This window comes from Cetorhinus maximus, chromosome 6 (assembly GCF_964194155.1).
Source record: "Cetorhinus maximus chromosome 6, sCetMax3.hap1.1, whole genome shotgun sequence".
Taxonomy (NCBI): domain Eukaryota; kingdom Metazoa; phylum Chordata; class Chondrichthyes; order Lamniformes; family Cetorhinidae; genus Cetorhinus; species Cetorhinus maximus.
Genome location: NC_135884.1, coordinates 122,988,098 through 123,226,195, shown reverse-complemented (window position 1 = coordinate 123,226,195; position 238,098 = coordinate 122,988,098). Strand labels below are relative to the sequence as shown.

The window sequence follows — 238,098 nt, the reverse complement described above, 5'->3', positions numbered from 1 at the left end:
CTTGCCCACTCTCATAACCGATCTAAATCTATTTGCAACGTCAGTGTCCTCCTCACAGCTTACATTCCTCACCTAAGTCACTGATATAGATTGTAAATAGCTGAGGCTCAAGCACTGTTCTTTGTGGTACCCAACTAGTTGCAACTTGCCAGCCTGAAAATGACCTGTTTATTCCTACTACCTGTTTTCTGTTCATCCTTAATCTATGCTAATATATTACCCTCAAACTCATGATCCCTAATTTTAATTGTTATGTGTATGAACTGTTCTGATGATATATCATCTCAAACTGAAATGTTAATTCTTTCTCTCCACAGATGCTGCCTGACCTGAACATTACCAGCATATTTTGTTTTTGTTTCAGATTTCCAGCATCCATACTCTTTTGCTTTTGCATAGTTAGACTGGTGTTCCACAAGGATCGGAACTGGAACTACTGTTGACTGTAATTCACCATTTATGTTATAAAGATTTGGACTCAGCATTCAGAAGTAAAATTTGAAAATCTGTGGATGATACCAGATTGGGGATTACAGAGGAGGACTGCGACAAAACAAGAAAGCCATTAATTAACTTGCAGAATGGCTGTGTAATTGCCAAATGAATTTCAGAGTAGATAAGTGTAAGGTGGTACACTTTGATAGGAAAAATATAGAGACCACTTAGTCCTTGGAAAATCTATTCCATGTGGTGTGTAAAAATGGCTTCTGCCCAAAGCCTTTTTTTTAACCCAAGCTGACCTCAGGTCACATGACTGTGACAAAGCTACAGTACACAAAAGGCAGCAGTGCACAAAGGCGTTTCTCCAAACACCCCCCTTATCATAAAAAGAAAAAAAATGCATGCACTATTTTTTGCAGTTGCAAGTTACCCACATACATGGTTTACAACGAAAATCATGCATGAAGTGAAAACTGTTCTTTTTAATCTGTTCCACTTTCATTTGTCTGGAATGTCACAAGTCATAAGCGGCTCTCTCGCTTGCTTAGCTAGATGTTCGTTAAGGACCACATCAGCCAATGCAGTGCTTGTAATCTCATTGTCCATATTTGACCAGTAGAATACTTGTCTTGCTTTTTTCAGACTAGACTCAATTCTTTGCTTGCATGGATGTGCTTCAGCATCTCTTCTCATCACTTAGGGATAATGACTCTAGTTCCTTTGTACAAGGTGCCATCTTGGGAAATCACTTCATCTCTGCATACCCAGTACTCTCCTTGATGGTTTCAAGCTATCCACTCAGTTTCAGCTGCACACTCCAGACACCATGTTCTATGTGGTATGTAAAAATAGCTTCTGCCCAAAGCCTTTGTTTCACCCAAGATGACCTCAGAGGTCACAGGGCTATCGCAAGCCACAATACACAAACTGCAGCAGTGCATAAAATCACAGTCTAAATGGGGTAGAGGAGCAAAAAGATTTGGTGGTACAGGCACACAAGGCACTAAAGGTAACAATATAGGTTAATAAAGCCATGAAAATTAAAACAAAGCATGGTCTCATTTCTAGAGGGATAGAATTGAAAAGCAGAGAAGTTATGTTAAACTTGTACAGAACCTTAGCTGGACCATACTTGGAGTACTGGTTTCCATATTATCAAATGGATATAGAGATACTGGAGAAGAAGCAAAAAAGATTTACAAGGATGATACCGGCACTGAAAGGTTAAAATTATCTGGAACAATTGAACAGGCTGAGCTCTTTTCTCTAGAAAAGTGAAGGATGAGATATGAGCTGATGTCTTTTAAGAATATGAAGGGGTTTGATAGGGTAGATCAGAGAATATGTGGGGAGACCAAAACTAGTGCCCAAAAATGTAAGACAGGCACTAATAAACCCAGCAGGGAATTCAGGAGAAACTTATATCCCAGACAGTGGCTAGAATGTGGAACTTGTCATCACAAGGAGCAGTTGAGGCAAATAGCATAGAAGCATTTAAGGAGAAGTTGGATAAACACGTGAGAAAGAAATTAATAGGTTATGCTGATTGGGTTAAATGAAGAATTGTGAGTGGAGGCTCATGTGGAACATCAACCAGTTATGTCATATGGCCTGTTGCTGTGCTATAGGCTCAATATAATTCACATCCCATGACTCTTCACCATTGTCTAATGCAATGACACTGCCCTCAGTTGGTTTCCCTCATACCTATCCAGTCATAACCAGACCATCTCCAGGAAAGCTTTTCATCTCCCCTACACTTGTACCCGGAGTCCCTCAAAGGTCTATTCCCACCATCCCGCCCCCACTTTTCCGCATCTACATGCTGCTCATCGGTGACATCGTTCAAAGACTTGAGGTCAGATTCACATTTACACTGACAACAGCCAGCTCTTTCTCTCCTCCACTTCTCTCTGTCTATCCATTGCTTGCCTGACGTCCAGTCGTGATGAGCTACAATTTTCCCCAGTTAAACATTAGGAAAAGCAAAACCATTGTAGGTACTCTGTACCCAAGTTAATTCTCCTCCCTGACTAGCCTCCCAAGTTTAATCAGACTATTCACAATCTTAGCATCCTATCTTACCTGAGCTCAGTCTCATATATTTTCAACCACAAAGACTTACTTCCTCTTCCATATCATTACCTGCCTCTACTTCTTCCTTTGCTTATCTGCTAATGAATCTCTCACCCATGCCTTTTTCACCGCCAAACTCAAATGTTCACTGCTGTCTTAGTTGGCCTTCCCCCCCTTCATGCTCTGTAAAGTACATTTCATCTAAAACTGCTGCTCATATCCAGATTGCATCACTCTGTGCCTTATTGACCTACATTGGAATTCACATACTTTTGTTTAAATAGATTCATGGTATACATACTCCCTATCTCTTCTTCCAGCCCTACAACTCTATTAGAACTTTCCAGATCTCCAACTCTGGATTCTTGTGCCTCCCTTCCCCTTTGCTCCACTATTTGAATCTGTGTGTTAAATCTTCCAAACTTCATATTCTGCAATTTCCCCAAATCTCTCCACCTCCCTCCTTCTGGAAGACCACCCTGAAAACTCACCTCTTTGATCAACATTTGATCACCCCAGTTTATAATTCCTCCTTTGTCATGGTGTCAATTTTTGTCTAATTAAATCTCTAAGAAGTTCCTTTGGATGCTTTTTTACATTAATGGTACCATATAAACAGAGGTTATATGTGTGAAACAACATTTGAAATTTTGTCAAACATTGCCTTTAAATTGGTATGTGCAGTTCCTCCCTATAGTATATGGAACATAATGAGCATGTTACTATAGAAGCAACATGAACTCACCTGGTTAAACCCAGGAAATATTACCCTTCTTTATGGAAATACTGTTTTTAACCATATTTGTTTGATACTTGCTTAATTTCAAGAAATTCTGATGGTACCTTTGTTTATGCCCTTAGATTAACAAAGATTGATTTTAACAGTCATATGAGAGACTTCTTTCAAGAATTCAGCTTACTATGTTTTTGATTTTAGAGAATCCCTTGCAATTACTTCTCTTCTGCTCCCACACTGTTACCTCTGGTGTCTTCCAAGGATCTATCCTCAGCCCCCCTCCTATTTCTCATTTACATGCTGCTCTTTGGCAACATCGTACAAAAGCATTGTGTTGGTTTTTATGTGTATGCTGACGACACCCAGCTCTATCTCACCACCACCTCTCTCCTCCACTATTGCTAAATTATTGGATTGCTTATCTGACATTCAGTACTGGATGAGCAAAAAGTTCCTCCAATTAAATATTGGGAAGACTGAAGTCATTGTTTTCGGTCCCCACTCCAAACTCCATTCCCTAACTACCAACTTCATCGCACTCCCTGGTAACAGTCTGAGATTAAGATGGTCTGTTTGCAGCCTTGGTGTCACATTCAACACCAAGATGAGCTTCCAACCTCATATTTCTGCCATCACTAAGACTGCCTATTTCCACCTCTATAATATTGCCTGACTTCGTCCATGTCACAGCTAATCTGCTGCTGAAACCCTCATTTGTGCCTTCATAATCTATAGACTCGACTATTCCGACACACTCCTGGCTCCCACATTCTACCTCCATAAACTTGAAGTCATCCAAACCTCTGCTGCCCTTGCCTTAACTCACACAAAATCCAATTCCCCTATCACTCCTGTGTTCACCACCTACGTTGGTTCCTAGTCAAGCAATGTTTGGATTTTAAAATTCTAATCTTTATTTCAAAATCCCTCCATGGACTCGCCCTTCCCTATCTCTGTAATTTCCTCCAGTCACACAACCCCCTGAGATATCTGCGTTCCTCTAATTCTGGCCCTTTGTGCATCCCTGATTTTAATCACTCATCATTGGTGGTCATGCCTTCAGTTGCCCAGGCCCCAAGCTCTGGAATACATTCCCTATATTTTGCCACCTCTCTACTTAGCTTTTCTCATTAAAGACATTTTCTAAGACATACCTCTTAGGTATCACTTATCAAAATTAATATTTTATTAGTGGTATCTTTTAAGGAGTAACTCATTTTATTGTCTCACACTTCAGTTGTTTGCTTCTGATCTTCTGTCTGGTGTTCCAAACCTGAATTGCTGTGATGAAGGATTTCACCACTGGGGAATGTAACTGACTCTTTTTCATTTGCTGAATAGTGAGTAATAGTGTGACTTTAATGTAATATGCACTACTATTTTACAACTTTTAATATAACTTAATGACATAAAAAGAAATATGTCTTCTTGCAAATAATATTGAGGGGAGGTTTTGTTACTTGACTGAGAAATGGAAGTTTGCTACCCATATTTGGTGATGGGGCTTTAAGTAATGAAAGTCAATTGACAAACTATGGAAGAAAATCAATTTGTCTGCTTGCTTTCATGCTGATGTAGCCTAGCTCATTTAAAAACAAATGTATTGTTCAGTATTTACTAAAAGGTTGTTGCTTAGGTTAGGTTTATGTTTGCTTGGTGCAGAAGGGCATAGAATATCTATACAGCTGACCTTCATTAGCTTGAGTAAGGCAATGAGCGTTCAAGTGCTATCCAGCACTTGTTTGTTCATTATTTTTTGTTCCTATGATTTTGGAAAAAAGCACACAAATTGATCCCCATTTATTTGCAACTTACATTTGTGTTGTTATCTTGTTAATTTGTGTTGTTTCCTCCCCATAAAAACCGAGAGTAAGTAATAAAATGAGGACAATGTGGGCATAGATGGCACACCCAGGATTTATCTCCACTGCGCTGATTCCGTCACCACATTGTGTTGATTGACATGTGCATGGCTGAGATCTTTAACCCTTTGACTATGGCTGCAGCCTTGATGAATGGAAAGATAGTGTTCTTCCTAAGTTCCAATTGCAGCTCAGTTTGTGGCAGCTGAATAGGTGGCATCTACAGGAAAAGATTCCACCAAGGGAAGAAAATGGACCTGGCTTCTCAGAGATGTTCCAATCTGAAGTTAAGTCAATTAGTGATATTGAGACCCAGTTAGACTTCAGAATTGTTTGCTTGATTGAACACATTTAAACATGCAGATTATTCAATTAGTTACTAAAAAGAAGTAAACATTTCAACACTCCTCACAAGCTGCATAAGATTCATGTCAGCTGAATGTGACTACAAGCCTTTAAATGAACAGTTGTGGGGGACATTACCACAAATTTCTAATGTTAAATTTCTAATACAAATTTTCTTTATTTCTTTCCAGTAAGAAATTGAATTTCAGGAGAGGAATTAGACTGATTTACTTGAAGGTGCAATCAATGCATCAATTTATCTTTTAGGATGGCTATGACATTATAAATTGGAAATAATTTAAATTGAGGGCAACCGCTCCATATTGTAAGCAGTGATGTTGTGCACCTGACCAATGTGCGTGCCTTATGAAATGGTGGTACATGTGTTTGTTTTAAATGAGAGATCCATCTCTTAAGCTATCATTGATATTTCCAAGTGCAGAATTTTTGAGGACAAATAGAACTGTATTCCTAATTGCTTTGATCAGGAGCCATGTACAACTGTGTCATAGAGCCTTCTGCTTTATGCGGGGTTTTCTTTCATTCTGGAAATAGAGAAAACTAAATTGGTCAGTTTCAAATTGAATGGATTTAACCTCTTGAACCAACTTGCTTTAGAGTTTTTTTTCCCATGAACTATTACCTAGTGTCTGGTGCTAAAACAGGGTTGTTGGAGTATTGGGACTTCAGTTGTTTTTCCAAAAGGGAGTAAATTTCTCCATAGAAAGTCATGTCACCAACATAACATCATTTTTAATTACATTCAGTACATCATTGATAAAGAAGAGAGAATAGGGCTGAGCATGCTTCCTTGAGTGATATACATTACTGTGATCTAATCTTTGCATATTTTGCGGAAGTCATGTGCCGAGTTCAGCATGCCACTGGGTTGGCATTCCTTATTGAAATTTTTAGAAATCTTTGAGAACTAAATTTGTATGGCTCTTTGTAATTCTGTCCAATATGATGGAAAACATCTTACTGATTAATTAGCCATTCAGCCAAATTGATGACCACGCAGGTTGTTGCAATAGAGGTGCTGCAACAGCTTCTCATTCATTATGGCTTGTTTAGGTTAGACATGATTGTTCTGTAATTATCAGTGTTCGATTTGACTCCTTGTCAATAAGCACAACCACACTATTTGCTGCACACCATTCTAATGAGACAACATCAGTTGACATGCACAGTTGAAATAGATAAGTCAAAGAGCAGCTATTTCATTAAATAGGACAGTGAAAACCCAACAACCTGTGACTTTAGTGCTAGTAGTTTTTCCACCATTAAAGATCCTGAAGATGTTTAACACTCTTGCTCCAAATCTAATAGGCTTGCTGTGCTTCAGTAGAATATTTAATAAATTACCTTGGATTTAGAAGACTGTTGAATAAATATGCCTTATCCAGGCGCTGCTAGATGTTATATTGGTACCTCATCCTATTCCTCGGGTACTTTCTCCTTTGAGAATCTCACCTTGCTCCACCTTTCTCACCTCTGCTTTAAGAACCTTGTTCTTTACTCACCAAAGCCCAACCCCTACTTTCTCACCAAAACATCCTTACTCCTTTCCTCCCTCAGTCTCTGCAATCCGCATCCTTGTTGATTGCAAGCTCCATCTAACTGCACTTGCTCTCTCTCTCTCCCCTCTGCATTCACTGCCCTCCAGCTCTCACTTAACCTTTCCCTCCATATAAACTCTTCTACCCTTATTCACAGTCACCCCCTTCGATCTTGCCATCTCGCATGGTTTCCCTGTTCCCATTATCTAAATTACAAACAAAGCCATCTCTGATCACCAATACTAAAGCAAAATACTGTATACTGGACCTGGTCCTGTATACTGGAGATCTGAAATAAAAACAGAAAATGCTGGGAATACTCACCAGGTCAGGCAGAATCTGTGATGAGAGAAACAGAATTAATGTTTCAGTTTGACGACCTTTCACACGAACTGGGAAAGATTTAGAGGTGTAACAGGTTTTAAGCAAGTGAAAGGGGGGAGGGTGGTAAAAGAACAAAGGAAATGTCTGTGATAGGGTGGAAGACAGAGATTAAATCACAAAAGAGTTGGTGGGTCAAAGCCAAAGGAGTGGGAATGGGACAAGTGAAGAAATAAAAGATGGGTCTAGAGGAGGTGTGAATGGCAAAATGATGGACAGCTGCCATCCGCAAATAGAAACTGGGAAAAACAAGACTAAAACCAAAACTTAACAAAGGAAAAGGAAACAAATGGAGCAGAGATTGGTCTGGAATTGTTGAACTCAATCTTGAGTGCAGAAGGCTGTAAAGTGCCTAATTGAAGGGTGAGGTGCTATTCCTCAATTTTAGGTTGAGCTTCATTGGAACATTGCTGCAGGCCAAGGAAAGACAGATCAGCATGAGAGCTACATGGCGAAGTAAAATGACAAGCAACTGGAAGCTTGGGGTCATGCTTGCAGACGGAAGAGAGGTGTTCTGAAAAGTGGTTACACAATCTGTATTTGATCTCCTCAATATAGAACTGACCACATTGTGAGCAGCAAACACCATACAGTAAATTGAAAGGAGTATGCATAAATTGCTGCTTCACCTGGAAGGAATATTTAGGGCCTTCAACAGTGAGAACAGAGGAGGTAAAAGGACAGGTGTGGCATCTCTTGCACTTGCATGAAAGGTGCCAGGGAATGAAGTTGGAGGGGGTGTTAGGGTGATTGAGGAGTGGACCATTGTCATGGAGGGAATGGCCCCTTCGAAATGCTGAAAGGAGAGGGGAGTGCAAGATGTGTTTAGTAATGGCATCATGCTGTAGGTGGCGGAAATGGTGGAGCATGATCCGTTGAATACGGAGGCTAGAGAGGTAGAAGGTGAGGACAGTGGAACCCCATCATGGTTCAGAGAGGGAGGCAGAAGTGAGTGGAGTTGAAGGAGAAGTTATTCAATATGAGGACAAGTTCAACCTGGCGGAAGAGATTGGGGATGGATGGAAAATGTTTGAGAGGGGAGGCGATGGCGTAGTGACGTTGTTACTGGATTAGTAATCCAGAGATCCAGAATAATGCTCTCGGGACTCAGGTTCGAATCCTGCCACGGCAGATGGTGGAATTTGAATTCAATAAAAAGTCTGGAATTAAAAGTCTAATGATGACCATGAAACCATTGTCAATTGTTGTAAAAAAAAACCCATCCGGTCCTTTAAGGAAGGAAACCTGCTATCCTTACCTAGTCTGGCCTGCATGTGACTCCAGACCACAGCAATGTGGTTGACTCTTATATACCCTCTGAAATGGCCCAGCAAGCCACACAGTTGTATCAAACCACTACAGAGTCTCAAAAAAGGATTGAAACCTGGCGACTATCCGGCATCGACCTAAACACTGGAAATGACAACGGCAAACTCAGCCTTGTCGACCCTGCAAAGTCCTCCTTACTAACATCTGGGGGCTAGTGCCAAGTGGGAGTGCTGTCTCACAGACTGGTCAAGCAATAGCCTGACATAGTCATCCTCACAGAATCATATCTTACAGATAATGTTCCAGACATCACCATCACCATCCCTGGGTATGTCCTGTCCCACCAGCAGGACAGACCCAGCAAAGGTGGCGGCAAGGTATACAGTCAGGAGGGAGTTGTCCTGGGAGTCCTCAACATCGACCTCGGACTCCTTGAAGTCTCATGGCATCAGATCAAACATGGACAAGGAAACCACCTGCTGATTACCATGTAGTTCCCTCCTTCAGCTGATGAATCAGTGCTATTGAACACCACATCACCACAGTAATGTTGAACACCACTTGGAGGAAGCACTGAGGGTGGCAAGGGCACAGAATGTACTCTGGGTGGGGACTTCAATGTCCATCACCAAGAGTGGCTCGGTAGCACCACTACTGACCTAACTGGTCGAGTCCTAAAGGACACAGCTAGACTGGGTCTGCGGCAGGAGGTGAGGGAACCAACAAGAGGGAAAAAATACTTGACCTCATCCTCACCAACCTGCCTGCCGCAGATGCATCTGTCCATGACAGTATCGGTAGGTGTGACCGCTGCGCAGTTGTTGTGGAGGCGAAGTCCCGTCTCCACATTGAAGATACCTTCCATTGTGTTGTGTGGCAGTACCACCATGCTAAACGGGATGGATTTCAAATGAATCTTAACAACTCAAGACTGGGCATCCATGAGGCGCTATGGGTCATCAGCAGCAGCAGAATTGTACTCGAACACAATCTGTAACCTCGTGGCCCAGCATATCCCCCACTCTACCATTACCATCAAGCCAAAGGATCAACTCTGGTTCAATGAAGAGTGCAGGAGGGCATGCCAAGAGCTGCACCAGGCATATCTAAAAATGAGATGTCAACCTGGTGAAGCTATAACACAAGACTACTTGCATGCCAAACAGCATAAACAGCAAGTGATAAACAGAGCTAAGCGATCCCACAACCAACGGATCAGATCTAAGCTCTGCAGCCCTGCCACATCCAGTCATGAATGGTGGTGGATAATTAAACAACTCACTGTAGGAGGAGGCTCCACAAATATCCCCGTCCCCAATGACGGGGGAGCCCAGCACATCAGTGCAAAAGATAAGGCTGAAGCATTTGCTACAATCTTCAGCCGGAAGTGCCAAGTGGATGATCCACCTCGGCCTCTTCCAGAGGTCCCCAGCATCATAGATGCCAATTTTCAGCCAATTCAGTTCACTCCACGTGATATCAAGAAATGGCTTAATGCACTGGATAGTGCAAAGGCTATGGGCTCTGACAATATACAGGCATTAGTACTAAAGACTTGGGTTCCTGAACTTGCTATGCCCCTAGCCAAGCTGTTCCAGTACAGCTACAACACTGGCATCTACCCGGCTATGTGGAAAATGACCCAGGTATGTCCTGTACACAGAAAGCAGAACAAATCCAACCCAGCCAGTTACTGCCCCATCAGTCTACTCTCGATCATCAGTAAAGTAATGGAAAGGGTCATCAACAGTGCTATCAAGCAGCACTTGCTGGCAATAACCTGCTCTCTGACACCCAGTTAGGGTTCCGCCAGGGCCACTCAGCTCCCGACCTCATTGCAGCCTTGGTTCAAACATGGACAAAAGAGCTGAACTCCCGAGGAGAGGTGAGAGTGACTGCCCTTGACATCAAGGCCGCATTTGACCGAGTGTGGCATCAAGGAACGCTAGCAAAACTGGAGTCAAATGGAATCAGGGGTAAAACTCTCCACTGGTTGGAGTCTTACCTAGCACAAAGGAAGATGGTTGTGGTCATTGGAGGTCAATTATCTCAGGTTCAGGACATCACTGCAGGAGTTCCTCAGGGTAGTGTCATCAGCCCAACCATCTTCAGCTGCTTCATCAATGATCTTTCTTTCACCGTAAGGTCAGAAGTGGGGATGTTCGCTGATGATTGCACAATGTTCAGCACCATTCGTGAATCCTCAGATACTGAGCCAGTCTGTGTCCAAATATAGCAAGACAATATTCAGGCTTGGGCTGACAATTGGCAAGTAACATTCGCGCCACACAAGTGCCAGGTAATGACCATCTCCAACAAGAGAATCTAACCGTCGTCCCTTGGTATTCAATGTCATTGCCATCACTGAATCCCCCACTATCAGCATCCTGGGGGTTACCATTAACCAGAAACTGAACTGGACTAGCCATATAAATATTGTGGCTACAAAGCAGGTCAGAGGCTAGGAATCGTGCGATGAGTTAACTCCTGACTCTCCACAGCCTGTCCACCGTCTACAAGGCACAAGTCAGGAGTGTAATGGAGTACTCCCCACTTGCTTGAATGAGTGCAGCTCCCATAACACTCTAGAAGCTTGACACCATCCAGGACAAAGCAGCCCGCTTGATTGGCACCACATCCACAAACATTCACCCTCTCCACCACCAATGCACAGTAGCAGCAGTGTGTACCATTTACAAGATGCACTGCAGGAATTCACCAAGGCTACTTTGACAGCATCTTTCAAACCCACAACCACTACCATCCAGAAGGACAAAGGCAGCAGATAGGTGGGAACACCACCACCTGCAAGTTCCCCTCCAAGTCACTCACCATCCTGACTTGGAAAAATATCGCTGTTCCTTCACTGTCGCTGGGTCAAAACCCTGGAATTCCCTTCCAGCAGCACTGTGGGTGTACCTACACCACATGGGCTGCAGCGTTTCAAGAAGGCAGCTCACCACCACCTTCTCAAGGGCAACTGGGGATGGGCAATAAATGCAGGCCTAACCAGTGAAGCCCACATTCCCTGAATGAATTTTAAAAAGCAGAGAACCCTAAGACTTGCCCGGTGGAGGTTGGAAGTATAGACAGATTGGACGTCCATAGTGAAGAGGACATGGATAGGACCATGAAATTGGAAATTGCAAAGTTCCTTCCAGAATCACGGATGGCGGCTGCGTCCTGAAAAAAGCTCTCGCTCGAATCACTTACAATGGCACTTTCAGAATCCCAACTATCTAACCTTTTTGCCACAATACTTTCTGCAGTTGGCAATCTGCTCAATCACTTCCTCAACTCTGCTTTAGATGCTCTTGTCCCCAGTAAAACACTTACTCTTTACCAGCCTAATCACCGCCCCTTCACCCCCCCCCCCCAAAAAATTATAGCCCTATTTTAATTTCCGTAAATCCAAGGGGCAAAAATTTTAAAGTATATGACACAACAGGTTGAGCAATTCATCAGAAAATTTGGCTGGACCACATGAAGCATTATTGGGCTCTGTTCTCCTCTGGCAAAACTGCCCACTAGTCATAGCATCAATGCCGCACAGAAGGAGCTATTTGGCCCATTCTGGCTCTTTGTGGAGCAATCCAGTCAGTCCATTCCCCCACTCTATTCCTCTGCAAGATTATTTCCCTCAAATGCCCATCCAATTTTCTTTTGAAACCATTGTCTCCGATTCCACCGCTTGCATAGGTAGCGAGTTGTAGGTCATTTTTGCTTGCTTTGTAAAAAGGTTCTTCCTGCATTCTCCTTGCACCTCTTGCCCACAAGCTTAAATCCCTGTTTCCTGGCCCTTGCAAGATCAGTTAATGGTGACAGCTTTTCTTTCTTACCTTGTCAAAAACCAGTCATAATCTTGTTGACCTCTATCAAATCGCCCCACAATCTCCTTTTTTCCAAGGAGAACAACAGCTTCTCCAACCTAACCTTGTAGGTAAAATCTCTCATCTGTGAAATCATTCTGATAAATCTCCTCTGCACCATCTCAAGGATCTTAATATCCTTCCTATGGTGTGGTGACCAGAACTGAATGCAATATTCTACTTGTGCCCTCACCAGAGCTTTCTAAAGGTTCAGCATAACTTTCCTGTTTTTGTACTCAGTACCTCTATATATGAAGCCCTGGAACCAATGGGCTTTGCTAATTACTCTGTCAATATGTTCTGCCACCTTCAAAGATCCCCCAGATCCCTATGTTCCTGCACTTTAGACTTGTGCCATTAAATCTGGAGTGCCACTCCCTAGCCCTTTTGCTAAAATCACATCAGAATCACAGAATGGTGACAACACAGAATGAGGCCACTCAGTCCATTGTGTCTGCGCTGGCTCTTCGAAGGAACAATTTATCTCGTGCTACTCCCCAACCTGATCCCCAAAGCCCTGCATATTCTTTCTTTTCAGATAATAATCCAATTCCCTCTTAAATGCCTTGATCAAACCTGCCTTCACCTCTTTCAGGCAATGCATTCCAGACTCCAACCTCTCGCTGCATGAAAAACCTTTTCCTTGTGTCATCATTGCTTCTTTTGCCAATTATCTTAACCCCGTGCCCTCTTGTTCTCGATCCTTTCGTGAATGGGAACAGTTTCTCCCTATTTTCTTTGTCCAGTCCCCTCATGATTTGATATACTTCTAACAAATTTCCTCTCAACCTTCTCTTCTCCAAGGAAAACAGTCCCAACCTCTCCAATCTATCTATGTAATGGAAGTTCCTCATCCTTGGAACTATTTATGAACCTTTTCTGCACCTTCTCAGTGCCACATCTTTCCTAAAGTTTGGCACCCAGAACTGGATGCAATACCCCAGGTGAGGTCAAACCAGTGTTTTATACAAATTTAACATAGCTTCTTTGCTTTTGTACTCTATGCCCCTCTTAATAAAACCTAGGATGCTGTATACTTTATTAACTGCTCTCTCGACCTGTTCTAACACTTCAATCTTGTCTGTATTAAATTCCATCTACTTGTCTCTCCATTCTGCGAGCCAGCTATGTTCTGTGTCGTCGATTGGTATCATCCTCACTATTTGCTACAGTCCTGGTTTGGTATTATCAGCAAATTTTGAAATTTTACCCTATATTTCACTATCCAAGTCATTTTTATATATAAAAAAGCAGTGGTCCTAGCACTGACCTTTGGGAACACCACTGTCTACCATCCTCCAGTCTGAAAAATTAACCATTTATCATGAATCACTGTTTTCTGCTTTTTCTGTCCCACTCCAGAATCCTTGTGGAATGATCAGATTTTTTTTCCACTACCAAATGTATTCGTATAACCCTCCCCACTTTCTCCACCACCCTCGTAACCAACTTCTTTGTCACTAAGATTGAGACTATCATTCTGCTGCCTCTGCTTCCTCTGGCTCAACATGCCAAGCTTCCCCCTACCCTAGACCTAACACACATTTTCTCTGGGCTTCCTCCTATCTCCCATCATAGTCTGAGCTCATTTTTTTCTGAGACTCACTTCTTCCTCTTTTGACCCTGTTCCTACTTAACTGCTGATCATACATTTTTTCTTCCAGGCCTCCATGTTGGCTGTCATTGTAGATGGTTTCCTCTCCTCAGTTACTGTACCTTTCCCATTCAGATTAGCTGTTGTCAGCACCCCACCCCTCCTAAAACCCATCCCTTACCGCTCTGTCCTTGTAAACTGCTGCCACATCTCCAACACCCTTTCCTCTCCCAAGTCTTTGAATACATTTTGCTCCCATATCTGTGTTCTTCTTTCCTGCAACTCCACATTTGGACCTTTCCAATCAGGTTTCCACCCCTGCCACAGCACTGAATCATTCCTCATCTAAGTTACAAATGACACCCACTGTGACTATCCCTCCTTATCCTTCTTGACCTGCCTGGTGCCTTCTTTAGAAGTAACTTGCCTTTGCAAAATTTTTATTGTTGTGATCTTGCATTACATCTTTGAATCTTGAATCTTTTAATATTTTTGGAGCTTATCCTGCACATTAGTAAATTAAAGCTCTCAACTATTGCAATTAGCCAGTCGCGCTGGAGCACTGCTCCTTTTAAGATCTGGGACGAAGATCTAATTCCATTTCTGGCTCCTCTAGTCTCTGGTGTGACAACTTTGAGCCATTCAGTCTATTGGGTGGTGGAAAACAGCAAAGAACTGGACAAAACCACAAAATAATTTATTGTTACTCAACTTAATTTTTGAAGTGATTAAAAGGAAGAAAAATATAAACACTAGAAATCTGAAATAAAAACAGAAAAAACTACAGATTCAGTGTAGGACAATCAGTGTCAGAAAAGAGAAAAGACAAGATATAACATTCTGGTGTAAATCTTATCCTTGACCTGCTGTGTATTTTTGACATATTTTGGTTTTTATCATTTCTGAATTTTTACTGTATGAGCCCACAATAGGATAAAAGATGTGTCCCCTAATACAAGTTTTCCCCTAATATATATTGTTCCAATTTTCTCTCTACCTTGTTCCAACTTTTATTGGACTCCCATTGAAATGACTAATTGGCATTTTGTTTAGTAACCAATTCCTTGTTATGATATGAGCCTAATTCCAGTTGATTTTCTATCCACCCATTTGTGAGAGTTCCTAATGATGCAAGCAAGATTTGCTACTTGCTATCTGGGAAAGGCAAATTGCAAATACCACTTAGAACAGGGATTCAAATTAAGATGTCCCCAGTTGCATCACCAAAAACCCCAAAGATGCATTTCTAATGATAGAGTTAAATTTTGATGTTGAATGAATGCAAACAGATTTTCATCACCTCCAAGACATAGGTTGACTTGAAAACTTGGAATTTTAATTTGGTTGGAGAGTAGAAAAAGATTTCATTCTTCAGCATTGTTATTCATTGTTCTGCATATCCAAAGGTATAAAGATCGAAATAGTTTTGAGTATCAAGGGGATTCTTTTGGTGCCGTCTTCTGATTCAAATGGCTTAGCTTGCTAACTAGCTAGAACATTCTTCTAACAATAAGCAGACTAATCAACATGCTATGTAGAATCAGTCATGTCATATTGGATTAACAGAATAATCTTATGGGATGAACTAGCTAATAAAGTACTGATTATGGGCAGAGGCTGGGACTCTGTAGGAACTCTCGAGTTTTTCACCCAGGTCAAGGTCGAAGTGCAGGAGACCACAAACAGGCATTATGGAAAATATTAGCACTGAGAACAGAGAAATTTCTGTAAATGCAAATACAATAAGAGTTTTAAAATATGAAGCCAAAAATTCTATTTGAATGCAGCAAAATATAAATATTATATAAATTGAGTTGAGTTCTTTAGTACTTTAATTATTCTTTTGAAACAGTGAGATGTCTCCTCTTTCCCTGCCCCCTGATCACTGCCTTGCTCACGATCGATGCCTCCCTCCTAATTACTTATCCCCTCTTCCCATTGCTACCTCAGGGTCACTACTGAGGCTCAAAATCCAAGAAGTCTTCAACAGCGAGCTGCCTGGGAATGTAGATCAGGCTTCTGCAGTTCACCAATGTGATATGAATGAGGCTTGAGGCCCAATATTGAGACCCATTTCAGGAAGGGGATTATTCCCTGTAGCATATTTGTGCAGACAGTTAGGCCATGCATTATCTTCTATACTGTCTCATGATGCTGTCAATATTACTCCAGATCCAACTTCTGAGAGATGTGCAGAAATATCTTAATTTTCTTTTCATACGAGATATATATAATTTCCTAGTGAACTGACAGCTATTAAGAAGTACACTGGACTCTAATTTGGAAGATTGAGTTTACGTCCCAATTTTAATTCATTCAAATTTAGCACTCACAAGGGCCAGTTCTGTTTGTTAGTACCACTAGAGATAGCACTTTGGTTTGGTGAAACATTCCGACTGGGAAAGAAATTATTGGCTTGTGGACTTTGCCAATTCACAAAATAGCCATCTGGTTGGTTAAAACAACCTAATTAGTAACAGCTTTAGAGAAACCTACAGCCCTGCCTAGTCAATGTGCTTGTCTGAATAGTTGGTATCTGAAGTAGGGAGAAATATTAAATCTTTTTATTATTAGGTTTATGAGATCCTCCTTTACTCATGAGAATTCAGAGAAAGTAAAATTAAAGTCAAATTTGTACCTTAAGTGTAATGAAATATCAACACCAAAATGTTGCACATTGTGCGCCTTAGTGGCTGAATCATTTAATCCTTTGATTCTTAGTAGGAAGATGATGAGTTTACCTACAGGACAGGCACTCTATTGAATTCTGCTGCCTCATATACTTACTTTTCTTCGGTTCTTATCCAGATCACACAAAATCAGAAGGTAATTAAGAGGATGGCCATGAGATCCATTTGAATTCAGCCATCCAGAGTAATGTTACAATTCCTATCCCCACCCTCAGCCCTTGCTCCATCTACAGTCTGTCAAATTATTCTGAGTTTTTGCTTCCGCTATTCTGCTTGAACTCATCCCAAGTATTGATCACTCTCTGTTCAGAAGAACTTATTGATATGAGTCCTACAATTATCATTTGCTACTTTGAACCTGTGCGTCCTTGACCTACTTCCACATTTTAACTTAAAATAGTGGCCCAGGTTCACTTTTTTGATTCCAGATGGGGTGTAACATAATGACGTAACAGGTACCACCTTGTGTAAGAGGAGAAAGAATTTGCAGTTGAAAAATAATTTAATCAATTTTCCCTCCTGTCAGTCATTCACAGCAGCTGTAGAAAGGTCAGCTGCTTGGATTGGGTTGTCCTCCCTGTTGTTGCTTGGACTGGGCTGTCCTCACTGTTGAAGAGTACACAATAGCAGGCAATGTGTATGCATTTGGAGGGCAAAAAGTAAACCAATCAACATTTTGCACCTTGAAAGCTCCTACATTAAAGCACATTTGTATCAATTTGAGATTCTTGAAGATTAAAACTCTTAAAGGACTTTCGAGTTACCAATCAGTCTTTTAACAGCAGTTGCATGAAGTTGACTATTTATTGCTTATAGTATATAGGAATAAGATATATTGTTTAAAGATGCATAACCATAACTTGCATTCACAACTGTAAATTTTTGCTTAATTGCAGTAAGAATCCAAAGAAAAATTACACTGAAGCATTGTGCAAGAAAAAAAATATTTAAAGCTTTAAGCAATTTTCTTCAGGGCATTAATCATTTCATTATTACAGGTTTTTTGTTTGGGTTGAACCAAGCATCAGTCACTAATTTACTTTGGTGAGTAGCAGAATTTTGTTTCTATGTCAGTTTTTAAAATGTGATGCATATGTAATTCAGCAAAAACCCAAGAAACTATTATTATATTGAACAGGAGTGAGTTGGAAGTATTTCATCGTATCAAATGTTAATAATTTAGGAGCAACGTTTGCATCATCACAGTCACTGAATGGATTTAAGTGGGGCCACCATGGTCTTAAAACTACCTTACAGAAATATTTATAAAACAAGGCATTTTTGAGGGAGAGCAAAGTGAGAAACAAATATGAAAACAAAGACAAAGACCTGGTGTAACTTTGAACTATTTCTTTAAAATTAAATTAGAATGAATATAATTCATAAGTCAACATTCCCTTTTAAAGCATAAAATCTTCACACATTATCAGAGAGTAAAGAATGAATCTTCAAACATCTGCTTACATGCAAAAAAACATTTTTAGGTTGAAAAAACTGACAGATTCAAACCATTGAACTCTACTTTGAGTCACAAAAGGCAACAACTTGTTTATCATAATAGGCATTTTTGTGCTGTCTGAGGCAAAGTGTTTACTTGAACAAAGTTTTTGTTTGCATGTTATCAACTGCAAGTAACTCTGTCATGCAATGTTCAACAAAGTTTAAAATAACACAGAAACCATAGTTGTACATTGGAACTTATTTCCCATCTGGAAAGCATACAGAAACAGAATTGTATATTTGAGATTCATGGCGTCTTGATATTGTGATTTAAAACTGCAGTGTCCTATACCCAACGTATAAATTTCAGACCAATTTCAAAAATCATTGTCTATGAACCATAGATCTTAATTGGGCCGATTTAGAAGCCAACTATAAAATAATTACTGCAATCAAATTCAAAATTCATAAAGGTAATTTGGAAATAAATCCATTGTCACTTTTTTAAAAACCAACCAACAAAGGACTCCAAAACAGAAATAGTGAATGTTTAATGCAACCTTTGTTAATTAGAAACTTATAAACCCTATGCCGATTTGCACAGATATTGAATTTGTATCGATTGGATTTATTAAACCAAATTAATTTGCTCTTACAGAATTTTATAATGTTACACTGTTCTCTGAAGATTGCTCATGTAATTAAGTAGACAAATAACATTTCTGTACTGTTCAATGATGTATTAGGTTTGCAGTTGAATTCTAACCAAACCTGATGAAAGCAATACCTTCTCATAGGCTGACGTGTACAATGCCGTAGCTTTCCATGCTCTGTGCAGAGCTGCAGCATGCAGACTGTACATTAATTGGCTAGATTACAGTCTATGTACTTCATCAAAGCCCCAGCATAATAATTATAAAGTAGATCAATGGTGGTTTTTAGCAGTCTAAAAGCTTGTTGCATTTTATCCCTGTAGATGAACTGTTATATTATGACACATGCAAATAAATGCACAGGGCCATTGTAATAGTCAATACTTTTAAGATTGCACTAAAAATGAAACGTGTATGTATTTATATATTTCCCAAGTTTTTCTTTTTTCTGCCAAAGTCTTCCTTATTGTCATATTCTTCATTCAAAAGATCAGGGCCTGCAGTGGTTCTGGGCTTCTTAATGACTGCAGATTGGCCAGTAGAAGGCACACTTGTAGTTGGACAACATGTAAAATATTAGTAAATTGTTAACATTGCATCAATGGCTGCCAATCCTGGGTCTGAAATGATAAAAGTGAAAAAAGGAGTGCTGATACTCAGGTAGTACTATCCTACTAAACCACAGAGGGTTTCAGTCAATTCTTCTCTGGCTGTAAATTTTACCAGGATATTACCTGCCAAATAAAAGCGCCCACAAAATGCATAGAAGGGTGGGAGGTTGGTAGTGTAGTCTCCAGGTGGCCCCTGACTTTAAAGAAAGAGTTGTAGATAGTATTTACACATTGATAAAAGTCCAGTTATCAATGTTTAGTTGATTACACCTCTGTGAAGCATCTTGGGACTTTTTCTATGTTAAAGATGCTATTTAAGTGCAAGTTGTTATTGTTGTGCTACTTCTGGTCTCAACAATACAACTGCTGGATATCCTTGAACAAAAGAGCTTACTTTGTCAGTTATGGCAGAAGTGTTAAATCATATAATGATGTTTTACTTCCATTCTTCATTGAACCCTTTTCTCCATAGCATTCAGAACAGTTTTCAGTCTAGATGAAGTACACTCGAATATATAGTGTCCCCATGGATGATCATTTAACAAAATAAAGAGTAGAATCTTCAGTATTCATGGACTCCTCTATAACTTTAGATGTAGTTCACAGGAAAAGCAAGATCTCCATTTTTGGAATTCTGAATCTTCATGTCCAGGTATAATTTCAATAATTTTACTGGAGTAAGATGATGATGTTACACATTGCTGTACCAACTCACTGCACCTTATAGTGGTAGGACGTGAGTTCATGCCTGTGATTCTCATTCAGCCCGCTCCTAAACTTAGATGAGCCATTGAAGGGAGGCAGTAATTGGAAGCTGAGGAACAAAGAAGAGGGAAAATTTCAGGGTCCATCACCCTGGCCCACTTGTCCTAAAGCTGGTTACAGAGTCTGTATCTTTTGTGCTCATTACTTTGACCAGGGACAAAAGAGTGTGGAAATAATTAAAAAGCAGGGCTTTGAAAATAAACAGTAAAAAATTGCTGTTTACAACATGTTATGATGCTTTCACAAATTTAACTTGAAAAAAATGCAACATCTTTTCAAGTGAGGGAAAATGCACTGTACATCATCTCTGTCCTTAATATCAGCCAGACAATGGAAAATACTCTCTTCATATTTCAGGCACTTATAAAATCAACCTGGAAAGAGACTCGGTGGCCTTTCCCTTTCTGTTGACCTTGTTCTCTGGTCTGATACCAGGAACTGTTCAACCAAGCAGAACAGCTAACAGTAATGTCTAATCCCTAGAGTAAACTCAGGCAGTTTAAGAAAATCCAAATGTATTTCCTATTCTGTACATTACTCAGCTGTGCTCACCATTAAAGAGGATATTATGACCCAACTGAAAGGCTAACATCCAGTTAAATCCAAGATTAAAGATCTGACAACCTCAGTACAACTATTGACATTGGTTCGGACTGTGGAAGTGAGATTTAAATGTTACTAAAGAGTATTAGACAGTTTCACTTCTGTTCTTAAGAAAACATAAAATATCTCAGGAGACCCAAGAATGAAAGGTGACGGAACTACATCGCATGTCCGTATGAACATTATGGGGAAATAGCTTTTACTGTGCCAGCTGATATTACCAGTGTGAAAATCAATCATGGAAATATTATCTCTTAGGAACGTTAATAGTTAATTCCAAGGAACAAAGTTAACAGGGGAATTCCTCCCACCACCCCCCAACATGGCTCACTTTCCTTCTCCCACCAGATAATCAGTACTGTTGGACCTAAATCATGCCTTAATCAGAAGTTGTAAGAAATTTTCTTTGGTGACCCAAGAGCCTGGGATGAAGCACTGATAAAAAAGAGATTTTGCAGGTGACCCCATCTTGCCTTATTTTACAGGACCAAGGAGACTCAGTTCAAAATACCAAATTTCAGAAAGTTTGGGTCAAATGTACCTCTCTTTGAACTGTTAATGGCAGGATAGCAAGAAAGGACCTTTTTTGAATATATTTTAAAAATAGTACATATGCTAATACTTCTTTAAGGACATGGTAAAATGACTTATCTAGAGCCCTCAGAATGCAGTGATTGAGTAACATGTATTTTCTGGTAGGGGTGGACAAATTAACTAGCTCAATTTTGTTTTTCCTGATGCCCTGGCACATTAGACTAGAAAATTAACATAACTCTTAGCTTGAAGAATTTTGCCACTCAGTTAGGTAGAAAGCCCATGAAAGATCTGATGCTTAAAGATAGACTTTCAGATTAACTAGGGTCCCTTTTCACAAATTTTTCTAAAAAATTAGAACATTATGACACAAAATCTCCAAAACATGAGGTCTGAAGTTGAAAGAGCTGTTGGCTACTGACCTGAAGGAAAGATATTTTGCCATGTAAAAGACAAAGTAGAGGATGTCAGGAAATGTATTCTCCAGAGTACGTGTATATGCAAAACTCTACCTCCAGGATAGATCAATGGGGTGAAGAGCTTGAAAGAGCTGTGGATGAAGCCTTAGCCACCGAATGCGGGTGTACACATCACAATTTATCATTAATACAATTCAATGAATTTCCAAAACTGAAAAATTGTCGATTCAGGTAAGTGTTGCAATAATATAGAGGCAACACTCAATAGTGTCCAGACGTTGGCAATGTTCCCTCTAATTTGTTTTTGTTGTGCATGGCCTATTCATTTAAGTGTGTGGGTCCTTTAAAGTTCTTTTGTGCTTCTGTGCACAAATGGTATTTTAAAGGGGCTGATTTGTGCTAGGTCTATGCGGGGACTTTTGGGTTGCTGCATAGTCAGGCGGCTGTGCAGCTTGGAGGGAACATTGGTCTCTTCTGAAATCATTATTGCTGGAAGATGCTTTTCAAAAAATTCTTTGACACTAAAACTGCTGTTTCTTTGAATCAGCTGAATTAAATATATAAAGAGGGAAAATGGCAAAGTAGAACAATTTAGATTAGGAAATACAGATAAATAGATAAGGACACATGAGGGAGAAAGGAATAGAAGGATATGCTGATAGGGATAGATGATGAAAGGTCGGAGGAGGCTCATGCGAAGCATAAACATTGGTATAGACCAGTTAGATTGAATACTGTATGTTCTATTCAATATAAGAAATCTGCAGCTGAAATAATTTGTTCACAGATTCTTAAAGATTACTTATAAGCAAATAAACAAATGACTTAAGCAAGTTAGCTGCTAGTTTACATTCTGAAGGAAGGAGATAATCCTTGTTTTTTTTTCCTGTGTTATGTAATTTAAATGTGCCATACAAAATATATCACCTGAAATTCATAAAGCAAGGAGATACAATATTCTAATTTTTGTATTTTCTTATTTAGTCTGAAGAATAGAACACTATTTGTCGACCACTATCCAGATCATATTAATAATTTTGAAATGATGGCAAAACGTTTTGGATTTTATTTATTGGGGTTCAGACTGAAAAATGAAAGAGGGAACTCATAAGCTACATTAAGTATATTGTAAAAACTTACATATGGAGATATTAGTATACTCCAAATATCACACTAATATCAGACATAGGAGACATAGCCATAATTTATCAAGGGCATGGTCATGCATAGCATTTTAAGACAAATATATATTCTGTTTCTGTTGTTCTTTAAATTATAATTTACCACTTTTTATTTGGATTTAAGTAAAGCAATCACATCAGAATTATTTAGGATAAATGGAACTCCTTGATCATCCAACCTCATACACAATACTTGCAACAGTCCTATAAAATATAAAAGAAAGCTAATCTTAGTCAAATTAAACTGATAGTATCAAAAGACCCTAACCCCATACTCCACACCTCTTGCTGAAAGCAGCTGATATACCTTCAGAAATTATACTCTCAAATCACATTCATATGATTACTAGCTTTCTGATCAACACATGGACAATCATTAAACGTCTACAATTTCCCTGATAATCAAACACGATGCAGCCAGGAGTTCTAGAAGATTACAGCATTATAACAAAAATCCATCCCTGACTAAACACTTTCCCTTTACTGTTGTTATTGACAGCGAACTTCAAAGACAATCTATAATCCAAATTAATAATTAATTTCTAGTTATACAACTGCAACTCAATAGCCAATAACCAAGCCTGTGTCAAAAAATATAACCTGAAAGCAGACAAGTGCAACAATGGCTCAGTAGTACACTTGCTTCTGAATCACAAGGCTCTTGGTTTAAATCCCACGCCAAGTCTTGAGCACAAAAATCAAGGCTGACCAGTGCAGTACTGAGGGAACATTGCACTGTTAGAGGGTACTGTCTTTTGGATGAGATGTTAAACCAAGGCCCCATATGCCTGCACAGAAGATGTAAAAGATTCCGTGACACCAGAGCAGGTGAATTATCCCTGGTGTCCGGGCCAATATTTATTCCTCAATCAACATCACAAAAAACAGTTTATCTAGTCATTATCACATTGATGTTTCTAGAAATTTGCTGAGTGCAAATTAGCTGCCATGCTTCCTACGTTCCAACAGCAACTGCTCTTTAAAAAGTACTTAATTCACTGTAATGCATTTTGAGACGTCCGGTGATCATGAAAAGCGCTCTACAAGTGCAAGTCTTTTTTCTTTTTTTTAAATACTCTTTCAGATCTTCCAGCATGGGAATAGTTTTAGCCTTAAGTTAACTAACCAGGTCACACAGCTTTTTTCATTTGTTCATGCAATGTGAGCTTCACTGGCAAGGCCAGCATTGTTGCCCATCGCTAACTTCCCTTAAGAAGATAGTGGAGAGCAGCTTTCACACAAGTTGAATTTGCCCTGTACAATACCAGCATGCTCAAATGAATTCTAGGTAGGCAAGCCAACATAAAGCAACATTTATGAACCAAGAGAAAGTACGTGGTTGGACAGTTCCTTATGGCTAAAAGAACTGAATTGATCAAAAGAATTTTTCATTGTCAAGAGTAGGCGCATTAGTTACTGAGAAAGACCATGGAAACAAATGGTATAGATTAGTTAAGGAAACAATGAAACATTACCGAAGAGATTGAGGAAGTTGGTGAAAAGGCGGGAGTGAGATGAGCTAAAGAGCAATGATTTTCTAGCGGTAACTGACCTTTTCACATTCCTAAAATTTAATATTTTCCAAAATGGCAAGAATCTCTTTGGAGTTTCTTTTTGTCTCCAGTAAAAATGGTTCACAGAAGTGTAAAGCATGACAGACATGTGTGGAAGATAACTTTTGACATTTAATATTGGAACCCTACTGTGGTAACCTACATCATGATGAGTGTTGAAAAAGGTTGAAAAGAAAGTACTCAAGGCCTAGATTTCTGAACCATAGTTGATGTTGGAAAAATTACCTATCTTATGTTTTTAGGGGAATGGGCCCTCCCGATTGTAAATAATAACCGCCATTAAATGCAGCTTCATAACATAAGTGAGAAGGATAATCCATCCAAAGGGATTACCAGCAGAAACAATGTTAATGTGCACTCAAGACTATGTGGATTCAACCAGGGTGCTTCATTGGTAGGATAACCTAAATAATTCACAGCATTTTAAATTTTGAAAATCATGTGTGGTTCAGGTAGATTTTTTTTAACCCTTATATTCGGATTTGTTTATGTTTATAAACGAATCAAAGTAATATAATGCAATATAGACAACAAATATTTTCATCTTATCAAGTGGCAAAGTTGAAATATTTATACAGTACTTCGTGTCAATTCATTGAAGTACTAGGATGGGTCTTGGTGGTTTGTTCCGTGTACAATGTTGTTTTCCATTTAAAGTTTTAGCTTTTAAAATGAAATGTTATGTTGTGCGCATGACTGGTGCCAAGGCATAAAATGGATTGGATAACAGATCACACAAACTGTGATGAATCCAGATGCTGCAGAAAATTAAAACCAAAAATATCACTGAACACAAAGATGGACTTTAAAAAGGTGCTTTTCAGAGTAAAAATCCATAACATGCAAAAGTAGGTTGTTTAACATACAGGTGTCACAGCTGCTTTTATGAGAAGTTTTAGTCTTTGTTGCACTATTTCACCTCTAATCGTTGGTTCATTCATATAACCATTTATAACTAAAAGTAGATATAGATATATAAAATAAATGGACAATCCCACTCTAGGCGTGAGAAATACAATGAACATTTAAGTCTTTGAATGGCCACGTATGCACTTTTTTTTGTTTACACTTATTTCTAATGCTGGGCAAATACCCATGCAGTCCAACTCAATCAAAGTGGTATTTTTAACCCAGCTTCAATTTAGCTACATGATTTAGCTAATTACCATCATTAGTGATGACTGTCCAGTTTTCCCTATTTCCCTTGTTCAAAAAAACACAAGATTTTACATGTAGCTCGCCTCCATTTTCTGTTGAGAAATAATACTTTCCAGTCAAAGTGCTATCAGTGTTATACCCAACTAGGTAGTGAATCTGCAGTCAGGTTCCTTGAACAAGGACAACTTGAAGTTTCTCTGCCTTTACTGTGAGTTATGTTCTGTTTATCTGACATTTCTTGGTGGCGAAGTGGACTTAAGAAAGTGATGAGATGTAAAGCATCTGGGTAGATTATGCACCAAAAATATACCTGTTTAGAAGAAATTATCTCTAAAGAAATAGAATTCCATTTTGAAAATGAGTTTTTTTCTAATTTCATTGATTTCTTACAATTATGTGGCAATATTTGGTTGCAACCTATCAATTGAATGGCACACAATGGCTGCAGTAACATTTATTTCTGACAAACCGAATATCAAGTGGCTGAGAAAAATAAATTATAAATAAAACATGTTGCTGTGATCCTTGTAAATGTCAGCAGTAACACTTACCTCTGAGTCAGAGGGTTGTGGGCACAAGCCCTAGTCCAGGACTTTGGCATATAACCCGAGGAAATACTGCACTGTTGAAGGTGCTACTTTTTGGGCGTGATGTTAAGCAGCCATTTGTCTGCTTAGGTGACACCATTTCAGAAAGCACATGGGAATTCTCTTGGTGTCATAGACAACATTTACCCCTCAAGCAAAACATATTAATTGGTCGTTTATCTTTTCTGTACAATTATGTTGTGTGCAAATTTACTGTCTTGTTTATATACATTACAATTTTGAACACCCTTCAAAAGTATTGAATTGAATGAAGGATTTTGGGATATCCAGAGGATGTGAAAAGTGCTGTGTAAATTCAAGTTCTTTCTTCTGTCACTTTATGACTGTTTTCTTTATTGGTCATGTTCCCAGCTGATGCATTCATTGTACTAAATAATAAATGTTGTTGATTATATGTGTAGTTCGTAAAAATGGTGTCAGATGTTAGAATTGTGGGGTAGTGGGGTGGGGCTGGTAAGGGGGGGGAGGTGGAATAGTTGTATTTTTTTTAAAAAGATGGTTCCATTGGGCCAGATTTTCATGGAATCTGGTGAGGCCTTTAAAAATGGCTGGCAGAACCCAGATGCAAATGTCATGACCCATTTCCAATGGATCCCATTTTTGCCAGCAGGGTCAAAGGAGTGTGAATCTCACAGGTAAGAAATCCAAACTCAGCAAGACCATTTGAAATTAATGCTGAGTTCAAACAGAGTCTATCTGGCTGTTCCAATGGCCTTAACCCACATTGTGGGAGCCACAAATTGATGGAATAGACATAAACACTCTTGAAGGGTGGATAAGGTCTGTTTAAGTGTCGTGATCTGAAGCTTTTTAATTGCCCAGCCTTCTAAACATGAAAAAAACAAGCTGAAGCTGTCAGAGTAATGATGTAGGTTGAGAAATATTACCATCTGTTCCTGCAGTTTCAACAGAGTTATTTGTTGACATTCCCCAAAGGCTGTTATTTAGCTGAGGTGGTTATGAATGCTTGGCTGAGTTTCAAAAGCAACAAAAGCACTTAGTGGGGAGATGAGTTCACATTTTGATTATCAATTTAAAGAGGCTATTAAAAGATTAGCTGTCTTTGAGGTGGTTTCTGAATAGAAGTTTGTTTTTAATAACAGATTGAACACTAGAGGGGGTTTCATGAATGGGAGTTTTTTCAGTATCAAGTATATATGAGTGACAGCTGTATTAGACTGTTAAAACTTCAATTTTTTTCATCTCCACGCGGCTCCTGAGGTCTGCCCATAGTGGATAATGGGTGAGTGGCTGTGGACGCGGAATGGGACAATGAGGTGGAATGGAAGAGGCGTGGGGGTATGAGGTGGCATGGCGGTGACATGGAGGTCAATGGGGGGTATGATTTAGCAGAGAGGGACCATGGAAAGTGGGTGGGGAGGGAGGGAAGAGGGGGTGTGAGGAGTGAGGGCTTGAGGGACCAACAGCTTCTAAAGCCAGAAAAACTGGCTTTCTAATCTGTCTGTCTCAGAACTCACCCACCCATGTGGCCGCCTATGACCTGCTTCTGGGGTTGGCAGGCCCAACTCTTATTAACCCACGCCTCCACGAAAATTGGGTGCAATGGAGCCCTTTAAACTAGGTCTGCCAAATCGGGAAATTTCCCAACTCAAATTACCCTCCTCAGTAGCAAATATCTGGCCCACCATCTCTGATGCCTGGTTATAAACTCATTACTGACAACCTCAAGTGGCCATTGTGAACATTTAATTGCAATGATCGCTCTTTCCCTTCAATTATTAATGGAAATCCAGATAACACCTATATAATTATAATGCTTTATAAATTCCTGCTGTAGTCTGACCAGCTGTTAATGGTTGACACCTAACTGCAGGGGGCAGGAGGGCCGGGGGGATTATTTATTAAAATTAGGGAAAGCTCATTTTCAACATGATTGATATCTGATCAAAGAAACATATATCAATAACAATTCGATTTTTTGTTGGACTACCAAGACTAAATTTTCTAACTATCAAATCCCCACCCCAGTGCAAAGTCAAATCTTATTTATTTTGTAGACTGTTTTATATTTACAACTATTAAAAAGTAAATTCACAACCATTTCACCATTTCATGCCAGCTATAGCTTTGTAAGCAGCCTTGCATTGTAATAATTGAAGAACTACGAAAAACCATTGACAAAATATATTTTATAAAAATTAGATGCAAAAGCCACAAAGTCTTGGCGTGGGGTTTTCCCCGTGGGCTTCAGGACCCCACTGTTACCCTCAAATGGGGGTCAGAAACACACACTGTGTGGGGAAACAGTCATTCATCAGTGATTTTCCCCGAATGGGCCAGTTAGTAGCCAGATTGCAGGTTCACCATCCAATTAAGGACAGCTGGCAGGCTTTTGAAGCTGGAGGGTGAATAGAAGGCCTACTAGGTTGGAAGCAGCAGCTAAGTGAGGGAGAGGGCACCTCAGGATGGAAGCATCTTCTTTCTAACTTCTAAAATAAAAAGTGGCCTCAGCAGCCGGCCCACCTTCGTGGGGGGAATTTCCTCCATAGGGTGGCCTGCACCTGCAGCTAAAGCCAGACAGGCAGGGCAGACCTCTAAGCCTGCCTCCAGAGAGCCACACTGTTTCCCAATGCCTCTGGGAATCTGGAGCCCAATTGGAAAATTCCAGTCAGCTTCTGACAATAGGCCTTAACAGGCTACCTGTCTCCCTGCTGCCACTGCCCACCCCCCTCAACTCCCCTCCAGGAAATGGCCCAAGTGCTAGATAGAGCCAGGGAACTGGCACGCTGGCCAGAGGTGCAAATTTCCACCTTGCCCACCTCCGTGCCCATCCCCATCACGGCTAAAAACCCTCCCCTTGGACTCAGAATTCACTCCTTAAACCCTGAAATCTTTATGTGGCTTTCAAGATGTACACATTTTCATACCTGGAAAATTATTGTCATTAAAATTTCAAATATTAAATGTTATGAAATGGTCTATATGGAGCCAGGAACATCTCTTAATTCACAATCTCTGAAAGTACTAAACAGTCATTTGCAGATACTGATTGTGTTTTGGTGCATAAGTGCTACTGTTAAGTAAAAAGTTAAATAGCCTCTATCACCTTTTAAACTGCTGCAATCTTCAAAAGAATATGTCTAAAAAAATGATTAAAAGTTATGAAATAGTTGTATAGGCTTGTAAGTGAACCTAATGAGTTGATTTCTGTGGCATATTTGTTTTCTTATTCAGCTCATTTTAATCAAAATACTATGAATGTTTCCACAACAATAAATAAGAGAATATTATGATAGTTTTGAAAATTGACTTGAGTAGACCAACAAAAAATTATACTGTAAACTATAGTGTCTCAAGTACATTCAGAGTAAATCCTCATTGATAACCAAATGGACATTTCACTGTCTTAAGTTTCTTGATGTCAGAACTAAGGTAATTTTACCTTCCTCCTGGTTTGTCTATATTTCTTCTCTTGAAACATTGCATGTTAAATCATTGAAGTAATGGGGAAGCATATTTCACCATTCTGTCATGCCACAGAGCTATTTTATTTATGCCATTAATTTTGACTAAAATCCAGTATTGTTATCTAGGAAAGGCAAAATGTGAAGAAGTTGACCATGTTCTCAGTAAAAGCTGACTTTTTCAGATTGAAGTACATCAGTTTTCTTTTATGCAATTTCATGTTTTCTCTTATTTAAATTGACAAATAGGCATTCAAATAAAAAAGTGAATAAACAAAATGGCGACACTGATGTTTAGCAAAATCACCATAGCAACCAGAATAGGATTGGAGCCCTAAAAGAGAAAAGAAACAAACATGAGACATAGAAATTAGGTGACCCCCAACAATATAACAAATAAGTATGTTTGACATCATTTTTTTTAAAGAAGATAATTTACCCAAACTTTTCACTACTCAAAAATGGTCATCATTTTTAATAGCAGAAACATCTTAGTGATTAGTATGCACCACTGTTAGCCCTTTGTGAAGTAAACACTTCCAAATAATTAGAATTAACCTGCATCTGTACATTTGATCTCAACTTTCTGTTAGTAACAGTCACTGTTTAAACAACAGTATTCAAATGAAAACAAATTAGAAAACAGGCGACATTACACCTAATGTAAAATAAATAGATGCTGCTTTTCTCTATAATCGACCAACTGTCCATGAAATGACATGTTTCAAAGTCTGGTCTTTTGGTCTGATGATCCTGTTTATGGGACATTAATTATAAAGACCTATATCCTCCTTACCCAGCATATAAAATATCTTGGAAACCTTATTCTGGAGAATGAAAAACCAGAAGTTTGTCCCAATGATTTCAGAGGCACATGTGCAATAACTAATTCTGATCTGCTGCTAATACTGTCAGGTTTCATAAAAATGAATAATATGTCTCTCAAAATCTTACTAAAAGATGGTGGCCCATTTGTCATATTGAAATTCCAGAATCTAATGTTACAACACCGATTATTATTCAAAATTCTGCATTTGCAATTTGTTGCTCCAGTTTGCAGTTGTTAACAATTTTTAAAGTTATTGAGATTTGGATGGGGCACCATCACTCCTTATGTGATTTCAGACTCATTAGTTCCCGAGGAGTTATTCAGCAGCTCCAACTGGCAACTATGTCGGATCATTTGCACAATTCAAACATAAATTATACTCTATACAGATGATGTATCTCAAACACATCTTTTGGAAGTAAATCATTATTAAACATTTTAAAACTATTTGGGCTACCCAGGTGCACCATTGCACTATGACACAGAGTAAGATATGGGTTTTTCTTAGTGATTCCTAAAGCAGAAGGCTGAGAACAGGGAAAAAGTAACCATGCCACCTTTGTTTGCCATTTAGTGGCTTGTTCAAGAATGGTACATGTATAAACCTGGGAATAAATCACCTGCCAAACCTTGCAGCTTGGAAATGGTTCATGGAATAAGTAGCATTTAAAAGCAAAAAATGTTTTTTAAAAAATCAGAGGGAAAGAATTTTTAAATTATTCCTCAACCTGATTATTTACATGACACCACAAGAGGTAATCAATATCTGAGTAAACCATCAACAATTGTAGCAAATATTTAATCTATTTCAAATTTTAGACTGAAGAATGTATTATGTTGCAGTGCTTTAGTGCAATTTTTGTTGAGTGAGGCAAACATCGTATTACAATCTGTGTGTGACTGCAAGTACTTTTGTTAATACTCTTTGGACTGTGTGGGATTTAAGGTATAACTGACAAACTGTGAATTTCCTTCCTGTTCATCCCTTGCATTCTATACTGAAAATTAATTCCTAGTGAGGATAAGACAATGATATTATTTAATAATGTACCACAGTTATAAAGAGGTTAAAAGCTATTTGCCTTATACAGGCAAGCTGCCACAATCCAAAAATAATTTATTATGTCCTACAGGAACTTAGATTAAGCGGCTAATGCAAAGTATTGAACCTCAGCCTGGATTAATCAGGCCATTTCAGTTAGCCTTTGACTGTACAATGGAACTGTATCTGTTTAGATAACTTATACGTTTAAAAGCCATAACTTCCAATTTGATGACAAAAAAATGTATTAACTGTTGTCTATACAAAGTAATCTTATTGAGCTGCAGGTAATTCATTTCAGATATGTCTACTTAAATACAGGGAACCTTTAATGAAGTTATAAGCTGTTGCTAGGTAACTACTGAGAAAGCTAATGAGATGGCAGTATTTAATGGCTCAGCAGATCTTAGGCACTGAAGTAGTTGTGCTTCTTAAAATGAGCTAATGAAAGGTTGAAGAAATAGCTAGGGTAATGATGTTTAATGGCTCCTCGTGCTGATTTTCATTGTGATATTAATGTGAGTAAAGTGATGCTGACAAACCAGACAATTTCTAGAAATTGATTAACATCCAGTAAATAGAAAATTTAAGGCAGAAGGAGGCCATTTGGCCCATTCCTAAAGTGGCAGGCTAAGAATATTTCAAATATTTCTTTGAACTATTTTCCCTGTAAAAGTCACATCATATTTCCTATCAGCTTCACTTAGTTTATCTCATTTCTACGCTATAATAGTAGTTGTATAATGGAAGAGCTGTATTTAAAACCTCCTTATCACACAGATAATAAATATCACACATGTAATATATTGGTTAGATACAAAGAGAATATTTTGACGGCGATAGTGTAAAGTGGGTGACAGCAAATTGAAGCCCAGTTTACATCTCTCCCAATTTTTTTTCTGTTGAATCTATAACTGGCCTCACAATCCCTTCAGCCCTAATGAATGTTCTGACTGTCTGCTTATCTGAATCAAAATCCTGTGGTCATACAATATACCCCAACTCTCTAGAAGAAAGAAGATGCACTTCTTTACTGTAACAACACAGTCTTGCTGCTGGAAACATAACAAAATATGTGGGATATATGCCAACCCGAAATAATCTTGTTATAGGTGTAAATGACTTAGGTATAGGGTGTAGAATTTCAAGGCTTTCACATGAAATCCAAAATTATTGATTTAGTAAATAATGAGCAGGATAGTAACAGAACTCAGGAGGATATAGACAGACTGGTGATATGGGTGGACACATGGCAGATGCAGTTTAATCGGGATAAGTGTGAAATGATGCACCTTGAGAGAAACAACATGGAGAGGCAGTATAATATAAATGGTGCTGCTTTGAGGGGGCTACAAGAGCAGAAGGACCTGGGGGTATAAATTCACAGGTCTTTGAAGGTGACAGGGCAAGTTCATAAGGCAGTGCGGAAAGCATGTGGGATACTTGACTTTGTAAATAGGGGCATTAAATACAAAAGCAAAAAAGTCATGGGCCTGAATGTTCAGCTCGGCGGGCCCATGATCGGCCAGGAAACGGACCGCTGACCGTGATCGGCCCCTGACCGCGATTTCATGCTAGCTGGCCAATTAACGACCAGCCAGCGTGAAGCACGCACTGGAAAGCTCAGCGCTGAGAGAAAGCTCCCTGAAGGTAGAGAGCTGCCTCAGGGAGCTGCAGACTCAAAAACCACGAAATAAAGTTTTGAAAATCAGAAAAAAAACGTCCAAGCATCACAATCAGGCACCTGAACATATAGATGATAAAAATGCTATCCACGGATTTTTATTTTTATTTTATTTAATAACGGAAACCTCATCCCACCCTTGGATGAGGTTTGATGAAAAATGCAAAGTCCACCTAGCCGATTTGCCCATCCGCCAACCATAAGGTTGGACAGGCCACGAAAAATCAGAGACAATTGTGCCACTAATGGGCTTAGTTGCCCTCTTAATTGTCGGCAGCTGACTACCAAATGGAATATCACGTTAGCATGGGATGACGTCAGGATGCTCGCCCGATGTCTTCTTGCGCTATTTTATGCCCAATTGGGTTGGGCACGCGCCCACCTGTGAGGTGTAATATTCTGCCCATGCTAAACTTTGTAACTAGTTAAGTCTCAACTGGAGCATTGTGTGCAATTCTGAACACCACACTTTAAGAAAGGACATCAATGCCTTGGAGAAGGTGAAGAGGAGGCATAAAATGGATAAGGGAGTTAAATTTTTGGGCGGATTGGAGAAACTGGGATTGTTCTCCTTAGATTGGAAAAGGTTAAGGGGAGACCTAATAAAGGTATTCAAGATTATGAGGGGTTTTCATAGACTAATTGGAGAGAAACTATTTCCTCAGGCAAGTGGGTTTGTAACCAGAGACCATAGATTTAAAATAATTGGCAAAAGAGCTAGAGAAGAAATGATGAGAAATTTCTTCACAAAGAAGTTGTTAAGATCTGGAATGTACGACCTGAAATGGTGGTTCGAATCAGATTCCATAGTCGCTCCCAAAAGGCAATTGGACATGTAATTGAAGAAGACTAATTCACAGGGTTAAGTGGAAAAAGATGGGGTCTGAGACTAAATTGAACAACTCTTTCTGAGAGCCAGCCTGACAGACGAAGATGCCTCCTTCTGTGTTATAAGATTCTCTGATGATATGAAATATGTAGTTCTCAGGGTTATAGCAACTCAAAATTAAACCTCCATTGATGGAATTTTGAAGAAAGCAGAATCAGATTTTCTGTAGCAGGTGAAAGTAACTTTCATATTAAAGATATGGGAGGTTTTAATACACCACCTGCTTGTACAATAAAATTGATATAGTAATGAAATATAACTTTCTTGTGTTGACTTTTACGCAACATGTATGATCCAACTTTGATACGACTGGTCTACTCTCTGCTAAACCATTAAATGTGGAAAGTGGCCAACTGAGCTGCAGCACCTACAGGACCTGTTGGTTATTTGATTACACCTGCTGAATTATTGGATAAATCAATCGATATTTGCTCAGTTAGCGTCTCAAGGTATATGTAGCATAGGCAGGTAAATGCAGTTAAGGTACAGATTGACCATAATCTAACTGAATTGTTAAACAGTTTTGAGGGGGCTAAATAGCCTAATCCATTTTCCCATTAGATAAATTATATATTTAATAGCTACTATTCAGTCTCTTTGTCCTTGACAGTTTTCATTTCTGAATTAAAATTTCCACCACACTATAACTGTATATTTGTCAGTATGTGTGACTTTTACAAGCAAATAGTATTGTCTTTTCCTTTCTGATTTCACAGATTGCTAGTAAATTAATTAAAAGAAACAAATTTTTTAACCATGTTGTGCTAAGTAATTGGATCTCTTTCCATACATTTATTCAGTGGACCATTTTCCAGCAATTATATTGTGTATTTTGTGTCAGAGATAATTCAGAGGCATAACTTTTTTTAAAAAGATCGTGACTGGAATTTTTTTTGCAGGTGGTCGGTTTCTTAAACTTAATTTTAGAATGATTTCATCTGAATTATACAAAGTAAAATCAATTTCTAACTGACAGCCGCATTGGCAATAAAAGATTACCGCCAGGTGGAAAGGGCAATAAAAGAGCTCAAGCTCTGTCAAATTATGCAAATTTCTGGGACTTGTTTTAGGCTTCTTGGGGTCTGGATCAGAATCGGGCAGAATTTAAAAATTGCCCTGTTAGCTGGCATGCCAGTTACCTGGCTCCGTCCTGCCCCCAGGCCTTTTTTAGTGGAGGAAGGATGGAGAGGTAGCAGGGTCACCCACCCACACACGGCATGTAACTGACGTGGCTCAATAAGGGTCAGTTAAGCCCAATGAAAGGAGGCCGACTTGGATTTTCCTGTCGGCTTCCAGATTCCCACAGGCAACGGGACCAGTTTAAATACCTGGAGGCGGGCTCCTGGCGGCAGACTGGGGGCTGGGGTGGCAGTGGTCCAGGCAGGCTGAGAGGCCCTCCCTGCCTGCTTGGGTGCTGCAGGCTCCCCCTACCCCACTAGAAAAGGTAGCTTGATTGCAAAAGTAATATTTTTAATTTAAACTTTAAAGAGGCTGGAGAGCAAGTGCCTCCATTTTGAAGCACCCTCTCTCTTATTTACCTTCCATTACGGCCTGCTGCTTCTTTCAGGCTGGAAGCCCCCTGATTGACCCTTCAGCTATGAAAGTCCACCCACCATCCTTAATTGGATTGTGAGCCAGCCCTCTGGCCATTAATTGGCCGCCCTGGGGAAAGTCCCATTTCCCACAGTATGGCTTCTGACCCACATTTCAGTCTGTCAGCAGGGTTCGGAAGCCGGCAGGAAAAATTCTGCCTCTGGAATGAGCTTAACACTTAAACAGGAAACCTCTCTCTTGCATATAAAGTGAGGTATTCCTTTGCAGCTGAAATTCACACTACACTGTCTGCTAACTTGAAAATCGAGCCCAAAAATCTCAGTGGACATAGCAATTTAAATCTGAAGGTTGGTTAGAGTCATTCCTTCTATTACATTAAACTAACTTGTAGAATATATTTTTCTTATAAAATCAGTCAACTGGGATCACAAATGATTGTGCCCGACTGTTTTGAAGTTTTTGTTTGATAGCTATGAGCTACAAAGAAAATTTACAGCTTGAACTGTAAGTCACCTGTAATTTTATAATTTTGTGCTTATCAAAATGTGGGATGGCAGTGCTGGAAATAGAATAGACAATGAGAGTGACACATAATAGGAAGTTGATCTTGAGAGTCCATGCTGCAGTAACATACTATAAGATCCTGTTGCTTGTTATTGACATACAGGAGTTTCGCTTGTACCCAGGTAGCTTTAGTATGAGTACAGGTTTGTCTTTAACCTCAAACAAACATTAAATATTACTTCTTTTCCAAAACTTGCATTTGATTTGATCAAAGTTGAAATTAGATGCCCCTATTTAACAAAGGTAAGTTTTGCAAACTACTTACTGAATTGGATTTATATTGAACCATCACTTCCTCTTCACACTGTGGTATAGTTACTGTCTTTGAATTTAGTGACATACTAATATCATGCCTTGATGGTCGAGGCTCCAGCTTTACATTCATTCTCAGGGTCTCCAGCCTTTGTACATTGGGCTCAGAGGGGGGCATAGGTCTGAAGTTCTCTTTATTTTGTGTTGTGGGTTTTAGCCTCTGAACTCCATAGCTAAGAAAGTCTGGGTGGTAATCTTCCATCATGTTTTTGGAGCTGAGATTACTGTAGTGTTTTTCTGAAAATGTATCTTGCACATAGGACTCCATGCGTTGTAGGGGCTTCATTTCCATTTCGTAGTTACTAAGTTTTTCTTCGTCCTGCTCATGCAGTTGGCTACCTGAATCATGATTATGCAACCGATAGGATGTCCATGAAAAAGTTGGTGACTCTGTTCCTTTTCTGTCAGTGGGTCTGTGTTTGTATTTGCATTCGTTACCTCTTTCCCTGATCTCCTCAGCTATCGATGGTGTATTTGAGTGGCTGCTTCCTTTGCTTCCTCCTCTTCGATTGCCCAATCGCTGCTTATCATTCCAGTTAGTAGGTCTTGGGTATTCATCCCTTCCACCTTCCAGCAGCACCTGAATGTCTTGCCCTTTGTCATGTTCTAAGTTGACCTGTCTCACAAGCCTTGAATTCTTTTTTCTGTACTTTGGTGGTGAGGTTGATGGTGAGCTGGATGATCGGCTTGGTACAGGGCTGTGTTCTGGAGTAAGATCTGGGGGTGTTGTTCCCTTCCGGTAGAGCTCTGGACTCTCTTCGGGAGGTGGACTTTCTGATGAAATTCTGTCTATCTCGTTCTCAGTTGAGTTCTGGTGCTTCGGCCTTTGATACTCAATTCCTGATGGGAAAACAATTCCAGCATTAAACTTTCAATAAATCTTCAATATGCACACTCCTACCCCTCTTGCTAACATCTACATCATTGAATATTTATTTAAATGCAAATGATGCAAAGTACTTTACTCAACCGATTATGAATGGAAAAACTTTTATCTATTCTTTTCACAGGATTGGGCATGCTGGCTAGCCAGCATTTATTGCCCATCCCTAATTGCCCTTAAGAAGGTGATGGTGAGCCACCTTCTTGAACTGCTGCAGTCCCTGTGATGTAGGTGCACTCACAGTGCTGTTCAGGAGGGAGTTCCAGGATTTTGACACAGTAACAGTGAAGGAATGGTGATATAGTTCAAAGTCAAGATGGTGTGTGGCTTGGAGAGGAAATTGTGGTGGTGGTATTCCCCTGAATCTGCTGCCCTTGTTCTTCTTGGTGCCGGAGGTCGTGGGCTTGGAAGGTGCTGTTGAAGGAGCCTTGGTGAATTGCTGCAGTGCATCTTGTGGATGGTACACACTGCTGCCACTGTCTATTGGTGGTGGAGGCAGTGGATGTTTAAAGTGGTAGATGCGGTGCCAATCAAGCTGGCTGCCTTGTCCTGGATGATGTTGAGCTTCTGATGTTAGAGCTGCACTCATCCAGGCAAGTGGAGAGTATTCCACACACTTCTGACTTGTGCCTTGTAGACAGTGGACAAGCGTTGGGGTGTCAGGGGGTGAGTTACTCTCTGCGGAATTCCTAGCCTCTGACCTGCTCTTGTAGCCACAGCGTTTACGTGGCTGGTCCAGTTCAGTTTCTGGCCAATGGTAACTCCCAGGGTGTGATAGTGGGGGATTCAGTGTGGCAATGCCACAGAATGTCAAGGGGGGACAGTTGGATTCTCTCTTTTTGGAAATGGTCATTGCCTGGCACTTGTGTAGTGTGATTGTTACTTGCCACTTATCAGCCCAATCCTGGATGTTGTCCAGGTCTTGTTGCATATGTTCAGCTTTTCATGTGTAGGCTACCTCCTTTTTGGATGCAAGTTTGGCTCATGGGATTAGCCAGTCCATCTACTAACATACTACCTGTTATCAGAATCCAGTGCTCCCCTCCTGTCCTACTCTTGTCTCCTGTTTTCTCAGCACGTTTAACTTCAGATACCAGTTCCCATATATGGAGGATGGGAGAAGAGCTAAATATAAAACCTGAGGGGGGAAATGTAGCTATGGATTGAAGGTCAAAGAAGAAATGGCTTTAGGACTGTACTATAGCATTAATTCCAGGGTCCAGATAGTGGATTCTCCTTGATTTGATAGAATGATCCCATAGCTTTCTTATCAGGATAACAGTACTCCACCTCCCTCCAGCCTTTGAATTAGAATGAATCATCATGATGTCAGCCATATATTTACAGCAGCACATTCTTTTTAATACTTCCTTTCAAGAAAATTGTGTAAGATACTAAATGGCGATTTCAAATAATTTTTAGATATTGATAACACCTTGTTTGTGCTGCATTCCTTCACTTATGTGGGCATGATCTGCATTTTTACTGTAAATATATATAAGAAAATGCACACAACACTGGCCAGAATTTTGCACTCCCTTCCCCAGGCAGTTGTTAGGAGGGTGAAGTGGGGTTGGGGTAAGAGTGTAAAATTACAGGGACAGGATTCCCTCTGGGTTCCCACCTGCCCGACCTCGCAGCAATTTTTACACTGGGCTGGGCAAGGCTTCAGATGGGAAGCCCCCCCCCCTCTTGCCCCATTGGGGCCTTTAAGTGGCTCATTAATGGTCACTTAAGGGCTGTTTCCCACTCAGCCTCAATTTTTAGGCTGGTGGGCAGAAATTCCATGGGGGAAATTTGAAATTAAAGAAAGTTAGATCTTAGACGGGAAGAGGGGGTGGGTGTGCCTCCATCAGAAGCTTCCTTCTGACTGGGGGCGCCTTCCCCTTAAAGCCCGGTACCTTCAGACCTCCCACCCAACCACACACCCTGCCCCCCACCCCCGGCCTATCCCTCGCGATCCCCCCAGGCCTTTGCCTACCCTTCCCACCCTGGAACCCCTGACACTTACTTGTTCATTAGATAAGTTTCTTACAGTACAACTGCTACTTTATTCAATTGAATTAAGTCTTGTTTAACCTTAGATTCCTACAGATCATTATAGTCCTAAACTTGGAAGAAATAATACCCTCCTCTCAGAAAATAACCTTGAGACCTGAGTATGGTGGCCAAACCTTATTCTGAGGCCAATTTACCTATGGAAACAGGGATTTTTCTGGAAGGGGCTCCAATTGCATGTCCTGAGCCATAATATTTTTCTTCTTGAGTTCTCTGCCTGAAGGCAAGTCCAACCCACAGCGCCACAACCTCCGCCATGGCTAGGGCAAGGAGGCAGATCCTGAATCCACCCCAGCTAGAATAGGGATCGAACCCTGTGCTGCTGGCACCAATCTAATCCAGACCAGCTGACCAGTCAACTGAGTCAACCAGCCCCCAAGGAATCCAAGTTGCTGTGGCAATGTACACTTTTACATGCATGTTATGGCCTGGAGCTACGGATAGTGATGGTAGAGGCTCCAATTTCTTTCCATCACATGGCTGAACGAGACACTCTCCCGCTCTTACTTGCCTGCCATTGGCTTATGTTTGAAGGATTTACAAGTTGATACTCAACCTATTTGGCCACATTATGAACACACCTTCCTTGGCCATCAAGTCCTGGAGACTTCAACCCGGAGCTTCTGGCTCACAGGCAGGGATGATACCACTGTGCCACAAGACCCCCCCCCCCTACCCAAGTAATAATATTGCCCATAAAATAATATACCAAAGTAAGATACCACTTATTGCTGATATTGCAATGAGGTTCCTCACTCGAAAGGCTATTGTAACATGACAATGCCTACAACCTTCTTGAGTTATTGATTTTCACACTCATTGTCACCTCAAGCCGAAATTCCACAAACACTTGAACCAGTAATGATCAGTCAATACTGCGATATCATCACAGGTAACTATTTCCCACAACACTGATCTTTAAATACTGTATCATCATATCAGCTCCATGTCCTTGCTCATAATGATATAGCTATTGTGCAATTCTTGTTCCGATTTTGAATCTGAGGCCTGAATTTTTGTAATGATGGAGAGGGTCTCCAGCTTAGCCAAAATGGCACTGGAGTCCCACCCTTGAATCCAACACCCAACATTTTTGCTAGGGGGATACAGGGGCAGTTGTAGTTTGCACATCTGTGGTTCATAGTGGCAGCTGCCCTTGTAAAGGTGCAGCTGCCTTCAAACAGATCCAATTTTCATAACTGGGATGTCCATAACATGACTTGTGGGGCATTTAGACCTTTCAGGAAATGGTCTGAACTTATTGGAGTTCTTCAGAGAGGTAGGTTACCCTTTTGGCGAGGTCCAGGGACATCTTTAGGAGAGGCCAGGTGCTGTTTGGGAGAGGTCAGGTGGCCTTTGGGATTGTTAAAATTAAACATGAATGTGTGTCAAAATTGAATAAACTCATTGGAACTGTCAGGTTGATTGGAACTGTCAAGCTATCAAGGCATTTAAATCTCCTGATATTTATTTTTTTTAAATGGTGCAATTTAAAAAAAACAATGCTTGCTATTTCTCTCTGTCTGTTAACATAAGCCTGAGGGATATCAACATGTGCTACATGACTGATTTCAAAGGCTCTTTAAAACAGTGGGGTACCTGTCAGTTCACAGTTTGATTGACTGCTCCAAGTGGTTATAAAGTCTTTGATGTGGGGCTGTGAATACAAATGCTTGTTTTTATAATTGATTAAGCACTTGAATGAAATGTTTGTTTTTAATAAGGGATTATGTGGTTGAAGGAACGTAAATGCAGTAAATGGGTTTTATGTATGAGTATTTTTTTATAAAAATAAAGTCTGCAATAGATACTTAGAACTTTATTTCATTTCAGCATGGTTCCTGAGGTTTGCTCATGATGAATACTGGGTGAATTGGCATGGAGGTTGTAAGGGCAAAGGGTGGTGGGTGGGAGGGCATGGGTTAACATGAGTTGGTACCAAGTTGACATAGGGACTATAAAGGGCCATGGGGGAATGGGTAGAGGGGCATAGGAGCTCTAAAGGTCCATGGGGGTGGGTACAGTGTCATAAGGTCGCATGGGTTGGCATGGATGGGACATTGGGAGTGTGTTGGGGTGTGAGGGGTGAGGGCTGGCGGGCTGTTTTTTGTTTTATTGCCCCAGCTGTAAAAAAAAAGTCCCAGATCACTGAGGTGAGCCTTTCACGCAGCCCACCTCTGCAACCAGCAGCCCCTGTGGCTGCCTCCAAACTGTTTCCAGGGGTGGAGGGCCCTCGGAATGAAAATTAGATCTTCTGGGGCATTTCCTCCTGAGTCAGGTTTGTGGAGCCCAGGAATCCTCCTGACTGTGCTCCCAACTCGGGAGTGAAAATTCAGGCCTGAATGTTCATTTTCTATCAGTCATTGTCCCCAATCTCATCCCAGTTTTTCTTTTGCAATATCATATTCAACATTGATTGCCCACTTTTCTATCACGATATGGTTTTATCCCTTTGTGACCAGAGCTGAATGTAACCCAAATGTCATCCACCCAGACTAACCTCTGGAAAAGTAATGCAGTTAGTCCATGATTCTTTGCTATTTTGTTAACCATGGCAGTTCTCTATTGTGCTAAATATATACCTCATATATATGACACATTTGTCATTTTAACTGTCTTGCAATATTGTGCAGCTATTGAAAGTGTTGAGTCAAATTTTACTCCAAGCCCCATTCTAAATCTCTCCCTCCATCAATTACCTACATTCATATTTGGTCGTCTTGGCCGATGTGCAATAGTTTCCATTTATCCATGTTGAACTTCACCAACCATTTGACTACCCAGTTCAGTAGCTTAACGATATTATTGTCCTTCTGATTTTGTGTAATCAATAAGCACTTGATGCCTTCAGCCCCTATCTCTGGAGGATGTGACACAGAATAAAATTCCTGGGAAACGTATGAACTTTTAAAAGCAGAACACTGCAGATGCTGGAAATCTGAAACAAAAACAGGAAATGCTGGAAAAACTCAGCAGATCTAACAGCATTTGTGGAGAGAAAAACAGAGTTAACGTTTTGAGTCCATATGACTCTCATCAGAAGAGTCATATGGACTCGAAATGTTAACTCTGTTTTTCTCTCCACAAATGCTGTTAGATCTGCTGAGTTTTTCCAGCAATTTCTGTTTTTGTTTCATAAACTTTTAAAAGTCTTTGTAAGATGTTTTTTATTTGCAATGTTATTTCATCCAGCCATTTTATTAACAGAAACCTTTTTATTCCAAGCAACCATTTTCTCAGGGTATCATATTTCACTTTCTTCCCTTGTACCCTTTAGTATGCAGTAATTATAGGGGTTGCCTCTCCCCAGAGTGCTCACAACAAGTTTTTTCTTCAGCAGTATTGTTACCAATACTTGGGCAGGCTCCTGCTCCATATATTGCATTTACTGTAGCTATAGCAAATGCACACACTTGTGCCAACAAGCTGTAAAGGTATTAATTATAGTTGCCTTGAAAACTTGTGTAGACTGTGCCTTCCAATATTGTGTTTTTGCCATAATGAAAGAAACTCTGTTCAGGTTTGTGACCCAAACATCCTTGACTCATCTGTGAATAATGGCTTAAAGATGTTAACTCTGGTATCTAGAGTCTATTAAACCTGATAGTTGATGAAGGTGCCTCTATCTGTTCTCATTAAAAAAACAAAGCCTTCTACCTTAGAGGAGTTATTTAACTTGAAAGATTATTTCCTAATTGGAAAATATACATAAATATGAGCCAAGATATTGTTCTAGCGTTGAGCTTTACACTGACGGGAAAGTTGTGACAATGTTAATTTACAGCCTGTTTTACTGTAGAATAATTTTTTTCTTTGCGTGCCAATACAGTCAATCCATGCAGAATATCAATGAAACCATCAGGTTGGGTACCTAAAGGAGAAGTGTCCCATATTGCTCAATCTCCCTCTGATAAAAGGGATGTTGCTGGAGAGACTAATTTCAACTGAGAGCTGAAACTTTTTCCTGTTGATGACAGACAGGCTTAATGAGGCCAAGGTTTAGCAGTGAAGCACAAACAAGGCTGTGCCATTTTTATCCCCCACATAATCTATAACATCTACATGGCATTGCATATCAATGTGCTCCTCACTTTTTACTCATCAGGCTCATTCCTAGCTTGTATTGGGGACATGTGCAGTGGCAGCCAGTTTGCTGTCCATATATGTATCAGGCAGGTCACAGGTGCACTATTCAGCATGGCCAATGATTTCATTGTGTCCCACTAACGGAGATGAGCAACATAAGTGCAAATTTACAGAACTATTGATTTTTCCAGAGTCGTGGGGAGTATTAATTGCTCCCATATTACCACTCAAACTGCTGTGCATATTGCAGTGCCCAACATGGTCTAACAGAAATTACTTTAATCTCAATGCAGACTTCATCCACAACCACTAGCACAGAATCATGCAAGGCATAAGCCCTCACAGTGCCTTCATTTTAAGGCAAGAAGAATAAAGGTGGAAGTGATGCTCTTGGTATTCATGCGCAAGACAGAAGAAAGGTATAACTGAAACAAAACTGATACTACAACCAGATTACCATTAGTTTCTTGGTTAACAAGGCTGGAGTGAACCCACCCACCATTCCACAAGAGTTTCCAGTTTAATCTTATCTATTGCTTACTTCATAGTCTCCCAATGACCACAATGGCAAAGCCATGGCAGAGTAATAGGGCAACAATGACACAAAGAAATTAGTGGTTTAGCAAAAAGCAAAATTATTAAAAAAAAGATTGTCACAGCAGCACCATTTCTTAAAGGAGCAATCTACACATGTCAACTTACTATTCCCAAACTACCTTGCCCTTCACTTTCATGCTCCATCTTAACCATTATCTATTGTCATTTTATGTCAGGCTCTGGCTATTTTGCAACCAATGTTCAAATCAAGTGCAATGTATGTGTTTTTTCAAGTAAATAGTATTTGAATGTTGGGAGTTTGAGTTGGTGCTTCTATTTTGTAACGCAGGACTTGTTCTCAGTGATTTCTTTGTGGAAGGAGTAAGTGTTTTGCTGGTTGCAGGATTTAACTGCTAGGTTGCTGGTTGCTCTGGACATTCTTGGACTGTGCATTTGGAATGCCTTGCATGCGAGTCAGCCATGTCCAGGAGTATTGTGGCTGTCTACCATTGACTACTTTCAATCAGCTTTTGCCATGTCTGCCAGGGGAAAGCATCATCCCCATAAATTGTCCCACGCAACTATTCAACGTAAACACGGCATCCTCATGATGAGCCTGCAGTATATTTTCCACAAGAGCTAAAAAGACAAAATGATGAGAAAAAGTCATTCAACGCTTGCAAGTCGTCCCACACAAGACCTCCAGAAACTAGTTTTACCACCAATTCCACATCTTTTTACTCCCTGCAATTTGTCAATTTTCTGCCAGGATTTTGAGCTTTTAAATGGATAAACTGTTTAACCAAACCATAAAATCTAATTATGCATCACTTCAGTCTATAACCACTGATGGCTAATTATTAACGATGCATAAACAGAAGCTCGTTAAACCATTTTATTTATGATGTTTGCATCCTTACCTGTGTTAGTCACTGCACAGATGACATGCAATAAAATGTGGGTTTGGACAGCACGCTCTATGGCCAGAATCTTCTGGCCCCATTGGCACTGGGCATCATGACAGGGCGGGGGCGGGGGGGGGGGGGGAGACACGATATGACGAGAAGGCCAAAAATCGGTTTCACACTGGCTTGAATGCACAGCTGGATCATCCAATGGTGTCCACCATGTCAGAACGCCAATCCCACTGGAGGCCGGTGTGAACCCGCTTTGCATCCCGCTATTGGGATCAGAATTTCTAAACCTTTCTAGGCCTACCACTTCTAGGTGCTGCCCTGATATCTGCAGCAGGGGTGGAGACAGCCTGTGTAATGATTGGACCTGTTATCTCAGATGGCTTCGACATGCGACCTCTGGAGAGCTATGGCCTTGAGGGCCCTGGCTTGTTTTGGTTCTCCTGTGAGCCGGAGGGAGCAGACAGCCTCTGAGTTTCCTGAGTGGATGACCCAGGGGTGTCCAGCTGCCGCTCCTCCTCCCTTCGATAGCCTGAGGGCCCCGGCCTGACTCTGAGGGGAAGAAGCATCTGGTGGGATGTCGAGGTGCCCCGTTTCCATCTCGCGTTGCCACTGCAGAAACTGACCCATAGCTACCACGATGGAGCGCATGTATCTCCGCATTCTGCTGCACCAGGGTCTCCATGGTGTCTGCTATCTTCCTCATGTAGACTCCCACACGCACATATACTTCATCAGACAGCAGGCGAGCGCACTTCTCTGACTTGCACACAATTCTGTTGAGGGCTTCCAACAGCTCTGCGTGATGTTCCCCTGACTTCTGCTGACTCTCCACAATGAGTTGGAAGGCCAAATCCTGAGGCTCGTCATCTAACTCGGACCTCACAGATGCCTCTTCCCCAACAGTCCTCCTCCAAGTGCCAGGGATCTTGGCTGAACCTGCCTCCTCCTGCTGCATACACGTGTCTGTGTGGTGACCACAAAATTGTGAACCCGAGCCTGCTCTACATCGAGGTCCCACTGAGGTGTGTGTCTCTGTGCTGGTGGAGGGTGTGGGTAAGCGCTGTGACAGGTCTTCCAGACTGCTTATTTCCAGCTCTTCAAAGGAAAGGGCGTCCTCTTAGCTGGAGGTGAGGATGTGGATGGAGCTGAGGGACTGGCTGGCTGAGGGCACTTGGGAGAGCTCCCTGTGAACCAAAGTAGAGATAATTAGTACAAAAACAAAAATACCTGGAAAAACTCAGCAGGTCTGAGCATCTGCGGAGAGGAATACAGTTGACATTTCGAGTCCTTATGATCCTTCATTAGAACTAAGGAAATAGAGAAATTAGGTGAAATAGAAGCTGGTAGAGGGGGGTGGGACAGGTTGAGCTGGATAGAGGGCCAGTGATAGGTGAAGGCAAAGAAGAGATTGCCAAAGATGTCATAGACAAAAGGACAAAGGGGTGTTGACAGTGGTGATATTATCTAAGGAATGTGCTAATGGGGACATTAAGGGTAGCAAGCAGGACAAGCTAGTGGCAGATGGCCCTAGTGGGGGTGGATTGGGGGGGAAGGGATCGAAATGGGCTAAAAGGTGGAAATAAAACAATAGATCGAAATCAATTTAAAAATAGGTGGGAAAAGAAAAATATATTTGTAAAAAAATTATAAATCATTGGAAAAAGGGGGTGGGGATGGAGGAGAGAGTTCATGACCTGAAATTGTTGAACTCAATATTAAGTCTGGAAGGCTGTAAAGTGCCTATTCGGAAGATGAGGTGCTGTTCCTCCAGTTTGCGTTTAACTTCACTGGAACATTGCAGCAGGCCAAGGATGGACATGTGGGCATGAGAGCAGGGTGGAGTGTTGAAATGACAAGCGACAGGGAGGTCTGGGTCATGCTTGCAGACAGACCAAAGGTGTTCCGCAAAGCGGTCACCCTGTCTGCGTTTGGTCTCTCCAATGTAGAGGAGACCGCATTGGGAGCAGCGAATGCAGTAGACTAAATTGAGGGAAGTGCAAGTGAAGTGCTGCTTCATTTGAAAGGAGTGTTTGGGCCCTTGGACAGTGAGGAGGGGTAAAGTAAAGGGGCAATTGTTGCACCTTCTGCGGTTGCATGGGAAGGTACCGTGGGAGGGGGTTGAGTTGTAGGGGGTGATGTAGGAGTGGACCAGGATGTCCCGGAGGGAACAATCCCTGCGGAAAGCCGCCAGGGGGTGTGAAGGGAAGATGTGTTTGGTGGTGGCATCATGCTGGAGTTGGTGGAAATGGCGGAAGATGATCCTTTGAACGCAGAGGCTGGTGGGGTGATAAGTGAGGACAAGGGGGACCCTTGTTCAGGGAGGGAGAGGAAGGTGTGAGGATGGATGTGCGGGAGATGGGCCGGACACAGTTGAGGGCCCTGTCAACCACCGTAGGTGGAAAACCTTGGTTAAGGAAGAAGGAAGACATGTCAGAGGAACTGTTTTGGAAAGTGGCATCATCAAAACAGATGCGACGGAGGCGAAGGAACTGAGAGATTGGAATGGAGTCCTTACAGGAAGCGGGGTGTGCGGAGCTGTAGTCGAGGTAGCTGTGGGAGTCGGTAGGCTTGTAATGAATATTGGTGGACAGTCTATCACCAGAAATTGAGACTGAGAGGTCAAGGAAGGGAAGGGAAGTGTCAGTGATGGACCACGCGAAAATGATGGAGGGATGGAAATTGGAAGCAAAATTAATAAATTTTTACAGATCCAGACGAGAGCATGAAGCAGCACTGAAGCAGTCATCGATGTACCGGAGAAAGAGTTGTGGGAGGGGGCCTGAGTAGGACTGGAACAAGGAATGTTCCACATACCCCATAAAGAGACATGCATTATTAGTGCATGGCAGCAGAGTCAAGGAGAGAGAGCACTCACAGTTGTGTTGAGAGAGGGATGACGTGGTGCAGGATCCTCACCTGGGTGTTGCCGCAGGCACGGTTCACGTCCTCACCAATCAGCGCAATGACACACTCCTCAAAGTGAGTGAGGGGCCTAATGTGGGCCACTCTGCCCCTGGTCTGAGAGCTCTCCCTGCTGTTGTGAGCCAGCTTCTCCTGCATGAAAACAGATGGAGAAAGTGTGAGCAGGACACATGGCACTATGTGGAATGTTTGTGTAGTGAGCGGAGCCATGGATGGGATGAGGACGCGAGCTCCAGAGGATATGAGCCTAATGGAGATGTGAGGGTGTGTGAGAGATTTAGTGGTGCTGTCCCTTGAGGTGTGAGATCCCTGTGGATGTGTGATGGGTTTGTGAGTGTGTGAGTTGAGTGATGAAGTGGTTGACTTACCCTGGTGGAACAGAGGAGAGCATTCATCCTCTTCCTGAACTGGATGGCTGACTCCCTTTATGCTCTGGTGGCGCTGACTGCCGCTGCCAACGCCTCCACAGTGGGATTGGTGACTCTGATGGAACCTCCTGCAGCCAGAGTGGGTGTAGAGGACATCACAGTGGCCTTCCACTGCATCCAGCAAGCGCCCCAGAGAGGCATCACTAAACTAGGGGCTGCTGTCTTCTTTGCTTTCAAGGCCATCTGTCGCCTGGAGCAGTCCTGGTCTGCAGACACGAAATAGGCTGTGCTCTGGTTTCTTGTCTAACTCATTCACGGGATGTTTCTCTTCGCTGGCTGGGCCAGCATTTACTACCCATCCTTAGTTGCTCTTGGGTGGTGAGCTGCCTTCTTCAATTGCTGCAGTCCATGTGCTGTAGATGCACCCACAGTGCTGTTAGGAAGGGAGTTCCAGGATTTTGACCCAGCAACAGTGAAGGGAGAGCGATATATTTCCAAGTCAGGATGAGTGATTTGGAGGGGAACTTCCAGGTGGTGGTGTTCCCATCTATCTGCTGCCCTTGTCCTTCTAGATGGTAGTGGGTTTGGAAGGTGCTGTCTCAAGAGCCTTGGTGAATTCCTGCAGTGCATCTTGTAGATGGTGCACACTGCAGCTACTGTGCTTCGATGGTGGAGGGAGTGAATGTTTGTGGATGTGGTGCTAATCAAGTGGGCTTTAAATATGGCGCCCAGAGCAAGGAAGTGCTGAGGTCACAGTGACCCGGCATGATTCCCACGAATGCATTACTAATGAGGCAGGAGGCGCCGGGAATGAGTCAATACAGCTGGAAAACCCGCCATTGTGGCCAGCGGGTAAAGCATCCTTTTTCCCACCCCTACCGCACTTTGTGCAAATCTGGGATGATTCCTCCCTACGTTTTTGAAAGCAGTCAGAACTAAGTGTTTGTATATATTTTTTTAACTTCGCCCCTTTCTCAGACCTGCCACAAGAAATGAAATTTGGAAGTGAGCAGTGATTACTCCTCTCCCCTAGAATTCAATTTGCACTACGAAAATTGTAAGTATGAATTATTGTCTCACTGCCAGTGAATTACACAAAAGATATTGTAATTGCACTCAAATGCTCAAAATGGGAAATTTACTTGAAAATAAATTCTGTTGAGCTTTGGCAATCAATCCCTAAACTGACATTTTATAACCAGCACACAAATCAGAATGGCTACCAGCTAAAACTTGCTGACTGGGATTTCTTGATTGGCAGTTTGTAAGCAACTATCAATGGTTTCAATATACTCAGCAATTTAATCCACATGCTGACACCAAACAGGAGAGGGCCAGAACCTGCACATGACAATAAATAAAAAATTAAACCCTCTGGGACTGTAGAACAGAAAAAAATCAGAACCAATCTGATGAAGTATTTTCTTTTTAAAAAAAAAAGGTTTATTCAGGTGAAAATTCTGTGCTACTTTTATCTTTAGCTGAAATTAGAAGAATACAACTAATGACTTCAGTCTGTCGCATGGAACAAAACGCAGCAGACACCAATGTACCAGCCTTATTTTGTTTAGAAATCCCAGGAAGTTTTGGAAAATTAGCACATAAAAGATGTTATGCAAAATTTGCTTTTATTCTTATTGAAGCTCAGCAAATCGTTTCTGTTGTGATGTTGGCTCTGAATTACATTTTGGGACGGCCCTGTATGAATATGTCTGGGATTTCTCTCGCCACACAGGTTTACCAGGAACATTGCCAATTTATTCTAAAACCTCAACTAAAACAGTGCTGAGGAAAATGGACACACACATTACTAGGCCACAGCATCATTTCAAAATCTTATTGTTCTTCGTTCAAATGTTCAGAATGTAATTACAGTAATTTTTCAGATCACATGGAGCTACAGTGTGCTTCAGGAAGATGAAGAATAGTAATCCTGTTTCATGAAGCATTTAAAGATCAATTTTCTCGAGAGTTTTACAGTACATGAAAAATTATCTCAATTATAGGTGGGTGGAGGATAAATTGGTGAGGTGGGTAGATAAGTAAGTGGGTAGGGGTTGGGTGGGTGAGTAGGTAGTTAGGTCGAGGGGTAGTTGGGTCAGGTCCAGAGGTTAGTCAGGTTGGATCGTGAGGGTAGTCAGCTGATCAGGGGTGAGTCAGGAGGTCAGGGGGTTGTCGGAGGGGCGGGCCAGGAGGTAGTCAGTGGGTCGGGAGGATAGTCAGGTGGTCAGCGGGGAGTAGTCGAGAGGATAGTCAGCTGGTCAGGGGGCAGTTGGGTGGCCAGAAGGGGTAGTCAGGGGGTTCAGTGGCAAGTCGGGTGGTCTGAAGGTAGTCAAAGGGTGAGGAAGATAGCCGGGGATCGGGGGCAGCTGGGGAGTCAGGAGGGGAGTCTGAGGGGTGTCAGGGGGCCAAAAGGGTAGTTGGATGGTTGGGGGTAGGTGATGGGGGGGCAGTTGTGTCATTACCCAGGAGTTAGGTTAGGTTTTAATCTGTCTAACATTTCCTTGGGTAACTATTCATGTAGTTATTGTATTGCTGTCTGAAGTCTCAGACTTTAACTCAGAGTTAGAGACATTTGCGGAGGGTCCCGGGGAGCAGGGGAATTGCCCATCAGGAGTTCAAACTTCCCGGGCAGTTCCCATGGAGGTTCCCGTGTCAGGACTTCTGCAAGGTCCTGATACACATCTGAGGCATATGTCCTGTCTTCTACAATTCAGAGACCGGAAGATTTGGTCCATAGTTTTAGGTGACTTTGTTGTTGTTGTTAGGGAAATACACCTATTCACTATTATCCTTTTCTGTTCCTGTAAAAATTGCCATGTCTTTTTTCATTTCCCATTGTATCGTTTGTTTTTTACATTCTTTGCATTGTGTGAAGAGGAACAAGAATGTATTTAATGATATGAATGTAGATGCAAGGGTTAATTTAATTAGATGAACTTATTAATGAAATTTTATAGAGTCATAACAATATTGTATTGTCAACAATTGAAAAATAGGTGCTACTGATAATTTGAATGCTTAGTTTGAGCACATTATTGTAATGAAAGTTGTTGAATTCTATCTCCCCTTTTCTAAAATAGAACCTTCTGGTCTCTGAGTGCTGAAGTATTATTTTAAAAATTTCATGCATTTTAATATTGTTTCCGGCATCTAGTATAAGAAAAATTTATGCTCAGAAGCAGAGGATAAAGCAAAACTCTGCAGGTTAATTTTGTATCAGTTCCATGTTGCAGCGTGAAGTGTAAGGCATTTAAGGACTTTGGTGGTTTGTGTTAAGTGAGCTGTTTTGAAAATGTTTCCTGCAGGAGACAGTTGTTAATTTTTTACCAAGTAAGACATCACACAAACTTACGGATTTTTTTATGTTAAATATATTATTTTGTAGTCAGACGTTAGTTTAACATTTTGCTGTTAAAAGAGCATTAGTTACTTGAAAACGTATTTTTGACAAACTTTTATTTGTTTGGGGAGAAAGAGAGACCAGATATGTCATGAGCTCCCCAAGTAGTGACGAAACAATGCAATTTATGTTATAGTATTGTGCATTTGTACACTAAGAAATGTAAACCAAGAAAAAAATTGCCAGGCCTTTTTCTTGAAGATTATGCTGTTTTCAGTGTACATGTGTTATAATTTGAGCAAAGAACAAATGGCAGGGAAAGAAATAGTATTCTGACTTTACTTGTTCTGTTTAATTGTGTTTCACTAGCATTCCAAGAATTACCATTAGTGCGCAGATATATTAGTCCTCATGCTCATTTTCGTAAAATCAAATTACTGTTAATCTACATGAAGCAAAAAGCTGTAATAAACCCAGCATAACATGGTTTATGTTCTTTCACAATTCCGAGGTGACACTGCAACTAACAGAGGTTCTAAGTACCATTTAAGCATTGTCAAATCTCTTAACCTTTGAAGGACAATAATGAGCAAACGTTCGATCAAATTAAGTTCTGTCAGTATTAGCAGGAGTACCCAAATTTTGGAGAAATAATCATAACATCTAAGTTCAATTTAATGCAAACATGGAAGATCTTGCAAAGATCAGATTATGTTCCCAGGTACCTATGTTACACTTAAGATGGGAATTCCAACTTTGGCAAAAAGTATTGTTGGAGGTTTTCCTTCTCATGATGAACTAAGGTATAAGTAGGATACTTCAGGCAATGGGGGAAATTTGAAGGAGGAAACAACTTCGAAATATTAGCTTATAAAAGAAGAATATGGGACCAGTTAGTTCAGTTGCCTAGATGGCTAACACATGGTTTTGAATAACCCCAACGGCGTGCGTTGATTTCCATTCTGGCTGAGATAGACTTGGGACCTGTCTCCTTGCCCTATCCCTGAGAATGGAAGGCAATGGCAAACCACCACTGACCAAAACTGCCAAGAAAATGGATCAGGATGAAGTATCGGCAGACAATGAGCCAAGGACCTGCCTTTGGGCACTGCACACATACCATACTAAATAGAAGAATGTTTCTAGAGCATTAGTATGTTCATATATATTTCAAAAGACAGTCCAATAGTTTAGGAAGTTTACAGCAATATGTGGAACAATGTAATTCATTAAAGTAAGTTCAGAGAAACACAAGAAGAATATGATAATTGTATAAGCTTGTGGCAGATGTTAGCTAGAAGTTAAGAAAATGAGGCTACCAAATAATTGGAAAAAAAGACTACAGACAATCTGCAGAAGGCATACCCTAGAGGCTAGAATTAGTGCACTGCACAGGAAGATGGAGCTCTTTTAACATAGTAATCAAACTGCTCCGGGATTAAAGAGGTTGTAGATTTTTCTGCCCATGTTGTCCAAGATATATACTAGTACAGGAGAAGCTTAAGTGCTACCTGTTATTTCACTACATAAACTGAAAGAGTACAACTTTACCAAGATTGTAACCCTGGAAACTGAGTTCTATTATATTTGATTGAACTACTGCTGCATTACTATTATTCTGAAACCTATTTATTGTATTTTTGATGATTATATTGACAATTATATTAATATTGACAATGCAGAAGTGGTGAAATAAAAATTGTTAGTAATATGCCAAACTATAATCTGTTTAGACTTTGGTATATTTGCAATGAACTGAAAGTCAAATGTGGCATGATCAATGCTATACTTAATTGCTGCTTCATGCTTGAGCTATGGCTGAATCTTTCTGGTTTGATCCATTTACATAAGACAACCCAAGAACAGAATTGGACATTGCAAATAAACAGCAAAGCCAAACCATGCTCTATTATTTCCACATACAAAATTATTCCTGCTCCAAGATAATTTTCAGGCTTTAATATCTAAACATAAAAAAGTCAGGGCTGAAATAAAGCCACATGAACTCTCTCATCATATCAACCATTAAAATCAAATTGTATTAAAAGGTTAATAGTTTGTTCACTTCCAACACAATGTATTGTTGGGAGACAAGATGGAGTTTTGTGCTCCAGAGGTTCTCAATTTAGGAAATTTCTACGATCAGCTAAGCTAGGGGGAAATGCTAACTTGTGGTAAATACTTTGCCTTTTGGGATGGGGATGGGTAGGTGGCCAGATGGTGTGGGAGGGAGGTGGGAAGGGAATTGAGGGATTGAGTTACTCAGCCAAATTTGTGCTTCTCTTAGTTGTTGCACTGAGAGCAGCATTGGCAGAGGATCAGCGCTATATTATCTAACCTACCTTTTGGTTGGGGAATGTTTTATGGCACAAGGGTATATGAAGAGGGGGCAGGAAGTAAATAAAACATTGAGGTGTGAAATAAATACTAATATTTAGAATACTTTTAGCCTAGGATCATTTAAATTTGAAAACAATTCTGACTTTCTAATGCACACCATGACAGTTTATGGTTGTCTTCATATTAATTAGCATTCAGCTCAACCAGCATGACTTTGATGGCTCTTCTTGTGTTGCTAATTAAATTCATGGAGATGATAAAACTCTGGCTCCAAATTCAATACCATTTGTGGCCTGAAATCAGAACAGCTCACCAGGTGCGAAGATGTCATTGTCCACCCTCGAAACAAAGAGCGGAATCTTGTTGTGGCATGAGGGATCTTGTCTGCCGGCTGGAGAGCCGGCGAGAAACCCACAGTGCCTCTTTTTGGTAAGGCCTGCTGAACCACACAGCAATCAGGCAGGGGCGAGGCCATCGATGGGCCTTCGCCTGGAATCATGACCCCAGAAACGCAAGTCCTGCCAATGAGAGCTGCCAGCCAATCAGAGGCCAGCAGCTCTGGTGCTCAGCAGCACCAATGAGGAAGCCGTGGCTGCTGCTGCCAGAAGGACACCTCCCAGAGTCCCAGGTTCGTGAAGGACCTAGGCTACAGGTAAGTAATGTGAGGGGGAGGCTTGTGGGGTGGGGGTGGCGGGGAGAGAGGGTCAGAAGCAAGGCAGGGGGGTGTCTCTCAACGCCACCGCCCCCCTCCCCACTCTTCCCACTGTCCAGTCCCTTAATCAGGCACTGATTGCTTTTGATCGAGGGACCAAGTGGCTGCACAGTTTTACCCATTGTGTGTGTTGCATGGAGACAGGCCTGCTTGCAGCTGGGTTAATTCCAGTGGCGGTGTGATGAGCCCTTAAGTGATCATTCATTGGTCACTTAAGGGCCTTAATCGGAGGAAGGAAGGTGGCAGGATTCGGGTGCACCACTACCCCACCTCCAAGCTCACCACCAGCAAGAGCAGAAGATTGCACCCAAAGTCCCCAAATTTCCAAATATGATTTGGCTCTTGCAGTGATACCTCAATGAGTCTCCATAGATATATTGAAATGGGGGCACTGCAGTTCCAAATTTCCTGCTTTTAACCTTGCAATGGATTAAGTTAGAATGAGAAATATAAGTGCAGCAGTGCCAGCTGAAACTGGTAGGAGTCAAAAGTCTTTTGAACCTTGAAGGCACTTAAAAGTTCAAATGTGCAACTGGGCTCAACCTCAGGAGTGTTTTTTGCTTTGTTTTTGAGCAATGACAGCTTTGGATCTCTTTCTGGCCATCTTAGACTGTGTGAAACCACTGGGAAAATTTGGCCATTCCGCCACTACAGTGTGAGCTTCTCAGGGGCAGTTCTTAGGCATTTCTTTAGGCAGTTCAATGATATTTCTTAACATATCTTTTTAAGCCATTATCTTAGAGGAGGAGGAACGGACAGAAAAAAGCAAACTGAAGCAGCATTTAAGGAGGATGCATTCCAACATATTACTCCCACCATCCTCTCAAAGAATATAGAGAAAACACAGGTCCTTTGAAGACATTTTTAGGGAGATGTGTGCTGGGAGATTGCACTTCACCGAAGAGACAAAAGGCCAGCTCTGTCACCTGCTTCATGAGGACCTGCAGCACCATTGTCCGTGCCTATAAAGGTCACAACAACATTCAACTTATGGCACAGGATCACCTCAGGCAGTGGCGCCAATCTATGTGCACCAGCCAGGGGTGCTACCCAGGCAGGCTTATATCCAGTTGCTGGTACTCTTTTCTGCAGAGTTGGGGAATTTATCCAGTTTGGCATCACAGAAAGGCAGCAAAGCGATAGAGCTATTGTTTTGCTGCTCCTATGGTTAACTTCCTCAACAGAAAGGAACTTCCTCTTTCTGATTGGCTAGATTGCATGTAGCAACAAGCAAAAAAACCTGGACATTAATACAAGATTTTCTGGAAGTAGTCTTGATACACTCATTCTTCAAAATTGAACCATCCCTTTTCAAAGGAGAAAATCATATTAACAGATGGCTTATATTACTGTTCCCATAGATAATGACCTTTCTCAGAGCTACAAAGGAGTGCTATGACAAGACACATGCCTCAAACACTGAGGACTGTTGGAAATATTAAAGTGATGCTTTTGCTGACCTACAGGTCAGGAGAGGCTGTGAAATATTCTTCAGCTTGTGTGTCCGTACATCTGTGGCTTCCTATGTCTCATACAATGTTGCAACCCAAAGGCTTGGATTGGAACATCTTGTCTTAGTGGCCCTAGCTGCTTTGGAGGCAGAAGGACATAAGGAGAGCATCAGAGTGACCATCACTCAGTGGATTCCTCAATCGCTGCTGCAAGAAGCATCCAAACACAACTAATCACCGAAGTATTCTCATCTGTTTAACAATCACCACTGCCTTAACTCCTTCACCCCACCTTCAAATAAAGGACAAAAACTTCAATCCAGCGGTTTCATCAGGCCTCATGCAACTCCTCATTGGAAAAATGACTTTGGAACTGATCCTTCCCACTCCCAGAGACATATATAAGTGAGGTGAAGGCTATTAATTAAGTTGCTCACCACTAATGAAACTGCTGATCGGCCAGTGGGGTAATAAAATAGAATCAGACAATGCTGCAGACTCTCACAGACGGCTGACATATGCCTTCTGTTTCCAGCAAGCAACACTTGCTTTCCAGTCATTATTATAGTTTGACTTCATGCCTGATTTGAATGATGGCAGTGACAAAACAGAAAAAAAGGGATAAAAATGCATAAGCAAGAATAAGAAAAAGGAAGATAAAAATAGAATGAAAAAAATGTTAAACAAAAAATAAGGAAAGCAGCAGGAGAAAAATCAAGGAGCTGAGAAAGAGAGCCTGGTGAAAAACATAGGGAGGTATATTGTTCAAGGGCTCCAAGAAATGTAAAATAGATAGGGAGTTGGACATATTGCATAATTATGGTTTAGCTTTACCAGTTCTGTAATTGCAGAACAGTAATTGGATTACTGCTCCAAAAGGTGGCTTTGCTTCACTGTAAACAAGTTATAGCAATGCAAAATCTGCAATGAGTATAATATGAATGCTTTGAAAACTGTTTTCTCAATTCTATCGAAAACCTGAAATTTCCAGCTCAAGATCAATATTGTCTCTGGTGTTTTGGAATTCATTTTGTGTGGGCCTCACTTCAGAATATAAACATCTTGAATGCATACTGAATATCAACACCTCCGTGGAGTGTTATGGTATTACACAATCAAGCTGCTCTTCTTTTGATTAAATATTAAACCAGGCTTCCCTTATGCTACTGATAGAATACAATATAAATCTCTTGTCAATATTCACAGATCCCTAGCTAATATTTCCCAGAATATACCTTCGTTACACAGTATGGAATCCAGGACCATAGTTTGAACTCTATTAGAACATAGATTGCATTGAGTGTTTATCTTTGTGCACCGTGATCAGTCTTCTGTGCTATGTTTTATACATTAATTGCCTTAGTCAATAGTTAACAGACTGGAAAAACATTTTTTAATATACTGACCATTGCCTGGGTGTTGGGTAGATGGTGAGAACTCTTTGGCAGTGATCCTGGCAAGCTGCGCTTCATCCTGAGCTTTTTGAGAAGCTGTTTCAGCCACCTCCGATTTTGACTTAGCATGAGATGTTCTGTATAAGGAACATGAAGCAATAAAACTCTTTAGAGAAGTGACAAATACATCTGACAATTTATAAAAAGTACAACACCACTGTGTCCAACCTATAACATTCATTCATCATGTTGAACTTAAGAGCATACTGCAGGCAAATTCCACATTTGGTGGTCATTATTGTTCCCATCTTAAATAAACAGGAAGCTGGGCCATTCAGCCCTTGTTATGATAAACCCAAAAAACTATGCTCTTAACCTCTTAATAGTTTTCCTTGCTTTCTATATCAAAAGTTAGATTACAAAATATCTCCATTTTTTTGTTACTAAATTCCCAATTCTGGTTCTAACACCTGATAAATCCTGAAACACTCTGGGACAAATTGCATTGGCATATGAACAGTTCTACTGCCTCTGACTAAAACTGCAAGACTACCCTTAAAATTGAATTTTTTGCTTTTCCCATAAGATGATTTTGAAGAAACAATGATGGAGTTATTTCCCTGAAAAGTCAAATCCATCTTTTAATATGAAGATAATAATTCAAGAATGTACTTTTTAAAAGGTTTTCCATTTCTTAAATTTTCCTTGAGGAAAGTTGTACTGACACCATTATATAGTGTGGGTAACAAAAATATATGCACAAAGTTAGTTCATTCTCCAAATTATATGTGCAGTCCAGGAAAACTGGCACCTTCATGTCTTATTTGAAAGAGGGGGAGAAAAATCATCTGAAATTTGATATTTAGTTCTGGAACTTGGTTAAAACGAAGAAAGATGTTTTATTTTGCTCATCTGCTTAAGTGAAGATTAATGTCCTATCATGCGCTGTATATCATAGCCACATTATACTCGCGCATGAGACTGTTCTCTTGCCAGTGCCAGTGATATGATTCAGTGAAGGGCTGTGGAAGCTCAAGTAGACAATATATAGATATTCATTGGTTTGCAGCAGCATTTTTGCATCTGAATTTTCACAGCATCAAAAGGAGCAGAAATCTCTCCAATACTGAGAACAAAATCCAAAAAATCTGCATTGAAGCAAAGTCAAAGTATTCAATTAATGATTGACCAACAGGGTCTCAAATTTAACATAACTACCATCCTGTGTGTTAAACCCACCTCTTCTTCCAATGTCCAATTTTGCATTGATTTTTAAAATAAAGGGTGATATGTTAATTACGATTTTCAAGGTTGTTTTAATTATCATAACATATTTTCTATACTATAATTACACAGGTGATTGTTGATGGAAGGTTTGATTTTGCTTTTTCTCTCCATTTCCTTTTTACCCTCACTCAAAATCTTTAATTTCACAACAACTTGCCAATCAGTAAAATAAAAAGGACAAACTGTAAATGATGGAAATCTGAAATAACAATGGACAACTGGTTAATGCATCCAGGTACATATCCTTCATAAGAACAGGTGAAGGGCCCATGCCAGAAACTTCATAAGCTGTCTTATCTTCACAGATCCTAACTGATCTGCCGTGTATCTCCAGCACTTTATTTTAATTTCGACCTTCCAACCAGGACAGCTTGAGAGTGAAATTATAAGCTCGACCCCACAGCTATGACCCCTGGGCCTTTTTGACCAGTCAAGCAGGAGGAGAAGCAGACACCTGTTTGTCTGATATCAGGAGCAGGATTTTGTTTCATGGGTGGGTGCCTCGATATCGTGGTCAAATGGGGGTCCCAACCGCGCACTGTGCCAATCCAACATGGATTGGCCAATTAGTGGCCGGAGGCTGTGTTTACTGTCCAATTAAGGGTAGTGGGTGGATTCTCAAAGCTGGGGGGCTAATAGAAAGTTCTCCAGCATAGAAGGAGCAGCCGCCTGCTATTGCAGGGAAGGAAGAGAGAGGGTTAAGAGGCACCCTCTTAACAATTTTTAAAAATTTTAAATGGAAAATGGCCACAGTTGCCGTGTCACCAATGTGGATGGATTCATTCTGCATTGCGGCCTAGGTGGGCAAGGTGGGGGAGGTCAAAAGCATACTGCAGAGTCAGCCCACCCCCACACACCCCTGTCTGCTGCTTCTAGGCAGCTGCCGTACTCCTGGTGCCGGGCCCACTGGCCAACTGGAAAATTCCTTGCTTGACCTTTAAATGATCTTAAATTACCCACCGCTTGCAGGTGGGTAGCCATCCCACCACCTGATCCGACCTCCAGGGTAATTGCTTGGGGCCAGTATGGTGCTGGCAGACCATCATAAATACTGGCGTGAAATCACATGCCCACCAGCCTCTGTCCCCACCCCCATATCAGGGCAAAAGTTCTGTCTCAGATAGCTGCAAGGCTGAAGTAAAGTAGGCTAGAGTACCAGCCCCTGTCGAGTGTGTGCCTGAGATGTCCAAATAATGGGAGTTTTTATGTGTCTCCACATAGACTTGACAAAGTGAAGCATGATAGTGCTAGAAATTGCCTATCTTTATGCTTTAAAGTTAATGCAAAATTCAAATAGCTGTGCATGTCGGCTCCGTTGGTAGCACTCTCACCACTGAGTCAGAAGGCCGAGGGTTCAAGTTACATTCCAGAGATCTGGGCACAAAAAGACTGATACTCCAGTTCAGTATGAGGCAATGCTGCACTGTTGGAGATGTTGGATGAAATGTTAAACCAGGGTCCTGTCAGCTCTCTCAGGTTAACATGAAAGATTGCATGGCACTATACCGAAGAAGAGCAGAGGAGTTATACCTGATGACTTGGCCATTATTCATCTCTCATTATTTGGTCATTATCAAATTGCTCACAATCCAATGGGCCTTGTATACAAATTAGTTGCTGCATAGCCCACATTACACCAGTGATTAAACTTCTGAAGTACTTCATTGGTTGTAAAGTACTTTGGGATAATCCTGAGGTTATGAAAGGTGCTATATAAATGCAAGTTTTTCCTTTTCCTTTATCAATCGCTCATATGATGTATCGATAGGGTGAAATGCCAATCACCAGTCTTGTTGCCCAAGCAATTAACCAGGACCCAAACTTTAGAAAAAACTTTTTTTCCATGAGAAAGGTATCTGCTTTGACCAAACTCCACCTTTGTGCCCACTCAGGGCAACGTTGTTGACATTTGTTAACTCACTGCTGTCAGACTGCCCACCTGACCCAGTCACAGAAAGTTAGAACTTCCTTCAGCTAAACACTGGATAGTCTGAAGCCATTGCTAACAGGCCCTGGCAGAAACTGCACATCTTGCTCTTCTCTCATTTTCAGGAGAAGAATGCTCATAAAGTAGAAGAATGTGTGAGGACTGGCGGGGGCCAGGCGCAGTTAGCCATTCTCAGCCGGTTTGAGCAGGAGGCCTGGATTTGGAGAGGCTCCATGCGCCCAGGTCCACTGGTGTCGGTGAGGCTGGGGTGCCACGGCCAGGTATGTTTGCCCAGCAGTGAGGTCACCATCCTTCTCCCAACAGCCATAGCAGTGCTGAATGTTAAGTGATTTAATTTTGCAACATGGCTTGACCATTGCTTATGGAAGGATGAGCGCATAATGATCCGGGGGACAGGGATGCACTTTGTCATTGTCTCCACGTTAACTGATCCGATGTCCTTGCTCTTCCTTTCAGCACCAACGGAGCAGGGCCGGGAGGAGGGGCAGCAGAGGCCCCCTCTCACACCCGAGGGCCCTGAAGTCTCACCAGCGTCACACCATCTCTGCCAGGCAGGCACCAGCACAGATGCTAGCACCTCAGTGGGAGTTAGAACATCAGCTAGTGTCCCGGGGCACAGCGGTGAGGGCACTTCACAGTCACTGGAGGAGCTGGCAGAGGCAGAGAGTGCCCATGGCACCAGCACTCGGAGAACTGCAGGGGACCAGGCACATGCTCAGTCGGTGCCTGATGATGTGCCTCTGGAGTCATCCACAACGCATCAGGGGCATGAAATGCAGCCGGGTGTGTGGGAGCATCTGGGGGAGATACATGAGGCAATGCTTGACTTGGTCTCCGTGGTGGAGGAGTCTACGCGGACACTTGCCGAAGCAATGAGCTTCATGTCCAAGCGCCATTCATCCCCCATGGACAGAGTGGCGACTCTCATGGAGAGGCTCCTCCAGGAGACCCATCAGGGCTTCCTGGGGTTGCGCTCTGACCAGCAAGCCCTCACATCGGCATTGACCTCAGCTGATCAGTGCCAGTGTGGGAGATGGTCTGGGCACCAATTCTCCCAGCTCGGTGCCCGTCCATCCATAGTGAGCAGGGAGGTCCGAAGTGACCTCACGTTGGCGCAGCTGCTGCCTGTCATCTCTGTGGGCACCTCAGAGTGCTCTGGATGAAGTTGGCAGCTCCTCTGCCCCTCTCCCAGTGACCGCTTCATGTGCGACGACTGGGGAGATGCCAGCTGGGGAACTGGCAGCTCCCTCCCAGGCGGGGCCAGCACAGGCTCCACGGGCCAGATGACAACTACCAAGGTCATCGAGGCCAACAGGACAGCACAGTCAGCAGGCTGTCTCAGATGCCACTCCCAGCGATGGGGCAGCACCAAGACGTAGCACCTGGAAATGTAAACATAAGGCACATTGAGCACACCATGGGTTTATCACTGGTGCTTTTGTGTTGGCCCGAGATGAGTTCTTTATGATATGCTTTGAATTGGAACACCAGTGTCATTTTTTTGGCTTAAGTTTCTTTGCCTGTGATTTTAAATTCAGACATGTGACCATGGCTGTGGGTGCCTCTTTTCTTCTGCATGTGCTTGCTTTCCAAAAATGTTTATGAGTGCTTTGTGGGAAATTCAGTTTTACTAACAAGGCCCTTAGTCACTGTTCCTAACCTGGCAGATTTGGCACTTAAGTATCGAGTATGTAGCCTACTGCCCAGGCTTGTCCTGGAGGTCCATCTGTGGTGTGCTAGCTGAAGGTTCATTGGATTAAAGCCTCCCGAGAGTCCCTGCCTCCCTGAAGTATGCCCGGGTCAGCGTCTACCCCCTCAGCATTTCCCTGTGTGTGCTCATCCTCGGACTCACTGCTGAACTCATCGTGTGCAGCTACAGCCACTGTGTCAATGTCTTCATTGTCCACTGTGTCTCCCCTTTCCAGCGCAAGATTGTGGAGAGCGCAGCATGCAACCACTATCACTGATACACGATCTGGGGGATACTGGAGTGCACACCCTGAGCGATCCAGGCATTGGAAGCGCATCTTGGGAAGACTGATGGTTCTCTCCACCACAGCCCTTGTGGAGGCGTGGCTCCTATTGTACCGCTGCTCAGCTTCTGTTCTTGGATGGTGGAGAGGCATCATGAGCTATTTTCTGAGGGGATAGACCTTGTCATCCAGCAGCCAACCATCAAGCCGGGCTGGAGCACTGAAGAGCCCGGGCACCTGGGAGTATCTGAGGATGTAGGCATCGTGGGAGCTGCCTGGGTACCTTGCACAGACTTGTAGAATCAGCATCCTGTGGTCACACACTATCTGCACGTTCATGGAGTGGAAGCCCTTCTTGTTGACCAAGGCACCGAGCTCACCTGCTGACACCTTGATGGCCACATGTGTGCAGTCTATTGCACCCTGGATGCGGGGGAAGCCAGCAATGGCCGCAAAGCCTCTGGTCACTGTGTCTGGCTTGCCTGGTCCCAACAGAAGTGGATGAAGGTCAATGCCTGTCTGAACAGAACATCTGTAACCTGCTTAACACAAGTGTGGACAGTTGATGGGGAGACACCGCAAAAATCACCCACAGACCCCTGGAAGGAGCCAAAGGCATAGAAGTGGAGGGCAGCTGTGACCTTTAGAGCCGCTGGCATGGGGTGTCCACCCATACAGTTAATGGAGATCTCAGGCCCAATCATCTGACAGATATAGTTGACTGTTTCCCTTGAGAGACGGAGCCTCCTTCAGCACTACACCTCAGGCATATTGAAGCAGCTGCTTCGCCGCCTGTAAACCCTGGCAGCAGGATAGTGGTGTTTTCTGCGGCCCCTTCTACCTTGGTCTATCTCTTGGCCCTGCGCCCCTTGTGCCTATGCCTTTCCTCCCAAAGGTGGCTGCCCTGGAGGCTGAATGTGCACTCCTGGCCTCCTCCCACTTCTAGCCCTCCCTCCCCACTCAAAGGAGGTGACTCCAGTAGACAGTTCAGCTCCCATTCCCAGGCTAAGGGAAGGCTTCCTGAAACCTGCAGGCCCAAAAAAGATTCCTCACTGCAGAGTGCTGACCTGAAGGTTCAGAGTCCAGACAAAGCAGCTGGTATGTGTTTTGAAGTATTGCAGATCACACAGGCAAGTTTCAATAACTTTGAAAAATCAATATTTGATAGAGCACACTCACGACCCCACTGAGCCCTCTTATCCCGCCCGTGGATGAGGTTTATACAAATCTGTCCTTCCTGCCTGCCCGTTGTGCCTGTGCACCGACCTGAAGATCACACAGGCATTGAAAAATCAGCATCGATTGGTGAGTCAAAGGCCTTAAGTGGCCCGTTAATTAATGGCGGGTGTGCAGTAGATATCATTGCACACCCGCCCAACGAAATAACGCAATGGCGCGCGGTGATGTCAGAACGTTTGCTCAACGTCCCCGCGTGTCATTTTATGCACGGACCTGCGGGGCCCACCCCTGCACACCAACGGGAAAATCTTGCCCCAAGTGAATTGACTTTTGGCCACTCTCCAAATTTTCCTGTCCCACCTGCAACAATTCCCGCCACTGACAGGGCCGGAAAATCCCAGCCCAAAAACAGCTGGTTTATAATCTCTGCAACACAGCCACCCTCCATCACTGAGACTCCAGCTTGATTATTCCAATTCCCTCTTTGGCAGCCTCTGCGTCATAAACTCCACTTTGTCTATCTTCAAATGCCCACAGCTTCTCCTCCATTAAGCTCCACTCACCCATTAAGCCTGGTCTGCATTAACCCTCCTTCATTCACTGTCAGCTACCACATTAAATTTAGTTTTTTTAGGTATAAAATGCACAGTTTTGTTTATAAAGCCTACCAGGGCCTTGTCCCAACCTATCTCTGCAACCTTCTCCAGCCTTATATCGCCTCTCATACACTTTGCTTCCCTGACTCCAGCCTTACATGTATCACTCAGTCCCCTTTGTCTGATCATTGGGAGCAGAGTTTACATCTAATTTGATCTCTCTTGATCTCTCTTGGTAAGCCTCTCCACCTCTTAAAAATCTACATAAGTCAACCTTTCACTTTCTAAATCTTCCCCTCCATGGCTTGAGCTCTGTTCCCTCATTTATCTCCATTGTGAGGTACCTTGTGATGTTTTGTATTTTTAATAGCTATAGAAATGTATGTTGTTGTTAAACACCTCAAGTGAAATGAGTTGGAATAGAATCTTCCCATTTATTTGTGTTAGATCTTTAATGTTATTAAATTATTATAGATATGTTTTACGTTTGCACTTTATTTTAAAGGCTATATGGACAAAAGATTTAGCTATAGAAAGAAGTAATGACAGGGATTCAAATAAATTGCTTTTTTTGGAGGGAGCATGTTGTTTGAATTTTCAAATGGATTTTGAACATCTCACAACATAATTTATTGATCAGAGGTTACTGAAAGAATGCTGCTCCTTTATCTTGAAGTCATTACAGAGATGATGACGTCATTGCAAGGTAGCTTTTTATTTAATGACTAACTAATGAAATTGCTAATAAATGCCAGCCTATTCCCCAGTGCTCATTATTTTACCATAAATCATTAATGTTTGCTTAGTAATGGAGAAGGAGCTGAGTAAGACAAAACCAGAGAGCCATCAGATTAAATTTGTGGCAACTCTCTCGAATACTTGGTCTGCTTTACTCTGCTGGAGCCAGTGAAACTTGCAGTAATATGGCTTATAATCTTGTAAAAAAAAATTACTTTATGTGAGAAGAATCGTCTTAATTGCTATTAATTTCAAAAAATTCCATCTAATATATTATACTAAATGATTTGTCAAGTTTTCTGATGCTTACTGATTAATACATGCAGAATTCAAATATTTTTGAAACAGGCTGAGGAATCATTGGAAGAATGATTAGTCATAAGCCATGATTTGATTGAATAACAAGCAGATATTAATCCATATTATTACCATGCTTTCTGAAAGAAATCTTCAAATTTTAAGAGCTAAACCAAACATGATTTATCTCCAAATTGCTATGTTGACTGGGGGGTAAATTCAATACTAATTTTCAAAAACAATGAACTGCACTTTCTAAAGAGGTGAGCCTCACTGCCAGGACCAAAAATGGGACCCAACCCTGTGAGGGCCAGGGGCAGGTAATTAACTGGCCGCTGCTGGGCCCATCATCCAATTGAGGACAGTGGTCCACCAGCCCAATCAGAGGCCTTTGCAGCACCACTAATGGAGGTAGCTGCTGTTGGAGACTACAGGAAGAAAGAGCTTCCATGCTGAGGCATCCTCAAAGACAAGGTCAGCTTATTTAAGTACGGTACCAGGGCCAGACAGGCAAGCCATGGCGATCAGATCAGGAGGTGCACCACCCAGCAACGACGCTGAAGCCTCAAGAGGCAGCCAATGCCAGCGAGGAGCCCCACCATGGGCCATGGAATGGCCGTAAAAGAGGACTCCTCCCTGGGAACCTGCTGGGAAGCCGGCAAGGTTTACCTGGTGTTCTCCCCATGTGACTATGGCCCCTCCCTACCCAGGTAAAATGCCAGCGGGGCTGGGGGACTGACCCTTATTTAGGCACTTAATTAGCACAATTTTCCACTCTGTGGGCAGCTGTGCCACTGAGGTCCTCACAGCTGGTAATATGCAGTGGCAGTGAGAAGATATGGGCTCCCCACCCAACACCTTCTACAAGTCCTCCTGCCTTCCAGCCCATCTCCATACGGCTGGTCAATCTTGGCTCTATATCTCAGTGAGCTCATGGTCAATCCACAGGACGTGGCGGACGCAGTTAGCATTGATTCACTCCAATGCAAATTAGATGGATTTATTTCAGAAAACAAAAGTTTATGTTCCAGTATTTGAGTGATTTGAGATACGACGTGTGGCAATTGTTGGAAAAAAGTTGACTTCGAATCTATTGCTACCAAAGCTCTCCAGCACTGGGGCGGTTTCCTTGTTGTGCACTAAAATGGCAAAGATTGATTGCTATGATTGGTCAATAACTCCATTATTACTATATTATGTGACAACAAGGATGGTGAAATGTAGTAACAAAAAGCTAAAAGCTACTGCGGATGCTGGAAATCCAAAACAAAAACAGAATTACCTGGAAAAACTCAGCAGGTCTGGCAGCATCGGTGGAGAAGAAATCAGTTAATGTTTCGAGTCTTCATGACCCTTCGGCAGAACTGAAGCATAGTTAGGAGAAAGGTGAAATATAAGCTGGTTTAAAGTGGGGGCGCGGGGGGAGAGAGAAGTTGAGGGTGTGGTGATTGTGGAGATAAGCAAGCGCAGTGATAGGAGCAGATAATCAAAAGATGTCACAGACAAAAGGATCAAAGAGGTGTTGAAGGTGGTGATATTGTCTAAGAAAAGTGCTAATTAAGAATGGAAGACAGGATACTCAAGGTACAGCTCTAGTGGGGATGGGGTGGAAAGACTAACGAAGTTTTAGTTTTAGATTTAAAAATAATGGAAATAGGTGGGAAAAGAAGAATCTATATAAATTATTGAAAAAAAAGGGAGGGGGGAGAAACGGGGTGGGGATGGGGGTGAGGGGGAGTTTAAGATCTGAAGTTGTTGAATTCAATATTCAGCCCAGAAGGCTGTAAAGTGCCTAGTCGGAAGATGAGGTGCTGTTCCTCCAGTTTGCGTTGGGCTTCACTGGAACAATGCAGCAAGCCAAGGACAGACATGTGGACAAGAGAGCAGGGTGGAGTGTTAAAATGGCAAGCGACAGGGAGGTTTGGGTCTTTCTTGTGGACAGACCGCAGGTGTTCCGCAAAGCGGTCGCCCAGTTTGCGTTTGGTCTCTCCAATGTAGAGGAGACCGCATTGGGAGCAACAAATGCAGTAGACTAAGTTAGGGGAAATGCAAGTGAAATGCTGCTTCACTTGAAAGGAGTGTTTGGGCCCTTGGACGGTGAGGAGAGAGGAAGTGAAGGGGCAGGTGTTGCATCTTTTGCATGGGCATGGGGAGGTGCCATAGGTGGGGGTTGAGGAGTAGGGGGTGATGGAGGAGTGGACCAGGGTGTCCCGGAGGGAACGATCCCTACGGAATGCCGTCAGGGGGGGTGAAGGGAAGATGTGTTTGGTGGTGGCATCACGCTGGAGTTGGCGGAGGATGATCCTTTGAATGCGGAGGCTGGTGGGGTGATAAGTGAGGACAAGGGGGACCCTATCATGTTTCTGGGAAGGAGGAGAAGGCGTGAGGGAGGATGCGTGGGATATGGGCCGGACACAGTTGAGGGCCCTGGCAACGACCGTGGGTGGAAAACCTCGGTTAAGGAAGAAGGAGGACATGTCAGAGGAGCTGTTTTTGAAGGTAGCGTCATCAGAACAGATGCGACGGAGGCGAAGGAACTGAGAGAATGGGATGGAGTCCTTACAGGAAGCGGGGTGTGAGGAGCTGTAGTCGAGGTAGCTGTGGGAGTCGGTAGGCTTGTAATGGATATTGGTGGACAGCCTATCATCAGAAATTGAGACAGAGAGGTCAAGGAAGGGAAGAGAAGTGTCAGAGATGGACCATGTGAAAATGATGGAGGGGTGGAGATTGGAAGCAAAATTAATAAATTTTTCCAGGTCCCGACGAGAGCATGAAGCAGCACCGAAGTAATCATCGATGTACCAGAGAAAGAGTTGTGGGAGGGGGCCGGAGTAGGACTGGAACAAGGAATGTTCCACATACCCCATAAAGAGACAGGCATAGCTGGGGCCCATGCTGGTACCCATAGCCACACCTTTTATTTGGAGGAAGTGAGAGGAGTTAAAGGAGAAATTGTTCAGTGTGAGAACAAGTTCAGCCAGACGGAGGAGAGTAGTGGTGGATGGGGATTGTTCGGGCCTCTGTTCAAGGAAGAAGCTAAGGGCCCTCAGACCATCATGGTGGGGGATGGAGGTGTAGAGGGATTGGACATCCATGGTGAAGAGGAAGCGGTTGGGGCCAGGGAACTGGAAATTGTTGATGTGACGTAAGGTGTCAGAGGAATCATGGATGTAGGTGGGAAGGGACTGGACAAGGGGAGAGAGAAGGGAGTCAAGATAACGAGAAATAAGTTCCATGGGGCAGGAACAGGCTGACACAATCGGTCTGCCAGGACAGTTCTGTTTGTGGATTTTGGGTAGGAGGTAGAAGTGGGCCGTCCAAGGTTGGGTGACTATCAAGTTGGAAGCTGTGGGAGGAAGATCTCCAGAGGAGATGAAGTCAGTGACAGTCCTGGAAACAATGGCTTGATGTTCTGTAGTGGGGTCATGGTCCAGGGAGAGGTAGGAGGAAGTGTCTGCGAGTTGACGCTCAGCCTCCGCGAGGTAGAGGTCAATGCGCCAGACAACAACAGTACCACCCTTGTCAGCGGGTTTGATGACAATGTTGGGGTTGGACCTGAGAGAACGGAGTGCAGTGAGTTCAGAGAGAGACAGATTAGAATGGGTGAGAGGAGCAGAGAAATTGAGACGGCTAATGTCACGCCGACAGTTCTCAATGAAAAGATCAAGAGAAGGTAAGAATCCAGAGGGAGGGGTCCAGGTGGAGGGAGAATATTGGAGGTGGGTAAAAGGATCCGTTGAACGGGGAGAGGACTCCTGCCCAAAGAAATGAGCACGGAGACGAAGATGGCGGAAGAAGAGTTCAGCATCATGCCGAGCCCGAAATTCATTGAGATGAGGGCGTAAGGGTATGAAACTAAGTCCTTTGCTGAGGCACTTTACAGCCTTCCGGGCTGAATATTGAATTCAACAACTTTAGATCTTAAACTCCCCCTCCCCCCATCCCCACCCCGTTTCTCCCCCCTCCCTTTTTTTTCAATAATTTATATAGATTCTTCTTTTCCCACCTATTTCCATTATTTTTAAATCTAAAACTAAAACTTTGTTAGTCTTTCCACCCCACCCCCACTAGAGCTGTACCTTGAGTATCCTGTCTTCCATTCTTAATTAGCACTTTTCTTAGACAATATCACCACCTTCAACACCTCTTTGATCCTTTTGTCTGTGACATCTTTTGATTATCTGCTCCTATCACTGCTTGCTTATCTCCACAATCACCACACCCTCAACTTCTCTCTCCCCGCGCCCCCCCACCTTAAACCAGCTTATATTTCACCTTTCTCCTAACTATGCTTCAGTTCTGCCGAAGGGTCATGAAGACTCGAAACGTTAACTGATTTCTTCTCCACCGATGCTGCCAGACCTGCTGAGTTTTTCCAGGTAATTCTGTTTTTGTTGTGGTGAAATGTAAACTTGGTGCACCTTGGTTTTTTATTGTCCAGCGATTTCTACACCGAAACCAGGGCAGTGGATCTTAGCTGGAGTTATGGAAGCACCAAGCTAACAGGAGCTGCAGCAATTTCTTTGCTTCCCTATTTTTTTGGGCACAACCATTCACTATAGTTTTTATAAGTTGCAAAATGCATCGAGAGAGGATTTTCACCCACCACCTACCACAGATTCTTCCAGGAAAATGGGGCTGAAGGTAAAAAATATATTTTTTAAAATCTACCATTCACTGGCCAGCTGATGTCGACATAGCTTGATTTGCCCAAAACAGGCATGAGCCATATTATAACACTGTATTTAAGTTGGTGTCCTACATCCTAGGACCCCAGTGCAATTCCGGGGTCTTGATGTTTCCAACAGAACTACTCATTAGGCAGCCAAACCAGCAGGCTTTAAAGGGAGCCTGCAGGCTTCTCCAAATGACCCAAAATAAACCTGTGTCACTGCTTCTTGTTGGGGCACGGGGGACATGCCAGTCATTCAGTTCCCCTGGCACACTCTGTGCCTCCCCCACTCCCAATCACCCCCAGGCACACTTAAGCATTTAAACCAGAATTTTAGGGTAGAATTATTTTTTTCAAATCATAAATAATCATTTGATTCTGAAACAATTAATGGCCCTGTATGTTTATTGGAAAGCTTGAATAGTAGACGATCTTAATCGCCTGGTTTCACTGACTGAAGTACCTTTTTTATGGCCATTTTAAGGACGGAAATGCTGAAGGAACATGTTGAGTACTGGAGGACTACAGTGAGCACAGTCTCTTTTTGATTTCCAACAGAATCAGTTCTCGATCTTAGTTGAGAGTCTGCAGGCAATGACACATTTCTTTCATGCCTAGGCAGCAGCTTCATGCACAGTATTGCTGGAGGCCTGGCAATGGGCTGCTTATTCTCAGCCCTGATGCTGCGCAGTATAAAAAAGCAAGTCAAAGTAACTTCAAAAATGGAGAACAGCCAGATTTTTAAAGATGTGGAAGAGAATCAATCGCATTTTTAATCAACATTGCATTTCAAATTGGAGTTGTGACTGAAACTACTGGGTCAAATGGTGGTTTTTGGGTAGCATCACAATTCAAGCATGACCAGCAGCCAATGATTTTGTCCCCACTCCGTTGAAGCTAATCTTGTTAATAGCACTGCCCAATGAACTGAGGAAAATACCCTCTTTCCTTGTCCAAACAAATTTCAAAAAATGCCTTGCTCCCTTTCTGTTGTTTTCCATAGAACTGCCCACAGCACAACAGGTAACTAGCTTAGCCCAAGGGGTTTGAGGGAAAAGCAGAAGAGCTTTCACACAGTGAGATCTAGAGGATTATGTTGCAGTGAAATGACTGCCCTGTTGAATATTTATACATCAGAACAAAGTTCAAAATTCAGGGAAACTCAAATTCCAGATTAGTGGGTTCTCCTTCATCGTGATAAATTAGGAATACAGGCCAATACTTTGATAATTTGTCTAAATTTTGTATGTGATTGTGAGAAGAAAGAAGCTTTTTTTTATTCTGAGGGTGTAATAATATCACCACATTTAGATCTGCTAATTCACTGTGGAAATAAAATTTAAAGCTCAAATTTAATGCTTTTAGCGTCCACTTGTAGAACAGACCAAAGAGCTCATTCATGGTTTCAGTTATCTTTTTATCATATAACAGACCATCATAACTCTTCCACATCTACAGCACTCATGAGTTATAAGTCTCTCATACCAGTGGAAGACCAGCCATAACTCATGGTCACTGATGAGATCCATTGTACATGTCCACACGATAAGCAATGTAAAAATACCGAAAGTAACTGGGGACTGACCCGAGGTTGACAATACTACAGTTAAGTAATGTGGTTTTTAGAGCACTAAGGAGGCACCAAGAAGGATAGTTATGGGGGGTGCTTTACAGCCCACAAGACAATGTATTTTCAGGCACTTAAATAGATGGCTAGCCCACCAACCTCACACCCACACCTGAGCCGTCCCCCATAAGACGGTGGGTGGGTAAGGCATCAGCCAGCCCGTCTGCCCTGAGGGCTATTGATCCCTTTAACTGGCCCAATTAATGGCCAGTTAAGGATCTGTTTCCACCCCTGCCACAATAACACGTGTGGCTGGAGAAGGCAGAACAAAGGAAGCCAGCCTGCTACTTCACCATCTCAGATGAGAAGGCAGAAAGGAAAGGGTGGTATCTCCTTTGGGGGTGCCCTGTGACTATCATGGGTACCCCACCAAGATGTTACCCCCTACTTTGTGACTCACCCCCTGGCCTCCAAAATCTGACCCTGCACCCCCCCATCCCCCTTGCCCCGCCTCCCTCCTCTACCAAAAACTCCCGATTCACCTGAGTGCATTATCCCCATGTTGCCTTCCTTCTTGGGACTGCTTGTACTCCCAGCAGCAGCCACTACTGAGCTCTGGCACTGCTGGGCTTACTCAGCTCCTGGTCACTCAGATTGGCTGGCAGCTCTGGAGGGCCAGACTTCCTTTTCCTGAGGGACAGAAGTCCCACAATTACCTCATTAAAGCCACCCGCAGACTACTATCGCTGCGGGGCAGGCTTTTTTTTAAAGTTAGTTGGCTCATGACTGACTTTTCTACTGGGGGCAGGGAGGGCTACAATACACTAAAATTCAGCCCTATACTCTAACATATGCAAACACACACACACACACACACTTATATATGGTTATGCTTTATGACGGGTGCAGCCCCTAAAGAATTGTAGCTCCAGTAAATGATTTTAAGAAAAGCTATTAGAATTAACTAGTTTTTGGGAAAAAATATTTGAATGAATTCTCAGGATCCGTGAAAGAATCAAGCAATTTAACGTCACTTTGTTTTCATGTCATGGTGCTAGGTTACCAGACAAAGTTTAAGGTAATATTCAAATCTTTGATGTTAAAAATGGCTAATACTCTTTAAATGCAGAATTGACTACTTTTGTCTTGATGGCACAACACCACCTACCTGGGCCTAACCACTCACAGCCCCAGTCACACCAGCTTCCATCTGGCATAATCTAACATTATTTTTTTTAAGAATAGGGCTGATATTTAAGTCCCATTGGGGAACTGACTGGAGTGGACAGAAATTCCACATGGGAGCCTTTGTGGGAGGCCTGGCAGAATTTATCCGCTTGGCTTTATTTGAACTGGTCAAATGGCCATTTCTAACAGAAAGCAGAAGCCGGGGGCAGTTACGGTAGTTGTAAGGTGGGAGTCGAAGGCCTGGACTTTCCGGCAACATCACAAAGCAAGTCAGAAATGCCCAAATCATCCCTCATTTACCAGGGGGTTCTGCCAGTTATGATTAGAGACAGGTGCAGCCCTGAAGAATTGCAGTTCCTGTAAATGATTTACAACAAATTAAAGAACTTTGAGAAGAAAAATTAGAATTAAAGAGTTATTGGAAAAAAAATTTGAATGAATTTCACTATCGATCAGTAAAAGAATCAGGCAATAGATTGATGCCACTCTGTTTTTCAAGTCATGGTGCTATGTAACCAGAAAAAGGTTTAAGGTGATTGAGATTGACCTGTCTTATAGCCTATTAATTAGGCAATCAATTCTTATCTAAAAAGTGTATATTTATATTCTTCTCCCTATGGTAACCATCATTTACAGACTTCTGTGATTCTGTAATTTGCACAATATCTTTTTAGTGGGAGGGCACAGTAGTCTTGACAACAGAAATTTCCAGAACTGCTGCCAATGGCACTGTGCATTAAACCAGCAAGATATTTCCTTAAGACAAATGTTCTAATTATGATCCATTATTTTCTGAATTGGAGAAACCCATGATCTGAAATGATCATCCTTTGTCAAATCCAGTGTCATGGGGCTAGATTTTAGGGTCCCCCAGGGGTGGTTTGACAAGTGGGGGGACCATAAGATTGGGTGCCATGCAATGGGCACTGTTCCCGATGCCTACCTGCCCACCCCTGACTCTGCAGCCATCTTACCAGCAGCTGAGGCATCGGGAGGCCTGTCTTCTATTGAGGCCCTTAAGTGGCCAATTCATGGCCACTTAAGGGGCTCCTCCTGCCACCGCAGGGATTTATCCCATGACAGCAGAGGCCCACGTCAAGTGTGCAGCCTAGCAGCCCTCACTGCTCAGGCTGGTGGACAGGCAAAGGAGTGGCTTCTCCTTTTCAGGTCCCCTATGCCCATGGGAGGCCCCCCCAGCACTTCCCACTTCCATGTCTCCCTTTACCCTGTTCCCTGTCCATCATGACCCCCACCCAACCCCCCAACCTCACCAGGGCCTGCCAGCCACTTACCTTCGCACCAGTCTCCATCGATGATCGCCAATGAGGACTGGATGCAGTCCTAGCAGTAGCCACTGGTCCTGGAGGCTCTGCAGGGACCAGAGGCTGCTGGCCATTTAATTGGTTGGCAGCACTCAAAGGCAGGACTTCCCCATCAGATGGGGCTGAAGTCTTGCCTCAAGCCAATTAATGGCCCGATGATTGTTATATGATTATGGGGCAAGCCAGCCAACCCAGGATCGGGCTCACCCCTGACTTTTATGCTGGAGGTGGCAGAGACCCCCATCCCCCCTAAAATCCAGCCCCTGGTTTTTAAACTAAACCTAATTAATGCTATCTCAAACAGGGGACTGACATGTATCCATCAATTGTTTCTCCAAGGTCTTTGTACCTTTTGCTTCACACAATTTGAAACAATTATCCTCCTGTTATCTTTGAAATAGGAGCTGCTGAGGGCCAAACAACAACATTATAGCCATATTTTATTGCCACTCATTTGTTGGGAGGCAAAGTTCAATAATGAATAACCTGAAAAGGAGAAGCTCAAAGCTGGGTAGCAAATATCATATATTGCTTACAACATCCAAGATCTTGAGGGATATGGACAGGGTAAATAGTGAGAAACTGTTGCCACTCAAGAGAACATCAAGAACTAGAGGGCACAGATTCAAAATAATTGGCAAAAGGAGTAAATGTGATGTGATGTGAGGAAAACCTTTTTCACCCACAGGGTAGTTGGAGTCTGGAACAAACTTCCTGAAAGGGTGGTGGAGGCAGGTTCAATCTGAGGTATTCAAAAGGGAATTGGATTGCCACCTGAAAAGAGAGAATGTGCAAGGTTACGAGGATAAGGCAAGGGAGTGGGACTACGTGGAATGCTCTTTCAGAGAGCCAGCGCAGAATCGATGGGCCCAATTTCCTCCTCCTGCACTGTAAAGATACTGTGATGCTGCATGGGTCTCAATAATAACAGGGAGCCAGGCAGGGCACAGGGGAGCATGTAATTGACTGAGGAACCTGGCGAGGCTGAGTATGTGCAGGCTCTGCCAATCTTTGCGGCATGGCCTCACTAGAATATTGTTGGGCCCCCCGTTGCTTTACAGCCAGCCAAGTTGACTGTGAGGCCATTGAGCAGAGGGAAAACTAGCAGCAGGAGGCCACAGCCAGCCACAGTGAGGATGATCCCAGCGCACGGAAAGCAGCATCTACTCCAGTCTCTCGCCTGAGGGGGGCAGGATGGGAGGTTGGAGTAGTGGTCTTTGTGAGAGGGTGTCTGACTACGATCATGTCTGGGGTGGAAGTCTTGTCACGGTGGGAGAAACGTTCAAGGCTCTTTGTAAGGCCTGGAGGAATGATCCTGCCCCTTCCGGGCAAAAGAAAACCTGAAAAATCAATTTGAAACCCACCTTCTGGGCCTCTTCTGGTGCAGGATCCGGCTTCCACTATTAAAGTTAGAATCATATTTTCACTCTAATTCCCATTAATTTGTTTATGTAGAAACCCAAACTTGCCTCTTTTTAGAGAAAGTTAAGGTTTTATCTGGGTTTAGTTGTATATATCATGAAACCTAGGCCACACGCTTTTTACATGGAATTGCATAAAATCGACAGAAACAGATCTTTTGGTCCAACCAATCTATGCCAATGTTTACACATCTCACTCTAACTACCACCACCACCTTGCCACTGTTCCCCACTATTCCCTTCACCCTCATGTATTTGTAAGCCCTCCCCTTAAATGTATCAATACTATCTATCTGCTTCAACTACCCCACCTGACGGCGAGCTTCACATTCTCACTGTACTTTGTTTAAAGAAATTCATCCTAAATTCTTCATCTGATCTGTTGGTGGCTCTGTTATGTTTATGCCACCTTGTTCTGGGCTCACCCTCAAGTGGAAACAATCTCTCCACATCCACCCTACCAAACCTCTTCATAATTTTAAAGATCTCCATCTAGAACACTGGAACACTACATTGTCATTATTCAACCTTTTTGCATGTTTGAAGGGTCGTTGAATAAAGTGCATGCTTAATGCAGCATCAGATGTTTTCTGCGCCAGTTGGTAAATTTCTTCAGAACTCAGGCAGTAGCACAGTTTGTTTATTCATTGGAGCTTGTAGCAAAGGTCTTGTAGCAGCTCCTTAACTAAAATTATTGTTTCACCTGAGTGCACACTGATGAGCAATAGTAGAGGTGAAGCAAATCCCAGTCAAAGGATGAGAAGGTGCAACAGTATTAGGACTCAGACAGATGGGGAAATGCAGCAGGATTCGGATTCATGCAAGTAGCTGTACTTCCCATGTTTCACTCAATGAATGCATGGCAGTAGTTGGGAGAGGCTGCGAGAGGAAAAATTTGAAAGCCTTCAAATTCAATGAGAGCAGGATACAGGTTAACTACTCAGGGTGCAGGGCACTGTATGGATGTCCTTATATTCCATTTCAAACATTTTGTCAGGCTAGGAATAACTGCACAAAGATTGAGAAAAAATATGATAAGGAGAACCACATTTTAGTGAATTCTCCACTTCCCTTGAGTACCTGATCAGCACGCTCTATGTTGCAGTGCAACCTTGATTATTGGCCATTCCACAGCAGGGACTTCTTCTCAATTACAGTAAATGATTGAGGTTCCACTCTATTAAGCTCTTAGTGATTTCTGAATAATAACTACTTGGAACTGGAATATGAAAAATGGCTGATTTATTTGAGAGAACTAGTGTATTCTATGGTGGATTCAAACAACAGGTTCAACATTGGTGTGGCATCAACTTGTAGATCAGGTGTGGAGGCCCAAACTGACTCAAAAGTAAATCTAGTGACATGCTTTCCATATTGTTGCATAAGAATATAAGAAATAGGAGCAGATGTAGGCCATTCAGCCCTTAATCCCTTAGTATCCAAAAATCTATTGATCTCTGTGTTGAATCTACTGAACAGCTGAGCATCCACAGTTCTCTGGGGTAGACAATTCTAAAGATTCACACCGTTTTAAGTGAAAAAATGTCTCCTCATCTCAGTCCTTAATGGCTGACCTCTTATTACAAAACTGTGACCCCTAGTTCTAGACTGCCAGCCAGAGAGACACCCTGTCAGCACTCACCCTATCAAGTCCCTTAAGAATTTTATGTTTCAATGATATCACCTCTCATTCTTCTAAACTGTAGGGAATATAGACATAATCTGCTCAATCTCTCCTGATTGAACAAGGCCCTCATCCCAGGAATCAGTCTAATGAACCTTTGTTACATTTCTGCTAAGGCAAGTATGTCTTTCCTGGGAGACTAATACAGTACCCAGTGCTCCAGATGTGGTCTCAGAAAAGCCCTATGCAATTGCAACAAGACATTTTTACTCTTGTACTCCAATTCCTTCGAAATAAAGGCTATCATGCCTTTTGCCTTCCCAGTTGCTTGCTGTACCAGCTTGTTAGCTTTCCGTAATTTATATTCAATAACATGCAGGTCCCCCTGCATACCAACATTTCCCAGTCTTACCATTTAAAAATATCTTCTTCCCTTCCAAAAGTGGATAACTTCACACTGCACCACATTATATTCCATATTTTTGCCCTTACTTAACCTGTCTAAATCCCTTTGCAGCCTTTTATGCCCTTCTCACTGCTTACTTTCCCAACTAGCTTTGTATTGTCAGTAAGCTTGAATACATTACATTCAGTTCCCTTATTTAAGCCATTGATATAAATAGTAAATAGCTGAGGACCAAGCAATGATTACTACGGTACCCCGCTATTTATACGCTGTCAAACCAAAAATTACGCATTTACTCCTACTCACCAATCCTCAGTCCATGTTAAGATATTAACCCTAATCTCGTGAGCCTTAATTTTGTGTAAATATGTCTTGTGTGGCACCTCATTGAATACTTTCTGAAAATTCAAATACATTACATTCAATGCTTCCCATTTAACAACCCTGGTAATTACAACATCAAAAAAAGTGAGAAACCAAAGTTCTAGTGAAACCAATTTGTCAAACATGATTTCCCTTTCATAAATTCTCGTTGACTCTGCCTAGTCAAACTATGATTCTCTAAGTGCTCTGTTACCACACTGATAACAATAAATTCTTGCATTTTTGCTACTACAGATGTCAGCCTGTAGTTCCCTGTTTTCTCTCTCCATCCTTTCTTGAAAGGTAGGGTTATGTTTATAACCTTCCAATCCATAAGGAGTGTCCTAGTATTTAAAGAATTCTGGAAGATTAAAATTAATGCATTCACAATCTTTTTAGCTATAAAAACCTAGGATGCAGGCCATCTGGTCCAGTGCATTTGTCCTTTAATTTCTCTAACCTTTACCTTTACGAACAATAATATCCCTATGTTCTTCAATTTCACTAGGCCCTTGACTTCCCACTATTTTCAGAATGTTTTTGTGTCTTCTGCGGTACTGTAAAACCTTCTTTCTTCTATCCCTCCCTTTACTGTCTGAGTGTGGAAGTGTTATTGCGAACCCTCCTTCCAGCCTTTTGATTGTGTGTAAATAAACTAACCCTTTGAGTTCATCCTATCCTGAGTTTGCTGTGGGGTTAATAATAGAAACTTAGATTGCACAAAACAAGAGAGATTGGGAAAAGGTGCCACTGTTTATAAAAGGGAAACAAATCAAAACATCTTTCTGTTTACGGGTGGGTGGTGAGAGGAGAAATTAGTGCTGTTTAAATTAACGGTCCCCCAACCCTGTCCATAACACAACTTTATATCCGTTTCCTTTAGTCTAATAATATTTTAACTTCTCTTGTGAGTCTTAGTGGGCCACTTTTCTTTAAGGGGATGTGTATTTGTTGCAAATAATAGTTTAATTCCTTAAATGTATGCATTGCTTATCTACCATGATACCTTTTAATCCCAGTCTACCATAGCCAACTCATCTCTCATACCTACATAGCTTGCTTTGTTCAGATTTAAGATCATGGTTGTTGCAGTGTCAAGTCAGGTAACACTGGTTTCAAACTGGTTGTAGTTTAAATATACCCTAAGATATTAACAAACCAAGCAGCAACTCCAAAGATAATTACTTAGCACATCGCAACAGGAAACCAGTTTTATCCAGTTTTCTAAATTTCTGGAACTGTTGCTGACGAGGACACTGCAGTAACATTCCCACAGCAAGCTCATTACATGCAAGCTCTGCAGTTTCATAACCACCGCATTAATCAATTGCAAAAATGTCTTCTAGGATTTTTTTAAAAGCGCGAACAGACAGAGAGGAAACCTCTTCCTGGAATATTGTTATATGTTATTCCTGCTATCAATTTGTTTTTCTACCTCAGCTACCATTACTTGCTGATAACTGGCAGCTCTGTGCTGGCTCATAGCACAGGCCAGGAGGGAGTGTTTTTTTTTTACAGACATCAACAGCGCAGTTAACATCTGGATATTGATCAAATTTCCTTTCATCTGTGACATTAAAATGGCCTAATGCAGGGGATTTAACTGGAACAAACACATGATCAGTGAGTTGCAATCAGCTAAAACATTGTTTCATGGCTGCTGATGCAATACAGAGACATCAAACAAATCCTGATACAATTTGCTTTCAGTTGACAATTGTGTTGCCTGTTAAACTGGAAAAATATACTGCAGTTTAGATTAGATCCTTTTAGCTTCCTGAACCGACTCTTGAAAAGTTGAATAATGTCCCCAGGCTCTCCTGTCTCCAATGACACATTAGCTGTCATTAAGAATTTGATTATTTCATTTGTTATCACGCGAGAAGATAAATTTGTCTGATATGCCCTATGAAATTCTCATTCCTAACTTATTTCAATGTGTGGAATTAGTACTTTTTTAGTTTAAATGCTACCAGGCAAACATAAATAATTTTGTCTTTCATGTTTTACTGTATAATTATCATACAATTGTTAATGATTTGTCAGTAGTTGTTTGGCAGTACTCTGTATGCAAAAGCCCCTATAGTCATTTCCAAGGTTTATATAGGGCATACATTACAGCCAGTTGATACAATTATGAAAATTCCTCATCTGGAAGTAATGCTAATGAGATCACCCTATCTGCTGCATTTTCCCTTTCTTGAATGTGCTGTGCTTCACTTCCTCAATGTATATTTGTGCTTTGTGGCTTTGATTGTGCCACATCATTTATCAAAACAACTGAAGAGAATTTTGTTTCAGCCTATGTTATATTTGTTATCCTCCCTTTTAGTAAAATGCACACCATGCTGTCCATATTGTTACATATTTCAAAAAATAGGTTCAAACGCTAACTCAACTTTAATTGCACTAAATTCATTGTTTTTATAGTTGCTTAAAATAATATCTTCATATGGTGTGAAAGATAGGTGCAAGTGAGGAGAAACTGAATGGTCATAAAAAACACATGTTTAGCACTGAAAGGAATATCATAATTTTGTTACTGAGCTTTATTCAGTCCACTTCTCCCCTGAAGATTTGATTTAATTACTAATTTTCTACTTGTGACAACGCTTAACACCTGTGATATATCAACAATACAGAATGCCAAAAAAGTAACTTTCCAATAAGCATTAATGGCGATTGATAAACACAATTAAGTAAAAAAACAAATTTATAAAAAAAGAAAATCCCCTGCCTCTCTCCTCATAGAGATTTCGGTAATTTGATTTCCGACTGGTACCCTTTGTCCTTCTATCCTCTACAAGTGAAACTAGGCAATCTTGGTCTGTAATTATCTGCCTTTATTGTCCCAACAACTTAACTTGCAAAATCAATTCTTTTATCATTAACCTAGTATTTCCTTCTTAAAATCAAGACATTTTTTTTCTGTTATTGAAATTTTGAGGTACAAATGAGAGGAAACGTGCTTCGCCAATACTTGTCTCGTGCACTGGTGTTCAGTGACCTAAACAACACAATGGGACTGGTAAAATGGCCCTGAAGGCTGTTTAAAAATGTCAACAAGATATTTTTGTAGGATTTTCAGAGGTAATTCGAAAACAATGTCAGATGTCACATGTATGCTGGCGAAACCCAGCTGTACTTCACTAATACCCCTCTCAAACCTCCACTGCCTCTGATTTGTCACATTGTTTGACTGATGTCCAGTGCTGAAAGCATAGAAATTCCTTCCAACTAGGAAGAAATATTAGGAAGGCCAATGCCATTGGGCAACATTTTCCCCCCATCATGGGGGGAAGGGTGGGGGGGCTTCTGATCGGCGCCCCCAATCGGGGGCGTGCCATCGTTTTATGTGGGCAAGCCAATTAAGGCCCACCCAGCGTGATGTCCGCCAGAAAGCGCTATGCACTCCCTGTGCAGGTGGGGGGGGATTCCTTCAGCCAGGAGTGCACTCTTTCGTGCATGCACGTGGAAGAGCGCACAGATCTGCAAAGTGCTGCCTCAGGGAGATCGGCTCACATTTTAAACTTTAAATAAAGCTGAGAAAAAAATTTCCCTGCCATGTTCCCTCATGTGACACTGTCACTTGAGTTGGGACATGTCCATAACTTTTATTTTAAAATATTGTGAGATTTTTAAACCCTCATGAAACTTCATCCCGCCCATGGATAAGGCATCCAGCTTTTTCTGAAGCATGCCAGGGCTCCCGGCCTGCCCACCAACCTTAAGGCTGGACAAGCAGGTCCATTAATGACTTCAACTACTTTGTTAATGGCCTTAATAGGCCGTTGACAGGTCAGCGGGTGCGCAGCTGACTTGGGTGTGTGCCCGCCGAACTGAAAGTCTGAATGACGCGCCATGACGTCGGAACACACGCCCAATATCACCCTGCGTCATCTTACGCGGGGGCCCTGTCCCCGCTCGCCGACCGGAAGATACAGCTCATTATCTTTGGTCCTGCGCCACACTGCATTTCCTCACCACTGATTCCATCCCCATCCATGGTCACTGTGTGGGGTTGAACTAGATTGTTTGCAACTTTAGTGTCTTATTTGACTCTCAGCTGAACTTCTGAACCTTCATCCTTTCCAACACCATTACCATCTTTTTCCACCTTTGTAGTATCACTCACCCCATCCCTTCTTCAGCCCTTTGCTGCTGAAACCTTACTCATGTTGTTGTTACCTCCAGATGAGACTATTCCAATGTTCTTCTGGCTGGCCTCTCATCTTCCAAACTCAATTAACTTGACCTCAGCCAAAACTTTGCTGCCAGTATTCTATCTCACATCAAGTTCAGCTTATCCATCACCACTATACTCACCAACTACATTGGTTCCTAGTCCAGCAACACTGCTGATTTAAAAATTCATCCTTCTATTCATATCCTTCCATGGCCTCACTGGCAGCCCTGCCACCCCCACACACACCCCCTCCATCTCTACAACCTTCTTCAGCTCTACAACTCTCCAAGGACTCTACATTTTTCCAATTCTGGCCTCTTGTGCAACCCCAATTCCTTTTGCCCCACCATCAACAGCAGTGCCTTCATCTAGGTTGTAAGATCTGAGATTCCCCCTCTTAATCTCTATCTATCTCTCCTCCTTTGGATGCCCCTTAAAATCTAATTCTTCGATCAAGCCTGTTCTAATATCTCCTTATGTCTGTCAGTGTCAAATGTTCTCTGATAACATTTCTCCTTGGTACATTTTACTATATTAAACACAATATTTAGATGCAAGTTATTATTGTGAACTGATTTGCTCATTAAATCCTTTGGTAAGTAACAGTAATATTTAAGTTATTTAATAGAATGTGGTGTTAGAACATTATGGAATGTTTTACTATGTTAAAGACTCCAGTGCTGTAAATAGTACTCCAAGTGTGGTCTCACCAAAGTTCTATATAATTGCAGCAAGACTTCCTTGCTTTTACACTCAAGCTTTTGTATTAGAGGCTAATGTGCCATTTGCTCTTCTATTGCTTTCCGTAGCTACATATTAATTGTCTATGATATGTGTGCAAGAACACCCAAAATCCTTTAAATACCAATATTTACTAACCTCTTACCTTACTAAAAATGTTCTGTTTTTTAATTCTTCCTACAAGGTGGATAATTTCACATTTCTCCACGGTATGTTCCATCTGACACCTTCTGACCAATTAGTTAACCGGTCTATATCCCTTTGCATCATCCTCACAGCTTATTTTCCCACCTAGTTTTGTATCATCAGCAAACTTGAATGTATTACATGTGGTCCTCTCACCTAAGCCATTGATATAGATTGTAAATAGCTAAGGCCTAAACACTAATCCTCGTGGCAGTTCAGTAGTTACAGGCTGCCATTTCAAAAATGACTTGTTTATTCCTATGCTCTGTTTTTCAGTCCAGTAATCAATCCTCAATCCATGCTAATACCTTATTCCCAAATCCTATGAGCCCTAATATAATGCAATAATCACTTGTGTGACACCTTATCAAATGCCTTCTGAAGATCCCATCTTTTTCCATTTATTCATGGGATGTGAGGGTCACTAGTAAGGCCAGCATTTGTTGCCCATCGCTAATTGCCCCCTAGAAAGTGCTAGTGAACTGCCTTCTTGAACTGCTGCAGTCCATGTGGTATAAGTACACCCACAGCGCTTTTAAGGACTTCCAGGATTTTGACCCAGTGACAATGAAGGAACACTGATATATTCCAAGTTAGGATGGTATGTGACTTGCAAGGGAACCTTATGATGGAGGTGTTTCCAGGTGTCTGCTGCTCTTGCTTTTCTAGGTGGTAGAGGTTGTGGGTTTAGAAGTGCTGTTGAAGCAGGCTTGTCCAATTGCTGCAATGCATCTAATAGATGGCATAATTTCCCTTTCATAAAACTGTGTAGATTTGACCTAACACTGTTATTTTCCAAGTTTCCTGTTACAATGTCTTTAGTAATAGTTCTAGCGGTTTCCCTGCTACTATTATCAGGCTAACTGGCCTATAATTCCCTGTTTTCTCTCACCTTCCTTTCTTGGACAGCAGGGTTGCATTTGCTAACTTTCAATCATTGAGTCTGTTATGACACAGTGTTTGGTAAAAGCTGAGTTATTTAAATCCCAGAGGGAAACTTGAACAACTGTCATAACCTATATTTTCAATTGGTATGTTTGAGATGCAGCTCTGAATAAAGGAATAAGACCACCGAGCCTCAAGAAGTTTTTTATATAAAACTAAATGAAACATTTATTAATTTAACAAATTTAAACACATACACCTGTCTACAAATTGCTACCATAATAACTTTTAAACAAGTCCCCAAACTAATCACACCCAGGCAAATCTCCACCAAGGCAGCACTAACCCATAGATTTTAAACAGACACCAGGTAAAGCACATTTGACTTTATGAATTCAAAATGAGGTTCCTTGCACTTTGGTTCCTTTACAGACACTGTTGTAGGCTTACAGGCTGGTTAGATCTTAAATGCCTCTGACTTACACACACAAACTCCTTTCTGTTTATACCTAGCTTTTCCTTTGAATGTAAATTTCCCATTGTATCATTAGGCTTTTAATGTCGCATCTTCTAACAATAACATTTTCATCCCATTAATTTTATTAGTAAGATAAACACATTGCTTGGCGTCTCCCAGCTAGGTGCAGAATGTTACTCCCACTCTTGAATGCTTTATTCAACAAATGCAAGTTTACACTTTACCTTCTATCCTCCTTACTGTTTGTCCAATTAACATCTCAAACTGCTAAACATCAAAGCCCCCAGACTAGCTGGCTTTAATCCAATTAAGACACACACAGACACACACATAGACACAGACCTCACTACAATTCCAGTTCAAAAATAATTTCCAATAATATTATAGACACAAATATCCCTTCATGACATAGTCATAGAAATGTACAGCACAGAAAGATGTCATTTGGCCCATTATGCCTGTGCTCTGTGGAAGAGCAGTTGTACTTAGTTCCACATCTCTGCTCTTTATTTGAAACCGTGCTGTTCTAGAATCTAGCATATACTTGAAGATCTAAATCAATGCACCCACAACCTCTGCAGTCCTAGGATGTAGGCCATCAGGTCAGTGGGATTTGGTAGCTTTTAGTCTCATTAATTTAGTCACTGAAAGCTAACATGCAGGTACAACAAGCAAGTCAGAAGGCAAATGGTATGTTGGCCTTTATTACAAGAGTACAGGAGTAAAGAGTAAAGTAGAAGGAGTAAAGTTGGCGCGGTAGTTAGGAAGGCAAATGCAATGTTGGCATTTATTTCGAGAGGACTAGAATATAAAAGTAGGGATGTGCTGCTGAGGCTTTATAAGGCTCTGGTCAGACCACATTTAGAATATTGTGAGCAATTTTGGGCCCCGTATCTCAGGAAGGATGTGCTGGCCCTGGAGAGGGTCCAGAGGAGGTTCACGAGAATGATCCCAGGAAGATGAAAGGCTTAACATATGAGGAACGTTTGAGGACTCTGGGTCTATACTCGATGGAGTTTAGAAGGATGAGGGAGGATCTGATTGAAACTTACAGAATACTGAAAGGCCTGGATACAGTGGACGTGGGGAAGATGTTTCCATTAGTAGGAGAGACTAGGACCGGAGGGCACAGCCTCAGTGTAAAGGGAAGACCTTTTAGAACAGAAATGAGGAGAAACTTCTTTAGCCAGAGAGTGGTGATTCTATGGAATTCATTGCCACAGAAGGCTGTGGAGGCCAGGTTATTGAGTGTATTTAAGACCGAGATAGATATGTTCTTGATTGTTAAGGGGATCAAAGGTTACGTGGAGAAGGCGGGAGAATGGGGTTGAGAAACTTATCAGCCATGATTGAATGGCAGAGCAGACTCGATGTGCCGAATGGCCTAATTTCTGCTCCTATGTCTTATGGTCTTAAAATGCCTTACTGCAATAGAGCTTTGGTGATACCACACCTGGAGCATTTTGTACAGATGTGGCCTATATTTCCCCATTTTCTCTCACCTTCCTTTCTTCAACAGTGGGGTTGCATTTGCTGCATAGAAATGTATAACACAGAAAGATGTCATTTGGCCCACAATACCAGGGCTCTCTGGAAGAGCAGTCGTACCTAGTTCTACATCTCTGCAGTTATTTCCTTACCTAAGGAAAGATATACGTGCCATGGAGGGAATGCAATGAAGGTTCATCAAACTAATTCCTGGAATGAAGGAATTGCCCTATGAGAAACAATTAAATAGACTGGGCCTATAATCTCTGGAGTTTAGAAGAGGTGATATGATTCAAACATACAAAATTCTTATAGGGCTCTACAGGGTAGATGCAGGAAGGATGTTTCTCCTGGCTAGAGGGTCTAGAACCAGGGGACACAGTCTAAGGATAAGGGGCAGGCCATTTAAGGCTGAGATGAAGAGGAATTTCCTCACTCAGAAGGTGGTGAATCTTTGGAATTCTCTGCCCCAGAGGGCTGTGGAGGCTCAGTCTTTGAGTATGTTCCACACAGAGATTGACAGATTTCTACATATTAAAGAAGTCAAGGGATATGGGGATAGCGGAAAATGGTTTTGTAGTAGAAGTTCAGTCATGATCTCAATGAATAACGGAGCAAACTTCAAGGGCTGAATGGCCTACTCCTGCTCCTATTTCTTATGTTCTTTTGTCCTAATTTCTCCAGTACTTTTTCTTTTTAATTAATTACTTTAAGTTTCTCACTCTCAGTAGGCCCTTGGTTCCCAAAGAACTAGTAAGTTCTTTGTGTCTCCCACTGTGAAGATAGATAGAAACTATTTGTTTAATTTTATTTTTGAAACTTTCTTCTTGTTAAATCTACACTTGTAATTTAAGTTCATAATAAATTTAGTTGTCTTTACCAATAACCTACCTTTAAGGAAGTAGATACTGGAGGAAAATGGCTGTTTGGTTTTCCTCTGTAATTTAAATTTTCCTAAGCGCCACAATGATTGTCTTCCTTCTTTTATCTGGTGTTACTTTTTAAAACATTAGAGCAGTGGCAATGATGAGATTATGGAAATACATAGTTCTAGCACGAGGTTGATATGTATAAAGGCTGGGCCTTATGATCCAAGAAAGACACACTGTTATGTTCTACTGTGGGGTTGCTTTGCTTGTGAACCGGTTGCACGCTTATCTGTCGGCAGATGAGTCGATTACAATATACTGCAGACGCAGAGATCAATGTGAAATGAAGCACATGCTATTTATTTACACAGGCAACAGAGCATTAACATGATGTGTGCTTCTCCAACCAGACCCTACTCTAGACTAACATTTACATGGTAGCCCATGCTACACAGCTATTGGGTCTTACAGTCACGTGGTCAATCTGCTCACACTCTCTTAAAGGTGTATTACACCTCAGATTACCACACACATGCTATTGTAACTAGATTGATCAGGCTATGTGAGTAGGAATTGTTGTTCACTTTTTAAATATTGAATACAAAGGGTAAAGTTTTTAGTTCAGCGGGCAGGTGCGCACCCGACCCGAGCATAAAATGACACGCAATGACGCTGGGTGTGCGTCCTGACGTCATCGCGCACACATGTGATATTTTTCTCGGCAGGCCTGTGCCGGAGTCAGCAGCGCGCTTGCCGACAATTAAAATGCCTATTAAGGCCATTAAAAAGTTCATTAAAAGACATTTTTTGCTGTCTAATGGTTGGCGGGCAGGCGAAAAGGCCAGGCGGCCTTTGCACTTTTTTGGAAACCTCATCCACAGGCGGAATGAGGTTTCCTAAAGCAAATAAAAATCAAATAAAAACTTTATTTTTTCATTAATAACACGTGAGTCACATAAGGGGACAGGTTTCGTAACATTTATAAAATCTTTAATTTAAAAATTTTTAAATCAGTTCATCTCCCTGAAGCAGCTCTCTGCCTCAGGGAGATTATGAAGCGCGTGAATGCGCAAAGGTCACGCTTGCCCGGCTCGCACTACTCCCCGTGCCCACACAGGCAGCGCTCAGCGCTGCTGCTCACGTTTCACGCTGGGCGAGCCTTAATTGCCCAGCCAGCGTGAAATTACCTTCCAGGCCTGATCGCGGGCAGTGGTTGGCTTCCTGACCGCCCCCTCTGAGCTCACCCGCCAAGGGCGAAATTCTGCCCAAATATTATTTGTACCTGAGCTGTAGTAGTGTCCTTTGCAGGCCTGCAATATTTTATAGAATATGCTATGTTATTTATTTGGGGCTAGATTAGTTACCATTCATAGTAAACGGGTAGAAAATCTACCTCACAGGGCCCAGAGCAGAAAACATTGAATCTATAATTGTCACTGAGTAGCATTACTGCTGAACAAATTGCAACTTGTTATATTCTGAAAAATAAATATATGAGCCAACAGTACCTGAGAATTTTTTTTTACTGAAGGACTTTAAAATGCACTGTTAGGGTGTGAGCAAAATCCTGCTACAATTTGCTCATGAACTTAAATCATCTCAGAAGTTCCAACCTGCATCATTTCAACTTATCCATGACAGAGTCAGTAATGGTTTCCATGTATAAAGTTTACCATTGTAACAGCTGATCTGCAGTATTTCTAAATGAAAGGAATAACCATTGTCATGACAGTGGATCACAGACCCGAATTACTAATGAGCATATTGAACTTTTTGAGGAAGGCATGTGCTTTTTTAAAAATGACATTTAAGCAAAAGCTAGCTGAGACTGTAAAGTAACCACTTTCCGATGTGGATTATGCTTGACCGACTAGTCCAGAGAGGCCCTGGAATGTCGCACCTGAAAAGGTGTCAAGACCCACTTCACCTGAAAAGGTGTCAAGAGGCACTTGAAAGGAAGAGATGCGATACAAAAGACTGAATCTTAATCTCCAGTAGTTGCAGGGGCAATGGAGACTGATTACCATCTCAGCAGGAACCATCTCCTGTTGAGTTATGGCTCAGAATGTGGAAATGGTCTGAGTTGAAAAAAAGCAGATTCTGGGCGAAAGACATGTTTGTTTTATCCCTTCCAGGAATACACAATGGAATGGGTTAAAAAGCCAGCTGCAAATCTGGTCTGTGTGTTCTAGTTCTGGTATGCAAGTTTGTGGTGCAGAGGCCACAGTAGAAGAACATCAATGAGACATCCCTGTAGCTTGCAGGTAACAAGTCGATCTCGCTCTCTCTCTCTCTCTCTCTGGCTGGAGGCAAGTCAGCAAAGCCACAGTCAAAAAGGAAACAGGACAACTCCTTCAGCTAACCTGCAGAACCAGTGTCTCCAAACCAACTGCTCAACTGCCGAAGTTAGCTCTTTCAAAATCACCCATTTAATGGCTGCAACGTTTCGCCATCTACGTCTAGTCACAGTTGTACCAGGTGTTGAGCAGTCAAACAAGCAGCCCTTAAAAGGACCTTTGGAGGCTGTTTTTGTAAATGCCTTTTTCTGTAAATTTTTGTGGGGCTAAGATGAGCATGAAAATCCTTCAGACCGCTGCTGGCCCATTCTCATTCTCCCCAGGATTTGCATCACATAAACAGGCCAAAACTGCTGGCTACTTCCTTGCAGAAGTTGGACTACTTCCACTGCTTGGTAGTAGCAATCTACTGTCCAGTTGGTGCCTGCCGCTCCACAGTAAACATCAAATGAGACCTGCATCTGAAAATGATTTGGGCCTCCCAATAGTTGAGTAGCTCGGGTACACCACTGGTTGGAGTTATAGCTATCCTGCAGGATAATGGCTCCCCCTGATCAGATCATTGCTCGCTGTGTATTGCACATATTCATGAGTGGACCCAAGGCTGCCACTTTCAGTCCTGAAAAGTGCACAGTCTATTTGAAATTACCCTGGAAGGGTGAAGTATCTCAAAAATTTGAGCAACAGGTGAAGCTAGCCGTTTCACGCTGCTACTATGCAGTGCCTACGCGAGTGGTGTTTTCCACTAACATGATACTGCCGTCAAGCCAAAAAGACATTCTGCCTACTGCACAAATGAGTAATGTGATATATGAATTTCAGTGCCAATGCGATACCAGGTAAGTAGGCCCTACGTCCCCGCAACTGATGAATTGTATCAAACTGCATGCCGCTTCAGCAGTTCACAATAGGCAGAGTACTGACCGTACTCAACCAACTTATGCTTGCAAAACCTGGGACATAATATACAATGTTAGATGTGATTCTGCGATTGGGCACCATCTGCTAAACAATCCCAAGTGTGCTAAGACTTAAATTAACAACGAATTTAAGATTATCAGTTGGCTCACATTGTAGCTCACTCAGGCTTGCTAGAAGCTATATATATTCATATGTAGGGATCTGTCTTCTGCAGGCAAAATGAATATGTCCAGACATTGCACATTTTTTGAATAAACAAAAGCATGGGGAACAATTGCTGCCTAATGCATTCACCATGGCAACTTCTTGACCAATCAGAGCCGACTTGCCAACCAATCAGCACCCCTTTTCTCATGCAGTATAAATTGTTGTTCCCTTTGAAATTTGGCATTCTTGTGTCTGTCCTGATGAGTGCAAGATGAAAAGATTTGATAGGATGTCTTTTTTTTTTCAGCAATACTCAGGAACATTGTGATATGCTTATGCCACAAACAGCCCTGAAAAACTTAGCAATTATTTCATGGTGTGATTATATAAACTAATAGGTGTCAGAGAGGACTGGATGTAGCAGTATTAAGTCTGACAGGGATTGTGTGTTTATTTGTGACGAGGGTTGTGTGGTACTGATGCCACTCAAATGTGCTACCAAAAGTAAAAGACTATAACCAACTGATGCACTATCAAAGCCTTGTCAGTCTGATTCTATGTCAAAGAAACCTTGATTCACTGCTGATCAATAAAATAAGACGTTGTTATACATGGGTATTGATAAATAGCAATTATATTATGATGCAGGAGTGTGGTGTCTATTAAGAGCTAATTCATCAGAAATTAAATCTTTTCCAGAACTATTTCTAGATTCCTAATTCATGTTATAAATAAGTCTAGAAGAGCAGAGAACAATTATTAAGATGAGTGCATTATATAATGAAAGATGATCACAATAGAGAGTTCACCAGCTTCCTTTTGAAATGATGTTTCTCTGTCATCTTAAAGTGGTGAGCTATTGCAAGCTTGGCCAGAAGTGTCAGTCTGGCTCATGTACTGCAAGAACTAGTGCAGAGTCTGCCTGTCAGAACTGCTGCATTCCAGAACATACCCTCTCTTCCAACGCATCCTTCCAAACACCAAGTTTTTTTTGGTAAAAGTTACAATATTATTGCTGGAGAAATCCACTGTTATGTCCTGTTTCCTGAAAATCCCTGTGGGCTGCAAGGTTGAATTATAAATTCTTCTGGTAATACCACTGATAGTGAGTTCCCCAGTGAGTACAAGAGCTGAACACATGAGGAAGTTAATTCCCCCTGGTCTGTGCACAGTTGGTTGATCCTGGTTGAGGCAGTGGTAGGAATGCAACAATTGACCTCCATGCCCATGAGTTACAAAGGGAAAAATCAATCAGAATTGCTGCCCTTGATCACTGGTTTGTGACCTGTGCTAGAATGCCACTTTGAGGACAGGATTGGGTTCATCAGAATTGCTTCTACGTGTGCCTGTGGGCAAATAGATTAAATGCTTACTGTCAAGGAGAACTGGTGAATAGTGATCATTAAAGTCAAGTATTGGAGGGTTTCTGATGCCCTTGGCACAATAAACCAGGAAGGAGCCAATGACTTCAGGAGGGGATGGGAGAATATGGCAGGAAAAAATTATTATTTTAAATAATTTAGATGAGTGAACAATGTGGAAGGAAATGATGTTACAAGAAGCCATGCTCGTTTATATAAGAGCTCCACCTAATCTTGCAGTCTTCCTATTCACATCTCACATAGAATCACAAATAAGTTACAACAGAAAAGGCCATTCAGCCCAACCACCCTGTGTTGACATCTGTTCTAATCCACTTACCATCCTATTTCCATATCCTTTTGACCCTGTTTCATTCATTCGCCTATCCAATCAAACTTTGAACACTGATATCATTCCTGCCTGAACCATTAATTGAATTTTGCAGCCTCGCAACTCAAGTGTGAACAAGTTTCTCCTGCCCACTGATATACATCTCTTAGATTTATTCTTGTTTCTGTGGCCCTTCATACTTGACACCTCAACCAGTGAAACTGTCTGCCTTTATCTACCCTGTCCCACCCTTTCATAATTTTAAACACTTCTATTATATCTCCTCACAACCTAGGTTATTCTAATTAAAAAAGCCCCAGGGAAAAATTGGATAAGGCCCAAAAACAGGTACCAGGATCATAATGAATGAATAATCCTCACCTGTTTGCTCTAATGCTGGCTGCAATCAAACTTGGTGCTGTCTGCTCGTTTACAGAATTACAGTGTGCAGCCAGTACTAAGTGCACTGTTGAGCAGCTGACTAGGAGACACAAAATCATAAGAGGCTAGTATGAGTTCAAGCTAGTCTGCGCTCCTTAAAACAAGCCTCCAAGTTCTTAAAGGAGAAGTGCATTTTGGCTGCAAGAGGTGCCGGAGTTCATTTCACAAGTGACTTTGACCTGAGAATGTCCCGGGAATAGCGCAACTTGATATAGAACAGTCTCAAATGTTCTCCAACGTAGCACTGGAGGGCCTCGTGCATTAGGTCAACAGGAGGAGACAGGTCCACAAGGGGGAAAGAAGTCAGACATACTTTGAGAAGGCAATGGGAGCAGATAGCCATGCAAATCACTGTCAACCATATAACCCTGAGGATGCAGTGCTGAAAGAAATTCAATCTCATACAAGTGGTCAAGATTGGTAACTTCCACCAGCTCCACTGCTAGCTTCACACACTGCTCAATGCACCACACCCTAATCATTCACCTACCAACAACCTCCATCAATCACAGCTCAAACCTAACATTCATAACTTCACCTTACCCTCACAAACATAGCACTGCTTCAATCCTCCTGCACATCTCACAGCTTGCACACACTGCCAGCTATTCAACTATAACAACCACATCACCCAAACATAATGCACCACACTCACTGACACATTTCCCCCTCTCTTGCAGGTTAAGGCACAGAATGGCAGGCAACAGGGAGAGGAACGACAGTGTTCACCATCACCGGAGAAACCATGACTGATGTCATGTCATGGCCAGTAGCACAGCTGAAAGGATCAAGGGTGACGGTGAGTTCTTACCTAATCCTCCATCTCATGTTCCACTTCCCTCTCATTGCTCAATCTCTTCTGATTTCCAAGCTGCACATGTGTAAGCACATACCTCTTGTTTTTCCCTGCCTCCATTTTGCCTTTCTCCTTTCAGATATCCAAGAAGTGCCACCTAACTAGGCAGTAATCCAGAAGTGTGAATTTTTTAAAAATTATTCATTCATGGGATGTGGGTATCACTGGCTAGGCCAGCATTTATTGCCCATCTCTAATTGCCCTTGTTCAGAGGGCATTTAAGAGCCAACCACATTGCTGTGGGTCTGGAGTCACATGTAGGCCATACCAGGTAAGGATAGCAGATTTCCTTCCCTAAAGCGCATTAGTGAACCAGATGGGTTTTTAAAACAATCAGCTATGGTCATGATCAGACTTTAATTCCAAATTTTTATTGAATTCAAATTTCACCATCTACCATGGTGGGATTAAAACCCAGGTCCCCAGAGCATTACCCTGGGTCTCTGGAATAGTATCCAATGACAATACCACCATGCCACTGACCATAGGAGAGTCTGATGATGATGAAACAATATCACTTGATCTCACAGCCGACAGTTCAAATAGTGGCACTGCGCATACTTTAGAGGGTAGAATAGAGGCAGGATCTGCACATGGTAAGTCACCGGACATGATGGTCTACAGCCAGGGCAGGAGGAAAGGGCCATGTGGGTGTCAGCTCACCAGAGCGTGAGGTCGCACACGAGTTCTGCTGCTGGGACTTCAGATGAGGACTTCAATGAGGTTGCATACAGGAAAGGGCCGATGGATGTGCACGTAGGAAGCTGGGTGCATTGGCAGGCCTATAAATAAACCAATGGTCACTGCCAAAAGAGCATGGGGGGATGGGTCCAGCCTGGCACTGGGCTTTGCACAGAATTTGGAGCTTAACCTTTTTAGCATGAAAGTGGTGGCCAACTCCATTAGCACACTTGTGGACCTACCCTTGATACAGCACCTGATGGCCAATAACTGAGCTTCCAAAGATGCACAAACAGAAGCCACCCAATATCTAAATGCTGTAGTGGAAGCTCAGACTGAGATCATGAGCTCTCCACTTGCTGCACCAAGCCCATGCAGGCTCAGACTGCTGCCATCAGAGCTCTGCAAGGGGCTTGCAGAATCTCACTGCAGTCCAGCAATCTGTAATCCAACAGATTACTGCCGCCCCAGGGAAATTGCTGGGGCTCTGTGGAGCATGAACCTGCTACCCATGCTCAGGGTAACAATATTTGTCCTCCCACCACTGTCCCTCCCACCAGTGCCCTTGCTATTGCCTGTCAGCCAGTCCAAACTGCTGCCACCCATGCTGAAATGGTGCAGACCGAAGCTGGGCATCCTAGGGCCAGAGCTGCTTGATGTCATCCTGCAAGGTCATCTACATTCTCCCACAGTGAAAATCAGCAGCCTTCCACCAGCCAGGCTGAAGCCAGGGTAGCACTGTGTAGGTGCAGTAGGTCAGGCAAAAGCTCATGGAGAATAGGCACTAAGGGAAAGCATAAGAATGATTAGTTATTTTTTGGTGTGATATTGGTTGATTTGTTTGGAATGTTTATTTTAGCAGTGGCTTTTTTTTCAGTGTGCGGCCAAGAGGACGCTGTACTGGTCAGTAACAGAGGGAAGATAACGTGAAGGTCTGTTGTTGAATGGGGAATTGGGGTTACATTCATTGGACTAACAGTTGGATGAGCCAATCACAAACAGTGTGACCAGAAAGGAGATCTGTTGGTTGCCTCCTCCCTTTCTCCTCCTCACCACCTGATCATCTTTTCCCTCCTCCCCCTCAGCTACTCACAATATACCTGTTGGCAATGGTTATGCCCTCATGATGGTGAGGTTTTGCAGTTTACAGTAGGCCACAATCAATCGTGACACATGTTCTAGAGAGTGCTGCAGGGTTCCTCCCAGGTGGCCTAGGCAGTGGACACATTCCTTAGGCACCTCAATGATCTGCTCGATGTCATTTTGTGTATGAGTTGTGCATTGGAGCCATGAACCAGATGGTTGGGAGGTAGCCCTTGTTGCCTCTAATTATATGATGTGGCACAAATACTAATGGTACAGTGGACTGGCACAGAATAAAGGCATCATGACTGCTACCAGGACACTGGGCATCCACCTGCATGATGTACTGAGCATGGTCATACACGAACTGCACATTCAGGGAGTTGAATCCTTTGCAGTTGCAGTTCACCTCTGCATTTGGATGCTCTGCTCGCAAAGCAACATGTGTGCAGTCAGTGGCACCCTACACCAAGGAGAAGCCTGCTATTCTGGCAAAACCACATTCACACAGTGCCTGTTTCTCCCTGCCAAAGAGTGAATGCAATATATTCTCCTCTCCAGGCATAGAGGGTGTTAGTAACTTCCTGTGTGCAACACCTATGACTGGGAGAAAGTGGTGAGCTGAACCCTTGAAGTGAGAACCAAGACCTTCATTATGTGCTGCACCACCCTCTGTAGATTTCACCAATTTTAAATAGCAACAGAAAACTCAGCATTTCTACAAACTCAAAATCAGACAGGAGAAATCCATCAGTAACTAAGCTGAAATAGTGCTGATCGGGGGTCAGTCCTGCTGCTGAAATCATGTTTGGCTGTGTGAGATTGAGGCGGGTTGGGGGGGGGGGGGGGTGGTCATTAGCTGCAGCATTGAGGTTGAAAATGGCACTGCTACAGTCAAATCAGCATTGCACATTAACTGGAGCCACAGTCCGCTCAACTTGCGTACTTACTGCACATGTTGCAGACACATGTGCTAATGTACTCAGCAAGGTGGTGTCTGGCATGGTCCACACCAGATGTTTGCACATGTGCCACAGATGCCATTTTGCACCCAAAACTGCATCCAAAGCATCCAGAGAACTGGTGCTATGGAGCCGAATTTTGCAGCTCCAATTTTTCAAGTCTTTCTTCTTATTTCCTTATACAAAATAGCATCCTTGTGAATCTGTGCACCCTCTCAATATCCTTTGTATGGTGTGGAGCCCAACATCACGCACAGTACACGAACTGAAGTCCTGTTAAGGTTTTATCTCAGCTCATCGTTACCTCCGTCAAGGTAAAACCTGAAAAACCATTAGCTTACCTTAAAATCTTGTTTAAGTATTTTTTTAATCTTGTCTGTTTAAAATTTTGTTAAATCTTGCTGCTGCTTTTAATGTTCTGTGAACTTGTACTTTTGTTCTTCTACATCGTTGAGCTTCTCCCATTCAGAATATAATTACTGCCGTTACTATCTTTTTAACTAAATTACTTGACGCACAATGAATTTTTTGTTAAAGCCTCAGAAACTTAACATTGTTGTGTCTACATAGGCATCTCCCCGAAAAAACCCTCAAAATGATATTTTGAAACTTAAACATTGATAGGCAATTGTATTTTTTAAGTGGAAGGTTTTTGAAACAAATTAAAGGTAATATAGTTTTTAATATTGTTATTATAGTGCAGACTTCACACAGGTGCTTCTGTCAGGAGCCCACTTTGTTTAATCTGTAACTAGACTGCAAGCCAGTCACAAAATGAATGGGACTAGCAGGAGTAGAGTGATACCTGACAGGGATTCACGGGAAATACAAGTGATCTCAATGACTGTACTGGAAACGTAATTAAATTATTCTGCACAACAGCCTGTTGTTCAGTAGAACATTACATACCAAGTTATTGATACATTTTTGAGTCCACTTGTGAGGATTGTCTGAATAATACTTGAGTGAATTCATTTCTTGAGAGTTGTAGCCAGTCTGACTTGCAGAATAAAACCCATATCAAACCTTAGCATTTAGTTTCCATTAAGCGACACTTAAACTACAGAGAAAAGAAGCTTCAATTTTACCAGCACGAACACCAAACAATGGAAAACCTTTATAAATTGGCTTAAAAGGTTTGTTTACATGAAGTAAAAGGCCAGTTTTGGAATGCATTAAGGACATGAAAGATTTGATTGATTAAAGCTAAAATTCACACATGATTTCTTTTTTTAAAAAAAAATAAAATCTACCCAGAATGTTTGAGAAAAAGGCTAAAGGACTGTAATGGATACATTGTGTAGATTTGATTTTTGAGTTGAATTTCAGCCTGGGTGAGTTAGTCAAATGGGATACTGCCTTTTAAAATGGTAAAGGCAGCCTGTAAAACCTATAGCCAGTCAGTCTGCAGTTGAATTATCATCCATTAGATTCTAGCTAAAACCTCACAGGGACAGCTCTCAGTCCATCCATTCCATATCCATCTCCTCCTTGGTCGTAAAAAAAACACTGACCTTCACTTGAATAACTAACACCTGTTAAATGTAACTATCTACATAAATCCCACTCTGGTCACTCTGGGCAGAATTTTCCATTTTTGAAACTAAGTGCACGCGGGTTCCACGACACGTTTCCCGCTGGTCAGAGTGACAGGAATTTGTGCCCGATTTTGCGCTCAGAAGCTAATTAATTATGCAGAGGTGAGTATCTCTTTGAATCATATAGCAGGTCAGGAACTCACTTGCCTGCCCCGCCGTTACCTAACAGTGTCAAAGTTCAGAGCACCATATTTAAACGCCACCAGAACACACACACATTCCCTCTCTCCAGCCCAGCTGTCTCAGGAGATGTCTCGAGATGGCTGCACACAGGGAGAAGGCTGCCCCGAAGTTCAACCACAACTTCCTTGAGGCTTTGATAGGAGGAGTACGCCAACAACAGGATGTCCTCTAGCCCAGGAATTGCTCCAGGAAGCCCACCAACCTCACCTCGCCGGCCAGGGATCATGCGCTCAAAGGGTTTCACTGCTCGCTGGCCTGGGAGGTGGTTGCACAGGAAGTCAGCTTGTCAGGCACCCAGAAACATCATATGGTGCAGGAAGAGGACGAATGATCTCATCCGCTCTGCCTGGGTAAATTGACATTCAGCTCACTCCAATCTCTCACACTCATCATGGCATCATGCGCTCAAAGGGTAACACTGCACAGGGATCTCACACAATGTTAGCAGGGGAGTCATCAGCATTGATTGCCTCACGATCACTTCCACATCACCAGCTTCTCATCTATCATGAAGCACTAACTCACCCTTAGCCCTTACTGAGGAGAGCTCACCACACACAGCAGGCATACAAGCTTCCCAACCTCTGCTCAATTCCTTCTCCTCACATTCCACCCATTTGTCTTCATGCAGGCCAAGCTTACGCAGAACAGGAGGGAAAAGTCCCAAACCGCAGGGGGGATGGCCGACATCCAGGAGCCCACTTCCTTCGAGAAGGTTGTGGCTGAGCTGGCTAGGGAGGACAGGGATCGTCCCAGTAGGGAAGGCAAGATCGGCCTCCCCCAGCAACCCAGTATGGATGAGCCCTCCATGAGTTGATCACATCCTGAAATTCACAGTGAGTGACATGAAATCTTGTATTCAGCCTATTCATCAACTAAATCTATCTTCTCTGTCTTACAGGCACCAGCAGGTCCAGGCACACCAGCAGGGCCAACATAAGCCCCCAGCCGCCCCCAGTCACCTCAGAGGAGGATGCTAAGAAGCCATCAAAGAAGATCCTTTACTGTGTCACCTGCTCCATCCACCAGTGCAGAGACACACACCCTAGTGGGTTCTAGATTAGGCTTGGGGTCACTTTCTGGAGAACACCTCACTGACACGTCTCCACAGCAGTCAGAGGCAATGACAGCCCAGGTCTCTGGCACTCGGAGGACTCCTAGAGATCAGGCACCCACTGAGTCCCAGTCAGATGATGATGACTCTGCAAGTGGCTGCCGAAAAAATGCTGGAGATGCAACGATGGGCAGGGGAACATCAGGCAGAGTTGCGTGAGGCAGTCAAAAGACTAGAGTGAAGGAAAGAGGAGTCCGTCCAAATTCTGACTGATGCCGTAGCTCTGCGAGTGCCTCGGGGTCACCACGGGAAGGGTGGCATCCACCTTGGAGACCTTGGTCCAGCATGTTTTGCCAGATTTGCACTTGGACCTGCACTCCATAGCTATAGGCATCGGTAGGGTCAGTGGCTAGACAGGAGGAGGGCAGGGTACCTTGACCTCCCTCCAGGTGCCCCTTCTCCTCAAGGAGCCAGGGAGGGACCCACGGGCATCCACAGAAAGGATAAGCATCTGCTGGACAACCCAAGGGCCTCCACACAGGACACTCGAAGTATGTCCAGTCACCCTGAATCCCTCCTGCCTGTGAGCCCATCAACTCCAGCTGTTCAGGCCAAGACCCAAGCAACTGCCCCTGATCAGGAGACCTGCCAAGGTCATCTCAGACAGCAGGGTGTAGCAGTCAGCAGGTTGTGGATGTGGGGCTGCACCCAGGCATACCAACAGAGTTAGAAAAACTTCACAATTTTAACATCACTTCTGGGTCATGGGTGTTCAATTGCTGTATAAATCATGCACATCTAAATACATTTGCTGTTCATGAGAATGGTCTCATCATTCAAAAGCATCGTCTATATGCATCTATGTGACCTCTTATCGTAAGGGTGAGCCATGCTCCCATTGTGTGATCACCTCCCTTCATGAACCTCACATTCACATGTTGTCACATTCACCTGACTCATGATAGTCACTCTATCCTTGCGTTATCTCAGGGAGATGTCTTATACTCTTTATTGGAAATGTGTGCAAAATGCGCAAGTGAACTTTATTCCTTACAAGACAACATGGAGGAAGGCCTGCTCAATAGCCTTGGAGGGTTAGCTGCAATTGTATCTCTCCATTGGTAGTGCCAAAGCATAAGACCTGCAACCATGATGGCCTCTCCAACCACACGTGCATCTCATTGCCCGCAGAAGTTTCTTATTAAGATGGCAACAGGTTCATCAAGTCCTTTGGCACAGTGTTTGCACTGTTGTGCCGACACTCTCTTTCCTGAATACATGGATACAGGGTTCGCTGCTGACCCTTCCAAAGATTAGGCCATGTTGAGGGCTGAAGGTGCAAGTCCAAATGCTGAACATGCTCTCGGTGTCACAAAATGCCTTTCAGTGCACTGGCATGGCATTAAGGAACAGGAGGAATGTGGCCATGTCCTGTTTCCTGCACCTTACTCCTCCTGGAATCTTGTGGCTATTGGTGTGGCACGGTCACGTCTTCCACATCATGATTCTTCGATAGCTTCCTCATGTGGAAGCTGATCCTCATCTCCCTCTTCAGTTTCTTGTCCTCCCTGCTGTTCATCATCCAAGGAACTCTCAGCCTCCTCCATGTCTCCCTCTGGCAAGGGATCCCCTCTTAGAAGTGCCAGATTGTGAAGTGCACAACGGACCACAACTACGCGGGACACCTTCTGCGGAGAGTACTGCAGAGCCCCACCTGAGCGGTCCAGACATCGGAAACACATCTTCAGGGTGCCAATGGTCTGCTCGATGATGGATTGTGTGGATATATGCACCGCGTTGTATTTCTCCTCGAAGGCACTCTGAGGATGATGCAGAGGTATCATGAACCATTGTTTGAGCGGGTGCTCTTTTTCCCCAAGCAGCCAGCCCTGTAATTGCTGAGGCCCTTTGAATGTGTGAGGCACCTGGGAGTGACTCAGGATGTATTAATCATGGGAACTCCCAGGGTATCCGGCACAAACGTGTATAATGTGCTTCTGATTATCCTACACCAGTTGAACGTCAGGGAGTGGAACCCTTTCCTGTTTTTGAACATCAGGGGCTGCTGCCGTGGAGCCCTCAAGGTGACATGTGTGTAATCGATTGCACCCTATACTCTAGGGAAGGCTGAGATACCGGAAAACCCCAGAAATCTAGCAGCCTGGCTAGTTTCATCGAGTGTGAACTTCACATAATGATTAGCCTTACTGTAGAGGGCAGTTGTCACCTCCTTGATACATTTATGTGCTGAGGACTGAGAGATGCCACATTGGTCCCCTGTGGATTCCTGGAACCAACCACAGGCAAAAAAAATTAAGCATGGTGGTGACCTTCAGGATCACTGGGAGGGGATGTTCTCCCAGTCTATGGGGCAATAGATATTTCCGCAGAACGTGGCAGATATGATCCACCACATTTCTGGTCAAGCGCAAATGTGCGGTATTGTCTTTCGCTCATCTCCTGATAGGAAAGTCTTCTTCAGTCGACACATGGTCGCATGAGTCACCTTCATGGGATGGATCTAACCTACTTATACTCTGGTTATTATTGGGGCACCCCTGGGCCATGGACCTCAGGCTGGGCCTCCTCTTGAAGATGCAGCAGGTGGTGCCAGGCCCTTCTCCTCCTCAGTCGGATCACCGCCATCAAGAAGGCAGCATTGAGCGCAGGCTCCATTATTTAATCCTTCTTCTCCCTTTAGACTAATAGATCCAGTAGATTAATGAATACTGGCAAATATAGTAATGCTCCCACTCGCTAACAGAATGCCACTGTCATGCCCTAGAGCTGTGTTTGCATTACTAGCTTTTCGTCGCTGATACAGCCTTGTAGCTGAGGTGCAAACTCACAGATCTAAGTGGCCAAGATGCCAACCCTGATACATGACATCTCAATCCCACAGTTGGAAGAGGTTTGGATACATTCATGAAATGTACCACCCTACCAAACTCACTCCTGCAATCTCTGCTCTGACATACTAGTTAAGGATAACTTGTACATGAGAAATGACTGGATGCCCTTTGGCCTGTTATCCATGCCAATTAGCGAAAGTACATTAGAGGCTTTCATTGGTGATCTGGCAGCTATGCAGCAGCTGTGCCTCCTTAACAGGTGCCTGATTCTCCATTCTCACATTGCTCTCTGTTAATGCTCAAATGGAGCAATTGTATTGTGAAGCCAATGACTCCTGCAGTCTCTCATTAACACGCAGCAGAAAGCATTGGCTCCAATGGCATCTTCTCAAGGAAGTCTTCCTCTTTTCTCTCCGCTTTGCCTCCATTTCAATGCTGTGACTCTATAAAGTTTGAGATTGCCTCCTGAAAGGGCCCTTAGTCCGGCTGTGTGCTCCTTCGACACTGTCTCAGACCCCTCCCAGATTCTTTGCCAGTTTCGATTTTAAACTGTGCCATTACATTGTGGATTCAAGATGGTGGTACTCCATTTTTATTTTGAGACCGACTTTGACCCTCCCCCTGTCAGTGTTCAAGTCCTTCCAATTTTCCTGGAACCTCACAATGTGCAAGTAGACCACCCTCCAGTTATTCTCCAGCCTCCCCCAGTAACCCTGGACTCCATTGTCATTGCGGTGGACATTCCAGCCCACCCTCTGAGCCCATCACTGTTGACATCCCCAAGCCCCATGTAGACCTCACCCTACCTATCTCGATGTTGTGTGCATGGTCACCTACAGATGAGAGCCCACCCAAGAGAGCTTCAAATACCAACCCCCCCTCCCTTATTACATTTTCCCCATTTACAGGCTGCTGATGCCTCCCCTGACCGTGACCATCCTATCTGCAGCCCACTACCGAGCCAGACAAGCCCATCACCAATGACTATAAACATGCCCTGCACACCAAGCTGTGTCTTATGTCATGAAAACTTTAATCACAGAAAATGGTTCATCCTCAAGGACTTAGGACATTCTGGAAGAATTTGTGTTTTAAAAGACACTATCCCTTCAAGGGTTAATGCAGGACACTGATTGCTATTCCTGGAAATAGCATCTTTTTACAACAAAGGGTAATTAAGCAGTCAAAAAAAAAACTGTTAACTTCTTGACCTGGGTGAATTGTGTACATAGGGGGTCACATGGTTTTTGTGGCTCTGGGGAAAAAAAACATGCCTGGAATGGTGTTTCAAAGTGGGTTTGGGTTTTGCTTTGGGAAGAGAGGACCAACTGCTTGAGAAGAAAGACAGCAGCTTTTTGTAGTCCAGAGCCAGTTCTTAGCCAGAAGTGAACACAAGCTGCTCCTGAGATGCTCTACATGCTGGAATAGAGTACCCTTGAGTATTCCTTGAGTCCACCTGAAAAACAATGCCAGAGTCATTGATTGCTTCACGGATCAGTGCTGAGAGACAAATCGTATAACCCAGACGGCATTTCAAGAACTCCACCGTCCATCCTTTGCCTTTGAACCAGTGAATTTTAACCTTTGGCCAAATTCCTCCATTTCCATTTTTATTTCATTGTTGTGTGTGTGTGTGAGACTTAGGGTATCTCGAAAGAGTAATTAGTATAATTTCATATTCCATACTGTACGTTGATAAGCTTTGCCTTTCCATTTCACAAGACTAGTTTTATAATAAACTAATAAGTCTATTCTTTATTGAAAGAATGCTGGTTAAAGTCGCTTTTATTCTGGGTACCAGTTGTGAAGATAAACAATTGGCCATGTTGGTGAGTAAATTAAACTTTTAAACTAATGGTACGACCTGTGGAGTAGTCGGGCTAGACCAACTGCGCACTCCTCCCATCCCAGTCGTAACATAGATTGGGGGCCCTTGAGAGATCGGAAACGTGGACAACAGGTGATTGGACAAGGAATAATAATAAGTGGAAGGATAAGAGGATGGAGACCAGGTTTCTTATATAGTAGTAAACCAAAATGGCTTTGGATGTTACTTAGACATTCCTAGAGATAGGAGATTTAACCCTGACTGGTTTACAAAAACTAACCAAGGCTGTTATCAGAATTGGTGGATAAGTTGGAGTTAGAATTAACCATCTGGGTGAGGAAAGTGGACATAGTTGAAGTAATAGCGCAGCAATTGAAATTGGAAAGGATACAGGAAAGACCACGTTCTCCAGGGTGTGAGTCAATTGAGTTAGCTAGGATTCAGTTGCAAATGAAACAGCTTGGACATGAAAAGGAACTGAAAAAAATTGACTTGGAGGCAAAAGAAAAGGAAAAAGAAAGAGAGATGAAAAAAATTAGAATTGGAAAAGGAAAGAGAATTGGAAATGCAAAAACTTGACCTCCAGAAAGAGAAGTTAGCAAGGGAGGGAAGAGAGCTTAAAAGGCTAGAATTAAAAAGAGGTCTCAGATATTGAGGAAGGCTCTGATGATGAAAAATACTACCTCCAAGCTAAAGCCCAGTGGGGAGATGTTTAAATTTGTACAAGCCCGCCCAAAGTTTGAGGAAAGGGATGTAGAGGCATTTTTATTTCATTTGAAAAGATAGCTAAGCAAATGAAGTGGCCAAAAGAAATCTGGACATTGCTCTTACAGAGTAGGTTGGTGGGTAGAGCTCCTGAGGTTTATGCATCACTTTCAGAAGAGCTTTCTGTGGATTATGATGTAGTAAAAAAATATATTCTTAGTGCATATGAGTTGGTCCCTGAGCCATACAGGCAGAAATTTCAAAACATAAGGAAACAGCCTGGGCAGACCTATATTGAATTTGAGAGGGTAAAGTAAAGTAATTTTGACTGTTGGATACAGGCTTTAAAGGTAGAGACAATGTATAAAGCTCTTAGGGAAATAATTCTCCTGGAAGAATTTAAAAATTCACTTCCTCCATTAGTTAGAACTCATGTTGAAGACCAGAGGGTTGTAACAGCTAGACAGGCAGCAGAGATGGCTGACGATTATGAACTGGTCCGTAAATCTAAACTCTTTTTCAGTCACCCCCACAAACCCAAGAAGGACAGAAGTGGGATGGTGAAAGGAAAGCAAGTAGCAAGGGAAGAGAAAGAACAGCTGGGAATAGCCCAGAAACTTCTATTCACACCAGAAAGGAAGATGCTGAGGGTGTAAATGATATTCGAAGGCATAAGTGTTTCCATTATAACAAGATGGGGCATGTTTGTGCAGATTGCTGGAAGCTGCACGAGAAATCCATGGGACCTATTGGGGTGCATAAGGGTGATTCAGGAAAAGGACCCCTGACTGAAACTACAACAGATTAAGTTGTAGCGTTAATTGCAGAGGTGAAACCGAGTGTGAATGCTGCTGTGAGTTCAGGAGAGGTGAATGAGGTGCATGAGATTACAAAGAATTATTATCGAGAGGAAAAGTAACCCCTTATCCCTCAAATGAGGCAACTAAACCTATAATCATAATAAGAGATTCGGGAGCCACTCAAACACTTTTGCTGGGAAAAGGCATAAATTTTCCACCAGAAAGCACATTAAAAAACCAAAGTTTTCATTAATGGTATTGACAGGGAGTATATACCTGTACCTTTGTACCAGGTACACTTGGAGTGTGACCTAATGTCTGGGACAGTGATGGTAGGGGGTGTTCAGAAGTTACCTGTAGAAGGAGTTGACTTACTCCTGGGAAATTATTTAGCCGGAGCAAAGGTAGTAGCTTATCCTCTAATTATGGAAAGCCCAAGTGAGGTTAAAGAGACAGTGCAGTTACAGGAAAAGGTTCCAGGAATTTTTCCTTTATGTGTGATAACCCAAGCAATGTCTAAGCAAAGTCCATCATCAGAAGTCAAAGTGATACCACAGACAGATATTTGGCCACCTGAAACTTTCTTTAAAGACTCAGACAATCCAAAAGAAATGTTTAGTAAACCTTCTCTAGTTGATGCTCAACAAGCCGATCTGTAGTTAAGTAAGATAGCACAATCAACCCAAACTGAAGCTGAGGCTGAGGAAGTTCCAGAATGTGTTTATGTTAAAAATGGAATTCCAGTGAGGAAGTGGAGACCCCCTCACAGACCAGCAGATGAAGAATGGACAGTTGTTCATCAAGTAGTGGTACTGCCCAAATATCGTAAAGAGTTATGAAGGATAACACATGAAATTCCTATGGCAGGGCATGTAGGGATACGGAAAACTCAAACGCGGATAAACCAGCAGTTTTACTGGCCAGGTCTTCACAAGGACGTGGCGCAGTTTTGTAAAATGTGTCAGATGGTGGAAAAACCACAACATGCATTCAAACTAGCACCCTTAATTCCCATACCAGTTTTTGAGGAACCATTTAGTAGGGTGTTAGTAGACTGTGTGGGGACTGTTATCATAAACAAAAGCAGGACACCAGTATATCCTTACTATTATGGATATGACAACTTGATTTCCAGATGCCACCCCTTTAAGAACAATTATAGCTAAAGTAGTGGTCGAGAAGTTAACACTATTTTTTAATCAATGGATTACCAGTGGAGATCCAGTCAGATCAAGGTTCCAATTTTATGTCTGAAAGTTTTCAAAACATAATAATAGTTTGGGTATAAAACAGTTAAAGTACATAGCATATCACCCACAGATGCAGGGAGCTTTAGAGAGGTACCATCAAACTCTCAAAACAATGATTAAAGCATATTATCATGAATTTCCCCATGATTGGGACAAAGGGCTGGATTTTCTTTTATTTGCTACCAGAGATTTACTGAATGAATTTACTGGCTTTAGCCCTTTTGAATAAATTTATGGACAAGAGGTAAGAGGTCCTCTGAAATTAATCAAAGAAAAGTTTTTAGGGTAGAGGGACGAACCCTCTATGTTAGATTATGTGTCTGTGTTCCAGGAATGGCTAATGGGAGCCTGCCAAGTGGCTCGAGAAAATCTTAAAGTTTTGCAACAAAGATGAAGGAATGGGCTGATATGCAAGCTGTGACCCGAAGTGTGAAAGTTATTACCTTTACAGGAGAAACCTCTGAAAGCACAATTCAGTGGTCCATACAAGGTAATTAAGAAAAGGTAAAGTAAATTATTGGATAGATACCTCAGATCGTAGGAAAAAGAATTGGCAGTGTCATATCAAAATGTTGAAATGATACTATCATAGGGAGGAAAATAAGAAGGAGCAGATATGTCAATTAGCAAGCACAATGGAGGACCAAAGAGACTTAGACTGTTTCCAAATTGAACTACCTACTATCCAGTTAGCTAACACTGAAATATTTGGACAGTTAGACGCCATATTTTCATACATAGAGTCAGGACAATGAGAGGATCCAGTAAGGTTACTTACAGAATTTAAAATGATCTGCAGGGACAAAACCAGGATGTACAACCTTAGCTATACATGATGTGGGCGTAGGAGAATCCCCTCCAATAAAACAGCATCCTTATTGCTTAGGGTCAGAGAAACAGGCTCAGGGGGAAGCAGAGATCAGTACATGTTAGAAAATCACGTCATTGAACCCAGCCAAAGCAGCTGGGGTTCTCCTGTTGTGTAGTGCCTCAACCACATGGCTCAACCAGATTCTGTATAGACTACAGAAAGGTCAATGCAGTAACAAAACCAGATTACTACCCAATTCCTCGCTTGGAAGACTGTATTGACAGAGTTGGCAGTGCTATGTTTCTTACCAAAATAGACCTGTTGAAGGAACAGTGGCTGGTTCCTTTAACACTCTGAACTAAATAAATATCAGCCTTTGTCACGCCAGACGGTCTTTTCCAATGCCAAGTGATGCCAATTGGGCTAAGAACACCCCAGAAACTTTTCAGAGGCTAATAAACCAAGTAGTGGCTGATGTTCCTAACTGCGTGGTTTATCTTAATGATGTACTGATATATAGTGACACTTGGAAACACCACCTGAAACAGCTAACTACAGTCAACTGATTTGGTAATAAACCTTGCAAAAAGTGAATTCCTGAAAGTGCGAGTAGGTTATCTAGGGCATATCGTATGGCAAGGACAAGTGTTGCCAAGAACAACAAAAGTACAAGCATTGGTGGAGTTCCCTGCCCCTAAAACTAAATGGGAGATCATGAGGTTTTTGGGGATTTGTGCATTTTACCAAAAATTTGTACCAAATTTCAGTACTATAGCTGCTCCACTGATGAACTTGTTACAAAAGAAAGTCAAGGTAGTGTGGATGAGAGAGTGCCAAACATCTTTTGAAAGGCTGAAAGCAATTGTGATCAATGAACCAGTGTTGACTGCTCCAAATTTCACTAAACCGTTCAAAGTAGCAATTGGTGCTAGTGACCTGGGGGTAGTGTAGTTCTCTTACAAGAAAATGAATTAGGCATAGAAAGGCCAGTGGGATACTTTTCCAAAAAGCTGAATCGACACCTAAAAAAGATACTCTACAGTGGAGAAGGAAACCCTTGACTTTTGATGTGTATGTCCACCATGGATACAGGGAGACACTGGTATATACTGATCATAACCCCTTAGTCTTTGTGGACAAATTTAAACACCAGAGTGCCAGACTATTTCAATGGAGTTTACTATCACAGCCTTTGTCCACATTGCGGGGAAAAACCATATAATTGCTGATGCTTTGTCTAGAATTTAATTTTGCCTTAAATTTGCTAAAGGCCAAAATAATATCAAAAGTAACTGTATTAGCTTTGTATAAAAAGTGAATGAGAGTGTGGGAATGTTTTAGTATTTTTTGTTTAGTTTTATTACACTTTGTAATGAAATGTATATAAATGTGACGTTTCATTTCTCCAAGGTGGGAAGTGTCATGAACACTTTAATCACAGAAAATGGTTCATCTTCAAGTACTTATGATATTCTCGAAGAATTTGTGTTTTAAAATACACTGTCCCTTATAGGGTTTATACAGGACTATGATTGCTATTCCTGGAAAAAGCAGCCTTTTACAAGAAAGGGTAATTAAACAGTTGAAAAAAAACTGCCAACCACTTGGCCCGGGTGAACTGTATACAAAGAGGTCACATGGTTTTTATGACTCTGGGGAAAAAACCATGCTTGGAACCGTGTTTTAAAAGTGGGTTTGGGTCTTGCTTTGAGAAGAAAAGGACCAACTGATTGAGAAGGAAGACAGCAGTGTTTTGCAGTCCAGAGCCAGTCCACAGTCAGAAGTGAATACAACTTGCTCCTGAGATGCTGTACATGCTGGAATAAAGTATCCTTGACTATTTCTTGCTTCTGCCTGAAAGGCAGTGCCAGGGTCATTGATTGTTTCACAGATCAGTACTGAGAGACCAACTGTGTAAGGAAGGTGGCACAGTAGGACATTACACAGCAGGCCAAGCGGATGATGGCACACAGCACACAGCACAAGGTCACTTCGGGCTGTTGGTGTTGGAGGCAATGTGGCTGTCCAAGTGTCAGCATTTGACCGCAGCAAAGGTGACCTATCAAATGCTGTAGATGTGATGCTGGCAGCAGATGGGACTGGCCACATCATTGGAACGGCTAAGGGGATTGTGAAAGGCAAACTTGCCAGGAATCAGTTTGAATTTGTGCAGTACAGTAGGCTGAATGCAGAAGACATTTCACCAGAAGAACTCAGCCTTCGTGAGATTGTACGTGCTCAAAGTGTTTATGGCGGGCAAGGCTTCCAGGGATATCACTGCAGGAGTAACTGCTTATCAAGATGATGTTCCTGCTTGAAAGCAGGTCTCCGCGGCAGCAGTGCCTGTCACAGCCACAAGTCCTGTGGCAAAGTTGTCCAGTGCTGGCATATTAAATATGAATGAATTGTATTTCTGCTGTTTTTGCAAACATTCGTGCATAAGCTATCCGAGTGGTTTGGGTGTGATCCTGAATGAAATGTAAGGGAACATGAACCAATGAATTTGTAATTTTTGGATGTCACAATGGATCTAAAATGTACATTGAATAAAGTCACATTATGCATGTATGAATTGATCCTTTATTTGTTTTTGCTGTATTGTAATCATTGATGAATATAAGCTATATCTGAATGGTTTGGATATAATACTGGGTGAAACATTGGAGGACTAGTAAACAGAATTAAGCAGATTACACATTTGTGAATAAAATTTTATTTTTCATTCACAAAAGTTGGCCATTTCATGATCTGGGCAAGTTTTCCAATGCCCATTTCATGAACTAGGAGGTTAAACTGCCAGTTTCATGAACTGTGCAAGTAGGCTGCCCTCAATTTTACTGGCCATTTCATCAAATGGACAGTTTCACGAATTGGGGTGTAATATATATATTTGGGGGAGGAAGAAGAGGAGCAGCTGGAAGCTGTAAGGGAAACCAGATTAATTAGGCAGCATTAAAAAAGAGCCAGACCTTCAACCAGGATCTGTAGACCCAAGCACACTGGGACCAAGATCACCCTCAGGAGCTCTCTCTCAGGTTGTAGCGCTTCTATCATGAAGCTTTGGAGGATCTCTGCTTTCTGTTGCAGCCAGACATTGCAGCCAAGGTCCACAGCATGTACAGCTCTGACAGTGGCAGAGAAAATGACCACAGCTCTCAACTTTTATGCCACTGGCCCATTTCAGTGAATCACACTTTCATCTGATCAGCCAGTGAGTTGTGCAATCCTCTATGGATTAAGTCACCAATTCACTCAAAGCAGCTGAATTTATAGAATGAAACAATGTTTGCACAAGAGGTGACTGAAAGGGATAGATTTATTTTCAGAATTGCCAGACTCCCCAGGGCTGTGGAGTTATACCCACGTGACATTGAATGCTCCAAATGTAAATTATTTAAGCCACAAAAACTTCCATTCTCTGAAACCACAGCTCATTTGCAATTAATCATGGAATCATAGAATGGTTACAATGCAAACGGAAGCTATTTGACCTATCGTGTCTGTGCTGCTCCTCTGCAGGAGCAACTCACCTAGTGCCACTTCCCCTGCATTTTCCCTGTAGCCCTGCATATTTTTCATTTTCAGATAATGATCCAATTCCCTTTTGAATGCCTCAATTGAACTTGCCTCCGCCACATTCTCAGGCAGTTTTCTTGGCAGCCTGTTCCCACAGAGGAAGGCTTCTGAAAGGAACTGATTGAGTGTTCCTCTGCACTGTTGCCATGGGTGGAAGCAGTCTATGAGGCATGCTTTTCTATTATTACTGGGAACACAAGTCTGGTTACCAGCAATCACTGCAGAACAGAGGAAGAAACATCATTTAAAACCCTGAATGAGAGTCAAGTGGGTATCCTCCAGTCCCTCAGAGATGCTGCTTATGTATGGTGCCACCCATATTGAATTGATTGACTTGTCCTGAAGCAGTGAAAATTTTGCATTTCCTCTGCAGCAAAACTTCTAACTCTCGATTGTTGACATACAGCCCGACAGTGGATTCCATCATTATCCCAGACATTTTCCACACATTTTAGAGAGGCTATTCTGGACCAGGTTTGCAGGGAGTTAATTCCCCAAAACCTGATGTTGGGTAGGGTCAGGATCCCAATCGCCATCATATCTGCCAGCAGCTTCTCTTCATAGCAGAACTCCATTGCAGACAGAGGCCAAGTATTTTTGCCTTTAATACTTGTCATTCATGTAAACTTGAGGCAGTAAGTAAAATTCTGTTCAATGTTTCAGTGCAAGTTAGTACATAAAGAATTGAAACAGACTAAAAACTAGCTAGCTGTATATAAATTTGGCTAAAATATGGCAGAGCAGGTTGTGTATTTTGACTGCAGTATCTGGGAGTTTGTGGACAGTGAAACTGTCCTGAAAGGATACATCTGCAATAGATGCCTTTGCCTTGAATCTCTCTGGTTCAGTCATTGGGTGGAGTTTCATGGTCAGGGTGGTGGGCTAGTCCACTGGCTGGAAAGCCAGTGGAACTCCTTGAGGCCATTTTCAGGAGTCACTTTGCAATTAAGTCCCAATTCGGTAGCCTGCTGGCTGCTAACAAGTTATGAAAACAGACAAAGGAAGACCTTCGTCTGCCTCATGCAACGCCAGATGCAGGAAGTCTTCTAAGAAGTACTATGGCAACTGGCTGTTGTCAAGGTTCCTTATTCCACCGGGGCAATTTCCTGCCGAACCTCCTGGCATGGGGCGAAAGTCCCACCTCCGAGAGCTGCCTGTCAATCATCTCTCCAGTACTAGCAACGCCACTAGACTGGTGCCACTGTTGGTACTAGCGGAAGGATCGACACTGAGTCCTCTGGACCAAGGTAAATGGGGCGTGATCGCCGGGCCAGTCAGGGAAGTGAGGGGGAGGGGCCGTGACAATCATTATTATGAGCAAAGGAATGGATTTCTGAGGGACCCTTCAGTGGGTCCTTCTTTTGGACACAGGATGGCCAAGACAGAGGAACCCCATCCCATCAGGCCAAAGGCATACCTGCCAGAGTTTATCCTCTTTCAGCAGGGATCATTAGTTGAAAATTCCATCCATTGAGCTGCCGTGCATGTTGAAACGCTCTGACACATAGGGAAAGGGCAGAGTATCTGGACAGTTTGCTCTACATGGTAGAAAGGTGTCAGAACAGGGTTGGTGTGACCAATAGCGTACACAGTAAGGGGAGCTGGGGTAAAATAAAGAATGAGGATCTGCAAAAAGCTTATCTTTTCCAACAGATACACTTGTTACATAGACTGTCAGAAGAACAATCAGAATACAGACCTTGGCACCTTGGAGCAGGAGGCTGTCCAAAGGTGGGAGGAGGGGAATCATAATGCCTGTATGGTATTTGTAGGGGATTCAATAATTAGGATGACAGATACCATCCTTTATAAGCAGGATCGAGAGTTACACATATTATGTTGCCTCTCTGGTGCCAGTGTGAAGGTCATCTTGACCTGGCTTTAAGGGACATTGGAGAGGCATGGGGAGTCATTATGGTCCATGTTGGGATCAACAACATGGGAAAGAGTAGACCAGAGGTCCTGTTCAGAGACCACTAGAAACTAAATTTAAAATCAGCATTTTAAGTGTTAAAAAATTTCTGAACTATTACCTGAGCTACATGTAAATTGGTATATGGATGAGAAGCTTAGGGAGGTGAACGTGTGACTGAAGGAATTATGGGGAAAGAGGAATTTCATTTTGTGGGACACCAACATCAGTACCAGAAGGGAGCATCCCTGCCTCTGAGCCAGGAGCTCTGGGTTCACTCCATTCCAGGATTGATGGTCACGGAAGGTGCGTTCATAACGTGGCCAAAACAGGTTGATTATCAACCTGTAAATCCTTCCAATAAGCCTATGGAAGGCAGTAAGAGCAGGAGTGTCTCCTTGTGAGCCATACTTGATGCGGAGTGACACCTCTCAAGCTATAGCCTCTGGCAGCAGGCTGGCAACCTATTCCAGGAAAACTTAGCCTTGGAAAGAGATATGGGCATGTGCTTTGTCTGCCTCATGTGTCACTAGACATGGAAAAGTCTCTAAGTTGAACATCAATACTGGCACAAGAAAGAACTGTACTGTTGGGATAGGCTCCATATGAATTGGGCTGGGTCCAGGGTACTAGTGGAAAGGATGAATAGGGACATCACAAGTACTTTAAACTAGTAAATGGAGGGGGGAAGAGCTTAGGTGAAAAAGTAGCATAAATAATGGCCCAGATCCTCCGCGGAGCGGCAATTATCATCGGATTGCCGTTCCCCTCAAACTTTTCCGCACCTTGATCATGCTCCTCAGTTCTTGCCGGGACTTCCAGGCCCAGGTTCTCCAGAAATGCGGAACGCAGAATGCAGCATCCACCCAAGAACTCTGTTCAGCGCTGTAGCACTGGGGGGTAGAAAGGACATGCCCTGTTTTTTGCAGCACTGGTTGTCTTATGGTAAGTTTAAAGGACCAGTGTGAATGGATGAGTGGATGAATGGGTAGGTGGGTGAGATGGTAAATAGGTAGGGCAGAAGGTGGGTAGGGCAGCAGGTAGGTGAGTAAAGTGGGTAGGGTGTATGAGGTAAGTGGGTAGTTGGGTAAGGTAGGTGACGTGGTATTGGGTAGGACGGAAGGTGGGCAGTGCAGCAGGCAGGTGGGGTGGTAGGTGAGTATGGTGGCAGGTGGGTGAGGTGGCAGGTGAGTAGGTGGCAGGTGGGTATTGTGGCAGGCAGATGAGGTACATGGGTAAGTGGGTAGGGTAGGGTAGGTGAGGTAAGTGGGTAGGTGGATAGGGTGGGTGAGGTAAGTGGGTAGGTGGATAGGGTGGGTGAGGTGGTAGGTGGATAGGGTGGGCAGTGTGGTGGGTGGGTAGAGCTGCAGGTTGGTAGGGTGGTAGGTTGCTAGGGTGGCAAGTGGGTAAAGTGACATGTGGGTGAGGTAGGTAGGTGGGCAAATGCGTAGGTGGATTGAGATAGTCGGGTCAGGAGTGGTAGTCAGGCCAGGGGCTAGTCAAGTCTGCTCAAGGGGTTAAGTCGGATGGTGGGGGGGTGATAAGGTTTGGTTGAGGGGGGTAGTCAGGCGGCCAGGGGTTAACGTGGTCAGGAGGGGTAGTTTGGGGTGTCAGAGGGGTAGTCAGAGGGTCAAGGGGGTATTGAGGTGGTCAGTGTGGGTAATTGTGGGGTCATGTGAGTGATTGAAGGGGGTTGGTCAGTTCTATAGTCACCCAGGAGTTAGACTAGGCTTCTTCTGTCTAACATTTCCTGGGTAACTGATCTAGCTCAGAGTTGGAGACTTTTGCAGAGTGTCCCAGGGAGCAGGGGAAATACCCACTGGGAGTTTAAACTTCCCAGGCAATTCCCACGGAGTTCAGTGCGTCGAGACCTCCATGGGGTCCTGACATGCATCTTGGGTCATACATCCAGCCTCCAATGATCCAGAGACTGGAAGATCTGGGCCAATACTTCTAAAACAAACAAAACAGAAGACTGTAGAGCAATAGTCAAAAAATGTGCTCTAGGCATGACAGGTAAACAGAAACTTTTTTTTATTCTTTCACAGAATGTGGACATCACTGACTAGGCCAGTATCTATTGCCCATCCTTAACTGTTCTTGAGAAGGTGGTGATGAGCCGCCTTCTTGAACCGCTGCAGTCCACGTGCTGTAGGTACGCCCACAGTGCTATTCAGAAACAAGTTCCTGGATTTTGACCCAGTGACAGTGAAGGAATGGCAATATAGTTCAAAGTCAGAATGGTGTGTGGCTTGGAGGGGAACTTGCAGGCGGTGGTGTTACCATGCGTCTGCTGCCCTTGTTTTTCTAGGTGGTAAAGGTCACAAGTTAAAGGTGTTGTCGAAGGAGCCTAAGAGGTACGAAAAGCCGAAGAGAATTAAGGTAAAATAATTAAATCAGGAGAGGGAAACAAGAAATTTATGAGAAAAACATGTAAACAGAAGGATGGATTAGAGTGTATGACTCAAATAAATGTTTTTATATAAATGTAGTAAATTGCAAGATCTGAGCATTTTGTTACACTGCCCTCTCTGTTGGAGAGGTGTAATAAAGTTAGTTCAATAATGGCTGCCTGCTGTTTGGGACTCCTAAAGTTGATTCTGAGGAAGTTTTAATAATTTGAAACTCCATGTGCACATTGTATTCAGGTACACGGTGGTGCAGCTGACTGTACCAGACAGCATGGTGAGCGATTGAAAAAATAGCACAGCAAGCATATTTAGGGACAATCGGGGAATTCAGCCCCAACAACGGGGACTGGTATAATTAAAAAAGAAGGTTTCATATTTGGTTGAAAGCAAGTAAAATAGGAGATGAGGATAAGGTAAATGTTTTCCTCACCATGATGGTGCCAGATGCTTTTGATGTAGTTTCTAACTAATGTTGCCCATGACACCCCAGTACTATGGCCTATTCTGAAATTGATGATTCTGGACTCATGGCACAGTTAAGAATGAGATTGCACTGAGAGTTGCATTCTGTATAAGGAAGCGGCTAAACCCACTGCAGATTACATTCTCAAATTTGTAAAAACTCTTTCATATCACTGTGGGTATAGTGTGAACTTAGAGATCAACCTTACAGACAGGTTTGTAGGAGGCCTAAAGGACAGGAAAATCCAGGCCAAGTTTTTGAGCGAAGGTAATGAGCTGACGAGGAATCGGGCCCCGCGCTGAGGCCAGAGCCATGGAAATAGCAGAAAGAGATAGTTGCAAATAGCAAGCACATTCTTTTCCTCAGCTGGTAAGGGAGGTCCAATGGATTTCAGCGAGATCCAGGCCACAGCAGCCTAAGTTCACAGTCTCAGAGTCAGAAATGTAAATGCTACCGTTGCCATGGTAGCCGCCAACCGTTTAATTGCCCCTATTTTCAGTCAAAGTGCTACCCCTGTGGGAAAGTCAGTCATCTCCAGACAGCATGCAGGAGTAGAGGAAACAGTGATACTCCTGGTCATGGCAAAGAACCAGTTTGGGGCAAAGAACCAGTTTGGGGCAAAGAACCAGTTTGGAGCCAAGTACCAGGTCGAGGCCATGGTAAATCTGAAGCTAGTTCAGCAGCCTGGAAATCCTTGAAAGCACATGTTATATGTGGAAGAAGAAGTTGATGTTATCGAGCAAGAAGATCAGGAGTTGTACTCGGTCAGACAGCATGAAAAACAGCACGAAGATGAGAGTAAAAGGGCTGAAGATATAATTTCAACGCCCACTATAAAAATGAAAGCTGGAGATTCATAGCTTACTTTTATTAGTGATGCAGCTGCAGCAGTGTCTGTTATCTCAGAAGCAGAGTACAATAAATCCCTAAGTCTCATTCCTTACACAAAACGGGTGTGAAACTGACCAGTTATTCCAATAACAGTATTCCAAGGTCAAGTTAGGGTGAGGGTGGAATATGATGATCCATCCTATTATTTGCCATTGGTAGTAATAGTGGGGAACAAAGTCTCCCTGATGGGAAGGAATTGGCTTAAGAAGGTACTTTTAAACTGGACTTAGTTATTTACAGTAGGGATCAGTAAGAGTATGTCTGATATTGAGATCGTGCTAAGAGAACACAAAGTGAACTTTGAGCAAGGAGGTCCATCTGATAAAATTAGGCCTCACAGGGCTGAAGTCAAAATATAGAACAATGTACAGCTGACATAAAGCCAGGCCAGTGCCTTATGCACAGTTTGAAGCAACAATTAAAGAACTGAATAGATGAGAAAGAACAGTGGAAATTAAGAAGATGAAGAGCAGTGAATTGGCCACAACCTTTGTGGTAGTTCAAAAAGCAGACGGGTCCATTGGATTTGTGGAGATTATAAACAAATGGTAAATAAGGTGACTGAGAATGACACTTATGCACTGCCTGCCAGTGAAAATTCGTTTTCTAATTTAGCCAACTGAAAGGTATTTAGTAAGATAGAATTTTCAAATCTATATTTGTAATTAGAATTAACTGACAAGAGCAAAGAACTGTTTTCCAATCATACACACAAAGGGTTGCGCAAGTACGAAAGGTTACCATTTGGGATGTCTATTTCTCCCACAGTATTCTAGAGTGTCATGGTCAAATATTAAGTGGGGTGAAAGGATTGTGCTGCTTCTAATATGACTTTCTAATTAGCACTAATACAGAGAACGAGCACATTGTAAAGTTGAACAAAGTCCTAGATTGACTTCAAAAGATATGGCTTCAAAGATAAAAAGCACAAGTGTTGCTTCATGGTGTCAAGTGTAACATGCCTGGGTCACCACATAGATGGTGATGGTATCCATCCAACACAGGAAAAGGTTGAGAAGATTTTGAAAGCAAAGAGGCCAGAGAACAAAGAATAACTTAGACCATTTATAGGTATTGTTGTGTATTATTCTAAGTTCATCCCCAACTTAGCCAATCCATCCCCTCCATTGTTTCAACTGCTCAAAGATAAGATAGATTGGAGTGATCTGTGGAGTGGCAGAAAGCATTAGATGAAGTGAAGAAAGTACTGAGTAGGGGTGCCATTTTGTCCCACTATCCCAAGAACCAATTGATTTTAGCATGTGATGTCTCACCACAGGGATTAGGCGTGGTGTTACCTCACATAATGGAAGGTGGTGTGGAGAAGCCTGTAGAACATGCTTCATGTACTTTAATGAAGTCAGAGCAAAATTACTCACAGGTTGAGAAAGAGTCAATAATGATCATATATGGTGTTTCTAAGTTCCACAAATACTTGTACAATAGGAAGGTCACTTTGTTAACTAACCACCTAGCTCTTATGATCATACTTGGTCCAAAGAAGGGAGCACTCATCTCTAGCAGCATGGCTTTAGAGATAGACGTAAGTCAGCAGATCATGCAAATCCGCACATTCTTTCGAGATTTCCAGTGAAGACTGATTCACTTTTAGCCACTGAGTTACCTGTGAGTTACTTTACATACACAAATAATATGCAAGTGTCTACCATGAGAAGTTAGTGCAGAAATGTGCAAGAATGTGATCCTCAGTAAAGTCCTCAATTGTGTCATGAATGGCAGGGCTAAATCGTGTGATGATGAGAAATTGGAGGAATATTTCACATAGAAATTAATTGAGTGTAGATCAAGGCTGTCTCCTATGGGGTTTAAGAGTCATTATTCTGCCAAGGTTTAGAGAGAGATTGTTGGAGAAATTTCATCAAGAGCACACAGAGATAGTCCATATCAAAATAGTAGCAAGAAGCCATTTTTGGCATTCAGAGGTAGATAGACATATTGAAGAGTTGATGAAAAGTTGTGAAGTGTGCCTCAGAATGAGAAATTATCCAACCAAGACTCCTTTCATAATAAAAACAGAAAATGCTGGAAAAACTCAGCAGGTCTGACAGCACCTGTGGAGAGAGACTCCCTGTTTCTCTCTCCACAGGTGCTGTCAGACCTGTTGAGTTTTTCCAGCACTTACTGTCTTTATTTCAGACTTCCAACATCTGCAGTGTTTTGCTTTTATCTTAAGGTTCCTTTCACTCCACGGTCAAACACAAGAAATCAATGGGAATGAATACATGTCAATAGCAGGGTCTTAATAGATTGTGTAGGACCCCTATCTAAAACCAGAAGTGGGAATCAATATCTTTTAACAACTATTGATGTTTCAACAAGATTTGCTGAAGCAGTGCCTCTGGGGAAAATTACGGCAAAAATGGTAGTGGAAAAGTTAGTTCAATTCTTTACAAGATACAAGTTACCAAAGAGGATACAATCAGATCAAGGCTCAAATTTTATGTTACAAATATTCAAAGAAATAATGAATAGCTTGGGAATAAAACAATTTAAGTCTTTAGCTTATCATCCATAATCGCAAGGAGCATTAGAAAGATGGCATCAAACTTTAAAGACCATGATTAAAGCCTATTGTCAGGAATGTCCTAATGATTAGGATAAAGGAATTCCATGTTTACTGTTTGCCATTAGGGATGCCCCTAATGAGGCCACAGGATTCAATCCTTTTGAACCAATATATGGGCATGAGGTGAGAGGACCCCTTAAACTAATTAAAGAAAAATGTATAAACCAAAGTTCAGAGACTACACTTTTGACCTATGTGTCAGATTTCCAGGAAAGATTAACCAAAGCATATGAATTGGCCAAAGGGCATTTGAAAATCGCTCAACAAACAATGAAAGCTAAAGCAAATAAAAATGCCAAAGCTCGAAATATTGTTGCTGAAGACAAGGGGTTAGTGTTGTTACCTATCTCAGGTGAATCATTAAAATCAAGATTCACTGGACCTTGTCAAAATCATGAGGGGTTTGGACAGGGGAGAAACTGTTCCTGTTGATGGGTCAAGAATCAGACAACAGTGATTTAAGCTGATTGGCAAAAGATTGGCAACATGAGGGGAAAAAAAAATGCTGGAAAAACTCAGCAGATCTGGAAGCATCTGTGGAGAGAAACAGAGTTAACGTTTCAAGTCCATATGACTCTTCTTCAGAGCTAAAGAGAAGTGGAAATGTGATAGACTTTATACCGTTTAAGAGGGGTGGAGCAGGTAGAGCAAAATAGAAGATCAGGGATAGGTGGGAGCTCAGGAGAGATTGACAAAGATGTCACAGACAGAAGACAAAGGGAATGTTTAATGTTAGTGTTAAAGACTAAAGAAGGTGTTGATAGTGGCATAAAGTTAAGATAGCTGAATGTGTTAATAGCAGAACAAGGGTCAGCACTCTGTGAAAGTACAACATTAAAACAAGTGATAGATGGCCTTGTGGGGTGGGGGGGTGGGGTGGTTGGTATGGCATGGAGGGTGTTGGGGAAAAAGGATAAAAATAAAATATAAAAAAACAAAAATTAATTAAATTAAAAAAATAAAAAAGTAAAAATAATTAAAGCTAAAAAATTGGATTAAAAAAGGGGTAAAGGTGGAGGAGAGAGTTCATGGTCTGAAGTTGTTGAACTCAATGTTAAATCCGGCAGGCTGTAAGGTGCCTAATTGTAAGAGGTGCTGTTCCTCCAGTTTGCATTAGGCTTCACTAGGACATTGCAGCAGGCCAAGGACGGACATGTGGGCATGAGAGCAAGTTGGTGTATTGAAATGGCACGCGACAGGGAGGTCTGGGCCATGCTTGCGGACTGAGCGAAGGTGTTCTGCAAAGGGGTTACCTAGTCTACGTTTAATCTCCCAAATGAAGAGGAGACTGCATTGGGAGCAGCAAATACAGTAGACAAAATTGAAGGAGGTGCAAGTGAAATGCTGCTTCACCTGAAAGGTGTGTTTGGGGCCTTGGACGGTGAGGAGAGAGGAGGTAAAGGAGCCAGTGTTGCACCTTCTGCGATTGCATAGGAAGATGCCGTGGGAAGGGGATAAGGTGTTGGGAGTGATGGAGGAGTGCACCAGGGTGTCCCGGAGAGAACAGTTTCTCTGGAATATTGACAGGGGGTGGCAAGGGGAAGATGTGTTTGGTGGTGATATCATGCTAGATTTAGCAGAAATAGCGGAGCATGGTCATTTGAATGCGGAGAATGGTGGGGTGAAAAGTGAGGACAAGGGGGGCCCTTTAATGGTTCTGGGAGGGAGGGGAAGGGGTGAGGGCAGAGGTGTGGGAGATGGGTCGGACACGGTTGAGGGCCCTGTCAATCACTGTTGGGGGGAAACCTCAGTTAAGAAAAAGGAAGACATGTCAAAAGCGCTGTTTTGGAAGGTGGCATCATTGGAACAGAAGCGACGGAGGCAGATGAACTGGGAGAGTGGGATGGAGTCCTTACAGGAAGCAGGGTGTGAGGACCTATAGTTAAGGTAGCTGTGGGGGTCGGTGGGCTTGTAATGAATATTGTAGACTATCTATCATCAGAAATGGAGACAGAGAGGTCAAGGACGGGGAAGGAAGTGTCGGAGAAGGACCATGTGCAGGTGAGAGAGGGTGGAAATTGGAAGCAAAATCGATAAATTTTTCCAGGTCCAGATGAGCGCATGAAGCAGTACCGATACAGTCATCGATGTACTGAAAGAAGAGTTGTAGGACTGAGTAGGGTCTGAGAGGACTGGAACAAGGAATGTTCCACATACCCCACAAAAAGACAGACATATCTGGGGCCCATGCAGGTACCCATAGCCACACTTTTATTTGGAGGAAGTGAGACAAGTTATAAGAGAAATTATTCAGTGAGAGAACAAGTTCAGCCAGGCAGAGGAGAGTGGTGGTGGATGGGGATTGTCCAAACCTCTGTTCAAGGAAGAAGCAGAGAGCCCTCAGACCATCCTGGTGGGATGGAGGTGTAGAGGAGGCGGTTAGGGCCAGGGAACTGGAAATTGTTGAAATGACGTAGGGCATCAGAGGAATCATGAATGTAGGTGGGAAGAGACTGGACAAGGGGAGAGAAAATGCAGTCAAGATGGGAAGAAATTAATTCCGTGGGGCAGGAACAGGCTGACACGATGGGTCTCTCAGGAAAGCCCTGTTTGTGGATTTTGGGAAGGAGGTAGAAGCGGGCTGTGCAGGGTTGAGAGACTATCAGGTTGGAAACTGTGGATGGAAGATCTCCAGAGGAGACGAGGTCAGTGAAAGTCCTGGAAACGATGGCTTGATGTTCAGTGGTGGGGTCATGGTCCAGGGGTAGGTAGGAAGAAATGTCTGAGAGTGGGGGCTCAGCCTCTGCGAGGTAGAGGTCAGTTCGCCAGCCAAACAGTGCCACCCTTGTTAGCAGGTTTGATAACAAAGTCAGGGTTGGACCTGAGAGAATGGAGGGCAGAAAGTTCAGGAGGAGGCAGATTGGAGTGGGTGAGAGGAGCAGAGAAATTGAGATGGCCAATGTCACGCCAACAGTTCTCAATGAAAAGATCAAGAGCAGGTAAGGGGCTAGAGGGAGGAGTCCAGGTGGAGGGAGAATACTGAAGGTGGGTGGAAGGATCTGTTGAACGGGGGAAGGATTCCTGATCAAAGAAGTGAGCATGGAGACAAAGGCGATGGAAGAAGAGTTCAGCATCATGCTGAGCCTGAAATTCATTGAGGTGAGGATGTAAGGGGGTGAAACTGAATCCTTTACTGTGTACAAAATGGTCAGTATCGGAGCGGGGAAGGTCAGAAGGTATAGTGAATATATGGTAAAGGGCTGGAGTTAGAAGAAGGGATGGGGTCAGAGGACGGGACGGGAATATACGAGTTTATAAAGTCTATAGGAAGGATAGGGAAAAAGGTAGAGGGGAGGAGTAGCCTTAGTGATGAAGGATAGAAACACTTCAATGGTGAGAGGGTATTTATTGGAAAATGGTACATGTCACTCCACTATTTAAGAAAGGAGAGAGGGAAACCAAAGAATTCTAGGCCAGTTAGCTTAACATCTGTTGTTGGGAAGTTACTAGAGTCTATAATTAAGAATGGAGTACTAGACACCTGGAATATTTTCAGCTGATCAGAAACAGCTAGCATGAATTAATAAAGGGTGGGGCATGCCTGACAAACTTGTTTGAATTTTTTTGAAGAGATGACTAAAGTTGTGTAATGGGGTGTGGACATAGATATTATTTAGGTGGACTTCCAGAAGATATTTGATAAAGTTCATCATAACAGAATGTTAGCTAAAATTGAAACTCATAAAATTGAAGGCAGATTATTGACCTGGTTAGGAAATTGGCTGAGTGGCAAGAGCCAGAGGCCGGGATTATCCAACCAGAGAGTAGGGATAATGGAGAGGTACTCTAATCGATAGGATGTGAGTGGTTGTGTCCCTCAGGGATCTCTGCTGGGGCTTCAACTATTCATGTATTTATTAATTGTAGATGATGGCACAGAAAGCCACATATCCAAGTTTGTTGATGATACAAAGCTAGGTGATATTGTAAGCAATAAAAATGGAAGCGTAAAATTACAAAGGAGATGTTATAAATAAAAACAGGAAAGTGTTGGAAATACTCAGCAGGTCTGGCAGCATCTGTGGGGAAAGGTTTTCCCTGCTGAGTATTTGCGCACTTTTCTGTTTTTATTTCAAATTTCCAGCATCCACATTATTTTGCTTTCGTACAAAAATAGATTAAGTAAATGGGCAAAACTGTGACAAATGGATTTCAACACAGACAAATGTGTAGTTCTCCACTTTGGACTGAGTAATCCGAAGGCCTAGGCTCATGCTCTGGGGGTCTGGGTTCAAATCCCACCATGGCAGCTGGTGGAATTTAAATTCAAGTAATAAATCTGGAATTGAAAGCTAGTCTTAGTAATGATGACCATGAAACTATCATCAATTGTCGTAAAATCCCATCTGATTCACTAATGTCCTCCAGGGAAAGAAATCTGCTGTCCTTACCCAGTCTGGCCACATGCAACTCCAGACCCAAAGCAATGCAGTTGGCCGTTAACTGCCCTCTGAAATGGTCTTGAAAACCATCCAGTTCAAGGGCAATTAGGGGTGGGCAACAAATGCTGGCCTTGCCAGCGATGCCGCCATCTCATGAAAGAATAAAGGAGATTACTTTCTAAATGGTGAAAAACTAGTAACAGTGAAAGTCCAAAGAAACCTGGGGGTCTAGGTGCATAAATCATTAAAATGTCATGGATAAGTACAGAAAAAAATCAAAAGGCTAATGGAATGATGGACTTTATATCTAAACGTCTATAATACAAGGGGCTAGAAGTTATGCTGCAGCTATACAAAACACTGGGTAGACTATATCTGGAGTACTGTGTTCACTTCTGGCACCAGACCTTAGGAAGAATATACTGGGCTTGAAGGAATGCAGCATAGATTTACCAGAATGATACATGGACTCCAATGGTTAAAATGCCAGGAGAGATTACACTAACTAGGATTGTATTCCCTGGAATTGAAAAGATTAATGGGCAATTTGATCAAAGCTTTCAAGATATTAAGAGGAACTGATGGACTAAGATGCAGATGGAGAGAAATTATTTCAACTAGGAGTTTTAAGGGGTTTAGGAGTACAGGGCATAAACTAAAAATTTGAGCCAGACCTTTCAGGGGTAAAATTAGTAAACACTTCCACACAGAAGATTGGACCTTTTTTTTATTCATTTACGGGATGTGGGCATAGCTGGTTAGGCCAGCATTTATTGCCCATCCCTAATTGCCCTCGCGAAGCTGGTGGTGAGCTGCCTTCTTGAACCACTTAACTGCCTTCTACAAACAACAGTTGATGTGAGGGTCAATTATTAATTTTAAATCTGACATTGATAGATCGTTATTATCCAAAGGTGTTAAGGGGTAGGGAGGAAAGGCAGGTAAATGGAGTTAATGTCATAGATTACTCACGATCTCGTTGAATGGTGGAACAGACTCGAGGGGTTAAATGGCATATTCATGTTCCTATGACCTTATATCTTGTCTTATATCTCTGCTCAAGTACATCAGGCTCCACATCTGCACCTTTTGCCTTCCTTATGCTTTATGTATCAGCACATGCCAATTTCTCATCTACACTATAGGTGCCCCCTTGAGTGGTGTCTCTGGGCTGCTGATGAAAGGAAGAGGGTGAATACTGAGGTGCATGAGTGGTCACCAGGGTGTGGGAGGTAGAGGGGACGGCAGAGATTTGCTCTTCAGCAATCTTCTCGACTGTCTCCTGGATTGCAAGCCCTGGTGGCAAAAGAACAAAACTATTAATTCTGGAACTTTCGAGCAGCATTCTCTATTCATCAACTACTTTGTGAATCTCTTGTGAGGAACGTGACATTTGGTGGAGGAATTCAAATATTAAATAAGAAAAAATGTGTCCTCATAAATCCCAACGAAGGCAGAGATATCCCAACATCATTCCCAACTGCCAGGCCAATGTGGAAGACAAAATGTTCATTGCTTCCTTTTCATGTGCTGCCAAATGGCAGATGTTGACATCCTCCTCTAAGAACTGGCATTCCGGGGCATTGTGCACTGTCTCCGCTGGCAGGAGAAATGTATAGCAGTAACTGGCTTCTAGTGTTCAGATCCTGCAGTCACAATCAGTGTATTGGATAATAATAAGGATAGGTGTAAGGGAGCAAGGATTGAAGTTGTGAGACTTCAGTGTGCTGGTATTCATTGCAAGAATTGAGATGTTTAGCATAAATGTTGCCCCTCCCTATGTTTTTAACTCCATCCAGCTCTACAATCCTTCACAAACATTATCCAACTCTGACCTCTTAAACTTTCTCGATTCCCTTCTCCCCACCACTGTCAGCCATACCTTCGGCCATTTAGGCCCAAAGGTCTGCAATGCCCACGTTAAACTTCACCTCACCACCAACATACTCTAATTTTCTTTTGGAGTGCACGGGCGATTTGTTTAAGTGCACAAGTCCTTTAAATCCTTTTGCACAGCTGCGAACATGTGATAAATTAAAGAGGTTGACTTGTGCCCGGCCTGCACGGGAACTTTCCGGTTATCCTGCAGCCGCGCAGCTTACCACCATTCTCTCATCCTTTAAAACACTCATTAAAATATAACTCTTTATCCAAGCTTTTAATTACCCCTCCTATTTTCATCTTAGGCTCAAAATGATTCTAAATTTTTCAATGCTAAAGGCACAATATAAATGTATGTTGTTTTCACATCGCCACAGCCATTATTTTTCCCTGGTCTTTGCTGCAAAACGTGATAGTTTCCTCCCTGTATCCATTCTTTCTCTAATTTAGGTCAGGAACATTTCTCCATCAGCCTGTTAAAAAGTTAGGAGCTTACCTTTTCGTCCCCTTGTCTCCAGCCCTTTCAGTCTCTATTTTGGGAGCTTATGTTGCCTTTCAATTGCATACAGCCCCTCAAACACAGAAATTGCACACTTGCTATATGCCCCTTTTCTGAATTTTTTGAGTTTTCTTGGCATAATTGTCCTCCTGCTGATGGGTCTCCCGCTTTTGAATTAAATTAGCTGATCCCAAAATTTCTGATGGTGTCGGTCTCCTCCAATTTTAGTGGGCATAAATCTCACTCTACCAGATGCTAGTGAAGTGAAGCCCTGTGAATTTCCAAACTACTGCTTTTACTGTAAATAGATGTAACCTTTATTTTCTAGCATCAGGCAAGCTAAGTGGAAAATTATAAGGTAGAAGTGTTTTGTTTGCCCATCAAAGAGAAAATCTAGCCCAGTATTTCTCAGTTTTACGGTAACCATTAGTGCTACTTACGGCTGTGGGAACCAAGTAAATTTGTACTGGACCAGATCAAGCTGGTAAATGTTAACATTAGATTTTTTAAAATGTCCACCATTATTTTGTACTGGTTTGTTTATTAAATCTCTTGACAAATAACTTATGTATAAATTAATTTGAAAGTGACTAAACAGATAATATATTTAACATTCACAGAACGCTCTATTGCTATCGGTCAGCAGTAGCTGAGAAATATTTAAAACCCTGGTTTATATTGTCATCTAATGCATTTCCTCCAATACATTGTTTAATCTTCATTTAATTCAATCTGATGATTGAAAAAGAAATCCTGTTTCTTTATATAAGCTTGCTTTAATTGTGCTTCATTTCTGGCAGCTTCACTCTGATCTCTGCAGTCTCTTGTCCCATGAGTCTTTTGAAGCAGACGTTTGCTGATCTTGCCTCGAGCTCAGATTTGCATCACTGATGATTACTAGCTCAAGGAAGCATTATTAAAATGGGCAGCACGTGTAACTTTCTCTTAATCAGTACATTTCTGTTTGGATGGCAGGAGGTGAGTAGCTTAACCTCTAATTACCTTTGCCTAACTGTCAATTCCTCAAATGTTTGCCAGAAAACCTATAATTTCACAAGAATATAAGCAAAAGCCATTCGGCCCGTCAAGCTTACTCCCTCCAATGAACATGCAAATTTAATCTATCATAGGCTCAAGCCATTCATTTGATCTCATTAATAAAACTTCTGCAAATTTCTAACTGATCTTCAAAATCAATAACTCAAGCATCTAACTGTAGAACCTCAGTAATATGTGGGTGATGAGTGTTGAAGTACTAATGTTCAAATCCAGGATAGGGAGAAACATATGTTGGATCATCTCGATCTGAGCTGTGACACAATGCTGATTTGTCTCTCCAGAGTGTCATAGGGAAAATTGGAATGGAGATCTATGTCTGAGAAGCTTTTAGTGACTAGCTATGAGGGTATTGATGTCAGTCTGTGTGCAGCAAAAACATCAGTGTCAGTTACACAAAAATCCAAAGAAATAAAAATGCTAATTTAGCCTAATAACTTCAGTTTCCTACAAAACACTGCTAGTTGTATTGCAGATAATATTTTAAATACCAGACATTATGTTCCAAATCATTCAATTTTTGGTGCAGACACCATGTTTGTCCAGCTGTTTTTTTTAATGGAGTTAGTTAACATTAATTGCTTTTGCTGGAGTCTGTTCCATAAACCACCCTCTGGTGAGATCGAAAGCATTCTATTCTCTCATCAAACCTGAGATTTCTTAACTCTGTATTTCCATTCTTTAGTTTGGCGTTATCCAAGCATTTAGCATTAATTTAGTCTTATCCAAGTTAAAAATGGTCTTAACTTTCCTTTATTCATGTCCCTCACAGTTTTGTAGGCATTGATGGTCTTCTGTTTAATCTTTTTCCCTATTTAAAAAAAGTTTACTTCCGTATGTCTTTTATTATAATTGAGACATTAACTGTATTCAATAATCAATATTCTTTTGACAGTAAGGTGCTTGAAATTGCACCACTACTTACATTCCAAATGCAGACAATCCCATGTTCCCTACCTCCTACTGCTCACCCTATACACAGAGGATATGCTGATAATGGATGAGTTCCCGAAGTGCACCCTCCATTCTCAAGAAAAGCTATCAGAAGATACAGGGTGGAAAGGGCAAGCTGCCAAAAAACGCTGGCAAATGCAGACACATTTGTCTTGTGGATATTGAGCAAGCCTTTCACCCTAAAGGCAGCAGATTTACCTTCTACTCAAACAAGACTTACTCCAGTATAAAATACTTCTCTGCAAAGCAGTTCATTTATTCAATATCATTATTGTAACAATCAAGTACACAGCCACCTCACATGTAACAGTCATCCTGAAGTTCACGCTGTCCAATATGCCATCCCATTCCCAGTACTGACATCTTGATGCCACCCTTCTTGGTGACCCAGGGTTTCTAACCTATCTGTGAGTTCATCATGTACTGAAAATAATGAATGCCTTAATGTGTCTCCAAATATTTTATGATGAAACTAATATAAAGGTTATTGTTACAAATACAAAGTTTATAAAACTGTCATGTTTTGGGATTGTCTCTTCAATTTAAGGTAAAATGGAGGAATGAAGGGGGTCATGAGACCTGCTCTGAATCCTGCCCAAAACAAGCCTGGATGGCTTGATTGCTATGGGCCCGAGTCAAGAGATTTGTTGAGAAGGAGCAAGATGTTCACACCTGTGGACAATGGTAAGAGGGTCTGTGCTGATTGTAGATAGAATGTTAGTCTCCAAGTCTGACTTTAAATTGTTTTTTTAATTCCAAGCTAGAATGGAGTTGGTGATCTAAAGGATAGGTAATTTGCATTTCTACCTGGATACAAGGCTCATGAGATTCATGCTGCCACAGAGATGGGCTTTCAGAGGGGAAGAGTCCATAGCAAGCCATGTAGATTCGGGTTACAGGGTATTGGGCTTCCTAAAATATCAATGAACCTCACAGAGCCAAGTTAGTCTGCAAGAATCTGAGAGAGAGGCAGCAGGAGATAGAGGCAGCTAGTCCTGCACCTGAAGCAGAGAAAATGCTAATCCTAGGATTCATCACGTTGCAAGCGGGTTGGAACTTGCCCTCAGATTGGAGAGACTAAGTTAGTAAGGAGTTAAAGGGGGTTACAAGATTCTTATAGCTTAGGCTAGGGAAGGAATCTCCAGTGTAACCCTCACAATGAAATCAGTTCTGGTGTTAGAAGTTACCAATCTGGGAAAAGAAAAAGGAGGCAGGCCATCAGGGGTGGAGAATAGTTTTGTGGTTCTGGGAGAAATAAAGTGTCTGCTTAAGGATAGCATAAAGTATGACCATGACGTGAGATTTTTAGTCACTTTATAAGTTAAATAAGGAAACCTTTCTGTAGTTTAGAGGATATGTTGCCTACATAAATAGTGTTTAGTGAATGTTGATTTTAGTTTGTTTATTATAGTAAAAGTCTTAAAACTTGAAATCTTGTTGTGTGATCTTTCCAGTCAATCCCTGGAAATTCAAATATGTTTTAAATATTATCAGCCTCTCTGGGGATTGTAACATTATGGCTGAAACACATTTTAATGAGAGTATCGCAGAGTTTATAGAAGAGTGACTAGATGGGCTGAATGATTTCCCTTGTCTGCATTTATCATTGCATGCCAATAAGGTAGTCTTTAGAGGGCATAAAATTGCCTATAACCCTACAGAAAAGTGCAAAATAGTGGATATATAGACACAACACAATGGATAAAGTTAAAACAGCATGAAGGCCTTAATTCAGGCCAAAGGTGAGAAGCATTGATGACAGATATGGAGACATTCACTACCAAACTGTCACGTTGATCTCTCTCAAGACACATAGGGGATTGAATTTTTCTCCTGTCGGTCAGTTATAACTTTGATGGCCTAGGAAATCTCAGACAAATGTTGTAAATGCCATTTAATCCACCTTTTTGTTGGTCACGTGACTTCTTCCATGAATTAACAAGAAACAAGCAGGAGAATCCAGCTGGAAATTTATCCATATATTTTGAGGCAGAAATACTAAATTACAGAAAAATATACCCTCGGCTTTGTTTTGTCCCAAAAGAAAAAAATCTTCAAGCATACTTTTTATCAATATTGGTCTCAGAATCAGAATAGATAGAAATGGTGTACTAGTACTGAAAACAGAGAAGTTCAAACTAAACCGTTGAATCTATAATCCAATGTCTACACATCCAGTACTGCTTTAGTGCAAAAGCTTCTGGTCATAGGAAGGGAAAGAAAATGAGAGTTAGAATTCTCATGGGCTTCTAGTTCAAACTTGATCAAGCTGTGACCATTTTTTTTCCAAAAGTAACTCAGCAAAGATTGTGATGATTCATTTTATGATTTTGTCTTAAACATTCATTCAGGAAAAGTGGTCATTTGTCTAAATTACAATTACAAATTTATAATTACAATGCTCTCTCATATTTTATGTCATTCTGAACGTTTGATATACCCCCATCTCAAATGTATAAATCAGAGGCTAATTACCCATTCTACTTAATGATGGTTTGTTCCAATTTATTAAAATAAGCTAATATTATAGTGGTAAAATCACATGAGTTCCTGCACAGAGTGAGGGTTGATATGTTAATTCATTACAAATTTTGCTGTGATATTTTGTAAACAGCTCGGAGGATGCACATGTCATGTTGCCTGTATCACACAATTCAATGTGTCACAAACTTGCCCTCGGGCATCTACATGTCATTTAAAGTTTCTCATTGTCACAACCTACAGTGTTGAGGTTTTGACAGGGCAGTATGTCAAATCCATGTAAAACCTACCAATGTCAGCACAGCACAAAAATGAAACCAAGCTGCTTTCACCTTTCAGATTGGGCACTAGATATTCTAAACTATAAGATCTTTAGAAAGGAGGGATAGTAGCACTATTAATGAAAGACACAAATGCAGCAGTAGAAAGAAGGAATGATAGAAGGATCATGCAATGGAAACAGTATGGATGGAATTAAAGTACAGTAAAAATGCAATGCTCTGGTAGAAATTATCAACAAAGCTCCAGATAGTAGTGATGCAGTAAGGGAATGCATAAACACAGAGATCAAAGAAGCATATGAACTGTTATAATTGGAGATTTTAATTATGTCATATTGGGAGAAACAGAATAGCTCATATAGTAAAGGCACTGAATTACTAGACTGCATCCAGAACCTGAATATTGCTGAAAAGAGAGACATGTTGTTGAACCTTTTCATCTTGCACTCATCAGGCCTAATGCAAGAATGCTAAATTTCAACCAATCAAAATAATTTATACCGTATAAGAAGAAAGTAGCTGATTTGTTGGCAAGGTGACTCTGATTGGCAAAGGCAATGCCATAGAGTAAGCAACAAGGAGCTAGAGGCTCCCATATGGGTAATTCAAAAAAGGCACAAGGTTTGAACATTCCTTTTGTCTGTAGAGAACGTGTCCCTGTGTATGAATGTATATCACTTATAGCAGGCATAAATGAGCCACATTATGAACTCAACTGATCATCTTACATTGCTTGTTAGTGTAGCTATTATCACACTCAGGGTTGTTCAGCAAATGCTGCCCAGTCACAGAATCACATCTGATAGTACTGTACTAACAGTCGTGTTGCAATCCTGTCACAAGGAAGTCCATGCTCTAGTTGTAAGTGAGAACAGTTGTTACTAACTGGGGAAAGATTAGGGCATTATTCTTAAGTATGTATAAGAACCAGTTTCCACCTGTGAGGGGGTATGGAAAAGAAAGTCTGTGCCTGTGTTCTCTGGGAATAAAACCTATGTTAAGGAAAAACTGACTCCTGGTTCCTCCTTTACTCAGTGAATAAACAGTGAGTTTTAACCCAGTCGACATTTTGTTTTGGGTTTGCAAGTGTGGGCTGGTTGAGTACAGTCTGTACTCTGCCTATTAGGAAGAGCAGGAGGAATGTTTTGTTATGATTCGATCAGCCAATCATTGGGATGTACCGCCTATGTACCTTTTTTTATTCATTCACGGGATGTGGGCTTCGCTGGCTGGGCCGGCATTCATTGCCCATCCCTAGTTTCTCTTAAGAAGGTGGTGGTGAGCTGCCTTCTTAAACTGCTGCAGTCCCTGTGGTGTATGTACACCCACAGTGCTGTTAGGAAGGGAGTTCCAGAATTTTGACCCAGCGACAGTGAAGGAACAGCGATATATTTCCAAGTCAGGGTGAGTTACTTGGAGGGTCGAACTTCCAGGTGGTGGTGTTCCCATCTGTCTACTGCCCTTGTCTTTCTAGATGGCAGTGGTCATGAGTTTGGAAGGTGCTGTCTAAGGAGCCATGGTGAATTCCTGCAGTGCATCTTGTAAATGGCACACATTGTGCATTGGTGGTGGAGGGAGTGAATGTTTGTGGATGTGGTGCCAATCAAGTGGCAGCTTTGTCCTGGACGGTGTCAAGCTGCTTATGTGTTGTGGGAGCTGCACTCTTCCAGGCAAGTGGGGAGTATTTCATCACACTCCTGACTTGTGCCTTGTAGATAGTGGACAGACTTTGGGGAGTCAGGAGGTGAGTTACTCATAGCAGGATTCCTAGCCTCTGTCCTGCTCTTGTAGCCACAGTATTAATATGGCTAGTCCAGTTCAGTTTCTGGTCAATGGTAATCCCAGGATGTTACCTAGGCAGTCAGAAAACAGTCGGAGAGACAGACCTGTGGGAGATACACAGAGTGGGGAGAGAATAAATACAGCCCCAGGGGAGCGCAGCCTACATCACTCACCTTGGGGAAGAGCAGTCAAAGAGGGGACCTGTCAGCTCGGAACTGGCCCACGCTGAGTTCGAAAGGAGAGTGAAAGAAAACAAATTGTGACATTACAGGAAAGAAGCAATTTGATTGGTTGTAGAAGAAGCTAGCTGTTTGGTGAGTATCTGGTCAGTATTTAGTAAGTGTTTAAGGCTTATTCTATTCATAAGGCTTAGAATAAATTAGGAACTGTACTTTTTAGTAAGGTTTATTAATTAGGGCCAACTAAAACAATTTTCAACTTGGATAAAACAGCAAGCATTCAGGGGTTAAAACAGTGAGAGTTCAGGAGATAAAACAGCAAGAGTTCAGGGGATAAAACAGTGATAATTCGGGAGATGAAACAGTGAGAGTCCAGGAGATAAAGCAGTGAGAGTTCAGGAGATAAAACAACGGGAGTTTGGGAGATAAACAGCGTGAGTGGAGAGACAGTTGTTAAATTGAAAACAGTGCGAATAGAGAAACGCAAATTTCTAAACAAGCACACAGAAAGTAAGAATTTATAGGCACAGAAGAGGGAGCTGATTTTTGAGTAAAGGCGAAGAATTTATACTCTGTACTAATCACCAGTTTATAGTTAACTGTACAAGAGTAAGGTTAAAGTAAGTAAAAGTGACTAAAGTTTAAGTAAAAAAAGTGATTTAAAAGTTTAAGGCTAAGGCATGGCAGGACAGCTCAGCCAAGCAGAATGCCCGTCCTGTGGCATGTGGGAAGTCGCAGACACTTCTCGTGACCCAGACGCACCCATGTGCAGGAAACGTCCCCACCTGCACAAGCTTGAGCCCCGCGTTTCAGAGCATGAGCAGCAGCTGGAGTCACTGAGGTGCATCTGTGAGGCAGAGAATTATGTGGATAGCACGTCCAGAGAGATGGTCACACTGCAAGTTAGGGGCAAGCAGGCAGATTGGGAATGGGTGACCGCTAGGCAGTCCAAGAGAAACAGGCAGGTAGTGCAGGAGTCCACAGAGGTCCTGCTCACTAACCGGTTTTCCATTCTGGATATCGGTGAGGGCGATGGATCCTTGGAGGAGTGCAGCAAGAGCCAAGCCTGTGGCACCACTGATGGCCCAGCTGTACAGGAGGGGAGGGAGAAGAGCGGAAGGGCAGCAGTGATAGGGGATTCTTTGGTTAGGGGAGCAGACAGGCGTTTCTGTGGCTGTCAATGTGACTCCAGGATGGTTTTTTGCCTCCCTGGTGCTAGGGTCGAGGATGTCACAGAACAGCTGTAGGACATTCTTGTGATGGAGAGCGAACAGCCAGAGGTCGTGGTCAATATTAGTACTAATGACATAGGTAGGAAGGGGGATGTGGTCCTGCAATCGGAATTTAGGGAGCTAGGTAGAAAATTAGCAAGCAGGACCTTTAAAGCAGTAATCTCCGGATTACTCCCAGTGCCACGTGCAAGTGAGTACAAAAATAGGAAGATAAGACAGGTGAATGTGTGGCTGGAAAGATGGTGCAGGAAGGAGGACTTTAGATTCCTGGGACACTGGGACTGGCTCTGAGGGAGATGGCACCTGCACAAGCTGGACAGGTTGCATCTGAACAGAGCCGGGACTGAATTCCTTGAGGGTCGTTTTGCTAGTGCTGTTGGAGAGGGTTTAAATTAACTCAGCAGAGGTGTGGGAACTGGGAGAGAATATTAGAAAGTAATATCAGGATGCACGGAATGCTGGGAGGGGCAGATAGCACTAAAATAGAGAATAGTAAGTTAATAGATGGAGTCGAAGTAAGGGAGCAAGTAATGAAGTCTAAATCAGGGTTACACTGCATGTATGCGAATGCATGGAGTATAGTTAATAAAATTGGGGAGTTACAGGCACAGATTGCCTTGTGGGAGTATGTTGTGATGATAATGGAGGCCTGGTTTAAGGAAGGGCAGATCTGGGTGTTAAATATTCCTGGTTACAAGGTGTTCAGAAAATATAGGAAAGGGAAAAAAAGGAGGGGTGTTAAGGAGAGTGTTGCAGTACTGGAGAAAGAGGATGTGTCAGAGGATTCAAGGACAGAATCAATTTGGTTAGAGCTAAGTCATAGAGTCATAGAAATCTAGAGCACAGAAAAAGGCCCTTCGGCCCATCGAGTCTGCGCAGGTCAAACAAGTACCTAACTATTCTAATCCCATTTTCCAGCACTAGGCCCATAGCCTTGTATGCCATGGCATCGCAAGTGCACATCCAAGTACTTGTTAAATGTTATGAGGATTTCTGCCTCTACCACCCTTTCAGGCAGTGAGTTCCAGATTCCCACCACCCTCTGGGTGAAAAAAATTCTTCCTCACATCCCCGCTAAACCTCATGCCCCTTACCTTAAATCTATGCCCCCTAGTTATTGATCCCTCCACCAAGGGGAAAAGTTCCTGTCTGTCTACCCTATCTATGCCCCTCATAATTTTATACACCTCAATCATGTCCCCCCTCAATCTCCTCTGCTCCAAGGAAAATAACACCAGTCTATCCAATCTCTCCTCATAACTAAAACTCTCCAGCCCAGGCAACATCCTGGTAAATCTCCTCTGCATTCTCTATAATGCAATCACATCCTTCCTATAATGCGGATTCCAGAACTGCACACAATACTCTAGCTGTGGCCTAACCAGCATTTTATACAGTTCCAGCATAACCTTCCTTCTCTTATATTCTACGCCTCGGCTAATAAAGGCAAGTATCCCACATGCCTTCTTAACCACCCGTTACCTTAAGGGACCGGTGGACATGCACACCAAGGTCTGATCCTCAGTACTTCCCAGGGTCCTACCATTCGTCGTGTATTCCCATCATGTATTCCTGTGCCTTGTTTGTCCTGCCCAAGTGCATCACCTCACACTTATTCGGATTAAATTCCATTTGCCACTGATCAGCCATTCTGGCCAGTTAGTCTATATCTTCCTGTAATCTAAGACTATCCTCCTCACTATTTACCACCCCAACAATTTTCGTGTCATCCACGAACTTACTGATCAACCCTCCTACATTCAAGTCTAAATCGTTTATATATTCCACAAACAGCAAGGGACCCAACACCGAACTCTGTGGAAACCCACTGGACACAGGCATCCAGTCACAAAAACACCCCTCGACCATCACCCTCTGCTTCCTGCCACTCAGCCAATTCTGGATCCAATTTGCCAAATTGCCTTGGATCCCGTGGGCTCTTACCTTCGTTATCAGTCTCCCATGTGGGACCTTATCAAAAGCCTTGCTAAAGTCCAAGTAGACTACATCAAATGCATTGCCTTCATCTACACACCTTGGTCACCTCTTCGAAAAATTTAATCAAATTGGTCAGACATGACCTCCCCTTAAAACCATGCTGATTGTCCTTGATTAATCCTAGCCTCTCCAAGTGTAGGTTAATTCTGTCCCTCAGAATTGCTTCCAAAAGTTTCCCCACCACTGAGGTTAGACTGACTGGCCTGTAGTTCCCTGGTTTATCCCTTCCTCCCTTCTTGAATAACAGTACCACATTGGCTGTCCTCCAGTCCTCTGGCACCTCTCCTGTGGTCAGGGAGTTATTGTAAATTATTGCCAGCGCTCCTGTTATCTCCTCCCTTGCCTCACTCAACAGCCTGGGATACATTTCATCTGGGCCTGGAGATTTATCTACTTTTAAGCCTGCCAGACCACTTAGAACCTCCTCTCTTTCTATGCTAATTTCTTTAATTATATCACAGACCTTCTGCCTGATTTCCATACCCACATTGTCCCCCTCACTTGTGAACATTGGCACAAAGTATTCATTTGGAAACCTACCTACGTCTTCCGGCTCCACTCAAAAATTACCACTATGGTCCTTAATGGGCCCTACTCTTTTCCTAGTTATCCTCTTACTCTTAATGTACTTGTAAAATTACTTTGGATTTTCCTTTGCCTGCCAATGTTTTTTCATGCCCCCTTTTTGCTCTCCTAATTTCCTTTTTAAGGTTCCCCCTGCACATTCTTTACTCCTCTAGGGCTTCCACTGTTTTGAGCCCTCGGTATCTGCCATAAGCCTCCCTTTTTCTCTTCATGCAATCCTGTATATCCCTCGACATCCAGGGTTCCCTGGATTTTTTGGTCCCACCCTTTGTCTTTACTGGAATATGTTGGCCCTGTACTCTCCCTATTTCCTTCTTGAATGAGTCCCACTGATCTGACACAGATTTATCTAAAAGTAGCTGCTCCCAGTCCACTCTGGCCAAATCATATCTGATCTTATTAAAATCGGCCTTCCCTCAATTTAGAACTCTGATTTCTGGTCCATCCTTTTCCATAACAACCCTGAATCTGATGGAGTTATGATCACTATCTGCAAAATACTCCCCCACTGATACCCCTACCACTTGCCCGGCTTCATCCCCTAAAATTAAGTTCAGGACCGTCCCCTCTCTTGTAGAACCTTCCATGTACTGGCTTAAAATGCTCTCCTGGATGCATTTTAAGAAACCTGCTCCCTCTAAACCTATCACACTATGACTAACCCAGTTAATGTTGGGGAAGTTGAAATCCCCCACTATTACTACCTTATTATTTTTACACTTCTATGAAATTTGCCTACATATCTGCTCTTTATTTCTCTCTGACTGTTTGGGGGCCTATAGTACACTCCTAGCAATGTGATTGATCCTTTTTTGTTTTTAAGTTCTACCCATATGGCTTCATTTGAGGAGCCTTCTAAGATGTCATCCCTCCTTACTGCTGTAATTGATTCCTTGATCAATATTGCAATATGACCCCTCCTCTTTTACCTCCTTCCCTGACATGCCTGAAGACCCTATATCCTGGAATATTAAGCTGCCAATCCTGCCCCTCTCTCAACCAAGTCTCTGTGACAGCAATGACATCATACTTCCATGTGTTAATTTGTGCCCTCAACTCATCTGCCTTATTCATCAGACTCCTTGCATTAAAATAAATACCATCCAACCTTGCCAAACTCCCTTGTGCCTTAACTGGCCTATAATTTCTATGCCTTCCAGACTCACTTGCTCTCTCTTCTAATTTTGGCTGCGCATCTCCCCCTGCTGAACCTCCTCCCAGGATCTTACCCCCCTGCCAAGTTAAGAATAAGAAGGGTGCAATTACATTGCTCGGTGTAGTATATAGACCACCCAGCTAGTGGGAAGGATATAGAGGAACAAATGTGCAAGGAAATTACAGAGAGGTGTAAACGTCATAAAGTAGTTATAATGGGGGACTTTAATTACCCCTAAATAGACTGGGATAGTGGTAGTGTAAGGGGCAGTGAGGGACAAATGTTCCTAGATTGTGTTCAGGAGAATTTCCTACAGCAGTATGTGTCCGGCCCAACAAGAAAGGAGGCACTGCTAGACCTGGTTCTTGGGAATGAGGTGGGCCAAGTAGATCAAGTGGGGAACATTTAGGGGACACTGATCTTTGTATCATAAGGTTTAGGATGATGGTGGAAAATGACATTGGTTAATCCAGAGTAAGAATAATCAACTGGCACAGAGCAGACTTCAATGGGACAAGAACGGAACTGGGCCGGATAGACTGGAACCAAAGGTCGGCGGGAAAAACAGTAGCTGAACAATGGGCTATCTTCAAAGAGGAGATGGTTTGGGCACAGTCAAAGTATGTTCCCTCAAAAGGGAAGGGTAGGACAAACAGATCCAGAGTTTCCTGGATGACAAAGGAGATGAAAATTAAGTTAAAGAAGAAGTGTGCGTACGACAGGTGTCAGGTAGCAAACACAATTAAGAACCAAGCTGAATACAGAAGCTTCAGAAGGGATGTGAAAAAGCAAATACGAGAAGCAAAGAGGGATTATGAAAAAAAAAACTGGCAGCTAACATAAAAGGAAATTCCAGAGTTTTCTATAAGCACATCAATAATAAAAGGGTGGTAAAATGAGGAGCAGGGCCGATTAGGGAACAAAAAGGAGATTTACACATAGAGGCAAGAGGCATGGCTGAGGTGTTAAATGAATACTTTGCATCTGTCTTTACCTACGAAGTAGATGCTGCCCAGGCCATGGTAACAGAGGAGGAAACTCAGTCACTAGAAGGGTTTAAAATTGATAAGGAGGAGATATTGGATAAGCTGTCAGTACTTAAAGTTGATAAGGCACCAGCACTGGATAAGATGCATCCAAGAATATTGAAGGAAGTGAGAGTGGAAATTGCAGAGGCACTGGCAATAATCTTTCAATGTTCCCTGGATTCAGGGACTGGAAAATTGCAAACATTATGCCCTTGTCAAAAAAATGGTTGTAAGGATCTGCCCTGCAATTACAAACCAGTTAGTTTAACTTCGGCGGTGGGGAAACTTCTAGAAACAAGTATTCGGGATAGAATTAATAGTCACATAGAAAAATGTGGATTGATTCGGAAGAGTCAGCATGGATTTGTTAAAGGAAAATCATGTTTAACTAACTTGCTGGAGTTTTTTGAAGAGGCAACAGAGACGGTTGATGAGAGCAAGGCCGTTGATGTGGTGTAGATGGACTTCCAAAAGTGCCACACAATAGACTTGTGAGGAAAGTTATATGTCATGGAATAAAAGGGACAGTAGCAACATGGATACAAGATTGGCTGAGGGATAGGAAACAGAGAGTGATGGTTAATGGGTATTTTTCGGGCCGGAAGAAGGTTTGTAGTGGAGTTCCCCAAGGATTGGTATTGGGACACTTGCTTTTCCTGATATATATAAATGACCTAGATCTTGGTGTGCAGGGGACAATTTCAAAGTTTGCGGACGACACAAAAATTGGGAGAATTGTAAACTGTGAGGGGGACAGTGTAGAACTTCAAAAGGACATTGACACATTGGTGGAGTGGGCAGATAGGTAGCAGATGAAGTTCAATGCGGAGAAGTGTGAGGTGCTACGCTTTGGTCCAAAGAACATAGAGAGACAGTATAAAATAAAGGATACTATTCTAAAGGGTGTGCAGGAGCAGAGAGACCTGGGTGTGTATGTATGTAAGTCATTAAAGGTGACAGGACAGGTAGAGAGAGCTGTTTCTAAAGCATACAAAATTCTAGTCTTCATTAATAGGGGCATAGAGTACAAGAGCAGGGAGGTTATGATGAACTTATAAAAGACACTGGTTAGACCTCAGCTGCAGTATTATGTACAGTTCTGGGCACCACACTATAGTAAGGATGTTAATGCATTGGAGGGAGGGCAGAATGAGGTTTATGAGAATGGTTACAGGGATGAGACACTTCAGTTATGAGGAAAGAGTGGAGAAGTCGGGACTGTTTTCCTTGGAAAGGAGAAAGCTGAGAGGAGACGTGATAGAAGTTTTCAACATCATGAGGGGTCTGGACATAGTAGATAGGGAGAAATTGTTTCCGCTCATAAACTGATCGCAAATCAGAGGGCACAGTTTTAAAGTGTTTTGCAAAAGAAGCAAATGCGAGGTGAGAAAAATCTTTTTCACACGAGTAGTTTGGCTTTAGAATAGACTGCCTGGAAGTGTGATGGAAGCAGATTCAATTGAGACATTCAAGAGGGCATTGGATAATTATATAAATAGAAACAATGTGCAGGGTCGCAGGGAGAAGGCAGGAGATTGGCACTAAGTTCAAATGCTCAGAAAGCCAGTGCAGATACGATGGGCCGAATGGCCTCCTTCTACACCATAACAATTCTGAATTTTATATTGATAGTGGGGGATTCAGTGATGGTAATGCCTTTGAACGTCAAGGTGTGATGGTTAGATTCTCTCTTGTTGTAGATAGTCATTGACTAGCACTTGTGTGGCACGAATGTTACTTGCCATTTGCCAGCCCAAGCCTGGATATTGTCCAGATCTTGCTGCATTTGGACACGGACTGCTTTCGTATCTAGGAAGTTGTGAATGGTACTGAACATTGTGCAATCATCAGTGAACATCCCCACTTCTGACCTTATGATGGAAGAAAGGGCATTGATGAAGCAGCTGAGGATGGTTGGGCTGAGGACACTACCCTGAGTAACTCGTGCCATGATGTCAAGGAGTTGAAATGATTGACCTTCAACAAGAACAAACACTTCCTTTGTGCTAGATGTGACTCCAAGCAGTGGAAAGTCTTCCTCCTGATTCCCATTGACTCCAGTTTTGCTAGGGCTTTTTAGCTCCTTGATGCCACACTCGGTCAAATGTGGCCTTGATGTCAAGGCCAGATATTCTCACCTCAACCATGGGAGTTCAGCTCTTTTGTCCATGTTTGAACCAAGGCTGTAATGAGGTCAGGAGCTGATTGGCCCTGGAGGAACCCAAACTGGGCATCAGTGGGTGGGTTATTGCTAAGCAAGTGCCGCTTGATAGCACTGTTGATGACACCTTCCATCACTTTACAGATGTTCGAGAGTAGACTGATGGGGCAGTAATTGGCAGGGTTGGATTTGTCCCACTTTGTGTGTATAGGACATGCCTGGGCAATTTTCCTTATCATTGAGGATGGGGATATTTGTGGAGCCTCCTCCTCCAGTGAGTTGTTTAATTGTCCACCACCATTCATGACTGGATGTGGCAGGACTGCAGAGCTCAGGTCTGATCCATTGGTTGTGGAATTGCTTAACTCTGTCTATCACTTGCTGCTTATGCTGTTTGGCACGCAGGTAGTCCTGTATTATAGCTTCACCAGGTTGACACCTCATTTTTAGGTATCCTAGTGCTGCTACTGGCATGCCCTCCTGCACCTTTCATTGAACTAGGGTTGATCCACTGGCTTGATGGTAATGGGGGATATGCTGGGCCATGAGGCTACAGATTGTGTTCGAGTACAATCCTGCTGCTGATGGCCCACAGTGCCTCATGGATGCCCAGTCTTGAGTTGCTAGATCTGTTCAAAATCTATCCCACTTAGCAAGGCGGTAGTGCCACACAACACAATGGAGGGTATCCTCAATGTGAAGGCACGACTTCATCTCCACAACGACTGTGCAGTGGTCACTCCTGCCAATACTGTCATGGACAGATGCATCTGTGGCAGCAGGTTGGTGAGGGTGAGGTCAAGTATGTTTTTCCCTCTTGTTAGTTCCCTCACCACCTGCCACACACACAGTCTAGCAGCTATGTTCTTTAAGACTTGGCCAGCTCGGTCAGTAGTGGTGCTACTGAGCCACTCTTGGTGATGGACATTGAAGTCCCCCATCTAGAGTACATTCTGTGCTCCTGCCACCCTTAGTGCTTCCTCCAAGTGGTGTTCAACATGGAGGAGCACTGATTCATCAGCTGAGGGAGTATGGTACATGGTAATCAGCAGGAGGTTTCCTTGCACATGTTTGACCTGATGCCATGAGAATTCATGGGGTCCAGAGTCCATGTTGAGGACTCCCAGGGTAACTCCCTCCTGAATGTATACCACTGTGCCACCACCTCTGCTGGGTCTGTCCTGCTGGTGGGACAGGACATACCCAGGGATGGTGATGGTGGAGTCTGGAATATTATCTGTAAGATATGATTCTGTGAGGATGATTCTGTCAAGTTGTTGCTTGACTCATCTGTGGGACAGCTCTCCCAATTTTGGCACTGGCCCCCAGATGTTAGTAAGGAGAACTTTGCAGGGTCAACAGGGTTGAGTTTGCCATTGTCATTTCCGGTGCCTAGGTCGATGCCGGGTGGTCCGTCCGGTTTCATTTCTTTTCTGAGATTTTGTAGCACTGCCCCTGAAATTCATGCATGGTGTTGCTCAATTGTGTGACAGCTAGAATGTCTTTTTGGACTGACAGCAGCATCCTATTAGTGGAAAATATCACTCACATTGCCACTGCATAGTGACAGCATGCAACAGCTTGCTTAACTAGTTGTTCAAATTTTGAAATACTTTGTCTTTCCAGGGTAATTTGAGGTAGACCAGACATGCTTCAAATCTGAAAGTGGCAGTCTTTGGCCCATTTGCATTGAAGGGCATCGCTGGCTAGGTCAGCATTTATTGCCCATCCCTAATTGTTCTTGAGAAGGTGATGGTGAGCTGCCTTCTTGAACCACTGCAGTCCATGTGGGTAGGTATACCCACAGTGGTATTAAGGAGGGAGTTCCAGGATTTTGACCCAGCAACAGTGAAGGAACAGAGATATATTTCCAAGTCAGGATGCTGAGTGGCTTGAATGGGAACTTCCAGGTGGTGGTGTTTCCATGTATCTGCTACCCTTGTCTTTCTAGTTGGTAGTGGTCGTGGGTTTGGAAGGTGCTGTCTATGGCGGCTTGGTGGGTTCCTACATCTTGTAGATGGTACACACTGCTGCCACCATGTTTTGGTGGTGGAGGGAGTGAATGTTAATGGTTGGGGTACCAATCAAGTCGGCTGCTTTGTCCTAGATGGTGTCAGGCTTCTTCAGTGTTGTTGGAGCTGCACTCATCCTGGCAAGTGGAGGGTATTCCATCACACTCCTGACTTGATGGTGGACAGGCTTTGGGGAGTCAGGAGTTGAGTTACTTGTCACAGGATTCCTAGCCTCTGACTTGCTCTTGTAGCTACAGTATTTATATGACTAGTTCAGTTCAGTTTTTGGTCAATGATAACCCCAGGATGTTGATAGTGGGGGATTCAGCAATGGTAAACAATTGAATGTCAAGGGGCGATGGTTAGATTCTCTCTTGTTGGAGATGGTCATTGCCTAGCACTTGTGTGGTGCGAATGCTACTTGTCACTTGTCAGCCCAAGCCTGGATATTGTCCAGGTCTTGCTGCATTTGGACATGGACTGACTTAGTATCTGAGGAGTCACGAATGGTGCTGAACATTGTGCAATCATCAGCGAACACCCCACTTCTGACCTTACAATGGAAGGAAGGTCATTGATGAAGCAGCTGAAGATGGTTGTGCCTAGGACACTATGCTGAGGAACTCCTGCAGTGATGTCCTGGAACTGAGATGATTGACCTCCAACAACCACAACCACCTTCCTTTATGCTAGGTATGACCCCAAGCAGTGAAGAGCTTTCCCCCTGATTCCCATTGACCCCAGTTTTGCTAGGGCTCCTTGATGCCACACTCAGTCAAATGCAGCCTTGATGTCAAGAGCAGTCACTCTCACCTCACCTCTGAAGTTCAGCTCTTTCTCCATGTTTTGGGCCCAGGCTGTAATGAGGTAAGGAGCTGAGTGGCCCTGGCAGACCAACTGGGCGTCAGTGAGCAGGTTATTGCTTGGTAAGTGCCAGTTGATAGCACTGTTAATGACCTGTTCCATCACTTTACTAATGATCAAGAGTAGATTGATGGGACAGTAATTGGCCGAGCTGGATTTGTCCTGCTTTTTGTGTACAGGACATACCTGGGCAATTTTCCACATTGCCAGGTAGATGCCAGTGTTGTAGCTGTATTGGAACAGCTTGGCTAGGGGCGCGCCTTTGCATGATAAGGCCAAACTTATAGTGCGTGGAGCTATACCAATCCCAATGGGTATATTGACCTGTGAAGGTAGGCTTGCAGTAGACAGTAGTGGAGAAACCATTAGCGGATTTCTCAACTAACACGTTGAGGAAAGGGAGCACATTACACTGCTCTATCTCAAAATTGAATTGGAGGGTGGGATGGAGCACATTAGGTTGGGATTCGTATAACTCTGTACACTTTAGAAAAATTATTCGAAAGAAAATAATTTTACTGAACGTGTTTGTTTTATACTTTGATATCTTCTTCTTCTTGAGTTCTCTGGCTGAAGACTGATACTTGGTGATTATTTGCTGAACCACAGTAAAGTGCCAAGATTTTTTTTATTACAGATAGGGTGAGGAGGCAGGCCCCGAATCTACCTGGAATGAGGGTCAATCCTTGTGCTATTGGTGTTAATCTGATCCACACGCTAGCCAAATGAGCTAACTGGCCCCCATACATTGACATATATCATAATTAAGAAATTAGAATGAGTTCACTTGTAAGCCGATTTTTTTTTGGAAAAGATGCTTTCTTTAATACATTTTAATTGTTCTTGACTAAATATTTCTATAAATGTTCCTGAGAGCCTTCTTCATGTTTTTAAACGTTTTGCTGTCTGTTTTTTAAAAGCAAGCTAAAATTAGAAAGTGAAAAGCACCAAAGAAAGGAATGTAGTTGAATTATAGCATGTGTATACTGTCCCATACCATCACAATGCTTGCTGACTGTATGGTCACTCATTTTCCACTCCAGCATATAACATGGTTTAAATATTATCATTCTGTGCAAAAATTATACTGCATTACAGTAACAAGATTTACAGGAAAAAACATGTCATCAGTTTTTCCACCACCACCCCCCGTTTCCCGCCCCCCCATAATAATGCAGAAATGTACTCTTATTCAATCTTTCAATAGTCGTGAAGCTCATGTTTTCAACTAAATATGCAAAAGCTGGGAGGTGGTTTTGGCTGTGTGCATCACCTTTCAAGAAATATTTAACAGTAACATTTATTATGGATAATTCCCCACCAGAATTACCACATCTCTTATTAAAAAATTTTAAAACAGAAATTTATTTTATAATGTTGAATTAAGTCTTGTAGGTTCTGATATTAACTAATCATCAAAAGACAAACCAAGAGCCTGGTTTTAGTCATGGCCTAAGCCTATCTTGCTGACTCGTTTTTTAATATTGGTGCAGTATACATTAGCTTCACTTTGTAAGCAATTCAATTCCCAGTGCAGTTCAATGTATTGTCATGCAGATACACAGAAAATGCAGACACATATACATTGGGGCTGCTACTTTACCTTGATCTGGGTTATGTATGGGGAATTGCTTCACCTATAATCATTATGTTGCTGATTAGTTGTAATGATAAATACTTCTTTTTGATGTTGCACCATTCTAAAATGAATATACCATGCTATTTTGCTATTGGATTTATGTTCTCACACTCCCAGCTTTTCTCAAGATATTGCCATGTGGCTAGGGTACAGTTCCATGACAGTCAGTCATCGAAATGACCATTTTTATGTATGAGCCATAACCTTAGCAGAGAGCTCAATTGCATGCGGCATAATAGCCATGCCTATCAATAGTCTACATCCATGGACACCTCCATTGCAGCATGGGTCTTGGAACAGCAATGAGCTCTCTCTCTCTCTTCACCAACCAACCCTTGCACATAATCAGAGATTGTACCCTTTTGTACCCTTATTCTGTCTGTCAACTATTTGCTACATAAACACTCTCAGCTATATGAGTTTTGATGGGGAGATGTTCTGCTCCATAAGAAAATAATATTCCTGTTGTATGAAAGTCAAACAGCATTTTACAAAGTTAAAATTGAAGTTGAAAGCAGTTGCTACATTTTTCTTGCAAACAATTTTCTGATCATTTTAACTGGTGAATCCTTAAGTATTGTTCCAGTGTTATTTGTTAACAAAGGTCAAGTTACATTAAACTAATTGGAACAGGAAATTTTTTAAAAGTTTAGATTACAAAGGCAATTTCAAAGTCAACACTTAAAATGTATTATAATAAAGATTAACATACTTCTGTTTTGACAATTCCTGTCAATTTGGTTATTTCCATGTCATTTCTCCTTGTCAAATAAATACTCATATGCAAACTTATTGAAGCAATTGACTGGAGTCTTCTTTCATTCAACTGAAACACAACAGAGATGAATTTCTGAAAAGATTTTCCTGCTCATGCATACTAACTTTGCCAGAAGAGCTATTTTCCCAATGTTTCCACAGCATTTCCGCTAAAATTATAGCAGTTATAGCAAAGTGGCAATGACCTGGAACTTGCTGCTTATGAAGGTTATGGAAGTGAAGATGATCAATGATATCAAAAGGAATTTGGACAGGCACTTGGAAATAAACTTGCAGAGATATGGGAATAAAATGGGAGAAAGGGATTGACAGGATTTCTCTACGGAGAGTCAGCATAGACTCAATTGGCCGAGAGGCCTCCTTCTGTGCTATAATGACTGGCTCTATGGGTCAGATTTTCAAATGGCTATAGGGTTGGGACTCCCAGTGTGGATGCGATTTAAAAATCAAGATCCAAGAGGCCATTTCAGGTTGCAGACATCTCTGAAAAAGTTTGGGATTTTCAATGGGCTGGTAAGGGGATGGAAACTGGAAAGCCACTTGCCATCAATTACCAGCCCAATAAGTTCCTTAAGGAGCTTGTTAAGGAGCCTGCCCAGTGGAGAATGGAATTGTTCAAGTTTTTTTCTGAGAATCGAAACAGTGCGGTTCACATTAGTGCACAGCTGGTGGGTTCGCCCTTGGGCCAAAGAAAGTTTATCTGCATTTGTCTTAAAATGAACTTTGATGGGATAACCAGCACCAGGTCATATGCCGTACCTTAGGTTGGTGTCCATAGCCACTTTCCTCTGTGTTTCAGCTCTTGGCCTTCCCATGAGCTGCCTCTTCCATCCAGCATGACAGCAGCAGCCCCCAACATATCTGTCACCTCCCTTTGCCACATGCGCCAAGTTATCTTTCACCTCCTGGAGACATTCGATGCCACTAATTGGGCGTCAAGCTCACATCTTACCCAATTAAGGAATTTGCATTTTAAAATAGCGTCGAAGAGCAACGCAATTGAAGCATGGAATTCACCTGGACTTCAGGTTCCCGACCCCTCCTTTGAAAATCCGGCTGTATGATTCAGATGATCAGCAGCATCTCCAAAGTAATTCATCTTCATGCATGATGCCTCTTATATAAGGGATACAATTTCCATGAAGGTTCCCCTTTCTCCTGCTGTAAATTCAGTGGAAGATTAACAGAAGCCCTGAAAAAACAGCGTAAACTGGGTTTACGGTTACAGTAGGAGGGCAGAGAAACGCCTGTGGAAATTATAGGCATTTTCCTTAAATCTAAGGGGTAAACCTTTGGAGAGGTTCTCCCATTAGTTTGCTGTAAGTTGGGTTTACCTACTTATTTTTTATTTGTTCATGAGATGGAAGTATTGCTGACAAGGCCAACATTTATTACCCAACCCTTATTGCCCTTGAGAATGTGGTGGTGAGCTGCAATGTGGTGGTGAAAGTACTCGCACCATTCTGTTAGGGAGGAAGATCCAGGGTTTTGACCTAGTAATGATGAAGGAACAGCGATATATTTTCAAGTCAAAATGGTGTGTGGCACGGAGGGGAAATTGCAGGTGGTGGTGTTCCCATACATCCACTGCCCTTGTCCTCCTAGGTGGTAGACTCTAGTTTGGGGGGATGCTGTCAAAGAAGCCTAAGTTGCTGCAGTGCATCTTGTAGATGGAGCACACTGCAGCCTAGGTGTGCTGGTAGCGCAGGAAGTGAATTATCTTAACCAAAAGTAGTCTTCACTTTTTACATTCATGACTAGGCAATCCCTAAAAGAGAACGCTAAAACTAATGGTGCCTTCCCCTAACTCTGACCTTTCATTCCAATGAAGACACTCTGCCTTTCTAGGAGGAAGGTGAGATAGAGGGTATTAAACAAGAAAAAGGGCAGCTGTCAGTTGCAAGTTCTTCAAAAACTTGTGCTTTTCTTCCTTTTCATCCTACTATAATTTGCATTACCAGCAAACTGCATCATATGACCCTTCTGTTACACCTTCTAATGAAAGTTACAAGAACTCTTCCCCTAATCTCTATTCCTCCTTTTCTCATTCTCCCTCCTACCCTAGACACATAGCCAAAATATTCTCTAGCTTTGTCTTTGCTCTTACCCATCCAGATAAAAAATGCATTCCAGTCTTTTTCATGCCTGTAAAGAAAACCCAATAATTATTAATAATCAACTTTAGCACTTAAATGATAGGGCAGAATATTGCTGTTGGCGTGTGGGGGCGGGCCTGACACGCTGACACGTAAAATGACGCACGATGACCGGTGTGCATCCCGACTTCATCGCGCATCATTTCGATATTTTGTTCGGTGGGCGTGTGCTGGAGGCGGCTGCGTGCCCACTGAACTGTCAACGGCCTATTAAGGCCATTAAAAAAGTAATTTAGCTTGTTAACAAACGCTGCCCGTCCAACCTTAAGGTTGGTGGGCAGGCGAAGAGCCCAAGCGGCCTTCGCGTTTTTCAGGAAACCTCATCCATGGGCTGGATGAGGTTTCCTGAAGGTTTTATAAAATAATTAAATAAATATTCCACACTTCACAAACATGTCCCAGCTTACGTGACGCTGTCACACGAGGGGACATGATTAAATGATTTTTTACTTTATTTACGAAAAAGTTTTATCATCTACTTAATCTCCCTGAGGCACGGAGCTGTCTCAGGGAGATTACTGCGCTCTTTCGCGCGCATACGCAAAATAGCACAGGCCCCTCCTCCTCCCGTCCGCACATGTAGTGCTGAGAGTGACCAGCTGCGCGTTTTGCTGGGTGGGCCTTAATTGGCCCACCCGTGTAAAATGGCGGCGCACAGCCGATCACGGGCTGCAATCGGCTCCGTCCCCGCCTGCATTCGCTCCCGAACAGCCTGCCTGCCATAGGCAAAATTCACCCCATAAGTTAACTCTGAGTATTAAGTTATCCAATCTGATTACCTGAGATAAGTTTTCAAGCAGTGTTAGTGATATTTTCATGATGGGATGTAACAGGATGCAATTGATCCAACTGTAACTGGGACAGATGCATTGGGTATTAACTTTAAATTATTCTGTAAATTGAATCTCACTTTTCAGTATGAAATCTCTTCTTGAAGGTATGTTTTAATTAGGCTGGCAAATAAGCAATGCTTGTTTGGGCAATTATGACATGTAGTATTATCATATTTGCTTTTGTAATTTTGCTGCTCTGTAAGTGCATTAAAAAGTATTGCACCAAAATCCTAGAATTAATCACAAATTGATATAATTCAAACTTAATTAAGCACTAGAACAAAACATGCCTAATATAGGACTTACTGGTTAAATGAATGTTACGGCTAGTTACGTTAAACAAAATCACTAAAATGTTGGTTTGAAGAACACTTATGAAGAACTAGATTCCATCTTAACATTTGCAGCAATTAAAGATTTTGTCAGTTACTCTGACGGCAGTAACAGCATGATTTACTTCCTCAAAAACTGCACGTGTTAGCTTTTGGGTGTGCATTTATTTTGTTGTGAAATACAACAGGCACAATCCCCCAAATTTGAAACATAGTAAACTGCATTTAGAGTCAAGCCTGGAAGGGGTCACTACCACCTAACCACATCCGTATATAGCACTGAATAATTTGACCATAACATGACAAATCATAGTCACACATAGATGGCAGATGCTAGAAAAGGAATTATCAAAAGGCTGAGAAGGTGAAAGCAAGTTGTGAGAGAGTACACAGACCCATGGCTGCACACCTTACTAATCCACCCAATATACTTAATCATTGGTATATTGTACTGTTGCTAACATCAAAGAAAATAAAAACAAATTGTGAAATATGAATAATGCATTATTAAATATCAGACCTATATTAAAAGTTCAGCCTCAGGTGACTATAATAGATCAAAAACAATTCAACATGATTTTTCAATATGTTAATATTTGTGTAGTTAAAATTCGCAAATATAGGGTCTGAAATTTAGATGAAAAAATGTGTGTACATGGGTATGGAATGGAATGTTAAAAAAGAAAAATTTGTATTTATATAGCACTTTTCACAATCACCAGAAATCTCAAAGCACTTTACGGCCAATGAAGTACTTTTGTCACTGTGGTAATGTTGGAAATGTGCAGCAAACTCCCACAAACAGCAATGTGACAATAAGCAGATAATCAGTTTATTGTGATGTTGCTTGAAGGATAAATATTAGCCAGGATACCAGGCATGACTCCCCTGCTTTTCTTTGAAATAGTGCCACATCCACCCAAGCAGGCAGATGGGGCCTCAGTTTAACATCTCATCCAAAAGACAGCATTGAGGTACTGCACTGGATTGTCAGCTTTAATTTTTGCACTCAAGCCCCGGAGCGGGAATTGAATCCAGAACCTTAGGGTCAAGCATGCTAGCAACTGAGCCACTACTGATACAGACATAAAATGAACCCATATTTTGAACCTATACAAAATTTATATATTTCCATGACCATTTTAGATGTATATAATGGTATAACTTTTGGAGGAAATTTGTTTTTCCTTGAGTTTGGTTTTTGTACATTCTTAAAAAATTATGCATATAACTCACCAAGGCTCCTGAGACAGCACGTTTCAAACCCAGAACTGCTACCATTCAGAAGGACCAAGGGCAGCAGATGCATGGGAACACCTCCACCGGAAAGTTCTCCTCCAAGCCACTCATCATCCTGACTTGGAAATATATCACCATTCCTTCACTATCACTGGTTCAAAATCCTGGAACAGCCTCCCCAATAGCACTATGGGTGTACCCACCCCACATGGACTGCAGCAGTTCAAGAAGGCAGCTCACTACCACCTTCTCAAGGGCAATTAGGGGTGGGCAATAAATGCTGGCCTAGCCAGCGACGCCCACATCCCCAATGAATAAAAAAAATGTACACTAAAAGTTTGATGATATCTTCTCCAGATTAGATTCTATTTGCATTATGGTCAGTGTAAGTTCTGTAGATTGCTCAGATAACCAAAATACCGCTATGTAAAATCAATGTTTAACAGCTGAATTGTATTATGTTTCTTCATCTGTGGAGTGAAAGTTAATTGGATTGTAAAGATCCGTGCTTATTTCCACTTTGACCTTCTGGGAAAGTAATGGCACTGATGGTTCACTCAAAAACAGAAGCTGTTCAATTTTTAAAAAATGTTTGAAAAAGCTATTTTCTTAAATAAGGAAGCCAAGCAAAAAATATTTTTTGTTTAGACAATATAAATGCTATGATATTCAGTGAAAAGAATGAATCATAATGAAATTATAGTTCCCAATTTCATTATAACATTAATTAGAGAATAATTTTGAGTATGTAAGTATATAAAATGTAACTGTTTTAATTCACCTTTACTTGCACTGCTGCTTTTTTTTCCCAAAGCTTCATGAAATTTACAAATCCATCTATGTGCAAATAGTCTGGTAGTTGACGACTTTAAATTATTAATTAGCATGCAGGATATTTTCAAGAAGCAGTATTGCAGCTTTAATATCCAACAGTTATACTTTTGTTTCCAAGTAGCTACAGCTATAGGTTTGATTGCTGTGCTGAACAATGGAGTATTGGATATTGACAATCTCCTGATGAAAAAATGGAAGTGAGAGATATAAATACATCAATCTCAAAACCTCTGACAACATGATTGTTCATACTGGCATACTGAACTATTCTGCATAGAAACATATGCATTTATTTAGCTTAAAGTTATTTTTATTTAGGGATTAGCGTTGAATGGAAACTGCACTCGGCCTGTGTTAAGAGAGATAGTAACCTTCTGATCTCTAGTCTGATAGTTTAATCCTGTTCAGGATATCAACCTGAAGTAATGGAGTAGGTTGAAGTGCTTGGCCATTGAAATGGCACTGGTTTTTACCAGTAGATAGTGAAAACAATATCCTACAATACAGTACCAAACTCACATTAACCACCTGCAGATTAGTTTGAAGGGAAAAAAAAGTAATCAAGCCCACCTAGCCTTAGTTTAGAATTGAACTCTATTTCCTTGATTGGGCTACATCCTTGTTTGCAACAATTCAAATATTCCCATTTTCTCACTATCAAGCGTCCAACCAGAAGAACAAGGAGGAAGAAGCTTACATCAATGTTCCATTGAAGTACTTAAGTTCCCCAGAAAGAGGACTGTGTCATTACACCAATGACATTTGACTGTGCAGTCGATATTCTGAGTACTGATATCTTTCCCACAGTGAAGTCTGCAGAATTTTCTTCCATTTGTACTATCAATTAAACATTTAGTATAGTACAATGTAAGAGAGTGTAGAATAGTACTTTGTAATTAATTAATTATCATGGTAGCTGTTAAGCCTAACTGATATTAAGCAAAGATACAAGTTCAATTAGCATTTGTGTAGCATGAGGATGCCACGATCTGTTCATTTCCTAACATAAATGTATGTCAATTAATAGCATTAAAAAACCAAATTAGAAAGTCTGTGCTGCTTGTTAAGAAAATAGTTTAAGAGGGAATAACTTTAACCTAACCTGCCCAATGGGAAACTGATGGGATCAGATTGGCTTACCAATTTACATCCCACCGAATTTTACTCTCCACTGATGTCATATACACATAGGGAACCTCACAGCTGCTTGAAATCTCCTTTGCAAAATTTGATTGTAACTGATGACAGCAAGTGTTGAGCATGTTGTGGTCAATTTCTTCAGACGCTTAGCAGCCACATCAAAGGTTATGAAAGGAAAGCTAAGTTTCAATGTATTTACTAACCTTGTTGTGGAGCCGGGAACAGCTGGAGTGCAGGTGCCCAAAGTCCACCCCAATGAGTACATCTTCAATTTTAAAATGGCATCATCAACCAGAGCCGTGCAACCACCGGTTAAGCTAGGCAGCTGCCTAGCACACCAAAATTTGATGGGGCAGCAAAAAACTGAATGAACTATTCATGAAACTACACAAGTAAACAAACAGGCTTCAGCAGCAGGACTGAGAAGTCTAGATCTACTGATATACATCCACATATACTGACATACATATAAATTTCCATATATTTACATTTCAGTCCTTCCCAAAATTTCTTATTATATTCCTCATTCAGTTTATGCAAGTTTTACAAATTTGTATATCTACATGATTATTCCAAAACTGTAATGATATCAAAAAACATAATTTAATCTTGCCCACTCTGTTGTAATGATTATTGATTGTGTAAATTGTGTATAACATCATCTAGTAATTGTATCAGAAACACATAGTATCACATCATGTGAGCCATATTACACATTATAATGTGCATTTCTTCTAGTACATATCCCATGAAATGAGAATGCATAATCAGTATTCTTCTATAATTCTATATATTCTTCTATATAATCAAAATTCTTCTTCATGTAAAATAAACCTGTAATTATAAAGGCAAAATTTTAATTCATACTAATGCACAATATTAATTTTTGAAAGTTACTTGTGGGGGGAGAGGTTGGGGGCACAAAGCTGAAGGTTCGCCTAGGGTGCCTAATATTCTTACACCGGCCCTGTCATCAACACACAATAGTCTCCCCATCAATTTGACTCAGTTACATGGGTGCAATTAATGCAGTACCGCTTATGGTTGAAATAAATTTTGATTGTAGAGGTATCATAAGTTCATTAAGGATCCATTTGTTTCTTTGTAACAGTGACAAACAGTAAAGCAAATGGAGTTTATCATTAATGCAAAGGTTATTTTTTCCACATTTGCCATATTTGGGTGAATGGAATCTAAAATTGACTTCACCTTCAACTGATAGCAGCTACAAAAATTATAACAAAACAGAAAAAACAGCATGGAGAAACATGATTTAAATCCTGGGCAGACCAATTTTTAACTTATCATGACAACTTTCACACTCAATGCCACAAAATTCTGAGTGTGATAGGAATTATTTTATTCAGGTGTCAAATGGCTTTTACTCTATTTCAATGCTATATGGTTAAGCTAAAAATAAATATTTTGTTCCCTCGGTTTCCTTGGGATGGAATTTTAGCTCCAGCAGAAACTGGATGGCGGACAGTTAAAACCGGAGTACAAGACACACCGGCTAGGTCCCCAACCCAATCCTGCCAACTGTAATTTCAAATTGCAGCCGCAAAGGACACCTGCCCAAAGCCAGGGGGTTTCTTGGTTTAATGTGTAGATTGTAATATTAACCCCAGCCTGGTTAGGACAAACCCATTGGGAACAGAAGCCTGGACTAGAAGGTAGGTTTCTTTAAAAGTATATAAGAAGTGTCAGATGGGGAGGGACACCAGGGACAGGAAAAGCCCAAGGTTTTAGTGAGTGGGGCCTTGTGCTCTTTTTAGATGCAATTCCTTCTAAAAAGAGCACAAGGCCCCACTCACTAAAACATTGGGCTTCTCCTGTCCCTGGTGTCCCTCCCCATCTGACACTTCTTATAACCCCACGTGTTGTTTCCTGTTGCCCAGAATCCTGCCCCCACCTAAGCACCATGTAGCTAGTATCCATCAGTTTCAGGTGAGAGACTGTTTCTGATTAGATTTCCTTAAATTTATGCCCTTTATTTCAGCTAGTATATTTTCTTTATATTTTCACTATTTTAAATTTACGCTATTTCAAGGCTGATAGAGATGCTGTGAATTTCAAGTATTTTTGAGTAAAGTATCCTGTACCCCAGCATTGATCATCCTTCAAAGTGCTGAGAGCAAAAATTTAATTCCCCATTCCCAAAAAATAATTTTCTGTGTTTCGTTTTAGACGCTGCATCAATACCGAAGCTGTGCTTTGTTTTCCTTACAACTGCTAAAAATTCAAAGTACAGCAGTTTGATCTATATTTTAAAGCATTGTTGAAATTCAGTCTGCAGCCAACAAGAATCAACTGATTCAGCTTTAAATTCAATTTTGTGTGCAATCTGTTCAGCAGGGAACCAATTTCAGTTTCTGCTGATCAGCTTAATCGACAAACCACATTGATCCATCTTTACCAGTTGCTGGGTAAAGGCATTAATAAAGGCCTTCCTTCAGATCCAGTGGTGTGGGTAGGTAGAGAAAACTGAAGTACAAAGAATTTGACATGAAATCGTGTTACTGTATGGTGATAATGTCCTAATGTTAAAAAGAACAACACTCTTATTAACAATGCAGATCTGCAAAGTACAGTCTGCTGCAGTTCTTCAAGTGAACAGATAATATAAAATTGCCTGTATCTACCAGAACTATCACATTTGTAGAAAGCCTAGAATATTCGGTGTAAATTATTCAGTAAAAGGTATTGATTAATCTCAGCTACCAGAATGGTAAAATCCAGGTAATAAGGACTCAAATCTCTTCAAAACATTGTTGATTATGAAAAAAACACATTCTGATCCCATTGAAGAGTCACAGGCAACTGTGTTTTTAGTTAGTTGGGGGGATGAGAGAAGCTGGGACTGTTCTCCAAAGATCTATCTATGAAGGTTAAGAGAAAACTTAATGAGGGCATTCAAGATTACGAAGGGTTTTGATAATGTAAGTAAAAGTAAACTTTTTCCACTGCCAGGAGAGTCAGTTTTTATTACATGAGTTTTTATTAGAAATACCACTGAAAGCACAGAATTCCTGGAAAAATCATGCAGAAAAGGATGGGCTTATTGAGTTTAAAGGTCATTTCTTGTTCATAGAATCATACAGCACAATGGAGGTCAGCTCTTTGAAGAGTTATTCCATTAATTCCACTCCACTGCTCTCTCCCCCAAATTTTTCCGTTCAAGTGTATATCCAATTCCCTTTTTGAAAGACATCATTGAATCTGCTTCTACAAACCTTACAGGCAGGACATTTCAGATCACAACAATTCGCTGCGTCAGAAATTCTCCTCATCTTCTCTCTGATTCCTTTGCCAATTATCTTAAATCTGTGTCTTCCAATTACTGACTCTCCTGGCAGTGGAAAAAGTTTACTTTAATCTTGAATGCCCTCATTAAGTTTTCCCTTAACCTTCATAGATAGATCTTTGGGGAACAGTCCCAGCATCTCTCGTCCCCCCAACTAACTAAAATGCCTTGTCCCTGGTACTATTTAGTAAATCTCCTACTCCATCTTAAAAATTATCCTGGTCTGTGAACGATAAAGTTGATTCTTGTCGGAAAACCATGGGCTGAATTCTCTGGGGGAGGCTGAAGCCCTGTCGCCAGGGCCGAAAGCAGGAGCCGACCCTCCTTTAGCTGACGAAGGGATCCTAGGGCAGCATGTTGCCAGCAGCGGCCAATTAACAGACTACCATCTGTTCACCATCCAATTGAGGATGGTGGCTCACCACCCCCTTCCAATCAGAGGGCTGGCAGCTCAACAGCCTCAGCTGGTTCAATGCAAACATCTTTGCAGAGCAGGTAGGTTTAGGGGAGGAAGACAGGACCAGCTAGGTGGAGTCCCTGTGTGGGTCAGGGGGTGACTGAATTAGGCAAGAGCCGAAATTTAAATTTCCCGACGGCAAGTTCAGATGCCAAGATTAAGTGAGCGGTGTGTCTGTGGCATGTTGAGCCTCATGCCGGCCTGTAGCAGTTCACACTTGTAGGGGGTTTGGTTAGCTCAGTTGGCTAGACAGCTGGTTTATGATGCAGAGTGATGGGTTCAATTCCCATATCAACTGAGGTCATTCATGAAGGCTCAACCTCACCCCTCGCCTGAGGTGTGGTGACCCTCAGGTTAAACTCACCACTCTGTCCAATGAGAGAGCAGCCTATGGTCCTCTGGGACTATGGTGACTTTCACTTCACACTTGTAATATATTTGAATGCCATGAATACTCATTGGCGTAAAGCTTTTTATAATTACATCCTACGTTCAAGATAAAGTCAGCGGCACACAAGAATCTCATGGCAGCTGGTTCACCTTTGTTTAAAGATGCTGTGCACCAGTTGGCTTCATGCAGTAGTGTCTAAGGTTTCCTTTGCTGAGCTCTGTGCCTCAAGGGAGTGGAGCAGGAGAATGGCAGCTTGCGGCAAGGGAGAGTCAAGGTTGGGGTAGGGTTAGTGTTTAGAGTGGGGTCGGGGGTATTGAAGAGTGGAAGAAGGATCCAAGGGAAGCCAAAGAGCATGGTTAGGAGTAATCGAGGAATCCAAGGGAGCATAGAAAGTGTGATTGGGGGCTTCAAGGAGTGGAAGAGGGAAGTGTCCTAGCGCCCTGGGTGTGGTGGGGGCAATCAAAAACAAAATGAAGGGCCTAAAAGACAGGGTCAGCACTGTCCGCAGGCGGGTCCATTTCAGGGTGTTGGCTGGCAGAAGGAACGTTCACAGTCAGAGGTCAATTTGGTAGGGAGGCAGGTCCAGTCTGAGGTTAGGATAATTGAAGGTCTCGTAGGGCGTGTGACGGGATCTAACAAAAACTCGAAGGATGATGTGAGGTGGGTCTACGATCAAAGGGAGAATGTCAACAGGGACGGGTGTAGGATAGTGGGGGAAGAGATGGCATTTCCAGTTGGAAGGTGACAGGGCCCAGGGGAATGGGGAGAGGTTGAAGGGATATAGAGGGAATGCGCAATATGATATTGGGACGATCAAGGACGATGGGGAGACATGAAGGTGAGAGGGGGACGGTGGAGGGAAATGGGTTCTACCGCAAACCTTACAATGATCATTGTTACAATGTCTCCACAAGCACATGCGGTGCCAGGATTGAAAATCCAAATGGGAGGAGTCCAGTGTGTGGTGGGTGGAGTTTTGGTTGTGGACAATGGAATAAATTGAAAATCTCACTGCTCATCAGTTCTATGGGTGAAATCCCTGGATACACATGTTCTCATAACTCTTTCTGCCTTCTTCACACAATTCAATTGCTGGAATACCTATGGATCTCGTACACCCAATATTCTTGCAATCTCAGGAACAGGAGGAGAGGTTGCAACAAACAATGGTTCTTGCCAGTCAACAACAGAGCCCACAAAGCCAATCGCAGGCAGGATCAGAGAGGGAGGCAGGTCAGGATGCAGCCATCCAGGGAAGGCACCTTAACAGACAGGCACTGGCGTTTGGCAGCAAAGTTGTGTCCATGACTCAGAATCTCCCTTTTTGTCCAGGAGGCTCTTTTATAGCCCACTAGTAGCTGCAGCATTGTTGACTGATGGCTGGTTTTACCAATGGAAAGCTTCCCTCCCCCACCACGAAATTGAATGTGTTTCCCATGCAAGTTGCTGGCACTTAGATTTTTATTTAGAATCTCCTGGGAAACATGAAAGTAAAAGAGAATAGGAGTGGCACATAATTCTGGTTACGCCATCGGGAACAGAACGCCACAGTTAAAATTCCCCCATGTTTCTGCTTGTTTCTCTGAAAACCTGCCACAATTTCAAAACCAAGGAGGCTTTTTAGAGCCAAACTTGTAACCCTTGGGCTTAGGTGGCTCTTGTTCAAACAGTATTTGCGGTGTACTAACTGTCCAGATGTTATTCTTGAATAGGCACTGTTAGTAATCCTAAGTATTGGTAAAGGTTGTTCAGTACTGATCAGAATTTCTTTAGAGAGATTTTTATGAAGGAAGCTACAGATGGCATGAGAAAATATGCAATGAGAAAAGGGTCATTCACCTTATGCAACGTGTTCCTTGTACGGCCAACAAGCGTGGTCTAACTAATCATGGATCTAACCTACAGAATGAGCAAGCTGGCCAGCCAATCTCCACAGTGGGAGGCCCAGTCCATTTTTAGGGCAGAGCCTCACTAACATGCCACTAGCTAGATGCACAATCCAATTGTGCATCATGCTCCACTTGCTGGCTCAGAGACGTTACAATATTAGATGGTCCAGAAACTCAGCAGGCTGGCAGAAAGGTGGGTCTATGGGAGGGAACAATGGTAGAGAGGACAATGAATGGGTTGGCATGGTGACTGCTTTTGAACGGGTAGAAATGGAACTAAGCATGACCAAATAGATAGACCATAGAAGAGAGGCAGTGGAGAACAGTATGATCAATTATGCCAAATGCAAAGGAAGTCCAGACGTGAGAACACACTTTGGACACAGTTGCAGAGGGCCTCATTGGTGACTTTGAGTAAGGTGGATTCAGTGCAAGGATTAAACAGGGTGTGTGGAGAGGTGGGCATAGAGGTAATAACACATTCAAAGAAATGGAGGTTGAAATTGGGACAGTAGTTGGAGAGGACAAAGGAGTGAAGGGGCCTTTTGAGGAAGTGGCTGATGGTGATGATTTAGAAAAGGAGAGTGGGTGTGTTTATACCACCTAAGATTTGAACAATTTTTGTTTTCTTTCTTCCTTTTCTCTCCACCCCACCCAACACCCTCAAATCTAAACAAACTCACTCTAACCAGGCCAGGAAAGTTAGAACCCATAAGTAAAACCATATGTGGATGGGAGTGCTTCCAGGTCACATGATTGTTATCAGAGTCACCTGATTATTATTTAACAGATTCTGTAGCTCCCACTGAGTCTGATATTTCATTGTCTACCATTTATTTGAGTTCCTTCACATCATTTAACTGTTGAAGAAAATGCCATCAGCCAATAATGCCCTGCCCAAATTCAGCTAAGTGAATATAAAGCTTGAGATTGAGTTAGACTGCAACAACTTGATGACAGCTTTTGTGAAGTAAAGGTGTCTGAGACATTGCTGCGCAGTGAAGTTCAGGTAGGAGACCCAGAGCCAGTATGCCACCTTCCTCTCTCCCCCAGCTGCTACTGCTTCTTCTTAACTGTTTCCCCTCATCCTCCAGCCCCAAATGCAGCCCTATCAAACCATCCATGATTGCAGTGAAACTGTTGCAAAAGTAACCATAAGCAGTGCAGCACCAGCAGGGGCTTCTTATCAGGAGTCACAGTTAAATTATAGATTTTATCATAAGGTCAGAAGTGGCGATGTTTGCTGATGATTGCACAATGTTCAGCACCATTTGTGACTCCTTGCAACAAGGCCTGGACAATATCCAGGCTTGGGCTGACAAGTGGCAAGTAACATTCATGCCACACAAGTGCCAGGCAATGACCATCTCCAAAAAGAGAGAATCCAAACATCGCCCCTTGATGTTCAATGGCATTACCATCACTGCGTCCCCCACTATCGACATCCTGGGGGGTTACCATTGACCAGAAACTGAAACTGAACTGGACGAGCCACATAAATATTGTGGCTACAAGAGCAGGTCAGAGGCTAGGAATCGTGCGATGAGTAACTCACCTCCTGACTCTCCAAATCCTGTCCACCATCTACAAGGCACACGTCAGGAGTGTAATGGAATACTCCCCACTTGCGTGGAGGGGTGCAGCTCCCACAACACTCAAGAAGCTTGATACTGTCCAGGACAAAGCAGCCCACTTGATTGGCACTCCATCCACAAATATTCACTTCCCCCACCACTGATGCACAGTAGCAGCAGTGTTTACCATCTACAAGATGCACTGCAGAAATACACTAAGGCTCCTTCAACAAACGCACGACCACTACCATCTAGAAGGACAAGGGCAGCAGACATATGGGAACACCACCACCTGGAAGTTCCCCTCCAAGCCACCCACCATCCTGACTTGGAAATATATCGCCATTCCTTCACTATTGCTGAGTCAAAATCCAGGAACTCCCTTCCTAACAGAGCTGTGGGTGCACCTACACCACATGGACTGCAGCGGTCCAAGAAGGCAACTCACCACCACCTTCTCAAGGGCAGCTACAGATGGGCAATAAATGCTGGTCCAGACAGTGAAGCCCACATCCTGTGAATTAATAAAAAAAAACGATTGCAGAAAATAGTCCAAAAAAACTTAAAAGTAGCAGCCTAAAAGGACAAACTGCCAACTTACCAATATGTAATGGATGAGCCCTTTAGATAGCACTGCTGGAAAGTCCTTGTACCTTGAGTTTTTGATCGTGTTTATCACATGGCAAGTCAATCACTGAGGCAGCTGAATTTCGGAAAAGAAGCCCACAGTAATCCTTGTAGCCCTAATTACCAATTCACATATGTCTGATGTGTGCCTTGGACAAAAGCAGCCCAACTAACATGGCAGACAGTGCATTCCCAGAGACATACAGGTGTGTGTGCACCACTTACCATGTTTCCTGCATTACAACTGTGACTATATTTCAAAATTACTTCTTTACTGGCTGTAAAGCACTTTGAAATGTCCTGAGGTTATGAAAGGTGCTATACGAATCTTAGGGCGGGATTTTCCACACCCGCCCACTGCCGCGATCTTCCAGTCCCGCCGCAAATCAATGGACTTCTGGCTGGGGCACCGCCTCGCCCATGACGGGACCGGAAAATCCCAGCCTAAGTCTTTCTTTCCACATTGGTCTCTCTGGCACCAATGAGTTCCTAGGCCCTGGTTTACTCATTACACTCAATACTGACAAACACCCATTAATCTTTGTGCAATGCAGCTCTGTTGTTATATCTGGGTAGTCAGATCTTAATAAGGTTTTTTAAAAAGAAGATACATGTGAGATCTGTTCCTTCTGGCAGATGTTAAGGATCAGTAAAGGATGTTAAGGATTTTCTGCCAGTGACAATCCAATTCCCAGCAGGTGTAAGACTATAGGAGAAAATTGCTGGTTTTTTTCACTTTTGAACCAGCTTACATGGTTCAACAACTGCACTCCACATGAGCGAGCTGTGCACAAAAGCAGGTTTGCTAATACTAAAATTTATGTCGATTGAAGACAACCAGGAAGGTTCATTTTTGAGCATCATGTCTTGAGTTGAGTGGTTCTACTGAGCTAATGGTATGAATTTTAAAGTAACCTAGCTACAATTTATATCACTCATAAGCCACAAGTTGCTTGATGTTTTTTTTAAAAAAACAAAGGCTGAACGTTATTTTCTTTTAAAAGGATTTACAGCTCATTTGGCCTTGATTAGACATTCAGAGACATTTTTTGTCCAAGAAGTAGAAATACTCATTTACTTGTATCTATTCAAAGGCCATCAATTATTATTTTCCCTCTGCGTCAACAGGAGAGAACAATGTATTTGTCAGCATAAACTATTCCACATTTTCATTTCAAAAACCTATGGCTCCTACTATGATAAAACGTAGTTGATAGAGATGTTAATCTCAACACAAATCTAGATTAGGAAAGATATAAATTGCCTTTAATTTCCAAATCAAATGATATAAATGGCGAAGGGTCTGTGCAAAATTTTAAATTATTTCCCTTTGGATATTAATATTGGAAACTTACAATTTTCTGTCATGGAATAAGTAACTGTTTCTAAAGTACAAAACTGTAGCATGTCATAACAAAAGTTAACTAGTTCAAAATCATGTTACAATTGAGTAGCTGTTACAGGATTTAACCCCTTTTATTAATCCAACTCACCTTTATTATTTTATCCCTCATTAATACCACTCACTTTCATATATCTCCTCTCCCCTATAATGTTCTGCGTTCAGCTAACAGGAAACACTTTCCTGAGCAGCAAAAGACTGTGCCTCAGACTACTCTATATGAAGTAAACTCCAACTGCTCTACTTTGGAGCTTGATTAAATTTATAACATTTCCAGTTGTCAAATTGAAGTCTCCAGTTAGTAAGTACTAGGATTTAACCTCATGACTGTAACTGTGTGAAATAAACATCTTTACTTCTATACTGCTTTGGTGCCTTTCTAAACAGAGGTTTAAACAAGTGAAAACCTTAGTGAAAATTAATGACAGGGATACAGAAGTGATGATTACTTACAGACATCAGTGGAAAAGTGTCAGCTTTTCATACATACCAATTAAGCACAAGCATCGCTGCTAAGTTATAGTTAGTGTTAGTTTCAGAATCAGGGTGAAGATAAGGCTGAGGGGCTGGAGTGGTGGGGCAGGGATGGTGCTCAGATTTAATCGGCAATCCCTGGATTTGGCAGTTGGTAGATAGTTGCTGAGTTTGTACCATTATTTAATTGTCCACTGTAAAATCACAGCCCTAAAGTTAACCTCTCCCATTAGCTCATGTTCCTCTTCAAGTTACATCATTTCTCCTGTTTGCATGCCAGAACCCTTCTCTCTGTTGGCTCCTGCCCACATTGTACTTGCCAACTCTGGCATTTTTTCCAGCAATATTGCCACCTTGGCACCAATTCCCTTCCTGGCTCCTCCTCAGGCCTCCTTTAATCTTCCAACATTACTCATCTTGTTCTCCTTTCTAAACTGCTGAGTCTTTCAGCCTAACTCCTTTAACCTTTTCATATTCTCTTGAACTAATGTTATCATCCAGCACCAAGTTGGCCAACCTCAAATTAACTGGAGGTTCATGGGCCAAGCTGCCACCATAATCAAACCGGTCTGTGCCATTTCTGACAAATTGATTATTTGTTTACATAAAGTTAGGTTCATACAAAATCATTGTAAATCTCACAATTTGATGTGATTCAGCAGCCAGCTTCTTACCTGGATGCAGAAATCTCAGCTTTTTGTTTAGCAATAGCTGCAGCCCGTTCAGCTGCTTCCACTGCCCTATCCACTTTGTCCCGAATCTTACTTGTCCGTAGAGGAATCAAGTTCTTCCTCTTCCCACTCACCAACACATTCTGTTTATATTTGCCTTCTTCTTTTGTTCCATCTGGAAACGTTGTACATCCATAACCATGCCTCTTGTTGCTCAGCCACTCCCCTTCAAATTTCAAGCCATCAGACCGGTGGCTTAACCCAAAACCAGAGCGTTTGTCATTTTTCCATTCTCCAATATATGTTTCTGTTGTTGTTGCATCTATATCATCTTCAATGACTGACAAGTCTGTCTCAACCTCACCAAAACTAATCGTGGAATTGATATCACTGGCTGTAGAACTGACGGTACTCATCCCAGCTTCACTTCGAAATGAGCTCTGCTTGCTTCTTTGGCTGGCCAAGGAACTTTTGGATTCGGACTTCCGGAGTTTCAGTCCACTCAAAAGGGACCTGCGAAAAATCCCTTTCTTTTTGTTTTTGGTTGAAAGAAGATCATTGTCACTATGCATAGTGAGAACAAAGCCCCCCCTGGATCCTGCAGGACTTCCAGCTGGGGTGTCTGGGTGTATGGCTGTACCATTACTATGTTCACTTCTTAGAGAGTTAATAGAAGTTCTAAGAGGAGACCTGATAACAGCAGCCATCCCATAGGGAACACTCTGACGCACACCATACCCATGGCGCATTCCTCCAACCCATTGTCCTTGATAGGTACCTGTAACAGAGAACACATCAATTTTAAATATTTATTATATTTATAGCATATATATAAATATATAACTTAAATAATGAATAGATCACACTGATCAGACATAGTTGAATAAATCCGCATATAGGCTAATTCTTGTAGGCACTGATCAAATGTTAGACACTGACTGATTCAGCAAGGTTTACTGAACTGCCTCTCCCTTTCACAGGGGTACCATCTCTATAAGAAATATCCTTATTTACACCACACAAATAAAAATCAAAATAAAACATAAATGCTGAAAATCTGAAACAAAAGAAGAGAACGCTGAAACTTGCAGCAGGTGAGTCGGAGGACTGATAAGTCAACGTTTCAGGCTGGGTGTGTATTTTGTCTGCATATCTACTCAGATCTGCTCACTTGTCAGTGAGATTTGAAGATGGCCAAGTGTTACTTCATTTGGGCCCATAATACTTTAACCTGATAACAATGATAAGTGACAAGTAATATTCATGCCACACAAGTGCTGAGCAATGACCATTTCGAACAAGAGAGAATCTAACCATCTCCTTCTGACATCACTGGCATTGCCATCACTGAATCCCCCACCATCAGCATCTTAGGGGTTATCATTGACCAGAAACTTAATGAACTAGCCATATAAATACTGTATCGACAAGAGTAGGTCAGAGGTTGGGAATTCTGTGGTGAGAACTCACCTCCTGACTTCCCAGAGCCTGTCCACTATCTACAAGGCACAATCCAGGAGTGTGATGGAATACTCTACACCCGCCTCAATGAGTACGGCTCCAACAACACTCAAGAAGCTTACCATCATTCAGGATAAAGCAGCCTGCTTGATCACCACCCCATCTCCCACCTTAAACATTTATTCCCTCTACCTGTGACACACAGTGGTAGCAGTGTGTGCCATATACACGATGTATTGCAGCAACTGACCAAGGCTCCTTCGACAGCACCTTCCAAACCTGTGACCTCTACCCCTAGAAGAATAAGGGCAGCAGATAAATGGGAACACCACAACCTGCAAACTCCCCTCCAAGCTACACACTGTCCTGACTTGGAACGATATCTCCATTCCTTCACTGTTGCTAAGTCAAAATCCTGGAACTGTAGGCATACCTACACTAATTTTTTTATTTGGTCATGGGATGTGGGTGTTGCTGGCTAGGCCAGCATTTTATTGCCTATCCCTAACTGCCATTGCTCAGAGGGCATTTAACAGTCAACCACATTGCTGTGGGCCTGGAGTCATATGTAGGCCAGACCAGGTAAGGACAGCAGATGTCTTTCCCTAAAGGGCATTAGTGAACCAGGTGGGTTTTTACAACAATCAACAATGATTTTATGCTCATCATTAGACTTTTAATTCCAGATTTTGATTGAATTCTAATTCCACCATGGTGGGATTCAAAACCAAGACCCCAGAGCATTACCCTGGGTCTCTAGAATACCAGTCCAGTGACAATACCACTACACCACCGCCTTGCTCATGGATTGCAAAGATTCATGAAGGCAGCTCACCACCACCTTTTCAAGGGCAATTAGAGATGAACAACAAATTCTGGCCTTGCCAGCGATGCTCACACCCCATGGAAGAATAAGAAAAAATAAGTTTCCAGTGTGCTCTTAATCTACCGAGAAAATACAAAACTATCTTACATATTGTTCAGAATTATAAGATTAAAGGTTAAAACAATCTTCTGAAGTATCCATGGAGAGTTTGCTTCAGTTGCCTTGCAAATGAGGCAAATATATAACTAATATAAGGTGCAATTTTAAGGGGTCTAATGGATTCAGTAAATAGAAGTAGACTCTCCTCTCCTGCCCCATGTTATAGTACTTACACTTATCTGTGTCACATAACTTAGTAGGCTGCAGTAGTTCAGGTGTCCTTCCATATTAAATGCGAATTATCACAAGCTATTTCATTACTGACATTAACTAGGGGATTAGATGAACGATCTTATTATATTGCATTGGGTAACTTCTTGTCCCCCAGTGGCAATAAAAAAGTTTGAAGTCCACTTGCTCCAGGAGAGGCAGCAGGACTGCTAGCTAAATTCTGCCTCTTATGCATGCTTCTTGGGTTTTATTTCTTTGATCGATCAGTGTGACCTTTCAAACTATTCCAATTGGAAATATTTGGATGAAATGCTCAGGCCTTCTTTAGGATACTACAGTATTTGAGAATGGATAGTTTAACATGCTTCAAGCTGCTCACCCAACAGTTAGTTGAGGATTGAAAAATTTATACGTTTGATTTTGGGGTGGAACTGGCAGAGACCTAAGGCCAAAACATTGAACAGATAAAGAGAGAGAATATCCTTTATGCTGACATATATGAAATAGATTTCAAAATTTTCATGGCAATAATAATGTTTTTCAGCCTGGCACTAATGTTCAAATCAGTGACGGAAAAACATATTCTTCATTATACTTTTGAAAGCTATCAGTCTGTTACTGTTTTTGATCACTGTTACAGATAGATTCTAAATTGTCTTTATTTAGAAAATAATACTTCTTTTAGAAAATGTATTCAACACAAAGAATACAGAAACTAAACTTCAATAGCAGGATCAATATAGAGTCAATATTGTTGCAGCCTTTAAGGTGATTTCACAATACTGAAAGAGGAATGTTATTTTTGAGTATTTGCTCCTGCTGCTTGTAGTGCTCCTGTGCTTTGCTTATTGCTTTGCTGAAGAAACCCAACTGGAAACAAATTAATTCTTTGCTCTTTCACAATATCTGTATGAGTGCTACTAAAATTTAATATTCTGGTGCAATAAAAGAAATGAGTTGTACTTGAAATAACTCGCTTAGGAATTTAAAGGACAGCCTTGTGGAAAGAGAAACCATTTTGTAGAGGAAGCCCCAGAGCAGATCAGCATGTGATTCAAGGCTTAAATATTGATGTTATTAAAGGGATGGTACAGATAGAAGCAAGTGTTTGCAGTGGTTGAGGAGCCGAGACACAGAGCCATAGATACAAGATTAAATGTAAAAGACTTAGCACAATCATCCAGAGAAACTTTGTCACATGGAGAGTTGTGAGGTTGTGGAATTCACTTCCAGGGTTAGTGGTTGGGGCACAAATGCTCTGTCATGACAATTGGTTCCCATATTTTATTATCAGCCCAGTCATTTACTCTAAGGGCGGAATTTTCCATGCCTGCTGGCGTCGGGCATCATGGCGGGAGTGAGCGGACAATATGGCGGGAAGGCCAAAAATCAGTTTCACAATATTGCAAAACCAGTTTGCAATGTCTACTCCATCCATCAATGGCAGCTGCATTTCCCGCCGCTGCACATCAGGAACTTCATTGTAATACATCTGCACATCATTATAAGCCCAGCTTGCCGGAATCATCCCCCCACGCTGGATCATCTAAGTACATTAGCGTGATTACAAGCCGACCTGTTTCACAATAGCATTTATAAGGCGTGCAACTGGTGAGCTGCACTTCAAGGGGAACTCGGAGGTGAGTGCACACTAATGTTGCACAGCGCTTGCGAGGGTCACCTGTTGGACCTCAAGGTTAAGGTGCCATGCATTCAGGCAAGGGCACAGGCAAGTCGCATTTTCCCGGCTGGCTGACAGTGCGGTGCCAAGGCAAGGGCTGCACTGTGGTTTGAATTGAGTTTTGGGGGAAGTGGGCAAGGGCTGCACTGCGGTTGAGGCAAGTTGGGGGGGGCAAGGGCTGCACTGCAGTTGAGGTGAGTTGAGGGGGTGCAAGGGCTGCACTGCGGTTGAGGTGAGTTGGTGGGGGGCACACTGCGGTTGAGGCAAGTTGGGGGGGCAAGGGCTGCACTGCGGTTGAGGCAAGTTGGGGGGGGCAAGGGCTGCACTGCGGTTGAGGTGAGTTGGAGGGGGCAAGAGCTGCACTGCGATTGAGGTGAGTTGGGGGGGGCAAGGGCTGCACTGCGGTTGAGGTGAGTTGGAGGGGGCAAGGGCTGCACTGTGGTTGAGGCAAGTTGGGGGGGGCAAGGGCTGCACTGCGGTTGAGGCAAGTTGGGGGGGGCAAGGGCTGCACTGCGGTTGAGGTGAGTTGGAGGGGGCAAGAGCTGCACTGCGATTGAGGTGAGTTGGGGGGGGCAAGGGCTGCACTGCGGTTGAGGTGAGTTGGTGGGGGGCAAGGGCTGCACTGCGGTTGAGGTGAGTTGAGGGAAGCGGCCACACATTAGATAAACCTTGTGTAAAGTGACCATTCCTCTGCAGCTGAGACAGTTCAGGCACAGCCACATTGACATGCTTGGAGTTGGGCCTTTAGCTTATCTGCCACTCAAACAATGCAGAGGCCTGAAAGTGCCACCAAATACCCCAGAGCTTTTCACCCTTTGGGCACAGACTGCAAACTAATGAGCATTTTAGTGGACTGCAGAACAGTTGGATGACTGGGTACGTTGTACAATTTCCTTGCTAAAGCTGGCCATGGAGCAGTCACTGGTGGAGGCGCTCACAGCCCCTTGCAATGTCAGCATCCGGTTTGGGCCTGTCTCCCCCATGGTTCCAGCTAACAGTGCAGCTTTGCAGTGTGGGTTAGGGGAATGCCTGTGCCTGAGCTGAGAGCACAGCATGCAGTCTGGTGGGCAAAGCTGCAGCCAATTGGTTAAGTGGAGTGGGGCGGATCTGGGCGGGGTTTCGGGCAACCATGCAGCGCACTAAACTCTGGCCATCCAAGTGGTGGCCAGCACTCTCTGGGATGCGTTAAAGGGCCTTCAGATCCTCTCCTTAACTAGGAGAGGTTCTTAGTGTACCCAACCTAGCCCATGTGTCTCTCTCTTTCATTCTGCAGGAGGAGTACATGGAGCCTGGTAACCTAGTTGTATATCTCATGGCTTACAGAGAGCAGAGACAAAGGAGAAGAGAGCGACGGAGGCACCTGGCTGGGCAGATGGAGGAGTAGCACCCTCAGGAGGAAGGGGCATCAGGGGCTCCAGCACATGCTGCTGAAGATCCACAGCGAGCCATCACTGGTGAGTGCCTAGCTAGCCCCAGGGTCTATAGATGGCACTTGTCATTCCTGCAGATGACCGAAAACCAGTGTTGCTGAAGTCTGCACATGTCTAGGGAACTGGTCGGTCACATCTGACCCCTGCTGCAGGATTTGGCGCCAAGGGGACATGGAGGGCATCCACTGCCAGTGGCAGTGAAAGTGACCTCAGTACTCAATTTTTACTCCAATGGCCCCTTTCAGGGCTCCACAGGTGACCTCTGTGGGATATCGCAAGCCTCCACCCACAAATGCATCCATGAGGTCGCGAATGCCATTTTTGCGAAGGCTCACAACTTTATGCATTTTACCCGGGATCAGGAAAGCCAGGATGCAAGAGTGCTGTGATTGGCCAAGATCTCAGGTTTTCCACAGGTTCAGAGTGCCATTGACTGCAATCACATGGCACTCAGGTCTCCATGACAACAAGCAGTCAACTGCATCAACCGCAAGGACTTCCACTCGCTGAATGTTCAACTGGTGTGCACCCACCACAAATGCATCCTGCAGGTCTGCGCACGGTTCCCAGGGAGTGTCCATGACTCCTACATTCTCAGTCGGTCTCAGATCCCTGATGTCTTCCAGGGTCCACAGAGGCTGCAGGGATGGCTCCTCAGGGACAAGGGCTACCCACAGAGGATGTGGCTGATGATGCCCGTGTGGTGTCCTCAGACTGCAGCAGAGCGACGGTATAACGAGGCTCATGCTGCAACTTGCACCTTGGTGGAGCAAACCATCGGGGTGCTGAAGATGTGGTTCCGGTGTCTGGACTGCTGGAGCCCTGCAATACAGTCCACAGTGGGTGTCAGGCATCACCATCGCCTTCTGCGCCCTTTACAACCTGGCGCTGCAACGGGGAGAGGAACTGGCTGAGGAGGAGATGGAGGAGCTGGAGGATGATGAGGAGGACGTCGAAGGGGATGAGGGTGAGGAGGTCCTTGAAGACAAGGATAATGGCGATGAAGCCATTGCTTTGGCCAGACGAGGCAGGCACGCTTGGGAGGCCCTCATAGCTGCTAGATTCGTGGACGGTCATGACAACATGTAGAGAGGAGACACTATAGATCCTCACAATGCATCTCCAGTCTGGCTGATGGCAGCGCACGTACCCTCTGTGCTAAGGATCCTGTCATGGAGAGGCAGTGGATGCCAATAGTCCCTACAATCCAGGAGGATGATGATGACATGCAGTGGGGACAGCTTATGTGAATGTCTGACTCCTGTCTGGCTGTTGGCAACTCGCTTGTGCTCTGTGAACAGGGTCATATGGAGATGCAGTGGGAAAACTTTAATTTTTCCTGATCTTATGGCATCCTTCATGAGCTGAGCCCTTCAGAGCCACACTGTCACCGGACACAGATGCTGACGAGATGGGGGAGCCAGCTGCACCTCAAAGGTGCTGAGATCAAACAGAGAGAATGTCAGAACTCTGTGCCACCGGCCGAGGACATCCTGGCAGCATTGAGAAGCCCCAGCGAGGTGCAGGAATGACTGATGTGTCCAGTGACAGTGAAGGCGCACCATCAGTAGGCTGGGAAGGTTGCACAAAGCACAGGGAAAAGGCCCTGGACTGAGACACCTGCCTTTACTTTGTGCAGAAAGGTTTCACACCTGAGTGATACAAACACTGCTCATCAGAATAAAGAGCCATCGGCAGGGAGACATTCTTGGGAGTTAATTAACAAAGTGAACATTATGAACAAATGATTAACACCTGTGCCCAGGGTCTGCAACTACATCAGCTGTGGCTCAGTTCATAGCACCCTCGCCTTTGAATCAGAGGGTTGTGGGTTCATGTCCCACTCCCGGAAACCAAGAACTGTGAATGTACTCGAAAGAGTTGCAATCTGTGACTGTTGATAACGCGAAAGAGTTACATCAGCTGTGGCTCAGTTCATAGCACCCTCGCCTTTGAATCAGAAGGTTGTGGGTTCATGTCCCACTCCTGGAAACCAAGAACTGTGAATGTACTCGGAAGAGTTACAATCTGTGACTGTTGATAACTCGAAAGAGTTACATCTTCTTAACTTTCCTAACCCTGCTGCTGTGTCTTGGTGCTCCCCTGACATCCACAGCAGAGGTGGAGGCAGCCTGCTGACTGCTACACCCTGTCTGTGGTGACCTAGATGGCGTCCTTTGAAAAGCCAAGGCCTGAAAGTCCCGGCCTGCTTTCAGGGTCCTACTCTGTGGCAGTGGCAACCTCCTCGGCCTGTGGAGCTGGATTTGCTGGGGTCACGGGACCAGGGGATTTGAATGGGCCGGACATTCCTGGAGTCACCTGGGTGGATGGCCCCGGGATGTGCACCTGCTGATCCTCTTCACTATGAGTGTCTGAGGGCCCCAGGCTGACTCTGTGAGGAGAAGGGGAAGTTGGATTGAGATCGAGCTGACCCACACACCCCTTGCGTTGACACTGTTGGAGGCCAAGTATGGCATCAGCGATGGAGTTCAGCACATGTAGCAGTGCAGGGCTCATGTCCTGGACCCAAGGTCTCCATGGCAGCTGCCATCCTACCAGTGTTGACCTCAGTGCATTGGCATGCCAGCACTATCAACTTAGACTGAAGGCAGATGGAATCCTCCATCATGTCTTGGAATCTGTGGAGTGCAGCGGACATCCCTTCCTGATGTTCCTGAGCTTGCCTTTGCAGTTCCAGCAACTGAGGTATGACCGAGTACAGAGGCTCATCATCTGACACTGACTCAGCAGATTTCTGGTCTCCAGCAGTCTTCCAAGTGCCGGATACCTGGGAAGTCCCTGCATGCTGTGGATCAGATAGTGTGGTGCGCTCACCAGATTGCAACCCTGAGGCTACTCTGGAGCTTGGTCCCACCGAGATGTGTGTCTCTGTGCTGGTGGAGGGTTTGGCTGAGTGCTGTGATAAGTCTTCAATGAGGGTTTCAGCAGATTCCTCTTCTGAGGTGTCTTCGGGTCTTTAATCGAGGACTTGGGTCGTTGACTCTGTCGGCTGTTTCCCAGATATGTCTGTGAAAGCAAGGAGAGATAATTAGTGCATGGCAGTGGCCTATGAAAGAGGACACATCACTCACGGCATGGATGCCTGATGGATGTTGCATTACTGGGTCCTCACTTGGTTGAGCAGCACTGACCTCACCATCAACACTGGAACAATCCAGATCCTCGCCAGCCAGCTGGGTGGCTCTGTTTCAAAGTCTGTGAGGACCTTGATTTCAGGCATTTCTCCACCAATCCCTTTGTTGTGTGCCAGCTTGCCCTGCATGAATACAGATGGGGAAAGTGTAAGCAGGGCACCTGCCAGGCCAGGTGATAAGTATGCCTGGCATGTGTGGATGGTGAGTGGTCCCGTGGACGAGATGAGGACAATGAAGGAGTGTCTGAGGGGGTGAATGGTGATGCCCCTTGAACTGGCAGTGAGTGAGATCCCTGTGGATGTGTGATGGGTTTGTGAATGTGTGAGTTGAGAGTGACGAGAAGAGTGACTTACCCTGGCGGCACAGAGGAGATCATTCATCCTCTTTTAGCACTAGGTGGGCTGTCCTCTTTTGCAGGGCATTGGTGCTGACCACCTTTGCCACCACCTACCAAGCCAGACTGGTGATGTTGCTGCCCCTCCTGCTGCCAGAGCGGTGTTGGAAGACATCATGGCGGGCCTCCACGGCATCCAAAAGACATTCCAGGGATGTGTCACTAAATCGGTGGGGGCTACAGTTGTCTTGCCTTTCGGGGCCATGTCTTCTGTGCAGCAGTCCTGGGCTGGAAGCACTGGGAGATGTTCGCTTGTCTGCACTTTAAATATGGTGCTCAGCGTGAGTTAGTGGCAAGGTGACAGTGAAACGGCGTGTGTCGCGGGAATGCATAATTAATGAGGTGGGATTGGGATGACACGGCATGAAAATCTGCCATTGCCGCCTGCGGCTAAAACGTTCTTTTTCTCACCTGTTACTGCACTTAGTGCAAATCTGGACAATTGTGCCCCAAATGTTGAGGAAATGGTTCAAGACAAGGGATGCTAGGTAATGGTAACAGCAGTAGCATTTAATAAAACCTAAATGTAAGTACTTAACAACATGTTTATCTTAATTTACTTCTATTTTAATAGCTGTTTCTGGATATGGTCCATGGCAAGTGCCAGAACATCAGATCAGGCCCACAATAGAAAATTAGTTTGACACCCTGGTAGAGTGGAACCTAAAATATAATACAGAAGATGTAATAAAGCTGACTAAGTGGATCAGTACAGAGTTTCTGAGTAAAGTGTGCCCACTACAATAGCATGAAACTACTCAAGAGTTTCCTAACAATGAAGCCCCGCCAGATAGACCCCAAAACAATTATTTCTTAGAAAGCCTCAATAAGTTATTAGTAAATCAATGGGTTCTGATCGCTAAGCTGTTGAAGACATAGTTTACTTAAAATATGCCTTAATGATAGACTGCTTGAAGGATGTCAGGATGATCCTTTTTCCTGGCAACCTTTCTGTATGCTAGATAAACGTAAAGGGTAATTCTAAACTGAAATTGCAAATACAGTAAACAGATTGCTCATTCTTTCCATTTTCCACCAATGTCATTTCTGTGGTCACATCACTATTATTTTACATCTCTACAACAATCCTCACAATATTGGCAAGCTTAATTCCTGAAAAAACTAGAAAGGTCTACTCCAAAACCTTCTCAATTACTGTCATGCTGGGAAAGTTTGTAATGTCCCTGAATCTGTAATTCGTCCTTCTTTAAGGTGCTCCCTAAAAGTCATCTTTAGCCAAGATGGCCTCTGTAGGTCATCTGTCCTAATGTCTCCTTTTGTGGATTGATGGCCAATTTTGTTTGAAAACACTCTTGTGAAGTGCCTTAAAATGTTTCATTACATTTAAAATGCTATATAAATGCAGGTTGTTGTTGTAGTCACACTTGCACTAATATTCTTCTCATATGTAGAGACAGCTTTCAAAATCAAGGCATGAGGGATCCTATAATACACTGACACACAGCTGAAACACAAGCTGTATTCTATACTCATTAAGTTCTGACCTTCATTTAAATTAGGTTCCTCCCCCATATTGCAACTGGAGAATGTTTTAATAGTCATTTGGTAGTAAAGAACTTGAGTATTGCTGAATTGTCAAAGATTTTCGTCTTGTACTCATCAGGACAAATCACAAGAATACCAATATAAGGGGGAAACAACAAGTTATACTGAATGAGATGAGAGTGCTGATCATTTGGCAAGTGGCCTTTGATTGGTGGAAATGTTGCTATGGAGAATACACCAATTGATGGTGACTGAAAATTAACTGCCAACCATTGTTTGAAATTTAAACCAGGCAGCTTGATTAGTCAAGGCATTGCCCTGAGGAATGAGTCAGCAAATGGTTGTCACTTATTTGGCTTAGCCAAAACAGACACGATGTGTGTACAGCGCCCTGTGCATTAATATATGTAGCTTCCAGCACACACAAATGCACCAAACTGCAAGCCCAACTAACAAGCTTAAACTGGCTATCAGTGTAATTCTTAGCACACTGAGGATTATTTAGCAAATGTTGTCCAATCACGGAATCACATCTAATGTTGGGCACTGTGTTTTAAATTTTGCAAGTATGGGCTGGTTGGGTACGGACTGTACCTTGTCCATTACGAACAGTGGCTGGGAATTGCTGTTTGATATGATCCGCCAGTCTTTGGGACATACGGCCTACATACCTAGCATCACACTGGTGCTGAAATTCATATACCACATTACTCATTTACGTGATAGGCAGAACACTTTTTTGTCTTAATGACAGCATCCTGTTAGCGGCGAATACCATTCATATTGCTACTGCATAGCAGCAGCGTGAAACAGATAATTTGCCCTTCCAGGGTAATCTGAGGTAGACTGGGCACTTTTCAGAGCCGAAAGTGACGGCCTTAGGCCCGTTTATGAGTTTGCGTGATATACAGTGTGAAATAATCTGATCACGGTAGACATTATCCCGCAGGATTCCTTTGATGCACCCTATTTCAGCAGCAAGCTTGCATGGTGAGCAAATGGCTCATTTCGCACTGTTTATCACGCAAACTCATGAATGTGCCTAAGGCCATCACTTTCGGCCCTGAAAAGTGCCCAGTCTGCCTCAGGTTACCCTGGAAGGACAAGGTATCTCAAAAATTTGAGGAACAGGTGAAGCTAGCTGTTTCACACTGCTACTATGCAATGACAACACGAGTGGTATTAGCCACTAACAGAATGCTGCCGTCAAGCCAAAAGGTCATTCTGCCTTTCACAGAAATGAGTAATGTGATATATGAATTTCAGTGCCAGTGTGAGGCTAGGTATGTTGGCCATACATGCCAAAGACTGGTGGATCATATCAAACAGCATGTCCCAGCCACTGTTCACAACGGGCAAGGTACAGACCGTACCCAACCAACCCATGCTTACAAAATTCAAAACGCAGTGCACAACATTTGACGTGATTCTGTGATTGCACATTTGCTAAATAATCCTCAGTGTGCTAAGAATTACATTGACAACCAAATTAAGGTTGCCAGTCGAGCTCGCAGTTTGGCACATTTGCATGTACCTGAAGCTACATATATCAATACGCAGGGCCCTGTTCTTTGCAGACAGAAAGAACATGTACACATAATGCGCCTGTTTCAACTAAACAAAATAAGTGTCAGCCATTCGCTAACTCATGGCTCAGGGCAGTGCCTTGACCAATCAGGGTCAAGCTGCCTGGTTTAAATTTCAAACAATGGTTGGCAGTTAACTGTCAGTCACCATCAATTAGTGCATTCTCCATGGCACGCCTCCACCAATCAATCAAAGGCCACTTGCCAACCAATCAGCACTCTCTTCTCATACAGTATAAATTGCTGTTTTCCCTTTATATTATTATTTTTGTGAAGTGCCCTGTTAAGTGCAAGATGAAAATATTTGACATGTCTCTCTTTTCAGCAATACTCAAGAACATGCTAAATGAAAAGGAGTCTATTGTTTTAAAATTAGGGAAAAATCTGTGCATCTCTATCTTTTGTTCCCTATTTCACCCCAGCCTTAGCTACATTGCCCCATTTCCCTACACCTTCCCTCCCTGGCCTATGTCTGATGTTATTACCCCACATTCCAAGAAAATGCCCTAGAATGCTGTAAGAAGCTAAAAAGCCCTCCTCTAGCTGCTGTTGTATAAAAATGCAGCACTGCTACATTATGAGAGATCCTCCCAATGCAGTAGTAACATTTTTAAATGACCTGACCTCACGTTACACTGCAGGTCCATTGTAGTGCCAGTGCAGGTACCCCATCATGTATCAAGTATACGCATGTATTTTGGTATTTTATACCTGTGCACCATCATTTTTTAAAAGGATGCAGGTCTTAAATCCAAGGTGACCCAAATTCTGATACTCATCAATGAATACAAAAAGCGACGGAGTGTTTTCAACTTTTCAGTCTGGAATTGCATTCATTCAGGGTAATTAAGTTCAAGTTTTATTTCATGGTTATATCTTTAATTATATTCCCTAAAGTACATGTATATAAATATTTTGTATTTTAAAGGAAACTAGTAGATCTCCCTTGGCAGTGTTCTCCAGTAGCCTGTGACATCAAGTTCTGTTTCTGATCTTAACCATTATCACCCTACAGCTTAAGATATGCCAGTATTTCACCTCTCCCTGTAATACAGCAAATTTACTACACCAGTCCATCACAGGACTAACTCAAAACAAAAATATTACACACTTACTGATACTGAGAGCTTCGGGTCTCTCAGATGTATTATTTGTTTTACTAATTAACTCCAATTCAAAAACTTTTTATGATACAAGAAACTTTTTGCATGATAATTTTGTTGCTCTAATTAGCAGTATGTGTTTATATTGTTTGCTGTGCCAGCTCATGTAGTGTGTGCGGATCCATTGCAAGCATTTAACAGGGAGCTGGATGAATTCCTGGCTATGACATAGAAAAGGAACGCGGGGCACTGGGCAATGTGTTTCAAGATCAATATGACATCCTGGAATTCATTTGTCCCCCTTGGGATTCAGAGAGGGGTATCCCAGATTCTTTTTCCCTGAATTGATCTAGGGTTTTTTTCTCTGCTTTCTGCTTCTCCCAGGAAATCGTGTAGCTGCTGTTGGGTGGGAACACCAGGGATCATAATGCTGATTGCACTATGAAGGTATGGGATAGGTTGTGGGATGGACCAGCTTAATTATATAAAAGCAAAATATTGCAGATGCTGGAAATCTGAAATAAAAACAGAAAAAGCTGGTAAAACTCAGCAGGCGTGGCAGCATCTGTGGAAAGAGAAACAGAGTTAACGTTTCGAGTCTTTATTACTTCTTCAGAGCTAAAGAGAAGTAGAGATGTGATGTGATGGATTTTATACTGTTTCAGAGGGGGTGGAGCAGGTGAAGCAAGATAGAAGCTCAGGGATAGGTGACAGCTAAGGAGAGGTTGACAAAGATGTCATGGACACAAGACAAAGGGAGTGTTAGTGTTAGTGGTAAAGGGTAAAGAAGGTGCTGATAGTGGCATAAAGGTAAGAAAGCAGAATGTGTTAATAGCAGAACAAGGGTCAGTAATCTGTGAAAGCACAATATAGAAACAAGTGACAGATGGCCCTGTGGGGAGATGGGGTTTGGGGGAAAAAGGATAAAAATGAACAAATAAATAAAATAATAAAATAAATTTTAAAAATAAAAAATAAAATAAATAAATAAATTGGATAAAAAGGGGTAAAGATGGAGGAGAGAGTTCATGGTCTGAAGTTGCTGAACTCAATGTCAAGTCCGGAAGGCTGTAAAGTGTCAGTTTGCGGTGGGCTTCACTGGAACATTGCAGCAGGACAAGGACAGACGTGGGCATGAAAGCACAGCGGTGAGTTGAAATGGCAAGTGACAGCAAGGTCAGGGTCATGCCTGCAGACTGAACGAAGATGTTCCGCAAAGCAGTCACCCAGTCTCCGTTTAGTCTCCCCAATGTAGAGGAGACCTCATTGGGAGCAGTGAATACAGTAGACTAAATTGATGGAGGTGAAAGCGAAGTGCTGCTTCACCTGAAAAGAGTGTTTGGGCCCTTGGACAGTGAGGAGGGAGTAAAGGGGTAGGTTTTGCATCTTCTGCGATTGCATGGGAAGGTGCCATGCGAAAGGGATGAGGGAGTGATGGAGGAGTGGACCAGGGTATCACGGAGGGAACGGTCCCAACAGAATGCTGATAGGGTGGGGTAAGGGGAAGGTGTGTTTGGTGGTGGCATCATGCTGGAGTTGGCGGAAATGGCAGAAGGTGATTCTTTGAATGCGGAGGCTGGCCCTTGACATAAGACAGAAGATGGAAATTTCTCCCACCTAAAGTCTTGAACAAGTTGGGTGAAAGTGGGTGGAGTCATGAGACTTCTCAACGCTACCAAGATTTAACACTTTGCTGCACAAATGGGAAAAATAAAATTTCCAACTCTCTGACTGAACCATAACTCAAGTGTAATAATGCCTGTGCAAAGGGAACTTCTTCCAGTCATTTTTAACATTAAGTGACTAACTTTATTATTTGAGATAGAGTTTGCACTAGCTTTAACAGTGTTTTCTGGGTAAAACCAAGCAAATGAGCACAAAAGATCGTGGAATTTTAAACGTAAGTTATGTCGAGTGTAATTGAGTTTTTGCAATTTTTAACATTGGCTTAAAAATTATTTAATGTGAGGTCAGCTGTGCACACAAAACTGGCCGTGAGCCCAGTCGAAAAAATGAGAATGGTGAGTTTCTGCCTGTCGTGCCCGTTTGTGACCTTTCAAGGATTCAAATTGAACTTAAGATAAAAGCAAAATACCGCGGATGCTGGAAATCTGAAATAAAAACAGAAAATGCTGGAAAACTCAGCAGGCCTGGCAGCATCTGTGGAGAGAGAAACAGAGTTAATATTTCAAATCTGTATGGCCCGAAGAGTCATATAGACTAGAAACGTTAACTCCGTTTCTCTCTCCACAGATGCTGCCAGACCTGCTGAGTTTTCCAACATTTTCTGTTTTTATTTGAAATTGAACTTGTTTTCTCATACACACAGGCACAAGTAGGCACATTTTAAAGATATTACAGATTAAAAATATGCAATTTACTAAGAAACTAATGAAACTAGTAAATGGTTTAGTACAGCTGTTTTTTCAAAGCAATTCTCAGTGATTTAAAATCAGGTTACTCGCAGGCAGAGGACTGGGCTCCTTAAAAATATGTTTTTTGTGATAAATCAATTTTCAACAACATTAATAAAACTGCACCAAGTTATCACTCATACATAAATAAATGCATCAATGAATACTTTTTAATGCAAAGTAAAAAGCAAACAATTGCATTTTATTATGCTGACCGATTCCATTATTTCATGGAAGATTTTATACTTTTGGTTATGCAGATAAATCTTAGTGGGAACTTGAACTATAACCTAACTAGAGCAATTTATGCCCAATTTCCTGATTGCGCCCAAAGCGAATATTTATCCAATTACTGATTTTTCTCAGAATTGTTTACTTTTTTATGAAGAAAGGAAATGAAACGTAAATGGAAGAATTCTGAAATAAAAACAGAGTTATAGAACCATATTAATAACGTTACTTTTTTTAGCTACACTACTTGACCCCAATGATGGGGGAAATGGCAGACAAAAAAAAGTTAATCATTTGATCAGTTTTGATTGCTCAGCTTGTGATGATCCTTGGTTACTGGTTGCAGGTTTTGACAAAAAGCTGACTGAATGATTCTGTGGTACTTTCTCATTGATGAATGGTAGCATTCCTACCCTTGCCCAGTGAATGGAAATTATTATTGATTGCTCTGCATTTAGTCAGGGGATATTTCAACTAATGTACTGGTTACATGAGTCAATCACTACTTTTTCATTTTACATTACTTTTGTGTCATTGCCTATAGGCACATACCATAGACAATACGTTTCTATAGGCAGATGCTTGGAATACCATATTGAGTTTAAAGTTAGACTTGGAAAATTTATATTTGCCAAATACTATGTCAGGGCAGTAGCACATCTTACCCCCTCAGTACATAAGAAATGAGAGCAGGAGTAAGTCATTCGGTCCTTCGTGTCTGCTTCACTATTCAGTAAGATCATGGCTTCACTATTCAGTAAGATCATGGCTTCACTATTCAGTCAGATCATGGCTCTACCTCAACTGTACCTTCCATTATCCCTTGATTCCCTTAGTATTTAAAAATCTATCAATTGAATATTCTCAATGACTGAGCATACACATCACTCTGGGGTAGACAATTCCTAAGATTCACAACCCTTTGAATGAAGAAATTTTTCCTCATCTCTGTCCTAAGTGGTTGACCTCTTATTCTGAGATTGTGACCCCCCTCATTCTAGGTGCTACAGTCAAGAGGAACATCGTCCCAGCAACTACCCTTTCAAACCCCTTCAGAATTTTATGTTTCAATGAGATCACTTCACATTCTTCAAAACTGTAGGAAATATAGGCCTAGCCCACTGAATCTCTGCTAGGACAATCCCCTCATCCAAGAATTAGTCTAGTGAATTATTCATTACAATTCATCTAAAGCAAGTATATCGTTCCTTCAGCAAAGAGACCAAAACTGTACAAAGTACTCCATGTGTGTATTCACCAAAGTCCTAAATAATTGCAATAATGCTTCTTTACTTGTGTACTCCAATCTCTTTATCATACAGGCTAACATATCATTTGCTTTCTGAGGTGCTTGTTATACCTGCAAGTTAATTTTCTGTGATTTGTGAACAAGGGCACCCAGGTCCCTCTGAATACCAACATTTCCCAGTCTCTCGCCATTTAATGGTGCTTTTCTATTTTTCCTAACAAAGTGGATAATTTGCATTGCTCCTTGTTATGGTACATTTACCATGATTTTGCTCACTCATTTAACCTGTCTACATCCCTTTGCAGAGTTCTTCTCACAACTTAGCTTCCTACTTAACTTTGTATCATCAGCAAACTTATATACATTACACTCTGTCCCCTCTTCTAAGCCATTAATACAGATTATAAATAGCTGAGACCTGAGCACTGATCCTTGCAGTACCCACTACTTACAGCCTGCCAAGTAAAAAATGACCCATTTATTCTTACTCCGTTTTCTGTCCATTAATCAATCCTCAATCCATGTTAATATATTATCCTCAATCCCATAAACCCTAATTTTGTGTAACAACCTCTTGCGCCTTATTGAATGCTTTTTGAAAATCCAAATACATTACATGCATTGGTTCCCCTTTATCTACCCTGCCAGTTGCAAACTCAAAAATTCTAACAGATTTGTCAAATGCAATTTTCCTTTCATTAATCCATGTTGACTGTACTCAATCATATTATGATATTCTAAGTTACCATATCCCTAATAATAAGTTCCAGCATTTCCCCTACTACTAAGAGGCAGCAGCATAGTGATATTGTCACTAGCTAGGTAATGTTCTGGGTTCAAATCCCACCACAGTAGATGGTGAAATTTGAATTCAATAAAAATCTGGAATTAAAAGTCTGACAACGGCCATGAAACCATTGCTGATTGTCATTCACTAATGTCCTTTAGGGAGGGGAATCTGCTGTCCTTATGTGGCCTGGGCTATATGTGACTCCACAGCAATATGGTAGGGATGGGCAATAAATGCTGGCCTAGCCAGTGATGCCCACATCCCACAATGAATAAACAAAACTGATATCAGGCATACGGACTCGAAACGTTAGCTGTGTTCCTCTCCGCAGATGCTGTCAGACCTGCTGAGTTTTTCCAGGTATTTTTATTTTTGTTTCTGATATCAGGCTAAACTGGCCTTTAATGGTGTGGTTTGAATAGTGTAGCTACATTTGCAATCTAGAATCAAGGAAATTCTGGAAAATCAAAACCAATGCATACACTATCTCTGTAGCCATGTCTTTTAAAACCCTAGGATAGAGGACATCAGGAATGTCTTGACCGGTACTATTTCTTTCTTTCATGTGTGTATTTCTTTACAAATTCTAATTTCTTAAAGTTCCTCATTCAGGCTCGACATTTTCAGAATGCGTTTTGTGTCTTCTATTGTAAACAAAGTATTTGTATCTGCCATTTCCTAATTTCCCATTGTGATTTCCCCATCTCAGCCTTTAAGAAATTTACTTTTGCTGATCTCTTTTTACAAACCTGTTCTTACAATCTGTTTTTATTCATCTTTCTAGTTTACTCTCATATTCTCTTTCCTCTTTCTCTGTCAATTGCTTGGTCATCCATGGCTAACTTCTAAAATCCTCCCAATCTTTTTGGCAGAGAGACTACCTATTATGGTGGTAAGAAGGCAGCTGGGCCAGACTGCCCCAACAGAAGCCAATTGCAACAATATGTGGGTGGGCCTCTTCGGATGGAGTATCCAGAAGTCACTGGCCACAAGTAAGTTCCAAAATAAGCAACAGCAGCCTTCCATCAGTTTTGCTGAGGCCACAAGGAAAGCATCTTTTAGGAGAATTAGAGTTAGTAAACATTTTTAAAGAAAGGCACCAATGGTTTACAATAAAGAAAGAAAATTGTGGAAATCCTCAGTAGGTCAGGCAGCATCTGTGAGAGAGAAAAACAGACTTCATGTTTCAGGTCGACGACCCCAGTTCTGATGTAAAGTCTTCAACCTGAAAATTTCCCACAGGCGTCGGGAACCCAATGTTGGGTCCAAATGTGTGTCCTGACCATGCACTTTCTGGGAGCCAAATTGGGAGAGCTATTTTCCTGGAGGCAGCCTCCTAATTGTCTGCCACAATGCTTGCCATCCAATTAAGGATGGTTCCTGGGATTCCAATTTTGCCAGCCCAATCACAGAGTCATCAGCTCCAGAACCTCGGCAGCCCCACTGAGAGAGGTGGGCAATGCTGAGGCAGACAGGAGAACACGAAGGGGAGAATATTATAGGGAGCGCAGACAGAAACCAGACCCCTCCCCCTCTCGGAAACAAAAACAGCATGGAGCCAACCTGCTCCACACCAGCCCGCTGTCAATTGGGGCAGTATGGGACTTCTGCCCCTCACTTGGGAAGAAATCCCCCCCTCGGGAGCTGCCGGCCAATCAGATAGGGTGGCAGCTCCATCAGTCCCAGCAGCACCAGAAGTGCATTAAGGGGCACTGCCGGGGCTGCAGCCATGAACAAGAAGAAGGCCCATGGATCCTGGAGCTAAGTAGGTCTGGGGTCTTAGGCTGGGAGAGTTTGGGAGTTTAGGGAGGGGGACACGGGGTGATGTGTTTTAAAGAGTAGGTGGGTAGGGAGAAAGGGAGGGTACTATATTAAGGGGACATCCCCACCCCCCCACCAAAGCGCAAAGGACACCCCCCCGCCTCGAAGATAGTATCCTCCCTTCCTTCCCACCCTTTTAAAAAGTTGTTAAAAAAGTGGCCTACCCACTCCCGCCTCACTGCCCATGCCAACAGTTCTATGGCATGGGCAATGTATTATTGGGCTTGTTAATTGAGCTTGTTAGCAAGCCAATTGACCCCTAATTATTTATTTAAACATGGCGGGCAGGCTGCCAATTTCAGCACCCGCCTACCCCCCTGTATTATGGGGGTGAACTTGGGGGTGGGAGGGAAGGTGGTGGAGTGGGCACCCTCCCTATTTTATGTGCCACCCCCCCGTGCCTAAACACACCCGGAGGGGCGTAAACCGGGGGGTCTTTTCAAAATGGAAGCGTCCTCAGAGGGTTAAAACTAATTACATTTTTTAGAGGGGGAATGCAGCTGGCCCCACACAGTGGAAGGGAAAGACCTCTGGAGGATCTTTGGGGCCAAAGCTGCAGCCTTTTCTTCTGAGGCCCATCAATGGGGCATGGGGCTTCTGACTCCCGTGGCCCCCGTGCCTGCCACAGGGCAGGCCATTACTTCAATGTAGGCAGCCTCAGTTGTGGTAGTGGCCTCCACATCTGACGGGAGGTTACAAAACGCCTGTAGGTCCACTAGATAGCCCCTAAATGGGACCTTAAATATTTAAATCGGTTTTCCTCTTCCTCCTCTAGGAAATTTTCCTGGCAGCAGGAGTGCATCAGGGAGCAGTCCCAATGAGCACTCAGCTATTTTTCTGGCCCTGCTCCTCCAAGCCTGACAGGGAAATTCTGTCCATTAAGTCTGCTTCTCCCTTCATAAATGGTGCCTGACCTGCTGAGTATTTCCAGCATTTTCTGTTTTTATTTCAGATTTCCAGCATCTGCAGCACTTTACTTTTGTACCATTGATTTACACTCGGGTGCAAAATGAATTCATGGCGATTATTGTGTTTGCCATTAAATTAATCACCTATATCACATTAGGCACTTGGGTCTGCAGTGTGGTTTAAAACATTTTCTAAATCTGCAATGCCAGTATGTTATTAATATGGCTGTTTAGTTCAGGTTTAAGGGAGTGGTGAAGGATGCTATAAGAACTGTTAATCCAGAGGTCGATATGTGAATTTTCAGGGCAGAGCGATAAGCAAGTCACCAGAATTGCTCTTCATTTATTTCATCCCTATCCCTGGTATCTCTGGCTGCAAGGCTTTGAAGTATAATTCCTTTTACTCCTTCCTCGCCTTCACCCTGGTCTTTCTCACCCAATGAAAACTGCTGCTGTTGCCCTGCCTCCTCTAAATGCAGCCATCTATGAATGGCTAGCCTGTGTAGGATATAGCATACCACTATGAGGCGAGAAACCCATCATGGGGGACATTATAGGAAGTTCCTAGATAGGTCCAGAGACCTGAACCTCTGTTTGAGGAACTCTCTAGTGTACTCGATCATGATCTTTGTGATCCCATAGATTTGATTATACAAGCGTTGTTCAGTCATGATGGGTTTGCTGAGGGATGTCATGGATCATTATGTAGGTATGTACTGTACTATGGCAGATGAACCATTGTGTTCCTATCAGGGTCAAATATTGGGGAATAGTTGAAAATTGCAGGGTAAAAGCATCATGGCACCTGCCTGGAAATCTTACGCAGGGGCGTATTATCCTATCTCTGTGACTGGAGATGAGTCGCACATTAACTGAGTGGTAGGCCTTCTTGTTTACAAAGTCTGCTGGCTGGTACTCTAGTGCCCTGATAGCAACATGTGTGCAGCCTATCATGGCCTGGAAGTGAGGGAAGCCAGCCACTGTTTCAAATCTCTGAACTCTCTCCTGTTGACTGTTGATGTGGGTGGGAAAAGTAATGTATAAGTTAGCCAGCCCTGGCAAACAGGGCATTGATGACCTGCTTATTGCAGCTGCGCATGACAGACTGAAATATATAGGAGTTGTACCCCAAAGCGGCCTGGAGAGATATTAAGCTCTATGGTGACTTTCACAGTCACGAGCAAAACAGTCTGTATTGAGAAGCACCGTACTATCCCTCAGATAGACCCAGAAAAGTGATTCTTGGCTTTAGACTCTGTGGGCTGGGTATGGCCTTCTATAAGCAGCCACCCTAACCTTCTGTATTTTAATAGCTGCATCTGCTAGCTGCTGAGGCTACTATAGCTCATCTTTCTGTATTTCCTCCTTCATCCAAATCAAAATATACACTAAGTTTATAATGTGGTACGATACGCTGTCAGAGATTAACTGGAATTAGTAAGGTTAAAAAAAATCCGCAAAGAAGTAACCTGGAAGCTGGAAACTCTCTTGGTAATCCAAACTGCACAATCACACACAGATCCCTGTGATCCAATTGCCTGCACTGAGTTCCCTTTTAAATACTGCTGTTAGTGGCCCAGAGAGGCCAATCCCCCTAGGTTTTATAAGTAGGTTGTATGCTGGGCAGGCTGACTAAAAGGAGTGCATAGTTAAAATAACGGTTGGGTGGAAATCAGTAGTTTGTACTCTGATGCAACTTAAACAGTGCTGCACCACCCCTCTTTCTGCCAGACAGGATGGGTTAAATTTTCTCAAGTGTTTACAGTGGAAGATAACATGGGAAATGCAGTCTATCACTTTGGAACACAGCTTCAATATAACTTCAAAGTCTTTACTTGTCTGTGATCCTTAAGGATCATGAAGTGCAACAAATGTCCAAAATCTGTTTTTGCCTTTGTGGATGGATGCAGTACTTAGCTATTTAACAGCTATCAGTTGGGAAATTATCTCCCCACCATCCCACCCAGCTTTCAATGAAGCTTTCCCTGCAGTTGCAATGAAGTGGGCTGCACAATGCTTCACAGTGTAAATATTTGTAATACTGCTCAGGACATTGCTAACATGGATGTAAATGAGAATATCCATCCAGTAGCCATATTGTTTGAATTTCATAAGAATATGATGCTTGGGAAATGTTTCCTTCAATAATGTTTTACATTTAAAGGGTCTTCTGTTTTTCATTCCTTTATCAAAGTCCTTTTTTCAACAAAATAGCAATTTATACAAGGACCTGATTTTGTCATTGTTTTGGGCATTTACAGTGCATTTAATTCCATATTATCCTTCCTATGCATTTGTCGACTTAATTCAATTGTTGCTCTGTCTTATTGCAATATTCATAAAAAGCTTGTTTTATTGCCCCTTCATTTGATGACCATGATGATATTGTAAAAATCCAATTGGTTTATTAATGTCTTTTAGGGAAAAAAAACCTACTCTCCTTGTTCAGTCTGACCCATATATGATTCCCATCCCCTGCTAACTTGGTTGGTGCTTAACTACCTCTGAAGTGGCCCAGCAAAGCATTCAGATGTATCAAACCACAACTCAGTAGCTCAAGAAGTAGGTCCACCTTCACCTTATCAGTACAATTAGGGATGGGTAATAAATGCCATCCTTGCCAGTGGTTCCTGCATCCTAAGAATGTAGGAAAGAGAAAAATTAACTATCCTGGATGGATTCAGTGGAAGTAGTGCTATTCAAGCTGATTGGATTTTGTGGCTTCTAACAACAATTTTCATGCTCAATTTATTCCTCTATGGGCAAAAATTTGTCATAAACGTTATTAGAACTCTTCCTGAAGCACAAGGCCTGCTGACATCCTCACAGCAAGACTGCTGGAGACTGATCAGAACCATGGTGAGCTCCCGATCAGCAAGATGTTGTCTGAAAAGTTTTTCTTTGGAGCTCGGATATTTGCGGCTAATTCTGTATATTTAGTCAAAACAATGTGATACCACTGATATGGCTAATCTCTCAATCTGGCCTTTCAAAAAAATCTAAGATGTGGAACCCACCAAAACAAGTCCTACAGGAAGACACGGTTTAGTGGTAATAATATTTGTTTCTCAAACAAATGCCATTGAACCATCAACCTGCTTGTCATTCACACCCACAGTTTTTGTCTAGTTTTAAATAAGATATTTCCCTTGGCATTTGGTTGAGCAACTCATACCAGTATAGAAAAATAGCCATTGTGTATGTTACTCTGCTACAAACACTCCTGTCAGCCAGCCATGTAATCATGGATAAACCTTCAGTTTTGACTGCTCTGTCATCATACCTTGAGGATACTGTGAAAATAAAGGTCACCATGGGAGGGAAAGAAGGGGCAAATTCAAAGATAAAACTGACTATTACTTGACCAATTTTGGTTGATAATAAACTCAAGCCAAAAGCACTGATTACAACAGAAATACTTACATATGTTGTCAAAAATCAAACCCATTATGCCGAGTTTCAGCACTATGGTACAAATCAGAGTGTTATATAGTTCTCATACTGTACGCAATATTTATTGTTTTTAATAAATACAAGAAAAGAAAAGTGATGATTTTATTTGGTGATTATAGATGTTTTCTAATGTAGGGAGACTAGCAAAGAATTTGTATTTATTGTCCAGGGAATTGAGTATCAATGTGTGCTAAAACAGACATCAAAGAACTAATAGTGATATTTAAGGGTAGCATTAAAATAATATATATTAACTTTTTAAATCGCGATAACTTGAATGATATGTTGTTTTTCTAATCACAAGATTGTGTGCTATATAACATACAAATGATTAATTGCATTCTCTCTACTTGACCTATCTGATTGGTTTTGGTGGGTCCGGCAATACCCTCCAACCAATCTGCTTTCTTAGTACGGACAACCTCCAATCTCAGTGGGAAAAGTTTTTTTTTCTCTAAAACTCTAATTGGCAATTTTGCAAGGTGACAATTAGCATGCATGCTTGTGCAGTAAAAATCCAGCAATGAGTCGGTCTGTCACTGAGGCATACAACAATTCATTGTTAGATTTATAAGAGTCACGAATGAACTCTGCAAAGCCTACCTGGAATATTGGAACATCGTTTCCCTTCAGAGTCAACTTGGGAAATTTTTACCCACATTGTATGAGGAAAGTATCAGAAGCAATTTTAATTATTTGAATGCCAAGTAGGCAGGGATGCAGCTGCACAGCACCTTAATTTCACTAGCATTTTCCTTATGAGTTATATACAATGACATTTTAAACCTTTTATAAAAGAATGTGTTTACAATATTGTTTCATCTTACACAGAGGAATTTTTACACCACTGTCTGTACAAATGTGGTCTCAAACTATAGTTTCTTGTCCTAATAGTAAAACTAATAAAAGCCCAATTTATTGTGCAATTGAAAGCCCAGTATGTAAAATAAACATGAATTTCTTCTTTCCTTTATATCCATCATACTTTCATATTGTTATGTCAAAATTACAATAATGTCACAGCAAGAAATTGGCTTACATGATACAGAAAGATAAGGAGATCACAAAGCAAAGCTTGGAAACAAAGCCATTGAATTATATAATCATATATTATAAGTGATTTATGTTGAGATTGTTTTTGATTTTTGAATCATTTATTTATTACGTATATTTCAGGTGGAATGTGGGTTTCATAAGCAGATTGGTTGGAGGGAATTGTTGGACCCACCAGAACCAATCAAATATGTCAAATAGAGAGAATGCAATCAATCATAGTTCATATGTTATATAGCACACAGTGTTGGGAACTAGAGATAGATTAAGTAAATTATATTTGTACTTGTGGGTGTTAGGAATGAGTTTTAGCTTTAAGTTTGATTTGTATTTCTGTGACTGTGTGTTAAGAAAGGGAGAACTTGAGTTTTAGTTTCACTTTAAAAGATGCCTGCATTTTAATGAAGTTTACGATTCTTGAGGGGTAGTTAAAACAAACAAGGTGGAAAAAACTACTGTTGCCTTGCAACAGGGGTCCAAAGAGAGAGGCCCCACACAGACCCAAAGAAACCAAAAGCAGTTTGAGTTCAGTTGGTCATTCTGCTCTAAGGTGAAGGGAGCAGTTGAAGTCTCTCTCTAGCTTCATACGAGCAGACTGCTGAGGAGAATAAGTCTAAGAATCTTAGATGAGTTGCTCTAAAGTTAAAGTAACAGTGAATGTCAAGTGAGTTATGGATCTCAAGGGAGATGCCAAGTTGGCAACAGTTTACTGGAAGAGGAAACTGCAGGGAGCAGGTCCTAAAGGAAAAAGAGAAAGGCCCAAGAAGCCCTTTAAGTTAAGTCAAAGAACAAGGACATGAATCTGGAAAAGGCCATGTTAAGTGAAGTTAAGAGTCAGGAGCAGAGAAAGGCTCCATGCTTAAAAGGAGAAAGCTGCAGGATGCAGACCTAAAGCAAAATAGGCTTGGGAGAACCAGAAGATCCAAGGAGACAGCCAAAGCTCTGTAACTCTTTACCATGGGCATATGAAGCAGTGGTGTTCTGTTGGCATGGCCGAGCATTTGAGAGTGAGTGCGTGGAATAAAGCTTGAATGCAAATGGCAATCCACGGGAGAGGAACATCGGAAGGAGAGTTCAAAACCCTTGAGGTGGACACTTGGGGAAGGCGCCTGAGGGAAAGCATTGTTTAGGAGAAGATTCCAAAGCCAGTTCTTCGAGAGTGGAGATTGGAAACCCTCATGTGAAAGACAGAGTTCAGTAAGACCAGTTGGCTCATGGCGTGACAAGTGTCAGGGGGAGGGAGTTGATGAGGGATCTATAGCAATAGTTTGGGGCGGTATCTGTCACTTGGTTTCAGAGTGTGATATGTCTGACCACAGGTCGCCTATTGTTTTACATGGACTGTGTACTTATTGAGAACATTAAAGTATAAGATAGCTTTTGTTAATTGTGTTATCCTTACTAACCTGTATATATCTGCAAAGGTATAGTTGTAGGTGAAGGAGTATTGTAACATAGTTAATCTTTTCTTGTTTAATAATGGGCGGAATTATCTGAGCCCGCTGGCGGCAGGTGTGAAAGGTGGCATGAGTGGAAAATATGGTGCGACCTACTTCATGATGGCATGAAGGCAGGTCGTGATCGTCCACTCAGCCCAACAACGGCAGGCCATGTTTCCCGCTATTGGTTAGCAAGGAGCTAATTGTAAAACATCAGCATATAATTAAAAGGGCAACCCGCCAGGGTCTTGGAACCCCGCCGTATCACCCGTCTATGTCAGCGGGAGGCTACAATGTGTTTCACAACAGCACGCAAGTGACGTGCACTTGGCGGCCTTCACTTTGGGGGAACTGAGGTGAGTGATCAGCAGCGTTCTCCACAGCTCGCCCGTTGTTTACAGGCTACAGGGGTGTGAGGGGGACGGGGGAAAGTGCTGGCCAGCCTCAGAGGCGACTGCTAAGGGTAGGGGGTGTGTCCAGGGGCAAGTGCTGGCCAGCTTCGGAGGCGACCTTTGTCAGTTTGGGCGGCAGGGGGTCAAGTGCTGCCCTGGCGCTGCATCCCGTGCACAGGCAATCGAGGTGGGGGGCAGGGTAAGCGAGGGAAGTGGCCACGCATTAGGGACACCTGTATAAACTGAACATGCCTCTGCACCTGAGGCAGATCAGGCGCAGCCACAGTGATATGATTGGGGTCGGGCTCCTAGCCCACCCACCCATGCAAGCAATGCAGAGGCACTAAAGGGCCACCAAGTGCTCCATACCTTACCCGCCACCCACCCCCACCCCAGCACAGACTTTGAGTCTGCCACCACATTATTGGACCGCAGAGCAGTTGGACTGCGCATATTGTACAATCTTCTCACCAACTCTGGCCATGTAGCAGTCACTGCTGGAGGTGCTCACAGCCCTTTGTAATCTCAGCATCCCAGTTTGGACCAGTGTCCCCTATATTGCAGGTTGACAGGGAAGCCATGCAGCGCACTTATCTCTGACCGTCCGAGGGGTGACAAGCACTCTCTGGATCCTGGTGACCTAGCTGTGTGCCTGATGGCCTACAGACACTGTACAAGACTGAGGAGAGAGCGACTGAAGCTCCTAGCTGCACAGAAGCAGGAGCAGCAGCCTCATGAAGAAGGGGCAGCAGGAGCTCCCACACACGCTGCCCAGGAGTGACAGTGAGCTGTGGCTGGTCGGCGCCTAGAGACACCAGGGTCTATAGACGCCGCCTGCCATTCCTGCAGATGACTGAGAACCAGTGTCGCTGAAGACTGCTCATGTCTAGGGACCTGGTGACTCACATTTGCCACTTACTGCAGGACTTGGCACCAAGGGTACATGGAGGGCATCCACACCAGTGGCTGTGAAAGTGACCGTGGCACTCAATTTTCATGCCAGTGGCTCCTTTCAGGGCTCCACAGGTGACCTCTGTGGGATTTCGTAATCCGCCACTCACAAACGCATCCATGAGATCACGGATGCCATTATCTTCATGGCACACAACTTTGTGCATTTCGCCTGGGACCGGGACAGTCTGGATGCAAGGGCCATTGGATTCACCCTGATCTCGGGATTCCCACAGGTGCAGGGTGTGATTGACTGCACTCATGTGGCACTCAGGTCTCCGTCACTACACTTGGTGGGCTTCATCAATCACAAGGGCTTCCATTCACTGAACATGCAGCTGGTGTGTGACCACCAGAAACACATCCTGCAGATGTGCACGGTTTCCAGGGAATGTGCACGACGCCTACATCCTGAGTCGCTCGCAGATCCCTGCAGTCTTCCAGGGTCCACAGAGGCTGCAGGGTTGGCTCCTCAGGGACAAGGGCTACCCGCAGTGGCCGTGGCTGATGACACCCGTGCAGCGGCCTCAGACTGCAGCAGAGCGACGCTATAATGAGGCTCACGCAGCAGCTCACAACTTGGTGGAGCAGACCATCGGGATGCTGAAGATGCGGTTCTGGTGCCTGGACCAGTTTGGTGGAGCCCTGCAATACAGTCCGCAGAGGGTGTCACACATTGTCATCGTCTGCTACACCCTTTACAGCCTGGCGCTCCAGCGGGGAGACGAACAGGCTGAGGAGGAGATGGAGGAGCTGGAGTTCTCCTCAGATTAGGAGGGTGCTGACAGGGTTGAGAGTGAGGAGGTCCCCGGTGGTGACGATGATAAGGATGAGGCTCTCTCACTGGCTAGACGAGGCAGGCGCACTCAGGAGGCCCTGATAGCTGCCAGGTTTGTGGAGGATGATGACAACATGCAGTGAGGTGTCCCCATAGATCCTCACAGCGCAGTTGTGAACATTTGACTCCAGTCTGGCTTATAGCAGCACCAATACCCTCTGTGAGAATGCTCCTGTCATGGAGATGTAGTGGAGGCCCTAATAGTCGCTCGATCACAGGAGGTTGATGACAACATGGTGAGAACACTCCATAGATCTTTACATAGCCTCTGGGAATATCTGACTCCTGTCTGGCTGACGACAGCTCACTTGCACTCCATGTTCAGGGCCATTTCAGAGATGCAGCCATGAAACTTTAGACGCATCTGATGCTGTGTCCAACTTCAGCACCTCAGCCCTTCAGGAGCTGGAGCACAGCATCACTGGTCACAGATGCTGGTGTGATAGGGGCCAGACCCACCTTAAAGGTGCTGAGAGTGCACAGAGAGAATGAGAGAACTCTGTGGCACCTGCCCACTACATTCTGGCAGCACTGCCGCGGTGCAGGCATCAGTAATGTTTCCAGGGAGTATGAGACTGGACCATCACTGTGGTCTGAAGGTTGCACAGAGAACAGGGAAGAGGCCCTGGATTGAGACACCTGCCTTTTATCTTGTTTCACATCTGAGTGACAAGAACACTGCTCATCAGAACAAGGAGCAACAGGCAGGGAGACATTCTTAGGAGTTTTTTGACAATAGTGAGCAGTATGTACAAGTGATCAACTCCCGTGCCCAGGCTGTGCAACTACTTTTACCTAAATTTCCTAACCCTGCCACTACATCTTGGTGCTCCCCGGACATCCACAGCAGAGCTGGAAGCAGCCTGCTGACTGTTACGTCCTGTCTGTGATGACTTTGGCGGGCGTCCTCTGGAGGGCCGAGACTTGGTGTACCCGGTCAGCTTTCGGGGTCCTGCTGTGTGGTGGTACTGGCACTTTCCACGGCCTGTGAAGTTGGAGCTGCAGAGGTCACAGGAAGAGGGGATTCGGATGGGCCGGTCACTCCCAGGGTCACGTGGGTGAATGGCCCCGGCGTGTGCACCTGCTGATCCTCCTCCCAATGGGTGCCCGAGCACCCATGGCTGACTCCGTGAGCAGAAGGGGTAGCTGGAGTGAGATTGAGCGGCCCAGCACCCCTCTCACATACACACTGTTGGAGGCCAACTATGGCATCAGTGATGGGGTTAAGCCCGCACAGAAGTGCAGGAGTGACGTCCTGGACCAAGGTCTCCATGGCGGCTGCCATCCTACCAGTGTTGACCTCAGTGCGTTGCAATGCCAGCACTATCACCTCAGCCTAAAGACGGATGGACTCCTCCATCGTGCCTTACAAAATGAGGAATGAAGGGACATCCCTTCCTGGTGTTCCCTAGCTTGCCTTTGCAGCCCCAGCAAATGTGACATGACCAAGTCCAGAGGCTCATCATTGGACTCGGACTCAGCAATGTTCTGGCCTCCAGCAGCCCTCTGAGTGCCGGGGATCTGGGAAGTCCCTGCCTCCACTTGCTGTTGATCAGAAAGTGCGTTGTGCCCACCAGATTGTGATCCCGAGGCTATTCTAAAGCTAGGTCCCACTGAGGTGTGTGTCTCTGTACTGGTGGAGGGTGTGGGTGAGTGCTGCGATGGGACCTCAGGGATGGTGCCTTCAGATTCCTCTTCAGATGTTTCTTCAGGAGGTTTCTTCAGAGGAACGGAGGAGAACATTTATCCTTTTGCGGCACCAGGTGGCTGTCCTCCTCTGCAGGGTATTTGCGCTGACCACCCACTGCCACCGCCTCCCAAGCCGGGTTGGTGACTTTGCTGCCCATCCTGCGGCCAGAGCGGGGTAGAGCACATACTGGCGAGACTCCATGGCATCCAGCAGTCACTCAAGGGACCCGTCATTGAAGTGAGGGGCTGCAATCTTTTTTCCTTTGCTGGCCATGTCTCCCGGGCAGCGGTGGTGAGCGGGTGGTGATGAGGGCTTTGCTGGCGGCTGCCTTTTAAAGATGGCAGCCGGTGTGATGCAACAGCGGGGTGATGGTGGGCAGGCGAATGAGAGCCCGCTCGCCATGGAGACGGCGTGTTTCGCTGAAGTGAATAAATAATGAGGCGGGCTTGGGATGATACAGTGTGAAAATCCGCCATTTTCATCAGCAGGTAGGACTCCATTTTACCTGCCCACTATCGTACTTAGCGCAATTCTGGGAAATTTCCACCCAATGTTTTTGTTTGTTAAAAGTTCATCAGCTGACTCCTGTGACTCTGTTCAGTAGTCACTCTCCATATTTCTAAACAAAAAATCAAAGTTAGGATCTATCAAGCCAAGTTCCACCCAAGGATCTGACTTGTCCAGTAGTAACATTAGCTGGGATCATAACAACAATCTTGTCATTAGAAAAACAACATATCATTCAAGTTACCACATACAACATCATGAGGGTTCCATTAATTGATTAAAAGAGTTGATATATATTATTTTAATACTACTCTTAAATATCACTATTAGTTCTTTGCTGCCTGTTTTAGCACACATTGATCCTCAATCTCCTGGACAATAAATACAAATTCTTTGCTAGTCTGCCTACATTATAAAAACATACTATCACTGAATAAAATCACTACGTTTCTTTTCTTGTACTTATTACAAACAATAAATATTGCATACAGTATGAGGACTATATACCACTCTGATTTATGTAACAGTGCCAGGGAGGTGGTGGCATAGTAGTATTGTCACTGGAATAGTATTCTAGGGATCCAGGGTAATCCTCTGGTGACCTGGGTTCAAATCCCATGGCAGATGGTGAAATTTGAATTCAACAAAAATCTGGAGTTAAAAGCCACAAAGCCATTGCTGATTGTCATAAAAACCCATCTGGTTCACTAATGTCCTTTAGGGAAGGAAATCTGCTGTCCTGGCCTGCATGTGACTTTTTCTATTACTCATTCATGGGATGTGGGCTTCGCTGGATTGGCCAGCATTTATTGCTCATACCTAGCTGCCCTTGAAAAGATGGCGGTGAGCTGCCTTCTTAAACCGCTTCTGTCCATGTGGTGTAGGTACACCCACAGTGCTGTTAGGAAGGGAGTTTCAGGATTTTGACCCAGCAAAGGAACAGTGATATATTTCCAAGTCAGGATGGTGAGTGCCTTGGAGGGTAAATTCGAGATGGTGGTGTTCCCATGTGTCTGGTGCCCTTGTTCCTCTACATTGTAGTGGTCATGGGTTTGGAAGGTGCCGACTGATGAGCCATGGTGAATTTCTGCAATGCACCTTGTAGATGGTACTCACTGCTGCTACTGTGTGTGAGTGATGGAGGGAGTAATTGTTTGTGGATGTGGTGCCAATCAAGTGGGCTGCTTTGTCCTGGATGGTGTCAAGCTTCTTGAGCGTTATGGGAGCTGCACTCATTTAGGCAAGTGGGAAGTATTCCATCACACTCCTGACTCGTGCCTTGTAGATGGTGGACAGGCTTTGAGGAGTCAGGAGATGAGTTAATCATCACAGGATTCCTAGCCTCTGACCTGCTCTCGTAGCCACAGTATTTATATGGCTAGTCCAGTTCAGTTTCTGATCAATGGTAACCCCCAGGATGTTGATTGTCGGAATTCAGTAATGGTAATGCCATTGAACGTCAAGGAGCGATGGTTAGATTTTCTCTTGCTAGAGATGGTCATTGCCTGGCACTTGTGTGGCACGAATGTTACTTGCCACTTGTCAGCCAAGACTGGATATTGTCCAGGTCTTGCTGCATTTGGATACGGACTGTTTCAGTATCTGAGGAATCGCAAATGGTGCTGAACATTGTGCAATCATCAGCGAACACCCCCACTTCTGACCTTATGATGGAAAGAAGGTCATTGATGAAGCAGCTGAAGATGGCTGGGCCTAGGACAGTACCCTGAGGAACTCCTGCAGTGATGTCCTGGAGCTGAGGTGACTGACCTCCAACAACCACAACCATTTCCCTTTGCGCTAGGTATGACTCCAATCAGTGGACAGTTTTCCCCCTGATTCCCATTGACTCCAGTTTTGCTAGCACTCCTTGATGCCACATTCAGTCAAATGCGGCCTTGATGTCAAGGGCAGTCACTGTCACTTCACCTCGGGAGTTCAGCTCTTGTCCATGTTTGAACCAAGGCCGTTATGAGGTCAGGAGCTAATTGGCCCTGGTGGAACCCAGCATCAGTAAGCAGGTTATTGCTAAGCAAGTGCCACTTGATAGCACTGTTGATGACCCCTTCTATTACTTTACTTATGATGGAGAGTAGATTGATGGGGTGATAATTGGCCAGGTTGAATTTGTCCTGCTTTTTGTGTACCAGACATTTTTGGGCAATTTTCCACATAGCCGGGTAGATGCCAGTGTTCTACCTGTACTGGAACTCCAGACCTACAGCAATGTGGTTCACTCTTAAGTGCCCTCTGAACAAGGGCAGTTATGGATGGGCAATACATGCCAGCCTAGCCAGCAACACCCACATCCCATGAACGCAAATAAAAAAAAAGTACTGAAACTTAGCATAATGGATTTGATTTTTGACAACATATGTAAGTATATCTGTCATAATCAGTGCTTTTGGCTTGAGTTTATTGTCAACCAAAATTGGTCCAAGTAATAGTCAGTTTTATCTTTGAATTTGCCCCTTCATTCCCTCCCATGGTGACCTTTATTTTCACAGTATCCTCAAGGTATGATGGCAGGGCAGTCAAAACTGAAGGTTTATCCATGATTACATGGCTGGCTGTTTGTAGCAGAGTAACATACACAATGGCTATTTTTCTATACTGGTATGAGTTGCTCAACCAAATGCCAGGGAAATATATTCTTTAAAGCTAGTCAAAAACTGTGGGTATGAATGACAAGCTGGTTGATGGTTCAATGGCATTTGTTTGAGAAACAAATATTATTACCAGTAAATCGTGTCTTCCTGTAGGACTTGTTTTGGTGGATTCCACATCTTAGATTTCTTTGAAAGGCCAAGTTGAGAACACTGACAGATTAGTCATATCAGTGGTATCACATTGTTTTGACTAAATATACAGAATTAGCCGTAAATATCCGAGCTCCAAAGGAAAACTTTTCAGACAACATCTTGCTGATCGGGAGCTCACCATGGTTCTGATCAGTCTCCAGCAGTCTTGCTGTGAGGATGTCAGCAGGCCTTGTGCTTCAGGAAGAGTTCTAATAACATTTGTGACAAATTTTTGCCCATAGAGGAATAAATTGAGCATGAAAATTGTTGTTAGAAGCCACAAAATCCAATCAGCTTGAATAGCACTACTTCCACTGAATCCATCCAGGATAGTTAATTTTTCTCTTTTCTACATTCTTAGGATGCAGGCACCACTGGCAAGGATGGCATTTATTACCCATCCCTAATTGTACTGATAAGGTGAAGGTGGACCTACTTCTTGAGCTACTGAGTTGTGGTTTGATACATCTGAATGCTTTGCTGGGCCACTTCAGAGGTAGTTAAGCACCAACCAAGTTAGCAGGGGATGGGAATCATATATGGGTCAGGACAAGGAGAGTAGGTTTTTTTTCCCTAAAAGACATTAATAAACCAATTGGATTTTTACAATATCATCATGGTCACCAAATGTAGGAGCAATAAAACAAGCTTTTTATGAATATTGCAATAAGACAGAGTAACAATTGAATTAAGTCAACAAATGCATAGGAAGGATAATATGGAATTAAATGCACTGTAAATGCCCAGGACGATGACAAAATCAGGCCCTTGTATAAATTGCTATTTTGTTGAAAAAAGGACTTTGATAAAGGAATGAAAAACAGAAGACCCTTTAAATGTGAAACATTATTGAAGAAAACATTTCCCAAGCATCATCTTCATATGAAATTCAAACAAAATGGCTACTGGATGGATATTCTCATTTACATCCATGTTAGCAATGCCCTGAGCAGTATTACATCTATTTACACTCTGAAGCATTGTGCAGTCCATTTCATTGCAACTGCAGGGAAAGCTTCATTGAAAGCTGGGTGGGACAGTGGGGAGATAATTTCCCAACTGAAACCTGTTAAATAGCTAAGTACTGCATTCATCCACAAAGGCAAAAACAGATTTTGGACATTTGTTGCACTTCATGATCCTTGAGGATCATAGACAAGTAAATACTTTGAAGTTATATTGAAGCTGTGTTCCAAAGTGATAGATTGCATTTCCCATGTTATCTCTCCCATGTCCGGCAGAAAGAGGGGTGGTGCAGCACTGTTCAAGTTGCTTCAGAGTAGTTACTACTGATTTCCACCCAATTGTTATTTTAACTATGCACTTCTTTTAGTCAGCCTGCCCAGCATACGACCTGCTTATAAAAGCTAGGGTGATTGGTCTGTCTAGACCACTAACTGCAGAATTTAAAAGGGAACTTGGTGTAGGTCTAACATCATGAAGGCTTATTTCGACAATTGGCTGTTAACAAAAATTAATAGGGATCTCCATGTGAAATTACAGTTTTAAAATGAACCATTTTCACAAGCATTTGAAACAATAACTTGCTTGTTGCATATATGGTTTGTGTCCATCCAGAAGCTCCTCCTCCATTAAATCTGTTATTCTTGGATGGAAGCAATACTGTTTTAAGACCTGAAATTTGTGGGATTTTGACAGCCAAGTGTCAAAGTATCCTTTATCCCTCTGAATTTTGATTCTCCATGGCCACATATGATAGCCACATATTCTGGGTCCTTATATTTTTTTCTATAGCTAGTGATATAGTGGGGAAGATAGGTTCAGTGGAATTGAGTACAAGTTATCGATTTCATCCCTAGCAATCTGCGGAATGGGGGTGTGATCAATGCAAATATATTTCCTGATAGCCTGGGGGTGAACGTACCCAAATTACATTAAGATCAAGGGATGTTCCTACAACAATCTTTGCTATTGAGAATAGTTTTTAAATTCCTCTTTGTGAAGAGTTAGATTTAAGCTTTACCAAAAGCAATACAAAATAAGGCATCAACCACTATATTACACATTTTATTTACTAGAGTAATTAAACCACTTTAAGTCAAAGACTTTTATTATTTGATCTACTTCTGCCACATTTATTTCGGAAACCAATCATACTTTTCAGACTCAGTAAATTATAACCATAACTCCAATTAAAACTGCCAAAATATTCCTTAGACTCCAGCAGTAATCTTCCCTTTCTTCATACAATTGTGGAAGTTTGTATTCCCTCAATAACAATTTCTGCACTATATGCAAAGTCTGAACAAAAGTCTTCAGGCAGTCCCACTTTACCAGAACAAACTTCACATCTTGTACAATTATATATGTACATTCTGCAAAACTGTGATTCTTGTATCTGTTGAGTTTTTTGCATACCAATGCCTGTGGAATTTCTATTACAGACAAAAATAATCTGATTATCTCAGCCAATCAAAGATGGAATAACCCATCAATGCTGTCCATGGACCTCATTGGTTACTCATTTATCAAGCATCTCGCAGTCAGCTCATGTCTTTTCTAGCTGCAACAGTTGGGGGTTGGAGAAATTGTGATTGTGGAGGCTGAGGACTGGACTGGAGCAGCAGTGACCCATATTACTGCTCAGCTTCTGGACCCATAAAAGTAATGTGACACTTACCTTTGGCAGACTACTTTGATTCCATCACCAAAAGAACTGATTAGAGCCTATACCGACTCTGACCAATTCTCCTGAAATGGCAATCAGGGTCCTATTTACATCATAGGACCATGATTTCCATATTAAAAGAAGTCCATTTCCTGAAACCACTTAGCTCCTGACCTCATTACAGCCTTGGTTCAAACATGGACTAAAGAATTGAACTCCAGAGGTGAGGTAAGAGTGATTGCCCTTGATCTCAAGGCAGCATTTGACTGAACATGGCATCAAGGAGTCCTAGCAAAACTGTAGTCAATGGGAATCAGGGGGGATATGCTCCATTGGTTGGAATCCCTAGTACAAAAGAAGATGGTTGTGGTTGTTTGAGGCCAATCATCACAGTCCCGGGATATCGCTGCAGGAGTTCCTCAGGATAGCCATCTTCAGCTGTTTCATTACTGACTTCCCTCCATCACAAGGTCAGAACTGGCAATGTTAACTGATGATTGCACAACGTTCAGCATCATTCGCAACTCCTCAGATACTGAAGCTGTCCATGCTGATAGGCAGCAAAACCCGGACAACATTCAGGATTGGGCTGATAAGTGGCAAGTAACATTTGTGCCACACAAGTGTCAGGCAATGACCATCTCCATCAAGAGAGAATCTAACCATCTCCCCTTGACATTCAATGGCATTACCATTGCTGAATCCCCCACTATCAACATCCTGGGGGTTATCATTGACCAGAAATGGAACTGGATGAACTATATAAATACTGTGGCTAAAAGAGAAGGTCAGAGGCTGGGAATTCTGCAGAGGCTAACTCACCTTCTGACTCCCCAAACCCTCTCCACCATCTACATGGCACAAGTCAGGAGTGTTATGGAATACTCTCCACTTGCCCCAACGACACTCAAAAAGCTTGACACCACCCAGCACAAAGCAGCCCACTTGATTGCACCCCGCCTACTCCCTTAAATATTCAACCCTCCACAACCAACGCACAGTGGCAGCAGTGCACCATCTACAAGTAGCACGGCAGCAACTCACCAAAGCTCTTTCGACAGCACCTTCCAAGCCCACGACCACTGACATCTAGAAGAACAAAGGCAGCAGATACATGGGAATGCCACCACCTGCAAGTTCCCCTCCAAGCTATACACCATCCTGACTTGGAAATATATCGCCAATCTTACGCTATCGCTGGGCCAAAATCCTGGAACAGATCCTATCTTGAGGTAATTTTGCCTCATTAACACGAGGCAAAGGCAGTGAAAAATCGATCCCTTTTATCTTCAAGTTGGGCTCTCAAGCACCTCTATGACAATTCAGCCAACATCATCATCTGCTTAAACTTGAACTTAAGTAATTGTTTTCAACACTGAGCAGAACGACAAAATTATTCTGAAAGGATTTTTTTTGTAATGGATTAATTTTAGAACAGTGACTGGTGCATATCTTAGTGTGAAGCTATTAACTTAGGGCAAAAAGTTTTGTGGTAGTTACAAATGTGCCCAGGTAGTATGATTTTGAGAATCTGTGCCTTAGCCATAACTTAAGCAATGGATGGCTACTGTCAGTCAGCCTAATTTTATTGTGTTCCATTTTCATTTTTACTCCAGGTATAAGACATTACTGTTAAAGTTGACCCCATTTGCATAGTTTTTACTTGTTTGTTGTGTTATGTTTTGGTTTCTATACTCAGATCCTAACACTTTAGCCATGAAGGTTTTATCCTCCATTTTGAAAAAAAATATATTCCAAAATCATTGTTGAAAAGAGTACATGTTTGAAAATTTATTAATCCTATAATAGCATGTTTTTGGAAACAACTTCAAGGCAAGATATTCACAGGGTACTTTGAAGTTTTTCAGTTTTATGGAAGATATTTTCTGTTCCATATTTACTGTGATAATGGCATTGATGATTGCAGCATTTTGTGTGAAATTTACATCCGTGTGGTTTTTATGTTTTTAATGAAATGAAGAAAGTGTCCTATTCGCAAAACCAATAGCAACATCAACAAATTAATTTTCCTACGCAGACTCAACAGGCTGAATAGCCTCCTTCAGAGCTGTAACCATTCTATGATAATCCTACAATGTTTGGAAACATGGTTTATTTTCTCCAATATTTTACAATGGTGACTAGCAGATTTCCCAGAGTGCTTCTCATAATAAGTCAGTTAGCATCCTGTTTTATAATGAAAAGGGTGTTATACCATGTGATATACATTACTGTGCTCCTGGGATTTAGTTATGTTTAATTACCTGTTCTTTTAAGCTACACAGTTGAATTGCTGTAAATCCTAAAGTCAATTACTGATTAATTGTTGTTGATGAGAAAAGTTTGTAGACTGATGAGTTCTTATAAATTTCTGGCTCTAGATCAGAAAATAGCTCATAGTGTGTGGGACAAAGGACATGTGTTTATATATTAATATGGAAATACTTACTCCTCCTATCCTCATCTCGAAAAGGACCAGTAATCACACTATAAAACAACAACTTGTATTTATATGGTCCCTTTACTGTGATGAAACGTCCCAAGGCGCTTCACAGGAAGCAAAATTTGACACAGAGATATAAAACGACTTTAGGGCAGATGGTCAAAAGCTTGGTGCAAGAGGTTGGTCTAAAAGTGTTAAAGTCGTTTGTCCTCCGCTTCCTGCAACATAAAACCTATAGTGTGGTAGGGGACGAATGATTCCAGAAATGACGGAAAGCAGCTGAACATTAATTCAAGTTGACATATTTTACTGCAGGCTCGGTGCACTGAAGACTAAAAATAATTAATACGTTTGTCAATTTCCACATGTATATGAAAGCAAGTATTGTGATCATTTTGGTGCGGGCTCTCCGCAATTCAGTTTAAGATGACATTGTTTTCCCTGTGCAATGTCTGCTGCAGGAATCAGATAAATTATGAATTCTCTGACATCCTTCTGGTTACGTTCGATTTTGTTTTCATCGAACCGACTTCCGCTCCCATCCTGCTTTTTGTAATTTAAAACCATAGGGTTCTGTAATCGGATAATCTAATAAAGCCTTGTTTATGGTTGCTTATGCATTGATAATTTATCATCTACTCATCAGAGGGAAATGTTACTTTCAGCATCCTCACATATTTTTTGGTCCTGCTCAATGACCCCTCAAATCTGTGCCAACATCTCTGTAATTCCGTGTTTTATTGATCAATATTTTTTCTCAGTTCCCTTAACGTGTTCTTGTTCTTTTTTAGCCTGGTCATTTCCTATCTCCTGTATGTTGTACACAGATATTTGGTGACACCGCACCATTACTATGACCATCGCCATGGGGCTGAAGTCCTTGTGCTACCTTATTCCATACAGAGTTGAAGCACATGCAACCAATTGCTTCACTACTCCTTCGGTTACAAGCTCCACAATCACAACAGCACGAGGAATGTTTGGAAAACGCATTTTATTCCACAAAGCACGATGCGGAAAATGTATTGTACGATTGCCAACGGCAACACAATCGGAGTTTAAGTGAATAAATCGAAACCTTAGATGCAATAATTACACTTTTCTGCAAACTCAGCAGACCCGCGTCTTAACTTGAAATCTTTGCCTAGTCATCACTAGCCTATCACAATACCTTGGCGTTTACCTCAGCCTGTCTCCTCTTTCCTGTCTGGAGTCCAGTTGCAATAGTCATGATTACCCCTTATGGTTTTCTTTGCTTGCCCGATTTAGTGGTTGCTTTGTGCTCTTTCAAAATGATGTTTTCACTTATGTTGGTTTTGTGATTCTGGGGAAAACCAAGCATTCATTCACATCTGGGATTGCAGATGAATAATGGTCTTTTGTGGGTGATCAATTTCTTGCATTGCACCCCATGTTCACTTGACAAGAAAACATTTTGTCATCTTATTTATTTGTGCGACTGCCTATTAAGCATCATCCTTATTACAATTCCCTTTGGTTTTTGCCAAGTTTTTTTAACCTTTAGAAATGGGTGATGGCTGAACAAACTGTGGCTCTGTCCTGCCTCGGCTGCACTTTTTTCTAACTGTAGTGGAAATTAATTTTGATCTTCGTTTTTAGTTTTCGTCTCTTGATCTTGCACCGATTCGGTCTCCATTATTGTTAGGTACCTAACATTGTGGCTTTCGTCTTGAATTGGACCTGAAATTGAGTTCTCCAGTTTCACAAGCGATTCACATTCGCCGATTTAGGAACCTCACACGTCCTCATATTGGAATTTAGGATTTGGAATGGAAGGGGGTTCAGAATTAATCACAAATGTATAGATTATATACGGCATTGGTCCCGGGATCCTCTTAAGACAAACGCCTCCAATTATCAACTTTTTGGCACGCCCAAAAAACGTTTTAGTGCAGCTTTATTACTATCACCATTTTTTCTCTCCTACAACCTTACATTTCGCAAAAGATCGGTTTATTGAGACACCAGTTAAGTTTTCTTCTCCTACCTCCATCTCTGTAGGTCTCTGTTCCGTATCCATCTTGTAGTCCATTGTTCCAGGTTCCCTCGTACTTGGCTCCACTGCCAGTGCTTTCCCGAACCCCATATCGTCCTTTGAAACCATGGCACCATTCGCCTTTGTAGACCCACTTTCCCTTGCTCTCCACTCCGATGCCGTGCCTCTTTCCTTGTGCCCATGTCCCCTGGTAAGTATTACCACTTGGCCAGGTGTACACTCCCACCACCTCGAAGCCATGGCTCCAAGAGCCCGCGTACTCTCCTTGGCCCTTTGGGCCGGTGCAGATGCCATGTCCATGAGCCTTGCCATCTTCCCAACCTCCACAATACGACCCTCCATCGTCAAAATCGAACCTGCCACCCCTGGACATGCATGAAATGAGGATCACAATTCAGAGCAAGAAGGCGCCTGGACAATTAAAGAAGCCGGGCAACAAAACAGAAACAAACAAGAAAGAAGAAACACAAGCAACGCCTTCAACAAAGATGATGGGTCCACCAAAAATTAACCAACGGTCGTTACTACAAAGATCCAGTCATCTGGGATTCGACTGCCTGCGATAATTATTCAAAAATGCTGGCATATTTATAAGGAAATCTTCTAAAGAAACGACGAGATTCTGTTGGTTAGGAGGATTACGCCTTTTGGCACAGCAATGCGTCTCTACACCTCAAGAGAAAAACAACAGACCTGATGTTTTTTTTTCCAAATCTTGCAGCATTGCTCTAATGCTGGAGGGAGGATACTTTGTGTTTCAGGAGCAGTCTGGAGTAGATGGTGCTGAATCAAGGAATCTTCCGAGATCGCTCTCTCCCTCTCCTGAGTCCTGATGGTTCTGTTTTTAAAACCCTGTTAGTGCGAACAGGGTTCCTCTCACCCCTTCTCGATGGATTGAAGGCGCAGGATCTTGCGTAATGTTCATGTACACTTAGAGAATCCCATTGCTCGGATCCGTTACTGCTATAGAGACCAGGCTAATCTCTCAACACTGGGATATTTTTTATAGCTTCACCGAGCATGCTTCTGTGCATTCAGGAAATGGTCAGTGTTAGCGATGCTGAGTGTTTACTGTACATTTACATCTGGGATTTGGCATCATCCTTATGTTTTGTCCTGGCGGGTTTTTTTTTAAAATTTTTAACATATATGTTGCTTCGAACGGATACCGCTTTTTTAAAAAATAAAATAAAACAATTTTGTATGCCGTTACATTTGATTTTATAAATAATGCATATATTCTATTTTATTGTTATTGCAATTTCTAGCGCCGAATTGATTGGTATTCTGCAGTTCGAGAGCTGGAGGCCTACTTCCTTCGTTTCAATGAGGAGGGCGTCTATTAAACGACGGCGTTGTATTTATCGAAACCGATGCAACCACCAAATGTTACAGTTTTAAGACGGTAACATGCATTGCTGGCCATTTTTGTGTGTATGACCACAGTTCTTTTTAATAGAATTGAACTGTTTCATTTCGTGGATTACGTAAACAATTTCTGATTGTGTGCTTGCATGTTAGATGATATATTCATCAATAAGGGCAAACCAGCCTTGAGGCAGAATAGAATTATTCTAGTTAGGTCGCTGTTTTCTGGTTATCTTTCCTTGTCATGGTAACTATTTTCGTCCGGAGCTGCATGGTTTTGTTTCAGTGGGGAAAAAAAAGACATAAAATGCAATGGCAGTAGCTCTAATCATCAGGGTATGTTCATGGTGTGTCGCCTGTAACTCGCAATGAGTCTAATTAGCTCTACTGTTTCTCTTCCGGCCCATTGCCAGCAAATCAGATCAGCTTAGCTTGTCAAAAATAGTCATCCTGAGAAATATGACACGCAGAGTCATGTGTGTGTGTTTTTTTTATTGTTTCTCTTTTTTTGTGTGAATAGCATATACTTCGTTCTTTTCTGTACATCTACAAAGCGTGTGGTGTTTGATATAATGTGCGTTGGGAATCTTCCAAGATGATTGATAGGGATGCTTTGTTAAAAAGAGAACCAGAGTTCCAACGGGAGAAACACCATCTGGACACAAGTCTTCTTTATAATTCTATTGCCGAAAAGTCAAATTCAAACAATAGCCCAAAAAAAGCGTAAAGGGTTTATTATTGCAACCCAATTATTTTTTGCATTCCATAAATTATTTTCATTTTAAGCGAAGGCAAATTCTCCAAATCATTAAATTACTTCTTCGGTGCTTCTAAGAGACAGCGAGAGGCAAGGACTGCAACCGACAAAATGTCTTTTTAAATTAAACTGCATCGTGTAAATCCTTCCTGTGAGCGATTCTTGTTGCAGACAATATAGATCACATGGCACCGAAATCGCCAACTGCAAGTTATGGTTGGCAGCACTCAGGACAGCAAAATCTCGCAAGATTGTTAAAATATCTGGTGTCAGGAGCGAGATTACGAGCCCACGGTTTATTAGATGTACAAGTGTGCTGCTGAATGTCACTTCGAGACACTCCGACTGGAACCCCCAGCCCAATTAAAAGATGTGGGGACCAGCTGGCTTTGCAGCTCATAATAACAGCACCCATCCCAATTAGAAGATGTAGAGATCCGCTCACTGGAGTCTTTAAATTTGACACGAGTTTCCAATAGCAGAGAAAACCCCAAAAGAATCCACCAAAAAATAAATCACGATTTAATTACACCATGTCAGCACCCCAATCAGAAAGCAACGAATGCCACTGTCCTTTTCTTTTGCAAGGTAAGAAGGGGCACAAAGTATTTTATCTTCCGGCACAACAAACCGAATCCATTTTGCTGGAAGTCGAACAGTTTATCGATAATGTGATTAAATTAAATACCAGCTCACAGCATATCTGACACTTCCAGTAAAAGAAAAAACGTTAGTACAAGGTTTATTCAGATTGGGTGTTGACCCACGTGGCACCCCTCAGTTACCAATAATTGCTGACAAACTAATAAACGTTCGAAAAACAATCTTTTTATTTGCTTGGAAAGAAACTTTTTACTTCAAAGTATTTTCTTTACCAAGATGCATCTTAATACAAAGAAAAGTCTTAAAAGTGAAGAAAATACACTTAGTTGTGGTTAAAGAGACAGTCCTTACAGCGGAGAGCTCTAAACAAACCAGAAAAATTAAGAGTTTCAGAAATAAACTCATCCTACCAACAAGCAGGTTTTGGCTCTTTGTTGCTGAGCAGTTACATGCGATAATACTCAAGGTGTTGTCATAGTGTACTACACAAGTTTCATATATTCTCTATTGGTGCTTGGTAGCTTCTGCAACCTGTGGGAGTATGAGTTTCATTGAGTTGGATGACAGTGTGATAGGTTGCAAGTGCATGCCAACAATTCCACAAATTGAGTTACCAATGTGAGGGGCAAGCATATAGTGGAAGGAAAAAATAAAGAATATTTTAAGTATTTAGATGAGCACTGCGGTGTTTCACGGAGCATACAGGGCTATGGGCCAAGTGCTGGAAAATGGGATTAGAATAGATAGGTGCTTGATGGCCGGCACGGACATGATGGGCCGAAGGGCTTGTTTCTGTGCTGTAGAACTCTACGACTCTAGCTGCCCTAACTCAGTCTCAGGCTGTGCAACTAACTCAGGCATGAGCCAGCATCCCTAATCTTCTATACAACATCTTTTCCTGCCTTCTCAACAGGAGCTAGTGTCCAGTGCTGGGGGACAAGATTGGAAGAGGGAAAGAAAGAAAACAACATGCAGCAATAATTTTTCCAAAGTAATTTTCTCAGTAATATAAATCATGAAGCATATATTATAAACAGGTTGCCGTACACTGCAATGCAGTCTTGGTTCTGCAGTTCCAGAGCTCGAGGCCTACTCGACAAATGAGTCAAATAATATTTTTTAATAGTAAGAACAAAGGTAATCCTAGCAGTATCAAACTTTTTTTTTATTCATTCATGGGATGTGGGCATTGCTGGCCAGGCCAGCTTTTATTGCCCATCCCAAATTATTGTTCAGAGGGCTTTTTTTTTTTAAAAAGCGTCAACCACATTGTTGTGGGTCTGGAGTCAAATGTAGGCCAGACTAGGTGAGGGCAGCAGATTTCCTCCCCTGAAGGACATTAATGAACCAGATGGGTTTTTATGACAATTGACAATGTTTCATGGTCATCATTAGACTTTTAATTCCAGATATTTATTGAATTCAAATTCAAACCTGGGTCCCCAGAGCATTACCCTGGGTTTCTGGATTACCAGTCCAGTGACAATACCACTACACCACCGCCTTCCCCATGTTAATTGATTTGAAAATTGCTGCATAATTAAAAGATCTATTGCCTCGTGTGCCTGAAGATATTGTACTATATCAAATGCAATGATCTAACCCTTCAGTGTAATACTGTTTCTATTTATAGTCATTGGATTAAATCCTTACCTTATGTGTTCGACTCACTCTATCATTAACATAAACAGACCCCTTTAGAAATTTAATAGGCTTTATTCATCAAGCTCTGTTATTGCTGCTACTGATTTGTTACTATAGGCTTTATAATTGTTAAATATTCTTTTGCCCAACCATTTTCAAGGTTGTGATATTACCATGGCCAGCTTTGGCAATAACTGCTCTGGTGCAATGCTACCTCACAAGAAAGGGCAGCTAAAAGGAAGATATTAATAAACTGAGGAAGACATGAATAAACTTGCAGAATGGACAAGTAATTGGCAAATGAACTTCAATATAGATAAGCGTAAGGTGGTACATTTTGGTAGGAAGAATAAGGAGGCCACATGCTCATTGGAAAACAAGTCTCTAAATGGGGCAGAGCAGCAGATGGAGTTGGAGATAGAGATACACAAATCATTCAAAGAAGCAACACAGGTTAACATGGCCACAGAAAAGCAAGGCACTGGGTTTCAGTTCCAGAGGGATAGAACTGAAAAGCAAGAAGTTATGTTAAACTAATGTAGAACCTTGGTTAGATCACACTTGGCATACTGTGAACAGCTCTGGTCTCCATATTATATAAAAAACGAGGCACTAGAGAAAGAATAAGAAAGACTTTCTGAAACGGTAGTAGAAAAATGAGGTTATATCAACAGGAAAGATTGAATAGGCTGGACTCCTTTTTTCTAGAAAAGAGTAGAACAGAGAGGTTATATCAACAGGAAAAATTGAATAGGCTGGATCCCTTTCTTCTAGAAAAAAAGGCCAAGGGTGATCTTTAAGATTATGAAGGTGTTTGATGGGGTAGACATTGGGAGGATGTTTTCACTTGAGGATAAGACCAGAACTGAGGGTCATAAATATAAGAGAGTCACTAATAAATTCAATGGAGAATTCAGGATGAACTTCTTTACACAGAAAATAGAAGTATTGAAGGGGAAGTTACATAAGTGCTTGAGATACAAAGAAATAGGATACGTTGATGGGGTTGAAGGATTGTGGGAGACTCATTTGGGGCATATATGCATGGACCTGTAGGGCTGAATGGCCCGTTTCTATGCTGTAACTACTTTATACATAGCATCCAAACAGTACATGTGGATATATTGCTTGCAGTTTGATAAGAATGTATTCATAAATAACAGCTTGAAAATATCTTAAACAAAATTGGGTTGTTTTACAGTGAAATTTACATTTACAATATCTTAATCTAACCTAACCAACTAAAATTTAGAATTAAAAACAAGATGGAAATATTCAGCAGGTCTGGCAGCATTTGTGGAGAGAGAAACAAAGTTAATGTTTAAGGTTGATGACCTTTCATCAGAACGTTCTGCTGAGTAGTTCAAGTAATTTTTTTGTTTCTATTTCAGTTTTCCAGTACTTTGGTGTAATTTTCAGAATGTTGATTTTGATAGTATAGCAAAAAGAAAATGTTACCAAAAATAAACTGACGTTTTCAATTATTTTAGTTAAATGTTTACTGCTCAGAACAGAGTTTTGTATATCTTTGTTTCCAATGAAAACTGATCAGAATTATATCAGTTCTTCCTTGCAGGTTTGATGGAAATCAATATTTTTTCTCCTTCTCAGGGTGCCTGTTCTTGCTCAATATGATTCCAAAAATACCAGCAGCAATTCTAAGTGGAAATGCTTGAAGTGCAAGCCTATACAGTATTTGTATTGTGTGGTACTGTAGCTGGGTTGTCTGTGAATTGAAAGAAGAATCCCAGTTTTCAATAGGACTAAGATGGCTGCTACTATGAAAAAGAGTCCTGTAGGCAGTACAGTTTGATCACCTCACAAAATCTCAAGAGGTGCGCCTGTGAAATGAAAAGTGACATTCTTGTAATTGCTAGGACTCACATCTGCAGATACTTTTGCATATTTGTAAATTCCTGTGCATAGTCTTCATCTGCTCTCCTGTCGGGAAAATATCCAACTAGTCATTGATGTGAAGGCTTAAGTGACCAAGGTCAGAAGAGGAAAATCCAATTCTTATGGGTTGGCTGTGCTTCTTCATCATGTTCTGCATAATGTAGAAAATATGGTGCATGCATTCCTTAAGCGTACACATTAGCAACCTAAGGCAAATTTGGTAAGTTATGGCACCATGTTTATGCAACAAACATTTTAGCTAACATAAGCATCAACAATAATGAATAGCTTATTTCATTTTGTATGGTATTTACAGCCTTTAGCAGATGCTGGAGTAGAAATGCTGGCCCATTTATTTTGCAGGCTATAGTTCATGGGTCAAAGGGTATAGTTTATTCACATACAGCTGTAGCTCACACTTTCCACTGAAAGTAAAATTACAATTTGTGTCTTGGCCTGTTGTATAATTACTATGGTTTTGCTTATTCGTTGTCTATTTGGCTGCCCGTTCAACAAAGAATTGATCATCGCTGTCATCACATGGTCAAAAATCCATAGCTTTCTTTCTTTTGCACACTTAGCTAGAAAAGGAGACTACTTGATACCTTCCAGAGTTTTGTTAAGTAGCCTTCTGGGAAACCTGAACAATTCAGCAGATGACAGAACATTTGATTCTCTACCCTCTGTCCAAGTTAAGCTACTTCTGTATACAGACTCAAAGATTTATCCCAAACTTTGGCAACATCAGCAAGAAGCAAATGACATCTAGCAAAGGGAAAGCAAACTGATGCAATGCCATAGCTCCTGGGGCTTTATGGGAAATGGGATTCAAAGATTTTGAGCAGCAGTATTTCTCTGCATTATTTTGACAACAATTTGCATTTGTACTCATAGCACATTGAACAAATTTTCCAGCTACCACAGCTAGCCATTTACAGCGCTTGTTTACAGTGAAGAGAAAAACTGGACAGGAAGGATTATACAAAGTGTGCCTAACTTTCCTTCCATTTAAATTAATGGACAAGAAATTATACAGGTTTCCTTACAATATGTGATCTTCCCTGCCCAATTTTCCTCTGTATACTGTACACAGCAGGTCTGATAAGACCATGCACAAGGATGGGAAAATCTGCACCATGGTTTCCCCAGAACTTATCCTGTTGGCCTATACTCTGGTGGCTGGAAGATGCAAATTTAAAAAGTGACAGTCCGTTTTATAATGGTTTAGGCTTCACTGTTATCCATGTATCATGGCTTACTATCTTATAGTTAAACCTCTTATAATTACGCAGATCTTGCTTTCTTAATTTCCTGTTTGCTTCATATAGATCTCTTGTTACAGGTGGTATGGGTTCAGTTTTGGATAAATGGGCTAATTCAGCAATGTAACTCCACTGCAGACTATCCAATTTATGAAAATGTCTGTGAGGAATTCCACTTTGCAAAGAGGACTGGTATTCATGTTCTGTAGCTGCATCCATTTCAACTTTAGGTGGTAGCTTATACGTACCATCCAAAGATGCCAAAACAAATGTGACCTGGTTGTGGAACAAAGGAAAAGGGCAAACAGTATTGCATAAACCAATAAAAAAGAGAGTCGGAAATGTGGTGTGGACAATATGTTTGTAAAGTGGGGTAACTCTGTGATCTTTGACCTTTAAGCCCACTTCTTTTCCAAGAAAAGGAAAAGAATAGTTGTAACCAGTGCAGAACATGAATGTATCTGCAGGATACTCCATTCCATCATTACAAATTACTCCAGTCTCTGAAAATCTGTTCAAACCTTTGATTTGCAGGAAATTTGGAGGCAGTGGTGAGGATATCGGCAAACGATTATATACCAAGACAACTTGATTTGCAACTGAGCACAATTCCAATGCTATATCAAGTCCAGATGGACCAGCACCAAGCAGAACCAGATTCTTCCCAGTGAACGGTTCAGCAAACCTGTACTCATGACTGTGCATTTTCTGTCCTTTGAAACGTTCAATTTCGGGGATGTGAGGGATGAAAGGATCAGAATAGTGGCTGCAAATACAAGTTAAAACATAGGAAGAACTTGATTATTGTAAAGTTTTACAAGCCATCTAAATATAACAAAACATTTCAAAGATTTACAAAAGCTCGTTAACTAAGTTAGATCTTTTTGCTTGCTATAAACCTGTGTTCAATTGATTAATATTTGTACGTTTGATTTACAAATTTCTCATTTATTGCAGTTTTGTTATTAAGGAAACCCTGGCATGGATTTTGTGGTCAGCAGCAAAGAAACAGCGCTCACTATTCTTCATGCTTACAACTGCCCACAGAGTTTGTGGGCTTTTGATCAGCAATTTGTGGTAATTAGAGATCCTTCACAGTACGGCGTCCTCTACAGGGGATCTGTGGCATGTGTGACAAAGCAGCAACAGCATATCTCTTCAACCAAGCAGATTGAAGAATCTTCATGGAGACATGCAGTGTGTCAACCATGAAGTATAAATTAGAATATTTAATTCAATGTAAAATCATGTACAGAAAGCAAAATAATGAGGCAAAGAAAGATGGGATTTAGATAGAAAGAGAAGTTTCTTTTAATCTTCAACAATAAATTCTGAGGGAATGGCACTCCACATGTACGAAATTAAATGTTCTGGGCCAGAAACATTGTTTGGCAGTAATTAAGATTTAACGCACCATTCAAAATTTCACTTACACCTGAACGAACAAGCCCCAACTTTCACTGCCCTTGTTTAGTGATTAACTAGTGGGCAAGTACCAGAACTTCACATCTTTCATGTGTTTTACTGCTGAACCTATTGGCAAGGTACCAATGTAACAAGCTGGGAGAGAAGCAGGAAAAATACAGACAGCATATTGGGGTTTTCTGTGTTTAACTGCATACGAATGAACTCCAGAAGTTGTTGTCCACTTTATTTGGTAATAGCCTCACCATTATTGCTATCATAAAATCTTGACCACTATAAAGGGGAGTGCTCACCATACACCTGTTTTACGAATAAATGATTAAATGTGTTCAATGGTAGCAAAGTTAATCCCATTTACAGCAGTTTGTAGGCAGCTCCATTCAGCTTCTTTCAGCTGTGATAAATGTATTAAATTAGATTGATAGACAATATGTCTTGCAGCTACAATGCTTCACATCAGATAGCATTTAGACCCCAACCCATCCTCTGAGCCAAATGTGACTGTGAGAAAATGGGTTGTCAAAATTACATGAAAAATAGATGTGGAGTAACAAATTACTGTTAAATTTATTTCAGATATCTTGGCGATAAAAATAAGCATTTCTCATTGTTAAAATTTAACACTGCAGACTCACCCGTTACAAACAATAACAGAATCAAATCTCTCTGTGCTACGACAATGACTGTTCAGATTCAAAGATGTTACTTCCCAGGAGTTCCGAGCATCTCCAGTGGTTCCAAAAACAGGATTCAATAGTTCAACATATGTGCGAAACTGTGAAAAGATTTGGCAAGTATTCACACCATGCAATGTGCTAAAGATTTGGATAGACAGGGGGTGGAGAGGGGATGGCAATGGGAAGGTTATAGCGTGGGGTGTAAAGGGAGAAATTTAGTGGAGATTAAAAAGGAGGAAAAAGAAATCCCAGCCACATCCTGCATAACTGATTCAGGAAGCTGAAGGTAGAAGCTGTAAACAGGTTGTTTGGTATGTTTCACCAACAGAAAATATGATGAAAGACAATGAGAGGTAGAAAAAGGGAACAACATAGCAATGGGAGGAATAAGACATTCAGCTCCTTGAACCTGTTTCACCAGCCATTTCGATGATAGGTGATCTGTAACTCAAGTCCATTAATCTGTCTTGGTTCCGTAACCCTTAACACTTTTGCCTGACAAAATTCAGGGAAGGACATACATGTTTAAGAACTGCTATCTAGAACAATGGTCTGGTTAAACAACAAATATCTCCTCAGCTTTAACAGCAATGTCATTCGGTCTGAAGTTGAACTCCTGTCACTATACTTCGGGAAGGAGTTCCAACCAATTAACAGTTCAGAACTGAAAAGACTAAGGTCCAGCCCTGTGACTTTAGAGAAAGGGTAATGTTCTTAACAATGCAGCATTTCCTGTGCTCTTTTTGGTTCCTGTTTCATCTATTTTAGATGACAATTTTTGTACTTTACAGAAGTAATAGTGCAAAATTTAGTACTGATACCTTTATGTGGGGTTGAATTTCAAAATGATCAGTGTATCGTTCCAGGTATGACTTCACATCACTGTGATGAATGAAAGAAGGGAGTTGAATGTCAAATGGAAAATCCGGAAAGGACATGACCTCTTTTGGAAGGTTAGTCCTAAAGAAAAGATGAGACACAAAAGCAAAATCAGACTTTGGGAATTAAATACCATGTCACTCAACAAATGAGTTTTTTTTTAAATAATAAGCAGATATTATAGAGGGCAGTTTCAGACTTTGGGCTGTCAGTGGGGAATCTTGCCCATTAGGGACAAGTATCAATAATTTGGTTGTACGCTGTGCTTTATTTTTCAACCATTTAAATTAATGATCAGAGAAAACACAAACAGTGCCAATCTGAGATTATGACACACATTTCTAGCATTGAAGTTCCTTTGCAGGAGCATGAAGTTGAAAATTACCCCTCCTTGCTCATATTAATTTAAACTTTTTGAACCCTTTAGAATAAAATTTAGTGAACTCCTATTGGCTGATTACAAATCGGATCCTGGTAACAGACAAATATGTTGGTTACGAGCTAAAATAAAAGTTTGAGGCAATTGGCAAAATAACTAGTGGCAATGTAAGGAAAAAAGTTAAGCAGCAAATCGTTATGATCTCCGATGCACTGCACTGGAAACAGATTCAATAATAACTTTCAAAAATGAACTGAACAAATTCTTGAACTGGAGAGAATTGTAAGGCTTTGAGGAAAGCATGAGAGTGGGAATAACTGGACAGCTTTTTTAAAAGAGCCAGCACAGGCACAATGGGTCAAATGGCCTCCTTCTGTGCTTTATCTTTTTATTCTATACAATTAGTCTATCACTATCTGAAAAGATGTTAACATTTTAGTTTCGAGTTCATTGAAATGTTAATGTTTTATTCTCCTTTCAGATATTGATAGACTATTTCTCCCATGCTTGTTTTCCAATACTGACTTCCAGCATTTCTAGTACTTTTCTTGGTATCTTGTATTTTTAGTTGGATAAGAGCCTGTGCCTGTAGATTCCTTTACTATTTTATTACTTTTTGAAGGACTGTAGTAAAGCAGATACTAGCATCATCCATAACTTTGAATTTTATTTACAATTGTACTTGTTATTTTGTTTATCCCCGAGTGTTGAGTTTTTTGTGGCCAAAGACAGTTATGGGGCAGAAAATGCCCAAAAGCTGAATTTGTTACTTTTCCACCACCACCATTATTTTTCCATTTCAGGTTCTGGCACCTATGCACCTATGATGTATGATGGCAAAGATACAGGTAAAAGACTATCCCAAAATGCCAAGATTAATTGGAGATTGACAAACTACAGTCAGAAATAAAAGAAAAGGTTGTATTTCTATAGTGCTACTCATGTTATTAGGATATAGCAAAATACATCATTGGATTCCAGTTGAGATGTGGTTATTGTTTTGCACATAAACACAGAATTTTTCATAATTTTCAAACAGCAATGAGATAAATTATCAGTTAATCTGTTCAGTGTTATTGGTAGAGGAATGAACATTGATCTGAACACCAAACAACTCATTGCTCTTTTTTGAAAAGTATCACAAGATCTTGATACAAAAGCAATATACTGTGGATGTTGGAAATCTAAAATAAAAGCAAATACTGCTGGAAATACTCAGCAGGTCAGGCAGCGTCTGTGGAGAGAAACAGAGTTAATGGTTCAGGTTGATGGCGCTTCATCAGAACAGAAGGAAGATAGATATGTAAAAGTTTTTAAGCCAGTGGAAGGGAGGAGGTGGGGGCGGAGAGCAGGAAGAACAAAAGTGAAAGGTCTGTGATAGGGTGGAGGGCAGGAGAGATTAACTAACAAAATATTCCATGGTGCACTAGCCAAAGGGAGTGGTAATAGGTATAGTAAAGGGATAAAGGTTGTGTCCAGATGAGGAGCGAATGGCTATACAGCAGCCACCTGAATACAACATGAAGGGATAAAGAAAGAAACAAAGCAGCAAAGAGAAAAGACAACCAAAAAAATACATTGAACAAGATGCAGGCAGAGGTTATGATCTAAAGTTGTTGAACTCGATAGAGTCCAGAAGGCTCTCGAATGCCAAGACAAAAGATGAGGTGCTGTTCCTCGAGCTTGCATGGAGCTTCATTGGACAGAAAGGTCAGCATGGGAGGAAGGTGGAGAATTAAAATGACAGGCAACAAGAAACTTGGAATCATGCTTGCGGAGTGAATGGAGGCATTCTGCAAAGCAGTTACCCAGTCTATGTTTGGTCTCCCCAGTGTAGAAGATACCACATTGTGAACATCAGATCCTATACTAAATTGTAAGAAGTACACCTGAAAGGGGTGTTTTGGATGGTGAGAAGGAAAGCGAAAGGACAGGTGTTGCATCTCATATCTCATGCAATTGCATGGCAAGGTGCCATGGGAAGGGCTAGGGGTGTGCCAGGGTGTCATGGAGGGAACAGTCCCTTCAGAAAGCAAAAAGGAGGGCAGGGAAAGATGCATTTGGTGGTGGCATCACTCTGGAGCTGGTGAAAGTGGCAGAGGATGACTCATTGAGTACGGAGGCTGGTGGAATGGAAGATGAGGACAAGGGAAACCCTATCATGGTTCCAGGAGGGAGGGAAAAAAGGTGGGAACAGAAGTGCGTGAAATAGATTGGACACAGTGCAGGGTGCTGTCAAACATGCTGGGTGGGCATGTTGAAGATAAAGGAAGATACCATAAGATTTTATTTGTTTTATTTTTGCTGACTTGCTTTTTTCTTTATCCCTTCATGTTGTTGCTACATAGCCATTCACACCTCATCTGGACACAACCTTAGGCCCTTTACTATACCCATTACCACTCCCTTTGGCCTTTACATCTTGAAATCTTTGTTGATTAGTTTCTCCTGCCCTCCACCCTTCCTTTTTGTTCTTACTGCCTTCTGCCCTTCTATTGGCTTAAAAACTTTTATGTTTCTATCATCCTTCTGTTCTGATGAAAGGTCATCAACCTGAAACATTCTGCTTCTCTCCACAGATGCTGCCTAACCTGCTGTGTATTTCCAGTATTTTTTGTTTTTATTATCACAACATCTTGCATGCCCAATTCAACAGATGGAGCCTTGATTTTATATCATGTGAGGAACAGTATCTAACAATGCAGCACTTCCTCAGTGCCACTAATTGAATCTAGCCATCTCCTCGTTCTCATTTTTTCTCCCCAACTCCATATTCCTACCCATTTCACCTTGAAGGTCTCTCTTTGTGTCTCACCTTCTCATAGCTGTCTTCACCACGAGGCTCAGCAATATCTTGTAGATCTATCAGGACCCTACCATTCCCAACCAGACTCCTTGAATCTCATTTCAATTAAAATCTGTTTCCAACCCATCTCTGCTGTTTTTCTATTCAAGATTGTATCTCTCCAAACGGGTTCCTTTTTCTCCAAAGATTGATTATCATCTAGACCAACAACACTCAAGAAGCCTGATACCATCCAGGACAAAGCAGCCTGCTCGATTGGCACCCCTTTAACCAACTTAAATATTCACTCCCTCCAACACTGTTGCGCAGTGGCAGCAGTGTGTACCATATAAAAGATGCACTGCAGTAACTTGGCAAGCCTCCTTCGATAGCACCTTCCAAACCTGCAGCCTCTGCTACCCAGAAGGACAAAGGCAGCAGATGCATTGGAACACCACCACTTGTGTTAATCGGATCCACACCAGTTGGTGAAGTTAAAACTAAGACACAGCTGCTTTCTTGGCTGGAGACAGTTTATTGGCTTAGTTCATAGTCAATACTACTCCAACCCCCCCACCCTCTGCCCCCATGTCCCAGCTATTCCATTTATAGGTGTACAAATACCCTTCTCCTGTTTTACAATGTAATTGCCATTAAAACTTAATGTAATTAATAAGACATTGACAACCTGCAAGTTCCCCTCCAAGCCACACACTTGGAACTATATCACCATTACCTCATTGTTGCTGGGTCTAAAACCTGGAACTCCCTTCCTAACAGCACTGTGGGTGTCCATACTCCAGGTGGACTGCAAAGGCTTAAGAATGCTGTTCATCACCACCTTCTCAAGGGCAATTAGAGCTGGGTAACAAACACCGGCCTTGCCAACTACGCTCACATACCATGAAAGAATAAAAATTTTGATACAGCTTCCACATTACTCACTAACCTACTATTTAAGCAAAGTGGTTGATATCTGGTTTCTTTATTGACCCCTGTGTTTCAACTGGAGCTCTCCTTATAGTTGGATGGCATCAATTCTGACCATTATCATTCGACTGTAGCTGGGAATTTTTTACAATGCCTCTTCTTGGCCTTCACTCTTTTTACTTTGGCTTGATTTACTTCTTACTCTCAGGTACATTATCCAATACTGTGCATTCCCTGCTTACATCTATGGGACATTTTTTTTAATGGAATTCTCAATTTGCTTACATATTTTGGCCGTTGCAGTAGACTGGAACCCACAATTCTTTTCTCCTGTTTTGGGCCTTCTGTGCTTTTCAACTAACTATGTGCTCTTTCACTTCCCTCTTGCCAAGTACTCTGTCAAATATCACTCCTCCTACCTTTCATTACTCCTCAGCTTCCTCCTCTTCTGTCATGAGTATAGAGTCCCCCTCCCCACCTCTAGAAACCTACAATTTATCTCTGTCTCCTTTGGCATTCTTCACAGTATTTATTCATGGATTCTTCCACAGTAACAATCCCAAACTGTCCCATCCTCTGCCCCAGCATCTACCTTGCTGGAGATGTTTCTCAGATTGATTCCTGTTACCTTGTCCCCATCCCACTTACCCTTCCTTCCTCTACAGCTCTTCCCAATCCCATGTGCAAATCTGCAATGATTACCTCTCTCTACTTTTCCATTCAGAATATTCATTCTTTTGTGAACATGGCCTTGTGGTTCATTATCTCTGCTGCATATTCCATCAAAATAATTACATTCACTGAAATATGAATCATTGTTGGTTATTCTTTCACCTTGTATTAGGAAATCAGTACTCTTGGTTTAGGGGATAAAATGAAATGAATGATAAAGAAAAATGGCTAATGAACCATATAATGGTAATGTTAAGTGGTTTGTTTTCCAATGCAGTTTAGACCTAAGTGGAGTACCTTACAGTTCAGTGTTGGTGCCCTTCTCTTCATTATACTTATTAAGGATCTGTAGGAGAACATAGCATGTCAATTAAATATACATATTACATCCAATTGTGTGAAAGAATAAGGACCTCAGAAAAATAGAAACAGAAAATTCATGGTACAGAAGGAAGCCATCTAACCCATAAATTATATTAGAAGTAAGATGAAAAATAGATTTAAATAAATCAGGAAAGTATCTTCAAGACAAAAACAGAAAATGCTGGAAAAACTCAGCAGGTCTAACAGCATCTGTAGAGAGAAAAACAGAGTTAACATTTCGAGTCCATATGACTCTTCTTCAGACCTGATTTGTTTTTCCAGCATTTTCTGTTTTTGTTTCAGATTTCCAGCATCCATTCTAAGCTACTTTGGCCAGGGTTTCTCAGTCGAAGGCCGGGGGGGGTGGGCTGGTCACGCCGGCACGTAAAATGACAGGTGATGACGTCAGGCCTGCGTCCTGACATTATCGCACTGTCTCGCATTGTTTCATTTAAATATCATTCCATGGGAAGTTGGAGAAGAATTTCTCACTGAGGTCTCCTCAATTGCCTGCCAAAAGCTCCAAGGAAGCATCCAAAATTAATGTTAATCGGGCATTCATATATCTTAGTGATATCTTTCATCTGCTGTCCCAGCTTCCCCTGAGAAAAGCAGCCTTCATCTGCATAAATACCTGCCCTAATGATGTCAAACTACCTATGTTTGCAGATGCAAAAATTGAGGCACCAGTGGATCGCCTTTGTAGTCTGACTTTCCTTGCCGTCGTCCACAGGTCATCCATTTCTTCCAGGCATGCCAAATAGGGTAGGAAGTTCCATTTGGAAATCTATTCATGCCATTAACAGTGCTGGATGCAAGACATTATAATAATTGGTTCAAAGGGTCATGACAACTAACTGCCAATAGTAAAGAAAGCTTAAAAAATTGCTGAAATATCCAAACTTTTATATTGCAGTATTCATGCTGTTGTCTAACAACCCTGGATGGATATCTGTAATTTACATTTCACATCCTGTACCATAATGTGGGAAATGGCATGTAAATCCCAAATATTGAAATGAAATGTTTGAGCCAGACTTCCATTACTGCTGGCCCTATTAACCAGAAAATACTTGTGTAGGGTTATGACAAGATAGAAATTCTGTCCATTTTCCATTTCTGCTGCCAAAAAATAATTATCAGGCATTAATAAGCAAGAAATTTGGGGTTATGACTTAATGCAACTGAAGGAAGCCCTTCTGCATTTCTCAGATCAGCTGGCACCAAGTTCCTTTAGTTTTTTTTTTAAAAAGCACAAAATTAATGATTTTCAACAGTCCTTACACTTGAGTCATTAAAGTACACTGGGGCCAGTCATACAAAATGCAACACTCGAAGCCCAAAGTAAACGTTACTGTATTCATATCAGATACAGTTTATTTTTGGAACTTGTACACAGCTAGGATTCTACATCCACCAGAGGCTAATGCTGAGTCACAGTTTGTCTTTAGGAGTGGACAGCTCATATAACAGCAGGGTAAAAAGTTAACTACTCAGCAATCTCTACATGCAAGTCTGTCCGGATCCTGACTGCCATAGATTTTTTAAAAAAGTTCTCATATACATATCTTTCCAAAGCTGTTTTATCCTACACCTACCCTACCCCCACTTGGCTTTCTGTTACCTGTTCCTATTAATTTTACTGGGGGAATATCATTCCTCCACCCACCAATATCCACCACCCCTGTTGAGTTTCGTTTAAAAATAAAATCTAGGACAGTCTGTTAGCTACAACATTGCAGTCACAACTAGGATCAAATTCCAATTCAGGCATGATTGATATTCAAGTTTAGGCTTACATAGGTTATACGGCACATAAATAGGCCTTTTGCCCAAGCAGTCCATGCTGGTCTTTATGCTCCACTTAACCCTCCTCCCATCTTTCCACATCTAAATTTACCATTGTAACCATCTATTCCCTTCTCCCTCATAGCTCCCCCTTAAATGCATCTATACAAATCACTTCAACCACTGGTAGAATTCCACATTCTCACCACTGTCGGGGTAAAGAAGTTTCTTCTGAATTCCCTAATATATTTCTCATAAAAGGATCATTTGTCTTCTGTTTTTATGTTATTTATGGAAGGAAGGAAAAGCTGAAACTAGAAATCCCTTTGTGCATGGCTTGGGTAATCTCCTTGGAACTGATCAGTTGCACCAAGATGATTGCAAACTTCACTGTTTCACTCAATCATTTGAGGACAGTGTGTAAATAAACTAGTGTGGGAAGATACCAAATCAGGAACAAAATTAGAAAAACAGTACATTAAACTCAAGCAGTAAAAATTGCAAAACCCTCTTTGCACCACCAGTGGAGAATAACATTTTGCAAACTAAGTCTCATTGAATAAGTTTACAGTTCAACTTAGAGAACTGATTTACAAATGCAGTAAAACTGGACATCAAGTCATAAGGTTATCTGCTAAGGATGGTCAGTCTACCATTCTGAGAAAGCTATAATTATAATGATCCACAATTAGGCAATTACATCCAAAGAGAGAATAATATGTCATTTCTGATGGCACAAATCTTAAACAAATCCTTTTTATTTCCTCCTTCAGGTACTATGCCCTGAGGGGGCATTGATGACATGGACCTCCATTGGGCTGGTCCATGATAATAACAAAAAGCTAAAAGCTACTGCGGATGCTGGAAATCCAAAACAAAAACAGAATTACCTGGAAAAACTCAGCAGGTCTGGCAGCATCGGCGGAGAAGAAATCAGTTAACGTTTCGAGCCTTCATGGCCCTTTGGCAGAACTGAAGCATAGTTAGGAGAAGGGAGAAATATAAACTGGTTTAAGGTGGGTGGGGGGGGTGGGGGAGAGAGAGAGAGAGAGAGAGAGAGACACTGAGGGTGTGGTGATTGTGGAGATGAGCAGATAATCAAAAGATGTCACAGACAAAAGGGTCAAAGAGGTGTTGAAGGTGGTGATATTTGTCTGAGAAAAGAGCTAATTAAGAATGGAAGACAGGATATTCAAAGTACAGCTCTAGTGGGGGTGGGGTGGAAAGACTAACAAGGTTTTAGTTTAGATTTAAAAATAATGGAAATAGGTGAGGAAAGAAGAATCTATATAAATTATTGAAAAAAAAAGCGGGGGGGTGGGGAAGAAACGGGGTGGGGATGGGGGGAGGGGGAGTTTAAGATCTAAAGTTGTTGAATTCAATATTCAGCCCGGAAGGCTGTAAAGTGCCTAGTCGGAAGATGAGGTGCTGTTCCTCCAGTTTGCGTTGGGCTTCACTGGAACAATGCAGCAAGCCAAGGACAGACATGTGGGCAAGAGAACAGGGTGGAGTGTTAAAATGGAAAGCGACAGGGAGGTTTGGGTCTTTCTTGCGGACAGACCGCAGGTGTTCCGCAAAACAGTCGCCCAGTTTGCGTTTGGTCTCTCCAATGTAGAGGAGACCGCTTTGGGAGCAACGAATGCAGTAGACTAAGTTAGGGGAAATGCAAGTGAAATGCTGCTTCACTTGAAAGGAGTGTTTGGGCCCTTGGACAGTGAGGAGAGAGGAAGTGAAGGGGCAGGTGTTGCATCTTCTGCGTGGGCATGGGGAGGTGCCATAAGTGGGGGTTGAGGAGTAGGGGGTGATGGAGGAGTGGACCAGGGTGTCCCGGAGGGAACGATCCCTATGGAATGCCGTCAGGGGGGGGTGAAGGGAAGATGTGTTTGGTGGTGGCATCATGCTGGAGTTGGCGGAAATGGCAGAGGATGATCCTTTGAATGCGGAGGCTGGTGGGGTGATAAGTGAGGACAAGGGGGACCCTATCATGTTTCTGGGAATGAGGAGAAGGCGTAAGGGAGGATGCGCGGGATATGGGCCAGACACGGTTGAGGGCCCTGTCAACGACCGTCGATGGAAAACCTCCGCATTCAAAGGATCATCCTCCGCCATTTCCGCCAACTCCAGCATGATGCCACCACCGAACACATCTTCCCTTCACCCCCCCTGACGGCATTCCGTAGGGATCGTTCCCTCCGGGACACCCTGGTCCACTCCTTCATCACCCCCTACTCCTCAACCTCCACTTATGGCACCTCCCCATGCCCACGCAGAAGATGCAACACCTGCCCCTTCACTTCCTCTCTCCTCACCGTCCAAGGGCCCAAACACTCCTTTCAAGTGAAGCAGCATTTCACCTGCATTTCCCCTAACTTAGTCTACTGCATTCGTTGCTCCCAATGCGGTCTCCTCTACATTGGAGAGACCAAACGCAAACTGGGCGACCGTTTTGCGGAACACCTGCGGTCTGTCCGCAAGAAAGACCCAAACCTCCCTGTCGCTTGCCATTTTAACACTCCACCCTGTTCTCTTGCCCACATGTCTGTCCTTGGCTTGCTGCATTGTTCCAGTGAAGCCCAACGCAAACTGGAGGAACAGCACCTCATCTTCCGACTAGGCACTTTACAGCCTTCCGGGCTGAATATTGAATTCAACAACTTTAGATCTTAAACTCCCCCTCCCCACCCCGTTTCTCACCCCCCCCGCCCACCCCCCCTCCGCTTTTTTTTTCCAATAATTTATACAGATTCTTCTTTCCCCACCTATTTCCATTATTTTTAAATCTAAACTAAAACCTTGTTAGTCTTTCCACCCCACCCCCACTAGAGCTGTACTTTGAATATCCTGTCTTCCATTCTTAATTAGCACTTTTCTCAGACAAATATCACCACCTTCAACACCTCTTTGACCCTTTTGTCTGTGACATCTTTTGATTATCTGCTCATCTCCACAATCACCACACCCTCAATGTCTCTCTCCACCCCCCCTCCCCCACCCCACCACCCACCTTAAACCAATTTATATTTCTCCCTTCTTCTAACTATGCTTCAGTTCTGCCGAAGGGCCATGAAGGCTCGAAACGTTAACTGATTTCTTCTCCGCCGATGCTGCCAGACCTGCTGAGTTTTTCCAGGTAATTCTGTTTTTGTTTTGGTCCATGATAATGCTTGGCAAAGTACTACAGTTGTTTGCCATTGCATTCTGGAGTATGGCTGACCAGGAAACTCTCCCAATCTTACCGCCTGCCATCAGGTGTTTTGGAAAGGATTTACAGGCTGTTAATCAACCTATCTGGCCACATTACAAACACACCTTCCAAGTCCTGAAGTCGGAACCCAGAGCTTCAGGCCAGAGGTAGGGACACTACAACTGTGCCACAAGACCTCCCTGGACTGGAATGTACAGGGTGAAAATATAAACAAAAATATCACTGTGAGCCAAGCAGACAGCAGCATAGAAAAATAAAAGTTAGCACTTTTAAAACAGTTATTACTATCATTTGTATAAATTACTAGATTGTAAAATTTGGTTACCTTGAAATTCAAGTAGCTCAACCAAAATGTTATTCGAGTTAATTGGCTTAATGTTATCAGTTCTTGACTTTGCTTCATACTGCAGCACTGAATAAAAGCTGGATGTTCCACATCCTTCAAGTTTATACTATATGCAAATCTTAAATAGTAATACAAAATAGAAACTTTTATAAAATAGCACTGATTTCTATTAATCTTTAAGCAGATTCTCTTTGCCATTTCTGACTTATCAACTGAAGGTTACTGCTTAAATTTTCATTGTTTAGCAGCAGATACTAATTTCACAATTTCAGTTACATCCAAGTTCAGAATTATCAGGTTTTTATTCTCCCTAGTTTCCTCTCCTGACTTAGCTGGGGCACATTTCCATTGCTGCAGCCATCAGTAGCTTTTGATTACCATGGGTGAACCGAGACAGTATCACATGCAAATCAACTGCAGGTTACATCACGACTATGCTACATCCAATATTCACATGTACATTTTCCTGCAATTGTCAGTGGCAGTAATCAGCTGGATGATTTCTCTCTGCCACTCCATCCCTTACTTATTTAAATCCCAAGGGCGCTGGCACCAATTTGAGTACCTTTACCACTGTCCATTAAAATTGGCTAATGCAGTACAGACATGAAACTGAACCTTTGGCTTTCATCTGGCTCAAGACAAAACCTTCATTTGTCTTTTTTCTGATTATAGCTTCTTGTTTCTACTCAAATCCACAGCAATTAGTACAGGTAGACACAGGAGCTATGTAATCCTCCACAACAGCTGATAAAGCATTTGCATTCAGACACAGGAGAATGTGAATTCAAAATCCTCTTCCTCCTTGGCCTGGCCTTGCTCCAACTATTTCTACAAACTTATTTCTACAACTCCATCCAGTTCTCATACTCTTCAGTCTACCCCCAACTCTGCTCAAAGAAGTGCAGTGGGGTTGAAATGCAATAATGTAAGAAAGATCCTATTTGTCTTGCCATAGTCATGTGACCTCTGTTACGTGATTGCATTTCAACCCAAACACACCCACAGATCACCACTGTGGAATTTTCTTCCTAAATGCCTGTCTAACCCAATCTCCATAAACCCTTTTCAAAACTTGCCTCTTACCAATCTTTAGTAACTTCCCCTAACCTTCTCTGCATTCTCACAGAGTCCAATCCATGCCTTTGCAAAGTATTGTTACATGAATGTAGAGTTTCAAAAGTCCTCCTTCCTGCAGCTACTCCCACCAGAATATCTGCTGTCATGGTATGTCACCCATCTGTCTTGCACCATCCTCACCCATCCACTGTAGCTTGTCTGCAACCACACTGTGACATCTGCATCCAATTACTAGGTCTACTCCTCCTTCTGCTCTCCATTTTGCCCTCTTAAAGAGATCACCATAGCTTTATAGCCTATAGCTCTGATCAAATGGGCAAAATACTGACATTTCAAAAGTAAGTTTGTGTTATTTTTGATAATTCCATACTAATATGAACACTCCCCAAAAATAAAAAAATTGAAATTACTGTTTCAGATACCTTAAGTAACAAAAAGGAGCAATCAAATTTCCAATCACTTTGATTGACATCACTTGAATCCCACGGCTTTACTCCACCCAGCCCTGGAAATCCAAAGCGCCTGTAACCCAGCTCAAATGGCGCTTATCTATTTTTACAGTTTTTTCCTGTTTGAATTTTAGTGGTAAAAGATTTTTCCAGCATTGTTTTATTGGTAGATGAATTTCAAATCAGTACACCAAGATTGGTTAATCTGAGCAACTGGATATATGCAATGGAAACATATTCTGTGTCCCCTAAAGCTTCTCACATCGATGCGGTCCAAGAAGACAAAAGCAGGTTGACTCCTGCTTGACTGTACCTGCTGACTTGACGCGACCACCAGATGGTGCAACCTACCACGTAGGAAAACAAAAAACGGTCCGCTTCCGGTCACCTGGATTAACCAGTGGGCATTGGGAGGGCGAGAGCTCACGTTGATGTACCAACAGCAGGATCTGGGTTTCCGTTCATGAAATGTTACCTAATTGATACATCAAGTTACCTTTCTGTTAGCTGTGCGCGTGGTGCACATTACCTTAAGTCCCTGTACATGCTGGAATGTAGAGGCAGGCCATTGTCATCCTTCCCCACTCTGTCTGTGTAAACCCAGGTGCCTCCAACACTGTCCGATAGCTCATACACCACAGGGGGAGCGAAGCTCTGTGGCCTGGCCAGCAGGTGATGAGCAGCGCAGAGTCCGCTCGCCCCTGCGCCGATGACCGCTACCTTTAGCTTGTGATAGCTCATGGTTAATGACTTTACAAAATGTGAACTTTAGTCATTTCCCAGGTCCTTTACTCGATAGGCGTTTATTTGCCCAACTCGCTGCCTGCTGCTGGTGATCTTTTAATTAAAGCTGTGTGGTACTCTCTCGGCCCCAGTAAAATTGCCTCATTACCGGAGAAATAAATGAGTAATTTGAGTGCTAAAACGGAGAACGTATTCCTTTTAAATGCCTGACAGCTCTGGCGGAATTACCGTGCCCGCTACACTGCTCCACTCCGCCGATTGGTGGATATTCTTTAACCAAAAGATTCTGTGGACTACCGTCAATCATCAACTATCAGGGGCGTTACCAGAGGAAAAAGGCAAAATCATTTTATTCACTTTTAAAGAGGTCTCCAAAGACGTTTAAACCGTATTTGATTTTTCTTAGAACATTTTACGCAGCTTTTACTGCAATGTTTTTATTTCTTTCCAGCCCACCACCTTCACCGCCCATGTGCAAAATAAACCTGCGCACGTTTAAATGGAATGTCTATTTCCTTAATTTAATGGCACTGATTTTCCTGAAAGAGTTAACCGTTGCTGCTAGTGGATCGATAGACGTTGACAGCTCTCCATCACCACATTAAAAAATCGCCCCTTTTTCAGATGTTCGTCTAGACGGTGCGTGCTCATGGGCCACTCTGCTGTTGGCACCTTTCAGCAAAGTCGCTAGATGGCGAACAGGAGTGGGAATTCTGGCTGATCTGCCTTTTCTGGCCTGAGAACTGCTGGATTACAATTATAGAGTATAAAAGCTGCTGCCCTAACTCACTCACTACCTACAGGTTGACCGTGGAACCTGAGGCTTTCTTATCACTCGGATATGTAGGTCAGTGTTGTTCAATAGACTTGCCAGTCGATTGGGGCCACAGACATTTGGCGAATTGATGCTGTTCATTTTTAAAGCCACATAATACTGAGTTTTGTTCTTAATACTGAGTTGTGTTGAAGTTGCAGCGGTAGGTATGTGTATGAGTGTCAGTCGCTAGACCGCTGTTTGTCATCAGTCCCTAATTTGAGCAAGGATCAACCAAATTGTCATTGGACCGGAACCACATATGGGTCAGAAATTCAGTTTTCAGGTTTCTGGTGAACTGGAAGCTTGAGGACTACTCGCTCAATGAAACGAGAAAAATAATCTGTTAGTAGATGAGCAGTATAATGCGGATGCTGGAAATCTGAAATAACAGGAAATGTTCAGCAGGTTATGGCAGCATCTGTGGAGAGAAATAGTGTTAACATTTCAGGTTGACGACCTTTCATCAGAACTGGGAAAAGTTAGAAATGTAATATTGTAGGTTTGACCAAGAGGTGGGTAGGACAAGGACAAAAGGAAGACCTGTGATGGGGTGAAAGGAGAGATTCAATGACAGAAGTTAGTTTTCCCAGGACCAAAGGAAATGGTGATGAGGCAAGAAACAAAGAATATGCTTGGAGCAGGTATGCTGCTATCCTAAAAAAAAATGAAACAAGCAAAGGAAACAAAATGGACCACAGATTATGGTCTGAAATTGTTGAACTCAATGTTGAGTCCAAAAGGTCGTAAAGTGCCTAATCAAAAGATGAGGTGCTGCTCTTCAAACTTAAGTTGAACCTCACTGGAACAGTGCAGTAGGCCAGGACAGAAAAATCAGCAAGAGCAAGGTGGAGGATTAAAATGACATTCCACTGGAAGCTTGGGGTCATGCTTGTGGACTGAATGGAGATATGCCACAAGTGGTCACCCAATCTGTGTTTGGTGTCCCCATTGTAGAGATCATATTTTGATTAGCGAATACTGGAGACTAGATTGAAAGAAGTACACATTAAGTGTTGCTTCACCTGGAAGGACTATTTGAGGCCTTGGCCAGTGAGGAGGTAAAAAGGCAGGTGTTACATCTCCTGTGTTTGCATGGAAAGGTGCCATAGGAAGGGGATGGGGTGTTGGGAATGACTGAGGAGTGGACCAGGCTATCACAGAGGTAACAGTCCCTTTGGAATACTGAAAGGGGAAGAATGGAGATGTGGTCACATCATGCTGGAGGTGGCGGAATGACAGAAAATAATCCATTGAATACAGAGGCTGGTGGAGTGGAAGGGAAATGCTATTGTGGGGGGTTCTGGGAGGGAGGGGAAAGGGTGAGAGCAGAAGTGCAGAAAATGTGGCAGACACAGTTGAGGGTCCTGATGGTGGAGGGGAATCCTTAGTTGAGGAAAAAAAGAGACACAATAAGGTCCAATTCTTACTCCTTTCCCTTCACCTCCTACCCTCCCCTCCTTCTCACTCAATTTTTCAATTCAATAAGGCATTTGTTCCCACCCCAACCTCATTCAGCTGATATCCCTCTTCCATTTTTCCAGGTCATGCTATTACTTTTTTCCCATTTCCTATTTCATTGCTTGCACTCTCCCTGCTTCCTTCAATTAATGCTGGCACTTTACTTTTCCCCCCACCCAAAGTACCACTCCATGCTGCTACCTGCTCCCTCTTCCCTTCATTAGCACCTATTAACATAGAAACATAGGAAATAGAAGCAGGACTAGGTCATTTGGCCTTTTGCGCCTGCTCAGCCATTCAATATGATCATGGCTGTTCCTTTATTTCAATGCCATACTCCCACTCTCTCTCCCCATAGTCCTTGATGCCTTTTGAATCTAGAAATCTATTTCCTTCTTAAATATATTCAGTGACTTGGCTTCCACAACCCTCTGTGGTAGAGAATTCCAAATGTTCACCACTCTGAGTGAAGAAGTTTCTCCTCATTTCAGTCCTAAATGGCCTACCCCATATCCTGAGATTGTGACCCCTTGTTCTAGACCACCCAGCCAGAGGAAACATCATCCCTGCATCCAGTCTGTCCAGCCCTGTCAAGTATTTTATGTTTCAATGAGATTCCCTCATTCTTCTAAGCTCCAGTGAATACAGGCCTAGTCGACCTAATCTCTCCTCATATGACAATCCTGCCATCCCAGGAATCAGTTTGGTGAACATTCGCTGCACTCCTTCTAATGGCAAGTATATCCTTTCCTTTTGCTGCCATTCAGTTTTCTCTCCTTCAATTGCCATCTATTATCACTTTGGATAGCCATCCATTCCCTATTACTTGTGGAATTCCCCTCCTAAATCCAACTACTTTTACACTGCCGCTGCTCTGAAGAGTCTTACGGACTTGAAATGTTAACTGTTTTTCTCTCCACAGATGCTGTCAGACCTGCTGAGTTTTTTTCAGCATTTTCTGTTTTTATTGCTTTTACACTGTACAGGATCACTCTTTAAGATGATTCCAGCACTAGTAGTAGGGCTTTCAGCCTTTGTGAACTGTAGGCAAAAGTTCCTGTTGTTGTGTGAATTACTGCCTACAAAATATAGAGCCTGCAATCCCAACAGTTAATGCTGGAAGCAACATTCAGAGGAGAGGATTAAATGGAGAATTATTTGTGTCACTGTATATGTTGGACCATCAAATCTGAGGAGGAAATGATATTAAATATTAACTAAACACTAAAAGATTGTGTCTATATAGCCCTAACATACAGAGATTATGGAGCATTCTCCAAAGCATGAATTAAAGAATAGGCAGAAATAACACTGCCATTAATTAGGGAAATGTGGCAACTAGTTCATGTGTAGAAAGGTCCCACAAACAGGATAAATGACCAGATAACCAGTTTATAAAATTGCATTCTTAGGAGTTGCATATTTTAAGATAGCTTATTTTTGAGATTTTGTTTGTGGGCCATAAATTGCAATGGGAAATAGACAATTTCTCCATTTATTTTTAAACAGCTATAATCTGATGTGTTATCAGCTGATCTGGTGCTGTTTAATGATAGTTGTGGTTTGGATAATCAAATTCTTACCATTACTGATTGCTATCTTACTAATAATGAGGAGAAAACATGTAATGGTGATTTATTTTGAATAATTATCACCATAGAAATATTTTTTCCCCCATGTTCTTCACTGAGTAGTTTTCATTTTAAATGTTTGGAGCATCACTGTAGATCTCATGGCCAGGGCAGATTGGACTAATGTTTCAGTAATTAGAGGGAATCAGTTTTGGAAAGCAGTGGTCATTTCCTTGCTAGATGAAATCACATGAAATTCTAAGAAATAGATTTTTCTCATTTCTATTGTATGTGCAATTTAAGACATTCTTTTTTTAAATTGCTGCTGGGCCTTCTGATCTTATACAAAGGAAATTTATGGTTAACAAGTTCCAAAGAAATTAGAAGTCAACAAATATTTGTAGATATAACAAAATAAAACACAAAATTGGAAGCAATTGGTAGTGCTTGTCCAGAGTTACCTTAAGATACTTTTATTAAAATACAAAAATGCTAATCACCAACATTACATTGCTCCAGAGAATGCAGTTCTAATATGTAAGCATACACAGGAACAATAAAGTTTTAAAATTTGCATTAGGATTGCATTTGGTGTCTTCCAGAACTGATCTTAGCAAAATTTGTAGGGTCAGTGATAAGGAACTTAATTACATGGAACTAACAGATGCATGCAGCACTGTGTGCATAACTCTGGTATCTGCCTGCCCCATGCACCTGGATAATCAGCTATCACTGAGACCTGCAGCTATTACCTCTTGGAAGTCCTGGGAATATCCCATTCAGACTTTAAGTGAAAAATATTCACCTCTTGTCTAGACCCTCTAGGTGTGCTCCATTTTCACCCAAGTGGAGGTTAGTGTGCCTTATCCTACATGGTATACCATTATTCAGTTGGATGCCAGTCCCAACTCAGCTAGGGAAGTGGGAATTACCTATATGAGTAGTGCCAATTCCTGGATCTGCCAGAAGTGAGTGGAGGTTCTGCCTCACATTAGGTCAACCAAACAATCCTGAAATGACGGGGGACCCATATTAACCAGTTCTTGGCTGTTTGTCAGTAGATTCCATCTCCCAGCAAGAGTAGCACAGTTCAGCAGCCTGATCTTCCAAAACAAAACAAAAACAGAATTACCTGGAAAAACTCAGCAAGTCTGGCAGCATCGGCGGAGAAGAAATCAGTTAACGTTTCGAGCCCTCATGGCCCTTCGGCAGAACTGCAGCATAGTTTCAGCAAGGGAGAAATATAAATTGGTTTAAGGTGGGGGGGGGGGGGGAAGAGACACATTGAGGGTGTGGTGTGAGCAGATAATCAAAGGATGTCACAGACAAAAGGGTCAAAGAGGTGTTGAAGGTGGTGGTCTTTGTCTGAGAAAAGTGCTAATTAAGAATGCAAGACAGGATATTCAAAGTACAGCTCTAGTGGGGGTGGGGTGGAAAGACTAAAGGTTTTAGTTTTAGATTTAAAAATAATGGAAATAGGTGGGGAAAGAAGAATCTATATAAATTATTGAAAAAAAAGCGGGTGGGGGGGGGGAAAAGAAACGGGGTGGGGATGGGGGGAGGGGGAGTTTAAGATCTAAAGTTGTTGAATTCAATATTCAGCCCAGAGGGCTGTAAAGTGCCTAGTCGGAAGATGAGGTGCTGTTCCTCCAGTTTGCGTTGGGCTTCACTGGAACAATGCAGCAAGCCAAGGACAGACATGTTGGCAAGAGAACAGGGTGGAGTGTTAAAATGGCAAGCGACAGGGAGGTTTGGGTCTTTCTTGCGGACAGACCGCAGGTGTTCCGCAAAACGGTCGCCCAGTTTGCGTTTGGTCTCTCCAATGTAGAGGAGGCCGCATTGGGAGCAATGAATGCAGTAGACTAAGTTAGGGGAAACGCAAGTGAAATGCTGCTTCACTTGAAAGGAGTGTTTGATCTTCCAGCCTGATCTTCCAGTCTGTCAGCTCTTTAAGAGATAATTCAGAAGTGAAAAAAGCAGAGAAAAAGAAAGTAAGCTAAACAATAAGAAAACACCAGGAAAAGGCTCTCAAATTCTTGTTCTTGAAATTATGCGGTGAGATGCTAACATACAACAGGTAACAGCAACAATTTGCATTTATGCAGCGCCTTTAACACTAAAACATTCCAAGGCACTTCATAGAAACAACTGTCAAACAAAAGACGACACAGGATAGGACAAATAGGAAGAAGTATATTTTAAGGAGCATCTTAAATGAGGAGATAAAAGTAGAGAGGTTTAGATTTTTAGGGGGGTGGAATTCCAGTACTTCTGGCCAACATAGTTGAAGGCATAGCCTTCAATGGCGGAGCAATAATAATCGGGCATGAACAAGAGGCCAGAAGAAGAGAAGCACAGGGAGCTCGGAGGGTCGCAGGGCTGGAGGAGGTCGTAGAGATAGTGAGGGGAGATGTCATGAGGGATTGAAAATTAGGATGAGAATATTAAAGCTGAGGCATTGATGGACTGAGAGCTAATGCAGGTCAGCGAACACAGAGGTGTTGGCTGAACAGGTCTTCATGGAAGTTACGTTATGGCAGCAGAGTTTTGAATGAGCTCAAGTTTATGGAAGATGCAAGATGGGAGGCCAGGCAGGAATAGTCTATTCAAGAGGTAAAAGCATGGATGAGGGTTTCAGCTGTAGATGAACTGAAGCAGGATCATAGACAGGTGATGTTGTGGAAATTAAAGTAGGCAGTCTTGGAGAGAATATGAGGTTAGAAGCTCAGGTTGGGGTCAAATATGATGTCATGGCTGCAAACAGTCTGGTTCAGCATCAAACAGTGGCCAGGGAGTGTAATGAATCAGGTGCTTATACCATACTCATTGTTGCTAAAATAGCAGGGAAAAGAATTTTGTACTTGTGTGTTAAACATCTGAATACTTGTATCCTAAACATAATTTAAAATCAAGATGCCCCTCTCTGGAAACACATTCACAACAATGAACAATACAGGCAGCATGTCAAGGATACGTTATAATCATAGAATTTTACAGCACAAGCAGGCCATTCAGCCCATCATACCCATATCGCCTCTTTGGAAGAGCTATCTGACTAGTCCCACGTTCTTGCTCTCCGCATAGACCAACACATTTTTTGTTACAGAAGGCTTGTATGAAGCATGCACACTGGCATTGTCCAGTTGGCCTGCTCCTATGCAGTCACTTCTATTTGAAAGTTACTATTGAATCTGCTTCCAGCCCCCTTTCATGCAGTGCATTCCAGATCATAACTTGATAAGCAAAAAAACCCTTCATCTCCTCTCTGGTTCTTTTCCTGATTATTTTAAATGTGTGTCCTCTGGTAACCAACTCTTTTGCCTGTGGGAACAGTTCCTCTTTATTTACTCTCTCAAAAGCCCTCCTAATTCTGAACACCTGCATCAAATCTTCCTTTAGCCTTTTCTGCTCCAAAGGAAAAAAATCCCAGTTGGTGAGCTATCTTCTTAGATACACCCATGTGCTGTTAGGTAGGGAGTTCCAGGATTTTTACCCAGTGACAAAGAAGGAACAGCGATATATTTCCAAGTCAAGATGGTGAGCGGCTTGGAGGGGAACTTCCAGTTGTTGGTGTTCCCATGTGTCTACCGCCCATGTCCTTCTAGATGGTAGCGGTTGTTGGTTTGGAAAGTGCTGTTTAAGGAGGCTTGGTGAGTTCCCGCAGTACATCTTGTAGATGGTAGATGTGACACCCAGAATTGGAAACAATACTCCAGCTGAGACCCAACCAATGATTTATAAAGGTTTCATGCTTTTGTATTCTATTGATAAAGCCAAGGAACCCATGTGCTTTTAAACAGCTTTAACAATTTTACGATAAAAACAAAAAGCTAAAAGCTACTGCGGATGCTGGAAATCCAAAACAAAATAAAAACAGAATTACCTGGAAAAACTCAGCAAGTCTGGCAGCATCGGCGGAGAAGAAATCAGTCAACGTTTCGAGCCCTCATGGCCCTTCAGCAGAACTGAAGCATAGTTTCAACAAGGGAGAAATATAAATTGGTTTAAGGTGGGTGGGGGGGAAGAGACACATTGAGGGTGTGGTGTGAGCAGATAATCAAAAGATGTCAGAGACAAAAGGGTCAAAGAGGTGTTGAAGGTGGTGGTCTTTGTCTGAGAAAAGTGCTAATTAAGAATGCAAGACAGGATATTCAAAGTACAGCTCTAGTGGGGGTGGGGTGGAAAGACTAAAGGTTTTAGTTTTAGATTTAAAAATAATGGAAATAGGTGGGGAAAGAAGAATCTATATAAATTATTGAAAAAAAAGGCGGGTGGGGGGGGAAAAGAAACGGGGTGGGGATGGGGGGAGGGGGGTTTAAGATCTAAAGTTGTTGAATTCAATATTCAGCCCAGAAGGCTGTAAAGTGCCTAGTCGGAAGATGAGGTGCTGTTCCTCCAGTTTGCGTTGGGCTTCACTGGAACAATGCAGCAAGCCAAGGACAGACATGTGGGCAAGAGAACAGGGTGGAGTGTTAAAATGGCAAGCGACAGGGAGGTTTGGGTCTTTCTTGCGGACAGACCGCAGGTGTTCCGCAAAACGGTCGCCCAGTTTGCGTTTGGTCTCTCCAATGTAGAGGAGATCGCATTGGGAGCAACGAATGCAGTAGACTAAGTTAGGGGAAATGCAAGTGAAATGCTGCTTCACTTGAAAGGAGTGTTTGGGCCCTTGGACGGTGAGGAGAGAGGAAGTGAAGGGGCAGGTGTTGCATCTTCTGCGTGGGCATAGGGAGGTGCCATAAGTGGGGGTTGAGGAGTAGGGGGTGATGGAGGAGTGGACCAGGGTGTCCCGGAGGGAACGATCCCTACGGAATGCCGTCAAGGGGGGTGAAGGGAAGATGTGTTTGGTGGTGGCATCATGCTGGAGTTGGCGGAAATGGCGGAGGATGATCCTTTGAATGCGGAGGCTGGTGGGGTGATAAGTGAGGACAAGGGGGACCCTATCATGTTTCTGGGAAGGAGGAGAAGGCGTGAGGGAGGATGCGCGGGATATGGGCCGGACACGGTTGAGGGCCCTGTCAACGACCGTGGATGGAAAACCTCGGTTAAGGAAGAAGGAGGACATGTCAGAGGAGCTGTTTTTGAAGGTAGCGTCATCAGAACAGATGCGACGGAGGCGAAGGAACTGAGAGAATGGGATGGAGTCTTTACAGGAAGCGGGGTGTGAGGAGCTGTTGTCGAGGTAGCTGTGGGAGTCGGTAGGCTTGTAATGGATATTGGTGGACAGTCTATCATCAGAAATTGAGACAGAGAGGTCAAGGAAGGGAAGAGAAGTGTCAGAGATGGACCATGTGAAGATGATGGAGGGGTGGAGATTGGAAGCAAAATTAATACATTTTTCCAGGTCCCGACGAGAGCATGAAGCAGCACCAAAGTAATCATCGATGTACCGGAGAAAGAGTTGTGGGAGGGGGCCGGAGTAGGACTGGAACAAGGAATGTTCCACATACCCCATAAAGAGACAGGCATAGCTGGGGCCCATGCGGGTACCCATAGCCACACCTTTTATTTGGAGGAAGTGAGAGGAGTTAAAGGAGAAATTGTTCAGTGTGAGAACAAGTTCAGCCAAACGGAGGAGAGTAGTGGTGGATGGGGATTGTTGGGGCCTCTGTTCAAGGAAGAAGCTAAGGGCCCTCAGACCATCCTGGTGGGGGATGGAGGTGTAGAGGGATTGGACATCCATGGTGAAGAGGAAGCGGTTGGGGCCAGGGAACTGGAAATTGTTGATGTGACGTAAGGTGTCAGAGGAATCACGGATGTAGGTGGGAAGGGACTGGACAAGGGGAGAGAGAAGGGAGTCAAGATAACGAGAAATGAGTTCCGTGGGGCAGGAACAGGCTGACACGATCGGTCTGCCAGGTCACCGATGTCACAGACAATTTGTTCCTTTTGTCTGTGACATCTTTTGATTATCTGCTCCTATCACTGCTTGCTTATCTCCACAATCACCACACCCTCAACTTCTCTCTCCCCCCGCCCCCCCACCTTAAACCAGCTTATATTTCTCCTTTCTCCTAACTATGCTTCAGTTCTGCCGAAGGGCCGTGAAGGCTCGAAACGTTAACTGATTTCTTCTCCACCGATGCTGCCAGACCTGCTGAGTTTTTCCAGGTAATTCTGTTTTTGTACCAGATTAAATTGTCTGCTCATCTTCAAATATTGCCACAGGATATGTTATATTCACTTGAGAGCTTTAATATCTCATCCAAAAGATGGCACCTCTGGCAGTGCAGCACTCCCTCGTAACTGATAGCCCAGGATAAGTACTCAGATCTCTGAAATGGGGCTTAAATCCAACATGTGGAGTAAGCAACTGGCACACAGCTAAACATAAACTAGATAGGCCAAATCACCTGTTTCTGTGCTGTAATGTCCTAAGATTCTATAAGTATCTTAGTTCTAAGGAACACACTACAAAATGGCACACTACACTTTCCTTGCTGAGTACTGCTAGAATAAACAAATCATTTCCTGCAGCAGCATCCAGCAACAAGGGATATGACACAACAAACCGCGAGCATGCTGTGGACTTCCAAGTCAAA

General features: G+C 42.4%; 2 protein-coding genes and 1 long non-coding RNA gene across 5 annotated transcripts; 1 reads left to right on the top strand and 2 right to left on the bottom strand.

Moving 5' to 3' along the window:
- Positions 1–17,555: 17,555 nt before the first annotated feature.
- On the bottom strand, positions 17,556–205,171 carry jph3b (junctophilin 3b). Of its 2 annotated transcripts, XR_013576935.1 has the most exons (6): positions 204,453–205,171; positions 163,367–164,141; positions 57,691–57,815; positions 36,621–37,507; positions 29,772–30,127; positions 17,556–19,535 (listed from the first exon to the last, which is right to left on the bottom strand). XR_013576935.1 is itself a non-coding variant. In XM_078544418.1 (5 exons), the coding sequence occupies exons 1-5, from the start codon at positions 204,832–204,834 to the stop codon at positions 30,047–30,049; spliced, it is 2,250 nt and encodes a 749-aa protein (XP_078400544.1). In that variant the 5' UTR covers positions 204,835–205,171; the 3' UTR covers positions 22,386–30,046. The 2 variants fall into 2 exon arrangements, 1 of the variants encoding a protein (XP_078400544.1); XM_078544418.1 differs by lacking the exon at positions 17,556–19,535 and having other exon boundaries at positions 22,386–30,127.
- A 202-nt stretch (positions 205,172–205,373) lies between these two features.
- Positions 205,374–210,777, top strand: LOC144682096 (uncharacterized). The gene is made up of 3 exons (XR_013576936.1): positions 205,374–205,505; positions 205,730–209,494; positions 209,561–210,777. It is a non-coding gene; the product is annotated as an uncharacterized LOC144682096 (long non-coding RNA).
- Positions 210,778–211,492: 715 nt separating this feature from the next.
- LOC144682095 (uncharacterized) lies at positions 211,493–227,935 on the bottom strand. 2 transcript variants are annotated; one of them, XM_078544421.1, is made up of 5 exons: positions 227,499–227,560; positions 225,199–225,278; positions 214,915–215,053; positions 214,052–214,191; positions 211,493–212,757 (listed from the first exon to the last, which is right to left on the bottom strand). In XM_078544421.1, exons 3-5 carry the CDS (start codon positions 215,029–215,031, stop codon positions 211,944–211,946), a joined length of 1,071 nt encoding a protein of 356 aa, XP_078400547.1. In that variant the 5' UTR covers positions 215,032–215,053; positions 225,199–225,278; positions 227,499–227,560; the 3' UTR covers positions 211,493–211,943. The 2 variants fall into 2 exon arrangements, with proteins under 2 accessions (XP_078400547.1, XP_078400546.1); XM_078544420.1 differs by lacking the exon at positions 225,199–225,278 and having other exon boundaries at positions 227,499–227,935.
- Positions 227,936–238,098: the final 10,163 nt, after the last annotated feature.

Excerpts from the sequence above, each read along its gene's own strand:
- jph3b (XM_078544418.1), bottom strand. The coding sequence starts at position 204,834 with ATGTCCAGGGGTGGCAGGTTCGATTTTGACGATGGAGGGTCGTATTGT. Across the intron at positions 164,142-204,452 it reads AGAGACCTACAGAGATGGAG|GTACCTATCAAGGACAATGG; the intron begins GTAGGAGAAGAA and ends TCTCTGTTACAG. Across the intron at positions 57,816-163,366 it reads GCTGAGATTTCTGCATCCAG|AACATCTCATGCTAAGTCAA; the intron begins GTAAGAAGCTGG and ends TTCCTTATACAG.
- LOC144682095 (XM_078544420.1), bottom strand. The coding sequence starts at position 227,710 with ATGAGCTATCACAAGCTAAAGGTAGCGGTCATCGGCGCAGGGGCGAGC. Across the intron at positions 215,054-227,498 it reads AGCATGTACAGGGACTTAAG|GACTAACCTTCCAAAAGAGG; the intron begins GTAATGTGCACC and ends TCTTTTCTTTAG. Across the intron at positions 212,758-214,051 it reads TCTGTTATTGTTTGTAACGG|CCACTATTCTGATCCTTTCA; the intron begins GTGAGTCTGCAG and ends TTGTATTTGCAG.